At 53.2% G+C, this 237,477-nt stretch overlaps 3 protein-coding genes and 3 non-coding genes across 15 annotated transcripts; all 6 read left to right on the top strand.

Moving 5' to 3' along the window:
* Window positions 1–5,943: 5,943 nt before the first annotated feature.
* NKAIN1 (sodium/potassium transporting ATPase interacting 1) lies at window positions 5,944–41,979 on the top strand. Its single transcript, XM_051773949.1, has 7 exons — window positions 5,944–6,104; window positions 29,754–29,891; window positions 30,428–30,508; window positions 32,383–32,580; window positions 33,526–33,586; window positions 36,509–36,590; window positions 39,932–41,979. The coding sequence occupies exons 1-7, from the start codon at window positions 6,051–6,053 to the stop codon at window positions 39,939–39,941; spliced, it is 624 nt and encodes a 207-aa protein (XP_051629909.1). The 5' UTR covers window positions 5,944–6,050; the 3' UTR covers window positions 39,942–41,979.
* Window positions 41,980–57,010: 15,031 nt separating this feature from the next.
* Window positions 57,011–139,270, top strand: PUM1 (pumilio RNA binding family member 1). 9 transcript variants are annotated; one of them, XM_051773938.1, is made up of 22 exons: window positions 57,011–57,122; window positions 61,475–61,848; window positions 78,563–78,631; window positions 86,008–86,116; window positions 88,492–88,670; window positions 90,549–90,715; window positions 92,840–93,110; window positions 99,462–99,555; window positions 100,798–100,902; window positions 106,946–107,097; window positions 111,634–111,772; window positions 113,384–113,527; window positions 114,816–115,112; window positions 116,877–117,113; window positions 124,656–124,923; window positions 126,344–126,473; window positions 127,440–127,574; window positions 128,925–129,062; window positions 130,598–130,723; window positions 131,690–131,811; window positions 133,675–133,867; window positions 137,355–139,270. In XM_051773938.1, the coding sequence occupies exons 2-22, from the start codon at window positions 61,486–61,488 to the stop codon at window positions 137,484–137,486; spliced, it is 3,570 nt and encodes a 1,189-aa protein (XP_051629898.1). In that variant the 5' UTR covers window positions 57,011–57,122; window positions 61,475–61,485; the 3' UTR covers window positions 137,487–139,270. The 9 variants fall into 9 exon arrangements, with proteins under 9 accessions (XP_051629898.1, XP_051629894.1, XP_051629896.1 ...); XM_051773934.1 differs by having other exon boundaries at window positions 100,786–100,902; XM_051773936.1 differs by lacking the exon at window positions 57,011–57,122 and adding an exon at window positions 59,376–59,867 and having other exon boundaries at window positions 100,786–100,902; window positions 116,880–117,113.
* On the top strand, window positions 104,479–104,562 carry LOC127463918 (small nucleolar RNA SNORD103/SNORD85). Its single transcript, XR_007901081.1, has one exon. It is a non-coding gene; the product is annotated as a small nucleolar RNA SNORD103/SNORD85 (small nucleolar RNA).
* LOC127463920 (small nucleolar RNA SNORD103/SNORD85) lies at window positions 123,515–123,597 on the top strand. The gene has a single exon (XR_007901083.1). It is a non-coding gene; the product is annotated as a small nucleolar RNA SNORD103/SNORD85 (small nucleolar RNA).
* Window positions 134,718–134,800, top strand: LOC127463919 (small nucleolar RNA SNORD103/SNORD85). Its single transcript, XR_007901082.1, has one exon. It is a non-coding gene; the product is annotated as a small nucleolar RNA SNORD103/SNORD85 (small nucleolar RNA).
* A 5,806-nt stretch (window positions 139,271–145,076) lies between the features above and the next one.
* Window positions 145,077–194,858, top strand: SDC3 (syndecan 3). Of its 2 annotated transcripts, none has more exons than XM_051773943.1 (5): window positions 145,077–145,315; window positions 184,628–184,745; window positions 185,336–185,967; window positions 187,553–187,823; window positions 188,714–194,858. In XM_051773943.1, exons 1-5 carry the CDS (start codon window positions 145,217–145,219, stop codon window positions 188,878–188,880), a joined length of 1,287 nt encoding a protein of 428 aa, XP_051629903.1. In that variant the 5' UTR covers window positions 145,077–145,216; the 3' UTR covers window positions 188,881–194,858. The 2 variants fall into 2 exon arrangements, with proteins under 2 accessions (XP_051629903.1, XP_051629904.1); XM_051773944.1 differs by lacking the exon at window positions 145,077–145,315 and adding an exon at window positions 174,764–174,923.
* The last annotated feature ends 42,619 nt before the right edge of the window (window positions 194,859–237,477 follow it).

Genomic DNA, 237,477 nt, shown 5'->3' with positions numbered 1-237,477 from the left:
TGTGGTGGGCTGGGACTCACTGTGGGGGCTGCAAACCACTGTGGGGGGCTGGAACCCATCTTGGGAGGCTGGAACCTGCCATGGGGGGCTGGCACAGACCTTGAGGGGACTGACACCCACCATGGGGGCCTGGAAACCACTGCGGGACCATGAGAGGCTGGAACACACCATGGGGAGACTGGCACCCATCCTGAGGGGCTGGAACTCACTGGGGGGAGCTGGAATACATCGGGGGGGGGACTGGCACCCACTGTGGAGGGCTGGGATACACTGGGGGGGGACTGGCACCCATCCTGAGAGGATGGAACCCACTGGGGGGGTACTGACAGCCACCATCAGGGACTGGAACCTGCCATGGGGGGCTGGAGCCAATTGTGGGGGCTGGACCCCACCTTGAGGGGGTTGGAACCCACCTTTAGAAGGCTGGAACTCACCATGGGGGGCTGGAACACGCTGCTCCCCCCCCATTTCCAGCTGCACCCAGGGGGGCACAGGCCCCCCTTGGCTCCCACCCCACGCCAGCCCTGGGCCATGGCAGCAGCAAAGCGTTACAGGGTTCTTCTGAGCACAGAGAAAATCGTTCCCTTGAACAGGTTTATTCCTCCAAGGGAGGTATCTGCTTGAGAGGTTTCCACTGGAAATGAAATCTTTCCCGGGATCCGGATGAACAGCCCCCGTTCCGGAGAGCTGGGCTGGCTGGGGGGGTTCTGGCTGCTTCCCAGGCTTCAGAAGGCACTGGGCAGCTGGCAGTGACCCCAGCATGGCCCTGTGGGGCTGTGCCCATCACAATCCCAGTCCTTGACCCTTTGGCCATGCCAGCATCCACAGGCAATCCCAGATGGAAAAGGTGGCAGAGCCCCTGGGCACAGTGGGATGATCCAGCACTGGGTGCTGGTAACCCCATACTGGGATCAGTGGGGACATCCTGGGAGGTCCCAAGCCCTGCCACCCCTTCCCAGTCCCTCCCTGTCCTTCCTCCAGCACTTTCCCACTTTTTCCCACTTCCTCCACCCTTTCCCAGCGCTGCTCCAAGGCACCTCATGAATTTGGAGTTACAATAAGTGGGTGATAATTTCTTGAAAGAATGGAAAACAATTATTTGCTCTGTTGGGGAATAGATGATATTTAGTCTCCATTTAATGGAAAACTAATTAAATTACATGAGCAAGTGAATAGGAATTTTTTGTTAATTATGAATTTTGCGAGCTACAAAGGCGAAATGATGATGGATCCTGTGATGTGCTGAGCTCCTCAGCAGCACAGAGATAAGATGACAGCGGAGAAGGAGCGGTGTGAATGCATTTTAATTCCTCCATCGATTCACTCGCAGCCAACTGAACCTGATCCATTAGCAGGGATTCATGGAGCTGACATTGACTGGCAGCTGGCGGCTAATTATGTTAAAATCAGGGAAAGGTTGGTTAAATAAACATGGGTTTCTTCCTGGAGTGCCTGGGGGAGTCATGGGATCACAGAATCACACAGTGGTGGGGTTGGAAGGGACCTTAAAGCTCATCTTGTCCAGCCCCTGCCACGGGCAGGGACACCTTCCACTAGCCCAGGTTGCTCCAACCTGGCCTTGGACACTTCCAGGGGGTTCAATTCCAAGTCACTTCAGTTTGGTTGGTTCCTGTGGTGGCCCTTCCCCACCCCTGGGTGCAGGATGTGCTGTGTGGGTGGCACAAGGTGGCCCTTTATGGGTGGCACGAGGTGGCCCTCGGGGCTCTGAGTCCCTGGGCTTGGGGGCTGTTCCCAGGAAAGCAGGCAGGGGTGGGGCTCAAGGCCAGGGGTGAGGGGGGTGGGTGAGGGGGGTGTCGAGCACCCCCAGCATGAGACCCATGCCCAGGCTTGGGGTCCCCATCACAGAGAGCGTCCCTGACCCTGGGGATGGAGCATCCCTGGACCCGAGGATGGAGCATCCTTGACCCCAAGCTGGGCTGATCCTGACCCCAGAGCTGGAGCATCCCTGGACCCAGGGCTGGGGCATCCCTGGACCCGAGGATGGAACATCCTTGACCCCAGTTCCAGGGCACCTGGAGCACCTGACCCCAGGAACCAGAACATTCCTGACCCCAGGCTGGATTGTCCCTTACCCCAGGGCCAGAACATGCTTTACCCCAGGGATGGAGAATTCCTGACCCCAGTTCCAGGGTGACAGCAGGGGTGGAGAATTCCTGACCCCAGTTCCAGGGTGACAGCAGGGGTGGAGCATTCCTGACTGTAGTTCCAGGGTATTTGTGACACCAGGGATGGAGCATTCCTGACCCCAGTTCCAGGGTATTTGTGACCCCAGGGATGGGACATTCCTGACCCCAAGCTGGACTGATCCTGACCCCAGGGCTAGAACATCCCTGGACCTTGGCCTGGGCCATCCCTGGCCCCAGACCCCTGCTCCTGGGACTGGGATGTCCCTGTCCTGAGGCTGTTCCCTCCCACCCCAGCCCAGGGGAGCCGTGTCCATCCTACCACCTACCCCACCAGAGGAGGGGGGCTGAGCCTCAGGACCTCCTCCCTGCCACTCATTAATTAGGGCCTAATTAGCATGAACCCCAGAGCCTTTCCTCCCTGGAGCTCCAGAGGTGTGTGTGTCCTGCTCTCCATCCCAAATGCAGCCTCTGGAGGGATTTAACCTGCTCTGAGCACAAACCCCATTTCCCTCCCCCTCATTAAGGGAAATTACCCAACTGACTTAATTACCCTCGGCCTGTGTCAGTGATTTGCACGTGTTCATCTCACACACTGGAATAAACATCTATTCCCAGGGATAGGTGGGGACCCTTGGATGATTTCTTTCCCATTAAACATGCCAAAAATCCTCATTTTGCCCTGTTGTGGTGACTCAGTGCCATCAGTCAGTGCTTCAGTGGGTGAACAATGATCTCCACAGCATCTCCTGTGGCCTCTCCCAGGGACATCCCTGAGCATGAATTGGGGACAAATTTGACCCCTAAATTCCCATTCTGAGTCACCACCAGGCCTGGACAACTGATCAGCCCAGCAGAAAGAAAATAATCAACCCCAAGGGTCAGGAGGAAAAGAGGGGGAGAAACCCCACTCCTACACCAGGGCTGGGGGCTGCCAATCTGGGTGGGTTCCCCAGGGCTTTTTTATTAACCCAAAACCTCATTTTCCCCCTAATTTTGCCATTTTAAGGCAGCAAATGGCACCTCCAGCCAGCAGCTTTGCTCCTCCTTCCCCCCACCTACAAATAGCTCCTTGTTGGCTGCACTGGGACTGTTGCTGAGGCTCTTCCTGGGAGCCAGGGGCTGGTTTTTGGCTCCAATTGGAAATCCTGAACAATTCCAGTGATGGATACACGTGCCTGGAGTGTCCTGGAAGGGGCCCAGCTCCCTGGGGCACATCCCTGCCTTCAGCTGAGGAAGAGGAGCAAAAGCTGCTGCTGGTGGGATTTCTTTCATCTCCAGATTTTTTTATTTTTTTTTTTTTAGGGAAAAAAAATTAAAATAATAAAACCAATCAAAACAACCACCTGTGTGTTAGTTTTCTTGACCCAAAAACAGACATTTTTGGGGTAAAAACACCAGTTTGGTGATAAAAAGCCATTTCCACGTGTTCTCTATACCCCTGGCAGGGAGATCTCTCTCTGGCATAAGGATTCAGGTGGGTTTTTTAAACAAAACACCCTGTTCTGGTGGAAGGAAGCCCCTCATGGCTCCCTCCCACCCTCCCACTGAATTACATGACCCCGACTTAATTTCATCCTAATATTTCCTCTATAATTTTGGTCATCGAGGGGTTTCTTGCACAAAAACCCCAAACTTGGGGGGGTGAGTGTGTGTCTGAAGAGGCAAAGGACAAAATGCTGGGCTCATTTCCCACCCTGTCACAGATGAAATCATCTCCTCACCTCCCAGGGTAGCACCGGGAAGCCGGGGAAGCTTTATTGACCTTTTTTTTAAATCTAAAATTGGTTCCCCCACAAAACTCCACGTGGCTGAGAGCCAGAAGGGATCTCAGCACCATCAAAGGCGGGGTTTTATGGTTTTCCATGAGGACATTTTGCCTTTCTCTGATGTTTTTTTGGGGCTGAAGGGAGGGCTGAGCGGGTTTGCCCGGCAGTGGCCAAGGAGATGCTCTGGGGTGGTTGGGTCCTTGTCTTTGTTTGGTGTGTGGGGTGAAACCCACCCATCTGCTCCAGGATTGGGCTGGAATCCCAGAAGGGCCCACGAGCTCCATCCTGGAGGTGGGTCTGTGCCTGGATAACCCTCACCTGGGGACACCTCTCCCCGTGGGATGAGGGTGATGGGAGCTCTCTGAGGTGAAGGCCTGGAGATGATGGAGCCAGGAGGACTGAGGGGAGTGGAATCACACAGTGGGGATGTTCCAGGTGTGCCAGGTCCACAGGTGGGATCCTTGGCAGCCTCCACAGTGAGGTGTGGGACTACACAGGGCTGCTGGAGGTCACTGAACCAGAGCAGTGTGGAGAAAACACGGGTTCCCCTACTTCAAACATCCAGTTTGGGTCCAGCTCCTGCTCCCAGGGCTCTGGTTCAGAGCATCCCCTGGGGAACCCACTGCATTTCTGAATGGGTTTTGAATCCACAGAAGCCAAGCTTATTCTGTAAAGCCCCATCCTTCAGCCACACGTGAGCCTCCTAAAATGCTCCTGGGAGCACAGAACAGCCAGCAGGGAGAGAAATCCCTACCCCAGAGGGTGAAGGAAAAGCTCCAGGTGTGGGGGGTGCTGCAGGCTGCTCCCAGCACTGGGATGTGTGGGCTGGCTGGGCCCTGGAAGGCTCAGATGGGCTTGTACCACGCACACAAATGCATCTGTGCAGCAGCATCCCTCAGATCCCTTGCTCTGACACCTAAGGCTGCGTGGGGCTGGTTTCGGAGATGCTTCCTTATAAACATCAGAGCGGATTAAGAATTTACGGAAATCAAAAGCAGCAAACTGTTCCCAAGTCCTCCTGCCGGGCGGCATTTCAGCCGGAGGTTTCCAAAGCGGCGGTCGCGGTGATTCCTCGCTCTCCGCCGTGCCCCCGAAGGTGCGCTGTGAAACCAGAACAAAGGCGAGCGGGGCGGGCGGCGGCGAGGGGCCGTGAGAGCCCTGCCTGCACCCACCGCAGCCCCGGCACCGCGGGCTGGGCGCTCGCAGCCCCGGCCAGCGCTCGCCCCCGGGCCCGGTGTGCTGCCGAGGGCAGCGGGGCTCTGCGGGAGGAGCCGGGGAGTTCCCGGCGGGCTCGGCCATCTGTCCGCCCCGCAAGCCCAGCTGCTGCCCTGGCACGGCCACCCCGGGGGAGGCGGCGGGGTCCCGGTGCCGCAGGGCAGGGGGGATGCGGGGGGGACAGCACCTCCCAGCCCTTCGCCGGCGCCTCACCCAGCCCCTCACCTGGCTTCGGAAAAAAACAAAATAATAAAAATCTACAAGCGCTGAGGATGAGGATAAAGACAGGACAAAGATAAAGATAAGGAGGAGGCTGAGGCCGGGCGGGAGCCGCGCTGCTGCGGAGGGGCCGCACCGCCCGCGCCCCCGGAGGCCTCCAAGGGCTCGTGTTGGCTCGGCGTGCCCGGCCCCCCTGAGCCCCGCCCGGCCCCCCTGAACCGTGCCCGGCCCCCCCGAGCCCCGCCCGGCCCCCCTGAACCGTGCCCGGCCCCCCTGAGCCCCGCCCGGCCCCCTAAACCGTGCCCGGCCCCCCCGAGCCCCGCCCGGCCCCCCTGAGCCGTGCCCGGCCCCCCCGAGCCCCGCCCGGCCGCACCGCCCGCCCTGTTCCGGCCCTGCCGCCCGGCCCCGCCCGCCCGGGGCTGTGCGGGAGACAATAGCGGAGCGGGCGGCTCCGCGCCGGGCCGGGCCGGGGATGCGCGGCCCCGCGGCCCCCCTGAGCCCCAGCGCGCTGTAGCGGGGCGGGGGGCGGAGGGAGAAGGATGAGAAGGGGGGCGATGCCCAGCCCGCCGCGGTGCTGAGCCGGCGGGGCTGGGGAGCGGCAGGACATGGTGCTGGAGCCTCCCCGGACGCTTCCCGGGTGAGGAGCCGGAGCGCGGCGGGAGAGGCCACGGCGAGGGAGCCCCGAGGATCCGGCTGGGGAGCCATGGGGAGATGCAACGGGCGGTGCACGCTGGTGGGATTCTGCTGCCTGCAGCTGGTAAGGCTCATCGGCATGCCGGGGCTGCTTTGTGCGAGAGGCTGCTCGCCTGTCACCGCTCCCCGCGCCGCCTCGGCGGTGACCTTGCGTTGGGACCGGCTCGGGGATGCTTCACCGTCACCCCCCCAAAAAAAAACCACACAAAAGGAAAAATGCTGATCAAAAAGATAGGAAACGCCACCCTCGTGCCCTGCCCCAGCGCTGGCCGGGGAGATGGATGGGCACCCGCTCCCGGCGCTGTCAGCGCCCGGGGTTGCGTCTCCGGCAGGTGTGAGCTTTGTTCCCAACTGCAATCTCTTCACTCCGAGTTCGCTCCCGCCGGCGGTTTCCCATCCTGGTGGACTCCCAAGGATGTTTCTTGGGGTGCCGCTCCCCCGAGTCGGGGCAAGAGGGAAACTTGGAGCCGCTGCCAGCACTTTGGAAACTCTCCTGCTTCCGAGCGGGACCCACCTGCCCGCGGCGGGGGGACACCGGGATGCGGGGGCCGAGGAGAAAGGAAAGGTTTAATTTTAATGGGATTGCCGGTCTTCGTGGCAATTCAGCGCTGCACTTGCCGCCGCCCGTGAATCAATCTTCATCAGGCTCTGCCACAGGAGCGGGCGAAGGGAGCGCGGGGGGGATTCGGGGGGTTTCTGCTCAAAGCAGCGCCGACGATGTTGCGATTAATTATCCCGGCGGGGCGGTTCGTTAATGTACAATCAGCATCCTCCAAGTTGCCCCCGCGGCCGTGCCGGGGGCTCCTCACGGCGAGGAGAGAGGGGGAAGGGGGATTGCTGAGATCTGGGGCGTCAGCCCGTGGTGTCCCCGGGCTCGGGGGGTGCTGGGTGGATGGAGGCGGCGATGGAAACGGGTTCGGAGCCGCGCTGGAGGTGATGGTGTCATCCTGCTGACGGGCACTTTCTTCCCGCCGTCGCTCCTGTTCGTTCCTCATCCTTGGGAAGGCAGCGAGCGGGGAGGGGTCCCCACTTCTGGGTGGAGGGGGGACACCGGGTGTTTCTGGGGGGATGAGGAAGCTTTGAGGCTAATCCTCAACCCCGGGTGGCTCATCCCCGGGCTGAAGTCCCGCCATTCCCAGTGGGAATGGCCTCCGTGTCCCCAGCTGTCCCTTCCGTTCGCTCTGTAAAGTCTCGCTTTGCGTTTCGCTCACCTTCCCCCTCCTTCAGGATAAATCCAGCGGGTGTTTCTCGGCTGTGCAGGAGTTTCCTGGCTTTCGGTCACTTTCCTTTTCACAGCTCGGCTCCTAAACATGTTTGTTGGCATTTATTCTCTCAGATATCCCAGATCTGGGAGATTTTAATCCATTTGTTTTAGGGGAAGGCTGAATTGTTGCAAGCTCCTGGGCTGGGAAAGCAGCTCCTGCTCACACCCAGAGAAACTTGGTGCTGCTAATTGGGGTCAGGCTGTGCCCTCCCCCCTCCCCCCACGTGTCCTGGTGCTGTTGGCATCCCCAAAGGCTCAGCTCCAAGACTGTCCCTTAGCAGTGACCTTCCCACCCCACACTCAGCTCATGCCCTCTCACCCTGCAGGGTGATCTCCCAAGCCCCTTCCTGGCTTTGGAGGCAGCACCTTCCATCCCAGCAGGCCCCCACTCCCAGCACCTCCTGCCTTGGCAGTGGCACCTCCTGCCCTGCCTGGGGTGAAGGCTCTGGGTGCCTGTGCTGAGCCAGCCCCAGGCTGGTGGAGGTGACAGTGCCACCAAGGTGTCCCCTGGGGTGACCAAGGCCACTCTTTATCTCCAAGGTGGCACAGCCAGGGTGCACAGACCAGGCAGTGCCAAGGCTGTGAGGGAACAATGAGGAGCAGAGATGTCACCTGACCCCATCCCGGCTCCCCTTCTCTGCTTCAGCCATTCTGTGCCACCCCCAACACAGGGATGGCACCGTGGGGCTCGTGTCCCCCCATCCAGGTGGCCCTGATACCTGTCCTGGGCCCTTTGTTCTACAGCTGTGGACAGCTGTGCTCCCAGTGTGCCCAGCTGCAGGGGCTGGGGCTGTACTGGTGTGTGCTGGAGCTGCCTGGGGAGCTGTGCCCAATTGCTGCAGGACCAGCTCACTGTTAAACCTCCTTGCCTTGTCAAACCTCCCTGGCCATCCTGGGCCTCAGTGTCCCTCACATGAGCAGTGTGGGTGACATTCAGCCCTCCTGGAGCAATGCCACCACCTCCAGCTGGTCCTCACTGCCCGGCCACCTTCCCACAGGCACCTTCCCATGGCACCCCGTGTGTCACCATCACCCCAGGGGCGCCTTCCACATCCCTGCTGGTTTCCCCAGTATCTGTCCCCTGGTCCCTTGTCCCCCTGGTCACAGGGATGCTCATGGTGGCTCCACAGCTGGGGGTGCTGCTGGCACCCCCTGGGCACACAGCCCCCGGTCTGGAAGGGCCCTGCAGAGCCTTGCCCACTCCACCCCACACCTAAACCAGTTTGGGAAATTGGTTTTTGGGCCATGACACCACAGGGAGCCAGGGCAGCCATTTTGAAGCATCCAAACCCCCTCCGAGCTCCTTCAACACTCCCGAGGCGATGCTGAAGGTGCTGGGTGACTCTGCTCCTGGGGACAAGAACCACCTGCCAGATTTTGCCTCCATTTATGTTTTTTTCCCTGAAAAAACCCACTTGCCAGGCACCTACTGCCCCTGGGAGGGGCCATCAGCAGGTGTTCGGGATAACGAGGTGGGATGGAATCCAAACCCGTGGCTTTTGCTGGTCTTTCCCACCATCTGGGGGAGCCTGTGATGCCTGTTGTTGTCAGGAGGATTTACCCTTAATTTCTGTGAAGTGAGAGCTGCTGAGGTGGTTGGATGGAAGAGGAACCTGAGGTGATCCCACCCTGTCTGGCACTGACAGCACGGGCACCGGGAGCACTTGGTAACTCTGGATCCTAACGGTGCTGGGTGTAGGCTGGGACAGCTGTGGTGCTACAGGGAGGTGTTCCAGCCTCAGAGGCTGTTGGGATGTTGGGATACGGACTGCTGGGAGCTGAGCTCTGGCTGGATGTGTCCAGCTGCTCTCATGTGTCCCTGGGCCATCCTGCTTCTCACTCGAGCTGGCTCCTTCTCCACCCCAAAGTGGTGACCCCACTGCCTCCCCCTGTGGGGTGGGGTGGGTTGGGGGTGGGATCCAGCTCAGCCCCAGAGCTGGGTGGGCTCAGGGGCTGCTCAGAGCTCCCACCTCTGGCTGGCACAGCTCGGCATCACTCCCAGCCGGGGCTTCATTTCCTTCTTTGTTTCTCCCTTCTCCCTCAAAAGGCTGGGAAAGCAGAGCTGGGTTGGCACCTCCTGCCTGGCTGAGCCTCTGGGGCTGGTGCTGGGGGTGCTGTGGAGTGCCATGTGGTGCCATGCCGTGCCACTGCCATCCCTGCTCCCGCAGCATCCTGGGGTTGGGGTGCAGGAGAAGGGCTGTGGGTCCAGCCCATCCCTCTGCCCAGGCCTTGGCTTCCACACAGGGCACCAAGAGCCTCTGGGATGTGCCCCCCATCCCCGAGCCTGGAGAAGGAGATAACGGGCTCAGCTTAATGAGGGCTGGGGGAAGGGAGAGGGTGGTTCATCCCCTGCACCCCTCAGCCACCCACCAGCCGTGGGTGACTCCCCTTCCCCAGCGGGATCCCGCTGTACCCTGGGGGCTCCCAGCCCTCCCGTCCCCTCCTGTCCCCAGCACCCCTCCTGCCCTGATCCCCCTGGTTTTGGCCATCAAGGAGGGCACCAGTGAGAGTCATCCACCGGCATCTTTTGTCCTCACAGGGTTCCCACCGTGCCACCTCCTCGGCGCGGGGATGGCACCAGGACAGCGGGGCCGGGGCTGCCCCCGCCGCCTTCCCCCTCCCCGGGAAGGGGGAAAAAGGAGCCCGGGCTGAACTCGGGGATGGAGGTTTTCAATTACACAATTAAATGCACAATTAGGTGTAATTACCAGCGCTCAGAAGGTGCGACTGTTCATAATGGGCTTGTAATCTACTGCCGCCACTGTTTGTACTGCTCGGCTCCCGCTCCCTAATGATTACGGGAGAGCTTTCCCATTTGCATGGTTGCCATGGAAATGGGGGGCTGGCAGAGCCCCTCGCTTCCCTGAGCCCCCCGGCTCCCCCTCAGCCCGTCTCCGTGGGGTGGGACACGGTGGGTGCAGGGGTGCCCCAGCACCAGGGGATGCTGCAGGGTGGGTGGGTGCCGGCCTGGAGAGAGGGGGATGCTCCAGGGATGGGCAGCACGAGGATCCATGGACAGCTCCGGGGTGGGAACTGTGTGTTAAGAGGCAGGAAAAACCCCAACCCACCTTGTCACAGCTGTGTGTTAGAGGCAGGAAAAACCCCAACCCGCCCTGTCACCTCTGCATGTGAGCTCCCCAAAACCCACAGCAGGGCGTGGGTGGCCGTGGAGAAGCATCGCCCTGGCGAGACCTCCATGTGGATGAGCATCCTGTGGCACATCCCCCATCCAGGCAGAGCCGTAAAGGTTTATTGAGGAGTGTTTGGGAAGGCAGAGCCTCCCAGCTCGCAATTAAAACCGCGATTAAAGTGCCGTACGTCTAAATTTGCAGGACCAGCCAATGTGCCCCCGAGAGGATTAATGAGGCCGCTTGAAGAGCTCCCTAAATCATTCATGCCACTTTGCAACAGAGCTGGGAGAAAGGGGGACTGGAAAATAAATGTTTTGCAGGGCTGGGTTGTAGAGAAAATAAAGGGGATGAGCATGAAAACAGCCTGGCCTGCCACTGGAGCTGTGAGAGCCCAGGAAGGAAAGGTTGATGTGATCAGCAAAGCCTAAAGCAGGTTGGCTGATGGATATCTGGGAAAATGAGTCTTGTGCAAGCCAGACCCGGGTCTTGTTCCTTCTTGAGCTCTCAGGTTTGGCTGCTGGAAGGGGCTGAGCTGTCCTGGCAGTGTTTGGAGGCCGATAAGCAATTTGATTTAATCCCAGGTGGCTTCTGTTAGGAGAAGAATTAGCTCTATAAAAAATCAATGCTGCTCATTTCAGGAATAGACAGAAAGGAGGAAAGGAATAAAATCCTCGCTGGAGACAATGTGGGGATGGTGGTGAGCAGTGCCTGGCACAGGGGAGGCAGGGACAGGCCCCATGCCATCCTGTGGGGCAGCTGGGCTTCCCATTCCAAAATCCACTGCCAAGCCATTGGGAGAGGACTGGGAAGAGGAATCTGAAGTTGGAAGATGTGGAAAAACAGCCTCTTGAAAAGCTCAGTCTCTGTGGCTGATGTGAGGGAAGATCATGGAATGGTTTGGGTTGGAAGGGACCTTAAAGCCCATCCAGTCCCACCCCTGCCATGGGCAGGGACACCTTCCACCAGCCCAGGTTGCTCCAACCTGGCCTTGGACACTTCCAGGGATCCAGGGGCAGCCACAGCTTCTCTGGGCAACCTGTGCCAGGCCTCATCACCCTCACAGGGAAAGATTTCTCCCCAGTATCCAACCTAAATTTCTCCTTTTTTATTTTGAAACCACCTCCCTTGAAGACGGGAAAGTGGAAGAGATTCCTGGCACCAGCAATCCTTAATGCAGGAGAAATAAGGCAAAGAGAGTGGCTGGGGGGGAGAAAAGTGGCTTTTATCCCTAAAGGTGATTAACCACAGCCAGAAATTCCCTCTGGGTGTGGTGGCCTTTCCCTGCTGCCTGTGACCAGCACCTGCCCTGGGCTTGGTGTCACCTTGAGAGCCAGGGGACAGCAGGGCCATCCCCACGTGGTGGCAGTGGCAGAGGCTGGGAGGTCCCCAGGGTTGTGCACCCCAGTGAACTGGTTGGTTTTGCTGGTGGGTCAGTGAACCTTGGCCATGCTCCTCGAGGTGTTGTTTATCCCCAGGCTCAGAGCCCAAGGGTTGCTCTCCCTACCTGGAGGCCCCAGTGGCTCCCACCACTTTTCCCCTCTGCAGTGGAGCTGTTGGTTCCTCTCTCCACAGTTACTCCAGTGAGAAATCACAGGGAGAGCCTGGAGGGGCTGAATAATTGAGCAGGGAGAAAGATTTGGGCTCAACCAGCTCAAAACCTGTCGTGGAGAAACTCAATTCCCGACGGGATTGATCCCACATCCCTCTCTGGGACTTGGGCCTGGGGTGCTGCCAGCCCTGCACCCACCCTGCTGCACCCACGGGGTGGGCTGTGGCTGTTGGGAGGATGCTGGGAATGGATTCCAGGATACCACATCCTCACAGCCTTGTGCTGATGCTCCAGGGCTGGGAAAGGGCTTTATATCCCTTTATATCCCACAGCCCTGGAGCATCAGCCCTGGGAACAGGATCCTACTGGCATCACAGGGCTGGAGAGCCCTTGGGATGCTCCAGCCACTGCCTGGGGATGTCATATCCTTCTGGAAAGGGGAGATGATGAGCAGGAACACACAGCAGGGATGGAAGACCCACAAACCCCTCACATCCCAAGTGTCCCAACAGCCCCTCCAGCACCGACCACAAGATGCAGGTTGTTGTGTATCCATGGGGAGTGGGCAGCTTCCAACCCCTCATCCCGACCCTCCAGGCTTTATCCCCATCCCTCATCCTCCCTGGATGCTCTGGGATGTCCTTGCCCCCATCCCCAGCCAGGAGCTGGGGGCAGCTTGGCTGGAAGTGACAGAATATTGTGGTTTGAACGGGGTGAAAACATCCTTCCCAGATGCCAGGGGATGCTTGGGGCAGCAGAGGGGCTCAGGATGGCCCCCTTGGCATTGGGTTCTTTCCTTTCCCTCCATTTGAAAGCAGCTATTTGTTTCAATTTTCAAAGTGTGTACGTAATGGGCTGGGAAACTTGAAAGGCAGAGTTGGCAGGGAGCAGACCCAGCCGTGTTTAAACAGGACATTAAACCCCCAGAGGTTTATTAATAAGATTAATAACAGCTCCCGTGTGCTGGGCTGGGGGATTTCACCCCCCCTTGGGTTTCTCTCTGCAGCAGAAGGAGATTTGGGGGAGAAAAAAAATCAGTTGCCCAAATGCTGCTTTGTCTCTGTCCCCAGATGGGAGTAGAGGGGCAGGATGTGCCCCAGATGGGAGCAGAGGGGCAGGATGTGCCCCCAGATGGGAGCAGAGGGGCAGGATGTGCCCCCAGATGGGAGCAGAGGGGCAGGATGTGCCCCAGATGGGAGCAGAGGGGCAGGATGTGCCCCAGATGGGAGCAGAGGGGCAGGATGTGCCCCCAGACGGGAGCAGAGGGGCAGGATGTGCCCCCAGATGGGGGCAGAGGGGCAGGATGTGCCCCGGATGGGAGCAGAGGGGCTGGCTGTGCCCCCCAGCCATCCCCCATCCCAATGGGGGCCCACAGGGGCTTGTTTTGCCTTATTATTTAATAGGGATTTTTCCAGCTGCTTGTCCCTGGCAGGAGGTGCCAGGAGGAACCCCTGTGCAGGGATGGTTCCCCCTTCCCCATGGGGCAGCTGGGAGCCCACAGGGAGCCTGGGGGCTTGGGGTGAGTCTTCAGGGGGCTCAGCATGTCCCTGGTAGTGCTGGGGGTGATGCCTTAAAAGCCAGAAAATATGTATAATATAGATTTTAAGGGGGGTTTAGGAAGGGGGGATGCAGGAGGGCTGGATTTGGGGTCACATCCCCCAGCTGCCCAAAACCAGGGAGCAAACACAAGTGTCTGGAGGGCCTGTGGTGAATCCAGCTGTGTCCCCTCAGAGCCAGTGAGACCCCCAAGCTGACCCTAACCCCTTCCCACCATAGTTGTGTGTCCTGGGAACACTGGGAATGTGGCACCAGGGATGCAGAGGAGGTGGAGCAGAGAGGAAGAAAAGTCTCTTCTCCTGGCTCTCTCGCCAGGGAAGAAAAGTCTGAAACCTTTGGTGGATGGGATTGGGGAAACCAAAGGGCTGGGAATGGCCTGGCTCTGTCCCAGTCTGGGACTCAGGGGTTGCAGGGAGCCCTGGGGATGTCACTGGGATGGTGCCTCTCTCCTCTGGGCACCCCTGTGCCATCCCACGGGGACACCCAGGTACAAAACTTAGCTGGGAAACGTCCCAGGGAAGAGGAGGAAGCTCAGGGTGGGAGCAGAGGGTGGGAGTGGGAGATGCTCCAGTTGGAGTTGGGTCATCCTGGAGGGTGCTCAGGGTGATCCTGGAGGGTGCTCAGGGTGATCCTGGAGGGTGCTCAGGGTAATCCTGGAAAGTGCTCAGGGTGATCCTGGAGAGTGCTCAGGGTGATCCTGGAGGGTGCTCAGGGTGATCCTGGAGGGTGCTCAGGGAGTGGAGGGTGCTTGAGGTGAGCAGGGAGGATGGTTGGGATGGGAACAGAGGACACTCAGGGTCAGAGTGGAGGATGCTTGGTGTCAGAGTGGAGTGTCTGGGTGAGCAGGGAGGATGGTTGGGATGGGAAGGGAGGTGAGAGTGGAGGATGCTCAGGGTCAGAGTGAAGGGTGCTCCGGGTGAGGGTGGAGGATGCCTGGGATGCTGAGGTTAATGGGAGCCCCTGGAAAAACCTGTCTGTGCTCCAGTTCTGTGCAGGAGCAGCTCAGATTAATGGGGGGCCTCAGCCAGAGCCTGGGAATGTCACACTGAGAGTCCTTGTCCCATCCCCCGGGCTCTCTCCCATCACATCCCCCTCCTCCTGAGCCTCGCTGGACCCCAGGAGCGGTGGAAGGCCGGGCAGTGTGGGGATGGCCATGCCTTGGACCCTGTCCCCAGCCCTGGGAAGGGGCTCAGGACACACCCTGGGGATGCAGCAGCTTTGCACGAACCCTTTGCGGGCTCAGAATTGTATTTTCTCTGCTTTTCTCTGCCCTGTCTTGGCTCAGGAACCGGCCCTGTCTCCCTTACCTGCCCCCACCGTCTCCATCTGTGCCTGGGGCACCCTCAGCCCCTGCTGACCCCTCCTCTGCTGCCACTTCCAGCCCCTCCCCGGCCGGTTGCCAATTCCCCTCCCAGTTTCCCTCGGCAGCTGCCGGGAATCTCGGTGGGAACCATCCTCCCATCCTTCCCCGGCCCCTTTCTGGAGCATCTGCCGCTGTTTTCCCTCGGCTCGGGGAGGGGGGACACAGCCAGAGCCCTGTGATGGGCACAGGGGTGGCACAGGGGCTGTGTGGGGACCCCTGGCATGGTCACAGGGCAGTTTGGGGGGTCTGAGGGTCCCGTTTGCTCCCCAGGCTGGGAGTGGCACGTGTGTGTCTCGGTGGTGGGATCCCCCTGGCACGGCAGGGTGGCCACAGGGAGGGCTGTGGGCAGCCCTGTGGTTGAGATACCAAGGCCAGGCTTTTTTGGGACATCCTGGGGACGATGTTTTGTGGCTGGGACCGGGTGTGGAGCTCTCAGGGAGTGGGGCTGGGAATGGTCTGGCTCTGCCTCAGTGACTGACCCAGTTTGGGGCTCAGGGGTTGCAGGGAGCCTTGGGGGTGTCACTGGAATGGTGCCTCTCTCCTCTGGGCACCCCTGTGCCATCCCATGGGGACACCCGGGTACAAAACTTAGCTGGGGAACATCCCAGGGGAGAGGAGGAAGCTCAGGGTGGGAGCAGAAGGTGGGAGTGGGAGATGCTCCAGTTGGAGTGAAGGATGTTAGGTCATCCTGGAGGATGCCCAGTGGGAATCAGGGGTGCTTGGGGTGATCCTGGAGGGTGCTCAGGGAGTGGAGCTCAGGGTTGGGGTCCCTGTGCCCAGCCCAGCTCTGCCCCCGACCCCTCTGGCTCTGCTGTTGCTGCCCCGGGCGCAGTCACACCCCCTCACACTCTGCTCCAGGGATATCCCCCCATTTCCCCTGGGAGGGACAGGCAGCAGAGTCTGGAAGGATGGGGAATTATCACAGGATCAGAGCTGAGCCCTGTTTGATTTCCTCCTGGGAATCCACGTCACGTCTGGGACTCGGTGGCTCCGAGGATTCCGTGTGGCAGCAGCAGCAGCCTGGAGCTGTTGTGACCCACTCCATCAACACCAACCTGTTAGTACAAGTTTTATTTGTATAGTTTTACTCTTTTTCCCCCCCTGAAGCTCAGTAGTTGTGGGTGAGGGCCTGTGGAGGGGGCAGGACCCCTCATCCCTTTCAGTGTGGGGCCGAGGACATCCCTGTCCCATCCCTGTCCCATCTCTGTCCCATCTCTGTCCTCCCATCCCTGTCCCATCCCTCTCCCATCTCTGTCCCATCCCTGTCCCATCCCTGTCCCATCCCTCTCCCATCCCTCTCCCATCCCTGTCCCATCCCTGTCCCATCTCTGTCCCATCTCTGTCCTCCCATCCCTGTCCCATCCCTGTCCCATCCCTCTCCCATCCCTCTCCCATCCCTCTCCCATCCCTCTCCCATCTCCAGGGCCACCAACCCTCACTGGGCTGCATCCCACCCGGATTTCAGGCAGCCCCTCCCAGGGCTGCTGCCCCCTAAGCCCATCCTGGGTCTGATCCTGGGGCCAGCCGGGGTGCTGGCAGTGCTGGAAAATTTGGGGTGTCTGCCTGGGGCTCTGGTGGGTGTCAGGGGGTGTCTTTAGGGACACCCTCATGCATTTTGGGCTGGTTTACACCCCATCAGGTGCAGGTTCACCCCATCATCCCATGAGCACTCTCACCACACCATCCAGGAGGTGGGGGCACCCCAGGAGGGGTTGGGATTTCCACTTCAAAATTTAGGGGGAAGACTCAGTCCAGCAGCACCCACGGCCTGGACACAGGACTGATGCTCCCACCACCCTTTGGGGTTCCCTCATGGGTCCCTAAATTGGAAATGGGGCTCTGGGTCTCTCCCCATGTCCCCCCACCCCATCCTCTCCTCCATGGGGAGGAGACCACACTGCTGACCCCACTAATGACCCTGACCCCATTAACGACCCTGTCCCCTGACTCTCAGCAGCCCCAGGCCCTAATTATTTTTAATCCAGCCCCCCTAGGAAGGAGCTGAGTGGTGTCTGGGTCGGGGTCCCGTGGGGAGGTGGCACTTCCCAGACAAAGCAAACCCAGGGCTAACAAAGGGCCTTGAATTATACATGGGGAGTGGGCTCGGCAATTAGTGCTGCCCTCGTTAGCGGGGTTGGGCGGGGTTGGTCTCCCCCACCCTGCACGGGAGGGGAGGGAGCAGGGGGTCAGGGGACAACCCCACAGCCCCATTTCCCATGGTTTGGGGCCCACAGGGGACCCCAGGAGGTGGTGGGAGCATCATTCCTGTGTCCACATCACCTTCCACCCCGGGAGACCCCCAGTGCCGTGTCCGTGGGCACTGCTGGGTTGGGTTTTCCCCAAATATTTTGATGTGGAAATCCTCATCCCCCCTGTGGGTGCATCCATAGGGGGGATGGCATGGGGCAGCTGGGAAAGCCATCCCGTGTGGTTAAAATGGGATGGTGGAAAAAGCGGGAAAAAACAGGTTTTGCAGGAAAAATCCCATGTGGTGGAAAAAATATCAGGGTTTGGAGGAAAAATCCCAGTTTCCCTGCAGTGGGGCTGGCCCTGATGGCAGTGGGATGGGCTCTCATCCCTGTTGGGTTAGGGGGCTGTGCCAGGCGGGTTTTGCTGCAGGGTTTGGGATGTTTGGGGTGCTCAGCCGTGATGTTGTCACCCATCCCAACATCCCGGGGTCACGGAGCAGGGAGGGATCCACCCCCACACAACAAAGGGGCTGGCAAATCCCAACCCCTAAAACCCCTCCTGGAGGCAGAGGGGATAAAGGGAGGATGCAGTAATTAATGAAAGTGATTTTTATGGCTGTTTAAGGAGCCCCTAATGAGCTCCTGGCCCCGGCAGCTGCTGATCCCTGTGGTTCAGAACCCGCCCGAGGCCACGGCACACACGGCTCGGGATCAACGGGAAAGGGAGAGCTGGGATCAAAGCAAAGGGATAGTTCAGGATCAACAGCAGAGGGATCAACAGGCAAAAGGGTGATTGGGATCAACAGGCAAAGGAACAGTCAGGATCGACAGCAAAGCGATGGTTGGCATCAACAGCAAAGGGATCATTGGGATCAACAGCAAAGGTATTGCTGGGATCAACAGAAAAGAGAGAGTCAAGATAATAGCAAAGGGATCCTTGGGATCAAGAGGCAAAGGAAAAGTCAGGAATCAACAGCAGAGTGACGGCTGGGGTCAACAGCAAAGGGATGGTTGGGGTCAACAGCAAAGGGATGGTTGGGGTCAACAGCAAAGGGATGGTTGGGATCAACAGCAAAAGGGTCACTGTGACCAGCAGTAAAGGGATCATAAGAATCAACAAAGGGATTGTTGGGATTGTTGGGATCGACAGCAAATGGGTAGTTGGGATCAATAGCAAAGGGATAGTCAAGATCAACAGCAAATTGATCACTGGGATCAACAGCAAAGGGATCCTCGGGATTGACAGCAAAGGAATCATTGGGATCAACAGCAAAGGGATCCTCGGGATTGACAGCAAAGGAATCATTGGGATCAACAGCAAAGGGATCCTCAGGATTGACAGCAAAGGAATCATTGGGATCAACAGCAAAGGAATCATTGGGATCAACAGCAAAGGAATCATTGGGATTGACAGCAAAGGGATCCTTGGGATCAACAGAAAAAGGATTGTGAGGATCAACAGCAAAGGGTAGTTGGGATCAGCAGTGAAGGGATCGTAGGGATCAGCAGCAGTGGGACACATCCAGCCAGGAGGAGAGCCCTGAACCCTCCAGGTTCCATCATTCAGTGGGAAAATAAGAACAAGCCCCCAGTTCCTCGGGAACTCCTGGCCCCCGGGGGTGGGAGCAGGCAGTGGGAAGCAATGCCCGTCACCGGGAGTGGTGGGTGCCTGTGGACTGTGGAATTACCCCGAGGAGAGGGAAACCCACTGGGGTTATCCTCTAAATCCCTTTTGTGCCGCCAGCCACCTCCTCCCCGGGTGGCTGAACCTCCTAAACCTGCGTCTCAGCGTGGCTTTATCCTTCATTTTAAGCCTAAAAAAACCCGGATAAACTCTGGAAGAAGCACCCACACCGTCACCCACGGGGGGACCACCTCCAGATGTCCCCTTCATCCCTCCAGCACGCAGGAGCAACCCCTCCTCCTCCTCCTCCTCCTCCTCAACAGCTCCTACCCTCCCGTAAAAGTCAATATTTTGGGAGGCACGGCGCTGTTTCGCCTCCCCACCGGCTGCCGCCGGCTGCTCCTTTCGCGGCGACTCCGCTCCCGGGGATTATTTTTGCTCCCCGGCTCATTAACGGGGTTGTTACCAGGCAGATTTCCTCACCCGATTTTCTCCTTCCCAGCCCGCGGGCCGTGGGAGGAGGGAATGCCGGTTTCCATAGCGATGCGCTTGGCTTTAATCAGTGTTTCTTCCCTGGGAGAATTGATTACGGGAAAGTGTCACTAAATAAGTCAGTAAATTGGACTTTTTATGTACATATATATATATATATATATATTCATTTTTTTTCCTCCCCTCTATCGGATTATATTAACGGTGTCTTTGAGGTTTGGGGAGAATTACCTCCTGCTCTTCACAGATGTGGGGATAAAGGACTGAACCGGGAAAATTAGCATGGAAATTGCCTGAGGCTTAATCCCTGTCCACAGGGCTCAGCCACCCCAGGCTGGGGGCGATCCAGGATCCATCCTGGCCCCTCCTGGTGTGCTTTTGGGAATTTTTTGGCGACCAGGTTGTCCTGCTCCTCTGCTTTCCAGTTGCTCAAAGCTGCTTTCCCCAGCTCCCCATCCGTGGCTGGTCCTGGTCTTTGTCTGTGTTTCATCCCCAAAATTTGTTATTTAGGGGGTCAGATTCCTGGGTCCCTCCTGGTTTCCCATCTCATTCACTCTACCTGTGCACTCACCAAGGTTTAATCCCAAAATTCCCAAATTTAAGCCCCAAATCCCCCATTTTTAAGCCTCAAATCCCCCAAATTTAAGCCCAAGATTTCCCAAATTTAAGCCTTGCCTTACTCCCAGACTGGATTGGAGCAGGATCAGTCCCCCTTCCATGTGCCCAAGATCTCCCAGATCTCAGCTGAAGGTCTGTCAGATTTAAGCCCGAGATCTCCCAAATTTAAGCTCCAAATCCACCAGATCTAAGACCGAGATCCCCAAATTCAAGCCTCCAAACCCCCAGATTTAGGCACAAACTCTCCCAAATCTAAAGACAAAGATCCCAAAATTCAAGCCTTGGCTGCCCCAGACCTAAGCCAAAGATCCCCAGAATTTAAGCCCAAGACCTCCTAAATTTAAGCCCAAGTTTTCCCAGATCTGGGCTCAAGATCTCCCAGGTTCAAACCCGCATTCCCCCACATTAAATCCACAAACTCCCAGATTTAAGCCCAAGATCTCCCAAATTTAAGCCAAAGATCCCCCGGATTTAAGCACCAAATTCCCCAAATTTAAGCCCAAGATTTTCCAGATTGAAGCTCCCAGACTGGCCTGGATCCAGCCCCCTCCATGTGCTGCTGCTCCATCCCCTCCCTCACCCCGTGGATGGGAGGATGAGGGGTGGGTGGGCACCCTGGGGGAGGTGGGACTGTCCCTTTGTCACTGTGTCCCACAAACTGCTCTCCAGGTCAGGGATGTGGCTCCCCTTGGAAGCTCCAGACTCCCAGGAGAACCCCAAGCCATTCCCCATGCACTTGGGAGGGTTTTTTAAAGGATTTTTGCTCCATTTCAGTTCATTCCCCCCCTCCCAGTGTCCGTGTGTTAACAGGCTCTGCTGGGAGGCTCCGTTGGGATGAGGAGCTCGTGGGGCCCCCTGGATCAATCCTGGTTTTCTTTATCCAGCTGTTGGTTTGGAGGGGGATGTCCCAGGGGATGGTTGGGATGGGTGGGAGGCAGCAAGTGCCTCGTGGGTTCAGGGATCCAGTGCTGGAGCAGGAAAGGGGTTTGTTTGCTGTGGGGTGGGATGGATGGGATGGGATTGAGGGTTATGAGGGATGGGGTGGGTTGGGATGGATGGGATGCACAGGATGGATGGAATGGGATGAGATGAGATTGAGGGATATGATGGATGGGGTGGGTTGGGATGGATTGAATGCATGGGATGAATACATTGGATGGAATGGGATTGGTGGATGGGATGGATGGAATGTGTGAATGGGATGGGATTGAATACATAGGAGAGATGGGATGGGATGGGATGGGATGGGATGGGATGGGATGGGATGGGATTGAATATATAGGAGGGATGGGATGGGATGGAATGGGTGGGATGGGATGGGATAGGATGCATAGGTTGAATTGAATGGGATTGATAGATGGGATGTGTGGATGGACAAGGTGAATGGGATTGGGATGGGACAGAATACATAGGAGGGATGGGATGGGATGGGATGGGATGGGATGGGATGGGATGGGAGGGGATGGGAGGGGATGGGAGGGGATGGGAGGGGATGGATGATGAGTTGGATGGGCTGTGGTGGATGGAATGCATGGAATACACAGGATGGATGGGATGGGATGGATGGGATGGGATGGGAGGGGATGGGATGGGAGGGCAGGGGAGGGGAGGAGAGGGGAGGGGAGAGGAGGGGAGGAGAGGGGATGGATGATGAGTTGGATGGGCTGTGGTGGATAGAATGTATGGAATACACAGGATGGATGGGATGGGATGGATGGGATACATTAGATGGATGGAATGGGATTGCTGGATGGAATGCCTAGGATGAATGACATGATATGGGATGGGGTGAGATGGATAAAATAGATGGAATGGGATAGGATGGATGGATGGATGGATGGGTTTGGAGCAGCTCCCAACCCAGTGTCCTCAAGGCACAGCCTTTCTCCAGGGCTAGAGCTTCTGCTCTTCCCCCATCCCTCGTGCCTCAGTTTCCCTGTTGGACCTGCTCCCATGGAGCTGCTCGCCCTGACCAGGAGAGCAAATGCTCCTGGCATGGTGCTGAGCAGGAATCAGCCCATTTTCCAGGAACACTGAGGCACAGGAGTGCGGGATCAGCCCCTCAGCCCTCACTGGTGACCTCAGCCTTGCTGGAACACCGTGTCCCATTGTGGGCACAGCCCCATGACTCAGCTGCCCCTCCCTGGCAGGGCCCTCCTCAGGCACCTCAGCTGTCCCTGGAGCACATTCCCATCCCAGGGACACTCCTGGCACCCCCTCACCCCATCCCACCAGTGCCCCCACCCCGTGTCCTCCCCCCGAGGTGCCCCAAGGTCACGGCAAGGTCAGGCCGGGGGGATGCAGAGCAGGGGATTAACAGGCTCGTCCCAGCCGCCTTCTGCAGCAATTCCCAAGGGGATGGAGCAATTCCCCGCCGGGAAATAAAGCCTGTTGTGCAGGATTGCATTGCTCCAGAGGCAGCCTGGGATGGGCAGGCAGGGAATTGAGCTCCTTGGATTGCCTCGGCTCTCCCTGGGCGGGGAAAAGTTTCCTGGCTGGGAGGCAGGAGGAAGGAAAGGGTCTCAGGGCAGCATTTACAGGTGCAGGGAAGAGCTGGGATGGTGCAGGAAAGCCCAGTAAATGCAATGTTGTGTCAGAGTCAAGGAGGTGTAATATTGTATCAGTGATACATCAGTTAAACCGGCCTGTTCCCGGGGGATTTGTGATGTTTTGGGGGATAAAAGTGCTGTCAAAATTCCTGGGGGTCCTTGCTGGGACATCAGAGCTGTCAGGAGACAAATCCACCCAAACCCCCCATTTTGGGGAGCTGGCAGGGCTCAGGGCTTAGTTTTAGTCAGGTAAATCAGGAGGAGCACCCTCCTGAGGCAGGGATCATCAGGAGGGGCTGGTGGAACATCCCTTTCCATGTGGGAACAACCACAGCTCCAGGTTTTGGTGTTCCCAGCACTTGGGAAGGTTTTGTGCCTCAGTTTCCCTCCCCTGTGGCAGAGCCTGAACTGGAGTGGCTGGGTTTAGTCTGCTGCATTTAGGGGATTATATTATATTGTTGTTGTTGTTGTTATTATTATTATTATTATTATTATTATTGTTTTGTTACTGCCATTGGACACCCCAAGGCTGCACTTCCCACCCTCCTTGATGGAACTCCCAGGGACAGATGGAGCCAGCAGCACGGATCTGGGAGCAGGGCTTGGAGGGGATCCATCCCTATGGGTCTCCTGGGGGCCCGGGGGGTGGGAAGCACCCAGGGGTGCAGCCCATGGAGCAGTTTTCCAGCAGGTACAGGGGTGCAGTGTCTAGACAAGCACATCCAGCCGGGGCTGCGTTCCCATGGCAACGCTGCCAGATGCAGGGGAATTAAATAAATAACTGGGAATGAGGGGGGAAATCAAACAGGCAGGAGGAAGGAAAGCCATCAGATGGGTGCTGGGAAGCTGTGGTGAGGGACCCACACCCCCCAGATCTGTGCCTGTGCCCCCCACAGCCACACCCGGAGATCTGGGCTGTTCCAGCCCTGTGTTGGAAGCTCCTACATCTGAGGGGTAAAAAAGGGGCAGCACAGAGGCCCCAAAAACTGTGGCATGCACAAGGGGTTGCACCAGCTGGGGGAGGACCCGATTTGTGCCTCTCTCACCCCACTTTTTGCTCCTAGTTTGAACTGGAGTTCAGTCCAGGGGCATTTTCCCAAGCAGGGGCTGCATCCTGCTCACCCCACCCCGCACCGGGGAGCAGCTGAGGCTCCGGCGCCTTTCATTTCTTTTCCTCCGTGATTTTATGAAGGTTTTTGCAGTCGGAAGTAGGTCAAGAACTTGTTTCCAAGTCGTTAGATAGAGTCCCTGGGTTCACAGCGGTGTTTGCACCTTCTTAATAGCCAATCTCTCTCTCTGCTCATTTAAATCGCAGCCGACTCCCCTCCGCGGGGCCGGAGGTGCCTCCAACAGCTCCCGGGGCTGCCCACGGGCAGGAGAAGGCGCTGGCAGAGCCAAAATCAGCCAAACTGCCTCAAAAGGAGAGGTTCGGGGGAGGGGGGTGAGCCTGCAAGAGCCTCAGGGTGGGGATGTCCCTGGGGCTGGGGCACGATGTGGCCGGAGCCTCGCCTGCTCCGTCCGCTGCAGGGACACCCAGAACATCCCTTATGGATCCTGGATCCTGCTGGCAGCCAGAGCCCGCCCTGCAGCTCTGCCCAGGGCTGTTTTCTTTCGGCCAAACATTCTTTCGGCCAACATTCTTTCGGCCAAAACTCCTCGAAAACGAGCGTTTCTGCCCCAAAACCCCCGGGAGGCGCTCGGCGGCTCTCGCAGCGCCTTTGGCCGCGGGACGCGGGGAATAAAGACCCCAAATCTCTTCGAAAAGCGGCGAAATGAAAAGCTAAATCCCTGGCGAGCCTCGGGCATATGGTGAGCGGGAGGAAATCACCCAGCAGGATAATGACCCGGCAGGGGGTCAGGGCCCGGCCCGCAGGGAAGGGCAGGGGCTGAGCTCAGCCCGACGCGCAGATGCTGCTGCGGGGATGGAAACCAGCGGGGAACTGGGAGGGAACTGGGAGCACCATCCTGCCCACCGTCACCAAATTGCAGGTGGATGTCAGGGCTCTGCAGTTTTAGGGAGGGTGTTTTCTGCAGGGAAGATCCTTTTTTTCTTTTTTTCTTTTTTTTTCCCCCCTGGATGGAACCTCTCTTCCGTCTATTTTTTTCCCCTTTCTGGGAAAAAAAAAAACAAAAAGGGGAATATCTCCTGCTCTGTGGTGTGGTGAAGGGCCTTGGAGAGGTGATGGGCAGGTTTGCTCCTGCCTGCAAATGTCAGAGCTGCGTCCTGGGGAGTTACAGGTTCAGTGGTGGGGAAAAAAGATCCCCTAAAAATCCCCTTTTCCCCATTCCCTGTCGCCAGGGGAGATTCTGGCACCTGGGGCAGGGCACTGTCCAGTACCAGCACAGATGGGGCATGAAGGGACTGAGAGCAGCTCTGCCAAGAAGTTGGGGGTTGGTGGATGAAAACCTGGACATGCCCTGGCCATGGGCACTGAGAGCCCAGAAAGCCCCCTGCCCTGGGCTGATCCCCCAGCGTGGGCAGCAGGGAGGGGGGGATCTGCCCCTCTACCCCCTCAGGTGAGACCCCCCTGCAGAGCTGCCCCAGCCCTGGGAGCAACAGCACAGGGACGTGGAGCTGCTGGAGAGAGTCCAGAGGAGGCCCCGGAGATGCTCCAGGGCTGGAGCCCCTCTGCTCTGGAGCCAGGCTGGGAGAGCTGGGGGGGTTCCCCTGGAGAAGAGAAGGCTCCAGGGAGAGCTGAGAGTCCCTTCCAGGGCCTAAAGGGGCTCCAGGAGAGCTGGAGAGGGACTGGGGACAAGGCATGGAGGGAGAGGACACAGGGAATGGCTTCCCACTGCCAGAGAGCAGGGATAGATGGGATATTAGGAAGGAATTGTTGTGTGTGAGGGTGAGGAGGCCCTGGCACAGGTTGCCCAGAGAAGCTGTGGCTGCCCCTGGATCCCTGGAAGTGTCCAAGGCCAGGTTGGAGCAACCTGGGCTGGTGGAAGGTGTCCCTGCCCATGGCAAGGGGTGGAATGGGATAGACTTTGAGGGTTCCTCCAACCCAAACCACTCTGGGATTCTCTGATTCCAAGAGAGCAGAAGTGGGAGCTGCTGGGCAGGTTCCCGGGATAGCACTGCAGAGTGTCCAAGGGGCTGGGTCAGGGATGCCCATCCCAGGGCCCAGCACTGCCCACCCAGGTGCCACGAGGGATGTCCACCCTCAACACATCAAATGTTATGGCCAAGGTGCTCCCTGGTGTCTGTGCAACCCTCCTGGCACAGCCAGAGTGGGATTCAGCTCTCCCAGCCTTGTCATGGGGGTTAGAAAGGACTGGGAAAACTGCCTGGATTAACGGGGTGGGTCTGCAGAAGGTGAAGGTGCCACAACCAAGGGGTGATTTGGGGCAGGTGAGCTCCTTCCCACTTGAAAAATTCCCATTTTCCTCCAGCCCTGCCCCGAGCTGAGCCCCACAGCTCCTGTCCCCAGGGGCAGCCCCCATGTCCCCTCCTACCACAGCCTGTCTGACACAGGGACTGTCCCAGGTTTCCTGCTGAAACCCCAATCCTTGCAGGCAGCACTTTGGGATGAGCAGGATGAGGATCCCACCCCCAGCTCATGGATGTGATTTGCTGCTGCAAAGGGAACTTTTGGGGCTGATCGATGAATGAGAGAGTGTTTAATTAAGAGGGAGCCCTAAAACTCATTGCATTGATCAGCTGCAGGTTTATCTTAATTAGCAGAGGGATGGAGTGTCTGGATCCCAGCCCTGCACCCACAGGAGCTGCAGTGGGAGCTGGGAGGGGAGAGCAGGGTCTTAATGAGGGTGGGGGTGCAATTAGCAGGGGGAGCCCCCCTCCCAGGAGGAGGGCAGCTTGGGGGGGGATGCTCTGAGCTCCACAAGGCACTTAGGTTTGGGGGAATTGGATGCTGCTGATCCCCAGTTTGCTGGGAAGTGTCCTGAGATGCCTCTTGCTGTGTTTGGGGTGACACTGAACCCCAGAGCCAGGGCCTCTGTCACCAAACGACTGGTGGTGGCTGCACACAGAGCTGGGGTGTCTTGGAGTTCCCTTGGGGACATTTCATCCCCAAAAAGATCAATGAGGATGCTCCAGGAGCTGGACCAGCCCAGGGAGCTCAGCTTGGAGCAAGGCAGGAGCATCACTGAGCTGAGGGTTCTCTCTCCCTCCCGTGCAGGGATCACCAGACCTGGGCCCCTCTCCCTGGAGGCTGTGCCTCAGTTTTCCCACTCAGGAAGCAGCTCCTGAGCTGCAGGGATGTCCTGGAGATGTCCTTGGGATGCCCTGGGCTGTGGCAGGAGGTGAGAGCCGGGGAGCTGCAGCCTCACTGCCTCTGTGCTCTGTCTTCCCATGGAGGGAACAAGCTGGAATAACACACCCACAGAGCACTGTGTGACCTGCCAGGGGGGTCCAGCAGAGTTTTCAGGGCAATCAGCAGCCCCTGTTCATCCATGGGAAAAACATGGGGTTTACCTCTAACTTTGCTTCTCCTCAGAGTGAGGAAGGGTTTGGTTCCACCAGGCTCTTCCCAGCTCCTTCTCCTTCAGCCTGGCCCGGCCTGACAGGCTGGAATTAAGGAGCTGCACGGGTGCAAACTCATCACTCCAGCTCCATGGAACGCTCCCAGAGGCTCTTCCCAGCCCCATCCCTCAGCTTGGAGCACCCCCCGTGCCCAAAGGTCCCCTCCAGCTCCCGCTGAGCAGCTCTGTCAGCAGCCCCCAGATCGATGGGTGGCTGCAGAGCCCCGAGCGCGGCTCTCCCCGCCTCATTTATTATTTACATCCCTCAATTTCAGAGATTTACAGCCCGGCTGTGAGTGTTTCCAAAGGCTGTTTCCTCGCAGAGTTTAAACAGCGTGGAAGTGAATTAAGCCTCAGTGCAAACAGCCTTGTCCCAGCTCCACAGATCCAGGGGCTCCCTGGGTTCTGCTGCTCCACGGCTTTGTATCCCCCTTTAATTGAAATCAGGGGGATCCTATCCCAGGGGAATGGGATACCACGATCCCGGGCTGGAGCTGGGCTAAAATAGGTGTTAAATAGAGCCCTCACAAAGCCAATTCAACGGGCAGGTGGTGTTTTGTGGGTGGGGAGACTGAGGTGGTCGCACATCCAGAGACCACAGGGGGACATCCCAAAGTGGGAAAAGAAGCATCGGGGGGGCTGGAGTTGTTGATTTCCCTGTGCTTCAAGTACCAAGGAGGTGGGTTCTGTGTGTTTCGTGTTTTAATAGTTGCAACTGATGTTTATAAAGAGCTCGTTATTTGCATTTTCAGCACTTTAAAGACGTTTGGAGCACGTGGTCTGTCCTCGTGCAACACTCAGGGAAGCACTTTTGCCACCTCATTTATTGCCCCCTGTTATTAGGACACACGAAGTCGGGCTGGGCAGGAGGGATGATGCCTGGGAACCCCCACAGGAGCTCCAGGGAGCACTGGGATGGGGTTTCCCTACACCCAGATCGCTGCTGGGGAATGGAGGGGGGATGTAAAGCCCGTGTTCTCCTGCAGCTTTGAGGATAAACTGTCCCCCTTTCACAGGGAGGATGAGCTGTGTGGCACCGGGAGGGGACACTGAGGCACAGGGGGGTGGGGAGGGCTCAGGGCCCTGGAGCTCACAGGGGTTGTTGTTGTTGTTGTTATTATTATTATTATTGAATAATTAATAGCCATTAATAATCTAGGGCATCTCAAAGAGTGATGGGACAGCGGTGAGCTGTCAGCAAGAGAAATGGAGAGAGGATTTGGGATTGTGAGGCTGCTGCAGACACACCTCCCCTCCAAGGGGGCTGGGTCAGGGATGCCCCTCCCAGGGCCCAGCACTGCCCACCCAGGTGCCACGAGGGATGTCCACCCTCAGCACATCAAATGTTATGGCCAAGGTGCTCCCTGGTGTCTGTGCAACCCTCCTGGCACAGCCAGAGTGGGATTCAGCTCTCCCAGCCTTGTCATGGGGGTTAGAAAGGACTGGGAAAACTGCCTGGATTAACGGGGTGGGTCTGCAGAAGGTGAAGGTGCCACAACCAAGGGGTGATTTGGGGACAAGTGAGCTCCTTCCCACTTGAAAAATCCCATTTTCCTCTAGCCCTGCCCCGAGCTGAGCCCCACAGCTCCTGTCCCCAGGGGCAGCCCCCATGTCCCCTCCTGCCACAGCCTCCCCAGGGACTGTCCCAGGTTTCCTGCTGAAACCCCAGTCCTTGCAGGCAGCACCTTGGGATGAGCAGGAGCAGGATGAGGATCCCACCCCCAGCTCATGGATGTGATTTGCTGCTGCAAAGGGAACTTTTGGGGCCGATCGATGAACGAGAGAGTGTTTAATTAAGAGGGAGCCCTAAAACTCATTGCACAGCCAGAGCAGGATTCAGCTCTCCCAGCCTTGTCATGGGGATTAAGGAGGAGTGGGAAAACTGCCTGGATTAATGGGGTGGGTCTGCAGAAGGTGAAGGTGCCACAACCAAGGGGTGATCTGGGGACAGGTGAGCTCCTTCCCACTTGAAACTGGTGCCAGCACCTTGGAAAAATCCTCTTTCCTCCAGCCCTGCACCCTCCTCCTGCCCAGGCACCCTCAGGGATTGCAGTGTCCCAGCACCCTGAACTTCTCTGAAAGTTATTACAAACTTCTCTAAAAATCAATGGTCTCATCCAATCTCCATTTTTTAACTTAAAACCACCCGTTGAATGCCCCGGTGCCCCCACCCTGCCTTTGCTCCCACCTTTCTTGGAGATAATCCTCTAATTAAGAGCAACAGAGAGAGCAGTCAACAAGTGCTGGGATAAGGGGTGGATCCCCCCAGCAACAAGCCCTGATCCTCATTGTAGGATTGCAGCACATCGTTGTTTATGGATTACAAAGGCTGAGGGCAATCAAAGCAGCAGCATCCTTGGGAAGGCAGGTGAGGATGGGCAGAAAATCACCTGCAAAATACCCGGGATGGGCAGAAAACCACCTGCAAAGTACCCGTGAGCAGAGCAGGAGGTTTTTCCCTTGACAAACCCATTCCTGAGAGTGATTTCAGCCCTGAGGGGTGGGGAAACTGAGGCCCAGAGGATGCTGGCAGGGTGACCAGCTGACATCTCCTTGCTTTCCCCTCCTCAGCTCCAAACATTCCCAATAACCCTGTCGCCGGCCGATGCATCAGGCAGACACTTCAGCCTCTTGCAACTAATTATCCGTGGGATTCCCCATCCATTTCCCGCTGCTCTTTGCCTTCAGCACCCCGGGAGCTGCCGTGGTGACCGATGTCCTGCTCTAATCCCTGCTCCCCCCTGCTCTCCCGATGTCCTGCTCTAATCCCTGCTCTCCCGATGTCCTGCTCTAATCCCTGCTCCCCCCTGCTCTCCCGATGTCCTGCTCTAATCCCTGCTCCCCCCTGCTCTCCCGATGTCCTGCTCTAATCCCTGCTCCCCCCCTGCTCTCCTGCAGGTCGCAGCGCTGGAGAGGCAGATCTTTGATTTCCTGGGATACCAGTGGGCCCCGATCCTGGCGAATTTTTTACACATCATGGCCGTTATTTTGGGCATTTTTGGGACCATCCAGTACAGATCCAGATACCTCATGATGGTAGGTACTGCTGTGGGTGCCCGGGTGCAGCATCATCCCCCCTTGGAATGGCTCCAGTTCCCTTCTGGATTGCTTGGAACAGAATGTCTGGAGAAGTGGCTTCCCACTGCCAGAGGGCAGGGTTATGGGATATTGGGAAGGAATTGTTGGCTGGGAGGGTGGGGAGGCCCTGGCCCAGGTTGCCCAGAGAAGCTGTGGCTGCCCCTGGATCCCTGGAAGTGTCCAAGGCCAGGCTGGAGCAACCTGGGATAGTGGGAGGTGTCCCTGCCCGTGGCAGGAGTGGAACTTGGTGATCTTCCACTCCTCTTCCAACCCAAACCATGGAGTGATCCTATGATCCAACCCCAGATCCCTGCACAGAGTCAGAGAATGTTAAAGACCTTAAAGACCATCTTTGAATTGAACTCCTGATCCTTGAGGTTTAACCAGCAACCTCGGGCCCCTCTGCCCTGCAGGGGTGTGTCCCAAGGGCTGGGGTGCAGCAGGAGGGATGCAGGGGGGTGGAGCAGGGGTCCCTGACAGTCTCTCCCCCACAGTATGCAGTGTGGCTGGTGCTGTGGGTCGGCTGGAACGCCTTCATCATCTGCTTCTACCTGGAGGTCGGGCGCTTGTCACAGGTAACCCCCCCCAGCTGCCTCCTCATCCCCCCCACAGCCTTCCCTCCCTCTTCCCACCCTTCCTGCTCTCCTGCCCTTCCCCTCCTCCTTCCCTGCTCCGTGTCTGTCCCTCAGAAGGGACACAGAGGCTGTGGGTGCCCCCCAGCCCGGCAGCAAAGCACCCACCCATGTCCTGGGGGTGCCTCTCTAGAGGGTCCCACGGGATGGGAGGGACAGACAGACAGTGCAGACCAAGGTGGCAGCAGGTGCCCCTTTCCCAGTGTGCCAGTGAGGAGATAAAGTGGAGAAGGAACACAAAGAACAGGGATGAGCAATGACAGGAAAGTTTGGGGCAGAGTCACTCGAGTCTGGGGAGGGCAGTGAGTGGAAAGAGGAGACCCCCCTGCTGTACACACCCAGTTTACAGGGTCTGCTGGAACTCTACGAGCTCCACTCAGCCCTGGGGTCCCCAGCAGTGGCTGGACATCATTAATGGCTTTGGGAAGTCAGCTGGTGGTGATGGGGTGAGGATGTGACGGGGTTATGCCTTTCCTTGTCCTTCCACCCCACCCTGGGCTGTTAAATCACAGCTTTTACAGGAAAAAGAGCAGAACTTCACCCAGTGATGGTGCAGCAGCAGATGGTTTGAGCACCCTCAGCCCATGGCTGAGGTAACTGTGCCAAGCTGTGCCCTGCTCTGCCATCCCATCCCCAGCTCTGAGGATGTTGTTCCCTGCTTGGGGCATCACAGAGGGCACGGGACAAACACTGCCAAAGCAGGGAGAGGACTCCTGGGGGGCCTCCGTGGCTGAGACCATCTTCCCAGGCTGCTCTGGGTCATTTGAGGCTCTTTAAGGAGCTGAAGTGCTGGATGTGAGCAGCAGGCACGGAGGATGGCAGGGGGAGGATGTGGTGGAAATCCCCAGTCTCCATCACTCTGTGATGCCAGAACACCCCCTGCTCCTGCTTCCAGCACCTGAACCCACGTCCTTCAGCTTCACACACCCAAACCCACTCTCTTGCTATTTTTTTCCACACCCACCAGCAAAAGTCTTTTCATCCCAGATTGGTGATTTCCTACAAGGGATGCTCAGCAGGTTCCCCATCCCCCAGATCCAAGGGCTGGGGGTGCAGGAGGGGACTGGGAGGAGCCTCCCTGGGCTGGGGGCTCACCCAGTGGCACCAGGGGGACCTTCCATGGGCTGGGGGCTCACCCAGTGGCACCAGGGGTACCTTCCCTGGGATGGGGGCTCACCCAGTGGCACCAGGGGGACTCTCCCTGGGGTGGGGGCTCATCCAGCTGGGCAATGAGGCCCCTCCATGGGGTGGGAAAGGACAGGAAGGGGGTGGGATTAGCTCTGCAGCCCTGCCTTGCAGGAGGGGGGTCCTGCTCACCCACTGACACCTCAAAGCTGCTGTGGAGAGGACACAGGGAGAGCTCCAAAGCTTGTAAGGGGGTAACAAAGAGGGGATGTGTGTGTGGGGCCCTCACAAGGCTCTGTGAGGATGGGAGTGAAGGGGTGGCATCCCAAAACCCTAAGGGAAGAAGCAGGGGTTGCCCTGCATCCCTGGAGCATGCTAGGGGGGTGGTCCCATGGTCCTGTCTCTCGGGGCACTGGATGTGACCAGCAGCACCACAAGCAGCTGCTTCCCAAGTTGCCACACTGGTGACCACTCTGTGCCATCCTCGTGTCACCTGGACCAGGTGGTCCATGCCAGCAGCACGGCAGGAAGCCACAAACCCCTTGGACACTGGTTGCAGGTCAGGGAGATGCCCTGCTCTGTGTTCACGTGGCCCCACGGAGCATCCTTGGGTTGGACAAACCCCTTTTTCTGTCCACCCCTCCTGCCAAGAGCCTCAGTTCCACAGCCTGTGCCTCCTCCTCCTCCTGCAGGACCGAGACTTCATCATGACCTTCAATACCTCACTGCACCGCTCGTGGTGGATGGAGAACGGGCCGGGCTGCCTGGTGACCCCCGTGCTCAACTCCAACCTGGCGCCCGAGGACCACCACGTCATCACCGTCAGCGGCTGCCTGCTGGACTACCAGTACATCGAGGTGGTGAGCAGTGCCACGCAGATATTCCTGGCGGTAAGGGCACCCCTCCCTCGTCCTCCATCCCAGACTGTGGCTGAGAGAGCAGGAGTGGCGGGGTCGGGGTGGGCAGAGCCACCCTGCTCTGGCTGGAGATGTCCCGGTGTGTTGTCACCCCTCAGTGTGTTTGATGTTCTCACCAAGGGGGGTGTCCCCAGGGCTGGGGAGGGAGGAGCAGACAGAGCCCACGTCAGCACCCCGGGGGTGTTGCCCATCCCAAAATCTGGCGGGCTGTGGGCTGGGTGCTGCAGGAGCCTGGGAGTTCTCAGTGTAACACACCCAGACGTGCTGCTCACAGTTCTCAGTGTAACACAGCCAGATGTGCTGCTCACAGTTCTCAGTGTAACACACCCAGACGTGCTGCTCACAGTTCTCAGTGTAACACACCCAGATGTGCTGCTCACAATTCTCAGTGTAACACACCCAGATGTGCTGCTCACAGTTCTCAGGGTAACACACCCAGATGTGCTGCTCACAGTTCTCAGGGTAACACACCCAGACGTGCTGCTCACTGGAGAAGGAGTGTCCACCCTTCCTGGGGGCTGTGTCATCCCATGGGAAAGCAGAGTGGGGCATACCTGGCTGCAAAACTCCCTGAGAGCCTTGGGAGGCTGCAAGAAAATAAAGCTTTAAAGGGAGGTGGGGTTCAGAGCAGCTGCACCCACCAAAGGGGTGCCCAGTGCTGCCATCCCAGTGGGGTGCCAGCCCGTCCCCCCTTAGATCCCTGGGACCCCAGGACATCTGAAACATCCAACCTCCTGCATCCCAAAGCAGCACCCTGACCCACCAGAGATGGGCTCTGGCTCAGGATGTTCCCAGTGCCCCCAGTACACCCCAGACATCCACCTCACAGCACCCAGCTCTGTCCCCCACCAACACCCTCTGGCTGTGTCGCCCATCACCCCAATAACCAGCCTCTCCCTGCCCTCTCTCTCTTCCCAGCTCTTTGGGTTTGTCTACGCCTGCTACGTCAGCAAAGTGTTCCTGGAGGAGGAAGACAGCTGTAAGTGCTTGGGCTGTGGGTTTGTGTGGGGCTGAGCTGCAGAACAGCCTCGGCTGATGCCATCCTGGGCTTTTCCAGGGTGGCAGCTCCTGGCTGGGGCAGTGATGGCTGGGTTGCAGGCAGGGTCAGGAATCCCACTGGTTGGGGTTTTTGCCTCATAGTTCCATCCCTGGTGCAGCAGATGGGCTGGGGTGTGATGTGCCACCCTGTGCCACCAGCAGCCCCCCAGCCCAGCCTCGAGGAGCTGCTGCACCCCAGGAGGAGGGGGACAGGGACAGGGAGCCCTGAGCTGCTGCATCACAGCACTCACAGCCCTTGGGTGCAGGAACAGGACTGGTTCCATCCACTGTGGGGTCAGGCTTCATCCCTGCACTGAGAGGCTGAGATGGTCCCAGTCCTGTCCCTTGTCCCCACACCAGCAGCACTGCACTGCACCCAGCTCCTGTGGAATTCGGGGTGCTCACCCCTGTGTGCAGCAGCTCAGGGTTGGATTTGGGGCCAGCATTGCTCTCGCTGCTCCCCCCAACCCAAATTCAGAGCTTCTCCCCTGGGACAGAGCATCTCCCACAGAGCAGAGCATCTCCCAGGGCAGAGCATCTCCCCTGGGCTGGAGCATCTCCCCCAGGTCCCTGGTCTCAGCAACAGCAGGGAGTGTCACCCTGTGGTGTGAGAGCCACCTCCACACCCTGAAAAATTCCCAGTGGATGTTCCTCACGCAGCTCCAGCCCCGTGGGAATGTGGGAGAGCCTTTCTCCCTGCTCACACCCCCAGAGCCAGCCAAGCCACCACCTCCCTCCTCCCTGGCAACCACGGGGGACTGGGGACAATGAGTTGGGAATACCGTGTGTCCCCAGCCAGCATCCCCACAACCCCCCCCCTGTTGTGTTTTCACCCCAAAACAGGTGGAAAATCAGCAATTTAAGCCAAGTTCCAGAGTAACTTCTATCCAACCTGTGTTGTTCTGCCCGGTCTGACCACGACCCCACAAACATCCCGACCCCCGTTAACCAGGTGGCCCAGGCTGTGGCCATCCAAGTGCATTAAGAGCTCATCTACCATTAATTAATTCCTGCCAGCTGGCAGATCTCAGCAGCCCCACCGCAGGCAGGGATGTTCCACATGGCAAAGCCACCCAGATGCACTTGGGATCAGGTTCCTTTCCCGGGATCAGCACCGGGATCAGCACCCCGTGAGTGCCACAGAGCCACGAGTGGTCCCAGCCCAGTCCTGAGGGTTCCAGGCTGCAGCATCCCCATGTTTTCCCCCCCTTTGGTAACCAGAAAAGCAAAACCTCCATGTGAAAGTGGCTATTCCCTGTGGGAATAAGGTGTTTCCACACCCATGGAGCCGGCAAAGGAGTTTATGCACCGGCAATGGCTCCAGAGCGTGTTTGCATTCAAACAAACTCCTGCATTCAACACACTTTTAATATTAATGCTGCTGCAGCCCGGGATGCAAATGCATCTTTTTAATGGAATATCTTATTAGGTTTGGAAAAGGATGGATGGCATCAAAACTGGAAGCTGGCTGAATATTAAGTCGGGAAGATAAATACTCCAGGAGGGGTGGGGTCCCCCGTGAGCTCCCTGCTCTTGGACACCCGCGTGTGAACCCACCCCCAGCACAGCTCCGTGTTTTGTTATTCCAGGGGGATGGGCTGTGCTGGAAAGGCTGGATCCCCCTTTTCTGGTGCCCGTCCCTGTGCCAGTGGCAGGGTTCAGGTCTGGGGACGTGTGGGTGGTCATGGGAGATTCGGGGTACCCCAGACACCAAGTGCTCCCGGTGCTGGGCTCTGGCACTGCCCCTGCCCCGGGGCTCCTCGGGCCGGGGTGGGCTTTGGATGGGGATGAGCCGCAGGGCCGGGAATCTCGGCAGTGAAAGCTGATCTATTGTGTCTGCAATTCCCATAAGTGACAGCCTTAAACGAGCCGTAATTCCCCCATAATTCTCCTTAAATGCCCATTTTGCAGACGGTGAGAGGTAATTTCACCCACTTTGTCCTGCCGGCAGCGCAAAGGGCTGCGGTGAGGGAAGGGAGCACAAGGATCTCAGCAAGTTGCTCCAGCTTCTTTCCTCTGTTTCTCGCTGGTGTTTTCCCGGGATGTTCCCATGACCTGCGATGTTGCAGCAATCCAGGATGCTGCCCTGACCGGGGATGATGCCCTGGCCGGGGGTGCTGTGGTGCCTTAGGGTGCTGTGCCTCCCTGGGTGCTGCATTTCAGGCTTCCCGTGGAGCCTCCTTCCCTGGAGATACCCAAAAGTCATCTGAACACAACCCCGAGGGATGGGCTCTGGGGGATCCTGCCTGAGCAGGGAGGTTGGGCTGCATGACCTCCAGTGGCCCCTTCCAACCTGAACCAGTCTGTGATTCTGATTTCCCCGGGGTGCAGCACTTCCCCGGGGTGCTGTGGTGACTCAGGGTCATAGAATCATGGAACAGTTCGAGTCGGAAAGGACCCTAAAGATCATCTGCTTCCTCCACCCTTCCACGTGGGCAGGGACACCTTCCACTAGCCCAGGTTGCTCCAAGCCCTGTCCAACCTGGCCTTGGACACTTCCAGGGATCCAGGGGCAGCCACAGCTTCTCTGGGCACCCTGTGCCAGGGCCTCCCCACCCTCACAGGGAAGGATTGCTCCCCAATATCCCATCTAACCTGTGCCAGTGGGAAGCCACTCTCCCTTGTCCTGTCACTCCAGGTTCTTACCCCAGGTCCCTCTCCAGCTCTCTTGGAGTCCCACTAGCCCTGGAAGGGGCTCTCAGGGTTCCCCAGCTGCTCGCTGAGATGCTGCACTTCCCTGGGATGCAGCTGCAGCCTGGAATGCTGAGCACCCCACGAGTGCCCTCAGGGTGGGGAGGGAGGCAGGGAAGGACCCCCCCCCGTGCCCTCCCAGCTCACTCCCTGCTCTCCCCCCTCTCCCCAGTCGACTTCATCGGCGGGTTTGACTCCTACGGGTACCAGGCCCCACAGAAGACGTCACACCTACAGCTACAGCCGCTCTACACGTGAGTGCCCGGGGGTGACACCTCCCACCCGCCCGGGGTGCCCCAAACCCTGCCCAACCCGGCCTTGGACACTTCCAGGGATCCAGGGGCAGCCCCAGGGTGCTCAGGGGTGCAGGAGGTGCCAAGGCACTGCACGGAGATCCTCCCATGGCACCCTCCCAACCCACAAGGTTTGGCCCCTGAGGTTCCATCCAGCTGGGCAGTTCGGGGGGATGGTGCCCGGTTTGGGGTCTGCCCGGTGTTTGTGCTCAGCCCCCCCTGGCAGTGCCCCCGGGGGTCTGTCGGGTGTTTGTGCTCAGCCCACCCTGGCAGTGCCCCCGGGGGTCTGTCGGGTGTTTGTGCTCAGCCCCCCCTGGCAGTGCCCCCGGGGGTCTGTCGGGTGTTTGTGCTCAGCCCCCCCTGGCAGTGCCCCCGGGGCAGCAGCAGCTCCTCAGAGGGGCACAGCTGAGTCCTTCCCCCTCTCCCTCCCCACTGAGCTCCACTAGACAAACACTCCAACGAGATAAGGCTGCCGAGTCTAAAGGAATTAACCTCTGCCCGCCGCCAAAAATTAATTACATTTGCAGCCTTGTATGCAAATTCAAGGGCACAATTAGAGATGCAAAGAGGGGCTGTGGTGGAACAAATGCATCTGTGACAGTGCCGGGCACTGCCAGGCTCTCCCGTGTGCCCACCCTGGTTCTGTGCCCCCCTGTGAGGAGCTGGTCCTTCCCTGGAGCCCCCAACCCTCCGGGGTTATCAGTTTTATTTACTCCAGTATTTTAGAATTTTATTTATAATTTGTTTTGTAATAAATAATATGCGATTTTATATTATAAATTATATTTATTTATATTATTTTAATTATTATTTATTATGCTATTCTTCTATTATTTATTTATATTATTACTCCAGGTTATAGATATAATACACATATTATATACTTATATAATACATAATATATAATTATATATAATGCATTTTATATGTTATATATAATATACATAAATAATATAATATGATATAATATAATTAAAATATAATATAAGTATAATATAATATAATATAATATATAATACATAAATTTTCATTATTATTTATTATACTATTCTTCTATTATTTATTTATATCATTACTCCAGGTTATAGATATAATACATATATTATATACTTATATAATACATAATATGTAATGATATATAATGTATTTTATATATTACATATAATATAATACATAAATAATATAATATAATATAATATAATTATAAGTATATAATATATAATACATAAATAATATAAAAATATATAATATATATGCATATATGCATAATATATTTTATGTATTATATATACTATATATGCATTATATATATTATAGTATATATTATGTATTATAATGTAATAATATGCAAATAATAATATTCTATATAATAATATTCTATTCTATAATTTTATATATTATATTATATATTATATATTATGTCATAATTTAGTTATATATAATATAATAATATAATAAGGTTATGTAGTATATACATACATTCCAATTTATATAATATATAAATAACATTTTTATATTAAATTATAGGAGGGTTTATATTTATAAGTAACACAAAATTTTATTTTATTGTCTTTATTTATAATTTTCTGGGGAATAATTTTTTTTCAAGGCCTGAGTGGGGCATGGTGGGGTGGGGACATGGGTGGTGCCAGCACCCACATCCTGGGGGTCAGTGAGGGATAATCCCTCCCCCAGTTGGGTGCCCACCCTTGGATGAGTGCTCAGAGCAGCAGGAGTTGGGAATATCCACAGGAATATCCATTTTCAGTGGTAGGACCATCAGGATTTGGGGGGATATCAGCTGGGATATCCATTTTCAGTGGTGGGACCATCAGGATTTGGGGGATATCAGCTGGGATGTCCATTTTCAGTGGTGGGACCATCAGGATTTGGGGGATATCAGCTGGGATATCCATTTTCAGTGGTGGGAACATCGGGATTTGGGGGGATATCAGCTGGGATATCCATTTTCAGTGGTGGGACCATCAGGATTTGGGGGGATATCAGCTGGGATATCCATTTTCAGTGCTGGGAACACTGAGTTCAGACACCCAGGGGACCCAAAGGCGATGGCAGAGAAAGCTGCTGCTGAACCCCGGGCTGGGACCCCGGGTGGGTGCAGCAGTGCTGGGGGGATCCCTCCCCCCCTTTCTCGGGTGGACCCTCAGGGGAGGGACCCGGGGGGTCTCTGTGCCTCTGTCACCAGCGAGAGGCCAAACAAGGGGCTGTCCTGGCTCGGGGGGGGGGGTGGGAGAGGCCACTCGTGTCCCCAGGGCCAGCTGGGCAGGACAGCAGGGCCACAGCCCCGGGAATTAGAGCTCGTTCTGCAGCTTCCAATTAGCCCTAATTGAATTAATTAGCAGCGGCGCAGGGGAGGGCTCCCACCCAGCGGGAGGAGGAGGATGTGCCATGGCAGCACCTCGTCCCCTCGGGTCCCTCCTGCCCAACCAGGGTGGCACCAGGCCCTAAATGTGTTGTGACCCCCCCAGGACGGGGCTCTCTGCTCCAAAATCCTCAGGCTGGGAGCTGAGACCTGGGGCAGTTGTGACAGGGGTGTGTGGAGGGGGGGACTCCCCAGTGCCCCGGGGGGGGGGACTGGGCATGTTTCTGGTCATGATCTGTCATGATTTCATCTAAGCCCCCCCAAAAAGTGGCTCGTTCAGCACCCCCCCCCCCTCCCCGGGGATGGGATGGGGAGAAAAATCGGGAAAGGGAAAACCTGGGGGGTGAGATAAGAACAGTTCAGTAATTGATATTAATAAACATATAATAACGAGACTAATAGTAATGGTGGTAGTAATAGCACTAATAGTATTACTGTATATTATGTATTATATATTATATGTATCATATATATTATATATTATATATTTAATATAATAATATATACAATAATATTATATAATACTATTAAATAATATTATGTCTTATATCTTATATATCTTATTTTATTATATATAATAATATAATAATATATATTATATATATAGTGTTATACAATAGTAGCAGCTGTAGTAGTAGTAATAATAATAATAATAATAATAATAATGAAAAGAGGAATAAACCCCAAAAACACTGTGTCACCACGGGGGGGGGGGGGGGACATCAACCCCTTGGGCCTCCCCAGACTGGCCTCTGTCACTCTCTGACATTTTTTAGGGGCTGAAAGGAGGGCAGTGGCCCTTTTAGAGCCACCTGGAGTCAGCCCAGCAGGTCCCTGTGCCCAGGGCTGTGACTCCTTGTCCCCACGGGGGGACACACGGTGGGGGGTCTCTCTCCTGATTCCTCCTCTCCACTCCCAGGTCCGGGTAACCTCCTCCTGCCCTGGATCCGGCCCCAGAGCCACAGGACCCCCTGGAGCCACCACACCCCCCACGACACAACCCCTGGAGAGGGGGAGACACCACCAGGAGCACCCCAGAGCACCCCAGAACGGAGCCAGGAGCTGCACATCTGTCCCTGCCTGGACGCCTCCCATCCCAGAGCACTCCCAGCAGGATTTGGGGGATGGACACAGAGGGATCCCTCCCAGGCTGTGCCACCCCTCTGGGCTCCAGCACCCCAGGATGGGGACACGGGGACACGCAGGAGGTGGCAGAGCCCACAGGACACTCTTTGCTTCTGTTTCTCCCAGCCTGGCTCTCCTTGGGGCAGAGGGGCCCTTCCCGGTGTGCCGGGAGCCCGGAGTGGGACTGGGGCAAAAACCAGCCGGTTTGGAGCAAACTGGGACCAGGGGCAGGGGCCAAACACTGCTCTGGGGACAGCAGGGGACAAACACTGCTCTGGGGACAGCAGGGCACAAACACTGCTCTGGGGACAGCAGGGCACAGAGAGCAGCATCGGCCTCCGTGGGGTTGGGACAATTTCCTGAAACTCTGGATTTGGGGGTCGGGCTGGCTCCAAAAACAGGAGATTTGCTCACAGAAGGAATTTTCCAGCCCCCCCTCAGTTGGATGAAACAGCATTGAAGGAGCTTGGTCTGGGATGAAGAGGAGCCTTGAGGAGCTGGATCTGGACGGCAGCATCTTTCCTGGACCCCCCAAATCTGGGGACAGGGGAGGACACACAGCACCCCAAAAACCCCGTGCCAGCCCCTCCATCCCTCCCCCATTCCTGGGGGGACCTCTCCAACCCGGCAATAGGGACGCTGCTTTTGGTGCAGCCCCTTTCTGGCTGTTTTAACAAATCTAATGAATGTTTTGGGTTTGTTTGTTTTTCGTTTGTTTTTTTTTTAATCATCAGTTTGGGTTTTTTATTTCATTTCAAGTGCCTGAGTAGACTCTGGCTGAGCCCCTCCCAAGGCTGACATCGTGCCTTCAGCAACGCTGTGCCCCCCCCAGGGCTGCCCCTGTGCCCCCCAGCCTCTCACCCAGGGGCCTCCCTGCAGCCCCTTCATCCACAGGGGTCTCGGTGGTAAATCCATCCCTCAGCTCCAGTGGCAGAAGAGGGATGTTGGCATGAGGGGAATGTTTTGGGGGGGGGAGGAATGTGGGAAGTGTGTTGGGCAGCAAAGCAAAACAAGCCGGGAAGGAAAAGCCTCAATAGAAGGATCCAAAAAACAAGTTTCCTGAAACATCCCAGCTCCACCAGCCCCGTTGTTCTCCTTTTTTTTTTCCTGGAGGTGGGATGAGGCTCCTTCAGGATCCCTGGGTCCGGCCCCCAGCCCACCCTTCACATCAGGGAGCAGGGGGTGTCAGATGAATTCCAACTCCCAGGTGTTTGTCCTTCAGTCCTGGGGTATTTGGGGACTTTTTGTTTCACCCTGGAGTGATTTTTTCCAGCGAGGTGAAGTGCCACCACCCCAAGCTGGGATGAGCTGCAGCCACCCCACAGCCCCTCTGCCTCCTCCAGCCGAGCTGCAAACTCTACAGGCAATAATTTATCCACCCTTTCTCCCTCTTTTTCCCAAGGAAAACCGTGTTTTTCAGGCAGTGCATCCCCCCTCGTCCCCCAAAACACATCCCCATCCCCAAGGGCTGCCCAGCCCCAGGACCAGCAGCATTTTCGGGGTTTATTTTCCTCTCCAGGACAAAGGATCCTCTCGCTGACCTGCCATGGGATGGGATGGGATGGGATGGGATGGAACTGGCAGGCACTCACCTGCTCCAAACCCTTCTCAAATCCATCAGGAAGCAGAAGGACAAGGTTGCTGGCCTCTAAGACTCTTGGGCAGAGCTCCCTGCCCCGGGCTCGGCGGGAGCCAGGCACCGGCGCTGCGCCGCCTTCGCTTTGTTCTTTTCTTTCCATTGGCTTGGTTTTCTATGAGCCTGTATTTGTAATGTGGACCCAGGATTTCTTTTCTATTCCGTAATTATAAAAGTCGAAGGAAAGTTTCAGCTGCTGGTGTCCTGCTTCTGGCACTTCCCTGTGCGGTTCAGTCGACTGAAAAGCGCCGGGGTGGGGGTTTCTTTGCTTATTTTTAATTTTTGCTCTTTTGCCCCCCATTAACGCTGCCACCTCCTTCCCAAGGGCTCTGCATCCCCCACCTTTCCCCATCTTATAGAATCACAGAATGGTTTGGGTTTGAAGGGACCTTAAAGCCCATCCAGTGCCACCCCCTCCATGGGCAGGGACACCTCCCACTAGCCCAGGTTGCTCCAACCTGGCCTTGGACACTTCCAGGGATCCAGGGGCAGCCACAGCTTCTCTGGGCAACCTGTGCCAGGGCCTCACCATCCTCATAGGGAAGGATTCTTTCCTAATATCCATCTAAACCTACTCTCTGTTAGTCTGAAGCCATTCCCCCATGTCCTGTCCCTCCAGGCCCTTGGAAATTGTCTCTCTCCATCTTTGTTGTCCTCTCCCTTCAGGCATTGCAAGGCCACAATTAGGTCATTCCAAAGCCTTCTCTTTCTCCAGGGGAACCCCCCCAGCTCTCCCAGCCTGGCTCCAGAGCAGAGGGGCTCCAGGTGCAGCACCAGCACTTGGCCTTGTTAAACCTCCTGAGATTCCAGCCCTTCTTTGGATGATGCCCTGGGAAGAATCTGCCTCTTCCCTCACTGCCCACACGGGTGAATCCCTCCCTGGTAGTAAAATAACAGAAAAAAAAACCCTTTAAAATAAGAAGAAAAGCATCAAGGCACCGTCCTCTGGGCTGGGTGGGGGTCCCAGCAGCATCCTTCAGGCTGGGTGTGGGATACTGGTACCTGGAACGTCCCATCCCTGTTCATGGGGGCAGCCAAGGGGCCTTCAACCTCCCTTCTCCTAAGAGAAATATTAATAAACACACAAAGAAATATTAATAACCCTCCAAATAAATAGTAACACCCCGCCCCCCGAATAATATTAAGACCCTCTCTGGGCTGTTTTTGCAAGCTGGATACTCAAAATCAAGTTTTTCAGGCCTGCCTGGAGGGAGGGTATGGCCACAGCCCCTGGGAAAAGCTTCCTTTTCTCCCCAGATATTCCCATTTTCCATCACCACAGCAGCAATTTTAATCCAGTTTAAAGCTGCCCCTTCGGGTGATGTTTGCTCCACACGTGGTTTCATTCCAAGTATCCAAAGCCATTTCACTTGCTCTGTGTTTCATTGATTCCAGCCTTTTCCAGCTTGGAGAGGGAAGGACGGGGGTAATGACATTGAATTAAATCTTATTTTTGTATCAGCGTGGAATGTGGTGAGGCTGGGGCAGCAAATCCAGTGTCCCCAGTGGCACTGGGAGCCACAGCAACTCCCTTCCCCAGGCTGAGCTCGCCGTGACAGCTCCTTGCCATGACATTTTGTCACCAGCATTTTGGGGACACGATGCCTGTCTTGTCTTGTTCCCACTGGTTCCCAAATCTCTATCCCTGTGGGAAGGAGGTGGCATGGGAAGAGGCTGGAGCACAGCCATCCCCAGCAGCCCTGGGTGGCCCTGAGCCAACTGGATGTCACCAGGTCACCCACAGCTCCCACTGGCTCTGCTGTGGGATCCCATCCCCAGGGTCTGGACTTTAACAGAAAAGACTAGAAACAGGTTTCCAGGCCTAAAATCCGTAGATTTTCGTGGGGTGTCCAGGGATGGAAGAGCTACAGTGTTTGCCCTGGCCATGGGGACAGCAGGCTGTGCCAGCACCCTGGGGACAGGGGTGCTTTGGCCAAGTCAGGGAGGGTGGGGGTGAAGGTGGCCCCCCCTGAGGCACAGGGGGACAAGGAGCCTCCAGCTGGGGTGTGTCCCCAGGGAGGGGACACAAAGGACCCCCGGTGTGGGTGCAGCCTCTGGGGCAGGGGGGGACAGCACCCACCACCTCCGTGGGGAATGGGAGGGGGGTGGGTACAGGCTGACCCAGCCAGGGTGGTGGCCCTTGGCTCGGACCCGGGGAGGGAGGAGGAGCTGTTTTGGGGAGGGTGAGCAGGGATGGAGGCCTGTTTCTATGGCAACAGAGGCCAATCGGACCTTGTAGCCATGGGAAGAAGTGGGTCAGCACCAACATGGACCTGCTGGAGCATCCCATGGACACACTGCTGGAGCATCCCATGGACACACTGCTGGAGCATCTCACAGCCACACTGCTGGAGCATTCCATGGACACACTGCTGGAGCATTCCATGGACACACTACTGGAGCATCCCACAGTTGTCCTGCTGGAGCATCTCACAGCCACAGTGCTGGAGCATCCCATGGACACACTGCTGGAACATCCCATTGACACACTGCTGGAGCATCCCACTGCTCCTCCTCCCCAGCTGGGAGGAAGGAGGGAACCTGTTTGCCTGCCCACATCCATGGATCTGCCTCTTGCCAAACAACCTCGTGCTGCCCAGCCTGTCCCAGCTCTGCAGCCCGTCCGGGCATGCCAGGAAAGCCTCCAACAGTAATGGTGCTCCAGCCTCTGGCCTCTCCATGCCAGGTTCTGCCCCCTGTACCTTGGATTCTGCCTCTTCCCTCACTGCCCACACAGGTGATTCCTTCCCTGGGAGTAAAATAACAGAACAGAAAACCTTTTAAAATAAGTAGATTTATAACAAGGGCCGTTAAGGGCAGGTGAGCACCAAACTGGAGGCTGAAATAGGCTTCTCAAAGTGATTTTCAATTAAAATCTTTTGTTCTGAGAGACATCTTCCAGTTCATAAGCAAAGGTTTGGAACCTTTGGTTTTACAGCCATAATTACCTTTTGAGAGCAGCAGGGGAAATTCTTCCAAATAAAAATGATCACGTGAATGTCACCTGCCACCTGCACCGTGTGACATCCTCATCCTGCTCCCACCCGAGCCTGGAGCCAGGATGGGAACCCCACATTCCCAGCAGTGACGCTCTTGCTGCCCCCAAAAACATCGGGACACCTCAGATGTAAAAAAGCAGCGAGTGTGGGCACTGCATCAGCGCTCACAGTCCTGGGGGGGTTCACTTTGAACCCCTCCCACCCTGGACATGGCAGTGCCCCCTCCCAGCCCCTCTCCCCTGCCCGGGGCTGGGCCGTAATTACCGAGTCCGAGCGTCGCTCTCTGTCGTGAACAAACCCTGTGTCACCCCGAACAGGAAGGGCAGGAAGAAAAACGAGTCGATTTTCTTCCATCCCAAGCCCCGGCAAAGAAGTGGCTGAGGAGCAACAAAGGGTTGATTTACCCTGAGCAGAAGCTCCAGCTCCCGCCCGCGGGCACCGGACCCCAGCGTGGCACAGATGGTGAGGAGGAAAAAAGCCGCTTTCACAGCCCCACACAAAGGCATAGAGACGCTTTTCAGGGGCTGGAGGGGAGCTGGGGATCCAGCTGCCGTGCTCCAAGGTGTGCTGAGCTCCCAGGAAATGGCAGCAGGGCAGGAGGGAGGCTGTGGGATGCGGTGGGGGAATGGAATAGCGGTGCTTTGCCCTTCGGAGGGAAGCTCAACGCTTGCTCCTGGTGGTAAATTGATTATTTTGGGGCCTTCTTTTTCCTCCTTTGATTCTTTAGCAAGGAGGGATGTTCTCCAGGGGTCCCTCCCAGGTGGGACATGTGGCAACCCTAAAAGACACCCTCCTCCTGAACCCACTTCACCCATGGCATGGGTGGGAGGCCCCCAAAATGCCCGGCCCTTCATGCCCAGGAAGATGCCCTTGGCAGTGCTCCTGTCACCTCTGCTCCCAGCTGGAAGGTGACACACGGATGGGTGTTCACTCACGTGAATGTTGGAGGGATGTGATGGCAGCTCCAGGGTTTTCCCTGCTGGATGTAGTGCAGCCATGGGCACGCACAGGATTTTTTCATTCCATATATAACTATATAAATATATATTTATATTTATATTTATATATGTATGTATGTATCTATGAATATATGTGTACATATATAAAAATAGATTTTATGAATATATAAATATATTTAATATATAATTTTATTAAAAACAATTCATATATATACTATTTTTAGATATTCATGCATATATGTGTATATTATAAGTATATACATATATAAGTATATATTGTGTATATACACTACATATACATAGATATGTATATATTATGTATATATGTGTATATATATAAAAACATACTTTGTGAATATATAACATATATTTTATTAATACATAATTATATATAAATATATAAAATAATTAATATAATTTAATATATAATATATAATTATCGATATTAATTAATATTATATATTAATTAAATTAATATTTATATATAATTATTTAATATAATTTAATATGAATATTAACTATTTCATAGATATAATTTATATATTCACGTCTATATGGGTATAGTATATGTATATATATACACATGTGTATATATGCATATATTATGTATGTGTACATATATAAACATATTTTGTGAATATATAAAAATATATTTTATTAGTACATAATTTTATATAAATGTACAAAATAATTCGTAGATATATTTTTAATGATCACATATATATGCATATATGTATATATATACATATACGTGTGTATATATATGATGTAGTATATATATGTGTACATATATATAACATATTTTGTGAATATATAAAAATATATTTTATTAGTACATAATTTTATATAAATGTCCAAAAAAATTCGTAGATATATTTTTAATGATCACATATATATGCATATATGTATATATACACATATATATGTGTATATATGATGTAGTATATATATGTGTACATATATATAACATATTTTGTGAATATATATATTTTATTAATATATATTTTTACATAAATATATAAAATAATTCACATGTTATATATAAAATATATGAACCCATCACTCTCTAGGAGCAGCCTTTGCCTGAGCAAAGCAACCCCCTGCTCTGGCCCTGCCATAGATCCAGCTCCAAATCAGCGAGTTTTCAGCTCCAGAGCACCAGAAAGGGGTTAAAAATGGAACGGAGTGAGGCCTGGGTGTGGTCTGGAGTAAAGCCACGCCGGTACAGTCCAGGTGGGTGCGAGAACAGGGAATAACAGGAAAATTCCCACCTGGGGTTGGCAGAACACGCAGCCAAAGCTCAGGGCCCCCCAAACCAGACACCTCAGGGGGCTCTGCAATCCATCCTCCCCCCGTGGGTGCTCCTGCCAACAAACCCCGCTCTGCCAGCACCCCGGGGAAGGGGCACCAGCACCCCAAAGCCCGGGACACCCTGCCGGGCACCCCCATGGTGCTGCCCCACCGCCCTCGTCCCTCGCCAGCCTCCCCGGAGGAGCAGGGGCAGCTCCGGGGGCTGAGTCAGCCCTCCCGAGCACGGACTTGCTGCTTCCCGATCCCGCTGAGGCAACGAGGCTTCTCATCCAGGTGTTCCCGAGCCTCCCACCCGTGAAATGGAGACCGACCCGGGAGCTCAGGGCTGGGAAGCACCAGGACAGCCCTGGGAGCTCAGGGCTGGGAAGCACCAGGACAGCCCTGGGAGCTCCGGTGCAGGGAGGGCATGCGATCCGAGGGCTGCTGGGGCAAAGCGAGGCAGCAGCGGGGTGGGATAAATCATTGCCGGCCCCAACAAACCCCAGGCCTCCCTCTGAGCACAACGAGCCGTGCTGGGAGGTTTTCCTGGCAAAGCCCTCGGCCTCCAAGCGCTGCCCGGGCAGCTCTCGCCGCGCAAAGCGCCTTTGCCTCCGGGCCGGGCGGCTCCCGGAGCTCCTGTGGCACGGGGGATGTGCCAGCAGAGGCAGGAGGTGGCCGGACCCGCGGCTCTCACCCCGGGCTGGGCTGGGCTGGGCTGCGGGAGGAGCAGCTGCTTCGGGCAGAGCCCCGAGAGCCGCCTCCTGCGAGGGGGAAGGTGCAGTAAAACAGCCCCCACCCAGGAGCAGCTTCCACCCGGTGCCAGGGCACAGCTCCCGTCCAAACCAAAGGTGTGCCTGGGTGGAGGGATGGTGGGAGCTCGGCTTGGCACAAGGGGCTCTCTGGACACAAAGACAGGAGGGAGGAGGCACCCAGGGAGCCCTGAAGGTGGTGGCAAGGAGGTTTAGGGGGGATACTGGTGCCGGCAGGGATTGGGGATCCTCTGATCTTCTGGTGTCTCCAGTGTGCTCTTGATCCAGGCCTGAGATCTCCATCTTCACACCGTTTCTGGTTGGCTCCCAGTTTTCTCCTCGTGGTTGGTATGAATTATTCCCCCTTCAGCTGCTGTCTCAGAGGTAAAAGAGCAAGAAAATGAGGGGCAAGAAATAGGAAGAGGCAGAATAAGGTGGCAGGTGCTGTCTGATGGTCCCTGTTGGGAGCAGAGAGGCTCCACCTTCACCCTTCACCCTTTATTGCTCAGCAAACGCTGCTGTAACCCCCTGGATTTCAGCAAAACTGCTCAGAGAGAAGAAAAGCAGAAGCATTTTAAGCATCAGCCCTCTGTCCTCCATGCTGTGAACTCCTTCCAGCTTGGGCAGGAGGGGACATGGGGGTCCCACCCCCCCATCTCCCCTCTGCCCCAGGGCAGAGCCAGCCCTGTCACCTTGTCTGTGAACCTGTAATTAAAGCCTGGATTGCAAAACATGTGCCTAAGGGGGCTGAATTAAGGTTACACAGGTAAATGTAACACTGATATTTCCTAAATCTGAGCACAGGAGTGTGCAGCTGACAGGGTGATGTCTCTTGAAATGTGACAGTTTTTGAGGCTATTGTTTTTTTCTTGGCTGGGAACAGAACAGGGAACGCATCTTGAACACGCAGCGAGCAGAGCAGTGCCCTGGGGAGGGCCCAGGGAGGCAGCAGTGACAGCCTGGCAGCAGGAGCTTGGTGTCACCCTCTGCAGTGTGACAAGGACAAGAGCAAATTGGACAAATTGAACACCAAGAAATAACGTCTGGGAAAGCTGGAAGCAAACAGAAGTGGGACTGGGGGCTGGGAAAACCTTGTGGCTGACAGAGCCTGTGAAAAGGATCACAGAATATCCTGAGCTGAAGGGACCCACAAGGACCATCCATCCAACCCCTGGCTCTGCACAGACACCCCAACAATCCCACCCTGTCCCTCAGAGCGTTGTCCAAACCCTCCTGGAGCTCTGGCAGCCTTGGGGCCGTGCCCACTGCCCTGGGGAGCCTGGGCAGTGCTGCCCACCCTCATGAGTCACTGCTCACCCCTCGCTCCTGTGTGGGCACTGCTGCCCTGTGACTGCCTCCAGCAATGGTGCATGTTTTCCAATGTATAACATATTCCAGTAAATAGCTCTGGCTGCAGGGGAAGGATCCTCTGGCCTCAGCGTTGTGCTCCAGCCCAGCTCAGCTCTGGGGGTGTTTATGAAACAGAGGAAGGGCGACACTTTGCAAGGACAGAGAGTGAAAGGACAAGGGGGAATGGTTTTAAAGTAAGAGATATTTAGATTAGATAGTAGGAGGAAATCCTTCCCTGGGAGGGTGGTAAGGCCCTGGCACAGGTTGCCTGTGGCTGCCCCATCCCTAGAAGTGTCCAAGGCAGGTTGGAGCAACCTGGATTAGTGGAAGGTGTCCCTGTCCGTGCTTTAAGATGAGCTTTAAGGTCCCTTCCCACCCAAACCATTCCATGATTCTATGGTCTATGACTCCATGACTCTGTTGGAGAGGCAGGAGGAACCTGGTTCCCGTTTTCCAGAGCTGGGGCAGAGCTGATGCAATGTACAATGCAAATGGGAGGGAAATCACTCCCCACGAAATGCAATCAGGCCACGGGACTGTGAGGAGAAGTCATGTGGACTGAGAGGGTAACAGGCTTCCAGAGGGCTTAGTCATGTAATTGCCCGTTGAGAAAATCCAGCCTGGATGTGTTTAATGATAACAAACAAGCTGGGAAGCTCAATCAGCCTCCTGCTTCGGAGCTTTACCAGTCAGAAATCGGGAAAAGGACTGGGGGGATGATCCTCAAGAAGGGATGTCACACAAGACCCACTAAGGACGTGGTGTTGCTCCTACCAGTGGCAGCAAACAGGGACAAGGTGCCATCAGTGGGTGTGAAATGTCCCCAGGCAGCTTTAACCTGCTTCACTGGTGGGGCATCAGCCCTGTGCCCCATCCCCTTGCTCCAGGGGGGTTCCATACCACACAAAAGGGAGGTGGGTCGGTGTAAGGATCTAGCTTGGATTTTGGGGTGACCCAGCTAGACCACACACAGGTACAACCCCTTGATTCCCCAGGCTGTGAGTGGCCAGGGACATGTTTGGAGGGACAGATGCTGTGAGTGGGATGCCCTGAGCAGGGACGAGTCTCTGCCAGGACTTGGGAAGTGGCAGCCATGGATCCTGCAGCTCCTCCTAGCTGGATCTCAACAACAGGGGCACTGCAGTGGGGACACTGCAGCCACATCCCTCCTGGGAGGACAGTGCCACCACCCAAACTCTCCTGCCTGGAGCTGTCTTGCAAAGCCATAGGAATTTTCAGATCCCATCAGCTCCCGAGCCTGTGCTCCATCCAACTGCTGTCCCCTGACAGCACAGCACTGACCTACCTGTCTGCAAGTTCTCGTGGGGTGGTGGCTCCTCATACCCCTATCACTCATTTATTTAATCCATCAGCACCTCTCCCAGCAGCTCTGGATCCCCACAGGGTTTGGCTGTGGGTTCAAAGGGCTGATGGAAAGGTGGGAATGTGAGCAGGGCTCAGCCCCTCTCTGGCTGCCGTGACACGTCCTCGCACTGAGGTCGAGGGGGAAAACCCAGGTGGTTTATAAAACAAACAAGAGTTTCCTTTTTCCTGGTTTACAGCTGCTGCAGGTTCTTTGTGTGGCTGCTGTTTCTGCAGGTTTCTCAATTAACTTTTCCTTAACAGGCTGGATGAGGGGGGTGGCAGAGGGGCACTCAAGGATCCTTACCGAAGACACTTGGCACCACAACATTTTCCAACATTTTCCCTACCAAAAACATTTCTTGCTGTCTGATCCCTGGGAAAAACACCTTCTTGAACCCACAAGAGTGAAAAGAATCCCGTGTGTCTCCTCTTATCCTGGATTTAACCCACTCTGGATCCCATAAATCCATCCTGGTTTTATCTCCACTTCTCCAGGGCATTTTTTCCTGTCTGCTTCTGGCTGTCTCCTCCTGCAGTGACTCTGTGAGCTGTGGCAAACTGGAGGGAGGACCACAGAGGACATCACTGGGGTCATAGAACCGTAGGATGGTTTAGGTTGGAAAGACCTTAAATCACATCCCTTTCCACCCCCTGCCATGGGCAGGGACACCTCCCACTAGCCCAGGTTGCTCCAAGCCCTGTCCAATCTGGCCTTGGACACTTCCAGGGATCCAGGGGCAGCCACAGTTTCTCTGGGCAACCTGTGCCAGGGCCTCCCCACCCTCACAGCCAAGAATTTCTTCCCAACATCCAAACTAAACCTACTCTTCTTCAGTTTGAAGCCATTCCCCCTTGTCCTGTCACTCCAGGCCCTTGGAAATAGTCTCTCTCCATCGCTCTTGTCAGCTCCTTCAGGTCCTGGAAGGCCACAGTTTGGTCACCCTGAAGCTTCTTTTCTCCAGGCTGGTCAATCCCAACTCTCCCAGCCTTTCCTCCCAGCAGAGCTGCTCCACCCTTCCCATCATCTTGGTGCCTCCTCTGGACTCGCTCCAGCAGCTCCATGTCCTTCCTCTGCTGGAAGCCCATCCTCCTGGGATGCAGAGGAAGGCATTGGCACATTTTCTAATCATGGGACAAGTGGCACAGCTTTTCCAGCTGCCTCCATGAACACAGAGAGGAAACAGTGGGATTTGCAGTTGAAGACCCTCAAGACATCCCCCAGAGTGGCTTGGCCCTTGCACCCGGGGTGGGGGGCTCTGTGTCAGGCTGAAGCACAGCTGAGGGGTGGGAGTCGCTTCAAAACTTTAATTTTAGGGGGCTGTATTTTTACAAGAAAAAGCATCTCTGCAGCCAAAACGAAACTTTCAGACTGGGCTGTTGCCAAGGTGGGTCCACAGCCAGAATTCCCTTCGGTTTTGCCGTAACCACAGCGTCTCACCAGCTGCTTTTAGACAGTTGGCTGCTGACTCCTGAAAAAGTCTGAGCTGGGTGCCTCAACAAGAGCTGGAAACCCACAGGCAAAAGGTGCTGGAAACCACGGATTTATCTGATCACTGAAAGCTGCTGCAGAAACGGGGGATGTTTCCAGTCTGGGCGACGACAGGTCCAGCTCGGAAGGTGTTTATGTGCATGCAGGACTGGGCTCCCACGGGAATGTCCCTGATCTGAGGTGTCTTCCATCCTTGTGGGGCAGCTGATGGAGCAACGGATGGGTCAGCACGTGCTCAGGGACAAGCACTGAAGCTGCCCAGCCGGTCACTGCTTTGTGTCTGGGGTTTGACGAAACGCCGTCCCAGTGATGCAAATGAATGATGCACTTGGCTCCCCAAGGAGTTTTTGGTCAAGCCAGCACATTTTGAAAATATTCTGCGTAAAGACCTCAGCAGTTTTTGGCTTGGTTTGGGAAAAATCAAGTCATTCGGTGGATTTGTATTTTTTTCTGGTGGCCAACAGAATGTTGGTGCCCTACTGAAGGACTCGGCAAAATCCCTCTGGTTTTTAATTCCAGAGCCCAAGTTGTCATTGAAATAAAAGTGCAGGATCTCCCTGTGTTTCCCCAAGGCTGGGGACAGTCAGAGCTGCCTGGGGCAGCACTGAAGCCACTCACCTGCCATTTCTGGACACGCTCAATCCCTTTGCTTTTCCAGGTGAATCCCCCGCCCTGTGCACGTGTCTGCTCCGTTGGGCTGTGGGAAGCTCTGCTCCCAGGAGGATGAATCACAGCACTGCTGAGTTTATTTGCTCTCGGACTCTTTCAAAGAGAAGACGGTGTTGGGCATTGTGCCACCAGGAACAGTGTCTGGGCAGAGCACGGATGGAGGGTCAGGACTCGGGCATTGGGCTTGGATGGGTAATTATGATGTTCAGTGAAGAGCACAGTTGACTCAAGCGCCTTCTGTGGTCAATGGAGGGAGAAATGTCCTTCTAGTGAGTCATTTGGAGGTAGGAGAACATCAGGTACTTTCTGGAGACCCCTTTTGCTCTTGATAGATGAAGATGTATCCTGGGATAGCTTATGCCAGGTCTGGGATGGGATGGGCCAGGGCCAGGCAGCTTGGGGCTGTCCCTGGTGGCCAACAGGGCAACAAAGATCAGAAGGACATTTCCACACCCAGGAGGACAAAACCACCAGGAAGGTTTTTGCTATGGAGGTGGAAGTTATTTCACTGCTCTCACTGACTCTTCCTCCCACTCTGCCGGCTCTCTGTGGCTCTGAAGCCTCCAGAGCAGCATGTTCTCCCAGTGGGAGACTTTGCACGGACTGCAACAAGCTGGGAGCTCGGGCAAGGTCTGAAGGGGAAGAGAAGATGGCAGTGCTGGGAGGCAGAAGAAGCTGTGGGAGAGATGGAAGCGCTGGAGGTGAGACCCAAACTCAGTCCTACAGCCACGGGCTGCATGTCCCAACATGCCATTTCCCTGTGCCTTTCTCCCTAAATCAAATAAACTACCCAGCACATGCGGGTTTTAACCACTCATGCTTCATCCACAGCAGGACTCTTTCCCTCCCCTTCTCATTATACTGGTATAAATGTAATTATCCCAGGTATAATTAACAGAAACCGTGTTTCCAAGTGTCAGCAAGCAGCCTGGGCGTGTGCTGCAAGCTGCAGCAGTGTAGCTGTTATCTCTGGCTCACAGCAGAGGGTCAGCACTGCTTGGGGACCCCTGTGCTACCCCCAGCACAAGGAGGGACAGGGAGGGACAGCTCAGGTGCCAGTGTGACAACACAGCACCCCAACACTGGCCAGCAGGAGCAGGCAGGGACATGCCAGCCCTCCTGCTGGGCTCTGCAGTGAACACACGATTTGGGAAAGAGCTCCTGAACCTCTCACGCTTCACAGCAAAAATATTTGTCATCCAAGAGCCATCACTGGTGCCTCGTATCAGCCCGGGGTGCTCAGGAGATGGGTGGAACCAAAGGAAAAGGGTGTCTGGACAGATTTATTTGGTCTGGTGCCAACAGGACACAGTTTCACTCTTCACATCTCCACTACAGCAAGAGGTTGGCCTTGCACACACCATGGGCATTTTGGGGACATGGCACAGGCCACCACAGAATCCTGGAAACTTAAGGCTGGAGAAGCCCTCCAAGATCAGAGTCCAACTGTTAACCCAGGAGTGCCGTGCTCACCACTAACCCTTGTCTCTAAGTGTCACATCCACACACCTTCTGAACACTCCCAGGGATGGTGACTCCACCACTGTCCCAGGTAGCCCCTTCCAAGGGCTGACCACTCTTTTGGGGAAGAATTTTTCCCAATATCTAACCTGACCCTCCCCTGGCACAGCTTGAGGCCATTCCCTCTCCTCCTGTCCCTTGTTCCCTGGGAGCAGAGCCCGACTTCCCCCCGGCTCCCCCCTCCTGTCAGGGGGTTGCAGAGGCAGAAGGTCCCCCCTGAGCCTCCTTTTCTCCAGGCTGAGCCCCCCCAGCTCCCTCAGCTGCTCCATGGCACTGCAGAGCCAGGTCTGGGGCTTCTGCCAGGCTGGCTGTGTCATTCCTTGTGTCAGGGCAGTGTAGCTGGGCAGAGTGAGCTGCACTCTGCCAGGGACAGTGGCCAGGAGAACCTGCTGAAGTTCCTATTCCAGGGAAGAGCCTGGGGGCAGCCAGGCCTCGCTAACAGGAGCTACTCGTCGCACAGGATCCACCCCACAGCCACCCGTGGGGTGCTCAGGGCTGTGTGGCAGCAGGGCAGGGCAGTCCCTGCCAAGTGCCACAGACCTTTGCTGGCACCACACTGAGGAGCTGAGCCCAGCAGAGCTGAGTTTATCACAGCCAGGTTTTGTCAGGTCACATAAGCCACGCCAGTGCTGGCTGAAGAAACCTTTGTGTGGCTGTACAAGGCTTGGCTTAAAAACCACCATCAACAGGGAAAACCTTTGCTCAGTGCTCATTCTGTTGGTCTCCTGTCATGCCCAGCCTGGGTACTCAGCACCAAACACATAAGCTGTGTTCCCTCAGGTTTTTGGAGGTTGGCTGGAGCAAAGTCCTGCTTCCCAACGAGCCCAGGCTGGGCTGAGGTCCTGCTTCCCAACCAGTCCTGTCTGGGCTGAGTTCCTCCTTCCCTACAAGCTCTGGCTGGGCTGCACATGGAAAAGGGAATGTGGTTGTGGATACACCCATCACCCTGGCAAGCCCTTCGGGGAGAAAATGGATGCAAGCCACGCACGGTCTCAGATGGATCCAGCTTCACTCGTGCTTTAGTGACAGATAAACGGGGCTTGAAGTAACTTCTTGTACATGAAACCGTAACTCAGAAAAGCTCAGACTAAGGGGACATTTCAGTCCCACGGGCTGAGGGTCCCATCCCCTGCTCGGGGGAGCCCTTTGAAGCGCCGCAGCCGCCGCCTGTTCGCTCCCCGTGCATGCGAGGGCATGTCCCGAGCTCCTGCCCTGCGCCGGCACTTCCCATCCCGCTTCCCCCGCGTGGCCAAGAGGTAGAGGGAAAATATTCCACCAAAGCACCCAACCCCCCCCCCCCCCCAAACCCCACGGGAGCCCAAGAGCCCAAGGCAGGAGGGGCACAAAGGCGCTCCCCCCGAGCTGCCCCTTTAACATGGAGGAGCCGGGGCAGAACTACCGCTCCCGGCGTCCAGCGCCGGCTCTGATGCCCGGGCTGCGCGCCCAGCGCCGCACGCCGGGGGCTGTAGTTCCTCGGCGGTCCCGGCTTTGTGGGGAGGGGGACGTGGAAATCCCCTCCCAGCACTGTGTCTGGCTGCCTGTCGGGAAGGTGGAGGACGAGGCGGTGCCGCGCCCGGTGCGGGTCATCGCTGCTGGGGCCGTGGGGGTGGCAGAGCCCGAGGGGCTTGGGGTGCCCCAGGCTGGGGGGGCTCCGAGTGCCCGGGGTGGTGCTCAGGGTGCACAAACCGGAGGGCTCGAGGTGCCCAGGCTGGGGAGCTCAGGGTGCACAAGGTGGGGGATTGGGAGTCCCCAGGCTGCGGCACTGGGGCTGGGGGGGCTCAAGGTGCCCAGGCTGGGTGGCTTGGGGTGTCCAAGCAGGGGGGCCTCGGGTTACTCAGGCTGGGGGATTCAGGGTGCAGAGGCTGGGGAGGGCGCAGGACGACCAGGCTGGGGCTGGGGAGGCTCAGGGTGCCCATGCTGGGGGGCTTGGGTTGGAGGGGCTCAGGGTGAGCAGATGGGGGGGCTCAGGGTACCCAAGCTGGGGAGCTCAAGGTGCACAAGCAATGGGGGCTCAGGGTGACAAACCCTGGGGGGTGTTCGGGTTTGGGGGGCCCAGAGAAGCTCAAAATGTCTAGACTGGGGGATTCAAGGTGAGCAGACCGGGGGGCTTGGGATGCCCAGGCTTGGGGGTTCAGGGTGCATAGGCAGTGGGGGCTCAGGGTGCTCATGCTGTGGGGACTCAGGCTGAGCAGACTGAGGGGTTCAGGGTGCCCAGGCTGGAGGATTAGGGGTGCCCAGACTGAGGGGCTGGGGAGCTCAGGGGGAGCAGACAAGAGGACTCAGGGTATCCAAGGTGGGGGCTCAGTGTGCCGATGCTGGGGGGGCTCAGACTGTCCATGCTGGGGGGAGCTCAGGCTGGAGGGGCTCAGGGTGCCCAGACCGGGGGTCTCAGAGAGCCCAGGCCGGGGGTCTCAGAGTGCCCAGACCGGGGGTCTCAGAGTGCCCAGACTGGGGGTCTCAGGGTGCTCAGGCCGGGGGGCTCAGGGTGCCCAGGCCGGGGGTCTCAGGGTGCCCAGGCCGGGGTCTCAGGGTGCCCAGACTGGGGGTCTCAGGGTGCCCAGGCCGGGGGGTCAGGGTGCCCAGGCCGGGGGTCTCAGGGTGCCCAGGCCGGGGGTCTCCATGCCTGCGAGCGCTGGTGCGGGGAAAGCGGGGCCGAACGCGGGGCTGTGCCCGCACCCGGGGCCGGTGAAAGGAGCCCCACTGTGGGTCTAACCCTTGCCGCGGGCCGGGGGGGCCGATCCCGGCCGGGCCGATCCCATCCCGGCCCGCCCCATCCCACCGCTCCCACCCCTCCCGTCCCGTGCCGGCGGCGCCCGGAGCGGCCTCGCCTTCCCGTGGTGCAGCGCGGCCGCGGCCCCGCCGCGCCCGCCATGTTGTCGGAGTGATCGCGGCCGGGGCAGAGGCAGCGGCAGCGGCCGGGGGGGGCCCGCCATCCGTCTGCATCCGAGCGCTCCGCCCGTGAGTACCGCCCGGGGCCCGGCCCCGCCGCGCCGCGGAGCCCCCCGCACCCGCCCCTGCCCCGATATTGGCCGGGGGAGCGCCGCCGAGGGCCCCCGGGCCGCCCCGAAACGGGCGAAGCGGCGGCGGGGGCGCTCCCGCCCCGGCTCCGCGCCGGGGCCGCGGCCTGGGCCCATTGTTACCCCCGGAGCCCCCCCGGGCGCGCCGGGGAGGGGGACGGGGGGCACGGGCCGGGGGGGGAGAGCGTCCATCGCGCCCCTCGCCCGCAGCCCCCCCGGGCCCGGCTCCCCCTGATCCCGCGGGGCTCTCCCGGGGCCGGGGGGGATCTCCCGGCTCTCCCGGCGGGGCTCAGTCCCGGGGGTCTCCCCGTCCTCAATCCTCGGGGGGCTCCTCTCTGCCCGCTTTGTTGCCCACCGGGGGTGCTGGGGGTGGTTGGGTCCCACCCCCCCCGGTTTTTTGGGGGGTTTCGGCGGCTCTTGGGTGTCCCTGGGAAAGGAGGGGGGGTGTGGGTGCAGGAGAAGGTACACAATCCTTTCGGATGACCCTGGCGGGGGCGGGGGGGTTGTGTGGCTTTGGGTTTTGTTTTGTTTTGGGTTTTTTTTGGTTTTGTTGTTGTTATTATTATTTGGGGTTTTTTTGTTTTTGCTTTTTTTTTTTTTTCATTTCCCCCCTTGTTTTTATCTCGTGCTCGCACACAACAACAGCGCTCGGCCCTTGTGAGCTGAAAACTTGGGATTTTATTAAGAGTCTCTCTCTCTCTCGCCCCGACCTGAGAAACGCTCTGATTTATTTGTTTTGTTTTGTTTGTTGTTTTCTTTGGTCAATGTTTAATAACTTTGTGCGGAGCAGAGATTTTTATTAGGCAGATCACGAGTAAGGAATTTCCTTTATGAAGGGGGAGGCGGGATAAGGGGATCCATGGATCCTCCTGTATTTTAACGCTGATTTAGGGAATCTCCTGGGTCGGGTTTTCAGGGAAACACAAGGATAACGTTAAAAGTTCTGGTAGGCCAAAGCCACACAGCCCTCAAACAATGGCTCTGCTTTCATTTTCAGGGCAGCTTTCAAAAAAAAAACAAACCCACCCAACCCAAAAACTCTTCTGCTTTGGGGTTGAACTTTTTGGAACAGGCGGTTTGCACTGTCTTAATTTTGTAATAATCTGTGATTTTGAGAGGAATATGGAAAAAGAGCTGTGGGGATCCCTCAGTGTGGATTAAAGCTCCTTTATTTGGTGTTGCTGCCACTGGTGCTTAAAACTTGCTGGGAGATTTCTCCAAAGTTTTTGTTGCTCGTGGAATGTCCCATAACCTGGAGTATTTTGCCTCTAAGGATAACGTGGATCAGTTTATTTACACACCGTGGTTTTATCCAGGGAAGAGGAAAATCGCCTCCTTTGAGTGTTGTAGGAGCGGTGGAAGCCTTTGTTTGTAAATTCCTGATTCTCCCCAGCGAATGCTTTACCTGGGAAAAGTTTATCACCTGTTTTTAAGGGGAGATCCGGGAATTCCAGAGGCCCTGGAGGCAGCCGTGGGTTCAGGGTGGATCTCTAGGTGCCTGCACACGTTTCTGGGGCTCCGTGTGTGCTTTTGAATGACAGGATTCAGCTGTCCCGCTGCCTCTAACGCGGCATTCCCATAAAAACACGGCTTGGAACTAAACTTGAACTACCCACAATGCTCCGTTCCCCTTTGCTCCCTTTCAAAATGTCGCCTTTGCCAAGTTTTTCCTCTCGCGTTTGGAGCTGCGGCCGAAAGAGGAAGCGTCTGGGAGCAGCAGGGACTTCTGGGGACCCCCTTAATTCCATCGGCTGAGATTTTCCAGAGCCTCAAATCCCCCACCCCTAATTTTTGTTAGTAACGATCTGGGAGCAAATTAAGCCAGAAATGAGTTAGTGCCTTTCCTTGCAGCCTTTCCAGGGAGCAAAGGCTGTGGTTGTGCAGACTTGCAACTTTGTACCTTGTGGTTTTCCCCCCTGGAAACGGGCTTGTCACAATATACTGGGAATATTTTTTAATGGATTCATAGTATCTGTCTATATTTGTGTTTTTTTTTAAACACCGGCCTGATATAACTTGTAACTTCCTTTCAAGGGGCTGCTTAGATTTCACTGTCTGCAGTTAATACACACCCCAGCTTAGTGATAGATGAATTTCTTACCAGTAATTACTTCATTTTTTTTGTTCTTATCCAGTGCTTCATTTGATGTTACTGAAGGATTTTTGATACTGTTTACAAAAGGGAAACTAAGGGGAAAATGGCATTAAATCGAATTGTATTCTTAACATCAGTGAACATTTAGCAATATTGTGTTTTCACAGTGTTTTTTCAAGTATTTGGGGAAGGTGGTGATTTCCAGGCTCTTTGGGAGCCGGGGGAGTTAGTCCTGTTGAATGTTCTTGCTGTTTAAGTTGTGAGTGTATAAAAAGCCCTGCAGAGTGGCCTCGGGGGCTGTGTGTGGGGCAACAAATCACGTTGTGGGTGCAATTAAAAACATCTGATCTCTGCAGTTTTCAGAGTGGTTTTCTTCTGAATATTAACCCTGCTTTCAGTTAGTGGGACAAACCTCACGAAGTCTGATCAGAGATAGGGCTTGAGTTTTTTATTTTTGTGTCAACTTTCTCTCCCCACCGGCAGAAAACTGTTCTTGGAAGTTCCTTGTAGGAGTTGCTGTTGTTCAGAACTGCTGTGATGAGCAGGGAGGGAACTTTGAGGACCTCAGAGCTGCTCTCAGGAGCCACCAAGGTACAGCAGTAAAGGGTCCTGGGGCTGGTGTGCAGCTGTGCTGGGAGGTCCTAAGGCCTAAACACCCCCCACCACTCCAGTTCCATCCTTAGAACTCTTGCATTTATGTGGTGGAAGTCATAAACTTTTTAGTAAAGACCAACCAGGACTGTCCCATGCCTTTAAATATAAATTTGCTTTATGTGTGAGGGTTATATAATAGGGAAAACACTTTGCTGTTCACACCTGTAGTGCCTTTATTGCTCTGATAGCATTGGCTTAAAATACCAAACAAAATTCCGTGGTTTTGTGCTGCTGGGATGTTACCAAAATATCTGGGGAATAGTAAATGAGTGAGTTCTGTCTGCCTCGTTTGCTGGTTGTCCTGGGTTGTTTTGGGTGTATTTTATTTACTTATTGAGGTGCTTTATTGGAGTATTCGGTGCACCGGGCACTGAGAATGTATTGGAGGGGTTTTATGAGTCCTGTTTTGCCCTGGTGCCATCAACAGTGGAACTGGCACTGCTGGTTGTGCCAGCTCTGGAAGGTTCTCCCGAGATCCCGGCACCAGGGGTTACCTGCCCTTTTTCCAGGTAATCTTGTAAAATGTGTGTGTTATGTCTCATGACCACAGCCAGCTTCTGAGTTAGCAGGAAGAGAGCACGTTGTGTTGGGGACTCATTACTGTACAAGCAGAATTCCAGGATTTTGGGTTTGCATTGGGGGAAAAAAAGCAACTCCCGACTGTTGCTTTGCTGCTTTGCCTGACTGAGGGAACACATGGGGATACAGTGGGATGCAGTGGGGCTGTGTGTTTGTATTGATTGAGGATCTGCCCTCATTTGTCCGGTATAAACAGGCACTGCTGGTGTCATTTGTGTTCCACTGGGGTTTTTGGGAGCTTTTTTCCTGCAGTTTTCTGTGGCAGCACTCCAGTCAGTGTGTTGTCCACCACTGAAATTCCCATTCTGATGTCAGCTTGATGGGCGCCTTACACAAGTCTCGTGTGTCCTGATAACCCTGTGCAGCACTGAGTGTGGGATTTCTGGCTAATATGCATTTTTAGGTGCTGTTTCAGCTGCTGGGTTAATGGAGCAAATGAGTGTTAAAAGGAGTCAGAGGAGACTGAGGGGAGACCTCAGTGCAGTTCCAACTGCCTGGACAGGGGCAGAGGAGGGGCAGGGACTGAGCTCTGCTCTGGGGGAGCAGGGACAGCAGCCAGGGAACGGCTGGAGCTGTGTCAGGGCAGGCTCAGGGTGGATCTCAGGCAAAGGTTCTTCCCCCAGAGGCTGGTTGGGCACTGCCCAGGCTCCCCAGGGCAGTGGGCACAGCCCCAAGGCTGCCAGAGCTGCAGGAGGGTTTGGCTGATCCTCTGGGGCACAGGGGGGGACTCTTGGGGCTGGGCCTGTGCAGGGCTCAGGGTTGGACTCCATGATCCTTGGGGGTCCCTTCCAACTTGGCATATTCTGGGATTCTCAGATTTGCCACCGTGATGTTCCCCTGCCAGTCACAAGATGGGTGTTATTTTAAATGTAAAGACTGTAGGGATTTATTCAACATGTGAGAAGCTGCAAGGATTTCATGTTTTCTTTTCCATCTCCCTTTCCCACCATCTCTCCCCGCTCCAGGTGCTGGTGGAATGAGCGTAGCGTGCGTTTTGAAGAGAAAAGCAGTTCTGTGGCAGGACTCGTTCAGCCCCCACCTGAAGCAGCACACTCAAGATACAGCTAATCCCAACATGCCTGTTGTACTGACATCTGGAACAGGGTCCCAGGCTCAGCCACAGCCAGCTGCAAACCAGGCCCTGGCAGCAGGGACACACTCCAGTCCTGTCCCGGGCTCCATAGGGGTGGCAGGCCGCTCCCAGGACGACGCCATGGTGGATTATTTCTTCCAGAGGCAGCACGGGGAGCAGCTCGGGGGAGGAGGGAGCGGCGGCGGCGGCTACAACAACAGCAAACACCGCTGGCCCACCGGGGACAACATCCACGCAGAGCACCAGGTACAGCACCAGCTCAGGGGCTGCAGGCTCTCCTTGCACCCAGACTTGTTAGAGGGGCTTTCAAAGACACTTTTTTGAAGCGGGGTCTGGTTCTGGCGTGGTCGGAGCGGCGACGGACGGTTGTGCTTTTTGTGGTGCCTCGGTAGCTCTGAGCTGAAAGGTGTCTGCTCTCGAGGGTGTTGAAATCCTGCTCTGCTCTCTGTGACAGTCAAATGCATGTTTACAAAAGTCATCGGGCCCTTTATTGATTTTTGTGTTTTTTCTGATGTGTGAACCAGCACGGCCGTGGCTGCTGCTGCTGCTTTTCAGATCTGTTGCTGTAGTTAAATAATTCTTATGTAATAGTATTACAAAACTGCCAATGCATGTAGGTTGGGCTTTTACACTTCCCAATATTGGCAAACATAGTGGTGGAAGTTACTGGTGATGTGTTTTCCTGGGTTCCTTTGCTTTGGGGTTTTCTGGTTGTAATTGGGAGGGGAAGGGTCTGATGGTGTGCTAAGCTGAGCTGGGAAGAGAACTTTAAGCTTTAAGAATGTCACAAAACAGTGGTTTTACAAATGCAGCGAGTTCTCAGAGCCACTTAAAGGGTGGTGGGCCAAGATGTGTCTGTAGTAGTGTTTACTAGAAGTCCTTTCAGTGCTTGCATTGTGAGTTGAGCTGGAGTTAAATGAGTGTATGACTCACTCCTCTTGCTGTCTGTGACCTGTAACTCACTCATCAAAGACAGGGATGTGCTTCCTCTCTGAGAGGCAGCAGAACCCGAGTGTAAGCACATTTTAAAAAAGAATGATCCCCACAAATATTGCCAGGGCAGCAGACACAGAGCTTTTGCAACCTTTATGAACATCTCCTGCCCCTTGTTTTTCAAATCAAAGCGGCCAAGCTCCTCTGCTGTGCCTCCCTGGGGGATGTGTTACCAACCAGACCATTGAAAAGTAAACATTGCAGGGAATTTTGCAACCTCACTGAAGTCACTGTGTACATCAGCAAAGAAATAAACCCAAGTGCCCTGTTAATTTGTTCTGGAAGAAAAAAAAATCACATAAAATACTACAATAGGAACGAAGCAGCTAGAAAAATATTGTTGTTCCTTTATGTGGAAACATAGTACTTTGGATATCACTTCCAAGGAAATAACTCCATTGAAACATGTAATTTTTGTTTACTATCCAAGTTTTCAGTCACTCCATGTAAAACTTGTTTCAAGAGACATCAGTGCAAGAGATCTTAACGTGCCTTAAGTTGTGTAAGAAACAATAAGCAACAATTTCTTGCTGCAGGGCTGGAACTTGTAGGTCTTTAAATTGAAGCTGTCCTGCAGTCTGGGGTGAGGATGCCTGGGCAGGGACTGCTCTTGTTTGGGCATTTTGGGGAAAGGTGACTTCATGAATGAAAATGATGTCATAATTCTCAGTCCTCTTTTCCTCCAGCTCACGCTTTCATCTTCCTTTCACTGAAAATCCCTGAAAGCAAAGAGAGCAAAACTCACTGGAGATAAGGGGGGTGAGGGCGGGACACTCCAAGCTTGCACTCATTAAAAGCTCTGCTGGTATTTGAGCTTGTATTTGTTTAATAATGAAAAGACTTAAACAGACTCAAACAGAAGAATCCTGCCTGTAGATGTGTTGTCAGTGTTTTGTTGCTCAGCTTGGTTTTTCTTCAGTAACTTCCTGAATGAAATGATAGTTATAAATACATCACTTAATGAAAGGAAACTCATTAGCTTATCTAGTTTAAATGAACTTCTAAAACGCAGTGCATGTACTTTTTGGAGGCAGAACACTTGTGAGAAGGTTGTGTATGGGCAGAACACCCCTGCAGGAGGGAGCTCACAAGGTTCTGGGGGATGCTTTCAGTGTTTCCTCCAGGGTGTTCTGTGAGCTGAGCTCAGGAAATACCCCCCCCAACAGATTTAATGGGGCTTTATCTGTTCTGCTTCCTGGTGCTTTTTGGTGTTTATCACATGGTCCTGGTGGTTTGCATTCAGTGTTCATCTCTGAACCAGTCCTTGGGTTTGATGTCTCCAGAGTGAGCTCTGAGGTGGGGCACTAAGCCTGTCCTGATGTGATACCTGTGCTCCAGTGACTGCTGGGCACTTTGATCTGGGCTCATTGCTCCATCCCTTCCTGGTGCCTCTCTTTCCATGGTTCCCTGGTTGCCTTGGGGTTTTACTCAAATGTAGGATATATGTAATCTTAATACTACCATACTTTTTGACTTTTTGGCCACCTCTACATCTGCTTCTTAAATTAATAATTCCTTGGAGCAGGGGCTGATCTTATGCATGCAAAGTGATTTAATTCAGTTTGGGCTTAGCTGGGGTAGAATTGAATTTGTCCTGTAAGAACAGAAGTGGAAGGAAGCGCTGGGACATGCAGGGAGGGAGGAGGTGAATCATTATGGATGGCTCTGCTGAGTCTCAGTTTCTTATGGATACACTTCTATTCCTGTACTTTTTATTTTAGACTTTCAAAGATAGTGCAGCGAGGGCCCAGCCTGGAAGACTGGTTAGGAAACTCAGTAGCTAAAAGATAATAGGAAGTCAGAAAAAAATAATTAGAGGCTAATATGGGTTAATGTCTGCCTGGAGCTTGGGAGGTGGTAATTAAAGGTGGAGGGATTTGAATTGTTGAATCCCAGTTTCTCCTTTGTTGCACATGCAGACAGCCATCTCTGTCTGTTGGTGATAATACTCCAGTGAGTTTTCCCAAATGATAGCTTTTCATGGGGTTCCTAAACCCCAGGAGTGCTGTGTGAGTCAGGACTCAGCCACGTTATCCTTGTTTTTCATGTTTTTGTTGTACCAGCTGTTCTTCCTGGTCACTTCTCATCCCCTGGAACTGAGCCACGAGTGGCTTTAGCAGGGATGAACTTCAGGAGAAGTTTATCTCTTCCCAAGGAAGTAGGTGGTGTCCTCTCCTTAGGAAAATGCTGGTTCTTTTTGTGTTTTACCTAGAAATTTTCATTTCCTGTTGCATTTTCCCCTTTTCCATAAGGTATGCAGGGCCAAGTTTTTATATAAAATTAAGCAGTTAAAGATGCTCCTGTCATTTTACACATTTAGGTATCAAAGGTTCACCAGCCCCAGCAAATATTATAAACTCCAAATAAATAGCAAATATCATAAATAGTGAATATTATAAATTAGATATAGCCAAACAGCAAATATTATGAATTCCTCTTTGTCCCTTCAGACACTGAAATGATGGTGGAATCAGCCTTTTTTTCTTTTTCCTAGCCCAGATTCTCAGAGCTCCTAAGCCACATCCCAGCTGTCTGCAGCTCCAAATCCTCAATCACCACATTTTACATGGAAGACACTTCCACCAGCCACATCCTGACTGCTAAATGTACCCTTCCCTTTTTATCCCAAAAAGCAGCAGGATGAGGTTGAGTGTCAGGGTCCAGCAGTAATTTTAATATTAAAATGAAGAGGTTGAGTGTGTCATTCACTGACAGTACCTGATTGCTGTAGGGCAGACAGTTACCCTGGCTGCTCTGGGGTGGTTTTATGCTCTTTATCCAGGAAAAAACACGGATAGAGATCAGAACATCACGTAGGTAGAGGCACAGGATGGCTCCAGATGAGTAATGGCCTGGGTTGGGTTTGTCTTGACCATGAAAGGTTGCACAGATCCTACAACCCCAAACAGCTCCTGGGGGGAACAAAACCACAGTTGGGATATTCAGCTGGGCCAAGTTATCAACACTGAGCAGGTTTTTTAGGAAAATTGCCTGGGCTTTCTTGGATGGGGTCTCCTGTGGCTTGTGTGTTCTTGAACTGGAGTGAAGGCAGAGTTCCTGTGGTGGTGGTCCCTCTGGAATTGCAGTGAAGGGATATACTTAGACTGTCTGGATTGCAGTTTGGGTAGTGTGGGAGTTGCTCAGTGGAAGCAAATGATTTTAGGCATTTGCTTTCTCTGAGAGCATGTTTAATTAATAACTGGAGACAATGGAACTCTGCAGGGATCGCCTTGTTGAATGTGGGGAATTTTTCACATGTAGTTGGTGAAGAATAGTTGAGAGCAACAGGGCTGGGACTGGGGTTTATGCTCAGTTTTTTTGCCTTTTGGCAATATGACCGTGCAAGTTCTTCACTGGGAGCTTGAGTTCAAGTGGAGACAGAAGGTGATTCTCCTGGCAGGTTCCCTCTGGAGCTCAGCTATTCAAAATGCTGCTCCCTGCTCTGAGAGCATCTGCATTTGGGGGTGTTTGACAGTGTTGGGTGTCTCTTGGCAGGCACCATGACCAGGGTTTGCCTTAAAGTTGTGGCAAGGTCCTCTAAAAAGGTCCTGGAAGCCCTGGTGTTCATTCTTCCAAAGGGAAATGCTGTTAAAGTGACAGTGAACTCTTGAGGACAGAGGTTTCACCCCATCCCTGGAAGTGTCCAAGGCCAGGTTGGACAGGGCTTGGAGCAACCCGGGTTAGTGGAAGGTGTCCCTGCCCATGGCAGGGGTTGGAAAGGGTGATCTTTTAATTTCCCTTCCAACCCAAATCATTCCATGATTTCTGATCTGTGGAAAGAGCATTTGAGGGCTGCTGTGCTCTGAATACTTGGGTTTGTTTGAGCTGGAGTTGAAGCCATGGAGTGAGTCCCTTGTCACATACACCGTGTGACAGCACATGAGGCTCTGCTCTCGAAGATGGCTTCTGGTGAAATGTTCCATTTCTGATGCATGTTTGGTTAAATCTGTTGAATTTTCCTGGGAAACTTCCTTGTATCCCAGTGAACTGGTCAGGGCTTCCCTTCTGCTGACCCTGAAGCCAATACTAACTCGATACCCAGGTAATTTAGAACATAATTCCTTGATGAAATGAAATATCTGGTTTGGCTGATTTGTTTCACAGAGATTTCCCCGTAGTAAAGGGGTATCTTGGGAGGGGAATTGGAACATTTGATTTAGTTTTCTGCTTTATATTGCCTTTTGAACATTCTTCCCGAGGTAGAAGGAGCACAGGTAGATTGGCTTAGCTGGACATTTAAGGTTGCGTGTTGTAAAATTCCCCTGATGTACAGGGGAGAGAAAGCACCCTAAATGTTCAGAAAGTTCCTTCAGGAATCTGATATTGCTCCAGATCCACAGGTTCTACTGTCCCTGACAGGCGGTGGCAGGATGCTGGTTCTAGTTGGGATTGCCCAGGTGCCCTGGTGTGCTGGCACTGGGATTTCTCCCGTGGGGTATCACCATTGTAGTCTGCTCAGGAAGAGCAAAGACACTTTCACACTACTGAATTTACAAATTTCAAGAAGCCTTCAAGTATTTCAGTTGATATTTTGTGCCCAAGCGTGCTTTGAGTAGAGGTTTATTAGAGAACTTGTCCTGCTTGTTTTCTTCCTCCCTCTCCCCAACTTTCCCCTTAGTGTAGTTTGTGGTTTGCTGAGTTGCTGTGACCTCTCTGTCCATCTGCAGAGCAGGTTGTGATTCATTTTTGTAAACTTTGGGTAAGATCTGACCCACCCAATCCATCCCCTGCTGCCTCTTCCTCACAAACTGCCACGAGTCATTCCTGCTGCTCGGGAATGTCCCTGTCCAGAGCTGTTCCAGAGCAGTGACTCTGCTGTTGCCTGGCTCTAAAAACTTGCTCTTAGGTGTGTCTGAGACAATTTTAGGCTGTTTTCTCTGATCTTGCCATGAACAACCTTGCCTTTGTGCAGTGCCATGTGATGTGAGTGATCTGCTCCCAGCTCTCCTGTTACTCCTGCCTCTGCTAAGGATAACTTTTATTCCAGGGCAGTTGTTTTTATTGGGAACATCTGGATGTGTGATTTGCCCTGTGCAGAAGTTTTGCTTCAGACTTTGTGGGGTGAAACTTGACTGTTCCTAAAGCCTTGCTGTGCCAGCACTTGGTGTGGCACAGGGCCACTCACATCTGCTCCTGGCAGAGCTTGGCACTGCAATCAGACAGTGCTGTGTCCCTTCTTTATACCTTTTTCCCTCTGAATTTAAACCTTGGAGGGTCAGAGTAGGAGTGGGAGTGAAAGGAAAAACCCTGCTGGGTGGACATAAACCCAATCTTAGTGCAGCCCTGAGTGCTTGCACAGCACCACTGATCCAGACACACACCTGGGATGCTGAGCACAATTTTCCCAAGGCATTGCCAGCTCCAGAGGGGCAACATTAAGACTATTTCATCTGTCACTTAATATTTTTTAATTTTGCACCCCAACAATATGTGCTGAGCCATCACAGGGTAACCTAAATTCCACGTTAATGAAGCTCTTCCCCGGGTGAATAAAATCTGAGGCAAAACATAATTAGCTAACGAAGGAGAGCCCCTCTGAAAGGCTGCTTTTCTTGCAGTTATTTCTGTCCCCTGAATCATTAATCATCTTGGCCCAGTGCCAGGTACAGCATTAGCCAATCTGCCATTTCAATAGCTTTTTGCTTCCAGTGCTAATGGTAGTAGCAATTCTAACGATGGATCCTTTACTACAAAAATAGTAGTTAAACCACCTAATCCTGTCTAATACTTGTGACTTCACATTCTTTCTTTACCCACTATTGTTATAGGAGAGGGCTAAAAATAGGGCTGTAATCAGTTGGTGGAACAACATATTTGAACCCTGGGTCTGGTTGTTGGTGGCAAACCTGGTGTTGGAGTGTGTGATGCTTTTCTTACTGTCAGCTGGGAAATACGTTCCCCCTCTCCTGTGTCCTATAAATGTGTGTATGAATACACTGAGAGCTGATATTTTCTAAATAACCTGCTGTGTGAGCTATTCAAACAAGACCAACTCAGGCAGCCTCCCCCAGCTGAGGAGGAGGCATTTGTTCCCACCCGAAATTTGTAAACCTTTAGTTGATTTAAAAAGCTTTAACAATTTGTGAGTATATAAATCCAGTGCTACAAAGCATTTAGGCTCCTCAACCAGCTGTATTTTTTGGTTTGTTTGTTTTCTACTCTCCATTCTAATGGATGGTTTTTGTTCTCACTCCCTCAATTCTGGTGTTACAGTAATGCTGAATTTTTTTTAAGGAATATCTTACTAAAAATAATGTTTGGTTGTGCTTTTTTGGATTATTTTTTATGGGCAAATTGGGAAAGGCTTAAAATGGGGAGGCCTGAAGGATGGGAATGTTACATGATGTCAGCCTTTTCACACTTAGAGAGTGCACATGAGTTATAAATAAACATTCAAGTAATAATCACACTTTTGGAGGTGTACCTGGAATGTACCTGTGCAAACAGGGAGAACTTGGAATCTCTCATCTCTTCTCAGGGAAACAAAATGCTGCTCATCTTCGAGGCCAGGTTGGACGGGGTTTGGAGCAACCTGGTCCACTGGAAGGTGTCCCTGCCCATGGGAGGAGGTGGAACTGGATGAGCTTTAAAGTCCCTTCCAACTCAAACAGTTCTGGGATTCTGGTGTAGGAGCTGGGAAGTCATAATGTTTGTCTGTCCTGAGGAGTGTAAGTGTAACATGATTTCCCACATTATTCTGCAGCAGAGAAAAGCAAAACAAGTGGTCCCTCAGCAGGGTGGGCCCACCGAGCCTGTGCAGAGCTGAAATCCTTGGAGGATCCCTCCAGGCTCCCTTGCCACAACTCTAAGGCAAACCCTGGTGGTGGTGCCTGCCAGGAGCCCCCCAGCACTGTCAAACATCCCCCATCCAGGCTGCCCAGGAGCAGCAGAGGCTGAGGAGTGAGCCCTTCCCATGGCTTTGTGGTCCCAGCACCCGGCCCTGGCTGTGCTTTTGTTTGCTGGGCTGGTGGATAAGTTCAAGGTGCTTCGCCCAGAATTCCCTAGGGAGGAATGTCTGGGATCCCCTGGAGCTGGTTTGCTTGGCTGGCAGGGCTGAGGGCAGCACTGGGCCCTGTAATTTACTGCAGATCAAAGAACTATTGAAATCAGCCATTTACATGTTCCAGCTTCAGAAATCCCTGGCTTTGCAGGGCCCATCCTGCCTCGGTGGGAGCAGATGCCTCCTGGGCAGAAAGGGAACTGGGGGAGAGGGGTGGTGGGAGAACAAGTGCTGGGGGCAGGATAGATCCTAAGGAAGTGCTGGGAGAGGGGAAAGGCGGCCTTTAAAATGGGGAGTGGGAAATGGGAACCTGGAAAGGTGGGGCTGGCAGGAGCAACCTTCTGGCTTGCTTTGGTTTCCCTCTTTAACATAATTGGCTTAATAGAAATAGATATTTAAACCCTCTTCAGTCACTGTTACCCCTAACAAATGCAGATATTTGATCTGTTTAATGTCCAGCTTCAAAAATTAAAATAAAAATCATGAACCTTCATGGTGCACTTTTAAAGACAATTTTGCTTTAGATCATCACTAGGATATTTCTCAGCTGGTTATTTTTTAGCTTCTTTTTCTCCAAAGGACTTTCTAGTTAGTTTTTGAATTTTTTTTTTCCTCCTGTGTGTCTGATTGTTGTATTTCTTTGTTTAATTCCACTTGTGTTTTTCTTCCTGGGGAAACATCAGCTGTATAAGGAGGAAGAAAAAAAAATCCTCGGGGGTTAAGAGTGGAATTTTTTGCCTTGGCTGGTTTTGCTGTGTGTCTGTGTAGGTGAATATAAATTCTCCATAAATGAGGATTCCTTAATATATGAAGCTGCTGTACAATCCCCTGAGATACCTGCAGCCCATGAAATGGGATACAGTCTTGCACTTGGAATTTATATGTAAAGGTCATATTAGCAACCATATTTGCTTAATATAAGGGGCAGTATTACCACTGATTGTTGACATTAATATTTACTTAAAATTACAATTCAGCTGCTTTGCTGGTTGGGAGGGGGAGAAAAAGCCCCACTTGGATTATTCTAGAATAAAAAAGACGGTGCTGGAAATCCCAAGGTAGATTTACTGTTGCTCTCCTGCTAATTTGTGAGGTCCTTCACATCCCTGTTTAGTAATCGCAAGGACAGTTTGGGGCCCCGGCTGCTGTTAATTTAACTGACTGCAGAATTCCTTTTGACAAGTGCCATTTAGCCCCCTGGGCCTGCTTGTTTGCTGGCTTAAAATTAACTGGGCTTTGCAGCACCAGCCGTGCCCTGGCTCCTCTTGGGTGCCTGGGTTTGGTGCTGCAGGTTTCTGGGAATCGTGGAATCACAGGCTGGTTTGGGTGGGAAGGGACCTTGAAGCTCATCCAGTTCCACCCCTGCCACAAGCAGGGACACCTCCCACTGTCCCAGGGATGGGTCAACCACAGCTTCTCTGGGCAGCCTGTGCCAGGGCCTCAATACCCTCACAGGGAAGAATTCCTTCCCAATATCCCATCTATCCCTGCCCTCTGGCAGTGGGAAGCCATTCCTTGTGTCTTGTCCCTCCAGGCCCTTGGAAATAATCTCTCTCCATCTTTCTTGTCAGCTCCCTTCAGGTACTGGAAGGCCACAGTTTGGTCACCTGGAAGCCTTTTTCTTCTCCAGGCTGAACAATCCCAACTCTCCCAGCCTTTCCTCCCAGGAGAGCTGCTCCATCCCTCTGATCATCTCAGTAGCCTCTTCTGGATTTACTCCAACAGGTTGATGTCCTTCCTGTGCTGGAATCCTTCTGGGATGCAGGGGAAGGCATGACTATTTTCTAACCATGGGACACGTGGCACAGCTTTTCCAGCTGCCACCCTGAACACAGAGAGGAAATAGTGGGATTTACAGTTCTCACAGTAAAGAATCTGTCCCTGATATCCTATCTATCCTGGCCCTCTGGCACTGGGAAGCCATTCCCTGTGTCCTGTCCCTCCATCCCTTGTCCCCAGTCCCTCTCCAGCTCTCCTGGAGCCCCTTTAGGCCCTGCCAGGGGCTCTCAGCTCTCCCTGGAGCCTTCTCTTCTCCAGGGGAACCCCCCCCCAGCTCTCCCAGCCTGGCTCCAGCCCTTGGAACATCTCCTTGGCCCCTTCCCTGCATATCCTTTGCTGTGCTGCAGGGACACCACGCTGTGTTTGGGGGGATGTGTTGGAGGGGTATCAGGAGGGATTTGGTCCTGACTCCTGTCTGTCAGTTGATCCCTCCACTCTCCCCCTCTGTGGGTGAACCAGACCTTTGGCTCTTTGGTGATGCCCACGATGATCACCTGAGTCTTTGCTCTTCTATATGAGGCAACTTCCAAAACTTAAATCCATGACAGAGTGTGTTTCACGCAGGGAAAAGTGTCTTGCCCTGGGTTTGTGTGATAGGTGAGCAGCAGGCCCAGCACCACAGGGACCAGCACAGAGAACATCTTTAGCTGCTGGAATTGTGCATTCCCTGTGTCTGGTGTAGCTCTGTGAATTCCAAAGTGCTCCAGATGGACGAGGACTAGTGTCTGGGTGGCTTTGGAACCACAAAAAGCATTTGCTTCTGAGTTGCTGTCATTGAGTTTTGTGGTGGTGAGGCCCTCTAATCCTCTTTAAAAATAAATAAACTGCAATTGTCCTGTGTAAGGTGGCTGCCTGGCAAAAACTGGCTGTGTGCTGCTTGAGGGGCTGGGAAATCCATGGGGATGAAAAAATCCTCAACAACGAATGTTTGATTCAGAGCTCCTGAGAGACTCTTGCTGCCTGAGAGGTGGAGGTTTGAAGTGGCCACTGACCCGGGGAGAAATGAGTTTGGGTTATTAGGATCTGCAGTAGGTGAGAGCTGAAAACATTGTGTTCTATCCTCCTGAAATAGGCACTGAGTGTCTGCTCTGGGAATTGGAAAAGGCCTCTGGAGCCCCAGTGTGTGTGTGAGGCCGAGGGGTTCATTGGGCTCAACAAGGCCAAGTGTTGGGTCCTGTCCTTGGGTCACAACAACCCCCTGCAGCTCCAGGCTGGGGGCAGAGCAGCTGGAAAGGTGGAAGAGGCCCTGGGGGTGCTGGTGACAGTGGCTGGACACGAGCCAGGCTGTGCCCAGGAGGGCAAGAGGCCAAGGGCACCTGGGCTGTGCCAGCACTGATGTGGCAGCAGGGCCAGGGCAGGGATTGTCCCTCTGTGCTGGGCACTGGTGTGGGGCATCTCAAATCCTGTGTCCAGTTCTGGGCCCTTCATGACAAGGAAGACATTGAGGGGCTGGAGGTGTCCAGGGAAGGGGCTGGAGCAGCTGAGGGAGCTGGGGGGGCTCAGCCTGGAGAAAAGGAGGCTCAGGGGGGACCTTCTGGCTCTGCAACCCCCTGACAGGAGGGGGGAGCCGGGAGGGGGGTCAGGCTCTGCTCCCAGGGAACAAGGAACAGGAGCAGAGGGAATGGCCTCAGGCTGTGCCAGGGGAGGCTCAGGTTGGACATCAGGAAGAATTTCTTCCTGGAAAGGGGGGTCAGGCATTGGCAGGGGCTGCCCAGGGAGGTTTGGAGTGCCCAGCCCTGGAGGTGTCCCAGGAAGGCCTGGCTGTGGCACTCAGTGCTCTGGGCTGGGGGACAAGGTGGGCATCGGGCACAGGGGGGATCCATGGGCTGGGAGGGCTTTTCCAACCTCAGTGATCCTGGGATTCAGGACACAGAATAATATTCAGAGGTCTGACCCAGAGAGATGTGCACTGAGGAGCTCAGCTGTGTCTTTCTTACTTTATCACCCGTTTTTCAGAGCAGAGGTGAGGGGTGGTGAAGAGGCCTCTGGAGGGGCTGAATTCCCCTCAGCCTCGCTGAAGTGCAGGATCTGGTGGATTTGCTTCAGTTCCTGGGCATGGCCAGTGGTGAATCCGCTTTGGGGTGTGCAGGGAATTATTTCTGAGTCAGTGGAGTGGCTGTAGCTGCAGTGTGTTACAGTGACACACATTCCTCCAGCAGCCTGCCTGGAAATTGCTCTTCTTGAATGAGATTTACATAATTCCCGAGTGCATTCACAGCCTTTGATGGGAAGGGGAAGGATGTTCTGGTGTGATGGAATGGTTTGTAGCTCATTCAGCAGCCTGATGTCGATGTGCATGGCCTGAATTTTGGGAAGTGGGGTTCCAAAGCAAGCTGGCTGGTGTCGTGTATGATCAGAAAGGAGGAGTCCTCCCCAGAGCTCTGCTCCTGGGGGGATGTGCACTCCTGGCCAGGAGTGGGAATGAGGGTGGTAGGAGAACAACTGCTGGGGGCCAGATAGATCCTGGCCTAAGGAAGGGGAAAGGCAGCCTCTAAAATGGGGAGCAGGGAATGGGAACCTGGAAAGCTGGGGCTGGCAGGAGCAACCTTCTGGTTTGCTTTGGTTTCCCTCTTTAAAATAATTGGTTGGCTTAATAGAAATAGGTATTTATACCCCCTTCAGTCAATGTTACCCCTAATAAATGTAGATATTTGATCTGTTTTTCTTCCTGGGGAAACATCAGCTGTATAAGGAGGAAGAAAAAAATCCTTGGGGGTTAAGAGTGGAATTTTTTGCCTTGGCTGGTTTTGCTGTGTGTCCGTGTAGGTGAATATAAATTCTCCATAAAGCTGCTGTACAGTCCCCTGAGATACCTGGAGAGCCTTATTTTTGGGAAGTGTGGTTCCAAAGTGATCTGGCTGGTGTTGTGTGGGATCAGAAGGGAGGAGTCCTCTCCACAGCTCTGCTCCTGTGGGGATGTGCACTTGGCATCTCCCTTTCCAGAGGCACAGCCTGCCTGGAAGAGACCAAAACAGGGGTGCAGCCTCGGGGTGCTGATGGCTGAGAGCAGGAGTCAGCTTTTGTTGGATCACTCGGGAAGGAGTGGGGAGAACATCTGACCTCTCTGTGTGCTCCTGAAGTTTGTGGAGATCACCTCTCCCTCCCAGGAGCCGGGTTGTCATGTCGTATCCAGATGTCAGGGCATCTCTTCCCATGCAGCCAATTTCTCTTGGCGTTGTCTTCTGGATTTCTTTCAAACCCCTGGCTCAGTGCTGAACCAGATTTTATGGTCATCAAATCTCATTGCTGTTAGTGCTCACCTGGGAGGAAATTCTTTCTCTGCACCTCCTTGTTTCTGTTATTTACACCATCCTGACTCTGTTCTATGTGCCTGAGCTCCTTAGAGCTCAGGGATCCTTAATAGGAACAGATCCCAGTGAGCTGGAAGATGATCTATATCTTTGATTGCCTGGTTTTGGAATACTAAGGTGCTGGAAGTCGTGGCTTTGGCTTTGTGTTCTGCTGTTTCAGACAGCATTTGTTCTTCTTTAAAGGGAAATGAAGAAGGAAGGACATGGAGGGGCTGGAGCAGGGCCAGGGAAGAGCAGCGAGGCTGGGGAAGGGACTGGAGCACAAGTGCTGTGAGGAGAGGCTGAGGGAGCTGGGGGGGCTCAACCTGGAGAGGAGGAGGCTCAGGGGAGACCTCCTGACTCTGCAACCCCCTGACAGGAGGGGGGAGCTGGGGGGGATCGGGCTCTGCTCCCAGGAACCAGCAGTAGGACAAGAGGGCTCGGTCTTCAGCTGTGCCAGGGGAGGTTTAGGTTGGGTTTAGGAAGAATTTCTTTCCAGAAAGGCTGATCAGCCATTGGAATGGGCTGCCCAGGGAGGGGGTGGATTCACTGTCCCTGGAGGTGTTTAAGGACAGACTGGATGTGGCATCAGTGCCATGGGCTGGGAACCACGGCAGGGTTGGATCAAGGGTTGGACTGGATGATCTCAGAGGTCCCTTCCAACCTGTCTGATTCTGTGATTCCATGATAAGCCCTGTGATATTTGTGTACTGTGCAAGAAAACGAGGTGAAGAGGTGTTGGTATTGAATACTATAGAAGGGAAATGAGAAAAGGATCTTTTGGGTACAGTCTTTGAAAATGGAATAACAAACCAGCCTGTCTTACAAATAAATAGACACAATGGTCAGTGCAGATAAAAGAACTGGGAGAAAGGGCCTCAATTTGGTGATTATAGACAGTTTGAGCATAGAGTGCTGGAAGTCAGGCACAAAGACACGATTTAGAAAACACTTTTCAGCAATTCTGATAATTATGGATAAAGAGAGATGATTAAGGATGTGACTTAAATACCTGTAGTGAATAATTTCTTCCATTACCCCCCCTCTGATGGCTGATAGAGAAGCCAATATTATTTTGTTTTTCTGCTTTTCATGGTGACTGGGGTAAAGTACATTTGGGGAGGTGGTGGAGGCAGCCCCTTCCTACTGTGTGAGGTGGACCTGTTGGAGTGAGAGCAGAGGAGGCACCAAAGCTGATCCAGAGGGATGGAGCAGCTCTGCTGTGAGGAAAGGTGAGAGGGTTGGGATTGTTCAGGAGAAGAGAAACTTCAGGGTGACCAAATTGTGACCTTCCAGTACCTGAAGGAAGCCAAAAAGAAAGAGGGAGAGAGGCTATTGATAAGGACCTGTAGTGACTGGACAAGAGGCAGTGGCTTCCCACTGCCAGAGAGTGGGTTTAAATTAGATATATGGAAGAAATTCTTGGCTGTGAGGGCCTTGAGACCCTGGCACAGGTTGCCCAGAGAAGCTGTGGCTGCCCCATCCCTGGAAGTGTCCAAGGCCAAGTTGGACAGGGCTCAGAGCAACCTGGGCTGATTGGAGGTGTCCCTGCCCATGGCTGGGGTGGCACTGGATGGTCCTTCCAACCCAAACTGCTCTGTTGATTCCATGATATCCAAACCAAAATACAAATGCTGCTTAATACCCTTTTGCTTCACGTTGGGAGTGTAATGATTCTGTCTCTAGCTGCTCTGTTTCGAGGTTCCCATAACCCTTGGGAGGTTATTTTTTGGGGAAGGTGGTGGATGGGCCCCAAGCAGCCTCTGTTTGTCCCCCAGCACTGAGAGCCCTGGGTTGTGCCATTGTGGCTGGATCCCTGTGACATCCCTCCAGCAGCCAGAGGGACACACATCACCTGCTCAGTCTCTGCTCAGCTTCTCCAGCCCTCACGTGCCTCACTGAAACAACAGTTTGTCCCTTGCCTGCTCCTGTGGCTGGGCAGGTCCAGGGGCTGCAGCACTTCCCATGAGTTCAGCCTGAAGTGCTTCAATTTGGTCTTACTGACATTTGTGTGGCATCAGCAGCAGAGCTGCCTGTGCTGCAGAGCTGGGATGGAGCTGCCAGGGAGGCACAGTCCGTGGTGCTGCCCAGAGCTGTCATTTCCACTCGGTGCTCGTGGTCAGTGTGACAAATGTCACCACACAAGGTGGCGAGATGGGGGTGTAACTGAAAGTCACTTGGAGCTGAGATGCAGTAACGAGGGGACACCTTATTTTTAAACTGAGATTCTGAGTGACCAACCACTGAGGATTTGCAAATTATGTAAATATATATTAGATAATTTAATAATATATTAATAATCTTTTGCAAACTGGTGTGGTCACAGAATAGTTGAAGAATTCAGGCTGGAGGGGATTTCTGGAGGTTATCTGTGCTGCTTTCCCTACATCTGATATTCTTGGGTGAGATAGATAGAGTCTTGTCTTAAGATTGAAGTAAAATGTAATCACCTCAAAGTCTTGACTTGGCTCTGCTGGAAGTGGTGCCTTGAGTATCAGAAGCAGGGTTGAGCTCAGTGGCCATGGTGTAACTGGGCACTGGTGGTGTGTGAGCATCTAGAGCAGTTTTGGGGTGGTTTTGGTCCTGTAAATCACCCACCAAGTATTCCTGACCTCCTTCCCTCCGTGTTTGGATCACCTGCTCCGCCCTCAGTGAGACACAACTAAACCCTGTGTGTTAACCCTCAGCGTGCTGTGAGGAGCCAGGAGCACAGTGTGGGCATTACTCAGAACTGAGTGTTTTCTAAAGCAGGCCCTGCTCAGCATAGAGGTGCAGCAGAGACCTTTGGGCTGCAGGGCTCCTGTGAACCTGGAGTAGGAGGTGTGGAATGCTGCCTGAGTGTTGGTGGCTGCTGGGACACAGGGGTGGTGCCTGGGGAGGGCCATGGTCTCCTCACGGTCCCAGCACGTGGTTTGACTTCTGTGCTTTGTCCTCAAGTCCATAGTTGTTGGATTTTTTTATTTGCTTCTGCACACGTGTTCAGGGGCTGCATCTGTGGGGAACAAAAATCAGAAGTGGTTTCTTGCATTTTCAACATATCCAGTCCATACCAGGCACCATCTCTGCTCTGGGGGAGCAGGGACAGCACCCAGGGAACGGCTGGAGCTGTGTCAGGGCAGGCTCAGGTTGGATCTCAGGCAAAGGTTCTTCCCCCAGAGGCTGGTTGGGCACTGCCCAGGCTCCCCAGGGCAGTGGGCACAGCCCCAAGGCTGCCAGAGCTCCAGGAGGGTTTGGCTGATCCTCTGGGGCACAGGGGGTGACTCTTGGGGCTGGGCCTGTGCAGGGCTGAGGGTTGGACTCCATGATCCTTGGGGGTCCCTTCCAGCTTGGCATATTGTGGTTTTATGAACTTACTTAACCAACAGTTTTAAATTGCTGCTTTTCTTCTTCTTTTCTAAGTGACTCAATTTTCATGAAATCACACCATTATGTTGTTCTCTTTCATATCAGTTTAACTTGAATGTAATTTTGCCTGGTTAATACAGGAGGTTTGACTTGATTTCCACCTGAAATGGTGCTGACTCCCTGACTTATGCCTTGACTCCCTCACCTGAAACCAAGCAACTGTGAAATACAAGCAAAGGCAGTTGTGTTGGATTTTGTGTGTCTTAAAAGTAATTGCTAGTTGTTCCTTCCTTGTGCAAGTGTAAATTTAACATGTTTAAATAAATCTGTATATAATATATATCTATTTAATAATAGAAGTATATAAATGTTGCAGCTTCCAGGAGTCATAAAGGTAAGTCCTGCTGTGGAGCTCCATAACTTTGTTACATGCTGTAATAGGGAATGTAGCTTTCAGTCTGTATCAGAAAGATTACCATAAACTATGATTATCATAAAACTCCAGCAAATAAAAGCATTTCTTCATGTCTTTTCCTTCCCCATCTACAAACAGGTGCGTTCCATGGATGAACTGAATCATGATTTCCAAGCACTTGCTCTGGAGGGACGGGCCATGGGAGAGGTAAGTGAAAGGCATGGGGAAGAAAACCACTTAATCTCTGTGTTTTGGGGGAAGGAGGGATTGAAATAGCAGTTTTTTGAGCTGCTGGAATGATTCTGAACTCGAGAGTTCTCCCTTCTGCCTGGGAAGTGTGTGAGTGTGTGTGTGTGTGGTTTAACAAACTAAAAACCTGTCAGGCTGGAATCTGTCTTAGTAGGAGGAACAGCTAAGCCTCCACCTGTTGGATCATCAAACAGTGGAGTGGTGGTTGTAAAAGAACAGAAATATATGGTGTGACAAGTGTTACAATGCTTGTAGCAGGTTTATTTTGGGCCCCAGTGAGCTCAGAGCCCATGGTGTTGTGGGGTTGGCTGCCTGGCATTGTCTGCTGCCCTGGTTCCACTCCTGGCCACCTCTTTTTTGGCTCCTGTCACAAAGCCCAGGGCTGTGTTTAACGTTTGAAGTAGCTGAGCAACCTAATCCAGGGCTGCAGGAGTGATAAAGGCTTCAGCCAGGCCAGGGAGCTTACAGGAGGGGGCAGATAATGAGCCCTCAGTTCAAACTCCCCAGAAACCCAGGCAGAGGTGTTTTAATCTCCCAGCACAGCGAGGAGGTGGCAGATTTGGGGGAGATGCCCCTTGGGTTTCTTTGGAAAAAGAGAATTCACCTATTTTTAGGGTGACTTGAAAGAATAACTTGTTACTGTAGTTGGCTGTGTTATGTTCCTGGAAGTTGGATGTAGATACTTTTCTTCCTTGCCTGGCTCCTTTTGCCTTCAGTCAGTGCTCCTGTGGAAGAGCACAGAGGAGAAAATCATGTCTTGGAGGAGATTATTGATGTGTGGCAGGTCAGCTCTATGTAGGTCTGTTTTGGAGAGCTTTCCTTGGTGTGTTCCTCTCAAGTTCAGTTTGTTTATCCACATTTAGTCCATCCTGTCTCTGTTACCAAGTTCATGAGCTGCATTTAAAAAAAGAAATAAAAGTCCTTAGAACCCTGAAGTTACTGTTTTGGAGAAAGCAGCAAAGGAGGACTGTGGTGTGATGGAATTCATAGGAAGGTGCCCTCTCAGGTGAAAGACCTCCTTCCTCTCCTTCCTCCTCTCCTTCCTTCTCTTCATCATAATAATGAGCTGGATTTTAATTTGACATCACTTGATAGGAGAACCTCTGTTTCTCCAGGTTGGATTAACCTACAGTGAGACTGTTGACTAAGAGCAGGTGAAAATGGTATAGAAAGGAGAAAACATGACATTAAAAATCTGTCTGAAGCTGCTGCAAAGCAGCTGCCATGGCTCCATGTGCAGCCTGCCAGTGGAATGACGGGGGTGGGAATGTTCCCTGAAGATTGTTTTTTGGCACCTCATTTGGGCAAGAGGTTCCTTTTCAGACAGGGAGTGTGCACGCTCTGAGAGCAGGTTCAGAGTGAGTCCAGCAGTTGTTTTGTGCTTGTCATGGCATTAGGTCATGGAGCTGTGATGCCCGAAGAAATTCCTAAAACTGCTCAGTTTTCCCAGCTCTCAGTTCATTCAGGCATCTCTGAGAGAAGCGAGGTTGGGTTTGTGTTCTGGAGGTTTGCCTTGCAGCAGTGACTCACCTTTTATTTTCCCCTTCTTCTTGTAACTGTGATGTGGAAAGCTTTGGCCGTGGCATCCTTTTGTCACTGGGCTTTTCCACATCCTGCAATGAGCAGGAGTTTCCAGGAAAGGTGACATTTCACCCTTCTCTTGCAGCTAAACCACTCCCTCTTGTTTCTCTTGAGGTTTTTCTCTCTCAGTCTCATGCTTTCCCTCCTTCATCCATTGCATTTTCTCTGTATTTCCCCAAAGGTTTTCCAGATAGATCCAGCTGGCCAAGATTCCAGGAGCTCTGTGAGCTGAGATCCCACAGGATTTGAGTATTGGCTTTCCAAGACCATGTTCTTCAGCTCCACACTTTGATTTTGTGCAGTTTAGGTACCTTAGCAAGTCACTGATGGTTTCCTCCCTTCCTCCTGCTCCTGGAATGGGAAGGAAACTCATGAAGAAAGTGTGACATAAATAAGGAAAATTAAATAAATGAGGAGAAGAGAGAATTTTATTTCTATTTCTTTGTCTTGTACATTCTGAGCCTTCCCTGCAGGAAGTGTCAGTAATCTTGTTCTCGGAGTTCATAGTGGAAAACTTGGAGGAGGAAGATGAGGGAAAGAGTGTTTATGCTTTTAGTGTATCTTTTATCTTCTGTTTTCTTGCTTCTTGGTGATTTCAGGAGTTTGTGGCTCTGAAGACATCAGAGCAGTTTTTTAAAGGGCACTGCCAAACAGTTCCATCTCTTCTCTCTCCTGCTGTCAAAATGCAGATAATATTTGGAGATGAACAGATATCCTTATCTGAGAAAATTAAGACTGCTTTAAAAAAAAAGCCTCAGAACTTTCGTCTCTCTTGTTTCTTGGCCATTTCCATCTTCAGACTCCCACCCTCACTGCACCCAGCCTCAAATCCCCAAAATTTCCATTGTGAGACTGACAAAAGCCACTGAAACCCTTTTGCTCCACTGTGAAGTGGCAAAGCTTTGGGCTGTGGGTGGTGAATGTGGTCAGTGGTGCTGAGAGCAGCCCTCTAAAGAGGGAGCTGTGTTCTTTCCCCTTTCAGCACCTTGTCCAGGTTGTTGAGTGGGATGAAGGAGCTCACCCTGGAGCTTCACTGAGCAGTTCCCTGTGGGTTTTGCTGCTGGAGCCCAGCACATGTGGCCCTGCTGTTTGTGCCTTTGTTCTGTGACACTTCTCTGAGGCTTCACACGAGCTGTGTGAGTTCTCCTCCTCTCCCAGGATGGGGAGCTGTGTGTCTGCTGTTCTTTGCTTAAATCCCTTTTATCTGTGGCTTTGCAGCAGTGGATATTGGTGGGTTTGGGATAGTGGGCAACACAGAAAGGCTGTGAGGTGGAGTTTGGCTTTGGCCTCAGCACATTACAGGCATTTGGGCAACGGGCTGGGTTTGGAGGAGGTTGTGCTGAGATAAGTCTGTGTCTGGAGTGAAAGAGCAGCTGGGCGAGTTGCTGCCTGAAACTTAATCCAGAGGATGGGAGGAGGATGGGGACAGAGAGACATGAGGCAACTGGTGGGTGTTTACCTTCAAAATTGAATGAACTGGACCAAAAATGACGAGGTGTGACTATTAGGGATAGCAGTGCATCTCACCCTGCCTTTGAAATGTGGTAAGAAATCTGATGTATTTATCTGGGAAGCATTTAATCCTTGCTGTGCTGCTGCCCCTGCAGGTGGGAGTGCTGGGGTCTGGGGTGGGTGTGACCGTGGGCAGTGGAATTGCTGCAGTCCCTGGGGGTTGTTGTGTTAGAGCTCTGCAACATCAGAGGCTGGAGGGGCTGTGAGCAGGGACAGCAGCCAGGGAACGGCTGGAGCTGTGTCAGGGCAGGCTCAGGTTGGATCTCAGGCAAAGGTTCTTCCCCCAGAGGCTGGTTGGGCACTGCCCAGGCTCCCCAGGGCAGTGGGCACAGCCCCAAGGCTGCCAGAGCTCCAGGAGGGTTTGGACAACGCTCTCGGGGAGAGGGTGGGATTTTTGGGGTGTCCTGGGCAGGGTCAGGGGTTGGACTGGATGATCCTTGTGGGTCCTTTCCAGCTCAGGCTGCTCTGTGACTCTCTGCCCATGTTTGTGTCCCCTTAGTGCCTGGGGAAGTGTTGGATAAGCCCCTGCAGAGAGTGTTTGACACCAGGCCTGAACATTCTTGTACCTCATTTAAAGAGAACAACCACAAACCAAACAAAGACCCCCAAACTAAACCCCTGTGTCTGTGCTTTCCCTGCTAATGCTGCCTGTGCTGTGTTCTCATAAATCTATGATTCCCTGGCAGCTGGGCTGGGCAGTATTGGCAGTTGGGGTAATGTTTGTGTTCAGTTCTCCAGTTTCCCCAGCTCTGGCAGCTTTGGAGATGGGTTGGAGCTGGTGACGGTGCCACAGCAGCTCCACGGGCACGTCAGGATGTGCCCTGAGCCAGAGCACACTGGGATGGTCACACATTCCCAGTCCTATGATCCTGCCTTTTCCTGGTGCTCTCAGTGAGCCAGCTGAGCTCCCTGAGCTGGCAGAAAGCTGCCTGTTCTGTGGGACAGCAGGGCAGGGCTGGCATTACCTGCTGGGAGCTCCCCCTGCCTTCCTGGCTCTGAGCTGGCAGCACTTTGGGGGTCGATAACATCAGGGTGGGTGTGTGAATACATGCTCTGCCTTCTCCTACCTGTTGCTGGGGGTAAACCGAGTTCTCCAGCTGCACAGATGGCTTCTTTTATCTTCATATTTGCCTTATCTGAGGGGGATCAGTTTTCTTAATTTGTCTAATTCATAATCCCATCTCAGTGGGATCTGTGTGCACTTGCTGGTTGAGGAATGGCTTTTGTTGATGTGTAAGTCATCCCCTCCTCCCCTCTCTGCTAAATTGAATATTGGCCTAACTCTTAAGTCCTCTGTAAGAGGGCTTAGAGGGATTATTTTCATACTAGATAGGGTCAATTTTAATAAAAACCAGGGAATGAATAAACGAGGCTCATTCTAAACCGCTGCTTGTTCTTTTTAAATCTTCAACCTGCAGAACTGGCTGATAGTCACTTAAAATATCTTTTTTTTTAACTCCATTGCAACTGACAACTTTCCCTGAGGAAAAATTCATTGTCTTGGCAGCCTGTTGCATAATTCAGTGCAGATGATTGCTGTTGGTAACCCTCTGGTGTTGGTTGGAACAGCACTTGACAGAACAAAGACCCCCATTACCATCTGTTAATATTGGCTTTTGGCTTTCCCTGATATCTGTAAATTCATCCAGTCTATATCCTAATTGTTTCTGCTTATGGTACAGAACTTCCAGTTGGAAACTTTATGCTTCTGGAGGGGAAAGATTAAACTGGAGGGGACAGAGCTGTCCCCAGACTATCATGAGATAGTGAGAATTAGCGTTTGCTGACCCTGTCAGTGATTCACTGCAAAACTGAGGGTGTTGGGATGGAGATCTGCAGGATTCTGTTGGAAAGGGGATTATTTTCTTCCTTAAGAACGAGGTAGAGGATAGTAGGGAAACAGTAAAGTGCTGAATTAGCCTTAAGTCCCCCCCAGCCAGGGCAGTGTCTGACTGACCCAGAGCTGCCACAGGTTTCAGAGAATCCTGGACTGGTTTGGGTTGGAAGGGACCTGAAAGCCCATCTTGCTCCACCCTCTGCCATGGGCAGGGACACCTTCCACCAGCCCAGGTTGCTCCAAGCCCCGTCCAACCTGGCCTTGGACACTTCCAGGGGTCCAGGGGCAGCCACAGCTTCTCTGGGCAACCTGGGCCAGGGCCTCCCCACCCTCACAGGGAAGGATTTCTTCCCAATATCCCATCTAACTCTGCCCTCTGGCAGTGGGAAGCCATTCCCCCTTGTTTTGTCACTCCAGGCGCACGTAAAAAGTCCATCTCCTTTATCCTTGGAAAGAAAATCATGGAGTCATTAAGGTTGGAAAATGCTCTATTCTGCTCATTCTTTCCTGTCTGGGGTGGCACTGACTGATCTTTAAGGTCCTTCCAACCCAAACCATTCTGGGATTTGGTGATTGGAGATGTGGCTGCAGCACAGTTTGTGCTTTCCACCGTGAGATGTTGTCAGAGGAAATGAGAAATGTTTAGTTGCAGTTAAAATTTAGTTTAATTCATTCAAATCACTTTCTGTTGGGAATTCCTCGAAGCACCACGAGAAGGCAAGTTGTTATTTTTGCTGAGTGGCAGCAGCAAGAGCAAAAAAGCTGCGTTTTTGTAAATATTGGAATGACAGAAGCGTAAAAAAAATAATGTTGAGACACCTGATGTGTGTTTATGTTTATAAATACCAGAGAGCTCTGCCTTGGTTTTCACCTCCTTCCCCAACCCCACGGTGCAGACGGAGGAACAGGTTAGTCTGAGTGTTTGCTGATGGGAGTTCTTATATTTGGAGGTATTTTTGGATTGCATAGAGGGGAATGTGGGGCTTCCCTGCTTTTATCGTTCAGCTGAGAGAATCCTCAGCAACCCACGCCGTGTTTGGGGTGGAAGGAGAAATCCTGGAGTCACATTGCTAAAAACTGATTGATTCTGGGAACAGGCAGAGCTTGGTTAAGGTAGGAAGGAAATGGTGAGCACAGCTTTTCTGATTGTGTCTCAGACCAGCTCCCAAGGCAGCTGGGAGCTCTGAGATCAGTTAGTGCTGCTCCATCTGCGACCAGCTGATTTACCCTTACATTTTAGCTTTAACTTTGCACATTTGCTGGAGTTACCATCAGGAGCTGGTATCAGGCAGGGCACTGAAGGTGATCCCAGTCAGTTCTCAGCACTCCATACACACAGGAGAGATCCCCTGGTTGGTGACTCCTCTTTGTTCCGTGGGGATTTCAGACAGATGCAGGTTCCCATCTCCCAGTTCCTTGAGTTTTACCCCAGCTCCAGCAGGAAAGGCTCCTTGCTGGTGTTCCTCTCCCTCAGAGGGTGGATCTGGCTGGTGGTGTGATGGCCATCCCAGGCAGCAGGACTTCCCTTGGTCATGTGGAGGTGCCATTTCCAAAACCCATCTCCTGACCTCCAGTGCAGCTGTCCTCAGGTTCACCCAAGCCCAGGGTGCCTCTGTCTCATTCTCAGGAGCTCAGAACCTGTTTTTCCTCCCCTCAGCTCAACCCACACGGCCCAGAACTGCTCAGTCTCATTAGTGTTCCCAAAAAACCTTGGGAACACCAGGAGTCCTCAGCAGTCACTGGCTGGGGGACAAGTGAGAGCTCTTGGCATCTCCTGAGCTTTTCTGGCCCTGCCAGCAGCAGGAATTTGTGCTGGGTGCTCACAGAGGTCCCCCCAGCTCAGCTGAACTCCTCATATTATGATCACAATAGGTTTTTCTAAACCTATATATATATACACCTATATATATATACTCACACCTATATATATATGTATGTATTTTCTTACAAGAAGCTGGAGAGTGTCATTGTCTGTGTATTCTGATTACAATAGTTTTTTCTACTCTCTATATACATATATATATTATTTTCCAAGAGTCTGGAGAGTGTCATTGTCTGTATATTCTGATCACAATAGGTTTTTCTACTATATATATATGTATTATTTTCCAAGAGCTTGGAGAGTGTCGTTGTGTGTGTGTGTGCTGACGTGTGGGGTTCATAAAGCATTTAAGAATATAAGAGGATTGGGATGATGTAATTGCTCCCTCAGCTGCCGTGTGGCTTTCACCCCGTGTGTATAAATATTTGGGTGGATCAGTTTATGCTTAATGATTGATTCCTGTTTAGAAGGGAGTTGCTTATGGTTTATGTTTGCATTTTATGCTTATTTTAATCATGCTTTGCTTTGTTTTGTTCTTTTTTTTTTTTCTCTTTTTTTTTTTGTGTTTTTTTTTAATTGCAGCAGCTGTTGCCGGGTAAAAAGTTTTGGGAATCTGATGATTCCAGCAAAGATGGACCAAAAGGGATATTTCTGGGAGATCAGTGGAGAGACAGTGCTTGGGGAGCATCAGGTAGTTTGATTGTTTACTTAATTTAGTTGGGGTTAAATACAGAAATGTGCAACTCATCTACTCACAATCACCGAGTTCTGAAAAGATTTTAAAAAACCATCTGGTTTATATCATAAAAAACAAATAGAAAACCCCACATTGCTTTGTGATTGAGTTAAAATATCCATACATATCAAAAGGTTGTGTGTAAATTCGTGTGTATTTGCTTAAAAATTTTAAATTACCCTTAAAATTTCAATTTAAACTTTCTGATGTGTTTTCTGCCTTGGGATGAATCACTTGAAAGTTTGAACAAAAAAAAACCCAAAACACCCACAATTTTAAAAATACCAAACAAACCAACAAAAACCAGATTGAAAAAGAAAAAAAAAATTGATGTTTTGAATTAGGAGTGTTGAATTATATCTGCCAAGGATTTTGATCTTGGATCAGAGACTGTCCCTGATTTTGGACTTCAGAAGTGTTCAGGTTGGTTTCAGTTAAATGTTAAAAAAAATCCCATCCATGTGCTGGGTTTGAAATGCTGCCCTTGTATTTGTTATTTTCTCTGGTTTCTATATGTGGTGAATACTTTCCTTAAACACTTCTGGGCGTCTCCTGCACTTCCCAAACATCTGCAGCTCCCAGGAAATGGGATTTTACAGCAGCTGCACTGTTGTGTGGGGCTTTTCCCTCACAAAAACGACCATTATTTAATTGAAGGCTTTGCTGTAGTGCTGAGGGCGTTTTGTATTATTTAAATTGAAAAATGACTGTAAAAAGGGGATGAAACTTCTCAAAATTCCATGTGTTGGGTCAGTCTGGGCACTGGGGAGGTTTTGGGGGGCCTGTCCCCTGCAGCCCCAGCTCTTGGCAGCACTTTGTGCCAGGTTTTATTAGTCCAGACTGGAGCTGAGGTGGATTAAAGGCTGAGGAAGGGACTTTCTCCTCTGCTGCCTCTGTTGGGCTGTGCCACCCCCAGGCAGGTCACCTCCCCCACTGATCCCAGAGCTGCAGGAGTCACAGCCCTTGGACTCCTCTCTCCTGTGGTTATTCTCCATCAATGCCCCTCAGAGCCTGTGTTCCTGAGGGGCTGGAAGCCAGGCAAGGCACAATTTCCCCTCTGGCTCGTCTAAAATGAAGGACCAGCCCCCCAAAATCCCCCCAGTGCCCAGGCTGCACGGAAGGGGTGAAACCTGGTTTGCTGGGAGACACCCTGGGCTCCATCCCTTCTCTCTGTGCCCACAGCATGCACTGCAGGCCTCCCACGGGGCTTTGGGGTTTCACTCCTGTACCTCAAAATCGTGGTTTTAAAGTGTCTAAAGCCAGTTTTAAAGCCTTCAAAGCCAATTTTAAAGCCTTCAAAGCATCATTCCTGTCCTGCTTCCCCTCCTGGTGGCACACAAGCTGTGCAGCAGTGCACTGAGTCCTGCCGGGCACTCGAGCTGGCTCCAAACTGGCTTTTCCCTTTTTTACTGTCTTTATCCCACAAAGTCTCCCCAGTCCACTTCACTTTGTGGACACGTGGTTGCTTGTGCTGGCCTGGGGGAGAAGGAGGGAAGTGTAGCCAGGAGCAGTGAGAGAATAGAATTACTGCTCTGGCAGCTTCTACCTGCTTTATAAGGAAGCTGCACTATCACTATCACTGGATATTGATGTCCCTTCCATGGCCCTTCCACCAGCCCCTGGCAACTCCTATGTCTGCTGCCTGTTATTTTTGACTCAGAGAATTCCTTCCCTTCCCTCCTTGGGGATTCAGGATCATTTCTTGCCCAGCCAGTGATTTCTGACAGGAAAGAAAAATCACTGGCTGGGCAAGTGATTTCTTGCCCAGCCCATCTCCAAGGACTTGGAGATGTCTCTCCTGAGTCTGTTCCTGGTTGGATCTCAAAGCCTCACACAGCAGGGATGGGGCTGGTGCAGGAGGATGGGATGGGGAAGAGGAGATGAAGTTCTCATAAACATTTTTTGAGGAAATAGCCACAAAAGTCTCTGATCATGACACAAACACTGCAGTTCTTAGGACCAAGAACACAAACACAGGTTGGTGTAACAACAGGATCGTGTTTTAAATGACAAACCAAAACTGTTTTTCACTGCACTAGTGCAAGAGTTTTACTAAAAATAAAAACTAGAACTTTGTCTTTTTAATTGCAACCTTTAATGAGTCTTAAATTTCTAAAGTTTAGTTTAGATTTTAATGGAGTTCTCACTTGTAGGTTTACAGGTTCTAATGTTTAAAAAATGAGAAACTCCTCCTGGTTTTACTGATGGGCAGCACCAGAGTCACAGAGTTGGCACTTCTTAGTGCAGATAAGACCCTGGAGAGTACATCTTTAATGACTTGCCTCCTTTGTTGGATCTTCTTACATGAATTACCCATGTTTTTGTTCCAGATCACTCTGTTTCCCAACCCATTATGGTTCAGAGAAGACCTGGGCAGGGCTTTCACGTGAACAGTGAAGTCAACTCGGTGCTTTCCCCCCGGTCAGAGAGTGGAGGACTGGGTGTGAGCATGGTGGAGTATGTGTTGAGCTCATCTCCTGGAGATTCCTGCCTAAGGAAAGGAGGATTTGTAAGTCTGCCTGATCCCCACATTTCAGTCCTGTTGTGTTATTTTCTCTGTTTGCTGCTCAATTTGTTTGTTTGTTAATCCAGTCCTAAGGCAGATGTTTCTTCTCTTATTAGCTCCTAGTTTCACTCTTTCCTCAAACAGGCAGGTTGACCAGTCTCAAACCAGCAGATTTAACCATTGTCCTTGACTTGGGGGTGTGGGATGGAAGGAAGGGATGGGAGGGTGCTGCCATTCCCTGGTTTTTGGCTAAGCCCTCCAGCAGTAGCACCCCATCCAAGCTGGTGGTTGGACAAGGTTGCAGATACTCCTGTGGGTTCTGACTGAGCCTTGGTGAGCAAAAAGCTCCATGTAGTGATCCCAGCCATGGGACAAAGCTCCCAAACCCACACCAGGTGGGATATTGCTGTCCAGGCAGAGCATTCCCAATGGAGAAATGGCTCCAGTGCCTGTGCTCCTTGGGGTGAGGAAGGAGCTGCCGCCTCAAATTTAAGGATGTGGGGAGAGAGGTGGCATCAGAGCCCATCCCTGTGGTGGGGAGAAGGGGCTGGACCTCAGCTCTGCCTCATCAGCCCAGTGCTGGGCCAGGAATTGTGGAAACCCCTCCTTTGTTATGCTCAGCTCTCCAGAGAGCTGGTTTGCAGCTCCCTTCATCCCTGCCCTCCTTAGCGGGCACCTGATAACCTGGGTGAGCCCTGAGCCCACAGAACAGGAGTTTTGGGGAATGAACAGTCAGTGGAAGGAGCCAGTTTATCCCAACTGGGGGTCTGAGAGGTGTTTCCTCCACAGCACAGCCACTCAGGGGTCTCACTGCTGAATATCCCATTGTGGGGGGACAGTTGGGCTCCAAGTTTATATTTAATGTTGGCATTTCCAAACCCCCCCTACAATATAGAGGAAACACAATTTTATTTAAGAAGCAGCACCAGATTATTGCTTTCAAAACTATCTTTTTTTTTCCTAAATATGAGGGAAAAATCTCCCCCTTCAGTTAGAGGGGATGGATAAAGTGTTTAGTTGATCCAGTGCTTGCTATGTGCAGAGCACTTTTCCCTCAGATGAGGTGGGAGGCAGGGTTTGCATGTCTGGCCCTATGACAGCACCAAAGCTGGCCCTGATAAATATGTTTATATGCCCCTTGCTGTTTTTTATCATAAATTATGTTGTTTTCCCTCTCCCTTTTGTTGTTCAAAACACTGCCCCAGGCACCATCACCCTTTATTCTTCTCCCAAGTGAAATAAAAGGCAGACATTAAGGGTAGAAATGCTGGAGCTGTAATACCACTCATAAAATGCTCAACAGGACAGAAATCCGTTTTTTCCTCTTTTTCACCCTCCCCCCCTTTTTCTCCCAAAGAAATGTGCTTTAGGATTACATGAACCAAGACTGAGTTAGGGATATATTTGAGTGCTTTTAAATGAGCTGTTCCTTGGAATTCAATGTGCAAATCAGTGATGCCTCTCCCCAAAACGAGGTGATTCTCCAACGCTTGCACTCGCCAGTCAATAACTGCATCTCTGACACTGAGCCAGTGACTTCCAGAGAGGCTCTAATTCAGTTTATTCCCCTGCAGCACGTGCTGTCGTGAATTTTGAAGTCCCATCTTGAATTATAAGATTATTTTGGGTTGGGATTTTTAGAAGCAAACCCTGAATTACTAAATGGAAGAAGCTGAATAGATGAAATCTCTTGGAAGAATGAGAACTAATTCCCTCGTTTCTTCAATTGTTAGGGGCTATTTTGCTTTTTTTTGTAAGAATTAACGTTTGCAAGTGACTTCCTTTCTTGTGACATGTGCCTTTGATTTGTGACCATCTCGGGATGAAAGCAAAATCGATCTGAAAACTCAGCTTATTAAAACAATGTCTCTTTTTGCCCAGGGGCCAAGGGATGCAGAGAATGATGAGAATGACAAAGGGGATAAGAAAAATAAGGGCACGTTTGATGGTGATAAATTGGGAGATCTGAAGGAGGAGGGGGATGTGATGGACAAAACAAATGGTTTACCTGTTCAGAACGGGATCGACGCAGATGTCAAAGACTTCAGGTATGTGCACTGTTAATTAACAGTTAATTAGTGTCACACTGGGGGGGTTTAACCCCAGCCAACACTCAGCACCCCCAACCACTCACTTTCTCCACTCCAGTGGGATGGAGAGAGAATTGGAAAAGTGAGAAAACTCATGGGTTGAATTGAAAATTCGTGGTGGAAACAGTTTAATAAGGAAAGCAAAAGCTGTGCATGAAGCAAAGCAAGGCCAGGGATTCATTCCCCACTTCCCAAGGCAGGCAGGTGCTCCATCCCCAGGAAAGCTGGGATCCATCATAACAAAGATGCCCAAGGGATGGAGCAGCTCTGGGAGCAGCAAAGGCTGAGGGAGCTGGGGCTGTTCAGCCTCCAGAGCAGACCCTGAGAGGGGCCCTCCCCAGGGTGTGTCAGGGGCTGCAGGGAGGGGGCAGAGGAGGGCCCAGGCTCTGCTGGGGGGGCCCAGCAATGGCACAGCAGGAACGGGCAGGAACTGATGCCCAGGAAGCTCCACCTGGACAGGAGGAAGAACTTCTTTGCTGGGCAGTGACCCAGCCCTGAACAGAGACCAGAGAGGGAGTGGAGTCTCCTCCCTGAGGACATTCCAGACCCCTCTGGACACAACCCTGTGCCAGGTGCTCTGGGATGGCCCTGCTGGAGCAGGAGGTGGGACCAGATGGGACACTGTGGTCCTTCCAGCCCAACCCAGTCTGGGATTCTGGAACAGTGACTGGGGAAGACAAACACCATCACCCCAAACATCCTCCCCTCCTTCTTCTCCCCCCAGCTCTGTATACTGAGTGTGATGCTGGATGGTCATGGAAATCATGGAATGGTTTGGGTTGGAAGGGACCTTAAAAACCATCTCATCCACCCCCTGCCATGGGCAGGGGCACCTCCCACTAGCCCAGGTTGCTCCAAGCCCTGTCCAACCTGGCCTTGGACACTTCCAGGGATGGGGCAGCCACAGCTTCTCTGGGCAACCTGGGCCAGGGCCTCCCCACCCTCACTGTAAAAAAAACTCCTGTCTGGTCTAAATCAACCCTCTTCTCTATAAATCCCTGGGCTCAGCTGGGATCAGCTGCCTTGCCTGTGTCCCCCCAGCTCCCTGTGCCCCCCAGCCCCCTCTCTGGAGGGATGAGGAGCAGAGGCTCTGCTAGGCCTGCTCAGCAGTACCTGAGCCATCCCTGTGTTCCCAGCACTGTTCTCAGCACAATTCCAAACCAGCACGTGCATTTAATGGTTTTGGAAGGATTTTTTCATGCTGCAGTGAAAGAGCCTTTGGCTCATTGGAACAGTGTGCCAAGGATGTTATAAAGGTACCTGGAGAAGCACAGGGAGAAGGTAGAGAACACCTGAGAGCACACCTAGGCCTGGCTGTTGTAATCTGGGTTATTTTCACACCTAATTTAATCTTTCTGTGTGGGATCCCTATGGAAACACCTGTGGAAGGTGTTGACTCTGCTTATGTACCAGTCTAGATTATCCCTGGGGTTTTGGATTTGTTCCTTGTAGCTCTCCTGGGATTAAAACCTTCTGAAATTGTGACTGTTGATGTAATGGACACATCTGTGTTTCTTGCTCACTTATGTACCTGCCTTGGCTCCTGTTGACATGCAGGAAAACTGGAAAAGCCAAACAAATTGTTAAAAAAAAAAGTGTAAAAGTCAAACAAAAGGCTGGGAAGTGCACACTGCACGGAGATGAACCATTCCCATTGAGTCCAATCCTTATTTTAGGTCATCAGGAAACTGTGGGAGCTCCTTTAGAAACATTTCAAGTGAGACACAGTGCCAGAGTATCACACAGTTATATATATATATAAATAATCACTAGATAGCTTTATGAAAAAATAACCAGCATTGCTGAAATCCTGGCTTGTTCAGTCAATCCTCCATTGACTGACTGAGGAGAAAAATAGAAACTGAATTTTGTTTTTACTGGAACAGGAGTTTGGGGCTGAGGAACTGGGGGGGGGGGTTGCGGGTGAATTTTTTTGTTTGTTTTTTAAATACATAAGTCATTCTGTAGAATTAACTCGGGGAGCTGTTTCAGCTATGTTTTCCCCCCTTTCTCAGCACCCCTCCCAGCAGTGCTGGGTGTGTCAGGGACGTGTTCAGTGATGAGTTTTCCCTCCCCTCACAGCCGCACGCCCGGGAACTGCCAGAACTCGGCGAGCGAGGTGGATCTGCTGGGCCCCAACCAGAACGGATCCGAGGGCTTGGCCCAGCTGGCCAGTACCAACGGGGCCAAGCCTGTGGAGGACTTCTCCAACATCGAGTCCCAGAGCGTGCCCCTGGACCCCATGGAGCACGTGGGCATGGAGCCCCTCCAGTTCGACTATTCCGGCACCCAGGTTCCCGTGGACTCGGCCGCGGCCACCGTGGGGCTCTTCGACTACAATTCCCAGCAGCAGGTGAAGAGTTGGGCCTTGCTCCATCCAAAAGAGTCACTGTGGGGTTAGATGAGCTTGGGATCTTGTGGAGGAAGGCTTGGAATGGTTTTATCGCTGTGCTGTCCAGAAGGTGCTGTGTGTGTCCTCCCAGGGAGCTGGAGGGGGACAGGGGTCTTGGGACCTGGAACAAACAGGTTATCCAGGTATTCCTAGCAGTTATCCCCAGCTGTTGTCCACAGCACTTCTCTGGGGATAACTGGCACCTTGAACAGGAGCCTTGGGACCTGGAACAAACAGGTTATCCAGGTATTCCTAGCAGTTATCCCCAGCTGTTGTCCACAGCACTTCTCTGGGGATAACTGGCACCTTGAACAGAAGCCTTGGGACCCGTAACAAACAGGTTATGCAGGGATCCACAGCACTTCTCCAGGTAGGAATTGTTGGGATCTTGAGTAAGTTAGCATTGAAAATTGTAAATTGTAAATTAGAAAAACTGCTAAACAAAAAATAAACACCACCCTAGAGCCCTTAAAGGGACTGGACAGTCCAACACCTGCTCAGCCCATGTGCTGAGCCCCGTGTTGGGCTCGGCCTTGGCCCCAGCCCCGTGTTTGGCTTGGCCCCAGCTCCACTTTGGGCTCTGTCTCAGCCCAGCTTTGGGCTCTGTCTCAGCCCAGCTTTGGGCTCTGTCTCAGCCCAGCTTTGGGCTCTGTCTCAGCCCAGCTTTGGGCTCTGTCTCAGCCCCATTTTGGGCTCTGTCTCAGCCCCATTTTGGGCTCTGTCTCAGCCCCATTTTGGGCTCTGTCTCAGCCCAGCTTTGGGCTCTGTCTCAGCCCAGCTCTGGGCTCTGTCTCAGCCCAGCTCTGGGCTCTGTCTCAGCCCAGCTCTGGGCTCTGTCTCAGCCCAGCTTTGGGCTCTGTCTCAGCCCAGCTCTGGGCTCTGTCTCAGCCCCATTTTGGGCTCTGTCTCAGCCCAGCTTTGGGCTCTGTCTCAGCCCAGCTTTAGGCTCTGCTGCCCTGACTGAGGGAATTCTGAGTTCAAACCACACTGCTTGTACCTGAGCCTGGTTTAAAACCCAAGAGCAGAGTCCAGCACTCCAAACCTTTATCCCAGAGCTTGTTTGACCTTCCTCCCAGGCGAGCCCGGGCTCCTCATCCCCGAGCACTCACCCAGGCCTCTCCTGGCCCTTGGCTCCTCCTCAATGCTGGGCCTGGATCCAGCCATCGACTCTTAATCTGCTTCTGTTCCTGCTCCTTTGGGCAATGATTGTAAACTTTATTGCCTTCCCTTTGCAAGTGTGATATCCCTCAAAGAAGAAAGCAATCCTTTGTTGTAGCTGTTTGCAGGAGCATAGAACTAACCCTGGCTGGCTTAAAATATCTGATCTTTTTTAGCAAAAGGGCTGCTGGCACTTGGGATTGAGGAAAACCACTGCCAAGATTGTGCTGAGGCTTCAGAGTTACTGTGGTCTTATAGCAGTGTAAATATCTGTGTTACAGCTCATTTGGCTGTTTTATTCCACACCACGTTTGGGAGGTGAAGGATGGAAAATTTTGTAATGATTAAACTAAATAGCTGCTGTATAGTTCAAAAAGGAAAAAAACAAGATAGTTTCAAGTCTTTGTCTTACCCTGGTGTGGGATCTGGGATTCAAGAATTGCTTTCAAACCAAGAAACTTGTGTATTTTTTTAAAACAGTATGTTGGGGCTACATAAATGAGCTGCTTTCTGAAGAACCATTAGAGATGGGACTATACAGCAGGAATGGGAAGCCTGTCATTTGCATTTTCTCAGTGTTTTCTATTTAAATGAAGGCTCATTTACAAGTTCAAGGAGTTTTTATTTGTTTCTTTCAGCCTTTCAAAATGAAGAATTTAAAATTTAGCACGTCTAGCACCTAGTAAGAGTAAGGCAGAGCAGGGAAGGGTGCCTGTTTTGGGAGCAGTGGAACGTGGATTTCTGGCTTGGGCTGGCCTGGGTTTGGGATTTTTATTTCATGTGAAGTGGATAGTTAATATCCACCTAGAGCTGATGTCACCTCCATGTAATGGTGTTTAAAGCTGTCAGCTGGGCTGCCTGGGAATCATGGAATCATTTGGGTTGGGAAAGCCCTCCCAGCCCATGGATCCCCCCTGTGCCCAATGCCCACCTTGTCCCCCAGCCCAGAGCACTGAGTGCCACAGCCAGGCCTTCCTGGGACACCTCCAGGGGTGGGCACTCCACCAGCTCCCTGAGCAGCCCCTGCCAATGCCTGACCCCCCTTTCCATGGAGAAATTCCTGCTGATGTCCAACCTGAGCCTCCCCTGGCACAGCCTGAGGCCGTTCCCTCTCCTCCTGTCCCTTGTTCCCTGGGAGCAGAGCCCGACCCCCCCCCGGCTCCCCCCTCCTGTCAGGGGGTTGCAGAGCCAGAAGGTCCCCCCTGAGCCTCCTTTTCTCCAGGCTGAGCCCCTCCAGCCCTTTCCCCAGGTGTCTTGCCCTGCTGTGAAGCTGAAATCCTCTCCTGTCTCCGAGTTTTTGGGGAGCAGTAGGAGCACAGCCCACCCTGCCCCTCTGGCACCCTTTGCTTCCCCCTCAGCTCCTGCTGAGCACAAGCTGTTGAACAAGAACTCTTATTTTCGAGTTTCAGCTTAGTTGTAACAGTTCCTTGCACCTCCAGTAAATGCAAACAACAGCCCTTTGTTGACCCAAGTGCTGGAGTAAAGATAAGGATCCTCTCCCCTGCCAAATGTGACCTCTCAGTGCATGTTTGTGTAAATCCAAGACATCTTGGCTCACATTTGTGCCCATTTCATTAATATATGATCCCCAGTGCTCCTTGCTGCTCGCTGCCAGCCACAGCCTGCACGAAAGGAATCTGTCTGTTGGCAGTGTAGTTTTTTCCACTCAGTTGTCAGGAGGAAATATGTCCTGAGCAAAGGATCTCATCCGTAAAAGTGTCTTTGTGGGGCTGTTGGGAAGCGTCATATCCTTTGAAGGGATTACAAGCAGGCACAGCTCAAAGCAATATTAGGAAGGGGAAGGTCTTATCCACATGTAATCTGATTAGAGATGTCAGATGTTTATATTGCAGAAGAAACTGGCTTAGAGGAATCTCATCACCCAACATTCCCATAACTGTAACACAGACTGGGCTGTTCTGGCTCCTTGGAATTCCCTCAGTGATCTCCCACATGTGCTGTGGATGATCCTTCATTTGTGTGCACCTGGAGGAGAGGAGAACAGCCTCACTACAGTGTTGGATGATCCTACTGAACTCCTCCAAAACTGTGACAGGGGGTTGGAGATTTTCCCTCTAAATGGGATTTCTAACAGCCTGAAGTGCTCCTGGTGCACTTTTTGATACCTTTGTAAATTCAAGTTAATATTCCTGTTCCAGAGGGCTCTTTTCCTTTTTTTCCACCTACTCAATCCCACAGTTAAACACTGATTTGTAGTTCTGGAATGTAGGCCTATGCTGTCAGCAGATGGAGACAGCACAGCAAGGCTTTAAAATACATGGAGCTGATGATTCCCAGAGCTCCCGTGGTAGAGGGGCTTATCTGGCTGAGTAAAGCCTGGAATTGGGATGGTTTTTCTTGGCTCTGCTTCCTGGACATGTTACAGGCAGCATGAAAGGTACAGCTGCAGTGTTTGAGCTGTTCTGAGTTTCTTCTGAGTGAGCTGAGTCTTACTGAGCAAAACAGAGAATTAAAGCAGGCAGAGGGAGAGGTCACAGTCCTGGAATGGTTTGGGTTGGAAGGGACCTTAAAAGCCATCTCATCCACCCCCTGCCATGGGCAGGGACACCTCCCACTGTCCCAGGTTGCTCCAACCTGGCCTTGGACACTTCCAGGGCTGGGGCAGCCACAGCTTCTCTGGGCAACCTCCCCACCCTCCCAGGGAACAATTCCTTCCTAATAACCAATCTGAACCTCTCCTCTCTTAGTTTAAGGCCATTCCCCTTTGTCCTGTCACTCCAGATCCTTGTCCAAAGTCCCTTATAGGCCTTGTGTGTCTGGCAGTCAGATTTAGCAGGGATCAGCTGTGCTCCCAAGGTGGGAGAGAGCAAACAGACAGCAGAATATCCCCCAGCAGCAGGTGAAATATTGATGCTCCGAGTAGTTGAGGATTCTGTTTTGCCAGTTGCCATTTAAAAAATGGATCACTGAGGTGCATTTGGGAGGTGTGGAAGTCCTCACACATGTAAAGTGAGCACAGGAGAAGGTATTTTCAGAGAAGACAAATGCTTTTTTGCCCTTAAGACAAGTAAATAATAATCCAGCTATTTTCTCAGCAGTTCCCTTTGACGGAATACACATCAACAGACTGGAAAAACACATCCCAGGGATGCACAAAACCACCTGAAAATTAAAGGTTTTGGTGAAATTTTGCAGCTGAAGAAAGCTGAAATATTGGACTGCTGGACTCAATACAAAAGAAGACCCCAAACCCAGGGCTGGCTGTTCTGGAGGAATCCACACCAGCACTGGAGCAGATATATAGAGATATATATATAGATATAGATATAGATATAGGGATATATAGATTTTTTTCTCCACGTTGATGTTTATCAGTGAACAAGGTGTTGCTGGTGACTCCCACAGGCTAATGTCCCTTATTCCATTTTCTGTAGCTGTCCACCTTGTCCTTGCTTTTTTAAAGTGAGGGATGACAGGACAAGCCTTTGCCCCAGCTCCTGCTGGCAGATGGCACCTTAACGAAGCTCCCACCCCTAACAAGCACTCAGCTTTGTGTGAGCATGAAGTGCTGCTGAAAGCCAGAGGTGTGTTTGGTTTATGGCTCAGGGAGGTCATAAAGTAACTGTAGATTTGATCTGTTTTTCCCTAAGGAACATTTTGATACCCCTTGGATATTTGTAGGGCCCCCAGCGTCCTGAGGGGTGAACAGTCCTTGGGGTTATGGCACACAGATCAATTCTACACCCCCTAAATACTCAGTTTCCTCATCATAAATCTGATGCTGAGCCCTTGCATGCTTTTTCTCCACCTGAACTTGTAAAAAGAAGAAAAAAGGAGGTGGATTTTCTCGCCCATCTTTTACTCTTCCTGCTCTCAGGAGACTTAACTCCAATTTTTGCCCATAAAAAAAGCCTCCCAGGCTAATTTTCTAAATGTTTCTATGCTTCTTCTTGATGGTTGTGGGTTTCTGCCAGAAATTTGGGCAGAATTGTTGCCTTTTGTGCCAGCTGAAGTATCAGTTGTCTGGTCTGAAGGGAGGGCAGGATGTAAATAGATGTGAAAATCGAATTTAGGAATACAATTTGTTTGTGAGTGAGTGGAGAGAGAAAACATTTATCCCAGTGGTTTGTGGAGCTGTTCACACCTCGGGAATGATCCCTTGTGGGAGTGGGAATGGACCTGCTGCTGGATAGTTTCAAAGTAGATAATCAGCTGGTATGTCCTTAAGTGTTTTAATTAGAGCCAAGTGAGGCTGTTAATGGATGGATTCAGGGGTTCTCTTAAGTAGAGGCATAAGAAGCTGGAGAAATAAGGTTTTAGTAAGGACCTGGGTGAATAAAAAAACCCCAAACCTAGACAAAAATACTTCAAAGATTAATGGAATCCTTTCTTTTTTTAATGGAGAAAAAAATTCTCAATAACCTTGAGAACTGATCATTAACACTGACTGTTCTCACTAACGTTGCCCATTGATCCCTAAGATTTCAGGGAGCTCTGAGCTGGCTCTGGCTCTAAGCTGTGCTTTGGGTGGCTTAACCAGAATATCCCCAGGTCTGGTTTGTGTCCGTGGTCAAAAAAGAATTTCCAGTTCCTGCCTGGATTCCTGTAGGAGAGGCTGGAGATGCAAGGTTGGCAATAAAGGGAGCAAATAAAGGGAGGTTTGTGATCCCCGAGGCTGGAATCCCATCTGGGGGCTCTTGAGGTGGCTCTGGAGGCATCTCAGGTGTGTCACCTCTGTACACCTGGCTCTGCAGCCTTCTGCCATCCCAATTCCCACTCCAGGCCAGGAGAGTCCACTGGTGTGACTGGGCTTGGTGTGTTCCAGACCTGGCGCTGCCCACAGACCCCTCTGGTGACCCACAGGCTCTGTGTGTGTGAGGATGAGTTGGGAAAAATGGCCTTTGGGAATTGTGCAGGGAGGGAATAGCAGAGGAAACCCCAGCTGTGGGTAGCTGTGCTTCAGAACTGCATGTTTTTCCAGGTGGATTAACACAGGCAATTGATCTCGAAAGGTTTTTTTCCCCCCCGAGGATTTGGGTTTTCTCAATTCCTTCTGAAACGTTTCTCTTTAAAGAGAGAAATGTCTGTAGCGCTGAAACAAAATCTAGTGTAAAGGAATTGCTTTAAAGGAAAGAAAAGACAGCTTTTTGTGCCTGATTTGAGTGCCATGCCTGTGTTTTTTTTGCCCTGTAGCTGTTCCAAAGACCCAACGCCCTGGCGGTGCAGCAGCTGACGGCAGCACAGCAGCAGCAATACGCCCTGGCTGCTGCCCACCAGCCACACATAGGTAAGTCCTGCCTTAAATCCATCCCATTTCACTGCCCTTCTCTTAATCCAGCGGGAAAACACCAGGGAGAAAAAAATCAGGAGGTTTCAGAGGGTGTTTCTGTAGCTGGTAATCAGCACACAAGTGGGAGTGGATTGGTTAAAGATGTGCTTGAAAGATTTGGTGGGTATCTCTTGCACACTTGAGAAGGGTTTAAAAGAGCTCTCATGTCTGGCAGGATTGACACTCTCACCCTTCTGAGAGTGCTGCTCAGTCAGGAGAGCCTTTGGAGGTCCTTGCTTGCTCTGAGTGAGGCATAAAGCAGGGTAAGCAGCACAATAAAGGGAGGGGAAAATGCCCAGTTGAATATAAATCTGGATGTGCTGCCTGTGGTCCAGCTGCCTGGGGTCTGACTTTATAATTGAAGGATAAAATTCATGCAAGCACATGGTTCATATTATTAAAAGAGTACAGACTAACTGGTGAGAAAGCACTTAGTCCTGTGCATAGAAAACAGGGAGAACTGTAGGAGTTCTACTCCTGATGATAAGGGTTGAACCATCTTAGGGTTAAACGTTTTTAACACATTAAGCATTTTAAGTGAAATTTTTCCAACCCAGAATCCCACTAGAAATGTGTTGGGACTCTCCCAGCTCTGTGCAGTGCCCTTGTGTGCTCAGTGGAGTTCAGGGATAGACCTGAATTTGAATTATTTGGCTTTTTAACTTCCTCCCCTTCACCTTTCCTCCCCTCCCCACCCCTCTCCCGCCCACCGGGGATTTCTCTAATGATTAAACTGTTCCTTTGCAGAGACAGGGAATGCCTGTACACCCCTGAACTCCTTCCAAACTAACCAGTTGGAGGACTGGTGTCCTGTAATGGGCATGGAACTCAAAACAGGGTAGTTTGGGTCCTGACCTACTCGCTGTAGGAAATGCAGAGTAATAACAAGCACTTAGTTTGTGTTACTCTCCATTCACCTGAACAGTAAAGATCTGTCAGCTCCTACCTGAGCTGTTTTATATAAGTATTTTACCCCTTGAGCTTTCCTCAGGGAGCATTCCATCCTTGGAATTCATTTTCCTTTATGTAAACTCTGTTAAGACTCAGCACTTTCTCACTCGCGATAGAAAACCCACCCCTAAAAAGCTTAAAAATACTAAACCAACCCGAGTTTTGTGTTCCCCAAGCAGGTGGCCAGAGGTGTTCTGGTAGGGCTGCAGCCCCAGTTAAGTTTGTTTTCACTGACAGGTATGTTTTCAGCAGGTTTAGCTCCTGCTGCCTTTGTTCCCAACCCCTACATCATCAGCGCGGCTCCCCCGGGGACGGATCCGTACGCGGCCGGACTGGCGGCAGCTGCCACCTTAGGTGAGACCCTTCCACTTGTCTGTGCCTTCCTCTGCACCAAAACTGCTCTGAGCCTGTCCTTGAGAGCATCAAACACCAGCACAGTGTGATTTCTGGGGGGAGATAATTGATATGATTGTTTGTCGGGGAGTAGAAGTAGAATTCGCCGTGGAAACTCTGTTTTCTGGGGGTTAAATGTGGTAATTCTTGTTTAACACTTGCTGTGGGTTCTGCTCTGGTGGTTTCTCCTCAACCAGAGCAAATCTCAAATGAAGCACTTGCAGACATAAAAGTTTGGGGTGTTTTGGGGACTGACAGGAGCGAGAAATACCTTTGAAAATCCACTTATTAAAGATGGAGGACTGCGCCAAAACTGCTCTGAGTGTGTGATTCTGAAAATCAAACATCAGTACATGGTGATTTCTGTGGAGAGATAATTGATATAATCATATGTCAGGGAGTAGAAACAGAGTTTGCCATGGAAACTCTGTTTTGTGTAGATTAAATGTGGTAATTCTTGTTTAACACTTGCTGTGGGTTCTGCTCTGGTTGTTTATCCTCAACCAGAGCAAATCTGAAATGAGCCACCTGCAGACATAAAAGTTGCTCCATGTTTGGTGAGTGACAGGAGCCAGAGATACCTTTCAAAATCCACTTATTAAAGGCTGGAAAGATGAGGGTGTTTTTCCCTGCCAGGGAAGTTGTGTCTCGTTGCTGTTCAGCTCGATGTGCTTTGGTGCATCCTGCAAAAAATGAGACCTTCCCTTTTGAGGGGTCTGGGGAGAATTTACCCTTTCCAGGCTCTCCAGGTAAAAACATCCCCTATCTGCTGTGAGGCTGGGAATGTGCACTTTCCCAGATGGCAGGGGAGGATGGAGGCTCTTGTCTTCGTGCAAGATCTCTCTCCAAACGTTCATGTATCAGTTTCCAAATTCTTCCCAACTGTCACAGCCAGAATTGTTGTATCTTGAGGTGCCAGCTCGGTGCAGCAGCTTATCAGGCAGTGTGGGGAACACGCTGGACGTTGAACTTTTGCTGTGTGAGCCATAAAGTTCTTGCCTAATGGTTGAGGACAAAGGAAAAACGTGCTTTCCAAAGAGCATTTTCATAACCAGGCCTTGCTTTCCTTGACCAAGAGCAGAGGGAGCATTCTGTGCTTCAGATAAAATCTGCTTGGGGGGTTTTATGTTTCGCTGTTGCCACGCTCCACTTACAACTTGGATGTTCACTGCAAACCTCTCCCATTTTGGGGTGGCTTGTCCCAAATCCAACCTATGAGGTGTGGGTTGTACATGGATGTGACACCCTGGGGTTTGGGACGTGACTCTGTGGCCTGTTAACCAGCTCTTACATAACCCCTGCTGAGCTTTTAATCTTGGAGACCCGGATCAGGTCAAGCTCTGAAATGGGATTTCACCAACTGTTACCCACTTGGAGGCAGTTTTTAGTGGATGATATGGATGGATGTAAAGTCCCAAGATCATGATTTGAAGGTGTGGGCTTTGCACTTGACTGCTGTGAGTTCTGTGTGGGGATTGTGTAATGACACAGCGAGGTTAGGGGGAGGTAACAACACGTTGTTGGCAAACAAATCGACGCCGTGATTACGTGGGAGGGAGCCAAGAGTTAGAGTACAAGGATATTCCTGATAGCCCAGGCCCTGATAAACCACCATGTGATGGTGAATGTAGTGGTGAATGAATGAGCTGAACTGCTGTTGGCAAACAGAAGTAGGAAGTTCAGTGAGGACTCAGGAGGGAAGAGGTCTCAGAGCAGCAGCAGTTCCAGTCCCAGGCAGGAGGGTGATTTGGGGATGATTCCTGGAAGAAGAGGTTTCTCCTCGGCCTTTTTGCAGCACCTCAGTGCTTCTAAAGCTCAGCTCTGAGGAACACACTGAAGTGCAGTGGAGCAGCAGGTCAGCATCTTGATTTCATAGAAAAACCACGTGGAAATGAGCCAGATTTCTAGGAAACACCGAGTGTTGGCCACAACTGGTTTGGGGTTTTTTGTTGTTTTGGTTTTTTTTTTCATTTTTCTCAGCAGTGTTGAAGCTGCAGCTGCTGCATGTCTGACTGGTGCCTTAGACATTTGAACTGGGAAATAACATACCCCAGGGTATCTGAAGCATTCCAAAATTTGGCACCAGAGTCTCTACTTGAATAATTTTTAAACTTTGTGACACTTAAAAGCGAAGCCAAAGAATGAGCAGTGCACTGCAGTGTATTTATGGTATTACACCACTGAGAAATACAAGTTACTTTAACCTTCTTATTGGTTTTAGACCCTAGAAATGACCAGATAACAAAATTCTTGTTGATGTTTGTTTTAGGAAAAGCATCTTTTCTGTCTAGACTTGAGCAGTTTTGAGAACCTCTTTTCTGTAATGAGAGGGAGGGACATGGGACAATTTAAATATTTAGAGTTACACATTAAATCCAAAAGGCCTCCCTGATGTGTGTGGAAGTGTTAAATTGGGAGGACTTGAAGAAGCTCATGAGATGGAAGGAATGAGTTTAGAGTTGGTGCTGGTTTATTGCTCACAGTTACTCTTTGAGTGAAGGGGAAACTTGTGTGTGTGTTTTATGGCAGAGATAACCTGTCAATTAAGGTTCTGCCATTATGGCAGCTTTTTCATGACTGTAAGACTGTCAGCTCTGTGATAATACTCTTTTCTTCCCAACAATAGCAGCATTTTAAAGAACAAATTTGAATGCAGAGGGAAGGACTTCTAGAAAAAAACCCCTCACTTATGAGTTTAAACCATGGGGAAGATGCTGCTGTCTTTGAAAAGTGCTGTGATTTGCCTTCCATCATTTGGGAAAGATGTCACTCAAAAAAGAGAAATCTTGCCTTTTTTAAGGCCAGTTGGGAAATGATTCAGGTAGAAAAGTGATTCTGCTCTTTGCAGAGAGGGGGGTGATCTGCACCCAGGGAAAGCTCAGTGCTCCCAGCACAGGGTTTGGAGGGGAGATCCTTAAGCCTGGCTCACTTGATGCTGAGCTGTGCCCAGCTCAGAGCTGGAGCCAGCTGTGGATGCAGGCACACACCTTCCAGCTGGGATTTGGGAGCACCTGCAGCTGGATTTCACGTGCTGTCCTGCAGGGCTGTCTTTCCTCCTCTGGATCAGGGGCTTCAGCACCACCCTGGAAGTTGAGCTGTTTCTGCCCCCCATCCCTAAAAGGACACGCTGGGAATTCCCAAGGGATCACCTGACAACTCACTGGAATCACTGATTTGCTGTTTTCAGCCTTGTGTTTGAGGTCCTTGAGGCTGTTTACCCTGGTGCCACTATTCCTCATCCTTGGCTGTTCCTGCAGGGAGCAGGTTCGGCTTCTGCTCGGAGAGATTCCAGTGTGGAGGTGGAGACTGAGAGCAAACAAACTGTGTTCTGAACACACTTACAGCTGGATTGGTAATGTTTCTTGAAAGGAATATTTGTGGGTGCCTGTGGCCCACGTGTGAGACGTGGCAGTGGAAAGATTTGGGTTCAAAGGCCCCGGAATGGCTTTTATTTTCCCAGGAATGCACAGCTTTAATTAGTGCTGAAGCAGGTGCAGCATCTCCTGCAGTGAGGCAGCACTGGGCTGTTTCTGGGAGTCTGGCAATGATGACACACTTGCCCTCACTGAGAACACTGTTCAATAATGAGCCTCACCGTGTACTCAAAGGAGCTGAGCCAGACTTGCAGCCCTTTTAAGCCCAGCTGCCTGAAAAACTTCAAAGCCTCCGTGTCTCCTCTGCTTTTAAACACCTGAGGCTTCTGCAGCTCAGATGAGCAACCTCTAACTAGGAGAGAAAAGCCCATCTAGGCCGTGCTTGTTTGATAATTAGAGCTGAGACTAAAATACCCCAAATTTTGCCCAGATAAAAGGTACTGCAGCAACTTCCCAGCAGCCTGAGGGCAAATGCAGGGTAATTACTTGCACAAAGTGAAGCAGTTGCAGCTCTTTCCCTGTTGGGTGCAGGAGAACCCCAGCAGTTGGTGTCTGATCTGCATTCACTGAGTGTAAACAGGTTGTAGGAACCCTCTAGTTACGTGTGTGTAACTGCTGAGGTCAAAACAGGCACCACCACCAGGCACTGATTAATTTGCTGCAGCTTTTCTTCATTTTAGCTTGTGAATTTGCAGGTTGGAAGGTAAGAAATGTGTAGTTGCTGCTCCAAGAGCACTACTGAGTAAGAGAAGGTCACCTTCTCTGCCTGACACAGTAAATCCAGCAAGGAGGGGCTTCAGGGCAGAGCTTTAGTGAGAGACACAAATCCAGATGTTCAGGAGTGCCTGGCATCAGGGATCAGGGTACTTGGGGCATCTCCCTGCTGTGCACAGAGCTGGGCACCTAAATCCTGAATTTGGGGGAAGCACAGTGGTTAAAACCAGGGTGACATAAGAAGAGTGACTAGTACATGTTTGAAATATGGATTTAATATCTGACATGAAATATGGAATGAATATCCCCAAGTGTTGCTGAATAGGCTGTGGGAGCAGGAGCTCATCCAGGCTGAGATCCAGGCTCTTCCACAGTGGATGGCTTTGGCATTCTGTGGGAATTCATTTGAGCCAGACACGTTACTGTGAAAAAAAAAACCAAACAAAAAAACAAAAGAAAAAGGTACTTCTAAGATTAGTCCCCTTTGTCATATACAAGTTTACACTCAGCAGTGTCTTTTTCCATCTCCTTTACTACTGTCATCCCTCATTTTTCATAGAATCCTGGAATGGTTTTGGCCTGGAAGGGACCTTAAAGCCCATCCAGTTCCACCCCCTGCCATGGGCAGGGACACCTTCCACTAGCCCAGGTTGCTCCAGCCTGGCCTTGGACACTTCCAGGGATCCAGGGGCAGCCACAGCTTCTCTGGGCAACCTGGGCCAGGGTCTCCCCACCCTCTCAGGGAAGGATTCCTTCCCAATATCCCATCTAACCCTGCCCTCCCTCACCTTAAGGCCATTTCTGGGGGAATAGTCTCTTAGTTTCTTTGGGCCAGTGCTCAGCCCATGTGTCACACTCCTAACTCACAGCAACACTGCAGTGCTTGGTTAGAACCCAAGTGCTCCCTGTCTCTCCTTAAAAAAACCCGCTATTTTTACTCCAAATATGAACAAAATTGATTAAAGACTCATTTATTCCACAGTGTCAGACGTGACTGTGACACTCGACCTGGTTCCTCCTGCTGTGGGGAAGGGGCCTGTGGGATGAAGGATGTATTTAGAAAGGAAAGGAAATACTTCTATTTTTCTGCTGACCTTTCTAAAAGATATCAAACAGTCATATTAAAAAATATTATTGGATTCACATCCCTGTTATTTGGTGGGAAGGACTCCTCCCTCCAGCACAGAGTGCTCCCTGCTTCCTCAGCCTTGTGCCAAGTGGGATTATTTAAGGATAGAGGTTCCATCCTGCTATCTCCAAATTGTGTGTGTGGTGTCCTGAGACCTGATAAAACACAGTGTATCTTCAAAAGGGAGGCTATTTCTGCTGCTCTCCAAGATTATTATTATTTTTTAAAGCCTCTTAAGTTGGAGGAGGGAATGTGAGAAGAGACAGGATCGTGCAGCCTCTTTTCTGGGGGTTTGCAAATGCAAAGTAGGACTGAGTGGCTGGAAAAATAACATTAAACACTTGAGAATTGATGCTATTCAGCTGTGGAGAGGTTTTGTTAATTTACCGAGGAGCTAAATGGTAGATGAGCTGTGAATGTCAGCTGAGATTAGAAGTTTATCTCTGTGCTTAAACACGGTTCCCTCTCTTTTGGTTAAAGTTTCATTCCTTCACTACAAAATTAGGGCACAACAATAAACCCAACTTTCAACAGGATCACTGGCAGCTGAGTTTGACCTCCTCCAATAAGGTAAAAGTAAGTGAAGATGGAATTTCAGGTTTGACTTGGAAGCTTTTTAGAAATGTGTAATAAACGCCCGAATCCCTCTGTACTTGCGGAGGATTTCCCGGGGCTCCCGCTGAGATGGGATTTGCTGAGCCAGGTGTGCTGAGCAGAGGTGTTTCTGACTGTTGGAGTGTAACCCTTGTCCTGACCCAGCAGCTGACCCGTTCCCTCGGTGTTGCAGGCCCGGCTGTCGTCCCTCACCAGTACTATGGAGTCACTCCCTGGGGAGTTTATCCTGCCAGCCTGTTCCAGCAGCAAGCGGCCGCCGCCGCCGCCGCCACCAACTCAGCAAACCAGCAAACGACACAGCAGACCCAGCAGGGCCAGCAGCAGGTAAGGCTGGGGGGCTCCTGCAGCCCACAGAATGCTTTGGAGCAGCTTTGAGGCACAGAACGTCCTGTTGGAAAGACCCACAAAGATCTTGGAGTCCAACCCTGAGCCCTGCACAGGCCCAGCCCCAAGAGTCACCCCCTGTGCCCCAGAGGATCAGCCAAACCCTCCTGCAGCTTTGGCAGCCTTGGGGCTGTGCCCACTGCCCTGGGGAGCCTGGGCAGTGCCCAACCAGCCTCTGGGGGAAGAACCTTTGCCTGAGATCCACCCTGAGCCTGCCCTGACACAGCTCCAGCCGTTCCCTGGGTGCTGTCCCTGCTCCCCCAGAGCAGAGCTCAGTGTCTTCTGTGAGGTTTCACCTGTTTACAAAAATGCTTCCCAAAGGAAGTTGCTTCACCCATTTCCAGAAGTGCTTCTCTGAGGATCAGAACCTGCTGCAGAAGCACAGGGAGGTCACACCAACTCAGCAAACCACCAACAGGCTGCTGAGGGGAGAGCACACCTGGGGAAAGGGGAGGAAAGGAACAAGCACAAATTCTCTAATAAACCCTGTCCCTGAGCTCTGGCAGCCTTGGGGCTGTGCCCACTGCCCTGGGGAGTGTGGTCAGTGCCCAACCACCCTCTGGGGGAAGAACCTTTCTGTAATATCCAGCCTAAACACCCCTGACACAGCTCCAGCCCTTAAGAACCCTGATTTTGTCAGTGCCTGCTCCTGACCCTCAAATCCAAGTAGTTTTAAGGTGACAAGAAGAGCCTTTGGCCTCTCCTGAAAAAAGGACAAGAACCACCTATACATTTTGTTACTTGATTTATTCATCTTGCATGTGCAGAGGGCACAAGTACCTTGGTGGGGGTGAGTTATTGAGTGTTAGTGCTTTGGGAAGCATAAATGACTCAGGCTGTGAACACCCTGGGCTGTGCAAACACAGCAAGGTTGGTGTGCAGGCAGCAATCATCATCTCACAACCCATCACTGTGCCCATCACTGCAATTTGAAGCTGATGGTAATTGTCTTTAAGGTTGGAAAAGACTTCCAAGATCATCCAAGTCCAATCCCCATTCCCACTAAACCATACCTCAAAGTGCCACAACTGCTTGGTTTTTGAACACTTCTAGGGGTGGTGACTGCACTCAAATCTTAAATGTCAGTAAGTGTGTCCTTATCTTCAGGGTGCTGCCCATTATGAAATGCTTTTCTTAGTGAAGACTGACTTTAAAGAGGTCAAAATAGTAGCAGAATGAATAGGTTTGGTGTCCATGTGGGGACTTGGAGGCTAAAGATGAGTGTGAAAAGAAAACGTGAAATTTTCTATTTTTATGAGGCAAACTGCAGCTGTTTTGATTTAGTCTGCACAAAACTTACAGGAATTTGACAGCTAAAAGGAGGAAATAAATAAATTTAATGAAGTTTTTTCCATATAATCTGCTGTTACCTCTGTAAATGTGTTAAAGATGAATGTTGAGACAGGTATCTGCTGGTTAAATGGTATTTGCTTTTTTAAAACACAGTGAGGAGAGGATTGTGTCCTTACATACTTCCTAAAGGATGGGCTTTGCTCCTGTGCCTTAATCCCTTGGCATTGACAGCACACTGGATTATCCAGCCTGGATTTTTTTCTCCTGCTGATAATTGTTCTGCATCTTTGTGATGAATCACTGTGCCATTTCTTGTTCAGGGTTGGTTGGGTTTTTTTGGCTCTCCCCTGTATTTGAAATTTAACTGGGTTAATTTCCCTGACCTCAAGTAAAATAAGCATTCTAAAGGTCTGGTGTTTGATCACAGTTGTGCTTCTGCACATGCAGATACACAAATGGGAACCTAACCTGCTGGAACAGAAGGTGGAAACTGAGAGATGGTACAAGAATAAATAGGGTACAAGAATTTTCTTCCTTATAGAGAAGGAAAAGCCATCCTAAACATTTGGCAAAGTTGTGTAGGAGTGCAGATTGTTGGAATGGGGGAATGGTTTGGGTTGGAAGGGACCTTAAACACCGTCTGGTTCCACCTTCCACTGGCCCAGGTTGCTCCAACTCCTGTCCAACCTGGCCTTGGACACTTCCAGGGGTGGGGCAGCCACAGCTTCTCTGGGCAGTACTTTGCTATTTTAATCAACATTTTGAAACAATCCAAACTTTCAGATTAAACTGCTGGTGCTAAACCCCAGGAATTCAGCTAAATGCTGGATGGGTGAGAGGTGTCCCACCATCCTTCCTTTGATCCTCATTCCTTTGGACACACACTTGGATGTGGTCTCCTTTTCTGCTCTCAGACCTCAGCAAGGCTCTTGGAAAAGGTATCAGGAACCAGATTGGGCTTCAGTTACCTGGACAACTCTGGGCACAGAGCTTGTCTGGGGTTTGTTCAGAGCTGCTCTGGACACAGCAGCTTGTCTGGGGTTTGTTCAGAGCTGCTCCTCACCTAAGGGCTTCACACACATTTCTCAGCATCTGTCCCACGGTTCTTCCTGCTTGGGAACAGAGTGGGTTTGCTCTGCTGCCCAAAAGAGAGATGGCTCCTTTGTCACAGTGACACAGAGCCCTCCTTTCTGGTCCTTGGGTGCCTGAAATGGCAGAATAAAGAGCAACTGGCAGCTGAATTTTTGAGCTTCTGCTTTGAAAACTAAAGCAAACTCCAGTGTTGGGTGGTGCTAAAAGACCTTTTCAGATGAGGAGGGTGTGTGTTAAGAGAGCTTCTGCAAAGGACCAGGCTATTAAAATAAAATATATCAGTGCCAGTAGCCTTTATAGTATTTTTCATTACTTTTATAGGCATGGAGCTGGCGTGAGTGGGATCAGGAGTGGTGTTTATAATGCAAACCTGCATCCATAAGAGGATGCAGCAGGAATTGTTTGGATTAAAAGTGCTGAGGCAGAGGTTTTGGAAACCTGGGGCAATGATTGTGAACACTTGATTTGTCACCCTTATGACACCTTAATAGTGTATTAATAAAAGCCATGAGCACTCCAGTGCTGCAGCTGCACCCATTGGAATTCTGAGAGACTCACAATCCCAAAATATGCTGAGTTGGGAGGGACCCCCAAGGATCGTGGAGTCCAACCCTGAGCCCTGCACAGGCCCAGCCCCAAGAGTCACCCCCTGTGCCCCAGAGGATCAGCCAAACCCTCCTGCAGCTCTGGCAGCCTTGGGGCTGTGCCCACTGCCCTGGGGAGCCTGGGCAGTGCCCAACCAGCCTCTGGGGGAAGAACCTTTGCCTGAGATCCACCCTGAGCCTGCCCTGACACAGCTCCAGCCGTTCCCTGGCTGCTGTCCCTGCTCCCCCAGAGCAGAGCTCAGTCCCTGCCCCTCCTCTGCCCCTGCCCAGGCAGTTGGAACTACACTGAGGTCTCCCCTCAGTCTCCTCCAGGAATTCCAGGCTGTGACAGTGACAGCAGACTCAGGCACACCTAAATCACCTCAGCACCCTCTCCCAGCCCCTCTGTGCACAAAGTCATTTTTCCCTGTTAATGGCTCTGTCAGGTGACACACACAATGTCACTTCTTGCAGCCAGAGGACCCAGGGATGGCTCCTTTAACATGCTGACCTTGCTGGTGGGTGGAGACCTGCCCCCCCTGGAGTGCAAGGCTTTGGCAAACAGGGGCTGTCACAGGTAATTACAGCAAGGGCCACTTTACCATCATCTCTTTGAGGGCAGCACGAGAGCTCCTCCAGACACAGCACAGTGTGGGCTCTTTGGTCATTATTTTCCAGTTATGTCACCAGGTCACTGTTTTCTAGAGGAGCTGGTACCTTGGAAAAACCCAGGTCACCTCATGTTGTCGGCCTCCAGCTCCTAACTTGGGCTTTTTAAGGTTTTTGCTCAAGAGGGCCTTTACCAGAGAGCAGATATTACCTGGGATGGGCAGATGGCTTGTAAACACTTCCATCCAAGGATGGGGATTGAAGGTTGGATCATAAAGTTAGGAAGGTTAGAAAAGCCCTCTGAAGATCATTGAGTTAAACCATTAACTCAGCACTGGCAGGTCCACACTAAACCACGTCCCCAGGCAGCACATCCACGTGTTTTTTGAACACCTCCAGGAATGGGGACTCCATCACCTCCCTGGGCAGGCTCTGCCAATGCCTGACCACCCTTTCAGCAAAGAATTTTCCCTAATATCCAACCTGACCCTCCCCTGGCACAGCCTGAGGCCGTTCCCTCTCCTCCTGTCCCTTGTTCCCTGGGAGCAGAGCCCGATCCCCCCCGGCTCCCCTCTCCTGTCAGGGGGTTGCAGAGGCAGAAGGTCCCCCCTGAGCCTCCTTTTCTCCAGGCTGAGCCCCCCCAGCTCCCTCAGCTGCTCCTGCTGCTCCAGCCCCTTCCCTAGGTCCCTTTCCTTCCCTGGACACTCTCCAACTCCTCAATGTCCTTCTTGTATATCAAAAAATATCAAGAAAAGTTGATAAAGAGTGAAGGGGAGTCAAGGGTGTCACCCGTTACTGGTGCAACGACTTCAACTAGATTGCTCCTGCAAGTGCCTGCTGATGGTGACTTGCTCCTGGGCCCCAAAATAAACACCTGGATGTCCCTCTGTCTCCACAGGTTCTCCGTGGAGGAGCCAGCCAGCGTCCCTTGACCCCCAACCAGAACCAGCAGGGCCAGCAGACGGACCCACTGGTGGCCGCGGCCGCCGTCAACTCCGCCCTCGCCTTCGGCCAGGGGCTGGCAGCAGGAATGCCAGGTATGGCCAGGGCAGGAGCAGCTTCTGCAGGGCCCAGGGAGAGCCATGGGGGTGGATCTCATGTCTCCATGTGTCATGTTTGCCTGGGATTCAGCAGTGTTTGTCTCCATCACTTTGGGGGTTAATCTGTGGCTGCAGGAGGGGTTTCGGTGTGACCCCAACCAGCTCTGCAGCACAGAACCTCAGAATCAGGGGGTAGGTGCCTGTGTCACAGGGGAAAACAACTGTTATCCACTGTACAGGTGCATTAGTTACTTGGGTATTCCAAAGAATTGGGAAATTGCCTTCAGATTTTCCCGTGGCTCATTCGAGCTTACGGGATCTGCATTGGAAACCTCCGAGAGGGATCTTAGTCCTGTTCAGTCATCTTGTGTCTCCATCCCTGCCCAGGGCTTGACTTCCACAGATCAGGGACTTCCCCTTCAGGATTGCTTCTTTCTAATTGCCTAAAAACAGGAAAAGAAAAGGGATAAAAGGAGCAGGTTTAATTCTGATTTATCATTCTTCCTGAGAGGAGCTGCTATATGAATTCTGGCTGATCCACGAGGCTGCTTTTGACATTCAGTTATTCAGAATATTTATTGTAATGGCAGAGGACAAACCTAAGCATCTTTTAGAATAAGGTGCTGGTCAAATGTAAGGAAAAAGGATTAGTTGGACTTCAGATCTCCTTGCTGGAAGTGTCACATGGTTGTAAATGTGGGTTTTAATAGTTTAAGAAGAATGTTGCTGTATTAAGTTACAAAGTGAACTGTAATGTGCATGTTTCCAGCAAGCTGCAAATTTCCTTAAATCTGTTATTTGGGTTATATTGGAAAAGCAAATATACATTTATATATGTTTATATATGTGTGTATATATATATATTTGCAAGGCAAATACTTACAGAGAACTTTCTCTTTGTGACCTCCCCTCACCTTGGAGAAGCTCTCTATTTAATTTGAATGTCTCCATTTAATTAGAACTCTATAGTAAGGTACCTAAATCACTATATAGTACTGACAGTGTGCTGCTGTGTGTATCACCAGCAAACTTTAAAGTGTTTGTTTTTATATATTAAAGAATGATTTATGACATATATATTATATATATTTATACATAAATTATATATAATATATATTATATATTTTATATATTATTAAATATATATATATTTATGATATATACCTTCAAGTTCCAAGTGTGTGCCCCTGACAGCCTCAGCCCAGAGCAGGGGAGTTGGACATGCAGAGTGTTCACAGATCTGAAAGGTCCCAGCACAAGGTGTACGTTGAAAAGAAATGGTGGGGTTTGTATTTTAACCCCTTTTTTTGATCTGTGTAACTGAATTTACACTGAGGGCAATGCCAGTAGCTTTGAGGAGGGAAAAATTCTTCTCTGCCTCAAAGTCTTACTTATTGTAAAGTCATGGACTTCAACATGGATTGAAATTTTTTCTTTTCAGGAGTAGCAGAGCTGTCGTTGCTTTTTGCTTTTCCGCTCAGATTTCCTTTAAAAACGGGGTTAAACTGTACTGTTGTAAATGATGTAATGTGGCACCACAGTCCCGTGGAGATGCTGGACCTGCTGGGTGCTGCCCTCTTGTCCCCTCAGCTGTGCTTTGCCCCCCAGGGTACCCAGTGCTGGCTCCTGCTGCCTATTACGACCAAACCGGGGCCCTGGTGGTGAACGCGGGGGCCAGGAACGGCCTGGGGGCCCCCGTGCGCCTGGTGGCCCCTGCCCCCGTCATCATCAGCTCCTCTGCAGCCCAGGCAGGTGAGTGCTGCTCCCTCCCAGGGCCATGGCCCTGGCCCCAGCCCCAGCCCCTCTGAGCTCTGCTGGCCGTGATGACACACTTGCCCTCACTGAGATCCGTGTGGGGATCGCTGTGGAGAACATCCCGTGTGCTCACTTGGGCTGAGCCTTCAGAGCAGCCTCGGAGAGGGAGGGGACAGGAGCTCAAAGTATTTCATAGAGTTTCATGATAGTTGTTTAAATTTCTCTGCTGGACCTGCTTTCCCACCTGCTAAAGCGTTTGGCCTGTGTAGGATTCTCAGATGACTCCAGGGAGAGCTGAGAGCCCCTGGCAGGGCCTAAAGGGGCTCCAGAGAGCTGGAGAGGGACTGGGGACAAGGGATGGAGGGACAGGACACAGGGAATGGCTTCCCACTGCCAGAGGGCAGGGAGAGATGGGATTTTGGGAAGGAATTGTTGTGTGTGAGGGTGGGGAGGCCCTGGCCCAGGTTGCCCAGAGAAGCTGTGGCTGCCCCTGGATCCCTGGAAGTGTCCAAGGCCAGGTTGGACGGGGCTTGGAGCACCCTGGGCTGGTGGGAGGTGTCCCTGCCCATGGCAGGGGGTGGAATGAGATGGGCTTTAATTTTCCTTCCCACCCAAACGAGTCCATGATACACATTCTATGATCACCTTGCCTAAAATGGTCAATGCCTGGCCTTTGCCATGAGCTGTTTTGGGATTTATTAGGGTTCCTTGGGAGTTCAAGGCTTTAAAAGGACTTTTCCAGCCAGAATCCGTGGGTAAGCCAGTGTTAGCAATAGATTATGAAACGGGCCTTTTAATTGTTTTCGTGTAGCCCTTGTTTATTTTGCTTTTTCTTTTACTTTGGAACTGGCTGAAAAACAAGAGCCCTCGGGTTCGATGTTCTTGGCACTGCAGATTTCATGTGCTAAAGAACATTTTCACGTATTTTAAAACTCGCGTTTCTTAATTGACTTTTGCAAGTATGGGACCGGATCGATTGGAATCTGGGATCTTGGGAGAAAGGGACCATTTGTGTTTGATCTGTGGAGCTCTAACAACACAAGCATCAGCAAGAACAGCTGGGCACTGCTGGTGTTTGGGGGCTCTGGGCGAGACCCGGGGAGCTGGGATGGGAAATAAAGAGAATTTACGCCGAGTTTGGTGTGAAAGGGAGATTTTCATCCTGGAAGGAAAAAAAAAACCCTGTAATAATTACAAGGAACCCGATGAGTTTTAACTGAAACTGTGATGAAAATGGATTCTTTTAGGCTTTATAAAGGAATTTTTCCAACTGCTTTTCCTGCAGCGGTGGCGGCGGCCGCGGCCTCGGCCAACGGCGCGGCAGGAGGGCTGGCAGGGACAACCAACGGACCATTCCGGCCTCTGGGGACGCAGCAGCCCCAGCCCCAGCCCCAGCAGCAGCCCACCAACAACCTGGCCTCCAGCTCCTTCTACGGCAACAACTCCCTGAGCAGCAATTCCCAGAGCAGCTCCCTCTTCTCTCAGGGCTCTGCCCAGCCTGCCAACACCTCCCTGGGCTTCGGCAGCAGCAGCTCCCTGGGGGCCACGCTGGGCTCTGCACTGGGAGGATTTGGGACAGCAGGTAAGGACAGCAGCTGCTTCCAGGGGGAAGGGAGAGCAGCAGGGAGCCCTGAGCAGGCTGGGAATCCACTGGAGCTGCTGCTCCGAGCTCCTGAGCTGAGCTCCCCTCATCCATCCAAGGCTAAGTGGAAATCTTCCTCCAGGGACGACTTAGGGCTTTGAAAATCTGCAGCACTTTCTGGTGAAAGTTCTTTTAGTGGATGATAATTAGAAGCACAGTAATTAACTGTGTTTGTTATGCACATTACCAGTTGGCCCCTTGTTAAGTATTTTTTCCCTGCCTGTGCTTGGTGGGGATACTGGACTGGCAGGAATTGGCTCCAGAGGAGTGTATCCACCCCTGTGCTGTCTCTTACCTTGGAATAAAGGCTAAGAAGCTTCTCAGGATTTTAAAAAGCTGATCTGAGGTGGTTTCCATGCCTTGTTCTGGGAAGTGTGTCCATCATACACCAAAAGAATCATATATTGTGGTTGCAATAAACGTCCCATCCGTGGTCTGAGTTGGTTTTAGGCAGTTGGAGACCGAGATTTCTTTCAGACCCAAACCAGACCAAACCAGGCAGATGTCTGTGGGTTGGGGGTTGTGTTTTGTTTGGGTTTTTTTTCCTTAGGTTTGTTTTTTTTTGAAGTGGAACAATTGTTTTAATTACTGCTGTTCTCAGGGCAGTAATTATGTCATGAACTTCCCTGCTTTCATCAGTGTGAAGGACTAGTTCAAACATGCCTTTGGAGCTGCTCCATCAGAGCAGGCTGAGGGACATGCAGTCACTACATAGAATAACAGTTTTAAATAAAAACTTACTCTAAATATTTTTCTTAAGCCCAGCCTGAGAATTTGAACCATCTTGGTTTGAGGTAAACACAGCATTTGCCTCTTTCACCTCAGTTTATTTAATTAATTGAAATCCATTACTGGTTTGCTCAGTGCCAAGATTCACAAACTTATTTTCCCTCAATCAATGAATAAAACTGTGATCCTGCTGCTTCTAGAGCTCGTGTGCAGTCATGAAAAATGATTAGTTCATTGCAGTTAACAATTTCACTATTTATTAAACAAGATTTTAATGCAAAATTGATTTTTTTCCCCTCAAGTTGACAGTGCATTTAAAGAGTTTGTATTTGCCTATCAAGGCAGCTCTTAAAAACCATTGGGTTTGTGTGTTAAATTGAATTCTGATTTCCATCTCCATAAAGCTTGGGGCAAACAGGAGCTGTTTTCTAATCTAATGAAGGATGAGCACAAGGCTTGCAGGTAAATGTACACAAAGCTGGACGTGCTCTTAAATAAACACTGATAAAATCTCATGTTGGCTTTGTTTTAGCTCTAATGGCCGAGAACAAACACGAGGCAGTGCTTGTAGGGTGATCTAATATCTGGTGTTAAACTGAGTGATGTTCTTAGGGAAAAAAACCTGGAGGAATCCAAAACTTCTCCTGAAGGTCCAGAAGTGCTCAGTGTTTGTGTCCAAAACTGTGGTCACTTACATTAGGTAGATTTTTAATCTTTTGATCCCATAGATGTTTTGGAGCTGTGTTTTTTCACGTGTTCTCTCAGTATAAAACCTTACAGAGCTAGAAGTGCAAAGGCAGGATCTCAGCTGGTTTTTTTAAGCCAAGAGTTTCTGCTTGAGCATTAGTAACGTGGGTTTAACGAATGCATTTCACCTGGGTGCTTTGCAACACCTTTAGGAGAACAGGTGGAGCTGTTCAGGTGTCTCAGGCAGCTCGTTGGCATCACCAGTTCTCCTCTTTTCCCTCTTTCCAGTAGCAAACTCCAACACGGGCAGCGGCTCCCGCCGGGACTCGCTGACGGGGAGCAGTGACCTGTACAAGAGGACATCGAGCAGTTTGACCCCCATAGGACACAGTTTTTACAATGGCCTTGGCTTCTCCTCCTCTCCTGGCCCTGTGGGAATGCCTCTGCCCAGCCAAGGACCCGGCCACTCCCAGACTCCTCCACCTTCCTTATCTTCACATGGATCATCTTCCAGTCTAAACCTGGGTAAGAGATGTTGGCCCAGTCCCTGCTCTGCTGTCCTTGCCATGCTGGGGGGGATTCCTGCTGCCCTCAGTCCCTGGTTTTTTGCACAAGGAGGAGGTGAAACACCGAAGCAGGAGTTGTGTAGGATCACAGAAATCACTTAGACCTTCAATACCGAGTCCAGCCCTCGAGGTGTGTTTGTCCCTTGCAGTAATTCCTCAGGGAACAGGAGGTTTCTGCTTTGCCTCCTTGTTCCCTCAGCTCAAAACTATGGATAACGCTTCCAAGGGTTTGAAGAACAGGTTTTTCCTGCACAGATCTTGGTAACAGCACCAATTGCTTATTGAGTAGAATAGGGAGGGCTGAGCCTTCAGCTTAAATAGTTCTAAATGTGATGTTTTAAAATACCCGTTAGATTTACAGCAATAATGAGCTTGAAATACAGTCTCTCCTTTTAACTAATATTATCTGGAGCAGTGCTCAGCTTTTAGCTGAGGATCTGGGGAGTTTCCTTTGAAAAATTCCCCATCAATGTGGCCTTTTCAAAAAACCCATTTTAGTGCCAGGGAGAAATCCTCTTAATTTTGGTCAGATACATGACTTGACACCAGCTGCACCTTCTGGAAGAGCTTCTGGCCCAGAGCTCTTACATCAAATAAATCTTTCAGATAAATAAAGCAGATATTAAATAATAAAGCAGTGCTCATCTGAACCTCCTGAAGCGTTATTTCCTCATAAATAACCAAAATAGGTTATTTGTTGCACCTGCACCAGGTAATTTAGCATTTGCTCAAAAAAAACCACTTTTTTTTTTTGGTTCTGTCATGTGTCTGCTGGATTTAACAAAACTTTTGGTTATCAAACCAGTTCTCCAGGCACATACACACCCAGCAAACACTGTATTTATCATGTTTATTACATGCACGTGTGATAAATTTGATGCTGGCTATAGTTTAGCTGGAATGGGAATAAATGTGATTTCTTTGAGATCAGATTTAGATTTACCATCGTGCTTGTTCAGAGCTTTCATAGAACTGGAGGGGTTTTAGCTTTATTTATGCAGCTGTTCAGTCCTTGGGCTGACAGGTAAATAGCCACAATAAATCAGTGCTGAGGAGGGACCAGATTCCACATCTGGCACTTGGAAAAAAATCCATTGCCCCTGCAGCAAACAAAAGAGTCAATCTTAAAAACTGGATCAGAGAAAGGTTGATCTGATTGGGTGCAAACTCTGGACAGAAATTGGAGTTAACACTCATACAGATGGGTTGTGCCCCAGAGGGTCAGTGTGGGGTTTCCCACCTCCCCAAAATATTCCTCCCCTTGGAGCCAGGATCCCTCCATGGCTGACTCTGTGCTTGGTGACACTGCAAGTGAAATCTCACCTGGAATAGCTCTGAATTTGGGGGGGTTTCACCTTAAAATCCGTGAAAGATCATTTTACTTTCCTTAAGTTTCTCTTTCACCTGCAGTGGAGCACAGTGGGAAGTGGAGTTGGAGTTTCCTTCAGTTCTAAAATGAGGTTTGATACTTCCATAGGGGAAGAAAAGGCTCTGAGGAGACCTGAGAGCCCCTGGCAGGGCCTAAAGGGGCTCCAGGAGAGCTGGAGAGGGACTGGGGACAAGGGATGGAGGGACAGGACACAGGGAATGGCTTCCCACTGCCAGAGGGCAGGGATAGATGGGATGTTGGGAAGGAATTCCTTTCTGTGAGGGTGGGGAGGTCCTGGCATAGGATGCCCAGAGGAGCTGTGGCTGCCCCTGGAAGTGTCCAAGGCCAGGTTGGAGCAACCTGGGCTAGTGGAAGGTGTCCCTGCCCATGGCAGGGGTGGGATGAGATCATCTTTAAGGTCCCTTCCAACCCAAACCACTCCATGATTCTATGACAGCACATTGTTCTTCCTTATGAGAGACTCCTTTTCCATTTGGGAGTGATACCAGCAGTAGTTTGTGATCAGGAGGATGAGGGTGATTTCTAAATATCTCAAACTGAAGGGACAGATGGGAACACCCAAATGTGTTGTTTGCACAAAGGAAAATATGAGCAGTGGGGTTCAGAACCACGTCCTGCCTGGGCTGTGTGGGGGGAGACAACCTGGGGGAGGCACTTCAAAAACTCTGATTTCAGGGTTACACGGTGACATAAAGTTGGCATTAAACCTGGCTTGGAATCAGCAAATCCCTGGTTAAATGCAGTGTGAGTTGTGGGTTTGACTTTGTCGTGTCTCATGGTGTGTGAGTCAATCACTCCTTGGGTTGGTGATGTGTGGAAAGATCCAACTCTGGCTCCTGTGACTCCCTGAAAGCTCAGAGTTGTGAAAAATGGTGTGGATTTATCAAGCTGAGGGTTTTTTTCTGGTGCTGTAAAGTGACCTTGTGAAGTGTCTGGGCAATCACAAGTATCTGAAATAACCACACAGGCAGTTCTTACAGAAAGAGCTGCTGGAGGAGGAGAACTGAGCTAAATCTGTGCCTGATATTCCAAGGTGGATTCAGTGCTCAGCTGTGCATGGGAGTAAATACTCACCTTTGGGTGCTAAAGGCAGCAGGGGCTTTGCTTCCCCAGCACTGATCACAGAGATTATAAATTACTAAATGTGTGGGGGTTTAATTATTACATTTATTGCTGGACAGGTTACATTGGATCATGGAGTACCAGGACAAGGGGGAATGGCTTCCCACTGCCAGAGAGCAGAGTTAGATGGGATATTGGGAAAGAATCCTTCCCTGGGAGGGTGGGCAGGCCCTGGCACAGGTTGCCCAGAGAAGTTGTGGCTGCCCCTGGATCCCTGGAAGTGTCCAAGGCCAGGTTGGAGCAACCTGGGCTGGTGGGAGGTGTCCCTGCCCATGGCAGGGGGTGGAACTGGGTGATCTTTGAGATCCCTTCCAGCCCAAACCATTCCAGGATTCTCTGCAGTACCACAAGCAGATTTTGTCAACCCTTCTGTGTGGGGCTGGTGTGGTCCCAATAAACTGGGGCTGGATGTGTCTGGCTCTGGGTTTCCCAGTTTGGAATGGGGAGCAGTAGATAAGTAAGGATTTTAATGTTGTGATATTCTTGCAGGAACTGCTCGAGTGAGAGCTGCCCCATCCTGTAGTCAGCCTGTCACTTAAAAGGCAGGATCAGTGTGAGAAAAAGGATACAGATGGGGGAAATTAGGGATATTTTGGGAAAACTGGCTGAGGAGTTGATAACCAGTTGGCTGTGACCCCCTGGAAGGGCTGTGGGGCTGCCAGGGGGACAGGTTGGGGCAGTGCCCTGGGGGTCCCTCTGCAGGGACAGCAGCAGGGCTGGCTGCTCCCCCTGTGTTCCCACAGAGCCATCTTCTCATCTTCCCTGTTCCCCATTGTTCTCACATTCCTCATTACAGCAGCTCCTGTGTTGCAGAGGAATTTCAGGGCCTTATAAAAGTCTTGCTCAAAAAGTGCTTTGTCTTCATACAGCAGCTTTTGTGTTGCTTCCCCTTTGATTTCTTTCTGCCTCATCCTCTCATTGTGCCTTTTTCCCCACTGGAATCAGGAATTTTTCCAGGTTAATGTCTGTCCCCAGTGTCCCAGCAAGCCCTGAGAAGAGTTACCAGTTCAGAATAGGAACTGCTCAAAAGCCATGAGTGAATATCAGTTGTGTGTCCACCCTGGAGTCTCCAGCAGAACCTGTGCCCCTTGTTCTTCCCCAAATACAGATTTTTCCTGACATATCCCAGGTACTTTTTTCTACCCTTGTGTCCCAAAGAGCTTGAGGAGCCACGAGCCTGTGAGTCCTGCTCTTGAATCATAGAATCCCAGAAGAGTTGGAAGGGACCTTAAGGCTCATGTCAGTCCACCCCTTGCCATGGGCAGGGACACTTCCACCAGCCCAGGTTGCTCCAAGCCCCCTCCAGCCTGGCCTTGGACACTTCCAGGGATCCAGGGGCAGCCACAGCTTCTCTGGGCAACCTGGGCCAGGGCCTCCCCACCCTCACAGCCAACAATTCCTTCCCAATATCCCATCTGTCCCTGCCCTCTGGCAGTGGGAAGCCATTCCCTGTGTCCTGTCCCTCCATCCCTTGTCCCCAGTCCCTCTCCAGCTCTCCTGGAGCCCCTTTAGGCCCTGCCAGGGGCTCTCAGCTCTCCCTGGAGCCTTCTCTTCTCCAGGGGAACCCCCCCAGCTCTCCCAGCCTGGCTCATGGGATGAAGGAGCTGTTTCATTGTAACTATTGATAAGATCCCACTGAAATCTGGGATCTGAACAAGTCACATTCCCAACCACACCCTGGCACAGAGGAGCTTGAGGCACCCCAAGATCTCTGGCCTTTGGTGGGTGACTGGTGGGGTTCAGAATTTAGGAATTGTGTGATTTAGGAAACCTGTCCCTCACAGGGACTCTTAATTCCCAGGGTGATGTTGAACATCGTGGGCAGACCTGCAGTCACCATTTCCATCAGGAGAGAGAGAGAGAGAGGTGGAAAACTGGAGTGATTTGTGGTTTATTTTGAATCTTCAAATGATGGTGGTTTTCTCAGAAAACCTCTGACAGGTTTTCTGTACAGGCTGTGCTTTCCCTCTTAACTGAGACATAAGGCCCAGGAGATAAGAGCCTGAGTCCTGAACCCTCCCCTCTCACAGCCATTTGCAGAGATCAGGAACTAGTTTTCCACTTCACTCCTGACTCTGACTCCAGGCTTTCAAACAAGTGATAACTCTGAGATCTTCAAATGCCATGGGAAGTGTCAGTGCCCCATTGCTCAGCTTGTCTCTGCTGGATCTCCTTTGCCTCAGAGGTGCTTTACTGTCCTTTGAAAATCCTGGGCCTTCCAGCAGCAGGGAATATCACCAGGTGGCTTTTCAGAGCTGTTGCTCAGTTTGAGGAGTCACAGATGAAGGAGGTGATGGCCAAGGCAGCACAAGGCTGAGCATGAAGCTCTCAAGTCTCTCCCTCAGGAAAGGGCAGGTTTGGCACCAGCTCCAGAGGGCATTTGCCCACCTCAGAGATGTAGAATCACAGAATATCCTCAGCTGGAAGGAACCCACAGAGGTCATAATCAATAATTAATTAGGCTGTTATCAGATCCATAATTCTCATGTGCTGTTTCCTGCATGGGATCTTCCTTCAGGTGTCGATGGCCAAGGAGTGCAGCTCCCTCAGCTCTATTTTATTTAATATTTTAATTCTAACCCCTGTCATTGCCAGGAGCAGGTCTGTTCTGTGCAGCCAGCCCTGCCCAGCTTTCTTTGAAGACCTTCCCTCCTTGGCACAGACTCCTGGGAGCTTTATTTCCATGGATTTGTCCCCTCTGCCTCACCCTGGCCTTGCAGGTGGCAGGTTCCCATGTGATCAGGACCTTTTTCTTGGGAGGACTTTGTTCCACCCAGGAAAATCCGTGCTGGCTCCTCCTGTGCTCTGTGACCAGCAGAGGGATCCCGAGCCCTGCAGGAGAGGGAAAAGTGCTCTGCCACAGCACTGAAACCAATCCTGAAAAACCACAGACAAGGAAACGGCACTGGAAGGTTTAGGTTGGTTCCTGTGACAGTCCACTCTGCTCCCTGTGTGATGAACCTGTTCCCCATAGTCCTGTTGTGGGGTAACACAGCATCTCTCTTAACCTGGGTGCAGATATTTAGGCCATTTGTGAAAGCACAGGATTTTAAACCCTATTTATTTACTGATTTTAATTTATTGTTATTCACCCGTATTTGATAGTGAGTTGGAGCTTTTTATCCACAATTTTTATACTTGCCTTGTCCTTATCTATCTTAATTCTGTCCCCTGCTTTTCTTTTAAATCACTTCTTGGCATAGTAACAAGATAGGTGGGAAAAACCTGAGGATGGAGGTGAAGGTAATTGGAAAGAGCAAATTAGCCAAAAGTTGGAGTGATGGGATTGACATTGGGCTGACTCAGACAGTTTGGAAACAGAGCAAGGAACAGGACTTATTTCAGTCTGTCATGGAATCACAGTCGTAGATTCCATGTCATTGAATAGAGTCACAGAATCATAGAGGATCCTGAGGGAAGGGACACACCAGGATCATCAAAGTCCTTGGCTGCAGTTTGTTGCTGTTCCTAAATTGATGCGGCAGTGATCTCTGAGGAATGACCTCAGACACGTTCCCATCTAAATTATTTTGGGGGCAGCTCTCTCAGCTTTGTTAGGAATCCTAAAATAGGTTCATTTATGCTGGAAAAGATCTGCAAGATCATGGAGTTCAACCTTTGACTGATCCCCACCTGGTCAACTGGGAAGAGATCAGAACGTTCTGAGTTGGAAGGGACCCACAAGGTCATTGAGCCCATGAATGGCCTGTACAGGGATTGAACCCGGGACCTTGGTGTTATTATCACTGTTCTCTAATCTGAGTTACCAGCCCAGAGCTCAGAGTGCCACGTCCAGTCACTCCCTGCACACTCCAGCACTGGTGGTGGGGCCCTGGCGGGTCCCGGGCTCTGGCAATGACGACACTCTTGCCCTCTCTGAGCAGCTGTGGCTGAGGAGAGCAGTTCTAGCGCTCTGTGGGGCTGAGCCAGAGCTGCCCAGACCCGCTGGCCCCGGCCCTGTGGGCTGCCAGCCCTGCCTGTGCCCGTGTCCCTTCCTTGGCTGTGGGGTGACACCGCGCCGCTGCCCCCGCGAGCCCACCCCACCAACCAAATCCTCTGCTGGTCACTTGGAAATGAGTTTAGATGGGAAACTTGATGGAATCCTGGAGTCCTTGAGGTTGGAAAAGCCCTCCCAGCCCATGGATCCCCCCTGTGCCCAGTCCCCACCTTGTCCCCCAGCCCAGAGCACTGAGTGCCACGTCATGAAATGAAGATGTCTGGCAAGGGGTACACCCAGTTAACTGCAGCAGAAGGGCCTGGAGCTCTGCTAATCTGTAAGAGAATTGTGTGTTAAAATAATATACAAATTATCATTACTGATGTTACTTTCTTTTTCCTGTCAAGCAAAGTCTTTTGGCTCAAATTCAAATTAGGTTGATAACTGATAGTGTGAGGCTGTCAAAAATAAACAGACCAAGGGGGTTTTCTCTAAACAGTGGGAATTAGAGTGAGGCAGTGCTTTCCGATGTCTTAACTACCCTTTCTGTGAAGGAATTCCACCTGGGATCCCTGCCTGGCTGATTGTCAGTAACCCATCATGGTGGAACATGAGTAACTGGGGTTCAGATGGTTGGGAATGACAGTCCCCCTCGTTGTGTCTGTGCCTTGCAGGGGGGCTGACGAACGGCGGGCGGTGCATACACAGTGGGAATTGGGGTGAGGCAGCAATTCCAGTGTCCTGTGAAGGAATTCCACCTGGGATCCCTGCCTGGCTGTATATCAGAGACCCCCGTGGTGGGAAAGGAGTAACTGGGAGCGAGGTGGTTGGGATTGACAGTGTCGCTGGTTGTGTCCGTGCAGGGGGGCTGACGAACGGCGGGCGGTGCATACACAGTGGGAATTGGGGTGAGGCAGCAATTCCAGTGTCCTGTGAAGGAATTCCACCTGGGATCCCTGCCTGGCTGTATATCAGAGACCCCCGTGGTGGGAAAGGAGTAACTGGGAGCGAGGTGGTTGGGACTGACAGTGTCCCTGGTTGTGTCCGTGCAGGGGGGCTGACGAACGGCAGCGGGCGCTACATCTCGGCGGCCCCGGGCGCCGAGGCCAAGTACCGCAGTGCCAGCAGTGCCTCCAGCCTGTTCAGCCCCAGCAGCACCCTGTTCCCCTCGTCCCGGCTGCGCTACGGCATGTCCGACGTGATGCCCTCCGGCCGCAGCCGCCTGCTCGAGGACTTCCGCAACAACCGCTACCCCAACCTGCAGCTGCGCGAGATCGCCGGCCACATCATGGAGTTCTCCCAGGACCAGCACGGCTCCAGGTGGGGCTGGGAGCCTTGCAGTTGTGTTTGGCATCCCTGGGGTGAAAAACAATGCTCAGGCAGCGGGAGGATTGTAGGGAAATTTGTTTTCCGAAGTCGAGAACGCGAACGTTTTGAGAAGAAAGGAAACGTTAGTTTGCAGAAATCAGTGTTTTAAAAGAACCGTCAGTATTGCTAAGTGTGCTTTCTTAAGCTGCAGGATTTAAGTTCTTCTTACATCTTTTCTCTTGCACTAATTGTTTAACATTACCAGTACTGCTGTCTTTGGACATAGCATTTATTTTTGGCTGTGTTAGTGCATCAATGTACAGTGCAGAACAAAAGCCTGTTTAGAACTAGGTGTGGTGAAATATTCTGAAAGGCACCGTAACTGTAAAAAGGAGAAGAGTTATATGTAGTAAAAAAGAACCTGGCTCAGAAGTATCCAAACCTTCTACACAGTCTGAGACAAAACAAGCTTCCTGTGGACAGTAACAAGGGCATGGCTTTATAGCCATCAGGGAGAATTTATTAAGTATTGTACTATGAAGTATTGTATTATTAAGTAGTGTACTATTAAGTATTAATCAGTGGTTGCCTTATGCAACATTGTTACAGGTAATGTTAACCTTAACACCAGGCCTGGGGAAAGACAATGCCCCCTGTTCTTCTCAGGGCTTTTATCATCCCCACCCCACCCTCTGTGGAAGCCTTCAGACATGTCTGCCAGGATTTTTCTTTTCCTCATACCAGGGAGAGTTTCTCTGGCGTGCAGGAGGAGAAAACAGCTGAAGCTGTCGCTGGGAAAGGTGCCTCTTCAGGCAGGAAGGTCTTCCTAAGCAAAATTAGCCTTGATCTCCTTGTAATAAATCTTCCAGAAGGGTCTTCTACCCTTACAGTCCCAAAGCAGAGAGGTGGAATGAGGAGTAGGAGATGTGGAAAGCCAAGTTATGTCACACTGACCCTTCAAAGATTGGGTACAAGTGCCCATAGCAGGAGTTCCTGCTCTAGAGAGGAGCCTGCCTGCTCTGTGATTTGCTTGTTAGTCCCACTGGCACAGCTTAACTCATTCTAAAGAGCCAGCTGGGCACGATGCTTTCCTGTATCTCTTAATTGAGATCTGCTTAATTGAGATTTTTGGGGTTCATGTGTCTCCATGAACCTCATGGCTGTGACTACCCCAGGGCTTCAGATGGCTGGATAGAGCAACTGTGTTTGAAAGATGTGGTTTGGGAGACCTTTGCAAGTTGTGGATCAGTTAAATTTCTGAAATTCGGATGTTTCATTTCTAAGAGGACACTCCTGGTTAATGAAAGGAGCAGTTCATTGTCATATCATAACAGGATTTTTCGTGGTGGTTTCTGGAACGCACTCGTGAGGCTTTTGGAAGGGTTTGAATGAACAAATGTGCCAGTGGCATCACAGCAGCCCTGTTTTCCAGGTTCATTCAGCTGAAACTGGAACGTGCCACCCCAGCAGAGCGTCAGCTGGTGTTCAACGAGATCCTGCAGGCAGCTTATCAGCTCATGGTGGATGTGTTTGGGAACTACGTCATCCAGAAGTTCTTTGAAGTAAGTCTGCATTGCCCTGCTGTCCTGAGGTGTTGGATGTGCTTGTGGAAACCCTGCCATTAGGCTAAATCCATGGATAACTGTCAGCACTGAGGTCATCTCCTCCCCACAGGCTGGTGCATGTTTGCTGCTGGAGTCACTGAGGTGTGGGACTCCTAAAATTCAGCTGGAAAGTAACATTTTCTGTAAGATGCAAAAGGTGGAGGAGTAAATAGCACCATATCCAGGAGATGAGACCTTCCAGTGGAAGGTTACTCATGGCAGGGGCTTGGAATGAGATGAGCTTTGAGGTCCCTTCCAACCCAAACCATTCTGGGATTCTGTGAGATGTAGATCCAAGATTTTTCAGAGTTGCTGTGCTGAGCTGTCTTGTTTAGGAACAAGAGAGAGATGCTGTGCTGAGCTTTTGGTATTTAGGAAGATGAGAAACTTTTCCAGCAAACAGCACCTGCTGGATAAATGTGTTCCATAGCAGGAGGTTGGGCAGACACCCTCATCCCTCCCTCTGGCACTGGTCTGGTCCTTCTCCACAAGTGTTCGTGGTGCTTGTGCCCAGTAATTCAGAATCACAGAATGTCCTGAGCTGGAAGGGACCCACAAGGATCATCCAGTCCAACTCCTGGCCCTGCACAGACACCCCAGCAATCCCACCCTGTCCCTCAGAGCGTTGTCCAAACACTCCTGGAGCTCTGGCAGGTTTGGGACTGTGACCTTCCTGTCCATCCTGTCCAGGGTCAGTGACCTGGCACGTGTCACCCTGGTGGCCCCAGGAGTGTGTCACAAATGTTCAGGCAGACACAGAACTCACCTGCCCCGTGCCCCTTCACCCCCACCGAGGTGGGCTGGGCACTTCCTTCCTTCCCAGTGCCCCCAGAATTCCTTGTCTCCCCCCTGGCCGTGGCAGCTGTGCCAGGTGTGGCCGTGGGCTGGCGCTGTGCTGGCAGTGACTGGTTTTGCCCTCCCCAGTTTGGCAGCCTGGAGCAGAAGCTGGCCCTGGCCGAGCGCATCCGCGGGCACGTGCTGTCGCTGGCGCTGCAGATGTACGGCTGCAGGGTGATCCAGAAGGCCCTGGAGTTCATCCCCCCAGACCAGCAGGTAATTGTAAGTTTCAATTTTAACTTTCTTCTCGATGTTTGAACGTTCCTGAGCCTGCTCTCCTGTTCCTCCTGTGCCTGGTGTGCCCTTGCTTTGGTTCCTGGCGTGTTCGTGGTGTTCCATGTGCATGATGAGTACGTGCCAACCCTGTGTCATCTCCTTGTTCCACTTACCTGGGCGTGAGGCCCTGTTAATTCCCTGAAAGCAGATTATGGATGGAGGGGAAACTGAGAATGATGGTGAATTAAAAGATATTTTTAAATCCCTTGAAAGAAGCCAGAGTTTTGTCTTTAATATTCACTGAGTTATCACTGCCTTGCTATGTGGGTCAATATTCTGCTTTCCTGCAGGGAGATGGATGAGGAGCTCCTGGTTCTGGCACTGGAGAGATGTGGCTGGTAGCCAGAGTCCCACTCAGAGCTCATTAATAAAGCACTTCCTCAAGGGTTTTGGGAACAATGAATTATGATGAGAAATACACTGGGCAGGCTGCTCATAAAGGGGTGTACAGGAATCTCAGTGTGGGTTATTAAATTAAGAACTGAAAGAGGCTTTAGGAATGCTCCTTCCCTTAGGCTGAGCCTGAGCTAAGCCTTAGTGTGTCAGCAGGGTGGTGCCCAAGCTCCAGCCGTGCTGCTCCAAGGATTTACTGTCTTCCTCCAGAATGGCATTTGGGGGTTCTCAGTGCTCCCAAAATGCCTGGGTTTGATTCAGTTACAAACTGAACTCATCCAGTTTCTGTCATAGCATTAAAATCCCCCAGAAGTGTCATTCTCTGTTTCTGAGTGAAGCTTTCAGCCTGCACGTGGGGTACATCAGTCATGTCTGAACTTCATCTGCTCAGTCACTAAATACCAGCAAATTCAGATCCCAGAGCTGAGCCCATTTTAGTGACATGTAACACTGATATACCCAAAAAGTCTGTGAACTTTGGGCATTTTAGATTTGTTCTCTTTGAGGGGAGCAGAGGAGAAAATGGGGGATGCACAGGGGAGTTGTGGCTCAGTTAAATGTCTTTAATTTGGTTATTTCACTTGTAAGAGGAGGCTCTTGGTTAATGGAAGGAGGGCTTCATCTTCATAGAGTCATGGAATTGTTTGGGTTGGAATGGATCTTAAAGGTCACCTTGTTCCCCCCCTGCCATGGCAGGAACACCTTCCACTAGCCCAGCTTTCTAATAGGATGTCACAGTAGGATTTTTCCTGTCGGTTCCTGTAGCCCAGCACTTGGCCACTGGAGAACTCCCAGCTGGAAGTACATCCTTCATACCTGTCGTGTTCCTGAGCAGGGTACCAGTGCCTTTCTCAGCTGGGAATGCTGGTGGTGCTTTCTGTTTGTCCTCTCTCCCCCTCATAGAACGAGATGGTTCGGGAGCTGGACGGGCACGTCCTCAAGTGTGTGAAGGACCAGAACGGGAACCACGTGGTGCAGAAGTGCATTGAGTGTGTGCAGCCTCAGTCCCTGCAGTTCATCATCGATGCCTTCAAGGGCCAGGTGAGTCCTTGCCCAGTCCTCACTCCTTGTGTTCCTGTTTTTAACGGCCTGAGAGTGGCTGTGACTTGCTGAACTCTTTGGAATTTTAAATCTTAGCAAGTATGGGTTGAAAGGTTGATGCAGGCGTGGGAGGGAGCCCTGAAGCTCCTTGGTCATGTCTGTGCTATCATTTCTGTGCAGATCTGTCACAGGAAAGCATCCCTGCAAAAGGCTGTTCTTCTGGAACATCAAGTATTTTTGACTGATGGAGGGAAAACAAGTCTCTCCTTAATCCACCTTCCCAGTTAGCAGAGTGTTGTGCTGCCTGTAGCAAACTTTCCTTATGATCCCTGTCTGCAAGGGTGGGATTAGGAGGAATTCTGATTCCCAAGGGCCTCAGACCAGAGGAAAAATTCGAGTTTCATCTAGGAAAGGGCAGTTGTGCCTGATTCAGATGGGTTTTATATTGCTGTGCTCTCCTGAATCGATACCAGTTGTGTAGCTGGCTTTGCTCTGCCTGCAGTCAGCTCATCTCCCGTTCCAGGAGTGCTGCTTTGGGTGTTCCCAACCTCAGCTTAATTGGCTTTGCAGGGGGACTTTAAAGTATTGAGGGATTTGCCCCAGGGATGTGAGGACAGCCAGGGGCTGTTCCAGCAGGAACCAGGAGTTCTTAGTCCTGGCTCAGCTGGGAAAGTGGGAACTTGCTTGGCTGTGTCAAAACAAGCATGATTCTGGCTGGGAACTTGCTCAGCAGATTTGCTGGTTAGAGTTTAGCTTCAGCCCTTCCTTGGGCAGTTTGGGAAGGCAGAAAGTTGATGGCACTGACATTTCCTTGACCAGCCGTCCCAGTTTCATCTGAACCTTCACATGGAGGATTAAACTTATCACCTCCAGACTATTTTCCTGCACTTAATTGCACTCCAAGCCCTGTTTCCCTGCACAGTTTACTCAACAATTATTAAAAATGTTCGAGCTGTCGATTTAACTTCAGTGCTCGGATTTGCTGCTCTTGTTAATTTGGGGCAACCAAACAGGACTTTGTGCTTGAGACAGAAAACTGAGCAGCAATAACCCAACGTGTCATGTTCTTACCCACAGATTTGCTAATCCTTTAGAAATGAGATAGATGCTTTGTTGTCACTTCTCCTAAGCACTGTTAAGGCTTTTAAACAAATCCAAACAGTTGAGGAAAATCCTTTGCTGGGCGTTTTTAAACTTTTCTGGCTGATAGCATTTCTTTACATAGCTCAAAACTTGGGTTGGAATTATTCCTCTGAGACAGAGCTCCTAATAATGCCTGGTTGCCCCAGCGTTCTTTAATTAATCAAGAGGCTTTAGCACTGTTTTTCCTGTTCCATGGGTGGGGAAGCAGAAGCTCAGGGAGGGATGGGGTGTGATCACCTGGCAGTGGGGAACAGATGTTTCCAGTTGCATTGGATGTGTCTGGAGCTGGCCAGGAAAAACCAGCATGTGTGCATTTAATTCTGGGAGGTTCCTGGGATTCCCAAGGACTGACAGAGGTGTTGGTGCCTGTGCTCTGTCCCTGCTGGCCCCAGGTGTTCGCGTTGTCCACACACCCCTACGGCTGCCGCGTGATCCAGAGGATCCTGGAGCACTGTCTCCCCGAGCAGACCCTGCCCATCCTGGAGGAGCTTCACCAGCACACCGAGCAGCTGGTGCAGGTGGGTGTGGGAAGGGGGATTCAGGTGCTGGGAGGTGTTTCTGGGTCTCTGCAGCCTGTGTGGGGCTGTAGTGCTGCTGGGGCTGTGGGATTCCCTTCCCAGGAGGAATGGGAAGGAGGAATTGGTCAGCACTGGCTGCTTTGGTCATGTGCACATGTCCATGGGGTACCAGAAGTGTAGTGACCTTCCTCTTTGGGATGGATCCCAGGTGGAAACATGTCCTGGTGCTGCCTTCCAGGAGTCACAGTGCAAGTGAGAGCTGAAAGGAGCCTGTGCCAGGAGCTGATTATTCTCAGGAAAAGGAAATGTCAAGTAATTGTTCTTAAAATGAGTTGGTTTTATGCACACCCCCTTCCTGGCTGCCTTTCCTCTCCCTTGCAGTCCTTCTGAGAACCTGATTTAGCAGGATTTTACATGGATTCTGCTATTGGGGCACAATGGATTGAGCAAATCCAGCAAACAAAACCTGTCCTGTGTGCTCAGGATTTGGGAAGTGGGAAGAGGTTGGACATGGATTTGAGGCATCAGGCCATTTCTGGGATTGTGAACTGCAATATTTATATCCTGGGATCTGAATATGCCCAAATTCAGAACATGAATATGCTTAAGGACAGTGTCCCGTGGCACAGCCCTCCAGGACACTTGATTTGATACCTTTGAACCTGGAGAAAGGGAAGAAAACTGGGAATAAGCAGAATATTGACATTTCCCGTGGAAGAACATTGTTTTGAGTTTTACAATTGATACAATTGCTACAGAAATGCAGCATTTTTCACTCTAGAATGGGTTTAGAATTTGGAATGCACGTTTTTTGTGGGAGCAGAAAGTATTGAGATGATTTGCACAGTAGATATTTCAATTGGTTTTTAGTCGAAGTCTGTAACTCTGATTGCACATTGGGAACTGGTTTGCTGTGAATGGTTCCTGTCCACCTTTTGTCACACACTTCTGCTGTCTCTCAAACAGGATCAGTATGGGAACTATGTTATCCAGCATGTGCTAGAACATGGTCGGCCCGAGGATAAGAGCAAGATTGTAGCAGAAATTAGAGGCAACGTGCTCGTGTTGAGTCAACATAAATTTGCTAGGTATGAATTCCTTCCTTAAAGCCTCCAGCCCTCTGGGAGCGTGGACACAAGAGTTAGGGGTGGGTTGTAGGGAGGTGAAATAGGTGAAAAGAACTTTTTGCTTAATAAAAAAATGTTATTTATAACTGTTATAACCTCGGGTGCATCAGCAAGGTAAGTCTTGGAGTAATGAAGGAGGTTGTAAATGTGGAAGAGTAGCTCTGATCCGAGCTCCTGAACTTGGCCAGGAGTTCCTGTGTGTTTTATTTTGGTGGATTTTAAGTGGTCACTGTCCCTTGATAATACCATGCCCTCAGAGCATTTCACTGCCCCGGAACACTGTGAAGGGAGTTGGAGAAATCAGTGTCACAACAATTCTTTTTCATCCCGCTTTTCACAGAAGAATTTGTGTTCACAGCATCATTTCCCAGCACTTTGACGTGCTGAGCCTTGCAGTCCCTTTTGAGGTGTGCACAGGGATTCCCTCTCAGCATCCCCAGTTTTGACTCCAAGTGCTGCAGAGCTGCATGTGGGTAAAGCAAAATCCATGTGCCTTTGTGGCTGTGAGGACAAAGCAACACTTCCCACCTGTGTAAATTCCTGCTGGATGTGCTTCCAGCCACTGAACATGAAGGCTGAGCTCTTCAAAGGCTCAGTATTCCCCCTTTCTGTGATGAGTAAAACAGTGCTTCAGTGCTTGGGGACACGAGGGAGGTGTAACATTAATGAGATTTAGGAGAGCGGGGTCTTCACGTTGTTATTTCAGGTTCTTCCTCCCTGACTTGCCTTGCTCTTTTTTCCTCAACTCCTTTTTTCCAGATGGAGCATTAATTAGTGTGGGATGTCCCCTGAGCTGAGCAAACCACTGATGGTTCTGTGAGTCAGGCAGGGATGTGGAAGATGAGACCAGCACATGCCTTGGTCCCCTTTCATGTATCCTACTTAACTTGGCTCTCTGGAGAGCAGAGACAAGTCATTAATATATTCAGGAATTCTGGAAATTCTCTGCCTTTACTGAGATTTTTCATTCCTCAATAAGCATTTCCCTGTTGTTCTAACCTTGGATCTCCCTTCCCATTGTGTCCCAGTACAGAGAAAAGCAAACAAAATAACTCCTTCTAGAGCCTGATGCTAAAAACACACCGAGGCTGTGAGTTTGATCCCCGTGTGGCCCATGTACTTCAGAGCTGGACTCTGATCCTTGTGGGTCCCTTCCAGTATCCTTCAGAATATTCTGTGGTTCTCTGATGGACAAGCTGTGAGAACAGGCACTGATCTCACACAGCATTGTTGTGGAACTGCACAAATTTGGGTGAAACAGAACCTGCACTGGTCCATTTCCCGAATTCCCTCACAGATTCCAAGTTCCGCTCTCCTGTTTCACCTCACTGAACTCTACCAGCACCTTCCTCTGTCCCAAATGACCTGCCCTTGCTGGCAGCTTGAGAGATCTCCCTGGAGTTGGCTGGAAAGCCCTGGATTCTCCTTGTTGTGTCGTTGTGGTGGAGAGGAATGGACTCGATGGGCCATTCCCTTAAGAGCTGGACTTGCTGATCCTTGTGGGTCCTTTCCAACTCAGAATATCCTGTGATTCTGTGACTCTCTGATGGACACACTTTGAGAACAGACACTGATCATTGTAGAAGTCGCACAAATTGGGGTGAAATAAACCCTGAACTGGTCCATTTCCCAAATTCCCCCTCGGATCCCAAGCTCTGCTCTCTCGTTTCACATCACTGAACTCCACCACCACCTCCCCGTGTCCCACATGAGGGGCAGCATAAGAGATGGCACCTGCACTGGCAGTGTGAGAGATCTCCTTGGGGTTGGCTGGGCAGGCCAGGGCAGTTCCTGGCTCACGGGCTGTCCCCTGTGTCGTTGCAGTAACGTGGTGGAGAAGTGTGTGACGCACGCGTCGCGCACGGAGCGGGCCATGCTGATCGACGAGGTGTGCACCATGAACGACGGCCCCCACAGTGCCTTATACACCATGATGAAGGATCAATATGCCAACTACGTGGTGCAGAAGATGATTGATGTGGCAGAGCCAGCCCAGAGGAAGATTGTCATGCACAAGGTGAGTGGGTGCCGGGGGTGGATGAGGAGGCAAAGCTGTCGCTGGCGCGGTGGGTGAGGAGAGAGGAGGAGGCTGAGGATTGGCTTGGGATGAGCTGCCTGATGCCAGAGGGGGTTGAGTTGGGTATTTCAGCAGCAGCTGGAATGTGAAGGTTATAGAACAGGTTGGAAAGCTCATCTCGTTCCCAACCCCCTGCCATGGGCAGGGACACCTTCCGCTAGCCCAGGTTGCTCCAACCTGGCCTTGGACACTTCAGGGATCCAGGGGCAGCCACAGCTTCTCTGGGCAACCTGGGCCAGGGCCTCACCACCCTCACAGCCAGCAATTCCTTCCTAATATCCCATCTATCCCTGCCCTCTGGCAGTGGGAAACCATTCCCTGTGTCCTGTCCCTCTATCCCTTGTCCCCAGTCCCTCTCCAGCTCTCCTGGAGCCCCTTTAGGCCCTGGAAAGGGCTCTTAGGGCTCCCTGGAGCCTTCTCTTCTCCAGGTGAACACTCCCAGCCTGGCTCCAGAGCAGAGGGGCTCCAACCCTAGAGTATCTCTGTGGCCTCTTCTGGACTCTCTCCAGCAGCTCCACGTCCTTCAGATGTTGGGTGCTGATGGAAAAATTTCTCCCCAACATCCCATCTAACCCTGCCCTCAGTGTGAAGCCATTCCTCTTTGTTCTGTCCAAAGTCCATTGCCCAAAGTCCCCCTCCAGCTTTCTGGAGAGGTAACAAGATGCCATTTGGCCTTACATCCAGCTGGCTGCCCCCAGCAGGCCCTGTGCCCCTCTGGCCCAGCCCTACCCTGGCAGCACACCCTGCTCAGCCCCCAGCACTGGTGGCAGGGCCCTGGCGGGTCCCGGGCTCTGGCAATGACGACACTCTTGCCCTCTCTGAGCAGCTGTGGCTGAGGAGAGCAGTTCTAGTGCTCTGTGGGGCTGAGCCAGAGCTGCCCAGACCCACTGGCCCCGGCCCTGTGGGCTGCCAGCCCTGCCTGTGCCCATGTCCCTTCCTTGGCTGTGGGGTGACACCGCGCCGCTGCCCCCGCGAGCCCACCCCACCAACCAAATCCTCTGCTGGTCACTTGGAAATGGGTTTAGATGGGAAACTTGACAGAATCCCGGAGTCCCTGAGGTTGGAAAAGCCCTCCCAGCCCGTGGATCCCCCCTGTGCCCAGTGCCCACCTTGTCCCCCAGCCCAGAGCACTGAGTGCCACGGCCAGACCTTCCTGGGACACCTCCAGGGCTGGGCACTCCAAACCTCCCTGGGCAACCCCTGCCAGTGCCTGACCACCCTTTCCATGAGGAAGTTCCTCCTGATGTCCAAAACTTGTATGGTTTAGCATTATACTGCAATGTTTGAATGCAGAACCACCCCAAAACTTCATATTTGTCAAAAATGAAGCCACTTTGGAATGAAATCTCCCTTTCTGCCAGTCCTGCCCCAAGGGCTGTTTGCCTGTTGTCCCAAGGGCAGGGAGCTCTGAAATCAGGGAATGTCTTCATTTTTCCCTGCTGTGAAAGGTCACATTTGCAGGGCTTTGTAATTGCAATGAATGGAAAATAAAACACTTTAATAGGGTGGTAGAACTGAGGTTATTTTCTTCAGGGACAAGTTTTGGGGTGTGTCCCTTGATGAAAACCCCCAGTTCCATCCAGAGCTCTTAATAGAAATGAAATCCTGTCTGACACTGACTTGGAAAACCCCCTGTTCATTGATTTATTTTTAAGAGGAACTGTGAATAGTGTCAGTTATTGAAATCCTAACGAAGAATTTTTCTTACTATATTTAAGAATCCTCGAGTAAAACAGACCAAGTGGATTTTCTATAAATAGTGGGAATTAGTGTGAGTGAGCTGGTTTTACTTCCACCAGGCAGTTGTTCAGTAGATTAATCAACATAAACAGCTGAAATAATCTTCAGGAAGGTTAATTCTTGCATTTAGGAATCACTCAGAGTAGTTCTTTTAGACTAAAATCTGGTTTAGTCCAGAAGAAATGCTGAAGATAATTAAATGAGGATGTCTGGCAAGGGGTACACCCAATTTGACTGCAGCAGAAGGGCCTGTAGCTCTGCTAATCTGTCATAGAGAGAGAACTGTGTGTTAAAAAAATATACAAATTATCATTACTGATGTTACTTTCTTTTTCCTGTCAAGCAAAGTCTTTTGAATCAAATGCAAATTAGATTATCAGTAGGGCTGTCAAAAATAGCACTGGGTTGACAGCTAAATAGGGCTGAGTGAATATGAAGATTCGAGCTGTGATATCAGGCTGAAGGAAAGTCTGGGAAAGTGGAGCTTGTGCACTGTGGGAATTGCTATGGATTGGGAATGTAGGTGTTGTACAAACAGCACTTTGTGTGGGGTTAAAGAGGGCAATTTGTTGGAAAAAAATAGAATTGGAAAGTCATTTTAACGGTTCCGTCAGTAAAGAAAAAGAAAGTCTCGGGAATGAAGGTGAACAAAGAAGGGATTGTGGGACTGGGGAGCTTCACTGCTCCTTTTCCTCAGCACAGCCAGCAGACCTTGGGAATGGGGTGTGGGGAGCCAAGGCATGGATCCATGGTTGTTGGGAGGTGGGTCCTGGAGGTGGGACAGGAATTTAAAGGGCTGGAGGCTGAGCTGCTGACAGAGGATAAGTTTGGGATGAGTTTCCCATGGGAGAGTGATGGTCAGTGGTGGGGATCTGTCCACCTCTGGAGCAGGGAATTGCTGTTCATCAGGCCTGGCTATTCCCTCATCCCGGCTGCAGCTCCCATTGGGAGAGCAGAAAGTCAGAATAATGAAATCCTGGAATGGTTTGGGTTGGAAGGGACCTCAGAGCTCATCCAGTCCCACCCCCTCCATGGGCAGGGACACCTTCCACAAGCCCAGGTTGCTCCAGCCTGGCCTTGGACACTTCCAGGGATCCAGGGGCAGCCACAGCTTCTCTGGGCAACCTGTGCCAGGGCCTCCCCACCCTCCCAGGGAAGGATTTCTCCCCAGTATCCCCTCTAACCCTCCTTCAGTGGGAAACCACTACATTTAAATCCGTGCTGCCACCTGCTCAACCAGGTGAAAAATCCCACCCGTGGGTTCTGGATGATTCCCTCCATTCCCAGGAACTGTGTGATGACAGCAAAGGGTGCTTTGCTATCCAGTGACAGGACCTGAGGGAGCTGTGCCAGGGCAGGCTCAGGTTGGATCTCAGGCAAAGGTTCTTCCCCCAGAGGCTGGTTGGGCACTGCCCAGGCTCCCCAGGGCAGTGGGCACAGCCCCAAGGCTGCCAGAGCTGCAGGAGGGTTTGGACAACATTCCCAGGAACAGGGTGGGATTGTTGGGGTGTCTGTGCAGGGCCAGGGGTTGGATGGATGACCCTTGGGGGTTCCAACTCTGGATATTCTCTGATTCTGTGACACCTCAGGTGTTTTTGCCGCTCTGGCAGGGCCCGGAGCTCTCCATGGACGGCCCTCACGTGGCACAGGTTCCTAAATCCCACTTTTTGTGCTTTTACCCTCCCAGATCCGGCCTCACATCGCGACCCTGCGCAAATACACCTACGGCAAACACATCCTGGCCAAGCTGGAGAAGTACTACATGAAGAACGGGGTGGACCTGGGGCCCATCTGCGGCCCCCCCAACGGCATCATCTGAGGGGGCCCCAGCAGAGCCACCCCCGGCCCCCACAACCAGCAACCACCACCACCCCAGCTCACACTAAAGATCCACCTCGACGGTTGCTAAAAAAAAAAAAAACTTAAAAAAGAAAAAAAAAAAAAAAAAACAGACAAAGAAAAGCAAAGCCTTTGTAAATTTCTTTAATTTTATTATGCATAACATGTACTAATTATTTTTTTTAATTAACTAATTGCCCTGCTGTTTTACTGGTGTATAGAATACTTGTACATAGGTCTCAGATGTACATGGAAGGCCACATTTATTTTTTTTTTTTTGTTCACTGTTGTATCTATATTCCAAATGTGGAAACTTTCAGGGTGGTTGGTTTGAAGAAAACAAACGGGGAAAAAAAAAACCAAACAAACAAACCCTTTTTAATTCATCTGCCTCACAGACAAAACATTTTACAAACACTTCTTTGCTTTTAATTTTTTTTTCCTTTTAGGCAAAAATCAGCCAGAAGTTTGAATTTCAGTTCAACGACCCGACGCATTTAACCCTGTTTATAAATAACTAAAAAGAACAAAAATTCAACTTATAGCTTGGGTTTTAAAAAAAAAAACAAAACACACACGAACCAAGAAAGAAAATTCAGTTTTTAAACCTTTTTAATTGCTTTCTTTCCGATGTTTTTATTTTATTGGTGAGTATAAACATGCTGAAGGAGGGAGCTTAGCTGGCGTTTTGGGGGGAGAAAACACCCAGAGGTTTTAAAAGTGGGGGGTGGGGGTACCTGTTTACTGCCTCCTCTGGTCTGTTCACCTGGAGAGACACAAAATTTGATTATTTAGCATGAGGAAAAAAAAGAAAACACAAAAAAAAACAAAAATCCAACTCGGCTTTGGTCTTGCTTCTATAAATATATAGTGTATACTTGGTGTAGACTTTACATATATAAAAATTTGTAGTATTTTCTTGTTTTGATGTCTGATCTGTATCTATAATGTACCCTAGTAGTGGAACATACTTCTGACTGTACAATTGTACATTTGTAAACCTCTGTAATGTAAATGTGGAGAAGTTTGAATCGACATAAAAACCTGTTTTTTGGTAAGAAAACAAAAAAAAAAAGAATTAGCAAAACCTGTGCATTTCAGTGTATATTCACACCTTTTATGGTCGTAGCATATAGTGTTGTATATTGTAAATTGTAATTTCAACCAGAAGTAAATTTTTTCTTTTGAAGGAAATGTTCTCTTTATACAGCCTAGTTAATGTTTAAAAAAAAAAGAAAGAAAAATAAATGCTTGGTTTTATTTGTCACCTAGTTGAACGGTAGCGATCCTTTCTAAATGTTCTACAAAACTGATTCAGTTCCAAATAGTGTTTTTTTGACTCTTACAAAGTAATGTTTTGCTTATTTTGTGACAGTAAGAAACAAAAAAGTGCAAAAGTACAGCCCCCCCCCCCAGTTTTCCTTACAATCAGAGTCCCTTTTCACCTTGTAAAGTGTGAATCACCTCCCCTTTTTGTACAGAAGATGAACTGTATTTTGCATTTTGTCTACTTGTAAGTGAATGTAACATACTGTCAATTTTCCTTGTTTGAATATAGAATTGTAACACTACACGGTGTACATTTACAGAGCCTTGTGTATATTTCCAATGAACTTTTTTGCAAGCACACTTGTAACCATATGTGTATAATTAACAAACCTGTGTATGCTTATGCCTGGGCGACTATTTTTTGTAACTCTTGTGTAGATTGTCTCTAAACAACGTGTGATCTTTATTTTGAAAAATACAGAACTTTGGAATCTGGCTTTGGCTCTAAGGAAAGGTTTAATTGGAGTTGGCAGATTCCTCTGATCCCTCTGAGTGCAGGGACAGCAGCCAGGGAACGGCTGGAGCTGTGTCAGGGCAGGCTCAGGGTCGATCTCAGGCAAAGGTTCTTCCCCCAGAGGCTGGTTGGGCACTGCCCAGGCTCCCCAGGGCAGTGGATGGAGCTGCATCCCTGACAGAGGAGGGGGGGATTCTGCCCCTCTGCCCCCTCAGGTGAGACCCCCCTGCAGAGCTGCCCCAGCCCTGGGAACAACAGCACAGGGACGTGGAGCTGCTGGAGAGAGTCCAGAGGAGGCCCCGGAGATGCTCCAGGGCTGGAGCCCCTCTGCTCTGGAGCCAGGCTGGGAGAGCTGGGGGGGTTCCCCTGGAGAAGAGAAGGCTCCAGGGAGAGCTGAGAGCCCCTGGCAGGGCCTGAAGGGGCTCCAGGAGAGCTGGAGAGGGACTGGGGACAAGGCATGGAGGGTCAGGACACAGGGAATGGCTTCCCACTGCCAGAGGGCAGGGTTAGATGGGAGATTGGGAGGGAATTCCTGTGAGGGTGGGGAGGCCCTGGCCCAGGTTGCCCAGAGAAGCTGTGGCTGCCTCTGGATCCCTGGAAGTGTCCAAGGCCAGATTGGAAGGGCTGGTGGAAGGTGTCCCTGCCCATGGCAGGGGGTGGGACTGGATGGGCTTTAAGGTCCCTTCCAACCCAAACCAGTCTAAGATTCCGTGAGAATCAAGAGCAGAGCAACCACAAACCCATCACTGCTTCCCACCGTGTCCAACCCTCCCTCTGGGCCTGGGATTTGGAGGAGCCCACGCAAACTTGTAGCACCTTCACCCTCCTCCTCCGGCAGCAAGTTGGAAGTGAACATCCCCTGAGTGTTCCTTGGCCTTTCCAAGCCCAGCAGCTCTTGCAGGAAGGGGCAGGGAGTGCCTTTCCCTGGGAATTCCAATCTTCTCCTCGTGGTTTCTTTGCTGCTTTTGTCCTCCCGCCCTTCCTGCCCTCTGTGCAGGCTGGGCTTGGTGGTTCACAGAGCTGATGGTTCATCCCCTGCTGCCCAGGTGATGTCCTGATATCCTTTATTCCCCTAATTCCCTTTCTTGGGGAAGCTCCAGCTCTGCATTTCATCCCGTGTGAACAGAACCCCCAAAACTGCCCTTTCTTTCCCACCAGTTTCCCCCCATTTTCAGCATCCAGGACCATCCCTGTCCCTGTGCTGCACTTGGGCGGCTGCTGGACTTAAAAACCCTTTTCCAGAGGGTCTGTTTGGGGAATCCCAGTGAGTCTGAGCACTTGTACAAACAGGGTGACATGTGGCCAACGGATGGAGGGGAAGAAGCTTCCCATTTCACCAGGAATTACTTATTTTGGCTCAGTGCATGGAAATGTTTGATTTTGGAGTGTTTGCACCGTGCTGACCCTTCCCACGGTCCCACCCTCAGCAGGGCCCAGCACCCTGTGACCCCACACTGGGATTAGTCTGTTCCCAGCCCTGAGGTTAAATTCAGCAAGAGCTGATTTGGGCTTTGACACCATTTCTGCCCAAGGTTTGAAGCCAAACTGTGATCCAGCATCAACCCCTGAGCCACGAAGTTCATGGGCACCTGTCTTTTGGGGGTCTCAGAGCTCAGCCAGCAGCAGCCTGGCTGTGGATTTGGGGAGGAATATGATGAAACCAAGGGTTATAAATTTATTTTTTAAAGTCTAATTTAGCACTGAGTGTTTACCTCGGGTGTGAGGCTGGAGAGCCAGGTGAGTCTGCCCAGGGTCCATGTTCCTCCCCCCAGACCCACTGGGGGTTTGGGGACAGCCCTGGGCACCCTTCCCTCCTGCAGAGGTGTTGGAATGGGATCAGCTCTCATCCAGAACTTTGGACTCCTGCTCCATGCCTGGCCTGGGAGGGAGGGTGTGACAGCAGTGCCAGAGCATGGACAGGGTTGGGGGTGAGCCTGGGCACCCCCGTGGCCCTGATGGGGTGACAGAGGGGACATGGCCTGGGAAGGACAGGGCTGGGTCACTCAATGCTTTGGTTACTGCTGGACATGGCAGTAACAGTGCTGGAGAAGGGATGGGAAGGGATCTGTCACTTGAGCCAGGACACATCACATCAGCCAGGGGCCATCGGGGGAGCCAGGATCCATTAAAACTCCCAGGATCCATCAAAACTCCCAGGATCCATTAAAACTCCCAGGATCCACCACTGCAGCCAGGATCCACCACATAACTAATGATCCATCACCTCAGCCAGGATCCACCACATCACCAGTGATCCACCACTGCAGCCAGGATCCACCACACCACCAGTGATCCATCACCTCAGCCAGGATCCACCACACCACTGATGATCCATCACCTCAGGCAGGATCCACCACATCACCAATGATCCACCACTGCAGCCACCAGGATCCACCACATCACCAATGATCCCTCCCGTCCAGTGGCTTCCACCACTTCAGCCGGGATCCATTGTGACACCCGGGCTCCACCACCCCGGCTGGGATGCATCTCATAAACCAGGATCCACCCGAACACCCAGGATCCACCCCATCGCCCGGGATCCACCACATAAACCGGGATCCACCATATGAACCGGGATCCACCATAAAAACCGGGATCCGCCCCGTAGCCCCCGTCCATCGCCACGCCCCGGTCCCATCCTCCCAGCTGAGCTCGGCGGGGACGAGGACCCGATGGGGACGAGGACCCGGCGGGGACAAGGACCCGGTGGCATCGCCCCCGCGCCACCCCCCAGTCCCTCCGGGGGTCCCCTCCAACCCCCCCGCCAGTCTCCAGGGCCCCCCCCGGGGGGGAACGGCGGGACCCCCGTCCCGGTCCCTGCAGGGGTGGCCGCGGCCACGGCGGGGCGGTGCAGCCCCAGCAACGCGCCCGCCCCGGCTCTGCCGGCCCCGCTCGGGGACCCCCCGGCCCCGGGGACCCCCTGCCTTGGGACAACGACCTTGACCTGGGACCCCCCTGCCCCGGGACCCCTCTACCTCGGACCCCCCACTGCCCCGGGACCCCCCCCATCCTGGGACACCCCCTCCCGACCCGGGGACCGCCCCGGCCCCGAGGAGCCCCCGAAGGGCCCAACCCCCCCCGGAGAACCCCGCGGGCTCGGGACACCCCCCCGGACCCGCGTATCCCCCCCGCTCCAGGAATCCCCCCGCATCGGGGCCCTCGTTGTCTCTGGGTCCCCCACTGCCTCTGGAACCCCCCATCCGGCCCGGGTGCCCCCCATATCCCAGAGACACCTCCTTCCCCAGGACCCCCCCTCTATCCCGGACACCCCCATTGCCCCAGGGACGACCCCCCTGCCCTGGGAACCACCCCTGCCCTGCGACCTCCCACTGCCCCCGGGACTCCCAGTGCTCCAGGACCTTCCCAGCCCCAGGATTCACCCCTGCACCAGGGACCCCCCCGCTCCAGGACCCCCCATTGCCCAAAGGACCCCCCCTTGTTCTGTGCACCCCCTGCTTCGGGACCGCCTCCCAAGCCGGGACCCCCAATTGCCCCAGGGCCCCCCTCTGCTCCAGAGACGCCCCCTGCCCCAGGACCCCCTTGTCCAAGCCCCCCCCAATGCCCAAGGGACCATCCCCTGTCCAGGACCCCCCTGCCACGGGACTGCCACTGCCCTGGGACCCCCCCCGCTCAGGACCCCCGACTGCCCCGGGGGTACCCCCCCTTCTCTGGGCCCCCACGATGTCCCAGGGACACCCCCTACCCCGGGGACACACCCCTTCCTTTCCCCAGGTTTTGTCCCCTTCCCCCCCTCACTTCTCCCTGCTGTTATTTATACACTTTAAAAAAAATAAATTAATTAATTTGGATGCTGCTAATTACAGAGCAATTAAAACCGAGTCAAGTGACTCAGGTGAGGGTCCCCCAGACCCCCCCTTGATGATTCCCACCCCTGTGGAGGGCGTTGCTCTGAGTTTCTGATCTGAGGGCAGGGGGAGGATGCTCAGGCAAGGAGGTGGGTGGGAGGGCCATGTCCCCCTCCCCCTGGTCTGGGGTTCAGCTCCATTTTTTATTGGATTTGGCTGATTTGCCCTCCTTCACCCCAGTAACTCCCCCTGTCCCCCCTTGGCCCCCTCCCAGGCTGTATTTTGGAGGCAGACAAGGGGGTTTATGAGACTCTTTTTAGGCCTTTCACAGGGAAACGAGGAATTCCACGTGTGTGAGAAACGCCTGGTTCCCATCCCATCCATCTGTTCCCAGCTCACCCACAGCCACCCCTGCCAGGGCCCATCGGGGTGACCAGACCCCCAAACTCAGAACAAAGTCACCCCAGGGTCACCCAGGAGCTCCCTGGGAGTCACTGTCACACCAGGACACAGCCCCGTCCCCTGATCCCACTGTTATCCCGAGGTTTTTGAAAGGGGGAACTGAGGCACAGTGCTGGGGTTGGGGGAGCTGCTGGGATGAGTTCCACAATGCCTGGAGGTTTTCCTCCTGCTGGGTTGTACCCCTGGGGTGGCTCCAGCCCCAAAATCCACCCAGGGGTGACCAAGGGCCCCACAGAAGTGAGAGGGGTCCCACACTGGTGGCAGATCCCCCCCTGCCCCTGGTTCCTCTCCATCATTTACCCTGAGGTGCCTCATCTGTCCCAGCATCCCCCCATCTGCCCCTGCCCCCTGATTCCACCTCCCCCATATCCCTCTGAGCCCCCCCATCTCCCCCTGCCCCCCCCCAGCTGCCCCTGAGTCCCTCTGTTTCCTCAGCTCCCCCCCATCTACCCCTGTGTCCCCTTAATGTGCCCCAGGTCTCACCACTGGGTCCCCCATCTGTCCCAGTCCCCCCCCACCTGCCCTCACCCTCCTCCCATCTACTCCTGGGTACCCCCAGCTGCCCCTCACACACTCCCATCCACCCTTGGATCCCTCCCAGTTTGCCCCAGAGCCCTCCTTGACCCACTCCAGTGCATCCCACCTACCCCTGGGTCCCTCTAATCTGCCCCAGATTCCCCTCATATGTACCCCAGGCTCCCCCTTATTTACCCCAGGGTCCCCCCAGAGGCCCCCAGACCCTCCTGTCCACCACTGAATTCCCCCCAGTTTGCCCCAGAGCCCTGCTTTACTTCCCCCCGTGCATCCCACCTACCCCTGCTCCCTTCATCTGCCCCAGATCCCTCCCCGTACATACCCCAGGGTTCCCCCAATCTGCCCCAGACCCCTCTATCTGTCCCAGGTCCCCCCCAATCTGCCTCACACCCCACTGGGACCCCCATCCATCTACCCCCGGCTCCCCCCAGTCTGTCCCAGTCCCCTCCATATATTCCCCATGCTCTCCCCCATCTACCCCAGCATTCCCCTAATCTGCCCCAGACCCTCCCATTTCTCCAAGACCCCTCCATATGTCCCCCAGACACACCCTCCATCTACCCCGGGGTCCCCCCAGTCTGTCCCGGTCCCCTCCATATGTCTCCCGTGCTCTCCTCCATGTACCCCAAATCCCCCAATCTGCTTCAGACCCCCCACATACCCCCCTCGGGCCCCCCCCGATCTACCCCACACCTCCCGGAAGCCCCCCCGGCTCCTCAGTCCCCCAGGGTCCCCTCAGTCCGCCCCATTCCCCCCCTGTGCCCCTCAGACCCCCTCCATCTACCCCAGACCCCCCCAACCTGCCCCAGACCCCCCCCGCTCCTCCCCCGGCCCCCCCAGGACGCTCCCCCCGTTCTCCCCGCGCTCCCCCCGCGCCACGGCCGTGTCGGGGCGGTGACACCGGGCGGGAGGTGACACGGAGGGGTGGCCCCCCCGTCCTCCCCTCCCTCCCCTCCCCGGGCCGGGGGGCGGCGCGGCGGCGGCGGCGGAGACGGACCCGCACCCACCGCCCGCACCCACCGCCCGCCTCCCGCGGGCGGCGGCAACAAAGGCCCTTCCCCGCCCCCGCCGCCGCCTCCCGCCGCCTCCCGCCGCCGCCGCCACCGTCCTTGCGGCAGGAAGATGCCCGGGGAGGTGCCGCCGCCGGCGCCCCGGGGGCTGCGGAGCCTCCCGGTGCCGCTCCTGCTCCTGCTGCTGCTGCTCAGCGCCCGCACCGCGCTGGTGAGTGCGGGGCACCGGCGGGGAGGGGGCGAGGGGGCGCCGGGAGGGGGCATCGGCACCGGGAGGGGGTGGGAGGGGGCATCGGCATCGGCACCGGGAGGGGGGTGAGGCGGGATCGACACCGGCACCGATCGGGCGGGGGACGAGGGGGCAGCGGGAGGGGGGCGGGATGGGAGCGGGATCGGCACCGGCACCGGGAGAGGGTCAGAGGGGATCGGCGCTGGCTCCGGGAGAGGGATGAGGTGGGATTGGCACCGGCACCGAGAGGGGGTCGAGGGGGCACCGGCACCGGACGAGGGAATCGGCACCGGGCGGAGGGCGAGGGGGGCTCGGCATCGGCCCCGGGAGCGGGGTGAGGAGGGATCGGCACCCAGCGAGGGAGGGGGCGCGACCGGCACCGCACGGGGGTCAGCGGGGATCGGCATCGGGAGTGAAACCGGGAGGGAGCGGCCCCGGCACCGGGCGGGGGCTCAGCGGGGACCGGCCCCGGCATCGTGGGTGCATCGGTACCGGCAGGAAAAGGGGGTGTGGAGCGGGACCGGCATCGTGCGCGGGCTGGCACCGGGGAGTGGCACCGGTACCGAGCGGGCATAGGCAGCGGGCGGGGGGCACCGGGCTGGGGGCGCGGGGGGACCGGCACCGTGCGGGGTCTGGGGGCGGCACCCGCCCTGGTACCCGCACCCCCCGTGCAGGGGGGGCATGGAGACCGGCCCCCGGCTTTGGGGGGCTCCGGGACCCACACCCTGCTGGGGGGGACACCCAGCTCCCGAGGGGCTCCGCTGCCCCCCCCCGCCCCTGCCAGCCCCTCCCTGCCCGCACAGCCCCCCCAGACCCCATCGCAGCCCCCGGGGGTGTCCCCTCCCGTGCGACCCCCCGGGTGGGGCCGGGCAGGGTGGGGGGGCTGCGGGGGGGGGGCTGCAGGCAGCTGCCGTTTGAAGGTCGTAGGGAAACACGCCTTAAAAACGCGCCGTGCCCTGGAGAGGGAGGAAACCCCCTCCTGCTGCTCGGGGGCAGGAGGAGCTGGAGGGGTTTTGCCCCTCCTGCCTCCCCCTCCCTCTCCATCCCCAGCCCCTGGCGGGGTGGTGGGGGCAGATCCAGCCCTGCCTGCGCGGGCAGCGCCTGGTTTTCCCGGAGAACAGGAGAGGGTTCCATGTGGCCGAAGGAAAAGGCTCTGTGCTTCCTCGTGGCACTTCCAAAATTGTTTCTCCCCGCCGACACGCTCCGGCTGGGAGACCCTCCATGGGAGCCACCCTGCCCTGCCTGCACCCTGCCTGCACCCAGCCCTGCCTGCACCCTGCCCTGCCCTGAGCCGTGTGCTGGAGCATTTTGGGGGGACCAGGCCACTGCTTTTGGGGTGATGCTCTACAGGAAGGACCCTCCTGCAGCCAGAAGATGCTTTTTCCACACAACCTCCTCAGCCCAGGAGAGCGTGGTGGGGAGGAAGGCTGCCTCCTCCTCCTCCTCTTCTTAAAGAGAGGGGAAGAAGTCCCAGGGCCTGGCTCTGCGCTCTGTAATAACCCAGAGCTTGTCCCCCTCCTCCTGAGGGTCTGGTTTGAGGGCACCCCAATTTCTGGGTCAGGGGTGTTCCCGCAGCAGCAGTTCCCCTCTGGAATAGAGATCCAGCTTCGGTGTTCCCGAGGAAGCTGCTGTGGAGGGGACAGGATACACTCAGCTGATACCTCTGGCAAATCCGCTGGATCCAAGGGCACTTTGTTAAGCCCAGTACTGCCTTTGCTATTGCTCCTGGGAATCCCACACTCTACTGGCAGCTCCCCCCATCACTGGGTACCCACGGGGGTGAGAGGTGAGTGTGGCTGTGCTGGGGTCTCCAGCGCCCTTGGTGGGTGTGGGGTCAGCTGTGAGGGTGCTCATTCCTCCCCAGATGAGCTTTTCTCCTTCCCGGTTTGGGGAATTGTAGTTGCTGGATGTGACACAGGCGGTTGTTGGTGTTTGCTGAGGATGTTTAGGCAGCAGAGCCCACGGGCTTGTCCAGTGCCAGGATGGGATTGGGGTGCGACCATGGGCCCGAGGGAATGGAGGAGGCTGCTCTCTCCCACCTGGATGGGATCAAGGCCTCTCCTCTCCCTTTCCTGAAGCTTTTAAATCATCCCTTATTGTTGGACGAAGACTCGGCTTCTTCCCGGGGGAGCGAGGCCTTGGCACAGCTCTGGCACACCCCAGTCACTGCCACAAGACTGGGATGGGGGATGGATTTGGGGACCCTGCTGCAGTTGCTGCCACAGCACCACTGCCCGATCCCGGGCCCTGCCAGGGAGCAGAGTTTATTCCCTGTTTGCACTGCAGAGACCGGATGAGCGACTCCAGCTCCGCTGGCTCCGAGCCTGGGAGCTCCCTGGGATGAGCATCTCCCTGTCCCCATCCCGGGGGAGCACAGAGGGACAGAGGGACGGGGCTGCAGCCTCGGCCCGGGGACCTGGCGTTGCTGGAGCGTTTGGAAGTGTAACGAGTCTCCCGGGACTCAGCGCTTCCCTTTGATCTCCCGGAGTGTCTGCGATCCCTCGGCCCCGGGCTTGGGGAGGCCGGGATGGATCCCGCTGGGATTGGTCGCTGTAACCCTTTGTGTGCCTCTGTGGGAGGCTGTAGGGCAGGGGCTGCCTCTCCTGGTGGCACTCCCGTGCTGGCAGTGGGTTTTCCTGTAGTGTCACGGACGGGGTTGGTTTGGGCTGTGATTCCCAAGGCTGGGAAGCCCCACGAGCTCACCCTGCCCATCCCTGGTCCTGCCTAACGCCCATTTCCTGCCTTGTCCCCTTGAAGCTGGACACAGACCACCCTGGGAGAGGACAGGGCACAGCCAGGCTGGAGCTGTGCCCGTGGTGGGGGTGAGACCAACCCCTGATCAGACACCCGAGGATCCAAGAGTGGCTGTTTCCTGGGCTGTTCGGAGAACTGGCTGCTCCCCACCCTGCAGACCCCGCACAGGCTGGGGGAATTGCTGCTTCCTCCTCCTCTTCTTCCTCCTCCTTGCAGGACCTTGGATGCTGAGAGGCATCAGGGGACCGCTGGGGACAGAGGGGCAGGGCAGGGGGCAGGACAGCCGGCTCTGCTCCCGGGAATTGCCGTGCTCAGGAGCTTCAGGCAGCGAGGGGGGCTGTGGGTGGGGCCGGGGAGGGTGGGCACACCCAGCCCCGTGTGCCACCCCCTGCCCGGGGTCCCCCAGCCCTCGAGGTGGGCTCAGGGGGCTTTGCCGTGGCCCCAGCGCTGGCCCAGCCCCAGCTTAGGGATCAACTCGTCACCTTAATTACTGAGAGCGTTGATGAGCTGTAACCTCTGCACAGGTCCTGTCCCTGGGATGGCTCCAGGGCCAGCCTGGTCCTGCTCTGCTTTCCAGGATGTTGGGAAGGTGCTTTGGTTTCAGCTCTGGAGTGTGTTTGTGGGGCTGTCTCAGCGAGGGTCACTGGGGAATGACATCCCTTTCTCCTTACAGTGCCTTAAAATCCCCCCTTGGCTCAATCCCGAGGGATAATGAGGAATGCAGAGGTGCCCCCTGGGCCTGCAGAGGATTGGGGGGAAGCCCCCACTGTGCTGCAGAGGATTTGGGGGGTTCAGCATCTCCCACAGCTCTGGGTCCCACCAACACTGACACGAGGGGTTGGGGCTTCACAGGCCACCCTTGTTCCCACGATGTTTTCCAGGGGTCTGGGCTCAGCAGCTCCCTGGCATCGGGACTGGGGAGGTTTGTGGGTGCTCTGGGGTCAGTCGTGAGGTGTAATGACTTTGCCAGGACTCAGTCTGGCTGCCAGGGGTGGATTTGAACTCCCTGCTGTGAGCTGGGGGAACACAAGGGTTTAACCCAGCCCTGTTTGCAGGGACATCCCAGCTCTCCTGGTCCAGCCGTGCTCGACCTGAAACAAAGACAACACAAAGTAAAATAAAAATTTAGCCACGTTAGTTGAAAGTTAGCATGAAATATGACTTTGCAAAATTGTAACCGCTTGCAAATAGAAACCTGCCCAAATTGTGGGCAGTTAAGATAAAGGGGAACTAGCTTACATATTTAGATAAGGCAGACTTTGTACCAATTCTCCAAGAGTGTATATGATAAATAATTTTTAAAACTTACTCCTTCCAAATGTATGAAAAGCTGTTGTGTTTCTTTTCTCAGTGGACATGCACCCCCTGCATCTCCCAGGCCGTAATAAAAGTGTGCTTTATATATTATTTAAGGATTTCTTTGAATCAAACCCACAGCTCCTTCCTCTTTCATAGAGAAACCAAGGGAAAAATAAATAAACAAATAAATTAAAGGGTCCTAGAGCTTCTGAAGGGGCACAGGGTCCTCTGGCCACTGGCACCTTCTGTCTCAGCCTGTGTGTGACATGGGAGAAGTGGGAGTTAAGTCCCTGAGTGTCCCTGAGGCTCCTTTTCCCCCCTGGAAGGGTTGGGAGACGGGGCTGCCCTGGGAGACGGGAGCCAGGCCTGGGGAATGCCCAGCCCGGGACGTGAGCCGGGTCCCAAACCCTGGCAGCTGCTGGCTGGGCAGGCAGCGAGCCCAGCAGGGCCCTGGCAGCCGGGAGCCCTTCCCCTCCTGAGCCTTTAAAATCTCCAAAACAGTTCCAGGTCGGGGCATTAATTCTGTCTCCGTGTGCTTGTCCCTCCCAGCATTCCCTGTCCGTCCCATCCTTGCTCCCTGCCTGGCCCGGGGGGGGGTTTTTGCTGCTGTCCCGCTCCTGGATGCACGAACCCGGCACTCAGCACCTCTGCAACCCCGGGGGGAACAGGGGTTTGGGGGAAGAACCCCCTTCAGCACGGGGAGCAGCAGGAGATGTGGTCCCTGCATCCCGCAGCGTCCCGTGGCATCCCCCCTTCTCCTCATCCTCCCCACCCTGCTTAACACCAGCACCAGGACTGAGGAGCTGCTGGAGAAGGATTTCCCCTCCAAAGCTGGTGATGCCATCGAGGCTCTCCCAGGCAGAAAGGGGATGTGCTTCTGTTTCCTTTGTTTTTCTCTATTTTCCACTGTTTTCCTCCATTTTCCTCTGTTTTCCCCTGTTTTCCACCCCGGCCCCGGCAGGAGCTGCTGGTCCCTCCCTGGATCCGGTGCCACAGCACGTGTGTGGAGGGAGGAGCAGAGGTTTTTCCCAGCTTTTCCAGCCTGGCTTTTTGCTTTTCCCCCCGTTCCCTGGATGTTGTGCTTTATGGAGGGAGGGGGAATATTTGTCATCTCCCCCCCCCCCCGGCCGTGCCTGGCTCCGGGGGGGGGACGCACCAGAGGTGGGAGGCCAGGGGTGGGGTGGAACAGAGAGCTTTTTGTGGCCACACATCCGTCTCTCCCACTTAATTAATCTGACATTAAGTGTGAGTTTCTCGTGCGAAGCTCCCGTGAGCAGCACGTGGGGCAAAGGCCCCCTGTGCATGGCCAGCACTTGGAGCAGGGTGGAAGTCAGGGCAGGAGGGAAGGATGGGGCTGGATCCAGGCAGAAGTGGCTCCTGGGGCTGCCAAAGTGCAGCACCTGCCCCCCAAACTGCAGCACCCACCCCCCAAACTGCAGCACCCACCCCCCAAACCGTGTGTTTTGGGGTTAAAAAAGGAATGGGATTGAGCCCGGTGTCCTACGGGTGGCACAGGGATGCTCCTTTTGGCTGTTGGGGAGGTGGAAGCGTTTTTAGAGCTGTTTCTTCCAAAGGCTTTTGGTTAAAAAAGACTCAGAAGGTTAATTCTGGCCCTGGTTAAGCTGGTTTTTAGCCCAGGTGTGGTGATGCACGGAGGGGACAGCAATGATTTGGGGGGGACCAGTGATGGGTGCCCCTGTGATCCCCTCCTGGGAGCAATGCTCTCCCAACCTCACATCCCCTTTTCCACCTCATCCTCCCAGAAGGGGCGATTCCAGCTCTCTCCAGGCTGGATTGGGACGTTCCCTGTGCCCCAGCCCAGACAGAGGCCCGTGTGTGTGTGTGTGTGTGTGTGTGTGTTTACATCCCTGCCCTCCCTCAGAACAGCTTGGCCACGGCTCAAACTATTTATTTCGAGATAAAAATAACAGCAGCAACCTCAGGGCTGCTGCTTTTTCCACGTCTGATGGCGAAACGAGGATTATTTTAGCAAGAAGGGGGGGGAAGGAGCCTCAGTGTGGGGGAGCCTGGGCACGGGTCCCCACGGCTGCTGCCCCAAAGTGGGACTTGAACTGGGGAGGGGGAGGCTGGAACTGGTGGCTGGGGGGGGGAAGCGTCATCTCTCAGGCAGCAGGGAGCACAACTTGTTGGCAAAACAGTTTGTTTGCCAAAAAATGCTGTTTTCTGGAGGAGGAGGAGGAGGAGGAGGGGAGTGAAGCTGTTTCATGAGCCGGGGCTGAAGAACTGCTGAAGAGGGGGGGGGGTGGATTTGGAAGTGATGCTCGTGTAGCAAATGTCAAAAATACAACACAGGGCAGCGTTTCGGGGGAAAAGAGTGGGAGTTTGGGTCCAAAGTGGGCATTTAAAAGACAATAAATTTTATTTATGCCTTATTTTTGCAAGCTGAGCTGTAGCTGAACAGCGAGTCCCCGTGTTTGTCTCCCTCCCCTGAGCACAGAGGCAGCGAGTGGTGCTGGCTCGGAGCACACAAGGAGATTTACTCCCCCAAACTAGGTGTCAGTGCACCATTTCTAGCTTATTTTAGGCAAATTCGGGCCCACTGGGCTCCTCACAACTTTTCCAGGTGCTGCCTGTCCCACCACTGTGTCCCTGGGGAACCTTCTCCGTGTGCCCCATAAAGGACAATCAGAGGAAAGTGGAATAATGGAAATTTCCCCCCTGTTTTGGAGGCTTTTTGGCATCATCCAGCTTTTCATTTCCCTTCTCCTCCGGGCACAGGCTCCACGTGTGTTTGCTCGGTGTTGTGGGAATCTCCTGCCACGGGCTGAGGGAGTTTGGAGCCGAGTGTCACAGGAGCTGGCACTTAGGGGGGCATCAACTGCTCCAAAGCCTTGGCTCCGGCCCAGTGGAAAATCCCAGAGCTGCCAGGTATTTGTTGATGAAATGGGGTGATTTTCTGCGGCTTTAACCCACCCCAGAGGCTGCTCCAAGTGCAGAGTTCCCTTTTTTGGAGGTGCTGGGTGAGGCAGTGGCTGTGTCCCTTTTGGGGCGCTTTGGGCCTCGGTTGGTGTCACCACTGCCTTTGTCACCTCCTCCCAGGTGACTGATTTATTATTTATTGGGATAACAAATAATTATTTATTATAATAGACAATAAATATAATCATTATTTATTAGGATAAATAACGCAGGGGACTATAACTCCCCTTTGAAGGGCGGCCCCCTCCTCCTGAGCCCCGACGAGCTCATTGCACCCCAGCCCCTGCAATGCACGACCCGGGGCACCCACTCACCGCTCTCCCACGGCGCTAATGAGCGCTAATTAGCTGCTAATTAGCCCCAGTGGAGGCAGGTCAGCGCCCTGGCAGCGTGCTCGGCCAGTGCCCTGCGTGTTGCCTCTGCAAAGGATGATTACAAACATCCCCTGCAAACCTGGGGCGGGGCTCTGCTGTTAATTACTCCGCTGTTAATTAGCCTGGTGTTAATTAGGGAATGTGCTGATGGGGGTATTGGGGTGCTGGGAGGAAATAGGGTTTCATCAGGGATGAAATAAGGTCCTGAGCTGGGTTTGTTGTCCGTGGGGCATCATCATCCCTCCGGGCTCCTTGGGACTTGGGAGTGCTGGGGATGTGGGAATTGCATCCCGCTGGGAGCAGGAGGCACCTGGGACACAGCACCCAGGACACAGCACCTTTGGGATCCCAAATCCCTGGGACACAGCACCCAGGACACAGCACCGAGCAGCCTTTGGGATCCCAAATCCCTTGGACACAGCACCCAGCACCTTTGGGATCCCAAATCCCTGGGACACAGCACCCGGCAGCCTTTGGGATCCCAGATCCCTGGGACACAGCACCCAGCACCTTTGGGATCCCAGATCCCTGGGACACAGCACCCAGCACCTTTGGGATCCCAAATCCCTGGGACACAGCACCCGGCAGCCTTTGGGATCCCAAATCCCTGGGACACAGCACCCAGCAGCCTTTGGGATCCCAAATCCCTGGGACACAGCAGCCTTTGGGATCCCAGATCCCTGGGACACAGCACCCAGCAGCCTTTGGGATCCCGGATCCCTGGAATTTCGTGGGTTTGTTTTCCCTGTCACTGAAAGGAGCTTTTTGTCTCTGTTTACCCGTAAATAACTGGTTGGGTGGAATTTGGTGGAGAGCCCCTGACGAGCTGGAATTGGGCTGTGGGAGGGGCTGGGCTGGATCCTGGGGTGTCCCTGGAGCACCTCCTTCAGTGTCGGGGGTGTGTTGGAACTGTGGGGGGTCCTCACTGGGAAGGACCCCCTGAAGTTTGGGAGTGTTTGGAGTCACAACCCTCAGTGCTGGAATGGGGGTGATGCAGCTGGTTCTCCCTCTTTGCCCTCTCTCATTAATTGGGACTAATTAATGCCTGTGCCCCATGCCCAGGACCTGGCACTGCCCCCAAATGTCCCATTAGAGGTGTCCTTAAAGCCACTGTTGGTGATCCCCAGGAATGTTTGTGTGGAAATGGGAAGAGGCTCTCCATGCTGGTGGGATCATTGCACCCTGCTCCCTCCAGCCTGGGAACAGGTCCTGGCTGTGGAATATCCTAAATCACATCCCAAATCACACCTTGAATCCCTCCATTTTCCATGGCAAGAGCTCTTTGGACACGCAGTGAAAGGCTGGAAGAGAAGGAGGAGGGTGGGAGGGGAGGCTCCTGCTTTCTGTGGAGGAAAACAGAGGGATTGTGTGGGCAGGGACACCACAGCCTGACCCCAGAGGACGTTGGAATTCCAGGAGCTGGGAAGGGGTGGCTGAGCCTGCAGGAATCAAGAGCTCCATGCCCTACCTCCCTCCCACCAGAGGAGCAGCAGTTTGGGTGCACACAGTGACTTTTGGGGGCTGTCTCCTCAAGGTGCTCCCTTCCAGCCCTCCAGCACCTGGGATTTATGCTGGGAAAGGGCTTGGGAAGAACAGCACTGTGGGCTCTTCAGTTTGGGCTCCAACACGAGATTTGCTAAAAAGCTTTTTATATTATTTTATGTCTGTGGGGTTTTTCTGTGTTATTTGTTTTTCCCGAGGAGTTTTTGGCTGCTGGTCCCACTGGCCTGGTGTGAGACTGAGGGTCTGGCAAAGCATCCAGAGGGTCCCAGGACCCCAAATGTGGGGATTTTCCCTCTGATCCAGCCCAAGCTGCAGGCTGGTTGTGCTGTGACCCCTGGATAAGTGACCTCACTGAGTCCCTGTCCCCAACCTCCTGCTGCTGGGGATGCCAGGGATGCCAGGACAGGGAGGGGAGCAGCACTGGGGTGCAGAGCCCCCCCTCTCCCAGCCTGCCCCCCATCCCTACCTGCACCCTCCATCCCAGGAAATTCCAGCCAGGAATCCCCCCCTGCCCCCTTATTTCCCTTCCTGCAGCCAGAGTGTTCTCCCTGATGGATGTTGTTAAATCAGGATACGAGGAGGCCAAGCAGGAGTGGGAGAGGAACTGAGAGGGGTGTGGAGAAGGGACCATTTCATCTCTCCTGCTCCACTTGGGATGCTCCAAACAGACAAGGGAAGAATTTCCCATCCCCTGGGAAATGCTCTTGGTGAAATGTATTCCGTGCCTGGGTTTTTTTGGGGGTAGGAGCAACAAAGGCTACTGGTTGGAATCCCAAGAGATAAAAACAGGCTAGTTCTGACAGAGGATGCTGGTGCAGAGCTCACAGGCTCTTAGAGAGCTGAATGATTATTGAATACAGAAGTGAAATATTTATTTCCTCGAGAAAAGGGAAAAGGATTTTTTTAAAAATCTGTAGACACTTGTAGAATAAATTCTGAATAGAGTAACAGCGGGGCTGTTCCTGAGCCCTTCGGCTCTGCACCTCATCCTCTTGGCTCTGGGTTTGGCCTGAAAACTCCAAATTGCTCCCCCAAACCCCCAGCAGGTGAGATTCCCATGGATTTCCTCCCCTGGTGGTGCAGGCACCAGTGAGTTTGGGGCCAATCCTGGCTGCCAGGTGGGGGGATGTCACCCCAAAACCCACTCCCCTGCTGCAGGCTCAGCCCCATCCACCTGATCCTGCCTTTTCCCGGTGCAATTCCAGCTGCTCCCAGCCAGCACAGTCGGAGTTTGCCTCCAGCTATAAATATCTCAGAGCTCAGCAAAGCCCCCAAAGGGTTTGGGCACTAAATATAGTTTTTCTGCAGCAGAAAGCCATATTGCATGGAGGCTGGGCAGTGGGATCTCCTTCTAGGAACGGTGAGGAGGGGTGTGATGATGGATACAGGGACACAGGGCTGGATTCTCTCCCTACAGCCCATGTCCTGGTCCCACTGTGCCCTGGCAGCTGCTCCTCTCTGGGTCCTGCTGCTGTCGAGCCCCAGCAGAAGCTGCTGCCTGAGCGTGGAGGAAAAAGGGACATAAAACATTTATAGCCCTTGAAAACCGTCAGGGAAATGTCTGTCTCTGTTAAAAGAGCAGGAGCAATTAGAGGAGGGGAAAAAAAGAAAGCAAAAGCCAACAGCAGGGCTCAGGTGTTATCCCAGCTCTTTTCCAGGTGCTTCCCACCCTCAGCTCCCTGCCTTGGGCTCCCCATCCCGGCAGCTCGGAGGGGGGAACAAGGGCTGAGCCCCCTCCCATCCCAGGAGGAGCAAACCAGGCTGGAAACCCAATCTCAGGCTCTCCAAACACATCCAGACCCAAATCCTGACTTCAAACGGAAGGGCAGCGAGAAGTTAATTGGGTTCCTTCTGCTTTGGGGGTTTGCAGCGGGGTTGGTGCTTCCTGAGCGGGTCTGGGAGCTCTTAATTAGGGAAACCCCAAACCTGAACTTCCCCAGAGCAGCTGGAGAGGGATTTAACCCGTGTGGATGGATCCTTCCCCCCGTCTGGAACAAGGATGGGGAAACAGGCACTCCCAAACGAGCCGAGTCCTGAGGATAAGGGGAATTTTTGATGCTGCTTTGTTTGACCCAGTGTCTTCCAGAGGAATAAAAAAAATCTCTGTTTCTCCAGCAGGGCACAAGGGTCACTCTTGCTTGCTCAAGCTTTGCACTTTCCTGCCTAAAAATCAATGGTTTAGTGGGTTTCATAAGGTTTTTTTTCCTCTTTTGCAAAGGTTTTAGCCTGGCTGAGGGACAGAGCTGCTTCTCTGGGGGGAGCAGGAGGGTTTCAGGATCTACTGTGGTTGTGGGCCAGGACTGGGCATGGCTTGGAGCTTTTCCTGTTCCAGTGGCCAGTATTGTGGCACTTCTCACGTCCAGAGTTTTTGGGAAGCGAGGGCTTGTCTTGGCCGAGAGCTCCGGGGGTTTGCTCACCCCCTCTGGGTGGCTCCTGGCAGGGCTTTGACCTCACTCCGTGTGAGAAAGAGGAAAGAAAATGCCAGGAGGGGAAATCCGGGGAGGAAGAGCAGCCAGGAGGGTGCTGGGCAACAGAAACGGGTCCTGCCCGTGCCAGAGGCAGGGGGGGCACCTGGAGGGGCACATTTTCCTGGAGCTGATGGTCCTGTGAAGGGTAGGAAATAACTAACCTGGTGTGAACCCAAACTGCCCTGTTTTGACTCGCAAATGAGGGGTCAGTTGGTGTTCCAGGCTAATGAATGTCTTGGCTTTGTTGATTTTGCAGCGACATTCCTTCCCCGTGGGATCACACCGCCCCCAAACCCACGGGGAAATCTTCCCAGGTTGTGAAATCAAAACTTTATGCCCTGTTTCCTTCCCCCCACTGGGCTGTGAGAGGTTCTGGGGTCCTGTTTTCAAGCTTTTCCAGCTGACTTCGGAGCTGGAAGTGCTTTTCCAAGCACAGGGTGAATGCCTTGGTTCGTGGAGCTGAGGGTTTGAGGAGCACACGGTGTGTGGGGGGAGGTGGTTGCTCATGGAGAGGTTCTCCCTTGCTGAGAGGCCTGAGACATCTCCCTGGGGGAACAAGCTGGGCACTGGGTGGAAAAGCCCCTCCCTGGTGGCTGCCAGGGTGTCCTGGTGCCCTGGGAACGTGTTTTCATGGAGTTTTCTCCCTGCTGGCATTTTCCTCCTGCTCTGATGGCTTTTGGGTGGTGGGTGAGAAGGGCTGTGGGGTTCAAAATGGGGGCCTGGGTGTAGCTGGGGGGTGTTTGCCTGGGGGTGCTGGTGCCCATTCCCACGTGGAGATCCCAGTGCCCATTCCCACGTGGAGATAGCTGTGCCTATTCCCATGTGGAAATCCTGGTGCCCATTCCATGTGGAGACAGTGGTGCCCATTCCCATGTGGAGATAGCTGTGCCCATTCCCATGTGGAAATCCCAATGTCCATTCCCACGTGGAGATCCCAATGTCCATTTCCATGTGGAGATCCTGATGTCCATTCCCACGTGGAGATCATAGTGCCCATTCCCACATGGAGATCCTGGTGCCCATTCCCATGTGGAGATAGCTGTGCCCATTCCCACATGGAGATCCTGGTGCCCATTCCCATGTGGAGATAGCTGTGCCCATTCCCACATGGAGATCCTGGTGTCCATTCCCATGTGGAGATCCCAATGTCCATTCCCATGTGGAGATCCCAATGTCCATTCCCACGTGGAGATCCTGGTGCCCATTCCCATGTGGAGATCCTGGTGCCCATTCCCACATGGAGATCCTGGTGCCCATTCCCATGTGGAGATCCCAGTGCCCATTCCCACATGGAGATCCCAATGTCCATTCCCACGTGGAGATCCTGGTGCCCATTCCCATGTGGAGATCCTGGTGCCCATTCCCATGTGGAGATCCTGGTGCCCATTCCCATGTGGAGATCCTGGTGCCCATTCCCACATGGAGATCCTGGTGCCCATTCCCATGTGGAGATCCCAATGTCCATTCCCACGTGGAGATCCTGATGCCCGTTCCCATGTGGAGATCCCAGTGCCCATTCCCACGAAGGGATGCAGGTATGACTGAAGTTCCTCTGCAGGGATATTGGTGCCCATTCCCATCCAGGGATTCTGGAACATTTGGTGGTTTCCCCCCAGGGATCCTGGTCCCTCTGGCAGCCCTGCTGTGTGGATGATGGGACCTGTCCCCCCTCGGGGGTCCTGCTGTCTTTGGCCCCCCACCATCAGAAGGAAGAGGTTTCTCTCCTTCCTTTCTTCCCCTCTCAGTCCTCCCTGGCCGGGCAGAACATTTCTCTCCTTCCTTTTGCCTCTTCCTCTCATTCTTTCAGCCAGTTGGCACTAAAACAAACCACTCTGAGTGGAAAAAGAGGCCTCAGGTGCAGTGAAACCCCCTCCTCTTGTGCTGGTAGTTTGTTCCTCACCTGCTTCCAGACCATATCCAGGAGCTACTGGAGCTGGGTTTGACTTTCCCTCCACAACAATATTTTGATTTTCCCTCCATAACAATATTTTGATTTTCCCCTCCACAACAATATTTTGATTTTTCCCTCCACAACAATATTTTGATTTTCCTCTCCACAACAATATTTTGATTTTCCCCTCCACAACAATATTTTGATTTTTCCCTCCACAACAATATTTTGATTTTCCCCTCTACAACGATAAGTTTTTCTTCCCCAGCGATTCTGGAAGTGCTGAACGAGTGACACGAGATGTGTCAGGAAAGGGGCATTTCCACCACGAGGCTGCTTTGGATCTTTGCTGCCGTAGAAAGAACAGGAGCAGAAACCTCCTCCCGCCCGGATTTTTTTTGCTGCGGGAAAACAACAGGTTGTGAAATAACTATTGGCATTTCTCGCCTCGGGGGAATTCCCGGTGCCGTCCCCAATCCAGCCCTGCAGGTGGACGCTGCCAAATGCCTGTGAGTGGGGAGATGCTCAGCAGTGGTGGATTTTCCTTTTTTTTTTTCCTTAATGGGAAAAGCCCGTGTTCCTAAGGAAACCGGTGGGTTCGTGTGGTCCTGAAGGGAAGGAGCATCCAGGAGGCACCGGGAAGAGCTTTTGGCTTTGTGCTCAGTGGTGCGAAAAAGGCTTAAAAGAATTAAAAATAGAGCGTGGAAGGAGCGACTTTGGAGCAGGTGCTTCTTCTTGGAAGAGCTGTGGGCTCTGGAATGGCAGCGAGGGCTGGGAGAAGGAGCCGTGTGGTGTGTGATCAAAGCCGGCGGCTGCTCCCGTCCCACCGCTCCCTTCCCGCCGGGCTCGGCGCTCTGGAAACGCGAGCATCCCCCGGGAGCGACGAGCGGCCGCTCCGGGTGGGAAAACGCGGGGCTGCCTCACCAGCGGGGACTCCCAGCCCGGTTCTGCTCACGGAGAGGGGGCTGGGCTGGGGAGGGGGCTTAGCTGAGCCCGGCCCAGCCCCCGAGCCCGGCCCACGTCCCGCCGGGCCGCCGGAAAGTAGGTCGTGGCCGCGCTGCCGTGGCCGCTCCGTCCTACATATGGAAATCGGGGCTATTTCTGGCCGCTCCTGTGACGGGCTCGGCCCCTCCCGGCCCCTCCGCGGGGCCTTGCCCGGCTCCAGCCCTGCTCCAGCCTCTGGGGATGCTCCTGGCTCGGCCCGTTGGGATGAAGTTTTGGGATCCCCTCCCAGCGCAGCCAGGCAGGAGGGGGGAGGTGGAAGCTCTGCCCTAGTCCTGATGTGGGTGCTGGGCTCCCTGCCTTCATCCCGGCCTCTGGATCCCACCCTGGCTCCCTGCCTTCATCCCAGCCTGTGGATCCCACCCTGGCTCCCTGCCTTCATCCCTGCCTTCATCCCGGCCTGTGGATCCCACCCTGGCTCCCTGCCTTCATCCCTGCCTTCATCCCGGCCTGTGGATCCCACCCTGGCTCCCTGCCTTCATCCCTGCCTTCATCCCGGCCTGTGGATCCCACCCTGGCTCCCTGCCTTCATCCCTGCCTTCATCCCTGCCTGTGGATCCCATTCTGGCTCCCTGCCTTCATCCCTGCCTTCATCCCAGCCTGTGGATCCCACCCTGACTCCCTGCTTTCATCTCAGCCTGTGGATCCCATTCTGGCTCCCTGCCTTCATCCCTGCCTATGGATCCCACTCTTGCTCTCCCTGCCTTCATCCCTGCCTTCATCTCAGCCTGTGGATCCCACCCTGGCTCCCTGCCTTCATCCCAGCCTGGCTCCCTGCCTTCATCCCAGCCTGTAGATCCCACCCTGGCTTCCCAGTGTTTGGGGGTTTAATTCCCCATAGTGGGGGGAATCCCCCTCGTAGACAGGACAGTAAACACCTTTAAAGCTGCACTTTTCCAGCCTGACTCTTGTCTGGGTGGACTCGGGACACTGCTCCTGTCTCCATCCCACCCAGAGGTTGGGCTTCCTTCCATCCCTTCCCCTTGAACCCAGGGCTGGATTCCTCCAGCTGATCTCCTTGTGGCTGGAATCCCGAGAACTGTGGCACCGTTTGTACTTAGCAACTTCTTAATCGCCACCCATTCCGATTTCCATGACAACTCCGAGGAAGGTGGGCAGGAACTCCCTCCTGTTGGACACACACAGGCTTGGAAAACACCCCGTCCTGCTGCCGGGGCAGTAAAAAAGAATTGGTTAATCCTGAATAAATGCCAGAAGGAAAGGGAAAAGGGCTCCTTGAGTTTTTTGAGTCCTGCCGGTGGGGAGGGGGAGTCGGTGTTAACCTGCAGCTGCCTGCCAGAGGCTGGAATATATTCCTGATTAATTATCATTAGGAGGCTCGTGAGCTGTGGCTCGGCAGGAGAACTGATTGGGAAGGGCAGGAAAAATTTCTTCGTGGAAAAGGTTGTCCAGCCCTCAGGTGGTGGAGAGTCCCCACCCCTTGAAGTATTTAAAGAATGTGTGGATGTGGCACCTGGAGATGTGGGTTAGTGGTTGGACCCGGCGGGCTGAGAGGGCTTTTCCAGCAGTGATGATTCCAGGATTTTATGGCCATTTTCATGGACCTGGTGCTTCCTGCACCCCTCAGAATGGTACTGAGAGGGCTCCCGTGGCTGGGGGTGATGGCTTTGGTGGGGTCCCTGCATCCCAGGAAGGAGGGGACTGCGGGAATTCCCTGGGTGCCACAGGCTGGTCCATCGGGAGCAGCTCCAGGATGTGGGTTCCCACGTGCTGCATTAGTGGGATTGGCACAAAACACTCAAAAATCTGTTAAAGCAGAGGGGTCCCTCCACCTCTGCGTGTCCTGCTGCCCGTCCTCACCCTGGGGGCAGGATGTGGCCCCTCCAGCTGCTCCAGAACCCCTTCTCCATGTTACTGCCCTGATGGGCTTGGAAATGCAGGAAAAATCCCTCCTAATGGCGACAATTTCTTGGGGGAAGTCCCCCTTAATGGTGACAATTTCTTGGCTCTTGGAGCTCGGGGCTGGGGGAGGTCTTGAATCCCACCAAGCTCACAAGGAGGACCCTCTGTGACCCCTCAGTTGTGGGATGGGGAAAGGGAAGGAGAGGAGCTGCCAGACGGGGAGGATTTGGAGGAAGGGGAGCGGTTTGTAGGGCTGGAAGATCTTCCCTGTCAGAGATTCCTCCCCCCAGCCCCATCCCTCGGGGGCTCAGCGTTCCCCTGGCCACCTTAACGACCACAATTAAGGCGATCCCCAGCAAATGAAGTGGCGTTTAAAGAAGCGAGATAAAATTAAAAACTCCCACAACTGCTTTCTGTGGTCGTTAAGAGGCTTTTTCCTCCCGCGGCCGCCTCTCCTGCGGTTCCCCCGGAGCATCCCCTGGCACGGTGACAGCCCCCCAGCCGTCCCCAGCTCCCAGGGGGGGCTCCTTTGGGGGTGATCCGGGTTTTTCCTTAGTCTCCTTAAGGGGGAAAAAGTAGTTCTGGTGCATCCAATATCCCCTAGGGTGGGACAAGTGTTCCCATGGAGAGAGGTGACACGGTGGTGGCTTCGTGCCCGTGGAAGGTGACCCGGTGGTGGCCTCAGCCCGGGGGGGATTTCTGTGCCCTGAGTCACCGTCTGGGAAGGGCATCACGTGCCCAAAAGCAGAAGAGGTTTCAGCCCGGCTCGTGGTCCCTGGGATGTGTCCCCACGTCCCCAAAGAACCGTGCCGAGCTCATCCCGTCCCTGCCGGGCCTGGGGAGGGCCGAGCCCTCGCTGCTCCCCTCGGGAAACCACGGAAAAAAGGGACCTGAGGTGTGGCACGGCCTGTTCCCTGTCCCACCTCTCCCAGCGGGTGATTTCCTTGGCACTCGGGCGTTTCCAGCTGAAACCTTTCCTTCCCCGAACAGCCACGGCATCGGTTTTTATTGCCCACCACACAATGGGGCATTGTCCTGCGAATTAAAGAGGGGATATGAGCTAAAACACCGCGATCCCCTTCCCGGAGTGCGAGGAGCTCCACGAGCATCCCGAAGCCTTTTCCCCGCCGCAGGGAAGGGGTTTGCCCTGGCGGAGGGGGGGATCTGCGGGGCCATGGGGACCAAAGCGCCGCAGGAATCTCAGCGCAGGGAGCGGGAGGCGGTGGGAGGGTTGTGGGAGGGCTGGGGCCGCGCTTGGCTGGCTTTAAAAAAGGGTAATTGCTCTTTTCCTCGCCTTTTCATTGTCTGGCAGAGGGCTGTTATCCGAGGCAGCGGGAACAGCCGGCTGGCAGCGCTGGGAATGGCTGGGAATGGTGGGGGGAGCGCTGGAACGAGCCCGGCTGGAATGAGACATCGGGTCAGAGGTTTGGGGACAACGAAATGACGTCCCTTTGTTTTAGTGGAGCTGTGGAACGGTGGAATCACAGAAGGGTTTGGGTTCAAAGGGACTTTTAAAAGTCATCTCTTTCCTGCCATGGGCAGGAAAACCACTATCCCAAGTTGCTCCAACCTGGCCTTGGACACTTCCAGGGATCCAGGGGCAGCCACAGCTTCTCTGGGCAACCTGGGCCAGGGCCTGCCCACCCTCACAAAGAACAATTCCTTCCCAATATCCCATCTGTCCCTGCCCTCTGGCAGTGGGAAGCCATTCCCTGGGTCCTGTCCCTCCATCCCTTGTCCCCAGTCCCTCTCCAGCTCTCCTGGAGCCCCTTTAGGCCCTGCCAGGGGCTCTCAGCTCTCCCTGGAGCCTTCTCTTCTCCAGGGGAACCCCCCCAGCTCTCCCAGCCTGGCTCCAGAGCAGAGGGGCTCCAGCCCTGGATCATCTCCGGGGCCTCCTCTGGACTCTCTCCAGCAGCTCCACGTCCTTCCTGTACTGCAGACCAACCCCAGACTGGGAGCCAGAGCTGGCCTGTATTCCTTGGGGAAGAGTGAGGAAGAGGAAGGTGTAAAGAGTGCCCTGCAAACCCAACTGCTCCTCTCAGGGTGCCCAGCTGGGTGCACACAGGGGGTCCTGAGGAGCAGCCTGTGAGCAGCACCCAGGACAGTGCTGGTGGGAGCAGGGACTCCCTCTGCTCCAGCTGTTGGATATTTATGTGAACCTTCCTCGTCCTCTCTCAAAAAACATCCCCAAACCCCCACTGTCCCCAGCTGGGGGGCCATGGCAGATCCCCCTGGGGCCAGTGCAGATGGGGAGGTGCCACCAGCCCATCTGCTCCTTGTCCCTGTGCTGGCCACGCTTTGCCAAGTCCCCACAGGTCACCCCGGGGTGTTTTTACATCCATGGCTCCCGTGTCTCACATCTCCCCCCACAGTTTTCCTCTTTTTTTTCCCCTCTTAATTAATCCAGGTGTGTAACAACAGCACTGGGTGACCTGTGTTTTGCACACTCTGCGTTGTGATCAGGAGCTGGAGCACAGACACCACAAACCTTTCCTGGGGGAATTAGGGGAGAAAACCAAGGGGTTTTTTTTAATCCATGATGGGAAACGATGCAGGAGGGACCAAGCCTGGGCCCTGCTGCCTCCCACCCATTTCCAGCAGCTCCATCCCCACCGTGCCGTGGGGACAAACTCTTTTGGGATGGGGCAAGGGGAGATGGTTTTAGAGTAAAAGAGATTTAGATCAGATAGAGGGAGGAAACTGGAATGAGTTTCCCAGAGAAGCTGTGGTTGCCCCATCCCTGGAAGTGTCCAAGGCCAGGTTGGATGGGGCTTGGAGCAACCTGGGCTGGTGGAAGGTGTCCCTGCCCATGGCAGGGGGTGGCACTGGATGGGCTTTAAGGTCCCTTCCAACCCAAACAATTCTGTGATTCCATGATCCCAAGGTGCTGGTAGGTTGGATATACCTTGGTTGGTAGGATTTAAATTTAGAATGGACCATATAATCATCAAATCAGAGCTTTTCCTGCAGCTCCTCCAGGCTTGGAGGCTGTTTTTCCTTCTGTGTGGCCTCAGCTCCCTGCACTGCAAATGCACCCAGGGCAGCAAGGGGAGGGTGTTACACCTGGTTTTCCTGTGGGGCTTTCCTTTGGCTTTCCTGTATCTCCCACAAGGAGGGGATTAACTCCCTGAGAGCATCTCAGAGCTGTGGGCAGCCCCCAGCCCACCCCCCCCATGTTTCAGTGCTGTCCCCTGGTTTGGGACCCTCCTGCCCCCCTTTCTCCACGAGCTGCTCAGCCGGAGGTCCCAGAGCCCTCCTCGCCCACACAGGCAGGATTAGGCTCCCCTGAGCCATCTGGGCCCTGCAGGAGCAGACCCTGGCTCAGCCCCTGGAGTCTGGAACGGACCTGCAGCCCCATATCCATGATGGGAAGAGCACCCATCCCGGAGACACCCCAGTGAGGGGCTCACCCACACGGGGACAGTCCCCTTCTGTACCTCCCCATGAAGGCATCACCCATCCCTGCCACCCCAGCATCCCAAAACAAGGGGTTTTGGGATAACAGGCTGTTCCTGGACTGGGGGAAACCCCTTGTTGTGGGATTGCTGGGGTGGCAGGGATGGGTGATTCCTTCAGGGGCTGAGTTTGGAACCAGACTTACCTGCTCATGGAAACAGGGAAAACACCCCATGGGCATTTCTGTTTAGGGAAGGTTTGGGCCAGGCCAAGCACCTGCCATGGTTGGGAGTAACGAAGAAGCATGGAATGGTTTGGGTTGGAGGGATCTTGAAGCCCATCTTGTTCCATGGGCAGGGACACCTCCCACTAGCCCAGGTTGCTCCAACCTGGCCTTGGACACTTCCAGGGATCCAGGGGCAGCCACAGCTTCTCTGGGAAATCCATTCCAGAGCCTCCCCACCCTCCCAGGGAAGAATTCCTTCCCAATATCCCATCTAACCCTGCCCTCTTTAGGTTTAAAGCCATTCCCTTTTGCTCCCTGGAGGATCAGAGTCCTGTCTCTGCACACTCAACACAGAGCTCTGGGGAGGATGCTCCTGTCTGGGGATCACTCTCAGGTGGCACCTTGGCTCCTGCCTTGCTCTATCTCACTGCCCCCCTGTTTAAGCAGTGTCCATAATTCCCTGTAATCCCTGGAGGCAGCTCCTGCCTCACCTGGAGCCCGGAGGGTCACCGGGGGCGGCCCCAGCGCCGGCAATCGGCTTAGGGGGGATAAACCCAGGGGACAGGAGGGACACAGGGGGGTGGGGGGCTCTGGGGGGTGGGAAATGCGCCACTGGGGATCTTGCAGATAGAGGTTGGGGTGCTGTCACCCCAAGGTGGCCCTGGGCAGGTCACCCTGGGGGGTGGGGGGTGGATTTTGCCCACTCGGGACTCAGGGCTGGGCTGGGCTCGGGTGGTGGGGGGGATGTCAGTGCTGGTTTTGGGGTGGGGGGAGCAGTTCTGTTCATGCCAAAGGGATTATGGTATTTTTTTACCTCTGTGGGTAATGCCTGGCCTTGAAGTCTCTGCCCCACCTCGCTCCTGGCACCCAGGGCTGTTCCTGGAAGGAATTTCCATCGGCTCACTGGGATGTTGTATGGACAGGGAGCATCACCCAAAACAGGGTGTGGGAGCATTGGGGCCGCTGGTTCTGCACCTGAGACATTCCCCACCTCCCACTGCACCTTCTGAGCCCTCACACAGCACTGGTGTCCTCCAGCAGGGACCCCCAAAATCGTGGGCCTGGGAGGGAACAAGTGGTGCCAAGTGCCAGAGCCAAGAGCCCGGGTCACCCTGCCCAGAGCAGGCAGGGCTTAAAGAGTCATGGAATCAGGGAGTGGTTTGAGTGGAAAGGGACCTTAAAGCCCATCTCATTCCAACCCCTGCCATGGGCAGGGACACCTCCCACTAGCCCAGGTTGCTCCAAGCCCCCTCCAGCCTGGCCTTGGACACTTCCAGGGATCCAGGGGCAGCCACAGCTTCTCTGGGAAAGCCATTCCAGGGCCTCCCCACCCTCTCAGGAAAGAATTCCTTCCCAATATCCCATCTATCCCTGCCCTCTGGCAGTGGGAAGCCATTCCCTGTGTCCTGTCCCTCCATCCCTTGTCCCCAGTCCCTCTCCAGCTCTCCTGGAGCCCCTTTAGGCCCTGCCAGGGGCTCTCAGCTCTCCCTGGAGCCTTCTCTTCTCCAGGGGAACCCCCCCCAGCTCTCCCAGCCTGGCTCCAGAGCAGAGGGGCTCCAGCCCTGGATCATCTCCGGGGCCTCCTCTGGACTCTCTCCAGCAGCTCCACGTCCCTGTGCTGTTGTTCCCAGGGTTGGGGCAGCTCTGCAGGGGGGTCTCACCGGAGGGGGCAGAGGGGCAGAATCCTCTGGAGCAGCTGCTGGGGATGAGCCCAGGCTGGAACATCTCACAGCATCGGGAACCAGAGCTCTGGAGCTGCCCCTGACCTGGAGCAGGACAGACACAGCCTGGCTGGGGGGTCCCTCCCAGCCCTGTCACTCCAATTAGTGCAGTCAGAGCTGATTTCCAGGGAACATCCCTGGGCAGTGTGTCACTGGCACTGTTTCTCCTGCTCCCACCCCCACATCCCTGCTGTGCTGCCCCGGGCACAGCTCTGGGCAGGGAGCAGGGCTGGGCAGGACCTCACCCTCTGCAAAGGGCAGAGACCAGGGGCTGGTGCAGCAGGTGCTGGGAGCATCCTTTGGAGAACCTCTGGGCCAGCTGGAACAGGAAACTCCCCATTAATCCTTGATGTTGGGCCAGGCTGCCTGTCCAGCTCAGCCCTGCTGGGGTTTTGGGGTCAGAGAGGGCAGAACCATTACCCATTTACTGGCATTCCCACTCCCAGGTTGGGCTGTGACCTCAAATCCACTGTTCAAGTGCCCCCTGGAATGTGTAAACCCCTTTATTTCTGATAGCTGGGGGCAAGCACGGGGCACACCCTCCCCTGCACCCCTGGCTGTTGTTCTGGCTGCTGTTCCTGTGCCTTCCCCATCCCGGGTGTGATGCACCCTTGGAAACCCTGTCCCTGGGGATAGCACGTGGGGCAGAGAGTCCCAGAGAGGTTAATGATATGAGGTGCTAAAAATAGGGGATTTATCTGCAGACACACCAATGGCCTTGTGCATTCTGGGAAGGGGGCAGGAGGAGAGGCAGGATGGGGCTGGGATGAACACAAGCTCTGGGGTGGTGGTTGGGGGGTCTTTGGGGTGCTCAGGGGTGCTGATGTTTGTAGGGAAGAGCAGAGGGAGATCCCTGCTCCTGGGAATGCAATAATTTATTTACTAATAAATCCCAGAGAATAAATTCCCCTGGGAAAACATTCCCCTCTGCTCAGGCAGGGATTGCTCACCCAGCACAGCATTCAGGGCACGTCTCTCACTGCCACCCCTCCCTGTGCACCTCCCACAGGTAATTTTAGCATTTAAACCTCCCCAGGTAAATCCTCTGTTTTATTACACCCTAAAAATCCATCAAATGCCAAGGGCCCGAGGTTTTATGCTGCCCTTCCCCCCCGGCACAGACAATCTGTTGGCATCTGGGAGCCCAGGGAGGGCTGTGGGTAATCCCTCCCTGTCCCAGCCCAGCCCTAATCCTCGCCCTGTCCCTCGCTGAACTGGCCACGGGCAGAGCAAGGAGCATGGGATGAGCCTGGCATGGGCAAGAGCTGGGCCAAAACCTGCTGGCTGGGGGCAGGGAGTGGTGCCAGCCCAGCTGGATCACAGCACAAGGGAAGGCTGGGAGTGACACCAGCCACTGCTGTCCCCGGGAGAAGGGAGATGTCCCAGAGCTGGTGAATCTGGGAGCCCAGTTTGCAGGAGCATCACTGTCACCTGAGCACGAGGAAGGACTTGGTTGCTGTGAGGGTGACAGAGCACTGGATCAGGCTGTGGAGTCTCCTTCCCTGGAGAAAGCCAAAAGCTCTCTGGACACAGTCCTGGATAACTCGCCCTGGGGGTCTCTGCTTGATCAGGAGGGTTGGATAGATCCCTTCCAGTGGTCTCCTCCAGCCTCACCCAGTTCGTGCTTCTGTGTTTTCAGCCTGGAATTTGGGCACTGGGAACACAGGGAAAGCTGGTCTGTGGGACTACAGTCCCCTCTCCATCACCAGGGTTTGGGTCCTACATTCCCAGGGAACAACCCCTCCCCAGGGCAGTGGGCACAGCCCCAAGGCTGCCAGAGCTCCAGGAGGGTTTGGACAACGCTCTGAGGGACAGGGTGGGATTGTTGGGGTGTCTGTGCAGGGCCAGGGGTTGGACTGGATGGTCTTTGTGGGTCCCTTCCAGCTCAGGGTATTCCAGGTTTCTGTGAAACCCTGTCAGAGCATCCCAACAGGTTTCTCAGCACAGTTCTGCTTCCTTGGATCTCCCACTGTCCCCACACACAGGAAGATGGTCAAGGTGACCCAGACACAGCCCAGCAACCCCCTTCACCCCTGGCTGGGCTGTGGCCTTGCTGTTCCCTTTGCACACAAATCACCTCCCATGGCTTTTCCAGCATCATTCCTGGTGCTGGGCAGGTGCCCAGGATTTGTGGGGGCCTGCTGGGGGAGGCTCCAGGTTTCTCTTTAGACCCCTTAAGGGCAAAAATGTAGTTCTGGTGCATCCAACCTGTGACAACATCCCCCCCAGTGGGACAGTGGAGGTGTTCCCATGGAGAGAGGGCACTGTGCAGGGCTGGGAAAACCTCCACCACCCCTGAAAACAAACAGGGAGCAGGAGGCAGATTTTTGACCACAAATTCTTGCTGTTTACTAATTGATTTTTGCAAGTCAAGCAGCAGCTGTGGGCGAGTTGGAACCTTGTTGCTCCTCTGCTGAGCAGCAGCAGTCGGGCACCTCAGCCAGAGGAGGAATCCGTGGTGGGGGTGGTTGGACGTTTGGAACTGTGGCAGTTGGAGGGATGTGAGTGTGGGGAGGCTGCCAGGGAGAGGCCGGATCTTTTATTAGAGCAACTGATATGGTTGGGGAAAAAAAGCTCCAAAGCAGATAAGCTTTTGGGCTCACAAGTCTTTATTCGGGTCCTAAATAGAAACGGCTCAGTCAGATCACTGGGTTTATTTTAATCAATTTTAGATCTGAAAAAAAAAAGAAAAAAAAAGAAAAAAAAAAGAAAACCAACTGGTGAGCTGAAAAGTGCTTTTTTTTTTTCCCCTCTCTGATGTTTTTCCCCCCCTTTTTTGTTTTGTTTTCCGTGATGCCCCATCCCTGCAGTGGGGCTGGACAGTACTGGGAGTGCCTTGGCAGAGATGCTGGATCAGGTCGTGGCATCCTGAATTTTGGCTTTCCACATCCCCCAAGGAGAGGTGGTGTGAGATGTAGGCCAGGATTCCTGGATGCTCTCCCAGGCTATTGAAAGCTTTTGGGGAGATGCTTCCTGGCTGCTTTGTGACTCCATTTCCCCATGGGAATGCTGGAGGGGATGCTCCCACTCCCACATGGGATTCTCCCCTGGGTCACTGCAGCCACCCCCATCCTGCTGGCAGGACCCTTTGATGTCCCCCAGGTTGGAGATGCTCAGCTCTGTGGGCAGCAGGGATTTGCCTTCAGCCATTCCCAGGATTCATCCTTCCATGGGGGATGGACATCAGGACCCCTGACCGCTGCCTCCAGCCCCTGGAGATCTCCTCTCCTTGGGAAACACAACATTTCCTCTCCCCAAGGAGAAGGGAATGATGTTGGGTGTCTGTCCTTCTTGCTGGTGCACCCAGTGGGACCAGCACCCAGTGGGACCAGCACCCAGCACCCAGTGGGACCAGCACCCAGCACCCATCCTGGCTTCCCTGCTGGGGCACAGAGCTGCCCTGGGCTCTTGCAAGAGTTGAAGGGGTACAAATCCTTCCTGCTGCCCAAGTGACCCGTCTGCAGGAGGAAAGCAAAGGGATTTGACCAAGGGGTGATGGAAAGGTGGGAGAACAAGGACTTGGAGATGCTTCCCACTGGCAGCCCCAGGCACTGGGATGTCCTGCTGGGTCTGTCTGACCCTGGCCAGCTTGGGAAGGTGGAGGAGAGCAAAGGCTGCCCTTATTAAGAACATGCTGGACTCTGCCACTGCTGTCCAGTCCCTTGCTCTGCCTCAGTTTCTCTCTCCCTGTCAAGCAGAGGAGGGTGTTTTTCCCCTTCCATCCAAAAGTGTTTTGGGATGGGTGAGGTGGAGGCACCCAGCAGAGGCCCTGTAAGGGGCATTTCCCTCCAGACCACCACAGATACCAGCTCCAGCATGTGCAGACTCCACCAGTGCTCATGGTCCTGCTGCTTCACAGTGCCATGGAATTTTGGAATGGTTTGGGTTGGAAGGAACTTCAAAGGTCATTCAGTCCAGCAAACCCTGCCATGGGCAGGGACACCTTCCACCAGCCCAGGTTGCTCCAACCTGGCCTTGGACACTTCCAGGGATCCAGGGGCAGCCACAGCTTCTCTGGGCAACCTGTGCCAGGGCCTCCCCACCCTCCCAGGGAACAATTCCCTCCCAGTATTGAACAAATGTGACAAAACTGAAGAGCTGCTGTGAGGATGGAAAGATCCCACCCAGAGGAGGAGGCAAGGAGCCCTGAGGATCCCGGGGTGTCCCAGCAGCTCCCCAGGCCAGTGGCACAGAGGGGCTCTTTCTCTGGGCCCACCGATGCTGGGCTGGGCAGATGGGTGGTGGGAATCAAAATGCAAACCCTCTTGTCCTCTGAGCTCTGGGGCTGGTGCTGCTTGGTCGGTGCTGCCCTGAGGCCGCTGGGTTTTGTCTCCGTGGTGAGTGCTGAAGCTCTGCCCTCCCGTGACTGTACCGGGGTAATTATCCCGGGGAAGGCGGAGTGGGAAGGGCTCAGTTTTGGCTCTGTTGCACTAAAAGGGCTTCGTCCTGGGGCAGGAAACACGGGCTCTATAAATATTTGATCCACTCCTTCCAGCAGCGTAACCCCCGCTCACACCTCCCCCCTCCCCCAGGGACGGGAGACCTGGGAACATTTCCCACTAAAAGGCCCCCGAATGCCCCATTCCCGGCGTGGGGCGGGGGGAGCAGGGAGCGGGTTTGTCCCTTGGCAGAGGTTTTGCTCCTTTCGGAGGTTGGAAGCCTCCGGCTCTTTTATTTCCCCGGTAAGCCGAGCCCAGCGGGGCCGGGAGCAGTAACCGGAGCTGGGCAAAGCTCGGGTCAGGGCTCTGCTCTGTGGCACATCCCAGACGTTTCCTTTCATGTTGAAACCTGAGCTTTATTGGTGTGGGGCAGAGCTAAGCGCTTCCAGACGGGAGAAACGCTGGGAACCACATCCCAGTGTTCCAGTGGGGGCTGCATTTGGGGTCACCCCATTGCCGGGGGCTGTCCCGTCCCTCCTCCCTCTGCACGAAACAGGATTAACATCCAAAACCCCGGATTTTTTTAAAAAAAGCTGCCCCGTGCAGGGAAAAGTGTTTTGTTTGGGGGGTTTTATTGTTATTTGTATTGGAGTTTGTGGAGTTGGTTCGTTTGGTTGGTTTGTTTGATTTTGGGTTTTTTGTTTTGGGAGTTTTATTGTTATTTTTATTGGAGTTTGTGGGGTTTGTTTGGTTGGTTTGTTTGTTTGATTTGAGGGTTTTGTTTTGGTTTGTTTTTTTTTTTAATTCCGATTTTATTTGCCTTTATCCCACGTCAGGTTTGAGTGCTGAGCACCCCTGGGTAGGGCGAGGGGAGCGGCCACTCATCCTAAAGGAGATTAATTGCATTTCCAGACGAATAACTGCAGCAGATAAAGTTCAGGGCAGATAAATAAAGGTTGAAGGCTCTTTGTGTGTGGACTAGAAAGAGGAAATAGCTTTTTTTTTCCTCCCTCCTAATTCGAGCTCTGCAGGGAGTCGGAAATGCCGACCTGCTCCTGAGCACCTTTGGAGGGTGATGAGCTGGTTTTTTTTCACAGCTGGAAAATGCGGATTAAATGATTTTTTTTGACCTCAGCCACCTCTGCCTGGCTGTGGGCAGAGGCAGGATGTGGCCCCAGGCGGCTGCTGGGCTTTCCCTGTGCTGTGGCATCACCTGCCACCCCTGGGCACGGCGGGGAGTCCGCTGCGAGCTCCCCACCCTGCTCTAATTCCTCTGGAGAGCTGAGTGATGAGGCCAGACAGCAGAAATTGGGTTACTCCTGGCGGTGGGAAGCGCTTTCCCTGCGCTCCGGGAGCCGGAGCGTTCCCGGGGTGTTCCCGGGGTGTTCCCACCCCCTCGGCAGCTCCAGCCCCGGGGTGCTCCGAGCCCGAGCGCCCCGCGCTCTATTTTCGGGGTGTGAAAAATCGGGTGGTTAAGTGTCTACACTTGGCATTTGCACGTCTTTGAAGCGTTGATGGATTAACTCTCGGGATCGGGAGCCTCCCCCCCGGGGAGGGTGGCACGGCGTTCCCGGGAATTCACTGCACCCGCCGGTCCCAGCGTCGTCCCTGCATCCCAGTGTGCTCCCCCTCCCATCCCAAGTGGGTTTTGCTTTAGGATCTTGTCCTCAGGCGTGGTTTCGACAAGGATTAACCCCCTCTTCCCCACATCCCATGTGGGTTTTGCTTTAGGATCTTGTCCTCAGGCGTGGTTTCCGACAAGGATTAACCTTCTCTTCCCCACATCCCATGTGGGTTTTGCTTTGGGATTTTGTCCTCGACAAGGATCAAATCCCTCTCCGGGCTCCATCCCACTTTAGGGGCTCACAAAACCAGGGGAGCTGGGAGCGAGGAACATGGAAAACCTCTCTCCATCCCCGCCTTGCTTTAATACACAGGCTGTTAAATCCTTGAGTCCACAGGGCTGGCACCTCCCGGATATTCTGAGTGCTCCTGCCTGCCCTGTCGGTGCTGTGACACGGGAGAGCCGGGAATTCCAAGCAGGGAGGGAGCAGGATTAGGTTTCCCCCTCTCCGGCCGTGCAGCGGCCAGTGGAGAACAAGGGTTCCAGTGTCTGAGGCTGCAAACCATCCCAGCACCTATTTTTCCTTCCCCCTTCCCACTGCTGGAGTTGGAAAGGAAAACCGAGCCTGGAGAGGGGATTTCTCCACGGGGCTCATGGGCACTGGTGTTTTTCCAGCTGCCAGGGGAAGAAACGGGCTCCCCTTGGCAGCAAAAACGGTGGAAAAGGGGGGAAAAAAAGCTCCTTCCCTATGTGAGGCTGGGAGGATCCGTGTTTTCTGTCGTTCTGGAGCTGGTGGGCCTGTGGAAATGCCAGGGGTGCCCTCGGGTGACCTGGGAAGTGTGTAATCAGCCCAACCATCTGTCTGGGAGATTTGGGTGCAGCTCAAGCTGTCGCCAAAAAACCACCCGGCTCCCAGCAGGGCTGTGCTGGGGCTGCCGGTGGCTTTGGGAGGCTGGAGGGAGCTCCCGAGGGAATCAGCTGCTCCCTGGGGTTTGGAAAAAGCCCCTCACGAGGCCGAGATAACCAGGGAGCTGTTTGTTTTCACCTCTCTTCCACGGGCAGCAGGCAGGAGGATGAACGGAGGTGCCATGGGAAGCGGCAATAATTAGTTCAGGTCCCCACCAAAAGCCTCTCAGGGGTGATCAAGGAGTAATTAGGAGAGGGGAGGCTGCTCTCCAGCCAGTTCTTCCCCACCCCTGTGCCCTCACAGCTCCTCATCATCAGGTTTATTTTCTGGGTGTGCAAAACTTTCCTTTGAGCTCTTCTGGCATCTCGATTTTTTTGCATGGGGGATTTTTTTGCTTCTAGTTTTGGGGGATTGAGGTGGAAATTTCTGGTCTTTCCACTAAAAGGGGCTGGAAATGAGCTTTTTTTCTCTGTGTGTCTTTTCTGGGAGAGGCAAGAGGTTCAGTCAGTGCCCTGGGGAATTGAGGGGCTACAAGAACAAGTTAAGAATAAAGGAAAAAAATAAAGGGAGAATCATGAAAAAATAAAAGGAAAAGGAAAGGTCTCCTCACTGCAGGCACCACCAGACATGACACAATCCAGGTTCCTTCTCCCCTTGGCCTCTCCACCATCCCTGGGTGGACTTTTATAGGTCTGGCTGGGGGGAAACTCTGACTTTGAGCCCAGAATTCCATCTGGGAGAGCGGGGGGAGCAGGGAAACATGAGCTGCTGGGACAGCAGATGTGGGGGTGAGGGTTTGAGCCGTGGATGTCCCTCTGCAGAGATGGATCCTGGTCCCCAACCCCCCCCCCCCCCAGGCATGGGAGAGCAGCCCCTGCCCCTTCTCATCCCTCCCCTGAATTAGTGGCACTGTTTTGGAGGTGGGTAAACTGAGGCACGGGGTGACCATGGATTAGGTGTTGGCCTTGGCCAAACTCCACCTCCACGGCCTGGGTGGGGAGCACGGGACCACCTTCTCCTGGGGCACATCCACACCCGCGGCTCTCCCTGGAGGAGCCCCAGGCGAGACGGGGAATGTGTGAATCCCAGAGTGCCAATTCTCACCCTCCGGCAGCCGAGGAGGCCGTTTGGAAGGTGTTAAAGGCCGTCGGGAAGGTGTTTAACAGACACAGCAGCCGTTCCTGTGCCGAGCCTCGAGGAAGGGCAGGAAAAAGAATGAATTTATATATACATAAAGTCCTATTTTGCAGCTTTTTGGAGTCTCAGGGAGGCGAGGGAGCTCTGAAACGAGCCTTTGTGGAAGGTGAGAAAAGCTCGAGACAGTTTTGCACGTTAAAGCTGCAATAGGATTACGGAGCAGAGCAAATTAAATCAATGCCCTAATGAGTGGGGGAGCTCCTGCTGGAGACGGCGGCTCCCACCGCCGGGAGGGGGGTCCCGGGGGCGGAGACCCACCCTGAGCATCCCTGGGTGCTGCTCCGGGCTCTGTGGGCAGCCGGGGAGGGCAGGACTGTGCCAGGGAGGGCAGGATTTTCCAGGGAATGCCTGCGTCGCCATGGCAATGTGCAAGCCCTCGGGAATTAATGAGTCTGGAGTGAATCCTCGGGGTGGAAAAGAGCCGGGCCTGGCCAGCTGGAGCGGGGAGGTGGGGCAGGGCAGGGGGGGCGGGTGCCCCGTGTGCCATGCTCTGCCCAGCCCGCGGGTTTGCCCCATCCCAGGCAGGCTGTTCCCATCGCCCCCAGGGATCAGTGGGGTGCTCTGGACAGGGGGATGGAGGGCACTGTGGGTTTGGGGTGTTTTGGGGAGTGGGTGCTCCAGGCACAGGGCTCTCCACACCCCTGGGGACCCGGGGGGGGTCTGTAGAGCTCAGCTTTGTCTTGGCTCTTTCCCTCTGCCGCCTCAGCCGGACTTTGGGAACCCTCCTGCTCCCTTGCCAGCTCCACCAGCAGCATCCAGGGCTCCGGGGACTTTGGGAACCCTCCTGCTCCCTTCCCAGCTCCACCAGCATCACCCTCACCAGGGCTCCCTCAGCTCTGGCCAAACCCCCAAACCTCAGCTGAGGGGTGAAGTGCCACCTTTTGAGCCGCTGGGGATGCAAGGGAGCCAAACACGGGGGGGTCTTTGGGGTACTTTTAGGGCTTGGGGGGGGACACCTTCCACCCCAGAGGAGCCACCTCGGGGCTGATGCGACCCCAGGGCCTCCCTGGGCTCGGCCGGGCCTCTTCTGTGCAGGCAGCGGGAGGTGAGGGCTTCTGTTTGTGTGTTTGGGTGTCTCCGCTGCGGCTCCCGGAGGTGGAGGGCGGAGTGTGCCGGGAGAGGTGGGAGAGACAATTCACGCCGGGAGATTCGCTGCTGTTCGTGCCAGCCCCGGCTCGGGGATATTTGTTGTGCTGGGGGGTGAGATCTGGCACTAATCCATGGAAGAACTGGGATAAAAAATGACGGTGGAGGCAGGCAAAACCCGGGAGGAGGAGGAGGAGATGCTGTTTGAAGAGCTGAGCCTGATCCAGGGCGCCTGGACTCGGTGCTTCTTGATATTCCCTGAGGGATGGTGAACACTCAGGAGTGCCTGTGTCCCTTTTGGGGATGTTCCCACATCCAGCCCCGCTCCATTCTCCTCCCATTCTCCGTGTTGGCAGCGGGGAGTCGATACAAAGCCAGAATAATTGCTGCTCCTCGCTAAACGTTAATGATTATTTTACTTGCATGAAATAAGCGACCTATTAAATCCAGAATGCGCCGGGGTCTGGGCAGCTGTTAGTCAGGGGCTTAATTAAGCTGAGGAACAATGAACTTACACAAAACAACTGGCTGGTGCTCCCATCACGTCCTGGGAGTGGGATCTCCAGCGGTGTGAGCACCCAGCCCCACTCCCACCAGGATCACACAAGGTTGGAAAAGACCTCGGGGATCATCGAGTCCAACCTGTTTAAGGTGTTTAAGCAGAGACTGGACGTGCCACTCAGTGCCATGGGCTGGGTGACAAGGTGGGCTTGAGTCACAGGTTGATGATCCCCGAGGTCTTTTCCAACCTGGTTGATTCCCTGATCCTGTGTCTGATGGGACATGGAGGTGTTTTCCCCAAGCAGCAGCTCCTGGTGACTCCACTTTGCTGCTTTCCAACAGACCTATTTTTAGCTCTCCCAGCCTTGGATGGAAGAGTGGAAATTCAGCAATGTTTTGTAGCAGGAAAAAGAATTGTGGAGTGTTTTAAGGTTCAAGAAACAATGTTTTCATTCCAGTTTCATGTGAGAGTTAATATTATTTCAGCTGTTTACAGTGTCCCTAAGTCACATGTTGGGATGAGTTATTGAGGTTTTCTATATAAAACACCAGAAAAGGGCTTTCAAGGGGTGAAAATATCTCATGGAAAATATTGAAATAAGCAACATTTTTCCCGTGATGTGTTCTAAGTGTAAATGTGTTTTCCCGGAGCACGAGGCTTTGGGTCCCTGATGGATTGCTGACCCTGGCTGTGTCCTTCCAAGCTTTCCAGTGTGCTCAGATCCAGCATCACCCTCAAGGGACACAGCCCAGGGTGCTGTTTTTTCCTGCCCATTGGCATCACTCCATCCTGGCAGGACCAGCCTTGTCCTCTCCCCATGCCCCTGTGGCCCCCAGGGCTGAGGGGCTGCTCTGGGAGCAGGGATTTGGGCTTCCCAGAGCTGGCTTGGAATCTAAACAGACTTTGGGACTTTGTTTTTTAGTTTTGCTGTGGGTTTGGAACCAGAATGGGAAAAAGTTGGGAGGCAGAGACAAGAACCTGGGGGACATGGAGCTGGTCCTTGTGCTCTCCTGCACAGCCTTGGCCCGTTCTCCAGGTGCTTCCATCCCCCGTTCCCTCTCTCCCTGCCTGGCTGTTGGGATGTGGAGCACCCCTGTGTCCCTGCTGTTGCTCTCCACACCCATCCTTTCCCCTGCCTGGGCCCCATCTCATGCCCCAGATGTGCCAGAGGCTGCTGGGTGGGCACAGACCCATTTCATCCATTCCATGGGATGCAATCCCTCCCTCCCCAGCCTGCCATGCCAGGTCTTCTCCTGGCAGGAGCCTCCTGATCTCCAGCCCCACGTGTGGTGCAGGAAGAGGCCCGGGGGCTCCTCGGGACGCGATGCTGGACCTGGAGGGAGGAGATGTGGGGGCTCCTTGGAATGCTGTGCTTTCCTGGGGTTCACCCCTCTGGAATTGTTCATCTCTGCTCTCCGTGGATGCTGCCACACGTGCCAGGGAAAGGACTTGGCCACCCCACCAGGCACAACCCCAACCTGTGTCCTGGCTGCCTTGGGCACCACCACATTTCACGTCAGGTTTTTATTTCCTCTCCGATTCCCTCGGGGAAAACTCCTGAGCTTCCATGCACAAGCCAGGAGGGCTGGGATCACCCACAGCCTGGGGCAGATCCCTCCCAGTCTGCTGGGACAGGGGGTGATGCTCCCACCCTCCACAAAGTCCCGCAGGCAGCAGATTCCACGACTTCGGTCAGGATTCTCCCCCCACCTGAACCGCTCCCTCGGGAGCTGCTCCGTGGTTTTGGACACCTCCCTCTCTCCCCCCGGATCCCATCCCATGAGGCTACTTAATTCCAGCCCTCAGGAAGCAGGCCCCAGCCCCAGCTGAGGGGGAAGCAGCCCCCAGCCCCGGCTCGGGTGGATGTGCTGGAGGACACCACCCATCCTCGCTCCAGCGGGATGCGTCGCCATGGAGGAGGCGGTTGCCATGGCGACCGTTGCCATGCCGTTGGCTACCGGCTGAAGGGCCTGGGAGCATCCCAGGGAGGTTCCCCAGCCTCTCCCGGTGCTTAAAGATGGATTGATTTATCTCCCTCCCGGGCTGAAACGCTCGGCACTCGAGAGCGTTTTTGCCACGGCAGCACGATCTGGGTTCCACCTTCGGGGGATTTTAAGGGTCTGCAAAAGCCCTTCTGAGGAGTGGGAACACCCTCAAAAATATAACACCCTCAAAAATGTAACACCCTCAAAAATGTGACACCCTGACCCTCCCTGCCTGGAGAAGGGGGAGGGGAGGGAATTTAGGGGGAACAGGGAATTTGGGGGGAACAGCCCCAGATCAGCCCCCCCGGACAAGCACAGAGACACAGAGGGCTCTGTAGGAGCATCTTTGTATCACCCATGACGGTGGTGGGAGGGTCCCTCCTGTGCCCTGTTTTCCTCATCTTTTTCTCCCAAATTCCCTGGTGCACACAGAGAATTTGGGGGGGGGGGGGGGGGGCTGAGTGAGACCCCTTACCCCAAATTTACATTTTTTCACCTGTAAAATGGTGTCACCCACCTCGATAAAGGGAGAGAAGAGGGAGGGAAGGGGCTGTGCTGGGTGGGTGAGGTGTGTGGACAATGGAGAGAGACTGAAGCCTCTCTAATCCCCCTGCTCGGCTCTGATGCTCCAAGCCAAAGGGGCTGAGCTCTCTCTTGCTTTCCAAGGCTCTTCGTGCAGGATTTGGGTGTGATTTGTGCTGTTGAGGCCCCTTGACTGTTGTTCCTGGCCAGTCCAGCCAGGCTGGGGAGCAGAGGTGAAGGGGGAAGTGAGTGGTGGGTGGGTACCATCACCTGCTGGTCCTGCTCGGCCCTGTGAAGGGCTGGAAAAGGGTCCTCTGGGATGGAGTGGGGGATGTGTTTTTTATCCAAGCTCACTGTAGTTCCCACGTCACCGCTGAGATCCGAATCCTTTGTGTCTGGCATTTATTTTGGGTCATTTCGAGCACTGAAGGAACATTCATTGAAATGGGACTTTCCGGCCCTGCCCTGTGGAGTCTGCTGTGCATCAAGGCTCGCTTTTACAGCAGCAGATCCGTGACCTTTCTGGACGCTGGGGGAGTGGGATCAGGGTTCTGGACGGTGCCAGAGCCGGATCTGTCCCCGTGGCACAGCAGTGGTGGCTCAAGGGGCACAGGGACGTGACAGGAGCAGTTCCCTGTCTCAGGACAGTCCTGGTGCAGAGCCAGCACCTCGCGGGGCACATTTAAACCTTCCCACTCCTTTTCATCTCCCACGGACTTGGACGTCCCCAAAAGTGATGCACCCCCCCAGCCCATTGTGAGCCCGGTGCCTCCAGCGGCTTTGCCTCGAGCCCGGGTTTAATTTCCCTAATGAAGGCGGGCGGGGGAGGCAGCGCTGAGCTGGTTGGAGAACCCCTGCCAAGAGCCATTAGCTGGGAAGTTGTAATTGCGGGGATGGAGCTGCTGGCCCTTGGCTCAGAGCTGGCTAATAAACGGCCCTCGGCACCGCGGGGCAGGGGGTGGGGAAGAGGGAACAGGGCCAGGATGGGCGTCACACCGGGGTTTGCTCCCTGCCCCGAGGATTCTTCACCGGCCTGGCTCAGTTTTGGACACCCGGAGAGGCTGCTCAGAGGACCTGGAGAGCTGGAGTGTGTCCCTCATCCCAGACACGGGAGGAGGCTGAGCCAGATGTGGATGTGGCTTTGTGACCCCCAGACAGACATAAAATGTGGATGTGGCTTGTGTGACCCCCCGGCCCTAGACAGGCATAAAATCCATAAAATGCCCCGGAAAACCTTGCCTTGGGTCCTGCAGCACTCACTGGGGCAGCAGCTCCATCCCTCCTGTAGGACAGTCCCCTCCCAGGGGACTGGGGGCTGCAGGGGATGGATCAGCACACCCGGGGCTCCCTCCGGCTTCCCTCGGGCCCCGTGGAGCCTGCCGGGTCAGGGATAAAGTCTGGATGAAGTTTCTCTTTTGGGACAAATCCAGGCAGCTGCGGCTTTGCTGCCGTGGGGGATGTGAGGGGTGGGCAGGGGAAGCTGTGACGGGTCCCGAGGGGGGCTGTGACGGATGGGGAGGCAGCCCCGGGTCGGGAGGTGGGAGCTGCCGTCCGGAGTGATTTGCGATTTCCCGGGCTGGCGAACTCAGCATTCCCCTCCCCTTCATCCCAGCCGGGCGAGGGGGAGCAGCCCCTCGTTGCCGGGGGGAGGGAGAAGGGACCGTGACCGGAGCATTAACGATCCGAGCGGCCGTAAATCCAAATAAACACCGACCGCTCCCGAGATTTATTGCCCGAGCCTGACCCGACACCATCCGGGCTGGGGCTGGGGCAGCCTGGCTGGGAGCAGAGCCACCTCAGCACCTCGGGAGGGGACTTCTTTGGGAACAGCCGCGTCCCGACCCCCCCCCCGTCTGCACCGGGTACACCCGGAGAGGGCTCACAAGGCTTTACAAATCCAGGCTTTGAGAAGCTGGGCTGGGGCCGTACTTGCTGCGGTTGAGGTCCCCCCGTGCCTGCTGCTGGCAGCTGAAATCCCGGGATGAAGGATGCTGGGAGGAGCAAAGGGTTGCTCGGCACCCGTAACTGCTCGCCGTGGGTTTGTATCCGGCTCCCCCAGGACACGGGAGCGGCTGAGGAGCAGCCTCGGGGATCTGGGGACGAGCAAGAGCAGGGAAGCTCTGCCATCCCACATTTCCCCTCCCCTGAGCAGCGGGAATGCCGCAGCTCCGTGAACATTGCAGCGTGGTGCTTGGTCACTGGTATTACACGCGCTGAGCTGGCCAGGCAGCAGCTGGGGCTGGCCCTGGGCCACCTCCCTCCTCGGGATAAACTTCCAAGCCTCTGGAATGCACACAGGACAGCCCTGGCTGAGCAGAGCTGTGCCCTTCCTGGGAGGGGCAGCGGGGCAGGGCCCTCCCTCACCTCGGGAGGGGGGGTTAGGGTTAGGGTTAGGGTGTTGTGGCCCTGGGAGATGTTTTGTGTCTGTGAGGTTGTTCCTGCTGCTGTCAGTGGATCCCTGGGATGTGGCACAGATCCTGCTGCTGCCAGGGGATCCCTGGGATGTGGCACAGATCCTGCTGCTGCCAGAGGATTTCTGGGATATGGCACAGATCCAGCTGCTGTCAGGGGATCCCTGGAATGTGGCACAGATCCTGCTGCTGCCAGAGGATTTCTGGGATATGGCACAGATCCTGCTGCTGTCAGGGGATCCCTGGAATGTGGCACAGATCCTGCTGCTGTCAGTGGATCCCTGGGATGTGGCACAGATCCTGCTGCTGCCAGGGGATCCCTGGGATGTGGCACAGATCCTGCTGCTGCCAGGGGATCCCTGGGATGTGGCACAGATCCTGCTGCCCGTGTGTTTGCACGGGGTGGATCTGGAAGGAGACACAGCCAGAGGGAAGGTTCCCAGCTCCAGACGTGTCAGGGAGCCACAGGCAGTGGGTGGGAGCAGAGGATCCATCGGTGTTATCCTCGTGGGAATGTTCACTGTTGGATTTGGGGCTGGACAGTTCTCAGAGCCATTGGAACATTGTCCCTCACAGCATTGCTCCGGGCTCTGATCCCAGCAAAGCACATCCAGGACATGCAGTGCATGGATGGGGGATGGATGGATGGGGGATGGGAATGGATGGGGGATGGAGGGATGGATGGAAGGATGGATGGATGGATGGATGGAAGGATGGATGGATGGATGGAAGGATGGATGGATGTAGGGATGGATGGATGGATGGAGGGATGGAGGGATGGATGGATGGATGGAAGGATGGAGGGATGGATGGATGGATGGGGAGTGGGAATGGATGGGGGATGGATGGATGGATGGATGGATGGATGGATGGATGGATGGATGGAAGGATGGAAGGATGGAGGGATGGATGGATGGAAGGATGGAGGGATGGATGGATGGAAGGATGGATGGAGGGATGGATGGAAGGATGGAAGAATGGATGGATGGATGATGGAGGGATGGATGGAAGGATGAATGGGTGGGGGTAGGGATGGAGGGATGGATGGAGGGACAGATGAATGGGGGATGGGGATGAATGTGGGGTGGATGGATGGATGGATGGATGAAAGGAAGGCTGAATGGATAGGTGGGTGGATGGAAGGATAGATGGGAATGGATGGATGGGTAGCTGTGGGATGGATGGATGGGGAGGTGGATGGGAGCTGCTGTGACATGCTGGTGCTTCCCACTCTCGTTTCCTGGTCCCAGCACGGGGAGCTGGTGGCTGGAACTGCCCCATCTGGTCCCAATTGAAGGGAGGAAGAGGCTTGATGGATCCATGTGGTTCCCATTCCAGCAGGGCTTTGAGGTCCCACAGGGAGAACCCAGCCCTGGGGGAGCTCTCTGGAGGTCAGGGATGGTCTGGGGGGCTCCTGCACTGAGGTCTCCTCATTTCTGGGTGAGCCACAATGTTTTTGGTGTGAAAACATCCAAAAGCAAATAAAAGCAGCCCCAAATGTTTCTTCCTCCTGCCCCTCAGTCCTTGACTTTTTCCCTTGCATTTGCCCCACCAGTTTTGGTGGCCTGTCTCATATTTATGGGTTCCTTTGGGTGCCATCCCCAGCCCTGTGCCACAGAGGGGTTTGGCCTCTGTGGCTCAGCAAAGGGCTGTGCAATCCCCAGCTCCCTGGGCATTAATTCTGATGGAAAACAAACTCCTTTAGTGTTTGAAACTCCAGGATGGTGCCTCGTCTCTGGGGCAAAGGCTGAATTTCCCAGCGATTTGAAAACCCTGTGGTGTGTTGGAGACTGGCAGGACACAACCAGGGGATGCAGTGACAGGGGAGAGCTGGGACAGATCCAGCCGGGAAAAGCTCAGCGGCATTTCCAGGAGAGACAGGCACTTAAAAGCCCGACTCCCCTTGACCTTCCCGAGAGATTTATGGCCCCGGGAATGTTCTCACGCTGTCACCGGGAGCGGGTGACACAGGGGGCAACTCTGCAGGACCCCTGGGCAGGGTTTGGCCAGCAGACACCTCCTTGGGCACCGTGAGATCAGCTCACAGCCCCTGGGATCGTCCTCCCACCTCCCAGCCCTGGGCATCTCCCCGTGGGATTCTCCCTCCCTCGCTGTCTGACGGGCTCCAGGAGAAGGGTTGTGGGGACAAACCACGAGTTATGTCCTAAATTTCCGTGTTATGAGACCTCCCGACTTCTCAAAACTCCTTTTTGTTCCAAACTGGAATGAAAACAAAGAAACTCCGAGCTGTTTTTAGGAGGTAAAAGGCTCTGAAGGGGGAAGGGGACCCTCCAACCCCCTCATTTTAAATTGAAGCACCAACCTGGCTCGTTACATGGAAACATCTGATGCGATCTCGCAGATCAAAGCCTCCTTGTTTGCCTTGTAATGAAGTGTCAAACCGCTTCCTTGCAACACAAACAGGAGACACTTTGATCTGCAAAACAAGATGTTTAAGAGCCCTGCTAGCGAGGGCTCGCCGTGTTTTAGCAGCACCGCAGAGCGGGGGAATATTTGAAGTCTGATATTGTTTCACATCCAGACTTTCCAAGCTGTGGCAGCTGACGGTGTGTTCCTGTCACACCAGAGCCCGGACGCCTGAAAATCACCGGGAACGAAACAACAGCCAGCTGGGGAACCAGACTGAGCCTTTTACTGCCACTTTCCAAAAGCAGTCGCTGGGTTTTTTGCCCCCCCCCCCCCGCCCCCTTTTCCAGAGGGGCTTTTTTTCCGATGGGAAATGTCATCGGAGTCGGCGCGAGCTCGCCACAAAATGTTCTGCTGGGAGTTGTTTTTGGGGGAAAACACGACTCTGGGGGTTGTCTGTGCTCCTGCTCCCTCGGTCTTGCTTTTCCCTGCTGCGTTTAACCCGGGCCTTGTCCCACGGGGCGTCACTGGCACTGGTTTTGTGGGGCTGGAGCTGTGTCTGGGGTGGCACTGGCACTGATTTGGTGTCACTGGCACTGGTTTTGTGGGGCTGGAGCTGTGTCTGGGGTGGCACTGGCCCTGATTTGGTGTCACTGGCGCTGGTTTTGTGGGGCTGGAGCTGTGTCTGGGGTGGCACTGGCCCTGATCTGTGGGGCTGGAGCTATTTCTGGGGTATCACTGGCCCTGCTTTGGTGGGGCTGGAGCTGGTTTTGTAAGGCTGGATCTGTTTCTGGGGTGTCACTGGCCCTGATTTGGTGTCACTGGCACTAGTTTTGTGGGGCTGGAGCTGTGTCTGGGGTGTCACTGGCCCTGCTTTGGTGTCACTGGCCCTGACTGGGGGTTGGAGCTGCTCACTGTCTGTCCCCCTCGGCCCCAGGCTCAGCGCTGGCGCAATGAGAACTACGAGAGGCCCGTGGACCTGGAGGGCTCTGGGGACGACGATCCCTTTGGGGACGATGAGCTGGACGACGTCTACTCCGGCTCAGGCTCAGGCTGTAAGTGCCTGTGGGGTCCTGGGAAGGGTCCCTGGCTCTGGGCTTGGTGGGGCTGGGGAGGTTCTTGCCGTGGGATGTGAGGGAGGGGATTGCCCTTCGTCCATCTCCACCTCCTGCCCTCTCCTAGACAAAAGCAGGGGGAGCTGTGCCAGAGGTTGGGCTCAAGTGCCTCCGTGTCCCACGGACATTGGCAGGGGCTGCTCAGGGAGGGGGTGGAGTCCCCGTCCCTGGAGGTGTTTAAGCACAGACTGGACGTGTCTCTCAGTGCCATGGGCTGGGTGACAAGGTGGGGTTGGGTCACGGGTCGATGATCCCAGAGGTCTGTTCCCACCTGGTCGATTCTGGGATTCTGGGATTTCGGTCTCTGGCCCTGCTGGGCAGGATCAGCCCTTCAGCAGGAGCTCTACGGCAGGAGCACGTGTTGTAGAGCTTTCACAGACCCCAGAGAGGGGCTCTGCAGCCCTCGGTTTAGCTGAGCCTGGAACCACTCCGTGCTCTATTTTTGGGGGACGAGGCCAGGAACGGGTCAGCCCTGGGAACTCCTGAGGCAGCAGCGGCTTCACTTATCTCTCTTCTCCCACCCGTTTCAGACTTTGAGCAGGAGCTGGGGCTGGAGACAGCCATGAGCCTCCCCACGGACACGGCAGTGCCGCCGCCCACCACGGCGGCCACGCTGCCCGTCACCGCCGTGCAGCCCGTGGCCACCCCCTTGGAGCCGTCCCCCGCCCAGGACACCACCCCCAGGCAGACCACCAGCGTCCCCTACATCTCCAGGACCACAGACACACCGGTGATCCCCAGCTGGAAAACCACCACCACCACCAGCACCACTCCCAGCGCCCCCCCGACCACCACGGCGACCACCACGACCACCACGGCGGCCACCACGACCACCCCTCAGGCCACCACCACCACCAGCACCACCGTGGCCACGGCCAAGCCCACCACCACCACCACCACCACCACCACCACCAGGAGGTTCCTGCCCCCCTTTGCCACCAAGGCAGCCACCACCCGGGCCACCACCCTGGAGACTCCCACCACGACCGTCCCCCAGACCAGCACGCCCACGGAGGTGGCCACGTCACGCCTTGTCCCCACCAGCACAGCCAAGCCCAGGTCCCTGCCCAAACCCACCAGCTCCAGGACTGCAGAGCTCACAGAAAAAAGCACGGCCTTGCCACCCGCTCCTGCCACGCTGCTGCCCACAGAAGCCCCCCAGGTAGGAGGCAGGACCCTTCTGAGGGGCTCGTGGGCCACGTGTGGAGCCAAGAGGTGGCCATGGGAAGCCTCTGGGGTTGAGTTGTCCTGGGCCAGTTGCTCAGAGGGAGGTCAAGCCAGGTTGGGCTCTTCCAGCTCTGCAGAGAGTGGAACATTTGGGAGTTTGGGGGGAATTAAAGAGTGGGGGGTTTAGCGTGGGCAGGGCATGGTGCTGGGGCTGGGGCAGAGCTGGTGTCACACCCAGGGGTGTGACACGTGTCCTGGTGAGCCCAGTGCTGCCTTGCCCGGGTGCTCCAGAGCAGCTTCCCCGGGCAGGAGGAGTGCAGGGCTGGGGGCACCACATCCCACGGGGACAGAGCACCTTTCCCAGGGTTTGGTGTCCGGGCTCACCGCACCATTTCCCAGCTCCCGGCCTGTCAGTGGGAGGCCCAAACGCTCCTCCCAAAAGCTCCTCAATTACGGCCTGATGGTGCATTTCCTGCCCGTCGGGTGTCCTGAGCGGGGGATTTAATCCACTGATCCGTCTCGCATTCAGAGCCCCTCGGGGGCCCTTTGCGAGCGCTTTGACTGAAAGGTGGAGTGATTTGTCTAAACTAGTCCCTCTTTTCTGCGCACAAACCCGAGCGGGGAGCGCTCTGGGCTCTCGCTGACCTTCAATTAATCTCTGTCACAAAAACGGCTGCTTGTGGGAAGCGCTGAGCCGTGTGCTGGCCCCGGGCGGAGAGGATATGGAGAGGGCTCCCGCTCCCCCTCCCCCTGCTCTGCTCATCCCCATTTGTGCCGCGGCGGCCGTGGAAGGAGCCGTTTTCCCCACGAAGGAGAGATCCCAGGGAAGTTTGGCTCAGGGATGCTCAGCGTGGTCCAGCTCAGCAGGGACAAGGGGGAAGGTCAGCGGGGATTTGGCCCTGGGGATGTGCAGGAGGCGGGGGAGAGGGATGGAGGGATTGGAGTGGCTCATCTGCCCAGCCTGTGTTTGCTCTCCGGGCTGGGTTCCCTTCCTGGCCAGGGGGCTTGGACAGGGACTGCAGGGATCTGGGCTGGCTCCACGTCCTGGGTGGGAAGGATCTTCCTGCTCCTGCCCTGTGCACAGGGCTGCAGCCATCAGAGCAGGTGGAAGGGAGAAAAGGGGGAGGGAAGGGACCCCATGGTGCTCATCCAGCAGCACCTGGTCCTTGTTGCTGTGGAACGAATGCTGGTGTTGTTTGTGTAGGAAGGAGGCACCTGTGAGCTGTGTCATCCCCCGTGGGTCAGGGCACAGAGAGCCCAAAGGAGGGCCTGGGCTCTGGGGTCTCTTTAGGGGAAGCTACAGGCAACAGGTGAGAGTTTGTGCATCTTGAATGCGCTTGGGATGGGGACAGAGCAGAGTGGCCCAGCTCAGCCCTCTGGGGAGCACCGGGAAGTGCAGCTGTGTTGCTGCTGCAGTGTCATTGTCCAGCTCAGGGAAGGGACATCCCAGTGTTAGCCCTACTGAGAGGGCCACCCTGTCTTTGCTGCTGTGATGTCCTTCCTCTAAACACACCGGAGCTGCCGGAGGCAGGAGCCACCTTTAGTCCTTGTCCCCTGCCCCACCTTGTCCTCTCTCCCAGATGGAGCCGGGGGAGGTGACGACAGCCCTGGACAACGAGCTGGAGGTCCCGGTGAGCAGCGGCCCCAGCGGGGACTTTGAGATCCGGGAGGAGGAGGAGACGACCCGTCCCGACCTCGGGAACGAGGTGATGGCCGTGGTGACCCCCCCAGCGGGCCCCGGGCCCGGCAGGAACGCGGACACGGGGCTGCTGGACAACACGATAGACTCGGGCAACTCCGCGGCACAGCTGCCCCAGAAAAACATCCTGGAGAGGAAAGAGGTGTTGATAGGTGAGACCAGGGGCCTGGGCTGGGGGAGGGAGGGCTGGGGGGCTTGGGGGGCAGAGATTTGGGCTGGCCATGCCCCAGGAGAGGGGTTGGTCTTTGGCAGGGTATTGGGGTAGGGCCAAGCCTGGGATAACCCACACTCACCTGCCAAAATGGGCATCCAAGGGCTTCTCATTCATTTCTGGGAGATTTTTGGAGCATCCCAGGGCTCTTCATTTTTTTCCAGGAGAGTTTGGAGCGTCCTAGGATTCCCTATTCTTTGACTTGAGAGTTTGGAGCATCCCAGGGCTCCTCATTTTTTGCCAGGACAGCACAAGAGCTGTGCACAACTTGCTCCTGATGAGCTGGGTTTCCAGGAAAAAATCAGGATGTCAGTGGAAAGATGTGCTGCTGAGTAACACCCAGCCACCTCTGATTGATTGAGGGGAGGAGGGAGATGCCCTGGGAGGGCCACTTGTCCCAACCAGAGGGGCATCAGAGGTGGGACAGGGGTGCCAGTGTCCCACCAGCAACTGAGGATGGCACAGAGGGGCAGCCAAAGCTCTGGGGGTCTTCAGCTGAGGGTAGAACCCAAATGAGCAGCTCTTGGGGGCCCCTCCTCACACGAGGTTACAGCCTGTGCAGGGGCTGCCTCGTGCTGGTGCATCACCCACTGAGATGCAGCTGAGAGCAGAAGCCTCTGGGTGCCACCAGCCCTCGGCATCGCTCCCTGGGGAGCTCTCGAACCTTTAGCCCCCCTGTCAGCTTTCCTGACCATAGATTTTGGGAGAAAAGCTGCTCCCAAAGCTTTGTGCAAAGCCCAGAGCCGAGCTGCAGTCCCAAATGCCCCCTCCCCAGCTGGTGTGTGCCGGGCCCAGGGTGGCACTGACGCCGTGCCCCGTGCTGTGTTGCAGCCGTGATCGTGGGCGGCGTGGTGGGAGCTCTCTTCGCCGCCTTCCTGGTCATGCTGCTCATCTACCGGATGAAGAAGAAGGACGAGGGCAGTTACACCCTGGAGGAGCCCAAACAAGCCAACGTGACCTACCAGAAGCCCGACAAGCAGGAGGAGTTCTACGCGTAGAAGGAGAGCCGGCGTGCCTCGCCCTCCCTCCCTCCCCGCTCCAAACTCGCCCTCCTCCTCTGCTTCATCCCGTCTCTTCTCTTTCCCCCTCTATTTCCCTCTCTTTTTTTTTTTTTTTCCTTTGGATCAGACTGTGAGTTTGAAAAAGCAAAAACCCGCGACAGCTGAAGGAGCAAACACATCTTTGGCGTGATGAGACGTCGGGTGCCCGGAGCATCGCCGAGCTCGGAGCGAGCCCCGCCGGCCTCCCCGCTGCTGGGACGGACAGGGCAAGGAGCCAGTGCCAAGGTGGCCGTGCCCAGGAGCGCCCTGGAGAGCACAGGGTGGGGTGCTCAGGCTGCCCACAGCGACTGGAGGTCAAGTGGACTTTTCCCAGCACAATGGACTCTGGGATCCGGACACCTTCTCCCAGTCCTGGGGCGCAGGGGGCTCGGTTTGGATTTATCTTCCTTGGTTTTTTTCCATTCGTAAAGGAGGGAGGTTTCTTTCCCTCTGTCTTCCTTTTATTTTTTTTTTTTTTTTTTGCTTTTTGAACGGGGTTGGTTGCTTTGCAGGAATTCCCTTGCTCCCTGCTCCTCTTGGAAGAGAGGACACAACTCCCAGATATGCTTGGAACCTTGGAAAAAAGCACAAGGGGCTGGAATACCTGGCTGCCCCGGGGTTTTGCTCTTGGCAAAATAAGAAATAAATACAAACGTGGCCAGTAGGCTGGGAATGATCTCTTTGGATCAACTTTTCAGAGAGTTTGTGGAGCAGCAAGAAGCGGCACCGGGGGCATCTCCTGCTGCTCCTGCCACCACCCTCCTGCCACCACCCTCCTGCCACCACCCTCCTGCCACCACCCTCCTGCCACCACCCTCCTGCCACCACCTCCCTGGAACAGCCAGAGACCTTCAACCTCCTGAACCTGCCGAGGGGTTTGGTGGAGAAGGGACTTTGCTTAGGCTGAGGTTTCACTGTGACCAACAAAACTGGGCTTGCAAGAGCGCTGGTTTTGGAACAGAGCTTGGTGGGGAGCTGGCAAGGGGTGGAGATGGATATGGAGAAGCTCAGTCCTCTCCCAGGTCCCTCTGGAGTGGAGAACAAAGGTGGGAGATGCAGCACGAGGAAGGAGATGCCAAGGAGAGGTGACACTCTGTCCCCTTGGGGGTCAGGGAGGGATCCCTGGAGGCACCCAGAAGGTGAGGAAGATGAGGCAGAGCTTGGCTGCTACACATCACTGGAAGGACCCAGGACTGATGGTTTGTGTTCCTTGTGTTGTTCCTTAAATCCCAGTATGACCCCCGGGGCACCGGGACCCCGATGGCATCTGATGGCATCGGATCCCTGCAGTCCAGCAGCACCCAAGAGCTGGTTTCCCCTCTGAGGGTGCAGAGCAGCAGGGCCTCTTCCAGATCCAACTGTGCCTTACAGAAAGGCTGGATTTTTAGGAGCGAGCTCTGCACGGGGAAGTCAATTAGTTACTTCAATGAGTTGGCTTTTAATTAGCTGAAGCGCCGCTCGGGATGCAGTCAAGGAGCTTTGTTTTCACGACAGTTGTGATCTCGCTGGTGTCCCATGGAGACCTTGGCTTTGCTCTTAGTGCAATTTAAACAGGAAAACGGGGCAAAAAATGAGCTGCTTTGACTGTTTTGTGTGTTGTGAATTAACCTGCACGGGGCCAGGGACACTTTATCCCCCAAGGGTGTCAGTGGACGTGGGGTTTTATGGCCTTTGGTGGAGGGTGTGAGACAGCAGAGCTTCTTTGGGGAAGGGATTTGAGAGGCCAAATGCATATTTTAAATATATATATATATATATGTACACGCACACTCACATACATAGACAGTTATATAGATGAAATCCCTGTAAATTCTCATTGCACTGCATGGGATGGTTGGATGGGATTTGTGGGTGGGCAGATGGGAGGTTTGGGCTACACTCCTTTGGGGTGTGACCCAAAATGACAGCCTGGCTTCGCTTCAGGCTAGGGAACAGAGCCCTGTGCGTGGATCAGCTCTAAAATGCCCAGTTTAGAGCTGCCAGCCTCAAAATCATCGTGGGTTTAGGTTCTTGGGAGTTTGGAAATGATCCCCTTGGATGCCTTGGATGGTGGTGCTGGAAGGCAGATGGTGTTGAGTGTGTGTGTGACCATTCCTTGGCTCCATCCCTGGGCATTCCTGTGGGGGATGAGGAGGGAAGGAGGGGCCACAGAGCTGAAGAGGCTGGTGCCACCCTGGGGGCAAAAGCCACTTTTTCCTGCTCAAAGGGGAGTTTCAACTCCTTAATTGGATGGTTTGGGGGGATTTTTGGTCCTTTTGAGTCCACCCAAGGGGCCCAAGCAGCGGGCAGTGGTAGAAATCAAGCCTCTTCATGATATAATGAGTTGGGCTTGCCATCAAGGCCACCCAAACCCACCATCTTTTGGAAAAAACGTGGAATTAATCCTTTGAGCTTGCATTAAAGAAAAAAAAAAAACCTCTCCCAGCTTAATCTTTTTAATGCTGCTTTTCTTAGCTGCTTCCCTAATCTTCTTCATTCCTTTTTTTTCCCCCCTATTTAATAGTCTGAAGTTCCATAATACAATTTTTTTATTCGCTCAAGCTTAACCTCGGCTCTCTCAGCTGGTGTTAAGTTGTAATCCTGGCACTTAAATCCGTCACAGTTTGCCAAGTGAGGGGGGCTGGAAGTGGGAGGGGGGGAGAGGAGCCAGGGCAGGACCTTTTCTTTGCAGTAATTAAAAGTAGGAGATGAGCACGTGCAAAAAAAAAAGCCGTGAAGGTCATTAAAGTGATCATCAGAAGTGATCAAAGTCTTAATTCATCGTTCTTCTCCTGCTTCCACACCTTGGCTGTGTTGCTGTCTGCCCAGAGAGGCTCTAAGAGCATCTTTTGGGCTTGGAGCCTGCCTTTCTGGTGGTAAATTATGAGTTATGTCACAGCCTTTCCTGTCGCCTCAGCTCCTCAGGGGCACTGGGTTAGTTGGTGGAGTTGATGCTTGGGAGGGGAAAAAAGCCTTGTCTTGCTGGGGGTGGTTGATCCTGAGCCTCCCTCCAAGGGTAGGGGATGGTGGGACAGAGCTGGACACGGGCTGGGTGTGTTTGGGAAAGGTCCCCTTCCAAAAAACCTCAGCCACCATCCTTTGTCCATGGGATGGGGAAAACCCCAGTGGAACCCGGTGGCATGGTGCTGCCAGGGGGTGCAGGGGGGCATTTGCTGAGCTGGAAGGGACCCACAAGGATCCTCAAGCCTGACCCTTGAGCCTCAAGCCCAGCTCAAGCCCATACAGGGACTGACCCCACAACCTTGGCCCCAGTTTTACCCAGCTGAGCTTGTCTCAGAGGGGTGGGGGTGGCTTTTGCTCAGGTGCTCCGGGGCTTTTGGGGCATTCCTGGTGGGAAGATGGACTGGGAAGAAGCGAGACAGCCCAGCAGGGAGGGCCCCCAGCGCCCTCCCTCAGCTGCTGGTTTGGCTGCCGAGCGGATCTTTAGGAGAATTAACTCCAATCTCAGCTGGAGCATCTCCCACATCCCCCCCTCCCCAAACCTGCCAGCTCTGCCTGGCATCATCCCTCTGGGCACAGACACAGCCCTGCTGGTGATCCCAGCTGTGCCCATCCTTCCAGTTGTGCTCCCTGAGGGGGGTGGAAGCAGAGTAAGGATTTCCCACTGGTGTTTTCCATCTCTTTTCTGCCTGTCCACGTGTGTGTGTGTGATGTGCTGGAGCTGAAGGAGGACTCTTTGCCTCGCCAGCTGAAGGATTTTGGAAGCTCTGGAGCTGCACAGCGTGGAAGGTGGGCTGGGCTCCTCTGCCAGCTGTGCTGCCCCTCAGGCACTCTCAGATCTGCAGCAGGAGAATGATAAATATCCAGGGACTCCCGGGCCACAGAAATAAGGAGGAGGCAGGAGGAGGGAAGGGAAGGTCAGAAAACACGTGTGAGAGCCCAGGGGAGGGGCTGGAAGGGGGAGGACGGGAAGGGCAGGGGATGGAGGGGGCAGGGGATGGAGGGGCCCCGGTCAGCAGCAGGACCAAGGCCTGGATGGGATTTGCAGGGCTGGGACTGAAATGTGTCTTTCCTCCAGAAATCTCTTTGATTTTGAACCTTTCAAAAACAAGCAGCAGGACAAAAACAAGCTTAGGGGATCCTGCTGCAGGGAGGGTGGTGGCTCTGGGCTGGATGGGTGCCCTGCTGTGCTGGTTTCTCTCAAAATATCCCGTTCTCTCCTTATTTTGCCCGATGGGTGCCAACGATCCCTTTGCTACCCACAGGCCTTGTCTCTGGCTCTCCAGACCCCTCCTCTCCAAGACCAGCTTTAACAAGAACAAAACCCTCTTAAAAAACAAAGACTGGGTTTTTAAATTCATTTTTTTCCTCCCTAAGCACTCTTTTTTTGGGGGGGGGGAGGGAGGAGGCTCAAAGCTTTTCTGCGAGGCTCTGAAGTGACGCCGAGTTTGCAGCACTGAAAGGTTTTGACTGGGACAGCTCCCAAAGGTTTGTTGGGATATCTCCCTGGGATATCCTTGGCAGCTTCTGGGGGTCCTCTGGGAGCAAGGGGATGGGTGTGTGGTGTGTCTGTATGTATATATATGTGTATGTAATTAATATATATGTATATATGTATATACGTGTGCGTGCCAGGCACGGGGACAGGAACAGGTTCAGGGTGAACTCTGCACCTGAGGAGGAGGAGGAGGAGGAGGAGGAGAAGGAGGAGGAGGAGGAGGAGGAGTGGTGTTTATCAGCAGCTCTGCAGCCCTTGCACCCCATCCCATGGGATGGATGCAGGATTCCTCATGAATTCCTTGCTGCTCCTTCCTTCCCTGTCACAGCACCAGCCCGATCCTGGTCCCCTCCAGTCTGGCTCTGGGTGTTCCAGGATGGGGGATAAGGAGCCTTTGGACTTGCTGGAGCTGGAGCAGATCCCGGGATGCTCCCGAGGCCCCGTGGTGGCTCCGGCGTGTCCCACAACCCTCGTGCCTGCAGCTCCATGGACATTCCACCCCCGTCTCTAGAGGAGTCTCAGTCTGGACTGTACAAACTTCGTTTGGTTTTAATTCTGGATTTATTTTTTTTTTTGTTCGCTGGTTTTTGTTGTTTTGTTCGGTTTTGTTTTTGTTTTTTTCTATTACGTTGATTTTTGGGGGGTAAAAAACTCCCCCCCTGTGACGCCCAATTTTTTTTCACCCCGACATTCCCGACGGTTCATCCGCAGCATCTCCAAAGACCTCGGGGGTAACCAGGGACTTCCTGGGCTTTAAATTCCCCCTGTTGTGGGTCCCACCTGGTCGAAGTCACCCCAGCACAGCTGACAATCAACCCAGACAGGAACTGCTGACTTGAGAAAAACAACAATCCGGCGCAGTTTGACGGAACTACTTTTTAAAAATCACCTGCTTCTCCCTCACTCCACCCACCACGTCTCCAGGATAAACCATCACCCCTTGGTTCTTCTGTAAATAAACCAGGAAATGTTCTTGTATAAATTAAAAAAGATTAACAAAAAATAAAAATTAAAAAAAAAATCCATTGATATACATCCAAAAAAAATATAAAATATCCCTTTCCAGAAGATTTCAGGGACTCAAAGGAAAGCCCAACAAGTGACCCCACTTCAGTCTTTCTTTGGAGCTGATTTACAATCCCAACAGGAGAACAAAGCATAAAAGAATCTGGAACACTCCCAAAGGTTGTACCTTTCAAGGAATACGGGAGGGGAAAAAAAAAATGCATGTAAATATTTTTAATAGGAAACATATCTTAAACAGAACTTTTTTTTGTATGTACATAACTCTTCTAGAGTTTAGTACTTAAATTGCTTCATAGTGTCTGTTTAAAAAACAAAACAAAAAAATAAAATAAAATGTTTGTTAATTGTTTTTGTTCTTACTCAATGGCCAAAACTTTAAAAATAATGAAAAAAAAAAGAAAAAAAGACTATAAAAAATAATCTTTGCCAATGGATCTAGCACTGTAATGGTACTGTCTATTTTTTTTAATTATTTCTGTGCTGTGCCCATTTATAAAAGGAGGAAAAAAAAAAAAAAACAAAAATAAAGTCATTTAAACATTGTCTGCCCAGGGCTTTGCCTGGTTTTTTTTTCCTGCCCGTTGTCCTGGGGAGTCTGTGGGGCTTTTGGAGGGAGAAGGTCTCACTTGTTCTCAGGTCTTGGTGCCATCAGGAGAGGACTGGTGGGGAAGGGATGGTGGGGAAGGGATGGTGGGGAAGGATTGAGGGGGGAAGGGATGGTGGTCTTTGGTCCTAATTTGGTGAATGAATGGTCTCCATGGCAATTCAGGGGTGCTGGGGAGCCCTGGGCACTGTGGACCAGCCCAGCCCAGCCTGGTGGTGCCTGTGCTGGACCATGGGGGAGGTTTGGATGGGGGGGAAAGAGCACGGAGATTCCTGGGATTTTGCAGCCCAGAAAGCCAAACACAACCTGGGCTGATCCCCCAGCATGGGCAGCAGGGAGGGGGGATTCTGCCCCTCTGCCCCTCAGGTGAGACCCCCCTGCAGAGCTGCCCCAGCCCTGGGAACAACAGCACAGGGACGTGGAGCTGCTGGAGAGAGTCCAGAGGAGGCCCCAGAGATGCTCCAGGGCTGGAGCCCCTCTGCTCTGGAGCCAGGCTGGGAGAGCTGGGGGGGTTCCCCTGGAGAAGAGAAGGCTCCAGGGAGAGCTGAGAGCCCCTGGCAGGGCCTAAAGGGGCTCCAGGAGAGCTGGAGAGGGACTGGGGACAAGGGATGGAGGGACAGGACACAGGGAATGGCTTCCACTGCCAGAGGGCAGGGAGAGATGGGATATTGGGAAGGAATTGTTGGCTGTGAAGGTGGGGAGGCCCTGGCCCAGGTTGCCCAGAGAAGCTGTGGCTGCCCCTGGATCCCTGGAAGTGTCCAAGGCCAGGTTGGAGCAACCTGGGCTAGTGGAAGGTGTCCCTGCCCATGGCAGGGGTGGGACTGGATGAGCTTTAAGGTTCCTTCCAACCCAAATCATTCCCTGATTCCAGGACTCACAGAACTTCCCTGATGCATCTGATGTGAAGCTTCACTAAATCATTTTACTGAACCACCAGGAATTACCTACCTATGAAAAGTTCAAAAACCTTGGATTTTTTCTCTCCCCAAGAGCTCAATGCCTGCAATTCCCCAGCACATCAGCAGTGTCAGTGAGATCATGTCCCACATGGCTTCCCACTGCCAGAGGGCAGGGATAGATGGGATATTGGGAAGGAATTGTTGGCTGTGAGGGTGGAGAGGCCCTGGCACAGGTTGCCCAGAGAAGCTGTGACTACCCCTGGATCCCTGGAAGTGTCCAGGGCCAGGTTGGACGGAACTTGGAGCAACCTGGGCTATGGAAGGTGTCCCTGCCCATGGCAGGGGGTTGGGAATAGATGGGTTTTTAAATCCCTTCCAGCCCAAACCGTGCTGTGAGTTGATGATTTTGGCCGAGTTGACACCACTGTGTCCCCACATCCCACCAGTGTCACCAGCAACCTGGAGAAGCTGTTCCAGCCTGGACTCTTGGCCCTGCTCCTGCTCTCACAGCTCCTTCCCAAAGGGATTCCTGGAAGCGAACGTGGTGAGAGATTTGGCAGGGATGCTGTTGGCCTCTGGAAGGAGACACTGGATGTATTTAACCAGCCAGACCTCCACAGATGCATCCCTGCAGCAGCAGACAGGGATTTATGGCCTCACACTGTTTGCAGAGCCAGCCCCAGCCAAGGCCAGTGCTGTGCCCCAGGAGGCTCCCAGGAGGCTCCCAGCAGTGTCCCCATGAACTGGATGTGCTCCACGTGCTACCAGACCTGCCCCCAGCCCCAGTGGTGTTGTGCTCCTGGCAGGGATTCCAGGGAACATCCCTCTGGCTGGGTTTGGGGAGCGTGTTTGGAAGCACTGCTGGTTTTCAGGCCAGCCTGGACCTGCTGCCCTGCGGCTGAAGGTTCTCCTGCTCCACCACCAAGTGCTTCATCCCCAGAGAGTTAAACTGCTGCTCTGGATAACCCAAAACTTGGCCTGTAGCAAGGTTAGACACTGGTCCAGTGGGCAAACCCCATTCTTCCCTCACTGGGACATTTAGAGCCTCAAATCACCCCCTTTTCACCCCAACCATCAGAGCTGGGCAGATCTCACCCCCCCCAGCCCTTTGTCCCCCAGCACTGCTCCCCACAGCAGCTCTCACTGCCCACAGAGGTGTCTCAGCTTTTCCAGGGCCACCCATCCAGGTTTCCAGGCCTGTCCCAATAATGACTCCACTGTGCTGGTGGTCAAACAACCCCCACACTTGGCAGCTGCTGCAGCCACTGCAGAGCAGTGAGGAACTGCCTGCCTGAGGTGTTGGTATTCAGGCTGGAGGCTTGAAACAGCCTCTAATTATATCCCCAGCCCCATTTCTTGTGTGGTTTTTTTCCCCCAACGGCCGTGACAGGAATTTTCCCTCCCCACAGCAGCCTTGCAGACCCCCAGGGCTTGGCAGGACAACCCCAAATGGTCCAGTTTTCCTCAGCAAAAGGGTGTCCCTGTGACTCACCCTTTGTAAATCTCTGTGACACGAGCGAAAGGCTCCAAAAATAACACTGTTATTGAGATTTCACCTTGCAAATTAAGGGGCCAAAGGCACTAAACCCCCTCCTGGGCTTACAGGGCTTTTAAACAGTGGTGAGAGAACAGTCACAACTCACCCCCAGTGTCCAGCCCAGACCACCCTGGGGACACACAGCTGGGAAAGCTCTGCAGGCACCAACCCAGAGGTGAAACAAGATTGTCACCAGAGTGAACTGTCCCCAAAGCCTTCCAGAGCCAACACCCAGAGAAACCCTTGTGCTCGTGCTCTGAAAAGCTGCACTGTGAAAAATGCCCAGTTTAGGGTCAGAACTCCAGCTTAACCTAAGTCTGGGGAGGGGAGATCCAGGTTTATGTGCAGTGTCACTGCTCCTGGAAATTGGGGTGTGAAGGGATAACCCTAAAGCAGGAGCAATAACAAGTTTAGATTGGCTGTTAGGAACATTTTCTTCATGGAAAGGGTGGTCGGGCACCAGCACAGGAATCACCATCCCTGGAGGGATTTAAAAGCCATGTGGATGTGGCACCTGGGGACATGGGTTAGTGGTGGCCTTGGCAGTGCTGAGGAGTGGTTGGACTTGTTGGTCTTGGAGGTCTTTTCCAACCCTGATGATCCCACAAATGCTGAAACGCAACATTTGCTGGTAGTCAAAGTCAGGAGGTTCCTAAAACCACCAAAATTACTTGTAGTGGTACTAAAAGGCTTCAGATGGAGCAGGAAAATGCTCTGCTCGGGCTCCAAAGGAAAGGATCAACCAGGGGGAAGCCAAAGGGTTTGGAGGCACGTGGGTGACACGGGCCCTCAGCGCTGAGGAATTGAGGGATCGAGGCTAATTTATCCCAGAAAAAGGACTGAGGAATTTACCTCAGCTCCCCGTGTCTGTCCCTGTGCCCAGGGGATGCACGAGGTCACACTGCTGCAGGTTTGAGCCCTGAGGTCTCCCCAGGCCTTCAGAGCAGCCAAGGCAGGAGCTCAGGGACGAGCAACGTGCTCCAAGGTGGAGGTTTGCAAAGAACATCCCAAGGAACGTCTTAAAAACCTGGCTGAGCCTCCTGGAAGCATTAAATCCCACTGCAGAGCTGTGAAAGGACTTCCAAAAAAAAAAAAAAACCAAGTGGGAAAAGGACCACTTTTTGCTTTAAGCTTCCTGGTTTATGTTATAAACTGGATTATGTTGGGTGACACAGCCACGCTGCTGGGACGGTGACAAGGACATCAGGCACGATGGGCTTGGTTTGGACACATCAGTTCTTGGCATCTCACGGCCCTTTGGTGCCCAGGGACCTTGTTCTGGGCACAAACAAGGACCTGCCCGTGCCAGACACGACCAGGGTTTGTCAGTCCCTCATTGCCATGGAGTTATTGTAGGGGGGGTGAAAAAACTGGTTGTAAATACTCAGGAAGGGTTGTCAGCAGTTCCCTGTCAGGATGGATGGATGGATGGATGGATGAAGTGGGAATCCAGGCAGGGTCTCTCCTGGGGGCAGGTTTATCCCATATTTTCATTAGGAGTTGAATGATGGCACAACGTGGATGATTATTAAATTTGCAGGCAGTGCCTGGCTGGGAGGGAGAGTGAGAACAGCAGAGGACAGGGCTGGAATTCCAAGTGATCCAGTTATTATGGTTCTAAAACATTCCATATCTATAGGAAAACACAATTTATTTTATTTCATCTGTATCATTTAATAATATATGTAGAGAAGAAGTGGAAAGGCACCAGCAGCAATTTTACACAGGATAATCAGGAAACAAATAACCAGGAAACAAAGCAATAATGACCAGCTTTTATAGGGTAAAAAAATTTTTTAAAAACTTGGTCAGAAAGTTAAAAATTTGTTTTTGATCCCAAAAAGAATCCTCATTTACAAAAGAAAGCACAGGAAGGTAAGTGAGCTCGTGAATAATCTGTTTTGTTTGGAAGGGATGGTGGAGAGGTCAGGACCAGCAGGGGATGATTCCCCATCCCAGTATCCACCAGGGAAACCTCGGGAAGGCAGTTTGTCCTGCCTGCTCCTTTGCTGGAGGGGGGAGAGATTTCCCTCCGAGCCATTTCACTCTAAAATTTGGGAGATAATAATATTTAGGAATTGAGATGCAGGTGGGGGTGCTGTGCAGCTCTGCCAGGACCAGCCCAGCAGACCCCTCCAGTGCATCCTGGCACCTCATCCCAGGCCAAAGATGCTTCCTCTGCCAGTGCCCAGCCCGGAGATGTCCCAGCTGTCCTTGCCCAGCCCCCAGGATGTGTGTGCTGCCAGGGCTTGGCTGTTTCCCAGCTCAGGGAGAGCCCATCTGGCACCCACCCCTGGTGGCTCCTGCTTTCTGGAAGCGGCTCCAGGGCTCCCGGGTGTCCCTCCCCAGGGTGCTGGGCTGTGCTGCAGGGGTACAGCCAAGGCAGCAGCGGGCACAGGGGGCAGTTCTGCAGCCAGGAGAGGCAGCACAGCTGCAAAAACCCCCTGGCTGGGTCAGCTGGGCCTGGCTCTTGGTCCTCACACCCGCTGTGGGGATGTGCTTCCACAGGCTGGGAGCTGGGGGACACATTCCAGGGACACTGGCACCACAGGATGCCAGGGATGAAGGTCCTGGAGCCTGAGCAGACTCTGCAGGGTGTCCAGGTGCTGGAGGATATTTGGATGCAATGGCAGGGGCTTGGATGATGGATGGGGACATCCTAAATGAGCGGCAGGACTTCCTCCACGGAGTCACAGAATCCCAGGTTTGGGTTGGAAGGGATCTTAAAGCTCATCCAGTTCCACCCCCTGCCAGGTGTCCCAGGCAGGGACACCTTCCACTAGCCCAGGTTGCTCCAACCTGGCCTTGGACACTTCCAGGGATGGGGCAGCCACAGCTTCTCTGGCAATTCCACCCCAGCCCCTCATCACCCTCCCAGGGAAGGATTTCTCCCCAGTATTTTATCTAACCCTGCCCTCTGGCAGTGGGAAACCATCTCCCCTTGTCCTGCTGGGGAAGAAGCAGGGCAGGGAGGGATGTGGAGCTCTACCTGGGTTGGGCAAGACCTTAAACCCACCTAAACATTCAGGTGTTGAAGGACAAGGTCAGGCTCAAATGCCTCCAAGGCTTTATCCCCCCTCCCAGACGTCCCAACTCTCCACCCCAGCACCAGCAGCATTTTGGCAGGGATGGAACCACCCCCAGTTTGATCCTCAGTGGGTTCCAAATCCTTTCTGAGCTGTCCTTCACACCCCAAATAATCAGGATTTCCCAACAGTAAAGCTGAGCTGCTGCTCCCAGGGCAGCCCTGCTGGAGGCTCTGACCCATCCTGGCTCATCCCAGGACACAGAGTGTCACCTCCTGTCCTATTTCAGTGTCCTCTACATAAATACCCCCCTCCCCATCCTCATTCCCACCTCTTCCCAGGTCTTCTGAGGTCACTCCCACCCATCTCTCCGGGGGCTCAACGAATCCTCCTCACCCAAACGTCCTCCCCGTGTTTCTTCCCACCTTTTTGCAGCTCCCGGGCTCTTTCCCCTGCTTTCCAAGGACAGGAAGTCCTTTCAAACAAATGCTAATAAAGTCCCAGCAGAGAATGGCCGGATACAAGTCCTTGTCCTGGTCTGAGGGACAGGACTCCTGGGGGGCTGATGGATATCTGGGCTCCAGGATGCGGCCTCCGAATATTTTTGGTCTATTGTGCTGGATTTGAGGCAAAGAGCAGCCCACTCCTGCTCTGTGTGACAGCATTTCCTGAGCATCAGCAGTTATTAATAGCAGCTAATCCAGCCCTCAAACATTTCCCATGATTTACCTGCTCCAGGACAATACAAACACACCTTTGGGATTTGTATCCCTCCCCTGCTCGGACGTATTTCCTCCCCTCCACAAAGCAGGAGCTGTTTTTCCTGAGGGATAGGACAGCTCAAGCCTGTATCCAAGAGAACAGAGAATTCCCTAATGGAATATTTCCCCCTATAGAAATGTTCAGGAAAAAAAAAATAATAATAATAAAAAAAAATCCCTATTTATCCAGGACTGCTGGAGCCTGGACATTTGGTGCCTGGATTTGCATTCAGGAAGGAGTTCTGACAATCTGTGCTCAATCTAACGAGGAACAAAGCCAATTAAAAATAATAGGGACCCTGTGCTACTGCCTGTAACAAAACAATAATAATAATAAGGGCTCAATCCATTGCAGGGCTCCATTTAGATAAAATCCAAACCTTCCAATCTGATCCTGCCTCTCTCATTATTTTTTGTAATCCTCTCCCGTCACCACTCAGCCACCAGCAATGGAGCACTGGAACAGCTGGTTCTGATAAAACTCACACTGAATTTCTTCCCTGGCAATGATCTGCAGAGGAAAACACGAGCAGCCCCGTTCCTTCCCTCAGGAATGGTGTTTCCTGATGTGGCCACAGGACTTCCCTTGGGATTTGGACCACAGGAAAGGGGGGAAGGCTTTAAAATGAAAGAAAGGAGGGTTAGAGGGATTTGGGGAGAAATTCCTCTCTGTGAGGGTGTGAGGTCCTGGGAGAGCTTAGGGAGGGACCCCAGGCCCTGCTCTGCCAGACCTGGTGGATCTTTACACAACAGCTTGGCAAATCCACCTCCCAGCTCCAGCCTCACCCTCAGGGGCCACCTCCAGGGGCCAGGGTTAGAAACATGGCATGACAGGACTTCCTGGCAACCAAGACACACTGGGACCATTTGCATTTGAGCAAAGAAGAATGGCAAGAATTAGAATTAAGAAGGATGGGATATTATCCACCTCTGCTCTGGAGCCAGGCTGGGAGAGCTGGGGGGGTTCCCCTGGAGAAGAGAAGGCTCCAGGGAGAGCTGAGAGCCCCTGGTAGGGCCTGAAGGGGCTCCAGGAGAGCTGGAGAGGGACTGGGGACAAGGGATGGAGGGACAGGACACAGGGAATGGCTTCCCACTGCCAGAGGGCAGGGAGAGATGGGATATTGGGAAGGAATTGTTGGCTGTGAGGGTGGGGAGGCCCTGGAATGGATTTCCCAGAGAAGCTGTGGCTGCCCCTGGAATCCCTGGAAGTGCCCAAGGCCAGGCTGGAACTGGGTGATAGGAACTGGGTGCAGGCAGTAGGAACTGAGCGTTCCCAGCACAGAAATCCTTTGCATTCTGTTTAAAAAACAACACTGCCCAAGCTCAGAAGGACTTGAGAAGACTTCATTTGGGCCCCATGACCACCCCACCCAGCTGGATCCCATCTCCCAGCACAACCTCCTGGCTTCAAACAGCAGGGCAGGAGCTCATTTAAGGGCTGGCAGAGGTGCTCTCTGCAGGCAAATGTTCCATCCAGCTGCAAATCGTTGCATCAAACAGTCTGGAGGGGATTTCTCACCCAGGGCAGGAGGTTTTCTCACCAGAAATGTTGTGGCTTTGCACCTCATGCCTTTCTCAAGGTGGGGGAATTTAGGGATCCTCTCCCTTCCCTGCAAACTGGGGTGGTGATGGTGCTTGAAGCCCCCCTGGGTGGCATTGCCTGGGGACAGATGTGTCCCCCCCACCTCAGTGGCAGCAGGAGAGGGGATATGAAGATCAGGAGCAGCAGGAGGGGGAATCCTCCCCACTGCCTTGTCTGGAACAGTCTGTGGCCAAGGGGGGGTTACAGAGAGAGGCTGCTCTGCTTTGAATTACTAAGACTCGGGGAAATGTGGTTTTTATTCTTTATTCCCTCACCTGTGCCTTCTGCAAACCCCCCTCTCCCTGTTGTCTATTTTTGGAGGTTGGGAATTAATGCCTTTCTTTGCATTTTACCTTAATTTGGCCAGAGTTGAGAGAGGTTTAGAGGTAATTGGGTCATGCCAAGGCTTTCATCAGCCCAGGCTGGGACAGGGCTCCACTCCTGGCTCCCAGCAGAGCTGTCCTGGCACCCAGGGGTGCTCCCAGAGACCTGCAGTGTCCCCAGAGGGGCTGCTGGAGGAAGAAAAAAAAAGGGAATGGAGGTAGACAGGGAGTTTTCTGGCAAGATCCTAAAATTATAGGGTTGAACCAGGAGGGTTTCTGAGTTTTAGGCTTTTTTTAGCTTGCTCTTGGCCACACACTGGGGAAACTGAGGCACAGGCAGGGATTTCTCTGCAGTCCCTCTAATCCAGTATTTTCTCATTGCAGCAGCTGGGGGTGGAAATGATTCCTTCTGCTGCTTCCTGACCTGGGGCTGAAAGCTTCCTCTTGGCAGGGAGCAGTCAGGAGGTAATTCCTGCTCAGAAACAGGAGGTTTGTGCCCAGTCTGGGGCTCAGGTTTCTGTCTGGATCCAAGTTATTGTCCCCCAGGGCATCCCCTTTATTACAGCCCAATACTTCAAATCCAAAACCACCCCAGGCAATGAATCCAGCAGCTAAAAAACCGTGGAAAAAGCTCTGAAATGGACCTGGTTTCCAGGCACTTCTTGCCTGTGCCTTTCAGAATCCTGGAATTATTCAGGCTGGAAAAGCCCTCTGAGATCATGAAGTCCAACCAGTGCCAGGGTCACCACCACCAACCCATGTCCCCACGTGCCACATCTGCATGTTTTTGGAACCCTCCAGGGGTGGTGACTCCACCACTGCCCCAGGGAACTTCTTCCAGTGCTTGACAACCCTTTCCATGAATATTTTTTTCCTTAATATCCAACCTGAACCTCCCCTGGCACGACTTGAGGTCGTTTTCTCTTGTGCTGTCGTTGTTCCCTGGGAGAAGGGTCCATGTCACCTGCATGGAGAGGTGTCCTGGGAAGGGATGTGTCTGAAACCTGGTTTTCTGAGGTGTCCCTGGGCTGGTAAGAGAAGTTGGAGGGTGGTTTAGGTGGAGAGAGAGCACCACCCATCACTGTGGACCTTCACACAGAACCCTGCTCCTGCCTGCTGGGGGATAACCACGGGGATAACACATATCCCTGCTGAGGGATAACAATGTGGATAGTGTATGTTCTTTGTTCTCCTGCTCCACCAAGAAGGTTTTGGATCACAGGCTGGATTTCTGCCCTGAAAATAAAAAACCCTACTCACATCCTTACATTGTTCTCCACGGTGCTGCCACCTCTCCTGTGAGATCATGGAATCAGGGAATGCTTTGGGCTGGAAGGGATCTTAAAGCCCATCTCCTTCCACCCCCTGCCATGGGCAGGGACACCTTCCACTAGCCCAGGTTGCTCCAAACCCTGTCCAAGCTGGCCTTGGACACTTCCAGGGATGGGGCAGCCACAGCTTCTTTGGGAATTCCATCCCAACCCATCCCCACCCTCACAGGGAAGGAGATTTAACATCCATGGAAATCCTGGGCTGTTATTTTTCCTGGAGGAACCTGAAGAGCCCCTCTCCCTCCCCCCCCATTCCCACCTCCCTGTTCACCTCGGGGCAGGGCTGGAACAGGATCATCCCCTCACAGCAGCTCCCACATCCCCACCCTCTGGCTGGAGCCAAGTGTCAGCAGTGAGGGATGATAACACATTAAGAACAGCCTAATTAATAGATTTGCATTCTTTCTGCCTCCTCAAGAGCTCCCAGAGGCTCTGAATAATCCACTGAAATGTTTTGTGCTCTGAGTGGAAATCAGCACCAGCATTTGGGAGGCCAAGGGAGCTGCAACCCGGGGCTGGGGGGGGATCTGATCCCCCCTCACTGGGGGGACTCTGCCTTGAGAGGCAGAAAACACACCTCTTGATGGTTCCTCTGCACTGGTAGCCAAGGCAGGGGAAAAAATTCCCACTTGGATTGGTTTGGGTTGGGGAGGGAGGGGAAATCCTTCCTGTCCAGCCACGGTGTCTTGTTTTGTTCGTAACCTGTGGTACAACACACCCAGAGAAGGGCGGGTTGTCCCTCCTACAACCCTCCTGAGGGGCTCCATCAGCCCAAGATCCACCAGTGAAGAGCCTCTGGGAGGCTCCTCTGAAGGGGATTCATCCCTCCTTCCTTGGGTGGTTGAATCTCAGGAGCAGCTCGGGCCAAACACCAAAACCCACGATCCAAAATCCGCCCTCTGTGTGCAAGTTGCACCTCTGCAAAAAGGCAGCGTGGAACTACAGCAGGAGCCAAGGAATGTTCTCAGGATCACAGAATCATTAAGGTTGGAAAAGACCTCCGAGGTCTTTGATTGGGGAGCCCTCAGATTTTTTTGTGAGAGCCCCCAAAGCCTCGTGTTTGACCCCATCAGCAGGGGCTGAGCAGGAGCTCCTGTGTCTGACAACATCCAGAGGACTGGAGCTCTGGAGGGAGAGGAGCCATTGAAGCTCGAAGGCAATAATTAGGAAATAAGTGGATATAAACTGGCACAAATAAATTGAAATTAGAAATTATGAGCTTCCTCAAAAATCCAGGCAGTGAGGGCTGGAGAAGCTGCTGACCAGGATCTGGGAAGTAAAACACAGAGCCAAGTCAAGAGGGGAGGACTAGGATTCCTTTGGGATGGTGTGGCCTCCCCCCTCTGCAGGTGAGAGCAGAAAATCATAAAGGGTGATGATGATGAGAAAAAAATCATGAAGGATGATGCTGAGAAATCATAAAGGATGGGAGGTGTTTTACCTGCTCTGGGGTGGGACTGGACATCTCCAGGTGACCTTCACGTGACTTGTGCAGAGCTGGAGAAAACTGATCCCACCTGGTTCAACAGGAAGGTTTTGCTTTGGTAATTCTGGAATACCTCAGATGAACCTGATAACTCTGAAGGAAGGCACTGTGTCAGTCACCTTGTACTCCAAAACTGTCATTTTTAAAAAGGGAAACCTGTCTTGTGTCCTCTTTGAACATGGCAACCTGCACCATTCCAGCTGTTTGTGAGAAATGGCTCTGCAATGTTCAGATTCCATGATCCTGTGATTCCACGATTCTTGATGTCTGTGGTGAAGAAAACAACCACAAGTTATTCTCTTCTCTATCCAGCAAAAACCTCAAGGGATCAACTCCCACTGAATTACCCTGTTCTCTGCCAGCCCAGGAATTTCCACACATGCCCTCTCACCCAACCACCTCCTCTCTGGGCAGCCTCAAACTTCAGCAGCTCCTCCCCAGCTCAGCCTTCCAGCCCAGCTTTGCTTCCCACCTTCTTCTCCAAGGGAAAAATCATGGCTCCAGTAAGGAAAAAAAGCCTGGAGGCTTCTGGAGATGTCCAAAGTGGCTGGGACATCCAGCACTGCAGCAATAGGGAATAATGATATCCTAGAGATAAGGATCAGAGACTGGATTACTTGGGACGATGTGGGATCTCCACCACTGAGCCCTTGGAGGGCTTTTAATGATTGTTTCTGCTTTGAATTTCCATATTTTTACAGCGTTTGTTCAGGAAATCTGCTGCCTCACACCTCTGACAGCTGATTCCTGGCCTGAAATAAAGGGGGAACAACTCTTGCAAGCAGATCCCTGCTCCCCAACCCCTCTGAAACACCTCAGGGTTCACCTTGTTCTGCTAATTCTGGGCCTCGTGAAGGGCAGGGAGAGAAGGTGTCGAGGGAACCTTCCCCTCCACAGCCAAAGGATGATCCTGCCCATAAATCAACTCCTGCAGCACATGCTGAGAGCAGCAGATGGACACAATCATGCGACCATGGAATCATTAGGGCTGCAAAAGACCTACAGGATCATCAAATCCAACCTTTAGAATCCCCCCATGTCCACTGAACCCTCTCATGAAGTGCCACATCTGCTCATTTTGGGATGGTGACTCCACCCCTGCCCTGGGCAGCTGGGCCAGGGCTGGAAAACCCTTTCCAGGAAGAAATTTTCCCTGATGTCCCACCTGAGCCTCCCCTGGCACAGCCTGAGGCCGTTCCCTCTCCTCCTGGCCCTTGTTCCCTGGGAGTAGATCCCAACCTCCCCTGGCTCCCCCCTCCTGTCAGGGGGTTGCAGAGCCAGAAGGTCCCTCCTGAGCCTCCTTTTCTCCAGGCTGAGCCCCCCCAGCTCCCTCAGCTGCTCCTGCTGCTCCAGCCCCTTCCCTGGACACCTCCAGCCCCTCCATGTCCTTCTTTGAGAGGCCCAGAACTGCCCCAAGAATTCAAGGTGTGTCTCTACCAGTGGCAGTGAGAGCAATAATAAACAGGAAATAGGCAAAAACCCACTTGATTTTTACTGGTTTTACTGTTTAACACGTTAAAAATGAATCCAGAGGTTCTGTTTACACCCCCCTGCCCCTCTCAAAGCAGTGGATGTTTCCTGTCTCCATCAGCCTGGAGAAGACAGAAGCAGATGGTGCAGCAAAAAGGGGAAGGAAGGCTTTTGGCATCTTTCTTGCTGCCTCACCAGGAGCTCAGCAGTGACAATTATGGAGCAGGTAATGAAGACAGAGCAGAAACACCGATTTGCTGCTTGTGGAGAACAAAAGAAATTGCTTTTATTTTATTTTTTTTAATTTCCTCTGTAGATCAAACCAAACAAACAGCTCCTCTAATAATGAAATCCACCTTGATGTGCCAAGATAGGATCTCTCCTGCTGGGACAAGCTGGTCAGCTGATAACAGGCAGCTTTTCTTTATCATTAGTCCCAAAAGGCAGAGATTATCTCCCATGGTAAATGTGCTCCAGGCTGCCAGATCAAATATTTTACAGATCCAGCAGGGAAAGGAAAGTGGTTGATGCTGCTCCTTCCTCAGCACCACAGTCTGAACATCTCAGGGCTGTGCTGGGCCAGGAGTGTGTCCTTCCTGAGGGAGGAGAGGACAGGGCAGAGCAGAAATGCAGCTGCAGAGGTGTCACAGAACCATGGAATGGTTTGGGGGGAGGACACTTAAAGTTCATCCCACTCCAACCCCTGCCATGGGCAGGGACACCTCCCACCAGCCCAGGTTGCTCAAGTTCATCCAGCCTGGCCTTGGACACTTCCAGGGATTCCAGGAGCAGCCACAGCTTCTCTGGGAAATCCATTCCAGGGCCTCCCCACCCTCACACACAACAATTCCTTCCCAATATCCCATCTAAATCTACTCTTGTTCAGTTTGAAGCCATTCCCTGTGTCCTGTCCCTCCATCCCTTGTCCCCAGTCCCTCTCCAGCTCTCCTGGAGCCCCTTTAGGCCCTGCCAGGGGCTCTCAGCTCTCCCTGGAGCCTTCTCTTCTCCAGGGGAACCCCCCCAGCTCTCCCAGCCTGGCTCCAGAGCAGAGGGGAATAATATCCCATCCTTCTTAATTCTAATTCTTGTCACTCTTCTTTGCTCAAATGCAAATGGTCCCAGTGTGTCTTGGTTGCCAGGAAGTCCTGTCATGCCATGTTTCTAACCCTGGCCCCTGGAGATGGCCCCTGAGGGTGAGGCTGGAGCTGGGAGGTGGATTTGCCAAGCTGTTGTGTGAAGATCCTCCAGGTCTGGCAGAGCAGGGCCTGGGGTCCCTCCCTAAGCTCTTTTCCAGGTGGATTAGGAATGGGGAGAAGAGAAAAACCACCCCCCCAGTTCCCACCCTGGTTTTCAGGGAATGCACAGAAGTGCCAGGTACCACAGGGGCTTCACATCTCCTGTCCCCTGCAGCCCGTGGGGACAGGAGGGAACGACCCCCTGAAGGTGTTCCAAGAAAAGAGAGAAAACTCCTGATTCCTGCTGCATTCCAGGGAGCTTTGAAGGAGCAGCAAAAGCAAAGCCTGGCTTTGGCAGGAGCCTCCTGTCCCAGCCACTTTGGACATCCCCAGAAGCCTCCAGGCTTTTTTTTCCTTACTGGAGCCACGATCTTTCCCTTGGAGAAGAAGCTGGGAAGCAAAGCTGGGCTGGAAGGCTGAGCTGGGGAGGAGCTGCTGTAGTTTGAGGCTGCCCAGAGAGGAGGTGGTTGGGTGAGAGGGGATGTGTGGAAGTTCCTGGGCTGGCAGAGAACGGGGTAATTTAGTGGGAGTTGATCCCTTGAGGTTTTTGCTGGATGGAGAAGAGAATAACTTGTGGGAGGACACTCCTGGGCGGGTTCTTTTTAGTTTCAGGCTTCGTGGAAAGTTCCTTTTTTAACTTTAGTGCTGTTTTCCCTGCTGGACTCTTCCATTTGCCTGGTTAAAGAACAGCTCTTTGTGGATCTTGAAGGGCTCAGGAGCACAGGAAGGAGAACAGAGACTTCCCCAGCCCATAGTGCCACTGACCCCTTGGGTGGAGGGTCAGAAAGAGCCTCCAGCTCCTCCTCCTCCTCCCTGGTGTTCCATAAAACCCCACTGGTGTCCCTGGGCTCAGCAAAGGGGTCTGGCTGGTGGAACTTTATCTCCTCCTCATGGAAAAGGCCTTCTCTGAGCACCTCTCCGGGTCTGAGGCTTCACTCTGCTCGGCTGGAGGGAGAATTCCAGCCCTGCCAGGCAGCTCAGAGCCCCTGAGCTGTGTTTTCCAACAGCAGGAGCACAGATAAAGGGCTCTCCATTTCCCCAGAGATCTCATGGATCAATTTGCTGGTCAAACCAGAGGAAGGAAGGTTTCCTTGTGGCTGGGGCTTTTGCAGCCTGTGTGAACAGTCAGGAGTCTGATGAAGGCTGAATCCAAAGGGCAGCTCTTCCCTGGGAATTTTCTGTGACCTATTTTTACTAAACCAGTGGGGGAATTATTTCCCTGAGACTTCTTTCCCTGTCTCACTGCTCCAGGAGCCAACCAGCAGGTTTGCAAGTTCCTCAGGACAGTAGGATAATGCACCCTATTTCCAGGAGGTGCAGATTCCAGGGGTCTTCCAGCTCTCCTTCCCCAGGCTCAGTTCAATGCTTTGGGCAGGGATCAGCTCCAGTTTAACTCCTGCTAAATTGCCCTTCCTGCTTGAAAGACACTCCAGGAAATCTCCATTTCCCTCCTCCCAGGGGGTTGTGGCTGAGATGCCTCCAGGCCTGGTCTGCAAGTCCAGCTCTGGATGGGGTGGGATGTCTGGATCTGTCACACTCAGGGCAGGGGGACTCCAGGGACTGGGAGCTGAAGTCAGTGTTGTGGTGAAATACATAATTTTTAATCGGCTTTTTTATAGAACCATGGAATAATTAAGGTTGGAAAAGCCCCCTGAGACCATCAAGTCCAACTGTTCCCCCAGCACTGCTGGGTTACCAACAAACCATGTCCCCAGGTGCCACATCCACACAGTTTTGAACACTTCCAAGGATGATTGGACCACTTTTTTTGGGCAGCCTGTTCCAGTCCTTGACAACCCAACAATATTATTTAAACATCAAATGTCTGTTTTATGAGGTGTCCTTTGCTGAGAAGAGAGAGGGGCTTTCCAGGAGTGTTCCTGAGATTCCAGGGGCTCAGAGGTCCTCTGGCATTGCCTGTTTTTTGGGGAAAACCCTTCCATTTCAGACAGGCACAGTTATTCACTCAGTGCCTGCTATGAGAAGGCCCTAATTGTTTGAGAGGTTTCAAGATGCTCCTGTTACATGACTAATATTTAGATTAAATCCCCCTTTTGCTAAGTAACAATATCCCTCAAACTTCATTTCAAAACACCCCATCAGAGCCTAATTTTACAACAGTTTCTTTAGCTTTAGCAGAGAGCTCCTGTCTATTTATACACATTCTCTCCACATCTAATAACCACAGGAATAACTAATAGGAAGTGCTTGAAGCATGTCTTAATTAGTCTGACATTAGCAAGCTCCAATGTCTGTAGTTAATTGATAGATTTTAGCTCGATTGGATCTCAGAAATGGAGTGAGGGTTTCATCTCCCTTCATCAGAGGCTGAACAAACTGTGCTCATCTGTCCCTGAGGACAAGGATATTTGGCACAACAGCTGCTGATGGAGAGGAACCACCTCCAGGAGGGAGCACCACGTTTAACTGGCAGCTGGAGGGTCCCAGGGAGGAGCTGGAATTTGCCTCCCAGCAGTCACAGTCTCCTGAGGTGAGGTTTGCACCAGAGGGAAGGACTGATCCATCCAGTGTCAAGGTCACAGGCCAAGCTGGACCCACACACACTCCACAGGAGGTCCATGGGAGCAGGGGTGGCACTGCTGGTGCCCCTGGCATGGAAAGGGGGGGAATGTGCATCTGCCCAGCTCAGCTGCTGCTCTCTGGGCTCCTGGTCATGGAGGGAGGTGGGTCTGTCCCTCAGCTCTGCCCCCTCAGGTGAGACCCCCCTGCAGAGCTGCCCCAGCCCTGGGAACAACAGCACAGGGACGTGGAGCTGCTGGAGAGAGTCCAGAGGAGCCCCTGGAGATGCTCCAGGGCTGGAGCCCCTCTGCTCTGGAGCCAGGCTGGGAGAGCTGGGGGGGTTCCCCTGGAGAAGAGAAGGCTCCAGAGAGAGCTGAGAGCCCCTGGCAGGGCCTAAAGGGGCTCCAGGAGAGCTGGAGAGGGACTGGGGACAAGGGATGGAGGGACAGGACTTCAAACTGAAAGAGAGTAGATTTAGATGGGATATTGGGAAGGAATTCTTGGCCCAGAGGGTGGTTGGGCACTGCCCAGGCTCCCCAGGGCAGTGGGCACAGCCCCAAAGCTGCCAGAGCTGCTGGAGGGTTTGGACAACACTCAGGGCTACAACAGTAGGTCCCTCCCAACTCAGGATATTCTGTGATCCCATGATTCTCTCCCACTCCCCCCAGAGCTGCTGCATTCCCTGACTGATCCTCAGCCCTCCCTCTGCTCTCACACGAGTGCCATGGCTACAACAGGAAAAAAATCATCCTTCCAGCAGCTCTGCCAGCCCCCTTCGGGGTTTCCTGATGGACAGGGCACCCCAGCAGGCTGTGAGCCAGGCTGATGAGAACCAGGGAGATTGTAATGAGATTCCTTCTGTAATTCCTGTCAGAGCTCAAAGCCAGCGAGGCTCGGGGAGGCAGCGAAGCCTTTCGTGCTCCCTGTCTTGATGGAAACATCAGAGAGAGACTCTTGTGCTCAAGTGTCACCTCACTGACAGGTGCTGGGAGCGAGGGAGGGGAAGCTGGGGAGGGATGAGACTCTTCCTCCAGCCTTGTGGGCTGGATCCAGCCATGGAGTCATGGAATCACGAGGAGAGGACAGAGCAGAAACACAGCTGCAGAAGTGTCCTAGAGCCATGGAATGGTTTGGGGTAGGAAGGACCTTAAAGGTCATCTTACCTCCCCTCCACCCCTTGCCATGGGCAGGGACACCTTCCACCAGCCCAGGTTGGCTCCAGCCTGGCCTTGGACACTTCCAGGGATTCCAGGGGCAGCCACAGCTTCTCTGGGAATTCCATCCCAGCCTCTCCCCACCCTCCCAGGGAACAATTCCTTCCCAACTTCCCATCCAACCCTGCCCTCTGGCAGTGGGAAGCCATTCCCTGTGTCCTGTCCCTCCATCTCTTGTCCCCAGTCCCTCTCCAGCTCTCCTGGAGCCCCTTTAGGCACTGGAAGATCACAATAAAGTCATCTTGGAGCTTTCTCTTCTCCAGGCTGAACAACTCCAGCTCTCCCAGCGTTTCCTCACAGGAGAGGTGTCCCAGCCCTCTAATTATCTTCATGGCCCTGTCATCTCAGTGTGTGCAGATGCTGATCCAGGCAGCCAAGCTCCAAGGAGCTGGATGGCTCGTAAACCTGGGGGATTTCAGCAGGAGAAGACTCACAGCCCCTCAAAGGTGAATAAACAGAGTCTCTGGAACAGCATCCTTTGGCAGAGAATGTGCAGGGCTGGGCCTGGAGAGAGGGAGGAGAAAAGCCTTCCTGGGCTCTGCATCCATCAGGGATACCTGACATGGATCCAGGTGGGAGTGTTGGCACTCAGCAGGTCTATTTTTCACCAGGCTAATGAGGGGATGTTTTAAATCTCAGCAAGGAGACCTTAATAATTCAGTGAACAAGCCTGGGGGAGGTGAGAGGGCTGAAGGGAGTCGAGTTCCCAGGCCTGAGAAAGCCCCCCAGTGCCTGAGCCCTCAGTGTGGGGGGGTCCCAGCCCCACAGCACTTGGCCCTGCAGGTCTGGGCCCCACAGGTGCTGTTCACCAAGCCCTGCCCATGGCACAGGGCCATGGCAGGGGGGGCAGAGCTGTGCTGGGGTCCACAGCACCCCCAGGCTGAGGCAGCACATCAGGTCCTGAGGACCTGAGTCCTCCTCAATCCCCAGTTTCCTGCACACTGTTGAAGACTTTGGGAATGTTACACTGGAGAAACCCCTCCCCCCCAGAGTGTGTCCATGGGACTTGTTGCTTTAAAGCTCAAATTTGCATTTTGGTTCGAGCTGCTGCAGAGAACATCCACCCTCCCAGCTCCTCCCCACCATTCCATCCCCTCCCTCCTCCCTCTCCTGCAGGGAAGCAGAGCAAAGCTTTGTATAAACTGCTGCTCTCCAGATCCCTTTGAATGTCATCAGAGCCCCCTCGGCCTGGGTGAGCAGAGCAGGTTTCAATAGACATGAGACTAACCAGGCACCAAAACACCAAACAAATCCCAAACCACAAACATCTGGGACAGTTCTCGAAAAAAAGGAGCCTCTTCCTTGATTTTTTCTTTTCTCTCTTTTATTTTTTTAAACAAAATTACCACCAGCAGCACAACAACAAAAAGCTTTCAAGTCTTTTTCAGACACGTGTCTGAGATTTCCGCCTTTGACAGAGGATGCTCGGGGTGCCTGGTGTGGAATTGTGCTCCTTTCAGATGCTGCCAAAGCAGCAGATGCTTGTAAGACAAGAGGAACAAAGTCCTGATTCGTCTTCCAAACTGACTTGCAGGATGCTCCTGTCTCTGGGAGGTGGCAGAGAAGGCTCTGCCCACTGGGATGGCAGTGACAGGCTCCTGGCTCTGCTGGGATTTAACCCACAGGAAGAAGTGTGTGCCACATCCTGGCACAATTTTGGCACAAAGACACTCAGAGTGAGAGGCATCTTCTCAGACATTTGGCTCCAGGGCCCTGCCACCCATGTGCAGTTCCTCTCATTCCTGGCCAGGATCCTGGAGAATAAATATCTTTGAACATCAGACCCTTAAACTGCAGTTTTTCATGTCAAGCCTTGGAGAGAGACTTGCTTTGGAGTCTGCTCCTGTAATCCCAAAGGAGATTTTCAGTAACTTCGTGCTCTCATACATTTTGGAGTTGGAGTGGCAGAAGAACCACAGCCCAGGTGGAATTTCCCTTCCCAAAAAAACACCATATTGATGTAACTAATGGCATCCACTCTGCCAGCACCGTGTGAGGGAGGATGGTGCCGTTGGGAGAGGATGATTGGGATGAGATCTTACCATGCCTTGCCTCCCCCTTGAGCAGTTTTCGCTGGTCAGCAAGAAAAAAAAAAACATGGAATCAAAAACATCACCTGAAAAAAATGTGGAATCAAAACCATCCCCTGGAGCAGCCGGTGTTCCTTCTCTCCCAGAACCACATTCCTTCTCCATGGAGATCATTAGGGCTCCTTTACATCATGGCATGTTTTGCAGGAAGTTGGAGAGGTCCTAAGGGAAGTCTATGAGATGGGATAAAAGGGATCTGGGATGGAGCAGGAGCAGGTTGCCCAGAGAAACTGGGGCTGCTCCATCCCTGGAAGTGTCCAAGGCCAGGTTGGACAGGGCTTGGAGCAACCTGGGCTGGTGGAAGGTGTCCCTACCCATGGCAGGGGGGGGAATGGGATGATCTTCAAGGTCCCCTCCAACCCAAACCATTCCATGATGATTCCATGTCAGGAAGCTTTTGAGCAGTGGCTGGAGCCTCAAGAGCAGCCTCTGGGTTTTGGAATAAAGACGAATAAGGGAAGCTCAGCAAATGGGGTTTTCCCAAGTGTAACGTTTGAAGCGTTCAGGAAAAGGATGGGAAAACAGCAGGGAAAGGCTGGAACGTGTCCAGTGCCTGCTGGGGAGGATGGGGATGTGGGGATGTGTCCCAGTGCCTGCTGGGGAGGATGGGGATGTGGGGATGTGTCCCAGTGCCTGCTGGGGAGGATGGGGATGTGGGGATGTGTCCCAGTACCTGCTGGGGAGGATGGGGATGTGTCCTGGGGCTTGGAGGGGACCACAGACATCCTGACACCTGGCTCCCGGCTCTCCCCAGGCTCTCCCACGTGGGATGGGATCAAACAATCGAAGCCCCTTTCGCAGAGGGCTCCGGGGAAGCAGCTCCAAGGGTTAACCGAGCCCACGCCCGGCTCCTCCCGCCCAGCCAAGCGCTGCTCTCCCGCAGCCCTGCCCCGGCCACGAGCTCTGTGGTGGCTCCATTGTGTTCCCTCCACAATGGGAGCTCTGTGGAGGCCGGGAAAGCCCCAGCAGGTCCTCACCCAGCGCCTGTCACGCCGGAGAGGGGCTGGAGAAGGGGCTTCGCCTCCGTCCCGTGCATGAAAGGGGAGTCACGCAAGGGCGCTGATGGCTCTGTTTGAAGTCCCTGGATGTTGCTGGAGGGGGGGTGGGTGTTTTCCCAGGGATTTTGTCTTTCAAGGGCTCTGTTAAGCCGCCCTTTGATGCTGAGGCTCAGCCTTGTGTCGCCCAGCTGGAGCAGCCAAGGCTCGTGGATGCGGAGAGGAAGGGACTCATCCCATGCCTGGCAGGAACAGCACTGGGAGCTCCCATTCCCGCTCCTGGATTTCTGCAGCTGTGAAATGGTGTTTTCCCATGTGGGTGGGAGCAGAAGAGAAAAGGGAGCACTGTCTGACGAGCTCGTTCTGCCAAATCTCTGCCATCCGACGACACCTGATGGTTTCACCACCACCGAGCTGATGGGGAGCGCCTGCTAGATCCAGTCCTGCGCTTTCGCTGACAGCTTTGCCAGGCATCATTGCATATGCAAATCCTTGCAATGAGATTTCCGAGAGCTCTGGGAGCATTTGCCACCTCCCTTCGCAGAGGGCTCCGCGCTGAGTTCCTGTGAATTTACACTGCTGTAATTGAGAACAGGATTTGGCTCGCTGTCAGAACATCCGAGGGGGCTTAAGAATGGGATGTGGCATTCCTGGAGCTGCTGCAGTTGGAACAAATTGTGTATTTAGTACTAAAATGGGGTTACTTAGCACCAACGAGCGATCACAAAGAAACCTAGAGAAGCAGAGATGATACGGGTGAGGAGTGGCAGCACCTCCTTTGCAGCTCTCCAGCTCTCACCATGAGCCTCTAATTTGGATTGTTTCTCGTTTAGCCAAGTGTTTCACCTTCGGATTGAAGTGTCCCAGGTTGCAAACTGGGGGAAATGTTCAGCAAAAGCAGCTCAGCTTTTGTGGAGTAGAAAAAAATCGAACGGGTCAGGCCACCCTGGTGACCCTGCGGGTTTTTAAAAGCAAACCCCAAGGATCCCAGGGGCTGGTGGGAGGTTAATTCGGGGGTCAGGAAGGTGCCTTTTGTTACTCCTTGTGAAACAACCCCAGGTTTGGTGAGAGGAGGCCCTGAGGGTGCTGAGCTCAGTGTTTTGGCAGCTCTGCACGTTCCTGCTCCGTGTTCAAAGAATGACTCCAGTCTCAGGCTCGTGATTTGGCTTCTGGATGGGAGGAACTGAGGTTGGCTTAATGTTAATTAAGCCTTGACTAAATGTGGCTTGGGTGTCCCACTTGCCCACACTGGTGCCAGAGCTGCTGGACCTCCCCAGAGAAGGTGGAGAGTTCACCCAGACACAGCCCCAAGCTCGTCCAGACACTCACTTGGGATCCTGGAGCTGGAATTGCTTCTGGCTGCACAATTTTCATGGATTTAATCTAGCTTCTAGCTGGCTTTGTCATCTCCTTTTCCATGATCTGTCCCTGTGACCGGCAGACACCACAAATCCCTGTGTTCAGCCCACCCCTGCTGGCTGTCAGCACGCGAACGGGCAGAGCCTCACACCCCACATCGACAGAAAACGGGCCAAAAAAACCCTCAAAAATGTTCTTTTCAAACGATTTCTGCCTTTCTTTGGGGCCTGCTATGCCAGGCACTGAGAGACACACAAGGAGAGCCCTTTGCCTCCTGCAAGAGACATTTTTCAGGCCCTGGCTCAGCAGAGCATTTAAAGAGATGCTTAAACCAGGCTGTGTGTGGAATGCCCCTGGAATCAACGGGAGTTAAGCATTCCCTCAAATGCTTCACTGGGCTGCACCTGAGCAGACAAAGAGGAGATGAAGGAGAGATTTTGATTTTTTCCTGGGAGTGGCAGCAAGGAGAATCCATCTCCCTGAGTCGTTCCCTTGCTGCCTGTGCTGGGTGGGATCCTTCCTCTCCTGGAGATGCTGCTGGGGCTTCCATAACCTTGGGAGGAGAGGAAAACCTTGGAGGCTCCAACCTCTAGGGGGGGGGGGGTGGGTGGCCATGTGCATCCCCACACAGATGGCATTTAAAGGGAAGCAGCAGGCTACCAGGGATGGGGATACAAGCAGGAAATCCTCTTGCCCTGCACAAACCTGGCCCTTTTCCAGCCACCATGTCATCACTTTTCGCCCATGTTCAAAAACCTGACCTTCTGCTGCCTTTGCTTGCAGCCACTTTAAATTACTTAAGGCTTTTTCTTTTTACTTTTTTTTTTTTCCCAGATGCTGTTTCCTTAAATTACTTACTGAGAAAGCCTAAGTCAATCTACATATTAAACATACCAGAGACTGGAGGCCGAGTCACTGTGGCTCATGGCAGTCCTAGAAACCAAATCTGTCTCCCTGGGAGCCCGAGCTCCCCCTTCCCTTTCTCCTTTAGCTTAAGGAGATAAAACTTTGAAGATGTAATCTGGGCATTATCTGCCTTTTTGGATAATGTTCAACAGTAATTTTAGCATGGTCTTTATCTCCAAAATGGTTGCTTTAAATTCAGCTGCTTCTTTCCCAGAGGTTGGTTTGATTTTCGGGCAGCAAAGCATCTTTCCCTGTGTGATTCCTGCTGGTTGGTCGGATTTTTCTTTTTTGCTCCTGGTTTATTCTCCTGTTTGTTTCCCCCATTCATAGCTCCTCATTAGCATCGCTTGGCTGGTGTTATGTTGGGATTTATTCTCCCTGGGAAAGGATTCTTCCAAGCTCAAAGCATATTCCAGAGGTGGGACTCGGGAGCCACTCTGGTTTCCTCACCACGTGCTGCTGGGAAGGATCAAGGCAAGAACTGGGACTGACCCAAATTTTCAAAACCAGGCAGATCCAACAGGGTATCACCCCTCATCCCAGCCTGTCTCCCTCCTGCTTGCAGTTCCTCATGATCTGGGTGTGCCTTCCAAAGCTCCTGTGGGAGGTCACAACCATCAGTAACAACGTTTACTCCTCTCTGCTTAAAAAAGAGATTTAAAACCCGAGTCAGTTCATCGTTCCCCAACCCAGATGTTTTTCTGTGGGGAACCTGAACTGCTCCCTCTTTTTTTTTTTATTTTTTTTGTCCTCCTGACAAATCCTTCAGCATCAGCCTGAACTGTCAAATATATATTGCCTTCCTCCTCACACAGACAGAACCTACTTCCAATAAAACTTCCCCCGAGACACTGGATCTGGCTCTGCCTTTCCTGATTAAATGGGCTACGGATTTAATTTGACAAGAGAGGGAACTGATTTAGCAGATAAAGTATCTTGTTCTGAGGTGATGTTTCCATTGCTGCCCGATCTCTATCGGGTCCCCCCTGTCATGTGTGGTTGGAGCCAACCATGAAACATCACCTTTTGTTAAGTGATATTTATTGTTGGCTCTCCCTTTCCCCGTATTTTTTCTTAGATCTGCCTGAAAAGTGTGATTTTTGTGATTTCACAGGAACAGGGGGTGTGTTGCTGTGGGCTCAGACAGGATGTGACACCCCCTGCAAAAGTGATGGACCCCCACTTAGCTCAGGATGGAGCTGGAGGGCCACAGATCTGCCTCTGGAGGATTTATGGGCACCTCCTACTTCCCAAAATGGCTCTGGACATGAAACTTCATCTCCCCTCCTGCTGCTCTAGTCTGCATGGGTTGGGCTGGGGGGGGGAAGGCAGGGAAGGTCCCTGCTTTTGGGGAGCACAGTGGGGTTTGGGGAAGGGCTGTGAAGCCCCCAGGAGGAGGATCAGGCTGTGAACACCATTTTTAAAGATCAAATACTATCAAAAGTGGTGGCTGGGGGCCTCTGGCCTGCTCAGTGGGCTGTTTCAGGAAGGGCTTTGGCAGAGATGGACATGGCACAATCCTGCCATGTGGGAAGGGCAAGGATTGGAGCAGATCCTGCTCTGCCAGGACCAAGGGAGCAGGGAAGAGCAACCACCCCTGGGGTGCTAAACCAGGGAGTGTGGGCTGGGGAGGGGTTATAGATTGGGGCACCACAGTGTAAGGAAGACCTAAAGTCATCAGAGAGTGTCCAAAGGAGGGCAAAGAGATGGGGAAGGGCCTGGATTTGAAGCCGTGGGAGGACACTGAGGGCACTTGGTGTGTTCAGCTGGAGCAGAGGAGACTGAGGGGAGACCTCAGTGCAGTTCCAATTCCTGGGCAGGGGCAGAGGAGGGGCAGGGACTGAGCTCTGCTCTGGGGGAGCAGGGACAGCACCCAGGGAACGGCTGGAGCTGTGTCAGGGCAGGCTCAGGGTGGATCTCAGGCAAAGGTTCTTCCCCCAGAGGCTGGTTGGGCACTGCCCAGGCTCCCCAGGGCAGTGGGCACAGCCCCAAGGCTGCCAGAGCTGCAGGAGGGTTTGGCTGATCCTCTGGGGCACAGGGGGTGACTCTTGGGGCTGGGCCTGTGCAGGGCTCAGGGTTGGACTCCATGATCCTTGGGGGTCCCTTCCAGCTCAGCACATTTTGGGATTCTGGGATGTGGAGTTCCCAATAAAATCCACTCACTAAGGGCACCATTGGCTGAACTGGGGTGTCACAAGCTGTGGGTGACTGTGACCTCTTGAACACAGGCTGCTCTCAAACAGCTCTTTACAAGAGCTTGGAGTGACAGGACAAGGGTGAAAGGATCCAAACTAGGAGAGAGTACTAGGTAAGATAACAGGAGGAAGTTCTTCCCTGTGAGGGTGGGGGGGCCCTGGCCCAGGTTGCCCAGAGAAGCTGTGGCTGCCCCTGGATCCCTGGAAGAGTCCAAGGCCAGGTTGGAGCAACCTGGGCTAGTGGAAGGTGTCCCTGCCCATGGCAGGGGTGGGACTGGATGGGCTTTAAGGTCCCTTCCAACCCAAACCATTCCATGATTCTGTGATGTGAAACACTCCCAGTTGGGGTGGGGGCAGCTGTGAGACAGAGCCCACCCCACCACAGCACCTCCCCAGAGCTCTCTGCTGATGCCCAGGCAGGAATCCTTCAAAACCTTCCTGTGGGAGTGTCTCTGCAGCCCAGCCAAGGGGAGTCTCTCCTGTTAGCTCTGCCTGGCAGCCCCTGCTCACAGCTCTATGTGGGTCACTGGTTCAGCAGTGTGGAGCCAGGGGCTGGTGTCCCCAGGCTCTGTCTGCCTGCAGGAGCTCTGCCAGGGATACAGGGAATGCTGAAGGAAGAGCTGCTGAAAACCAGATTAATCCTGATTGCTGATGGCCACACTAAAAATCAGATTCTTTTTGGAAATCAGTTCCTTGAAGTGCACACGTTGTGTCCACTGTGGCTCATTACACAGAACCCCAGGATGGTTTGGCTTGGAAGGGACCTTAAAGCTCATCCTGTCCCACCCCCTGCCATGGGCAGGGACACCTTCCACCAGCCCAGGTTGCTCCAAGCCCCGTCCAGCCTGGCCTTGGACACTTCCAGGGATTCAGGGGCAGTCACAGCTTCTCTGGGAATTCCATCCCAGCCCCTCCCCACCCTCCCAGGGGAGAATCCCTTCCCAATATCCCATCTAAACCCACTCCCTGGCAGTTTAAATCCATTAAACTGACAGTTGAACCCCAAGTCTTGCAGCTGCCTCTGGGCTGGAGCTGCTGAGGGTCTGAGACCCCCCCGTGCTGCTGGTGGGACAGCGCTGGAGCTGCCAGAGATGGGCAAGGACATGGAATGGGTTGGGGTGGAAGGGACCCTGAAGATCATCCAGTTCCACCCCCTGCCACGGGCAGGGACACCTTCCACCAGCCCAGGTTGCTCAGAGCTCCATCCAACCTGGCCTTGGACACTCCCAGGGATGGGGCAGCCACAGCTTCTCTGGGAATTCCATCCCAGCCCCTCCCCACCCTCCCAGGGAGGGATTTCTCCCTAAAGAAATTCACTGTGTGTGCCTCCAAATTTTTCTTACAAACGCTGCTGCAGCAGCCCTGGGGAAGTTGTCCCCTGTGTGTTCACACATCTGTGGCACATCCCTACTGTCCTTCAGACCATTTGTCACCCCAGTGCTGCACAACATCCCCCAGGCTTTTTTCCCAGGTGGGCTTGCTGGGGGGATGGAAGGAGAACAGGCATCTGTGGCCAGTTCATCCCCCAAAAAATCCATGGCCAGTTAAAGAGTTTCCCAACTCTTTTCAACACTAAATTACCACCTCAGGCTCATTGACATGGAAGATTTCTGCAAAGGATCACTCATCCCTGCTAATAATGCTCTGCCTGGGGGCTCTCTGAAAAGGAATTGCTGGAAAATGCTCCACATGAAACCTCCTCTTCTGATCACTTTTCTTCAAGGGGAGACATCTCCTCTTCCAGGGCTGCTCTCACAGACCTTTGCTCTTTGTGGGTTTACAGAGGGGGTTTTTTTTAGCCACTCTGGTAAAACATTTCTCCTTCTCCTGCTGATGATGAGAGGAACCATCAAATTCCTGGTTGTGTCACAGGTAATAGCTACTCCTGTGATTAAGGAGCACCTCAGCCAGCAGAATTTTGTGGAGGAGGCATTGCTCAGGAAGATGCATTAGTGCACCTGGGCCATTTTTTGCCAGGCTTGCAGAGACTCATTGCCCTCCTGTCTGCCCTGCTGTGATTTACCTGCTGCTGATCCTCTGCCCTGTCAGAGACACAAAGTGGCAACTTTAACCCTTCATTCTTCAGCAGCTGCTTCAAAGAAAACATTTTGGGGAGCTGGGGCTCGTGTTAGGAATCAGGAAGAAGCTGTTTGCCAGAGGTGAAGGCAAACTGAAGATGTGCACAGATGGTTTCTCTGTCACCAGCTGCAGGGAAAGGGTGGTGGGCACAATAATTTATGCTCTCCCTGAACCTCTGCTGCTTTAGTCCTGGGTCCTGTGTGCAACCCCAGCCTGTGCTGATGTCAAAAGGCTCAGATGGTTTGTCCACTGTGTGTTTTTGTGACATCCAGTCTGACACCTCTGCAATCCCCATTGCACTGGGATTGGGAAATACCTGCTCAGCTTAAGGGCTCTGATAAACAGAGGTACTGGGAGATGGCCTGGGCTTAGAACAACCTGATCTGGTGGAAGGTGTCCTTGGGGATGCAACTGGATGGTCTTTAGTGTCTCTTCCAACCCAAACCATTCTGTGATTCTGTGACATAAAGTTACAGGTAGTCTTTGAGGTTTAATGAGTATATTGTTATTGTGGGAGATGGTGGTTCACCCAGTTTCCACAGACAGAGGAATTAAGATTTTGCCCTGATCCATCCCCCAAAACTAGATGTCTCCATCTAATCCAGATCTCTAAATGCATTATGTGGTCTGGAGAGACAAACAGTGGACTCCAAGAAGCTTCATCTTAACTTTAAGCAGACTCGTGGAATAACACACCTGAAGCGTCCTCAGAGTCCAAATTAACCCCAAATAACCACGGTTTGTGTTGCAAAGTTGTGAGGTATCCAAGTTCCAAAAATTAGACTTGAGTATCAGGGGCTTTTTTGGCCAGATAAGGGAAATGCAGAAGTTCTTAAAAATTAAAATCTTTTGGGGCCATTTTGTACACAGGGGTTCTTTTCTCTCTTTGGGCTAAGACCAAAGGGAAGAACCATCATCTTTGGCAGCCAATCAGAAGGAAGAGAAAGCCCCTTTTCAGAGAAAAGAAACCTTTTTAGGCAAAACCGAATATGTTAAACTTATCTGAAAAAGGGTGGGATTTTGTGAAACTGTAAAATGTATAAGACTTAAACCCAAAGGGTCTTTTTCCCCGGAAATTCGGTGAGAGAAAGACCCGGCACACCGAATAAATTCTTCCTTGTTTCTTTGCTCCCTGAGTTTGGGCCAGCTTTCTACATTTAAAAGAGGGATTTTTCCCACTCCCAGCTGGGAGAAGATGTGGAAGATCTCCCTTGGAGCTGTGTGTCCTGCCCTGGATGCTGCCCACGTGCTCCAGAACATCCCTCTGGATGTGCCACACGCCCAACAACAGCTCAGCCTTTGGGCCTCACTTCTTGTGTTTTAACTGCCCCTGAAAAGGAAGGAGAATTGATATATTCACACATACTTTCCTCTACCAATGGATTGGTGCCAATCCTTTAACCCTGACCTTACAAATGATGGTGCAGTTTGGCATCCATTGTCTGTGAAATATTGATATATTTGTATGTCCCTGAAGTTGCACGAGGCAGTGCTCTCTGTGGCTGCTGTCTCTTCAGCTGTTCAATAACTGTATTAATTACCAGCAAAATAGTAATTATCATTTAAATCAACACCTTCTTGCTTCTTCCAGGGAGGGATCGAAATTTTAAAGGAAGGTCACTGTGATTTGTCTTTGATTTTTGTAGTGAGTGGATGGATGTTGGCTTATGGCCAAAAAAATAATGTAAATGTTGGATATCAGTCTTGCACGACTCCCTTTGTTATTTGTTCAAATATGTTAAAGGAGTAAGTCACTGTAATTAATTTTATTTCATTATTTTTAATTAAATTTTTATTTTTATTAAATTATTATTTTTTATTAAATTGGTTTTATAAAATTATTTTTATAAAATTATTTTTTATAAAATTTCTTTGCTACTACAAACAAACAGGGGGCTCCAGTGGGGGGGTAAGATGAGCCTCCTTACTGCACAGAGAGCACTGGGGGTGGCAACCAGAGAAACCACAGGCTGGAGATGTTTGGCCAAGAGGTGCTGCATAGAACTTGGGGAATGTTTGAATTGAGCAGCTTTTTACCACCCAACAGAGAGCTGATAAAACACCTCTTTAACGCCCATTATCACCAACCTTTCTTAATTGCATCCTTCTGGGAGCGTTTTTGCAGCAGAGTCATTAAGTAGAAGAGTTTCAGGACTCGGTGTTGCCACAAAGAAGGCTTTGGCATGAAGCTCTAGGAGTCCCCTCCCTCCTGGAACAGCAGCTCCAACACCCCTCAAATCCGACTGAGGAACTGCCAGCCCTGCCCTGGGCTTTGCCACAGGTGGGATTTATGGAGAGCTGGCAAACAACAGCAGGGTTTGGGAAGAGTCACAGGATCTCCTGGTTTGGAAGGAGCCCACGAGGATCATCCAGTCCTGTCCCTGCACAGGACACCCCAGGAGAACCTGTGGGAAGGTGTGGGTGTGATTCCCACGGGGCAGGGGGTGAGTTTGGGCCTCCCTCCTGCCCCCACCCCTCTCCCTTGACCCCCTTCACTGCAAGGTCCATCTTCAGGGTCAGTCAGGCTCTGCCTGCACCTCACAATCACAGAGTCATTAGGGTGGGAAAAGACCTCTAAGACCATGAAGTCCAGCCATGAACAGGTCCACCACTAAACCACCACAATTTCAAGTTTTCCAGCGTTTCCAGGGGCGGGGACTCCACCAACCCCTTCAGCAGAGAAATTTTCCTTTGATCCAACCCAAACCTCCCCTGCTGCAACTTGAGGCCGTTTCCTCTTGTCCCATCACTTGTTCCCCAGGAGAAAAGTCCGACCCCGGGGTGTTGGTGCCAGACAAGGATCCAGGGAAGGCAGGGGCACACAGCCCATGCCAGTGCCCACCACAGGCAGCACCAGAGCCTGTGGGCAAAGCAGAGGAGCCAAGTGACAGATGGAAACGATTCCTGGGGCCTTTCCTTCTCTGTCAGCTCCGTCTCTGTACTGCTGCAGCACCTCCCACGTGTTTCAGATGCTGTTGAGGAATCAAGGAGCTTCAGTAAATAATGACCAGTCCCTGGAAGCAGAAGAATAAATGAGAGTCGTGCTCAGAGAAGCTCCCAGAAGGCTTCTGGTAATGGAAGGAGAGGAGAGCAGCCAGCCAGGCCTTGAGGAGTGCGAGTCATGCTTTGCTGGGAACGTGGCTTTCACCAGGGAAGGATTTCTCTGCATTTTGTCTCTTCTTACACATTCATAACCCTGAGGCTGTTAGTCCACCTCATCTGACTTCCTGGAGGCCAAAAGTCCAGCTCATCTGTCTGCACAGTGACACTGCTCCCCCCTCCTGCCCCAACCACACAACAAAGCCATCAGTGTTCTCCCAGAATCCCAGAATGTGCTGAGTTGGGAAGGGCCCCCAAGGATCATCCAGTCCAACTCCTGGCCCTGCACAGGCCCAGCCCCAAGAGTCACCCCCTGTGCCTGAGCCTATTGTCCAAAGGTTTCTTTTGCCAAAGCACCTTTCTCCTGCTGGATCCCAGGGTCCAGCCTCCATCAGCTTCTTCCAGAGGGATCCAGGGGAGGCAGCAGGTCACAGCCCCATCTCAGTTTCTGGTGGGGTGTCTCGGGGCTGAGCCAGCTGGGAGCCATGGGGTGGGTCCTCCTCTCTCCCCCATCATCTCCACTGGCAATGCCACTTCCCCAAACTGCTCCCTCCACTTTCAGACTCTGCTGGATCCGCCTGGGACAGAGTTAATTTTCAATTTGCACTATCAGATGAAGGTGGGCTCTTATTCCATTGTGATTGTATCAAACCCCTCTTGTTTTTTAAGTGATTCCTCCCCAGAGAAGAGGAGTCTGAGCAGACCCTCAGCACCTCCAAAGCACTGAAGGATGGGGGTGAGTCAGTGGAGCATCATCAGTTCATCTCCCTGCAGTTCTGACCTCCTTTGTCCATAGATTCCATGGGATGTTTGACTTGGCTCAGAGAGGTGAGAAGCAGCAGGGTTGACCACACTCTGCAGGACCCCTGACACACCTTGAAGGGAAAGGCCTGGTGGTGTGGAACTCACTCCTCTGCTCCCACCCCACAACCACCCGAGGTGCTGGGGATGCCCCTCTGAGAGCTTTGGGCAGTGGTTGCTCCTGCTGCAGGGTCTCAGAGGTATTCCTTGCATAAGACTAAAAGAGCAGAGGAGCTTTTGATCTCCTGCAGGTTCTTCCTGCCCCTTTTTCCTCTCTTTATGTCGTGCTATATATGTTTGTCTCACGGATGAAGATGGATCAAGGCCATTCCCAGAGTACCCATGAGCTGCAAGAGAGAAGGGCACATGGGAGAGAAGTGTCTTTCTGTGACACTTGGAGGGTTTGGGTACTTTACTCCAGGATTATCCACGCTCTGGGTGCCAAGCTTTCCAGCCTGGAGGAGATATGCAAACCAGACAGGCTCAGAATCCTCTGGATTGACCCATTTTTCTGTGCCAGTGATGGAAGGGGGTTGTGTGACCCTTTCTCCTCTTGGGTCCTGTGGGATTTTTGGGGCTATTTGGGACTGAGAATTTGCATGGCCTTTATAAATTCTCCCTGCCCATGATTTAGGGGGTCAGGGGGCCTCCCATGGCAAGTGGTTCTCGATGGTGCACAACACCCTGGCCCTGGTGTGTCCTGGGGGGGGAACCTGGACAAAAAGAGAGACACCAGCTCGAATCTGAGCTCCTCCAACCCAGCCAGGAGGGACACAACTGTCCTAAGTCTTTTGGCTCTGAAAATTTCCCCTCCTCAGGACTGACCCACCCGGATCTGTGGGGTTCATGCAGGCCCAGGGTGTTCCAGGCATGATGAAGACGAGGACTGTCTTCCTTCAGAGTTGCTCCTCACACCAGTTCTCTGCTCCCCCACGGGCCCCTCTGACCCAAACCTCTCTGAAAAGCCTGTGGAAGGCGCAATCCAGAGGGGAATCCTGTGGGATGTGTGCTCAGAGAGCATGAAGGCAGTGCAGGGCCTGGCTGTCAGCAGTGGTTTGTCGCTCACCCGCAGCACAAACGCTGCCCACTGCTTTTCCCTGTCACATTTGGTGTGAATTTATCCTGGTGGGAGATGCTGGGCTGTTATCTACGGACACCACAGGCCCTAATTTGTCCAGAGGGCAGGCACAGCATGGATACAGCCAGCTTTTCCTGTGGGGAGGCCTGGGAAATGAGAAATTCCTGTGCTGGAATCCTTCCTGGCCTCTAACGGGCACCAGGCTCATTACCTGGGTTACCTGGGTGCTCCCACTGCCTTTTGTGTTCACTGCCAGCCTCTCATCTTTTATTTACACTGTTGACTTGCTGCTCTATTTTTATCCAGCACTATCACCCGGGGACAGGCCAAAACAATCCTCCCAGTTTTCCCCCTGTGGGATTCAGTCTTTTCCATCCTTACCATGATCTTTCTGCAGTTTCTGTTCATCCCCGAGACACAGTTTTCCCAGGTTTTCTCTAAACAGGGATCAGAGGTGTGATTTTACAAGTTTGCACTAACATTTTCTCTGTTGCTTTCAGGGTGTCACAAGGCATAACTGAGTTGTCTTGAGGAGGGTTTTAGGAGCTGCCAGGTTATATCCAGGGAGATCACAACATCTAACCCTCTGTCTTCAAAGCAAGCTCAGACAGGAGATCTGGTTGGCTGTTTTCATGGAATTATGGAGTGGGTTTGTTTGGAAGAGACCTTAAAGCTCATCTCATTCCCACCCCCTGCCATGGGCAGGGGCACCTTCCACTCTCCCAGGTTGCTCCAGCCTGGCCTTGGACACTTCCAGGCATCCAGAGGCAGCCACAGTTTCTCTGGGCACCCTCACAGGGAAGAATTCCTTCCCAATATCCCATCTAAACCCACTCTCTGTCGGTGTGAAGCCACTCCCTCTTGTCCTGTCTCTCCAGGCCCTCCCTTCCTCCCTCAATTCCCTCCTCCATTCCCCTTCCCTTCAGTTCATTCATCCCTAACCCAGCTTTCCCTGTTCCCAGCCTCTCTAAAACATCACAGATGATGTCCCAGGAGGAATATTAATTGCACATGGAGCTTGTTCCATTCACAACGTTCACCTCCCAAGCAGCACCCCGAGTCCACTCCTGACATCTTAATGCCAGAGCTGACAGAGCTGACATTTAGAGCCCTCTTTCTAAATGACACCTTCCCCTCCCAACCCTGGCTCAGCAGAGAACACTCTGTCACCTCCAGCTTTGTGATGGAGAGGGGAAAACTTGGAAAAGGTATCACAGAACTACCCTGGATCTCAGTATTCATCTGTGCACCTGTTGTGACTGCAAATAGGCAGATGAGATGCCTTCTAAAATGTTGGTATATCAGCCCATCAGTCCTCATTTGTGTTATTTAAGGTGAATTTGTGTTTTAAAGGGATGTTGGTGCTGTCTGGATTTACAGAGAGCTGCCGTGTCGAGTCTTATCTGCCTCGTGTTCAGTCCCCATCAGCTTTGGTTTAGTCCTGGAATACAGATGGGAAGAACTGAAGACTCTCCACTGTCGAGTGTTTAGAAATGTCACCCAGCTCCAAACATGCCAGGGAATTTAGTCCTGTTCCTGGACAGCTGTGTTGAATGTGAGGAATGGCACAGGATGTTCATCCGTGGGCATTTGGCACCAGGGATTGAGGGATTGGAGCCTGTTCAGAGAAAAGCAACAGGAAAGAAGAGTTGAAGAGGCTGATTTATGGGGAAAGAGAAAAGGAAATCAATGGAGAGGGAGAAGTCTCTCAGGCTCTGGTGCTCAGACAAGCTCCAGGGTTTCCTGGCTCTCATCCTCACTTCTCGATGTCCTTCTGAAGGAGAAGCACTTTGGTGCCCTCTGCAAAGTCCAGAGCTGGGAAAATCAGCTTGTTTTTTGGAGGGACACGGGAGACAGGGAGGATCCTGGCTCTGCTCAGAACCTGCCCTGTGCTCACACCTGCCTTTACCTCCAGGGGTTTTCCCACCATAAGGACCTGCTGTGGGTCAGATGCTGTTGGGAGCAAATTCCCTTGCCCTGAGCATTTTGAGTGTCCCCATGGAAACCCCGAGTGTGAAAGGGCAAGGAACCAAAAATTCCCATGGGATACAGCCATGGGGACACGTGGCAGAGGTGATGTGATGTGGCTCCTGGTCCAGTCTGGGGCTTTCCAGAGCAGCTGGAGCCCCCCAGGGATGGATCTGATGGAAGGTGAGCTCTGATGTTCCCTGCAGGAGGAGAAGGGAAATGAGACAGGGGGAGAGGAGTGGTGCCACTGGTCTGAGAGCACTGGAGATCAGGTTGGGGATCCCTCCGGCCTGGGATTGCTCCTGTGGCTGCAATGGCATCACCCAGAGGTCTGGAGGAGGGTTGTGACCTGTTGGTGATGCCACTTCCACTTCTGCCCTGAGCCAAGGCCTCAAAACCTACAGAAGAGGCTCCTGCTGAAACCTGGAGGACAAAACCCCAGATCCCTGCCCCAGGTCCCTCCTGCTCCACCAGCAGGAGTCTGTGCTGGTCCTCTGGAATTTTCAGGGTAGGAAATGGGACACTGATCTGAAGGATTTGGGCTGTGCCAGCCAAGAGGAGGAAGCGAAGGACGAGCTGTGGGTCCCAGCTGCACACGTGGCTTTCACCCCATAACCCTGGGACACCAAAGGGTTTGCTGGAAATAAAGGGTTGGGCTGGAAATAAAGGGTTGGGCTGGAAATAAAGGGTTTGCTGGAAATAAAGGGTTGGGCTCCATCCTGATGCCAGAGCTCTTCCTGGAGGGGAGGCTGGGGCTGTGTTTGCTCCTCTGACCTTGCTCCCACTGTCCTGTTTTATCTCAAATCCCTCCACAGCTCCAGTGCTGTATCCATGGCAATCAGGGCTTTCCTACTCGAGGCTTCCTCGCGTGTCCTGGGGAGCAAGAACCTTCTGAAGACGCAGCTTTTCAAGGGAAAATAGGATTTTCCTGCCTAGAAAGCCACCGGCTCTTGACCCAGGAATGCAGGAGAGATCCCTGTTGTTAACAGCTCTTTTCCCATTGCTTGTTGTGCCTGGGAGAACACAGGGCTGGGACGCCCAGAACAACTGCAGCCACACGAGGAGCTGAAGGATTGCCCTGAACTCGCAGCAGAAAATATTGTGACACTTAAAAACACCGGCTGGGAGCTGCAAAAAATGGCAACAGTGATTTTCTTCAGTACACAGTCATGTAACTGCTCCTTAGCAGGCTAAATTTGTCACCCAAAGTGGCAGAAACGTGCATTTTCTGGAACTGTTCCAGTGACCAAAGGAGAGGAATAATTGGGGCAGTTCTGAGGGAGGTTCTTTTTTTGGAACAGCAGAAGTTGTTGGGTGAGGAAGGGTGGGATAACACATCCCATTTCTTGGTTTTCCTGCCATTTCCCAGCTCCTGGGGTTCAGCAGTGGGGTTGAGGTGGCAGAAGACATGGGTTGTTTTGCTCAGGGTGCCTCGGGAAAAGCGTTTTAGCTCCTTCCCAGCTGCAGCCTCGTCATCCCCCTCCTTCTCCTCCCTCCTTTCACACCCTCCTTTGAAATGGAGACAGAATAAAAACCAATTTTTATTTATTAGTGTTTTGGATCTTCAAATGGAGGTGGCCTGGCAGCAGAGAACTGTAGTGCTGCTGGTGTTAGACTGGAATCACCTGCCCTGGATACTGAAAACAGTTTCTGCTCTAATTACCCTGCTAAGTACTTGTCTCCTTCTCTTGTTTGAAGTGTCACATTTTCATTACAGAACAAACAAGCTGCTCCTTAGAAAATTTTCTCTCAATTAGGAGCAAGCAGAAAGTGGTTTAAAGGCTTAAAAAGTGGGAAATGGTCAGGATAAAAGGAGAATTCTCGTGCTGGTTCCTGCCTTTGCCGGTCGGACACGCTCTGTCACATCGTGGATGGCAGGAGGAGCAGGCAGTGCATCATGTTCTCTGTGTCACCACTAACGTGGAGTGGCATGTCATATTATGTCCTGTCACCAAAATCCTGTCATTAACCACCAGGAAACACAAGAAAACCCACAGACAATTAAAACAATCCCCAGGCAAAAAAAAAAAATAAATAAATAAAAAATTCAATTTAAAAGCAAAAAAAAAAAAAATCAAATACAACGTTTTCTTACACAAAATTAATTCGGTTTTGTTTACACAAGAAGTGCTGTTGAAGCTGCCAGAATTTCCTGAAGATCTTTGTCTCTGCTTCAATTATTTGCTGTTCTTGGAGATTTCCCAGGGCTGTTCAGTGGGATGTCACACACTCATCAGCTCCTGTTCTGGAGGTACCTGCCTTGCTGCAAAACCCTACAGGGGACCAGGAAAATGTAGATTTTGCTCTGATGTTGCTGGAGGACATGAATCCTGTTCTCTCTGGCTGCACATCCCCACCTGATGTAGAACCTGGGGAGGGAGATATATCCAGGTAATACCTGCCTGGGCTTGTCTCCTCTCCAGATCCTGTATGACAGTTGCCTCTATTCCATATCCCAGCAGATCCCTCTCCTCTGGGGGCAGGAAGATGTGCAGTGTTACAGCACCAGCATGGATTTGGGGACAGCCTGGAGCTTGCCTAGCACAGAAATATTATTCTCTCCTTGTTTCAAGGCTAATTCCTGGGTTTATATGACGGACTGAACTCACAGAGGTGCTCTCTGAGCCTTTTGTCTGAACAGAGAACTCAGGATGGACCTGGGATAAGGGTTCCTGGGATGACCAGGGAAGGGGGCACTCATAGCAGAGAGGGGACAGCTGGTCTTAAAAGGATAGATCAGTTTAAGCAGCTGAATTGGTTAATTCAGCCTGGAGCAGAGACTGAAGGGAGGTTAACTGTGCTCTTCAACATCCACCTGAGGGGCAGCTCCAAACGCTGCTCCCTGTGAGCAGGGACAGCACCCAGGGAACGGCTGGAGCTGTGTCAGGGCAGGCTCAGGTTGGATCTCAGGCAAAGGTTCTTCCCCCAGAGGCTGGTTGGGCACTGCCCAGGCTCCCCAGGGCAGTGGGCACAGCCCCAAGGCTGCCAGAGCTGCAGGAGGGTTTGGATGATCCTCTGGGGCACAGGGGGTGACTCTTGGGGCTGGGCCTATGCAGGGCTGAGGGTTGGACTCCATGACCCTTTGGGGTCCCTTCCAGATCAGGATATTCTCTGATTTCCCACTTTCCTGGTGCTCGACACCAGGTTCTGGACTCAAAACTCCAATAAAATCAGGAGTGGTGGTGCTGGGTATCACGGAGAGCTCCAGGTCCAGGAGCTGGGCACTGCCAGGGGTGCTTTGCTGGGAATATTCAGCACCTCTGTGTGACACAGGGGTGTGGCAGTTACACACATCCCACAGCACTGACTCCTTGGGCTGTCTGTGCAGAGCCAGGAGCTGGACTGGATGATCCTTGGGGGTCCCTCCCAGCTCAGGATATTTTATTAATTTCTAAAATCTACCCTGAGCATGAAAAGAGAAGGGTTCCTCCAGTCGGTGGTTCAGGGCAAGAAGCCAAGTAGCTGCTCCAAGTCCCCCTCTGGAAAAGCCTTTTTTTCACCTCATCAGCTGCAGAGGGGCCATGGAGGGCCCTTGTGCCACAAGCCCACCCCAGGTCCCACTGTGCTGGTCCATGGAAGCTCAGGAGTGATGCTCTGGCCCTCCTGGAGAGGGAGAACCAAGGGACAGCGCTGCCCAAAGATTTCCAGAACAGCAATCAATTAACCCAGCCTGGAAATGAGAAGGTCTGGAAGCCCTGGCAGAGTGAGCTCTTGGAACAGGCTGCAGCAGGAGCAGCGAGGAGCCCACGGAGTTTGGACTTCATGAATAGGCCCCATTCTGCAGCTGCCAGCAAAAGCAAGGGCTCAGCTGATGGGCAGGAAAGCTCCTTTTGAGGCATTTGGGTCTTGCTTTGCATTCTCCAGGGATGGTTTTTTTTCAAGGTGACCTTCAAAGGATGTCTTTCAGAAAGCGGGTCCAGCCGGGCTGTGATTTCTTCGCGACGCACAAAAAGGCCCTGAACGGTTTTTAAATATTTGTGTTAGTTTGGGCCCCACGAAAGTTGAGTCTGGTTTTGCTGGAAGCCCTGCTGGTCTTCTGAGGCGTCTGCTGGGGGAGAGGCTTTAATGTCTGGACTCCTCCAATGAGTTCACTGTTTAAAGAAACCCTTCAGGAAACCATCTCCCCTTTTGCTGGTGTTATAAAGACAAATCCTGCTCTTTTCCTCTGTAGCTGTCTCATTTCAGTGACTTGCAGAAATGTCTTAATCCCTTTATTGATTTTCTTTTTGCTTATCTTTATCCTCTCTTTATTTTACCTTATCTGACCACCAGTTTATGAAACAGAAATCGGTGATCACTGGATAATAAAGAATATCCTTAATCAAGGATGTGTTTGTGGCGGGGTGTAAATCTGGCCAAGCTCTGAAAGTGGTTCTTTTTTGGAGCAGCAGAGGTTTTTAGGTGAGGAGGGGTGGGAGAGAGTGCACTGGGCACTGGATAATACATTTTTCAATCCTATTTTTCAGCCACTCCATGGTTTTGCTGCCGTCTCCCAACTCCTGCCCCTGGTGAATTTATACAAATACAGGAACATGCAAGTGGTTGCTCATGTTTATTCTTGCACCAGCTGGAAGTACATACCCAGAGATCCACGGAATTCACAGCCTTGCAGGAAGGAAAGTCATTTTTGCTGTTGTGTCAGGCTGGCGCCCAAATTCCCACTGGTGGCAAAGCTGGAACTAAATAAACTCTGTGTAACCTCAGCATTGTGAGTGATGCCAAACGTGGGGCGGGCAGGGACCTGGGGAGGTGATTTCCCAGGCACAGGTGATGCCCAAATCCTGTGCCAGCACTGATTTGGCACCAAACCCACCGTGCCCTCGTGGATTAAATGGCAGAGTGTGCTGCAAGAGAGAGCAAAATGGATTGTGCCATTGATTCTGAGCCCTGTGGTGAGGCAGGTTGGAACAAGCTGCCTCCAAGCCCTGCTCAGCTTCTCGTATTTTGTGCTGGAAATAAGAAGCAAGAAGTGTTTCACAGGTATTCAGCAATATTCCAGCGATACTTCTCTGCTTCTGAGGCATCCAAATTCCAGAGCTTCCAAGTTCTTGGCCCCAGAGTGCTCCAGGGATGCTGCTGAGCCCCAGCACAGGGGTTTGGGGAAGAGAACTTTACCTAAATATATGTTTGTGTTTAGACAAACAAAGCAGCGACATAAAGAGCTTTATTTACCCAAATCAATACACTTGTTAACTCGCTCTTCTTTATCAGGAAAGATTAGTAACTAATCCTTTCTCCTTCACCTCGGGGGCAGGCCAGGCATGGCTATTACAGAGTAGGAACCTTCCTGCAGCAGCTTTTGGGGGATCATTAAAGGAACCAGAGCTCTCTGCAGGCAGAGATGTCACCAGCACCTGCCCCGGGGAGGACACGTGAGCTGGGACTTCCAGGGAAACAGAGAGCCAGGGACATTGGTGTGGAGCTCAAGGCTGCAGGGACAAGAGGCTGGAGCAGCAGGAGCAGCTGAGGGAGCTGGGGGGGCTCAGCCTGGAGAAAAGGAGGCTCAGGGTGGGGGTCGGGCTCTGTTCCCAGGGAACAAGGGACAGGAGGAGAGGGAACAGCCTCAGGCTGTGCCAGGGGAGGCTCAGGTTGGATACTGGGGAAGTTTCTTTCTGGAAAGGGTTGTCCAGCCCTGGCCCAGCTGCCCAGGGCAGGGGTGGAGTCCCCATCCCTGGAGGGATTTAAGAGATGTGTAGATGTGGCACTTGGGGACATGGATTAGTGGTGGCCTTGGCAGTGCTGGGGTAAACCTTCCTTCCTTGCTTCCTTCCTTCCCTCCTTCCTTCTTTCCTTCCCTTCTTTCTTCCTTTTTCCCTCCTTCCTTCCTTCCTCCCTTCCTTCCTTCCCTTTTTCTTTCTTCCTTCCTTCTCTTCTTTCCTTCCTTTTTTCCTTCTTTTTTCCTTCCCTCCTTCCTCCCCTCCCTCCCTTATCAAGAGGAATATTAATTGCCCACAGATGCAGATCTGGCTCTTGGCTCTTGGCTTTGGCAGTGCTGGGTTAATGGTTGGACTTGATGACCTCAGAGGGCTTTTCCAGCCCAGACAATTCCACAGTTCTGTAATTCAAAGGCTCCAAAAGGAGACCTGCTGCCCTGAGCAGGTTCTGTGTTTGTGTGTGGACATGTGGGGATGTAGAAGAGTTTCTGCCCTATTTAACCCTGGATTTCGGGGCTGCCCTCCAAGCTACAGCAGCTAATCAGAGTTTTTGGGGTGCTGGGGCTGTGGCCAGGCTCGGTTGGAGGCTGCAGGACGAGGACAATTGTTAAAAAGTTTGCTCTGAGCAGGTAGAAACGTCTGCAAAGCCCTTGGGCTTTGTCAGGCTGAGCTTTGTATCCAACTCAACCAACCGTTGAGAGGGGGAATCTCCTTTTGTTCCTGGGCTTTGTGTCTTCAAGAGACACAATGGGGAGCTTATTTTCTAAAATCATAATTTAAGAGCTCAGTGAACACAGATCGAGGCACCAGTAACTGAAAAGAGAAAGGCAAAGAAAAAAAAGGGCACTTTATGTATGAGATGGAAAAAAAAAATTGTTGGCTGGGGGGAACAGCACAGAGAAGCCAGGCTGAGAGTGGACTGCCCAGCCTAAAGATCCTGGGACTTATCCTTTATTTTACAGGGTGATTGAAGATGAAATCCTGGCTTTGCTAAAGGAAAAGAGAAAAAGAAAGTGGTGGTTTAATATTTGAGTTGAATGGGGGCCAGTTTTTACCTCCTGAAATTTAAATACAAGTCAAGACAGTTGTTGGAAATGCAGGAACAGAGTCTGTAAGAGGGAGGAGATGAGGCAGAGGAGGGATGAGAGAAAAGCTGCCTGGGGAAGGACAGGAACATCTGGAAAAGGGGAGTCCCAAGCTGGAAAAGATCTTGGGGAAGACTCCAGCCAGGGGCAGGTTCTGCACCTACAATTTGGGTTTTAAGAGTGAGTTTTCCAAAGGGGAGGGTCAGGGAGCAGTTAACCTTCCCTGCCCAAGGGGAGAGTCTGGTCCTTATTCCACCAGACACAACCACAAGCTCACCTGCTTCAGGTTATGCTGGAAAAAGGACGTTTGAACCGTTCCTGGTCTGTCCCACCCCACCCTTCCCACTCCTTTCCCCCTCTCTCCTGCCTCTGGCAGCGAGCAGGTCGCTCACAGCCTTTTGTTGGGAAAGGGTTTGCTCAGTTCTGGGCAGGGAACGGTTAAAGGGCAGCCCAGGAATCACCAGAAACGGCACCAGAAGATGTTTTTCCCTTTCCACCCCTCAATCAAGGGGTCTGGTGTAATTGGTCTTTAGTGGGATGATTTATTCACAGCGTTTTAACGTGACCTAAATCCAATCTCCCTCATCATCAGCAGCCATTGTTCTTGGAGCTGGGTTTAATCAGTTGTCTCCCTAATCCAGACTGATTGTCTGCTGGCTTTCACACATGCCTGGACTGCTGTTCTTCAGAGCAAGGAAAAACACCCGGGAAAAGTTGTTTTCTTTGCAGTTGTCTTGAGCCAGACCTTGTGTGGCACCTATTCCTCAGCTCTGAGACACCCTTGTTGTTGTTGGGTGTTTCCAGCCCAGGTTCTCTGGGTTTTTTGAGGCTGTTCAAGTGATCCAGAGTCATTTATTCTCCCTTTTACTTTCTGAATAATCTAAACTACACCAGGACCCCCCAGCAGCACTGGGCAGGATTCCTCTCCCTGCTGCCCAGCAGAGCTGGGTTTACCCCAGGTCCTCTCTCTGAAGGAACCAATGAATCATCCTGGTGATTTCAGAGAAGTATTTTGGGATGGAGGAAGCTCCTCTGAAGGTGCCAGAGCCACCCCCAGCATCTCAGAGGTGTGAATTGAAGGAGTTCTTTCCATGAGCCTGCTGCAATTCCAACGAGGACTGAAAGGAAAGCAGGAGTCCCAGCCTGCTGGTTGGGTCATTTTACAGCCAACTTTGGGTTAAAAAGGTGGCAAAATCGGCCATTCCTCCTTCCTTGGCCTTGGTTTTGCAACTTTGCAGTTGCTGTTGCTTTTGAAGCAAAGAGGGGGCCAATAATTAAACGGGTTTTGACTGTAAATGAGTAAAAAGAACCCAGAATGTGGGAGATCCCACACTGGAGAGACACAGAACTGGGAGAGTGGCTCCTTAAAGGAAGGAACAGCTGCATTTTTAATGGGTGTTCTTGACTTCTTTCTTTATTTTTTTTTAATCCCACCCTGCTGTCTGGATGGCCTTGCCAGCCCTGTGCCATCCCAGGACTGTGCAGGGCAAGCTCAGAACTCCTGGTTCAGTTCCTGCTGAGCTGAACATCCTTTTTAAATGTCTCCAAACAGGTTTTCTCTCTCATTTCCCCATGTCCTGCCTTCCTTGCTGTACCTCTTACAGTTTTATCTGGCTGTTGATCAAGTGGCCACATAAAGAAGAATAGCAGTGATAAGGTTTCATCCTGGTATGTTGAGTGTCCTGCCTGGACATGCCCCAGAGCTGCCCCAAAAGGCCCCAAACTCACCCTAAAATGCCACAATCATGCTCAGCTTTTCTTAATGCCCCTAAGCCGGTCCTAAACCCCCCCAAA

This window comes from Manacus candei, unplaced genomic scaffold (genome assembly GCF_025592945.1).
Source record: "Manacus candei isolate 608988 ecotype Guabito, Panama unplaced genomic scaffold, ASM2559294v1 h1tg000180l, whole genome shotgun sequence".
NCBI lineage: Eukaryota > Metazoa > Chordata > Aves > Passeriformes > Pipridae > Manacus > Manacus candei.
This window is presented reverse-complemented; position numbering and strand designations above follow the sequence as displayed.

Bases quoted from the DNA above. Each gene is read 5' to 3' on its own strand.
- NKAIN1 (XM_051773949.1), top strand. From the start codon at position 6,051: ATGGGGAGATGCAACGGGCGGTGCACGCTGGTGGGATTCTGCTGCCTG. The intron at 6,105-29,753 runs GTAAGGCTCATC...GCTCTCCTGCAG, and splicing joins GATTCTGCTGCCTGCAGCTG to GTCGCAGCGCTGGAGAGGCA. The intron at 29,892-30,427 runs GTAGGTACTGCT...TCTCCCCCACAG, and splicing joins GATCCAGATACCTCATGATG to TATGCAGTGTGGCTGGTGCT.
- PUM1 (XM_051773934.1), top strand. From the start codon at position 61,486: ATGAGCGTAGCGTGCGTTTTGAAGAGAAAAGCAGTTCTGTGGCAGGAC. The intron at 78,632-86,007 runs GTAAGTGAAAGG...TTTTAATTGCAG, and splicing joins AGGGACGGGCCATGGGAGAG to CAGCTGTTGCCGGGTAAAAA. The intron at 90,716-92,839 runs GTATGTGCACTG...CTCCCCTCACAG, and splicing joins GCAGATGTCAAAGACTTCAG to CCGCACGCCCGGGAACTGCC.
- SDC3 (XM_051773943.1), top strand. From the start codon at position 145,217: ATGCCCGGGGAGGTGCCGCCGCCGGCGCCCCGGGGGCTGCGGAGCCTC. The intron at 145,316-184,627 runs GTGAGTGCGGGG...CCTCGGCCCCAG, and splicing joins TCAGCGCCCGCACCGCGCTG to GCTCAGCGCTGGCGCAATGA. The intron at 187,824-188,713 runs GTGAGACCAGGG...GCTGTGTTGCAG, and splicing joins GAGGAAAGAGGTGTTGATAG to CCGTGATCGTGGGCGGCGTG.